The sequence below is a fragment of the Falco rusticolus genome, chromosome 8 (genome assembly GCF_015220075.1).
Source record: "Falco rusticolus isolate bFalRus1 chromosome 8, bFalRus1.pri, whole genome shotgun sequence".
NCBI lineage: Eukaryota > Metazoa > Chordata > Aves > Falconiformes > Falconidae > Falco > Falco rusticolus.
The window spans coordinates 33,872,730-34,090,808 of record NC_051194.1 but is presented as its reverse complement, the minus strand read 5'-3'; the positions used below and the strand labels follow the sequence as shown (position 1 = coordinate 34,090,808).

Genomic DNA, 218,079 nt, shown 5'->3' with positions numbered 1-218,079 from the left:
CACCAGTACTGAGTCGGTGGGTTTTGATACGCAGCACAGGTACCCACTGGCCTTGCCATGCCCACAGACCAGGCCATCAGAGCCGGACCTTGTGCTGCTTTGTGCATCCGCCTACCTGAACAGAAACCAGCAGTCAATGAATAAGGTTAGGTACGTTCAGAAGACAGTAGAGCACACCCTGCAAAGATGACTTTTCAGTTTCAAAGTTTCAAAGGGCTGAAGATCTGCTGGAGAGGCATGTTGCTACAAGCAGGATGTTTCACAGTCTTTGTGTTAGGGAGTTTCTGCGTGGTCCTGCATGGTCACGGTGTCTTGAACTGTACGTTAGAAGTCTGCATAAAGGCATTGCAAGCGTATTTGCTAAAAATATGAACCTTTACTGTTTTTAGGAACATTGGTCTAAGTACATGTCTACATTTAGACTTCCCTGCTTTTTTTCTCTCTTGCTCTTGTGGTGTTTCTGAACTGTATGTTTCCCCGCTGTAAGGAAATTCTCAGCTGTAAAAGAAAACCGCAGCTGTCATGGCACCCCATCCGTGGTGACCCTTCTGTTCATTGTGAAGGATGCGATGAGGCTGGAGAGGTGCAGCAGCGCACATGGCTATAGCCAGTGCCAGCCCTGGGCTGTACCTGACAGCATGTACCGTGAGCCTGCGCTGAGGGGGTGCAAGTGCAGCAGCACCACAGAGATCAAGGAGGATTCACTGTTGTCACCTCATCCGTTTGTGCGCCGAGCCACACTCGGGACAGAACAGAAGGCTGCTGCTACCGATATGCTTAGCCAAAGTGAACGCAGTGACGCCTGCAATAGAGTATACAAGGAGCATGCTTTGTGGTATTATTTATTTAGGAACTGTGAGTAACTACAGCCGTAGCGTTCTCATCTTTGCAATTCTGATGGTTTAACACACTGGGAGAACATTAGCATGTTTTTATTAAGGTACAAAATACACCCCGTTGTTGCCTAAAACATTTAAAAAAACGTGAGAAAAGCTCTGTATGCTCTAAATCAGATTCAAAACCTTTCTGCATAAGGAATTGTGGCAATACTGTGTTTAGTATAACAAGAGGGTTTTATCAATTGCAAAGGAAAAGACATGCTTGCGATCTGAACCTAGCAGCAAAGAGTAAAGCAGTTAAAAACCATTGTGTCATCCACATTAGTTGAGCTTTGAATGTAGAACAGCAAATCATTTGAAACACATACACAACTAGGTAATACCAAACAACCTAAGGTTGATATCGTACACACCTGTATTAAAGTACACTGACTACTTAATGGTGAGGATTTAAGGTAATTGTTTTTTTTGAAAGAGGTAACCTTTGAAATGCAGATGGTTGCACTTTACACACAAAAAGTGGGCAAGAAAAAGAATCACTTTTGGAATGATACATAGATATAAGACACACTGGTTTTAGATTATGCATATCACCTTGCAGCCTCTGATATTACCTCTGGACAACAACAAAAAAATCAAAAAGTGCCAATACTGTGAAAGGAAAGCAAAGTTACTAAGTCTGAGTGCGTTAACCATTTCTGAGAAAAAAACTGGGGTTTGAACTTCTATGTTTTCTTCTGTTTTTCTGCATTTTTAAGAAATGCAGCAGCCTTACTGGTGCAGGTTGAAGACAAAAACAAAGACAATCAAGCTCATAAGGTAGAAATAGGTCCTATATTGGTTAAGATTCTTTGGGAACTGCTAAGTATAAAGGAGTTTGTAATCCAGACTACTTTTTGGCTACTCCAAAAATCTGTGGGAGTTTCCAGCTTATCATCAGTTGAAATCTGTTTTGCAATCACCAAGTAAATGCAAGTAAAACTTTAACTGACCTGATATTCCATTCACACACATGCACGTAGAAGTCACTGATTGCGCAATAACCTGTTTTTTCACAGCAGCATATATATGAATCGTGAGTCCTTATTAGACTGACCAGAACAACAGAAAATATGCTCAGTCATTGTGTTTTCAGTCCGTTTCTTAAGTAGGCAGCTGAAACTGCACTGAAGTGACAGGTTCTATAAGGGAAAGGTGACAAGGTGTGATCAGCTGTTTAAAAGCAAGATCACAGGTATCTCGGGAAACCACCTGGATGTTTAACTTTAGCCAGCATTACAGTGGCACTAACAGCACATTGAGAAAGGGCAATAAATGTGTTTGAAGTCAGGACTGTGAAATTCTGTTTAAAACAAATGAAAAATTAACCATACCAACATGCAAATTGCAATGCTGGCTGTGTCAGACCTTCCCTTACAGAAGATACCACTCAGGGAGCAGCCTGTTTCTTAGGGCTGGAGAGATTTGCTGCATGTCTGGCAAACGATTCCTTGTAAAGTAGATCTTGGGGAGCCAACTTTGCTGCAGTTTTGGCCGAGGAAAGTGATGGTATAGAGCAACGAGCTCAGTAAACAGAATGTTTTTCTTTAAGATCTTCAGAATATAACTGTAGACTTGTTTTCCACACATTTGATTTAAAAATAGACTGGGCAACTTAGTTGATGACTTGCTTAAAGTAAAGCCAGTCATGCTAGCAACTTAAAATTGCCTGATGGTTTGAATTAATGCCCATACGTAAGGCAAACAGGTATCAACTGATCATGCTGAAAAAACAACCCTCCAAAGACCTACGAATCACACAAGGTGCTTTTGATAGCTTGGTTTTCTGAGCCTTATAAGGAGAGTCTTTAAATACATTTTTTTTCATTTTGTTTTCTTTGAGCCTTGTTTCATTCTTCCTCCTCCTCATCTTCATCTTCTCCTTCTTTTCCCATTGTTTCCACAAGGAGTTCTGCGGTGCATGTGGCTTCCCCAAGGCTGTTAACAGCTTTGCAGGTGTATTTGGCATCATCGTCCCCACATACTTCAGAAATAGTCAAAGAACAGTTCCCATCCTCATCATAATCTATCTGGAAGTGACGGGACTCCTTGACAGGCTGATCATCTTTGTACCACATCACCTCAGGGTCAGGATAGCCTGCAGCAGTGGGGAGAGAGGAGCAATTGCAATGAATGAGTGTTAACTGACCTGTAATTACTTTTAAGGTCTCTTTCCCTGTCTGTATATGGACATGCCAATATACAAATACCTCATTGAATTCCAATTAAAATGATGTGAGGCTTTTTTACTTCACATTTACCTGAAACAGCTTTATAATGAACAGCAAAAAATTGAAAGTTAGCACTGAGGTACTCACTAGATTCCTCTTTCCACTACTTTAGCAGTGACTGCAGACAGCTTTTTTGTGCTTGTCAAACATCAGCCAGCGAGGGACTCTTGACAGCATATTTGAGGCTTATTTCACATTGCAGCTTTTGTAGAAACCACAGTTCCCAACACCGAGATTTAGATTTTCAAGGATAAGGTGTTTTGGGCTACAACTACAATCTAGCATCCTTCTCAGGCTCCTTTATGGGGCCATTCTGAATCTTCCTCCTGATCTGCTCCTTACACATCAGCCTGTCCTGTACAGGGAGCGTGGCACTCCCGTTTCCTATTTGTGTTTGTTAGGACAAGGGAAGGAGTCTAAGAAAAGCATTTTTATTATGCATGTCAACAGGAGTTCAGGGGCCTTTTGTGAAGCAAATGGCTCTACTGTACTCGAGCAGGGCTGTACAATAAGTGCTGGGGAACAATCCCTTATACAGTACTCTTGGCTGCTGTAACAAATTGAAGGCTTGTTGTGTCAGCCAAGTTCTGGACTGTGATGGGAAGATGACTTTCCACTGAGCAGAAATAAAGTGCAGGAACCCCTGACACACAACAAATGTTACAGCGATACACTGAAAAGTTTGGAACATCAGCCATGGTACATCCATCTATTTTATTCCATGCAGTACTTCTACACATACGCCTCACGCTGAGCATCCATCAGCCACAATAATCCATCCTCGCATCTCTGCTGTGAGGTAGGAAACACAGGCAGTGACAGAGATCAGGCGCACAGAAACAAACAAGCAGAAGGTCAGTGAGGCAGTTTCTGAACCTCATTTTAAGATTAGAAATTGTCTTAACTTGGACACATGCACTACGCTACCCACTCCATCCATTTTGTTTTAACAGCTTTTCTCTTCCCAATTTCTAGTTTTCATCAACAGCTGTGATCCAGAGGCTTCAGTCTCATTTCGATAGAAGTGCTAGCGGTCTTGGCCTTTGGACTGGTAGGCTGACCAAGCCCAAGCTCATTAAGTGCCTTCTCATAAAGTTTTTCTATCTGCATATTCCAGTCTGAGTTTTCTTTCTTGAACTCATGACTTTAAGAAAAAACAAACCAACAATACAGTATTTTCTAGGTGTGACTTTTGTAACCAGCGCAAAGTATCATTACTTCTCATGCAAATACACTGCTAGGGACTTCCTTGCCATTAATATAATACATGTACGGCTTAAAGTTATCTTGAGGTCACCTGAAACTTGCATGTCATTTCAGACAAGTTACTTCCTACTTATTCTGGGTTTCTGGTTACTAGTCTCTAAGAGCATACTCTTGGAATTCATGGTACTACGTTGCATCTTGTTTTTACTGTTTCTACCCTCAAAAATCATCTACTCTTCCCACTTGCTGTTCTGAATTAGTGATTCACACATTGACTCTTGGAGACTTGTGTTCTGTGGCAAGCACAGAACAAGCTCATGCAGTTCCAAATAATTTCTGTTATTGCAACACATTCATACTGTGACATGCATACATTGGTAAAGTGAAATGGCACCAAATCAACAATAAGACAGAAGAAAAAAATTGAAAAAGTTAAACAGCAACACAATGCAGAAAGCTGGCAAGGAAGGAAGGAAAGAGAGAGATATGCTAATTCAAAGTACCTTCAATTTTGCAGTCAAATCTAGCAGCGCTTCCTTCCACAACCTCTATGTCCAGGATTGTTTTAGTAAAATACGGCTTTACATGGGGCTTTTCTTCAGCCACTTCCTCAAGGAAAGCATCTGGAGGAGAGTGAAGAGATAGTTAACTATTTTACAGACATGTTCCCAAAAGATATTTTAATTTTTAATTACCAGATGGTAATGAAAGCATATTTTGCTTCATTTAAATCTGTAAGGCTGTTGGGACAGTGAGGACATTAGCTGCTGAGTTTTGTGCCAATCTTCTGCAGCTGGACAAAGATTCAGGCCATAAATAGAATAAAATCAACATGCAGGCCACCACGCTACAAATCATCTTTAATTTTTCTTTGAATTTGTTTCTAACCTAACCTGGATCAGAGGGGTGAACCAGTTCAACTTGTATCAGGCCCACAGTCTATGTGGATATGTCAGAATGACTTGCTTGGTTTTCAGAAGCGTCAAACATTTGCACCTCCAATTACTACACACCACAAACCCACTTTTCAAATGGGTGCGTAGGGGAATAATGTAGACACATTATGGTTTTTTTTCTTAAATGCCTCTGTCTGAGGAGCATGGTTAATGCGGAGTACATGTCTTGGTTACAGCAAGCGTTAATATTTTATTGCTTACTCGCTTGCATGAGAAGGCAATACATCACTGTAATCTTTGTATAAACATGCATTCCCAAGCTGATAGAAAGTGCAGCTGACAAATCTGCCTTAATTCTTTGGCTTTAAAAAGACAAGTTTACTGCCCATACTTATACTGGGGCATTTTGAATAGCAGAACAATACGAACAATGAATTTTTGATGGATTTCTTAAAAAAAAGAAAAGATACAGACAACAAGTGCAGGAATAACCAACTCGATGATTGGTCTCTAGCGTTTTGCTAAAAGTTTTAGTAAGATTGATTCAGAGAAAACTAAAAATAAGGTGCAGCAAGATTCCTTACCTTCGTTCTCTACTTTGTCTGCATTTATAGGGCTGGTAGGCGAGCTCCCAGAGGCCTTCCTCCCACTCATACCAGAAATCATTGCCATGGACGACAGTCTTCCTATTGCTCGGACAGCATGGCCAGTTTTCTAAGACATAACATAAAAGGCTTCTGATAAATCCAATCCAACAGGCATGTGATTTTCTGTAACAATTGTGCTTCAGACAAATTATCTGGGATCTCTGCAAACCTCACTGGAATTGTTGGACAAACTGCTTATATATAGCTCTCTTGTTTTAGGAGAGACAGAGCAGGCTGGTCTGAATTACCAAATTTAGTTGCAGATATAAACTTCCCCTGATGAACTCATACCTAAATGAATGTCTCTGTTAGCTGCGGATGAAAAGCACTGCACAAGAGGAGGGCCAGCAAAAAAAAAAGCATGTCCTGTTTAACGGGAAGTTAACTCTGGTGGTGGACGGCTCCCTCAGTGCCATATGGGCTGGACTGAGTTTCATCAAGGATGAATAACAAGCTAACACGGAATGAATGAGAAAATACCATCTGGACGATGGAGGCAGACCTCTGACAGACTTGAGAATCAACCACCAGGATACTAAAATATGCTCAAATTACATTGCCTCTAGTATGGACACTTGTATTTTTGTGCTGCTTGCATGAGCTCCTAAGAAACATGTACAGTAGAACGTAAGAGGAAATAGAAAGTAGATTTACATAAATTAATACTTTGTAGGCTACTCAAAAGGCTGGATCCAGGATTTTATACGTCAACTCCCCTAGCCATTAGGGGGGCACAGATGGACCTCCTATGACAGTTCTAGCATTAAAAAAAAAAAAAAAAAAAAAGAGCTGTGGAGACCAAATATGTCGAAGAAAAGAATTAAACCAATCTGACAGAATCCATGAGAAGCTTGGTGCTCCAAAGGGACAGAACTACTGGCTTAGGAAAATGAAACTACCACAAAATGAGGTGTCTAGAGAGGCCGGGCAGGTAAGTGTTTTCCTAGTTGTTCAGGTTTGTAAGGGTAACGCAGTCCCCCAGCCCTCAGTGGCATGGAGAGGGCAGGGGAGTGAGACGGTCATGCTCCCAAAAGAATAGGAAAAACTGTGCTTGAACTCATACACTTTTTAGTAGCCTGAAATGGAGCGATCACATGTTGACATATATATGCAGCCGTGCACCCTCCTACTACTCATTGAAACCAAACCTGCTTTACTGCATTCATACCCTGGCCACACTGGAGTTTCCACCAGCACCAGAAACCACCTGGGATGACATTTTTCTCAGAATCATAAACATCAGAAATAAAGAGATTAGTAGGATAACTAGCCCAATTCTGTTACCTGCCATTTTCTTCTGGCCATATATTTCTTCATCCTATCTTTGGAAAGTTTTTTGGCTTCCATGTTTTTGGTGTCTTTTTGCAGCCAAGGGTGCTGAAGACATTGAGTACAATTTAAGCGACTCCTGTTTTTATATAAAAAGACTGGTCAGTGTTGCCATTAATGATAGTTGAACCTACCTGCTTTAACATTATTTTTCGTGCTCTCTTCTGGGAGCTGGTTTTTCTGTTGCCTAAATTTAGCAACATAGATCACATGGCACTGCTTTCCAGCCATGCTTACCTCTTAAGCTCACTTTCACAATTTCTGTAGGTTTTTTTGAGAGAAAACTGTGCATTTTAAAGTGTTAATAAAACATTATAAAACAAAGCACGAAAAGCCATATGTTTTAGGCACGGAACACATACAGCAGAGCCACAGTGGCAGTGATTCAGCTACCTCACGCTGGCAGAACCCTGTCCCAGATCTCCTTTCCTTCACTTAGAGATTCCGCCTTTCCCACCACTTAATACTCTCCTGCACTGCAGCACTGAGCATTTCACAAAACAGAAATGCCTAAATCTCAAATCAAGCCACATCGCCACTTTGTTCATGGTACACAGATAAATAACCCTCTGTTCTCCATCCATCTGTCTGCAAACTCATTGCAAGAAGTACATTTTCTTTCCTTGGTTTGTTCAGTGTCTGCCATAAACAGGGCTTCCAACTCTGATTTTTTTTTCTTGCCCAATTCCTAGATTTATGGTGAAGCTGCCTACTCAGAGGTACTGCACTTAAAAGCAACACATCGAAATAAATCCAGCAAAATTGCAACCCATTTAGTTCAAGACAGAACATAGCATGCAGGAATCTGTGTCACACAGCGGTGAAGATAAGAGTAGCCACACGAAACCTCAGGGTGCATCTTGCCCAAGGAAAGAAAAAAGCAGAATGAGCAGGCGATTATAAGAAAGCGCTCTATTCAGACCCTGCACGTAAAATAAATGAGAGCAGCACACAGAGCTCCTTATAAAGTATTGCCAGAGGCGCCTGCATCAAGGTGGAGATTCCCGGTGGGGAAACAAGAATGACAGGTTCAGCTAATTGCAAACATAGAAGGTGTATCAAGTCCAACAGCTTTACTTCATGTCTTTCTTCAGTAGATTGCTGATAAAGTCCTTGGCATCATCAGAGATTTCATCAAAAGCCTCATCATCGAAGTCCCATGTTGCTGAGGTAACATTGGCTAGGGTTTCATTGTCGTTGTCTCCCATGAAAGGAGAAAGTCCGCTGACCCTGGGGATAGAATACACAGACACAAAACTGTGTCAATTTGCAAATTGTCAGAGAAGTAAACTAAAATTGTCTGTGACATCTCCCATGCTCTGCAGATCTTTATCAGTAAAAGCTCCCTTAAAAAAAAATAAATACTTGAGGCTAACTACGGGTAGTCTTATAGGAAGGAAACTAGAATTTTGACTGTAAAACTGAAAGGAAGATTTTTGCTGTTTCTTTCTTTTTTCCCAAGACATTTTTGAGGAGAATAAAGTGTGAGTGGAGCATACTAGTTGGTTAAATGACTTGTCTAGTTCTGCATAAATACTACTGCAATTTTCCCACCAAATTCAGTTGAACAGATTTTTTTCCCGGTGTTTTCAGAGTGACTTTGCTGCCTTTACTGTCAAACTAAGGTTTTTTGTACATTTTATCCCATTTACAGCTGCAGAGATCACTCAAGAAAGATGCATAAAGAAATCATGAAATCGTGAAATCCACAAGGCCATTTTGTAAACAGAATCACCTTGAATTATACAGCCAGATAAAACCATACTACATCACTGCAGGCTGTAGAGTTATGCAGATGCACCCAAAAGTAATTTGCTCTTTATGTTCTCAATCTGTCATGATGATGCATCAAATGGAAGTAATACTCTTTTATAACCTAAGTTGAGCTTCCAAGGCTTTTTACTTCATATAACTGATAAATTGCCAAAGGCAATTACAGAACATCATGGTGTCATTTTTGCAGAGTATCTTTCTCCTGTTGAGTGTTGCCCTTTATTATGCTGTGTCTTTGTGGATCCAGATTCCTGTATATATCACCCTTTCAGTAAAAACTTTCAGGTGAAATGTTGCTTATTCCTTAGAATTAGAAATTATTCAGTTTTCTTGGTCTTCCTGGCATGCAATTTACATAATAATTCGTTCCTCATGAAATTTTATAGACTTTATTTGCTTTCTCTGTACAATCAAGTTTATCAGCTACAACAACCAGTTACATTTCAACAACAGTTTTTTTAAAACAGGGAAAAATAAGTGGAACTTCTTAGGGTTCTGAAGGTACTATATGGATATAATACTATATGAATATTGTGATGCTACTGAATATCACAGAAGAAACTGGTAGAAAAAGAGATTGGGATCAAATGAAGTGAACTAGTAGATTAATAATATTAGTATAAACTCCTCCAAAGTTATTTTGCTACTCTTTTGTTACTAATTACATTCAAAATATGATTTGGAATTTGTTCCTAAGGGTTTTATTTCTATAAGCAAAGCAGAAACACACAGTCTTTGAAGCCTCAGACAAAGCAGATACTAAATCTTTTACCATTTCTGGAAGTTGTGTGCAGTACAGCAGAGTCTAGAATCTTACGTGTACACTTCAGAAATTTGCTAGTAATAATACATGAGATGAAGATAAAAGGTTTGTTTCTTCTCAGGCAGAAAGAGGTAAATCAGAATTGAAGGTATTTGCTGTCTTACTTTCCATTATATGGGGTGCATCTAAATGCAACAGTGAAGCATGACTTTATAAATCTATAAGGTGACATATACCACCTTATATGAACATATAACAGGCATAAGCTACAGAAAGCTGAAAGATTAATGTACCAAAAAATGCTTACATAAAACAACTTTACCATGACTGTTCTCTGTCTTTGACACTTTGCTGGAAGAGACAAGGTTTCTGCCTGATAGCACCGAAGCGCTGGTATAGCTGCAGCGCAATGAGAGACTGTTCTGCCCTCATGCACATCAGCCATCACGGCCAGGTTAAATCGTTGAAGCAAAATCTCCATCCTTCAATCTGCAAAGGACTCCTGCAGGGCCTTAGACCTATCTCCACTCCAGTATTTAAGCATTTTCTTATTTATGACAATGTCATTGTTCTCTATAATGTTTTAGAAAGTGAAACAATCTCATCCAGACAGCAGCTGTAAGTTTTGGGTTTCAGATACTGATTGTGAAGGTGTCTCTTTTTTGACTATGTAGTAAGTACAACGAGGTCTCGGCCAGTTCCGTGGCTGCTAAAAAGGCCTGTACAGCGAAGGGTCTGTGAAGTATTTCTTTAGTTCACTGTCAGTATGGGAGATGCAGGTCTTCATCCAGTTAAGCTTCCAGAGGACGCACTTGGGCAGCCAGAGCAATAACAATCCCATTTCCCTTCAATACTTGATCAAAGTATGGCAAAGGTGACTGCTGCATAGTATTGCCACAAATAGTATTGTGCAGCTCTTGTGCTACGTTAGGTAATATTTTGGCCTGTTTCCAGAGAGTAACGCTGCAGTAGTGAGAGCCCATGTCTGTGTTAAAAGACTGCTACAGGTACAGAGACATTGCCTCACAGGGAAACACCACTGCTCCACGCTGCCGTAAGAGGCAGTGCTTATAAAGACGTCTAGCTTTCTGGACAAGGGGATACTGTGTGTGACACATAGCTTTTGAGGGATGAGGATAAGTGGAAGGAGATTAGAGAGGAAAAAAGCACTTTGATTGTTTGGGTTGGCTTTTGGTTTGGGTTTTTGGTTTGGGTTTTTTTGTTGTTGTTTTGTTTTTGTTTTAATTTTAGTTGTTGTTGTTGTTGTTTTAAGAATTGCATGACATAATTCTCTGCTAAAATCTGAAATAGTGTGGTAGGATTGACCCATCACATGCATTTGGTAAATTACCAGACGGGTATCAGTTAAGCCTGCACTCTGTCACTTCCAAGCACCACTGTAACAGTACCCATTTAAACATTTCAATGAACCTATTTTTATACTTCTGAATGAGCTGTTGCGAATCTATAAGGCTAAAATAATTTTCTCTCTCTACCACAGTTTTACACTGTGATTCATTTGCTTTGTCGTGGAAATACTTGTCAGGAGAACTAGATGTGTGTCTATAGTCAGAAAACAAAATCCAGCAGCTAGTGTAAATAATAACCAGAAATTCTTATCTTTAGCACAGATTTCACTGACCTATGTCTTGGCTGTTCATTTCTTAATGGCCATTTAAAGTAATAATGGCCCAGCAACTCTTTTGACAGATTATGGAAACAATTTCTTTTTGGAATGCTGAAGCTAAGTGATAAAGATGAGCTACCACTCCAGAAAATTAATATACTGAGCTTACACTGGAAGTTACTATTAGACAAGCAGCAAGTTGTTTACTGAAAACATTTTTCCAGCTACTTAACCAGGCATCTTCCTGGCATGTTAAGAACCATTTGTTTAGAAAAACTTTCACAGTTTCCACTTCTAAATAAAGAAAAAGATATTTTATCCTCTAGAAGTACCTTAACATTTATTGGGCTGTTCTAACAAAGCTCCGAGTACAGATTTGGAAATTTTAAGATCAAAAGGGTCCAAGGTGGTCACTGGTCTTCCTGCCTATGTAACAAACACCATAGCATTTCACTTGAAAATCTTTGCATTAAGACTGCCACTAATCCAGGAAAGATGAGTTTGCTGCACGTCTCAAAAAATCCAACTTTGAGCATTCCTCTGCAAGCAGTGCTTGCAGCAGCAACTGGTCTGGGCTGATGGCACTGAGCTCCTCCTTACAGTGTTTCCATTGTATTAGCAGTGAAGAAAAGTAACAGATCTTGCTATGAAGAGAACTATCTGCTTCTGATAAACCTGTGCAGGTCATGTCAAATGTGGAGGTCATGTAATAAGGTAATTCTTTTACAAGTGATATCAAATGGTCTCAGGCTACTTTGTGGGGGACATGCGTCCACTGAACAAAACCACCCTTTCCTTAGCTGAGGGCCGACTGACTCCCACACTGGTTGTCTCAAGGAAGAAACAGACCACTGAACGCATGTGAAGGAAGACAGCTCATTGCTGAAGCAAGGGTGTTACTCTGTTCTCATCCTTATTTTATGTGCCAAGTAGATTAATGAGTAATCACAATTTGCCAGTGCTGCTGAACAAATAATTAATTTTCTTTTGAGCAGTACAGTCATGACATTAGAGCCCTCCTAACTTGCTTTATTGAAAGAACAAGGAGTGTCTGCTCATCTTCATATTAACAAGGCTTACATTTTTAATACGACACAGAGCCAAGTGTAAGCCAGCAGCCTGAGTATCTTGCCTTATCAAAGTCCCAAGTCAGCACATCCAAAAGATGAACAATGCTGAAAGGCCTTTCAACCAATCCAAACTGCCAAGCAAGGGAGGAATAACAGCAGGAATGAATAACATAATAGATAAAAAGGAAAGGCAATGTTTGAAGAATCAGGGTGCGTGTTATTAGGAAGGCGCTGAAGGAAAAGAGTATACAGCAAGATCAAATGTGATATTAAAAAACAGCCTAAAATATAGCATATTTTAATATGCGATTGACAGAGACCAACTACTCTGACGAGATATAGACTGCCTGGCACCGACAAAGCAAGAAGGACTGATGGAAGGCAAGTAGAGGTTTGCATCAGCCACAGCCAGTTCCTCACTGAAGGTAGTCAGATTCTGTGGTGACAGAAGGAAAAGGGCTATCCACTTTCAATGTACTTACGCACTGCACTGATATCTTAGACCAAAATTTGGTGTGAATTAAAATCAGAATTTAGAAATTGTTTCAGATTAATAAATAGTGAAAACACTGACTATCCACATGGATCATTAGAAAATAACTAGAAATAGAAAAATCAACAAATTCAGCAATGCCCAGAAGAATAAATGGGGCAGAAGGAGCTGGAAAGAATTCAGGAGGGTTTAACCTTCATTTAGATAAAATTAGCGTAAATGCAAAAAGAAACACTGAAATAGACATAAATGGAAATTATATACACAAGCTATATAATATTTGTGGCCTGTTATTTCGAAGGCAATAGTTCAGCTTAAGTATGTGGGACAGTACTGTGATGCAGAACAGGACAGAGAACAAGATAAAAGTGGAAGATAAAAAACTGAGGTGGAGAACACAAACAGGGAAATTTTAAGGAAGAACAAAGACTGATGAAGAGACAGGACTGAACAAGTTATCCAGAAAGATTATAAAGATTTAATGTGTAGCTTAAAAATGTGGAAAGAGAACCCACGAGCTGTAGGCTGGAATTAAGTCAGTCATGCCAGAAGGAAGACAAATGCAGCACCCCAACAGAGAGTGTGCTATCTGTACAGAGGGTGTGCTATCTGTACTTATGCCTGCATAGCAGAAGGCTCGGGGAGAGGTTTTGCTGTGGGGTTTTGGAGGAGCACCGTCACCCTGTTCCCTACTAAGATTACATCTCACCCATGTACTATTCTGCAGGGAAGACCCATCACCCACAGAGAACTCTTTAGCAGCTCTTCGCTATACCTTGTTTGTATTCATTGCTGTACAGGACATAAAGTCTCTGTCTAGGCACGTTACAGTCTCTCAGCACTCTAGAATCCTACGTTAAAAGAAGTGCTATGTCAAGTCATGCAATAACATGCTCCCTGCTGCTTCACTTGGGACAGATGATGGATACAGCAGCTTTGGGCCATCAGCCACCTGCAGCAGACCTGCCCTTAAGTCCAGTGCTGCTGCTGTGCTTGCCTCTGCCTTCATGGCCCCCCTCACCGTGGCAGGGGGAGAGGGGATGCAAATGGCCAGTTACAAACACGGTGATGGTACGTGACACACACCAAATGAGTGAGTCTTACACTTGGTGTATGAGATTTGGCAGTTCTGAGCTTATAATGAAAATAGGAAAGCAGAGCTACAACTGAAGAGAGGTTGTAGTTCTCAATGACTTTTATTTGCATTCTGTAATGGTGATGTGATGGTCCATTTTGGATAACGGCTCATAGTTGTGAGTCTGCAAAAATAGCTGGGCTTTAAGGAAGTGAAGACAGATTGGGAGCCTGTCACTTTGGGGTGGAGAGGGAAAGTCCAAGCGATGACTCACAGCTCTTCCCTAATTTCTATTACTTTATTCTTATGGGCAGAAAGACAAAAGCCGATTATTACAGTTAATCATTGTTGTGGCAATAGCTATGCATCACAAAGATCTGTGTTTGGGTAATGTAGTTTTTCCCTCACGAGGACTTAAATGAGCTTAAAGACACCTTAGCAAACAAGTAATTTCATAATATATTTCACAAGGCATATTGGGTCATCTAACTCAAGTGTAACACCACCCCAGTCCCATCAGCTGAACATTACAGCATCCAAGTATCTTGCTTCAGGTAGCACAGAGAAACTGGGCAGAAGCAGTTCCGCCACTTCCAGCAGACTGGTCTTTGCTAAGACATTTCACCTTTTCTCCATCTGTTTCACCTGCTCCCTTTGCCTTGTCTACTCAGACGATGACAGTGTTCTCCAGCACGTACCGTACTAGAGCGGCAGCCCTGGTTGCGCGCCTTCAGAAGCACACGCAACTGCTGTCACCGATTTTTGCCTCGGTTGGCTGACATGTCACTGCTTCTACTATAGACACATGAAAACTCATCATAGACTAGGACAACAAATGGCGGCAAAAGACGTTCAATTCCCCAAACGTGCGTGTAACGCCGCGGTTGATGTTTGTTCCTCGAGGTGTGAGAGGCCTCTAGAGGGCAATGCAGCACCGGTGGAACCGCGGGCTGCCCACCGCCGTGCGCCGCGCCCGGCAGCTCCGCGCCCGGCAGCTCCGCGCCGCGCACCCAGGGCGCTGCAGCTCGGGAGGCCTCAGCAGCTAGAGAAATACATGAATTTGTCATCCGAGTACTGCGTGTGTGGTCTACGTTATATGAACTACAGCCTGATCCAAACGAGCTTGCAAGATCTAGAAAGAAATGCTGGAAGTGAATGGAAAATAAAGGTCCTGGAAACAAACTGCCAGAACAAAGTGACCTTGAAGAGTGTGGCATGCTTCGCATAAGAAACAGAAGATAACAGAAATATTCAGAGTCTTTGCTGGGAGTAAGAGAGGTGATGTAGTAGCTTTTGCACAGGACAAGAAAATCCATTATGTTGCTTAGTTTGGAAATGAGAAGTGTATGAGAACAAGTATAGGCTGACAAGGCAAACAGAATCGCAGAAAGACTGAGTAAAGGTGCGGCAAACAACTGTGCGTTGCCATGTGTCAAGGAGAGGGTAGCCAGGGCAGAGGTGACTCTTTTAAAAAAAAAAGTTATGAGAGAAGCCTTTTAAAAGAATGAGTGCAAAACAGTCTGCCACTTACTATTGCAACTGGAGCAAGGGAGAAAGAACAATGCTCCAAACAGAGCTCTCTCTTTCCATTTGTTTATATGGCATCAAATGTGTAAAGTCACAGCTGGAAGAAGATCGCTTGCTGTTCTAGGAATGGAGATCCTATTTCCATATACGTTTCTCTAGACCCACTGAAGTTCATAGTCACATGTTATCAAATCACATAAAGATGAGCTGGAGCTAACCGTCCTCTAAAATATTTCCATGAACTTGATCCATGCTGCTTATAAAACATATTTATCCAGTGGTTTGTGCTTATTAATAAATTAAAATGCACTGTGAACAGATAGGGTAATGCTGGGATACTTTAGTCTGTCCCATGAGGGATACAATCTGAGTAAGACAACTCCAGAATTTCACAAAAAAATTCTCCCTTGGGAATAAAGGAATGGAAGTCATAAGCTACTAGTGCATGCCCAAACATTCGTCTTTAACATCTAGGAAGGAAAAATAGTTTAAAATTAATAATAAAATCCTGTCACATTGTCTTTTTAAATGAGATGAAGTGTTGCTGATTTATGATGTAAGATGTACAACACTGAAGGGCTGAATTTCCAGAGCTGCTGGTTCTGCAATTTACCAGTTGCACCCTTTAGAGAACAGAGAATTTTTATTAAACATGCTGGAGCTGCTAATTAGACTACAAAAGACCTGGAAATTGGAGAAGAATTCAGAAATTGATGGGAATGTTGTATGTTCAGCAACTGTCAGGATTTGTGTTAAAAGTAGCAAAGGTACTCACAAAATGTAGCAGATAACTCCTATACTCCACATATCTGTTTCATATCCAATAGGTTCATAGTTTATAACTTCTGGAGCCACAAACTCAGGTGTCCCAAAGAGAACTTTCAGAGAACCTGCATTTTCTGTGAAAAGTGGAAGAGAACATCATTAACTTCTGCATGCAGATTTTAAAAAAACAATTATTCCCCAGTAACAGGAAAAACACTATTTTCTTAGCCGATACATGCATAGCAATAAAAAATTACTTATTAAACATCCTTAAGTACACAGCACCGTACAAGGCACATAATAAAAATTCCTATTGCAAGAAATTTCCATAAGACAAAGTCTAAGAAAGAGGATAACTTCTAATTTACATTTGGATTACTGAAGTACAGAAGTGTTTGAGCCTCCATCACTTTAGCAGTTGCACAAGAGGACTTCAGGATTCCAGTGTTAGAAAGAAGTTGAAGTTTTCACAAATAATCGTGAAAGGTTTATCAAAGCTCAGAGATTTAGCATTTTATGCTAAAGAGAAACAGTAGTGATAGAATTTTAAGAAATCTATTTTAATCCAACACATTTATCATAGCTTAAACAGGAAAGAAAATCAATACTGGGTTGCCTGTCTCTGAAATTTGAAGTGGCACAGGTCAGTGGTGAAACAAGAAAAGAAGCAGATGATGTGTATCTGTCAGATCACTACCTTGTCAGTAAAACCGGGCTTGCCTACAAGCATATCTGTGGTGCTCCAAAGTGGTGAAGGGGAACCATGAATGCTTAGTCATCAGCTGTCACCCCAAACTTTTACTCAGCTGGCCTATCATACAGGTGTCCTACGTCTGGCCCTGCTGAGACTCTGTGTGGGTGATTTTAAAGTGATCTACAACAAAGCTACTGCTAGCAATGTAAGATGAAAGAGTAAGGTCGTGGGACACATGAGCTCTCTCTTCACCTTTCTTGTGTTGGCCTGCCAGTGTTGCTCTACTGGAAACTAAGGTGGTGAAGGTAGAATAACAATCTGTCCTGAACCTAGTATTCCGGTCTATGCTGCCAGTGTGTAACTATCAGTGATATGTCTAACTTTTAGTCGTAGTGTGAAAGACAACAAAAGTCATTTACGTAGAAATGATTTGACAGATCTCAGTGGGCTCATTTTCATCAATGATCATTGCAAATAGGATGGGAAGAAGAAAAGAATAAACAGGGTCATGAAGGAAGCTAAGGAATGGATTAGGGACTGGGGAAAAAATGCCAACCTCAATAAAAAAATTATGTTATAGGAATATAAAAAAGAGTCAGGAAATAAATTGTTTCTGACTTGAAACAGGTTTGGAATTAGGTTGAAAAACTCTTGTCCAGTCTGCACATGTGCCTGAGCAACCAGTATTTGCCTTAAGTGATATTCATTGCATTACATTTATCTCTTGTGCAAGAGTAGTCTCCAGATTAGGCACAGCAGAATGACATAGTGAGGAACCATTCCTCTCCAAAGCGATTACCATCTAAACAAAAAAAATGTGAATGGGAAGAAAAACAGATGTAACAGATTCTAATCCTGCTCCTGTGAAGGTTACAGAGATATGCAGCTCTATAAGCAAGAGAAGCTTAAAAACCCTCAAACCATGGCAGATCAAAGTTTTAAGAAGACTACAATAGAATCTACTTGTCCACAACACTGAATCTTCACAGAGTATTTTTATTTACCAGAATTTCTTCTACCAAGTTTTGCAACATAAGTGCTGATCCCAATGCTGAATCCACACCTACAGTTACTGCCATCAAAAGCTGTTTAAGCCATTTCATAAAATAAAATCATATACCTAAGCTAGTACTTTTCTGAGGTAGGGAAACCCCCAGCTTAACAAGTGAAAATGGAAGGATATATCAGGTTAATAAATTGCCTTAGTGATTGAACAGCGTGCTTGAGGCAACTTTTAAGCAGTACCACAGTAATTCACCCACAGTCATGCCTGTTTCCCATTTTAAATGCTGTGAAACTTTTTTTGCTCTCCTCAGGTACAATGATGGCAAATTAATTGCAGAAACCTCATTTTCATGTTATCCCTGCTTTCAGAGACCATTCTGTGCAGAGGGTACCCATTTCCAGAGACAGAACCAGACAGAAGAACACCTGGGAGCAGCCCCAGGAGTTCACCTAGATCCTCCCATGAAAGCTCACCAGCATCAAGGCCTTCCTGCCAGATGTCTGACTAGCCTTCAAAAAGCACAATCAAAAGCTATTCCACAACATCCCGACACGCACATAACCAGAGTTTTCTTACCCCAAACAATAGGATTATTTTCCTAACATCCAATCTAAACTGACTTAGCCTAAAACAAGGGCAGTGTCTTCTCCACAGTGACCATGTGAGGGATCACCTCTCCTTTTCCAAGCACAAATGGAGAGCCTGAGATCCTGTCTTCCCATTTGCCTTCTTTTTAAGGTCAACACCTACATCTTTTTCCGGCTGTCCTTACGAAAAATTACTGAAATTTGTCACAAAGAGCCTGTTTTCTAAAAGCTTCATCATGACTGTCTAAATCTCGGGCTCAGATGTTCACATCCAAGACTGGAGGCTTTTCAGTGCATTGTGTGAACTAACATGAGCCACTGTGTATGCAAAAGGCTGGTCTATGAAATGTGCTGCCCATAGGTCAGAGAAATGCTTTTCTGAAAACATGGCATTTGAGTGCAAGCATACAGTGGGAAACAACTGATACAGCGTTTTCTGTGTATAAAAGAAAAGAGAAAAGAATAAGACATTTTCTCTGCATTAATATGTCAAATCTTTACCCAGATGTTTACAAGCTTAGTACACAAGTAGGATCTGTGTTTGGATATCCCTTAGTTCAGATAGAAAGCTGACAAGCTAGCTGGAAACTGTTGCCGACACTGTGTATAATCAACTGATTAAAAAGATATATCTTTACAGTACTCAAAAACCATTCTGTTTTCTTCTCAAGAAGTTTATCTTAAACAATTTGCTACATGTGTTCCTCAGCACACCAAAAAAGGTCAGGAAAATATCCCACTGCAGCTTTGGTATTTCCTGACAGTGTAAGAGAACTAATTAGCTGCAGAAGATGACTGCAGAAGGAGCTGATCCTAATTTCTTTAAAACTGATCAAAATACCGAATAGTGGCATTAGTTTGCACTAGTCACAAAAAGTTAAAAAGTACATCTCAGAAGTTGAAGTGCAAAATCAGCCATCGTTCCCCTCAGCAGTCCCTTGGTTGAGATGTTTCTGCTCAGTCAGGGTCAGGTCCATAGCGCAAGGGCTCCAGTCCCACATATTTCAAAGCCAAAGTGAATTTGACAGCCAATTTGAAAATCACAAGGCTTGAAGGAACACAAGAAATGGAAGAATGTGACCTCAGTGCACCATGTAAGTCAACTGGCAAGAAAAGGGCACTTAGTGTTTATAGCAATTTTTGTAAGTAAATTAAATAGTGAAAATTGGTTTTGGAAAACATCTCAACCAAAATGTGAACGTCTTCATGATCAACACGGTGCTTTTGCTTTATGGGTGTGCAACAGGACTGCGCTTTCTCTTCCTAGGGCAATGCCACATACAATGCCACAGAGTTACGCAGAACGGCAAGCTGATGAAAGAAACAGCAAATACCTATAGTGTAACTTTGCAAGAAATAGCAACATTAAGCCAAATGAATGCACAGTACTGTAAAATCAAAATCAGTGTCAGTGCCCATAGCTCTCATCCTTCTACATCAGAAAAAGTTATATATAGGTTAGAGATTTACTACATATGGCATGACTGTAGCAGCTCACAAGCTAGTGTGAGCCATCCAACATACAGACATGCCGCGAGATTAAAAGAAAAATGCAAAAGCTGATGGCTATGAGCAGCCTACTGAAAACAGGATCTTCCTTTTGCTAAATTTGGGTTCAACTGTGGTTTGAAGTTAAAAATGTAGTCGAAGAAATATCTATAAAGAGGCCATTCTGTGGTTACATTTTCTCCCTCGATGAAATCCACTCAATTCAGCAGTTAATGTATAGTTTTCAGGCTGACAGCTGGAACGTCATGGGATGAAGTCTTTCACATGCCTCTGATAACAAAAAATTCAGCAGTGGAACTTACATAACAGTTCATCTGTTTCCTCAACAGCAACCACATCCAGTTCATGCTCCCAGAAATCTATTGGCTCCATACTGATGAAGGAACATAAATGGCAGCAATCTCTTTTTTTTAATGAATGAAATAAACACCTTATCTCTGAGTTCACAGTGTCCATGTGACCAAGATTCATGCAATACCCTACTGGAGTTGAATGTCATCGATGAATCTGAAAAGCAGATTTCTTTTCCCCTGCTCATTCAAAATATCATTTTTTATTTGTTTTAGTGAAATTATGTTCTTGGGTAAGCAGTAATCTGTTTCTTAAGTGTCAAAAGAAGTCAAATGAGTAACATGTAGGCAGATAACAAAAACCAGAAGGTATGGTTCCAAACTGTACTCTTACAAAATAATTGTTCTACTTTTTAATAAATATTAAATATCATTTTGTTTAAAAAGGGAAGGCAAAAGGTTACAACTAAGAATCTAGCTGTGGGCCTCTTTCTATAGAGAGCAGCAATTCATATGAGTTGTCCCAATCAATTTAATGACAGAAGAGCCACAAATCTCAGCTCTCCCTGTGTAACGGGTTCATAAAGTATTTTAGCTCCTTCCAATTCCTGGAATTATTTTTTTTTTCTTGTGGAAATACAAGCTTAAAAAAAAATCAGTGTGTGACGTTGGTATTGTTTTAACAGTAGCAAACACAACTGGAGGGCTGCTTTTGAGCTGAATCAGTGCTGAGCAATATGAAGACAAGAAGCCCCCAAGGTCTTTGGCTTTCAAATTGCATGTTGGAAAGCTTAGACCGAAATGAATAATAGGGAGCAGCTAAAAACTGCTCAGGAAGAGGAGGACCTTGTCAGATTGTCACCCCACCCCATTACCCTTGCATTATTGTGAGGTAATACTATTTTATTAATCATTTTGAGCATGACCAAAACATGTTTAACACGTATGACAATATGCTGCTGTTTAGGACAAGAAATGCTAAAATTAATGCGGATATGTAAATTGCATGTAATTATCCATATCTGAAAGGTTTCTAGCACACCACCTTAATGCTTGCTGTTTAACAAAAGTTTTGAGGATTTGTAGTATTCATGAAGATCAAAGTTTTGGTCTAATTTTTACAGTCAGAGAGTTAGTTTACATTTCTGTAGCAAATGTTAATATTTGTTAACATTACTACTACTGTGTATTTTTTCTTGTAATCTACGGGGATACCCTAGCCGTAGAAACAGGTAGACTGTATACACTTCACTGCAAACTCCTCTTGAAGATGAGGTACCAACTCTTGCTCTTGAATGTCATCTTTGTCCCTTTTCTATTTTTTCCTAACTATGTATAGGAAAATTGTCTATTTACTCTTTATACATGAAAGAATATAATAGTAAGTATGAATTACTGCTTGCCCTGCCCTTTCCCTCATGTCACCGAAACAGACATAGGCAGAAAAGTCATTACCTAATCTTCTTGCAAGTCCAAAGTCAATGAGTTTGATACTTGTACCGGTCTTGTTGACACACATAATATTTTCTGGCTTCAAATCCAAGTGGACAATACCCTGCTTATGGATGTACTGAACTCCTTCTGAAATCTGCTTCATGTATTTAATGCACTCTCTCTCTGTCAGTTCAAAGTCTTCATCAATAATTCGTTCAAACAGTTCTCCTCCAGAAACCCTAAGAAAGACAGAATAAAAAGAGGACTTCTGTAGCATTTTCATTTGGGGAGTAATCAAACCATTTCCTTTACAGGAATACACATAGTTCAAGCTTGCAATAGTCACTTCAAGGCACAGTCTAGGTTTTGTCAAGGCACTTTCTGTAGACCCAAGGATCACATAGGAGGAATCACCTCTTGTGTGTGGTATAAATCAATAGATTTTTTCCATTCTGAATCTCTTTTCCAGGTTAGGACTGTGAAACACATACTGTTAGCCCAGGCAGTAGGGATGTAGCTGGATTTACATCCTGCCTTTAGGATTCCATCACCTGCAGCTGGCAGTGAAGTGTGTGCCATGTGATTGTCACCCTGCTGACATGTTTATAACACTGCTCCAGACTCTGAGCTCATGTTTATCACTGCTTCCTTCCCTCCTATGGTCCATCACGACACAAGTGCAGACAATGTAATTTAGAAATAAAGAAAACTAAATCACAGGGGATGGGTCCCAGGAAAAAAGGACAAAACTTCTAGTAGGTGAGAAAAAATTTGGGAAGAGAGACTGACTGAGAGTGACAAAGGCTGAAAAAGGAAGGATTCAAATGGTATGGTTAAGTGGAACGCAAAGCTCAAAGGGTAAATTACTGACCTGGGTGAGCTCAGAGGGAATTTCCTCCCTAGCTATGACAGGACAAGGATATAACCCACAACTCTTTCAGTGCTGGTATTTTTAGCTGATCACCATCATGCTCCTAGTAGGTCAATTCCATTTTTGTGCTTATTTAAGATGTGAAATAGCTGCTCTTTCTAGGGTAGAATCTCCTGGAGTGAACTGTTTGTGGAACTAAAATGGGACATTTTTAACCTAAACTTAATAAAGCAAAGCTTAAGTTGTGGTTTGTTTGTTTTGTTTTAAATACTGAGTAATCACTCAATTGGTTTATCTGCTTACATCCAAAGATGGGAAATACTTTTTTTTTGTATGTGGTGGGTAAATGATCCATACGGAAAGGAGCCAATGGTGAAGAACAGCTTTGCTTTTAGAAATCTATTCTAAATTAAATGCTCCATGGTCTTTATATGGCTTAATATTTTGCAGCATTCATGCTTATTGCCAAATGTAATTGCACATTTCAGATACAGAAACAAAACACACAACTGAAACCTGGCCTTGCGGTTTTTGCAGGTTGTCAGATACATGATTATATCCCTCACGTACCAAACCGAAATTGAAACATCTGGAGTTATGGACATGTTTGTTGCTTTGGCTGTAAGATTTCAGAAAATATATAATTAGAAGCACTATTGCAGTTTGCTATTGACATGAAGATTATAAGAATAGCATATGCTTGACAAACTGAGAAGTTACGTTGGGTAATAGCACATTTGTAAGATAAAGCAAATAATATGGCTATAGCTGTTGAAAAAATGGCTGTAAATCAGAGATCTAGTATTTTCTTACTTCAGTAAAACATTAACCAGTCTGGGGGTGTTTATTGTTTACCTGGAGCATTCTGCAATTCCAAATTATAACCATCCTAATACTAAAAAGCACCAGATTTTTCTTGACTACTTAACACAGATAATGATAATTTATTCTTACTATAAAAGTGCTGTACTTTTCAGATCCCTAAAGTGAAAAATTTTCAGAAATCATACTATTATCTCAAGCACAACTTTTTCACGTATTATTTGGAAATCAATGATGTTTTTCCCCTGGGACATCTAGACACTCTGGTAACATCATTAGATTAAACTGCAATTGCATTTATAGAATGCATATTTTTGCATTTATCTCCTGAGCCAAATCGAGTTTAATTTTTGCCAGGTTAGGAAGCTGAATTGAACCAATGCAGATTAGGTTTTACATATACACAGAAGTTGGTTTTCTGCATTCACTAGTTCAGAATCTAAATGTCATAATCTTTTCTGGATTCTCCTCTTTTCAGTCTTCTGTAGATGAGGTCACAGACAACAATATTCCTGTCTATAGGGTCACAGAATACACATTTAAAAAATATTTTATTATAAGGTTTTGGTCATGAAGGAACAGAGATAAGAATCTGCCTTGGAGTTGCCCAGGCAAATACTCAACTGCATTTTCATAAATCTGCCTTCAAAAAAAAGAAAAACTTCGTGCCAACCTAAATCACACCAAATGAATGGAATTTACTGCTGAAATTGTACTTTAATAATCTTATTTGCAATATAATAATTTTCTTCTAATCTATGTCCAAATAAGATGACTATCTGAGGTATGTAAGAACTTCAAGACACTTAGCTCCCCGCCGGAATGCCATTCACAGCATGCTACTATTCCTCAGATACTCTTTTTCTGCTGAGATGCTTGTGGAACCAGTACATCACTATATTTGAAAAGGAAACGCCTGAGATTTGCCCCTGACTTCCAGCAAATGCTAGAGGGGAGGGTTTCCAGGGAAGAGCACGTCAAGCGAGTTGAATCATTATAATATTTGATTTTAATTGAATGATACAAAATTCTGAATTTATTATAAGTATGAAATTAAACCTTATAAACTCGTGGCATGGCAAATATTGTAAAGAGAGAGGGTGAAGTTCAAAAAGTTATAAGAAAGATAAGGGAATACAATTAAAATGAAAGATTTAGGATGGGTATCAGGAAGACATAGCTCCAGTTTGAGTGGAGGGGGAGTTTCTCAATTCCAGTCACTGCTGAAATCTGGCTTAAAAGGAGACTGGTGGCAAGTGAGCTTGATTTATTTGAAATTCATGCATTTAGAGTCTGATGAGAATTAAGAGAACAGCTTGGACACTAAGAATTTTCAAAGGTATTTCCCACAACTTCTTTGATATGCAAAGAAATATTAGCTTAATAGCTAAACATAAATAGAAATGATCCATCAGTGGCTTTCTTACAATACAAGTGCATTGGCCATGCTGGGACTTTGTCAGCTGGGTAACACATGGCAGTACAGAGGCTACCGAGTCATCTGACGCGAAGGTGTCACACAAGCATCTCACTACCCAGGCCTGCTCCAGACGAGGGACAGACTGCTACTGCTACTGCCTGCATACTGCTTTAAGAACCTGCCCTCCCGTGGCTCTGGACACTGTGGAATTTTCAGTGGATGGGGGTTCAAAAGCCAGAAAAGGTGGTCACCCCAAACTAAAATCACATCCTATTTAGATTAGTTACAAAACAGCTTTAAATTTGATTACACTTGTCTATATTTTTGAAAAGTAAACCCCCTTTGTTGGCAGGGGGGAACTCATGGAGTGTAAAGCCATATGCTATTTAAAACTCTTCATAGATTTCCTTATTTTCCATTAGGTCTGCCAGCTCCCAATTCCAAGCTGAGCAGGGCTCCTTTCCCTTACCATCATCAGCTTGCTCAGCCGCCGAATCTAAAAATAAAAACACCTTCTTGCACTCAGGTTCCATGGATGTATAATGGAGATCCAGTCTCTGAAATCTGCTAGTGCAGTAATAGTTTGCACATAATCCAGGCAAGTGCCAAGCAAGCAAAATAGTCATATAGTCTCTTTTGCTTCTAACAATTTGTATCTTATTCAGCACTTCCAGCCAGCAAGAAAACTGCTTCTCGCAGCAGACAGCACGTGAAGTAGATGTGGCAGCAGAGCAGTGACTGATGTAACTTTTTGGGAAAAACACCAGCACAGATCAGGATTTCATTTTCTTTCCAGCTGCTACTACCACAAGCATGGGATTCACACTAAGCAGGTGTGCTATGGATGATGTAAACGTTGCTCATGTCGGGCATTATTGTTTTTTAAGTCTGACCCTTATTTTCCACCCCATACTGTGCAGATTCTTTTCTTATAATGAATTCTGGTGCATGATCACGTTCTGAACCTTCTTTTTTTTCTGGAAGTAAATATCTACTATCTTTAAATACAAAGATAATCAAGTCACAGCCCTGTGTGATGCTTTACAGTACAGCTTTTGTGGTGCTTTTCTGCTGCTCCCCACAGTGGTGTAGCATAAGTAGCTCAAGGCAAACAATTTCTGGCAGGTAAAAATAAATGTTGCCACCTTACTCAGCAAGAACAAGACAGCAACACAGGCTGTCTTCAAATTCAGCTTTATTTAATTGTATAGCTTTGGATGAAGAGTGCAATGACTTTACAGTAAATGAGAAATTCCCTTCCACAACTGCAACACCTGGACCATCATGGAGAATCTGTGTATTGACATTAGGGCAGATCAATTCATGTTTAATTAGGTTTTTTTGGGGAAAAAAGTCAGTGTTACCAATCTTCCTGCATCTACTGATCTAGATTTAAAACATTCACTCTGTTCACCTGTGGAGATTTTTTAGACAGCACTCCCGTATTATAAATAAATGTTTGCAATCAGAGTATTCATGTTTTTGCAGGAAAAACACACCAGACTAATCCTTTAAAGTCTCTTAAAAATATAAAAACTGGATATAGCACTTGATTAAAAGCAAAGGGTACCGAATACCTCTTGGGTACTATAAATTTGCCTGGGTTAATTTTTCATGGAAGTTCAACTATTTTGTTAAAATGAGCATAGATGCTTGCTGTCTTTTTCTTCTACTATCTGTTGTGCACCAACATTCAATTCTCTGCAAGATCAGTGTTTAAGTGAAATTTGATGCAAGCTTCTTAAATACATGTTTAGGATTGCCTAAAGAAAATGTTTGGGTTTTTTACCTCCTTAAACTTGGTTTTGGTTCTAAACGCAAGTCCAAATTCAGCTAACTTTTTTACTCTACCCTTCCAAGCTGGCAATAAGAGTGATCTGCAGAAAAACACCACATGTACTTGATTAAAAAACAAACAGACAATAAAGACTGTAACATATCTTCACTGATTTTCAAGATACAGTACAGATTCACTTACACCGTTTAAACAAGTTGGATAAATAACTGGAAAAAAATGCAAGATATGAAAACAATCCAGGCCCTGCAAATCCTGAAGCTTTTGACGGTCGCATGTCTGGGTTAGTTGCTACTTTTGTGTGCACAACTATTTTCAACATTATTGGTTTTGTTAGTGTGACCTGCTTTATACTCACATTTCCAAGACCATAACGATGTTGGCTTTTTCTTCAAAGGCATCTACACATTGGACAAGTTTTGGATGATGTAGACAGTTCATGATGCTGATTTCATCCCTTATGTTTTCTTTTTCCTTAGCAGAATATGCTTTGAAAAATTTTCCTGCCCAAACCTTTCCAGTCTTCTTTTCAACAAGCCTGAAGACTTGTCCAAATTTCCCCCTGAAAATATATAACTATTTTCATAAAACATTTTTGCAATGTACGGGCCACCATGAATAGCAACATTTTACTAAATATTCCAGCACAACCACTCCATTCTGAAATAAGAATGTCGTCATATCAAGTACTGTCCTGTACTGCTTTTGTGCAGAGTAATCTGCAAGAACCTTTGAACAAATACCCCATTTAGAGATACCCCACTATTCCAATTAGCAAGTTTTATATAAGAGGGTTCAAAAAATGGATTCCTACCAGGCTGTAATTCATGTGACTCAAGTCTTTCTGCACAGAATTTTCTGTATGTTGTGCACCTCTGAAGGAGCCGCAGAAAGGACACATCTCAGGTATAGAGCATAGGATATGGGTGAATTCAGAATCTGAATGCTAGAAGCTTCAGTACTATTATTTCACATTGCTGTATATATGTACAGCTCTTCCTCTGTGATGCACTTCTCAAGATTTGTTAATGGCAGCACACAGGATCCCCTGGCCTTCAGCACCACCAGCAGCACAAATCACTGAAAGATTATCATGGCATGCAATTCATATAACCACGAGTTTGAGCACTGGAAAACACAGCCAGGCTAATCACTGACCTTCACTGAGCAATACCACTAATGTTCTTGGGATTATGTCTGCTGTCAACAGAGATTCTAGCCCGTGGGCAGGATAATCTTCTTACCACTAATGGATATAATGGAAATGCAAGTACACAATGTGTACCTTTTTTTCAGCTGGCTTTTAGAACACTGAACAACAAATAAATCCTCTAGCTGTATTCACTTGTGGGCTCTATTTTCCTTGCCAGAAATGCATGTAGTGCCTATTTAAAATTATCAGTTAATGGGAATAAAGGAGGCCAACACATGTTTAAATGTATTTTTACTGCAACCGAGGAGCCCAGCTGGAATGTTGAAAGTACAAGACACCATCAAAGAATGAATGCACATGATCTTTCTAATTGACTGGTAGCCTTGAAAACTCTGTGTCTTCAAAAGCACGATACAGTACTTACGATCCCAGTCTTTCTTCAATATTATAGACATCTGAAACTTTTTGTTCAGTGTTGATAGTAACCGTCCGATAGTTGACGTCTGTTTCTTTCCCTTCTACAAATAAGTATTAAGGACCATGAGTAAAACCTCCATGAAACATGAATGAAAAACACAGATTTACATTTGTCCTGATTAAAATAAGAACTCCTTACCATCATCAGATAGCTCCACTTCATCCTCTTTAAGTTCTATGATGAAGATAAAAAGACATGAATAACTTGTTATATAGGATATGGTACTTACATAAGATAGTCAAATTGTTCACAGTAACATGAGCAACTGGTAGTCCTTATGGCTAAGCAGCAAAAAGCAGACAGGGAGTTTGTGCATTAACTTCGTAATTAAAATCTCATCACCGTGTCTGCAAGGCTATTGACTATCACCATCTGGTCACCATTTCTTAGTAAACCAAATTCATGTGTTTTGCAGTACTTGGCTATTATACCTGCCTACTAGAAACACTAGGATGTTCACAGTCATGTAATAAAAAGCTTTAGGAATGCCTTAGTGAATTAGAAAATATATTAAAAATATTAAAAACAGTAACAATAATTCTTGTTCAATGATATACCCTTTTCTGACTTTTCTATGCATTTTTTGGATTGTAAATTAGTAAAGCGAGTCTGTACATGAGAAGATTTCCTGCAAAGCATCAAGATAAATTTTTCAAATTAAAGACGACTACAAAATTTGGACAGCATGTGCTTTCCTGAGCATGGCTGAATTTTGAAATCATTGAGGTCCAAACAGAGCCTCAGTTCTGCAGGCATACTCAAAGGCAGGCAGAGATGTTGGCAAGCCAAGTGACATAAGACAGAGTAAAAGCTGGCCTGAGTGTCTTGATTTTTATTTTTAATTTTCATGTGCATGAACTGTCAGTAGAACAAGTTTGTATGTTGCTCCTTATGTTGCTTGCAGGTATGAGGGGAAAGGGGTTGTAGCTGGAATGTTGTTATATATTACTTACACTGCTTGGGCTTGCTCCCAAGACCTGTGGCTATGACCAGTAATTTGAGAAATCGCAAAGGTAGTTACACAGCGACAGGTACAATTCTCCCTTTAGCTGCTGAAACTGCACTTTGCCACCATAAAGTGCAAGCCCATCCAAATGATTTATCTCCACTGTATCAACAGATTTATGTTATGGAACATTAATGCGGTGCTCTGGACACTGTTAGGTGTCTTAGAGTATAGAGTTATATGCAGTGGATGAGAAGAAAACAGCAGAAAAAAAGGGTGCAGGGTGAGCAGATACCTGGTCTGATGCATGGGCATCACTTTTTCACATCCAACCCATAATGCTGCATCTGTATTCTGGTAGCAAAGCCAATGAAGTAGATATAATCTGTTACTAAAGCCCTTCTCTTGTTTTTTTCTGGATTTGCAGACCTTCTGTTTCCCAGCACAGACTAGCTGGCGTGCAGCGATTTACCAGAAGGGCAGGGAGGGAAGGGAGCCTTCCCCACTCAGGGGCAGCTGTCCTCAAATCCTCCTCAGCTAGAAACCACACTTGCGTAGAGCACATCACATTTTCCTCCCCTTTTAAGGGCTGCATGAGGGAGCTGATCCCAACCACACTGCCAGTAGTTAAAGTTTGCCAAATACTGATTAGACAAAGAAGTCAGCTCGCAGTTCTGCAGCGACACTTTGGTGAAACATTTTGGTCCACCAGTGGAAGCCTGAATTAGATAAGTGCAACGTGTCTGAGCTTGGTAGACGCTGAGTAGCTGTGCTAAAGCTTTTCTCAGAGTTAACGATACCAAATTTGCCCTAAACATCACGATGCCTACTTTAATCTGTTGTGACTAACAACATTATTTTAGTAGCTGTTTTCTTTAAATGCACAGTGAAAAGTTAGCCATGCCTTTCTTCACTAAGATTATATTGAGATTGCTAATGTGCACTGGCCACCGCAGCATGAAAATCAGTAATCAGTTTTTGTGGTAGTGACGGAAAATCCCTAGTTATTCAGTTAAGTATTTCAATAGATGGCACCTTAAAGTCCTGATCTGAGAGGTGCTGAACACATGTATTTTCCACTGCCTTTAATTAAAGCACCGGTTACACTACACACCTGAAAAATAACACTTTATATGACTTGCCCTTTCTCCACGCTAGCTGCAGTATCAAGAATTGAAACAAGAAGCCCTGGCATTGAAAGCACCAAGTCAACCCACCCTCCTGCAAAAAGAATACATTTTCTTTTCACTCAAAACAACTTTTTTTGTTGTTGGTTTTTATATGTATCACAATGATTCATACACTTTCTAGGCTTTTTGTATTAAATCTAGGTAAGAAAACTCTCAGTCTTTAAAAGAAAAATAGCTTGTTTGCTTTGATCCAGTACAAGTAGTGCCTGCTTTAGGAAAAACAAATATAGGGAACAGTCACGTCCCCAACTCTAGGTGGTGTTCATCCTGCAACTGAAAAAAAGAGGGCATTCAGACACAGGGAGTTTATTATGAAGAGCCAATACTGTCTAGCTTCCTTCAATTTTATTGCTACTCTTAATGTTATTTCCCCTGCTTTAAAGAGAAGCTGCATCTTGATTTAGTTCAGGTTTTAAATCTTTAAAACGGAGGAAAGTAATTTCTCAGAAAGTAATTTCTCAGAATGCATCCAGTTCAGCACTTGAAGAGAAATATGATTTATGCTTGTTTGGAAATGTTGAGAGGCTTACAGAGTTGTGTGATGCTGCACCACTTTGCTATCCTTTTGTCTCACTGTGGCAATAAGAGATAATATCACAAGGATTATGCGACACATTTAAAACTCCAAAGCCCTGCATACATAAGTAAGGAGGGAGAGATACAACACAGTCCACTCCTCAAAAAAAGGAAGAATGGCAAATACATTATTTCTGGTGTGTAGTCTGACTATCAAAGTGATCCTTGCACAGTACATGGATGTGGGTGTGCACAAATATATGCATATAATATACATTTTTGAAAAATTAATGCTGATTTTTGTATGTTTAAAAATTTGGGATCAGTTTCTGATTAGGTTCTAAATTGCTGCAGCTCTTCCTGTTAGTCCTTTCAGAAGATTTTAAGAAAAAAAGAAAGAGCCAAAAGAAACAAAAAAAAATTTTAGAAGTACATGCAACTGGAATTAAAAACCCTAAAAAAATATTTTTAGCACCCATAACACTGCAAAACCAACATGCTGAGTAGGATAGCGTTGGATTCACAAGATCAGTGTACTAGGGGCAACAGGACTGAGGTGCTCAACCATGCTGGGATTTGAAGCATGGGAACTAGGTGTGAAAGGCTAATTCAGTTTTTGCTGCATATTCAGTGCTTGGCTAGCAGCAAGCACATTACATTTTCCAAAAGCAAATTTGGGACAGTGTTTATGGCTTGTTTTTCCATGGTGTGTCCAGTATAAACTGTAATCATTATGTTTCAGGTAAGCCACCAAACATCATTTTCCAGCTGAGCATGGTCTGAATGTGTAACTTAATGTGTGAAAGGTTTCATCTCCCATTACCTGCGTGCTGAACTACGGAAGTCTGTCAGCTAGCACTCACACAGCATGCCAGAAGTCAAATTAGTGGTTGCTTTCATGAGGCAGGGTTTTAGGATCCCTGAAGCCAAGTTTCTGCACTGGACGCATACAAAACTTCTATGCTTAGATGCCTACATGAAGTCTGCAAAGGGACTTGAGCACGCTTACAGCCAGCATAAGCATTCATTGCACAGAGGCGCATGCAAAGGAGTGTGTACAGCTGCCTGACCTCACTGGGGACTGTTAAGATAGAGTTTAATTGAATATAATTTTTTTTTTCTCTTAAAAACTAACCTTCTTGTTTCTCTCCAACTTTTACCAGTTCAGATTCTTGACTAGGCTCGCTGATGCCATACACATTAGCAGCTCGCACACGGAATTTGTACTCCCGGTCAGCCTGCAGGTCCTGCACATTGAAAGAGGTGCTGCGGCAGGTAGTCAGGTCTGTCCATTTGTTATCCACTGAGTTCCAGATCTCCACAGTGTAGGACTGCACCGCACTTCCGCCATCATAAGAGGAGCCATACCATGAGAGAGTGAGGGAAGAACTCCGTATGTCTGACGCACAAGGTGTTCCAGCGGGTGGGTCTGGTTTATCTGCAAAAACATGTGCAAAGCACATTAGATGAAATCGCGCAGGTATGAGGCAGGACTTGCGTTAGGGTATTACTGGCCTCAGCTAACAGCCTTCTTTCCATGCCATTGCTCTGCTTCAGAGGTTTGTACTGCAGGGAGAAGGAACAAATGCAGCACAGACAGACATACATGAATTAGCTAACATGGATGCCAATCCCACATGGCTTGTTCAGTTCCCTGGGCGTCTTGCTAAGCCATGCTGAAGTCTAATGCCCTTCACAGCTATCATTACAGAAACTATGGAGGCTAAAACCAGTCACAACTATGCTCGCAAGTAATAAAACCAAATCTCCAACAATAATCTTGGTGATCTTCCTTAGAGGTTTACCTCTGTAACAGTCACCATAGCTGTGATGATTCTTCTCCAGCTCCATCTGCTTCGCTACTTCAGAGCTACTACTAACCTTTCACAGCCTCAGAATGTGCCACTCATCCAACTATACCTGGGTAGCAGAGAAACAAAACCCAGTTTGTTGGCACAGAAACACAGACCTTGAAGGATGACAATTCAGCTAACAATTTAGTGAACAACTTCACCTATGTGCAGTTTTTGAAAGCCTAGTGCATTTTTTTTGGCGAAAAAGAATTCAACATCATTCAAGTATTGAGATTTTTTAAATCTTGTGCATTTTGGAAATTGTGGGGGAAGTGAAAGATAGAAACTATAGAAACCTTTAACTGTTTTTCCTGTTAGAGGCTTGCCCCCACAGTACTTATTTGCACGAACAGATTCAGTATCACCAGAACCTGGTGTGCAGATGAGCAGCTAACTATGCAAACATGTGATACAATACAAAAACCTTGCAGTTACCTGACTTTTTCAAAATGAAGTTTAACGATTACATAGTCATTGAAATGAATGTTTTCCTAAGACAGAAGAATGTTGACTTTTAAAAAAATTACTGATTAAGAAAATAATAATGGAAGTTAAGCGCTTCAAAAGACTAAAGGGAACAAATATCTTCCTTGGGAATAATCCTCTCAGAAGTAAAACCTACAAAATAATGATGATGTTGATCTGGATGAACTAGTGGCCAAAGGTTGAATGAGAAATCAAATGGGATAAAATGACAGAAGATTAAAAGAAAAAGATAGAAAGTGTGAAATGCTATGAACAGTGGTTACACTGGACAGGGACTGATCTGTCCCGTTTTGCTGGTTAAAATTGCTAAAAGGACATTATCACTTTCTCCTTAAGAAAAGCAGAGCTGGCAAAGCAGCCAAAAAATACAGCCACTTTCTCAGCAGTAAAAATGTCCAAATGCTGGGGAAAACTGCTGTGGACTTTGATCAAAGCTGTAGACTGTATGAGTTATCCCTCCATACTCAAATTATCATTCCTAGGAAAATCGCTGAGCAGACACAAATAACCACAGTTTGCCACAGAGATGCTTTTAGTTCTTGGGCAGAGGCATGTCTCCTCTGACTGCTGTGGTTTTGCTCATAGAGAGGGGAAATGGGGTAGCCTAATCTGATAAAGACTTTTAAATATCAGTTCACTATCTGGAAGATGCACGTTCCGTTGTTCAATGATTTCCCTGAAAAAACATCAGTTATTCCTTTTAGTTTAGTTATGATGGAAAATCCATCATGCTCCACTACTTAAACTTATTAGAAGATACATAAATGGTATGAGGGAGAAGGCTGGGCAGGAGGAAGGGGGATGGATATGAAGGGTTTGCCACTGCATTCAGCATGAGAATGCCCAGGCGGAACAAAAAGAGTGCCAGAACAAAGGTTATCTTTATTCGTTTTGGCAACACTTAAAACACCATTCCGCTAGGAGTCATCATTACACACTGCATCTCTTGTTAAACACAAATTAATTAGAGACCAGATGTCCTTAACCTCTGGAATGGCTTATTGCACTGCTCAGCTGTCACATTTTACTCACCTCATTTTCTGGCAGAATAAAAGGGGCTATTACCAAGCATGAATTTCTAGTATAGATACCACGAACTGAATCAGAGAGGAGTTAAATGTTTTGTCCAAGATTAGAAAGAAAGATTACAGCAAAGGTGAGAACTGAATCTTGGTTTCCTGGTGGCCAAATAGCAGCACCCCTCTTCCCTGTACTAGTCTTGCCCCAGCCTCCTTGGGGCTGCAAGAAGCGAGAATCCAATACTCACACCATTCACAATATCAGAACCCTTGTACAATACTGCAGCAGCCACCAGGGAGCTGGTTGCATGGCACACAAGGACTGTATGATTTTAGTCAAACAGTTTCACTACAGCTTATTATCCATGCAGACCTTGTAGGAAATGATGCTACCTCTGTCCTCTTCAAAATATGTACAGAAGAATAATATTCAGCTCTGTGGTTTTTTTTCCTCCTATATAATCATCACTGCATCATCTCAAGATGCAGATAAAAGAACTTGAGTAAGTAACAGCTGGCTTACCCTAAATCCAAACAGAACAGAGCAGTTGCTGATAGCAAGAGGAAAAAACTTTGAAGAAAAAGCTCAGCCGGTAGTCTATCACCTTACAGAGGCATCTGTTCAGATTTGTCAAAGTAGTGCAGATTCTCTGACATCTGCTATGCACACAGCTTAATCTGGATGGTACGTGTGTGTGTGTGTTTTGGGTTGCTTTATTTTTTTTTTAAATTATTAGCTTGCTGTAATGCTCTGCACTGAATTTTGCATTGAAGGAGGAAACAATGCATATGCTTCAGTCTTTGCAGAGCACAGTACCCTGCTTCCCATGCAGGACATGAAAATGCAGTATCTCTCTGCTGACTTTCAACACACTTCTGTTTCCACATGAAGCTCTGGGCATGATTTCTCAGTTGCCTAGGCCACAGTTACCTTAGTCACCTCTGTTTCCATGACTCACCTAGATAACTGCAATCCATTTGGCCAGCACAGTTTACAGAAGCAAGGCTTAGGTATGCGAGCACTGGACAGAAAACATCCATGGCCAGGGGAACATCAGAAGTAAAGAAAATGCTACATGGCTTTAGTCTAATCAGCCTTGGGAATATTTCTACTTTACTGATAAATTTTTCCCAGTAGGCAAAGATGAAAACCTGCAACCCTGGCTGGACTCTCTTGATCTAAAAAGATACATGTGTTTGTTTGAGGTCTACCGTGTGCCGCTGCTTGCAGATCTGCTCAATGTATAAATACTGGAGTAGTTGCTGTGGGAGATCGTAAAAATGAAAGTGTAATCTTTGTTCTTTCTTAATATGACAGATGCATATGTACCATTTTAACGTGCTTAAAAATTGCTTGATATCAGACTGGATGGTATTCTACAGCTCTGCACATTCAAAGAATTTGCAGATGGTGTCTCCATGTGTCTGTTTTGTTTCTCAGCAGTTTATTCTATGGGGATTTTAAAGGTTACCCTTTATTCATCTGTCTGTATTGAAAGCTAGGATATTTTGCCAAGCTACATTCCCTTCTGGAATATGAAATCTCTATCAGCACAATTGACTGCTTCCAATAAAAATATCCAGTGGGTTGAGGAGGGGTGTGGATGTCAAGCACAAATCTCTATTTTGTCCTTCTGTTTTAGTGTTTAGCATACCATTAATGTCCTTGAGCTACCCATCTTCAATATTTCATTTGCATGTCATGTGCAGTCTTTGACACACACAAACACACTTTATACTTAGGCTTATATTACGAGGGCTTTATACAGGCTTCATTGGACCACAACTTTGTTTTTCCTGTTCTAGACCAAACCATAGCCACAAACCAACTAAGGGAGTGCTTCCAAAAATACACTGCTTCCTGTGAATATTTCTATAGGGGAAGCAATTAATCTAAAATATCGAGCTCTAACTTCAGTTTCACTATTATATGCAACAAAAGAAAACATGTCTATATATTCCACCATAAGGAAACTAGGGGTATTCCAGTCTTCGTTAACGTACAGCATACATATAACACCAAAACCAAGACTTAGTTATGCTTTGTGATATTCTAGATTGTCACAGTCAATATCCACACAGTCCTGGTGGTCAGAATCCTACAAACTCCATTGCCTTTGTAGGAGATAGTACTTACAACTCTTTTACTAGTATTTACGATCACCTCATTTGCCTAATTGTATGACTGCTGAGGCTAACAAGATAGTTGGAGGTCGGACAGTTAAGGACTAAGGGGAGCTCAAGCACAAAGCTCCCTACATAATCGCTTTAGGAGTATCAGTCAGGTTGCCCCAAGCTGGCTCCCAAAGCCTAGTGGCAGGCAAAGGAGATGGGCAAGCAGCTAATTTGGCCTCAAGCCTCACTCCAAGACTGTTCTGCACAGCAGCACAGAGACTGCACAAAGTCACTGACATTAGTGGCACAGGGGAAACAGCAGCAGCAACTACTCATATGTGCTATATGCCATGCATAGGGGTGTAAGAGGGGATGTGGAGAGCTCTACTGCTTTCCTCCCATTGTGCTGCAGGAAACTAGCCACAGATTAAAAGAAAACTACTTCCCAACAAAGGGAGACATAAATTACCAATACCCCAGAGCAAGGAGGTCAGATTCCAGTTTATTCTTTGTGGCATGAGTTCCTTAGGGCAGATGTTAAGGTCAAGAGGTGGCCTCACATGAAACGTATAAGCCTCATTTAAGACCATACCAGGATTGACAAATGCACTTCTTATTTACTCCTGAATTGAATTCAGTTGTACTCCTTCCTCAGACAAATTCTCAGAAATACTTTGGTAAACAGGTTTTTATATGCAGCCTGGATTAACCTTTAATTAATTTGTATTTGTACACTCTGAGAAGCATAAAACAAGCATGCTCAGCCTTTAAGCCATTGCTATTTATGAGACAAATTTGACTTGAGGTCCTTGCCTTTTGTTCAGTAGCATGTAACCCGAAATTCCTCCTGATAAGGAAAGGTACTTTTTCTCTTTCTTCGTAGGTGTAGAACCAACAGCTCATCCAGGACACCCACATAACACGGAACTGTGCTATCCAGATCTCACTGCCTTCTCTATGTGGCTCAATTTACAGAGTCCACAGAACACAAGCACCATTCCAGGAGACCAAAAAAGGCAGCAATCTCCTTATCTAACTCTGAGTGCAGGGAAATGGAAATTGTTCTGCTACTTGATGTGAGGGTCAGGCTGAGCCAAAGCAAGGCAATAGGGTTTGCTACACATTAAGAGCTTGCGGGGCGCCAGTGGGCTTTTAAGAAGCAGTGCCATTCCAGTGGACAGCCTCTGGAAACTGAGAACAGTATAACTGCAGCCTATGAAAAGAGTTATTTTTCTTTTATGAACAGAGACAACACTGAAGCAATGCCTCTTAAGTAGTTTTCTTTATCTGTTCTCAAAATTGATTTGGTTTTCTTTCTAAATCCAGTTATCATGTTACTGTATAATACTATTATTAGCTATTGTGATATCTGTCTGCCAGATAAAGAACAGACAGAAAGAAACGATTTAATTCCATTCCACAAGCTGTTTAGCCAGAGAAGGTATTTAATATGCTGCAAAAGCGAGTTGAACACTGTCCATGCCGACAGCACTGGCAAAGACTTCATTTGAAATTCATCAGCAGGAGAAAAACGAAACCATAAAAGGTCATAACTGAACTTGGCATTATTGCTGACGGGGCTTGGGGTCATGGCAGACCTTTCTGCTTTGCTCGGAAAGCTATGCCCTGCAGCTTTTTTTCCAAGGCATAGGAGTGCTATAAGCAGAGATATTATTAGCCCTTAACACGCTGTAACAACCATTAACGCCCTTCTGGCTGTTAGTATACCATAGGTTTAGGATAAAATTAAATTAGAAAACAATGCCTGTGTTTTCCTGCAAAACAACAAAGAGAAGATGATATGAACAGCAATTTACTGCTAATGAAACAGCCTCCCCAGCAGAGCCAAAGACAACATTGACAAGGTTAGTTAGCTCAGGGGACCAGAGTTTGAAAGTCACACCTCCTCTGTAATCCACCCTGCAGACTGCTGCTAGCCTCCTTGAAGTGTGATCCCTCAGCATATTGCCCCTCCTGATAACTCTGACATAAAGCTATTTAAAAACTGCCCTTTTGAGACCTGCAGATAAAGTAGCTTACAAATACTGGAGGCCCAAAGCACCACTTTGTGCTGTTGTTCCCGCCTTGCCAGCCAGGGCAACTGAGGCATAAAAGAGAAAAATGACCTTGCCCAAGGACACGCAGGAGAATGGAGCTGGGAACAAAACCAGAGCTCACCACTCCCATGCACATGGCCTCAGCACAAGAACATCTCCTTCTGCCACAGGCCTAACGGAACTAACAAATATACAGTGCATTCTCAGGAGCCCTTTTTCTAAACCATCTGCTCTTATGCCTGAACCAACAAGCTACTTGAATTACTGATGTGCTACACGTTAGGCATCTGGTTTGATAACTGATTGAATTAGAGCTCCCATAAAGGTGGAATAAATGTTAGGACTAACCTCAGTAAGACTATCAGTAGATTCCAGGACTCCACCAGGGTGAGCTGGGGTCCTTGGAACCCCATGTTCATGTGCAGGAGTCCTGATGAATAGCTTCTTAGTAACTAGGACATTTCTAGCATTTCACAGCATGTAAAATAAAGTAATTTTGTTGTGAGAAATACTGTCATGATCTTTCCTTTTCTTCATCAGAAGAAAGGTGAGGTAAGTTATCGGGAAAAATAACTAAGTGGGGAGTTCTACTGGAATTTCTCCAAACAGAAATTGAAATTAGATGGCTCTTCAAGGAATAAATCTGCATCGGTGTACCAGCACTGATGCATAGGACAACGTAAATTGTTTTTCCTCTATACATTTTTATCTTGCTGTGAAAATTTAGTTTTGATACAGGTGCAGAGTTGCAGCACCAAGCATTAGCAGGGAGGCTGACAGCCGAGGTTACAACGCTGTTGAACTAAAACAGCAGCAACGTAAAACATCTCTTCCTTAACCACCAGTCTAGTTGCCCTTTAACCATGAAACTGGTGACAAAAATCCTCCAGCAATTCAGAGGAATTTAAAAGGCTGAAGGTTAGAGACCGAGTCCACCCACATATTCTTAGGAAATTCACTGCATTCTCGACCCTAAGTGTAAACAAGGAATCACATGGATATTGCAAGATACAATCTGTTTCTCAAAAGAAGATGAAGTTTCAGAAGCATTTGCGTTAGTACTTCTGAGCTGCAGTATTCTCTGTGGAAGGCTCTGTGTTTTTACTGCTTCACTATCTGCTTCACAGATGACTGCACTTACTTTTCCAGAGAGAGCACACAGTTTCTGACCACCGCTGGATCCACTCAGTCTGAGCAGCTAGGACTGAGCCAGATTTCTCAGACACATAAAATGCTGATAGTGCCACTGTGAACTGTTGGTTACACTACCACATTTCCTTGTAACAGTTCAGGGCAGAGAACTAATGCTAATATAGCGTGATGTATGTCACTTGTTGAACCAGGACCAAGCCCTTCATATAAGCAATTAATAATCCTACCGTTGTATTCAATGACTGTTGGAGTTAGTGCCGATAAGTTCTTAAGCTAAACTTTTATTTTCTCATTTTTGCTTGGAAAGATTCTGGTCATACAGGTCCTGCTAAAGGCATAGAAGTTAACAGTTTCCTCACAGAAAGTAACTTCTCCACCCCAGCTAAAGTATGGAATCGTAACCTCATGCAGAGGAACAGGTATTAGTGAATTTGTGTTACACTGCTTGCATGCCTGTGTGCAACATGGTCATATATGGGCCTTTAAGTATTTGGTTTATCACTTTCCAACAGCATGTGAGGATGCAGTACACAGGATGTGCACAAATGCTTAGAGTAACAACAAACTCCACAATTATCTTTAGGCCTCTCAGGGTATAATGATATTGCTGTTATTCTTCTGCATACATCTACCATCTAGCTCGCTAATCACCATGATAATATTTTTTTCATACAATACCACACCATGAACAATAACAATCTGAAGAATTTATAAAAGACAAACAAGGTAGATCAAAATCATCCCCCAGGTAGGTAGTGCATGTGTTTTTACTTCTATGTTAAAAAAAGTAAAAGATATCACTAATATCCAAAGTACTCACCAAATATTAATCATCAGACCCCCCCCTCCCCCTGTATATTAGGCATGGAAAGATGAAGCAGTTTGCTCCATATCATGAAGGAAGCTTGTGGCATAGCTGCAGAACAGATTACTTCTCTAGTGCCAAATTGTCCTTGTTGAATACTCCGCTATTCTTTTGACTGTCTGCCATAGTATCCAGCTTGAGCCAGTACGAAAACCAAGTTTCTTTTTCAAAAGTGGTTACAGACTGGGGTATTCCTGTCACATAGCTAACATGTTTAGAACATAGATTTGATAAATTTACCCATATACATCCAATGAATGGCATGAAAGGAATGAATATTTCTTCCTGTCACTGTGGAGTGAGGGCTCTACCTAAATCTACTGTGCCTAAATCAGTCCTGTCTCACCCTAAGGTCACCACTGGTTCATTTAATATAGCTTTGGCAGCAGAAATCCGCTTCAATCTGACACACTGTCTGCTGTAAATCATTAGCTCAGTCTCACATCAGGCCATTTTGACTTTGGAGCAGAAACATGTTGAAAATCTCTCCAGAGAGATCACTCAGCTAATGGCATTGCTTATTTAAGAGACCTAATCATAACAATAGAGAAAAGCTCAACATGGACATTTTGGGACCAGTCAACCCTTTAAAAAAAGACATTGCTTAACTTGGATGTCTCGCTTCTATTGCAGGTCTCCCATTATTATTATTAGGGCATATACAGACAGTTATACAATGAATCAATGTGAAGCTCAAGACTCATTCCTTGTGGCTCAGTGCAGTTTACTCATCACCACACTGCAGTGCCTGTCAATTAACAAGTCTCCTCCAACCTGATTATGTATCAGTGCATCTGGTGTGTGGACTGCAAACAGCTCACACTGGAGGCTGAGCGTAATGGACATTTTGTTCCTTGATGTTCATTAAAATTGCAAATGAAAAAAAGTCCTTAGAATAAAGTTGGGTTTCTTTCAAGAGCATCTTTTTCCGTGGCCCAGACTGCACTGAATCATATACTATTCAAACTCTTTAAATGTCAGAACCCCTGCTCAGTTCAGTTAAGCTTGCCGTTGAAGTCTGCGTCTGACTGTGAGTCGTTAAATAAAAGACTTTAGGAGCCAAATTCAAAGGAATGCAGGGCAGCTTTTTTTTTCCCTAAAAGTAATTTTCTAAAAGTCATACCCAGCTACAGTGTACAGTCTAGGACTGAGAGTTTAAATCATAGCAGGATCATTTCTGATTTGAATCCTGGCAGATAAGCTCAGTCCTTTTTATCTTCTGGTTAGAGTTTAAGTCATAAGGGTTTGGGTTTTGTCTTTGACAAAGAAAGCTCTTTGACAACCGAAAGTATAAAACCAAGATCCAGGATGGTCTTCCATATCCTCAGGAAGGTCTTTAGACCTTCTGCTCAAAGCAGGATCAGCTATAAGGCCAGACCAGATTGTTCAGGTGCTTACCCAGTCTGAACTTGAATACTACCAAGGATGGAGACTACACAGCTTTTCTGGGCAGCCTGCTCCCTGGCATGTGTTACAGTCCAAATTTAATTTGGGAAATGCTTATTGGAGTCTTTCACATGAGGAGTTTGCCCACCAGCATGAAGACTTTGCAATCCACATGGTTGTAAGGAGTAATAATACAAGAAATGTTTCTTTATTTCCATATTTTTTTGTTTTATATTTTAACAAATGTCTGATTTGAGAAAATTCAGAACAGACAAGGCTGTTAGCTAGCCCTTTGAGAAACATAGCTCTAGGTTGGCTCACACACAGTCCTCCAGAAAGCAGATGCTCTGTATTTATAGTTTCCCTCAGTACATTCAAGACTCACTTGCAGACTGTGGTCAGTCAGCAGTGTTTTGAGCACACAGCATATGCATAGATATGCCTTTTATTGGTAAACTTTGAGGGGGGCAGCTCACGCAGAGTTTAGACCTTATTATAAATAGCTGAGGCAAACAGAGCTGAACTCGAGCGCCAGGGCTTTCTGCGCAAATGCTTGTTATGAATGTGGGTCACGGCAGGGAGTGCAGGTTTCTTCCCTGTACTTTGGGTGGAGCAGAGAGAATGGACAGGTAAGAATTTAGGACTAAGAATGAGCTTTGGTAGATTAAGAAGTCTCACATTTCACACATTCAGAGAAGCTTCCCTATTTTGACTGGAGCAGGCTCCGGAGAAAAGTACCTTCCAACTTTCATGAACATTTAACGTCTTTAAAGGTGCAAATAGCATGAAGGATTTTATCTCAGTGGTGAGATTCCAACCCACTCCCTAGGAGGAAGACATTTATTCTCCCTTTCCCACATTTTTGAGACCCCAGATGGAAGAATCTGGCCTTAAAATGCATATGTAGCAAGTAGGAATCTTGAGGCTTTGTCGTGCCTTTGGCAGTGCTGACATCAGCGAGATGTCTCACTGAAAAGCTTGGCGATTTTACAAGAGGGAATTTATTCTTTTTAGTTGGAAACAGATAGCTTGTCATCAGCCAAAACACATGGCAAACTCCAGCACATTGTAAGGATTCTTCACCCAACTGTCCCAAAAGCATCTCTGGGAATCCCACTGTTCTCTGGCACATTTCTTATAGAAGAACAAAGCAGGAGGCTGAGATGTAGCTTTATAAGGTTATAGAATTCAAAGACTTTCAAACAGATTAACTCCAAAGGACAGAAAACAGTGACTTATATAACAATGAGTCAAGGCTCATACAGTGACAAGATAATAGGAACTGTTGGCCTTAGTTCAGCTAAAAAGCATCCATTGCGCCCAATAACCTGCTATAGTTAAAAGGCTGCAGCAGTTGCCTAGGAAAGAGTGAAAAAAAGGGAAATGTGAAGAGCAAATAATCTCCTACCATTCTTCTAGCTGCTGATCAGCTGTGTTGGGGCTTTGGAGCCAAAAGCTGTACCCAGAACAATGTGTATGGTGATTATTCAAGGACCAATTTTTCAAAGTGTTAATTTTTTAACCTAGCTATACTTCTGACCTGTACAACGCACTGTTGGAAGGGGTCATACAATTTGCCTATGCATCATGTCAGAAATACTTTTTCTATTTTCGTCTAATCTTGAATTCTTTGGCACGTTGCTGGAATCTACTTGATACCTATACTCATTCATTCATTTGTCTTTTAACTGCAATGAAAGCCACAGATCAGATGAAAGAAATTCATTTAAATAACCAGGAGGCCTCCATTGACAATATGTATAGCAGTATGCAATGGAGGGACATTCACTCTTTAGCAGTGGATATTCTACTTGAAAGTGTGATTCTGCTCATTAAACTTTGTATGTTACTCACTGGATTGCTGGAATGAATTTCCACTCCAACTCGGGCTAATGGTATTTTGCCTCTGATTTCAGTGGTGTCAGATTTTCATCTCTGGCCCTATACCTGCATATCTTTACTTGCTCACTAGCCCATACATCTGTTAGGACAGCAGAGCCAAGGCAGTTATGAGGGTGTGATTTGGATGCAGCCTTACTGGTTGAACTAGAATTCGTCCAAATGCCTGAGCAAGCTCTGCCCTCCCCGCCGCCTTGTGTCAAAACCTTTCTGCAGGCCACAGATAACACAGCCTAGAAACACTCCCATCCTGAAGACTAGTGTTTTAATGAAATCACCCTCTTTGCTCGTAAAACTTCCCTAGATCTCACTGGAAAATATTCGTTGTGTATCCACACCAGGGCAGGTTCATTAGACCTTTCAGAGCAAGATGTCACAGCTCTAGATTTCGTCTCACACTCAAGCTACCTGTCTAGGCTGCAGTTTTATCAGCAAACATCCTGCAACTGTTACCAGTATACAACTGTCTGCAGCTGTCCACAGCCCGCTACAACAAACCTGATGGCCTGAATGTGTCATCTAGCAAGGCTGTTTGAAGCTTTAGAACACACGTGTGTAAAAGCCCCAAAATGAAGGGCTTCATATTCAAAACAGTGCCTTTATTCACTGCTTTTTGTCACTATAAACCAGCAGATAAGGAAAGTAATTTCAGTTAAAAGGATAAAATCTCCAGTCTTCAAGCAACAGGATATTTTCAAATTCACAGTCTAATAGAAACCACCTCAATCCTTCTTGAACTAACAGTTTTAAAATTTGCATCTAGCAAACATCTGGATGCTGCAAATATTAATGGGAAAAAGAAGTGGTATCTAACAAAAAAATGGAGACATGAGCTGTTTTATTCTTGTGGATTTTTTTAGTCTGAGCTATTTTGTTCCTCTATCTGTAATTAGTGATTTTTTCTAAATAAAACACAGTATATTGTTACTGACCTTGCTGATAATTCTTACTACTCACTGTCCAGTCCAGACATTTCTTCAAGTACTAGTTTTTCATTTCAGTTGTCTTATCTGATTGCTTTATTTAATTTTTTGCATGCCATCATATATAAAGCAAATGTAGAGTGATGTATAGAGAATGACTAGATATCTAAAACATTATTATGGACTTACCAACAACTGTAAGGTTGACTTGTGCTTGTCTGCTGCCAAGTTTGTTCTCTACAACTAGGGTATAACATCCACAGTGTTCCTGCTTTGTTGATGATATTGTTAGCTTGCTGCTGTTTTCAGCATTCTCAATTTTAATATATTCATTTTCTTCAATCTGCCAAATTCAAAAGAAAAAAAAAGATTTTGTGGGATAAATTTCTTCACATCTGAAAGAGCTCAAATTACAATACAAGGTTACCATATTGAGTATTATCTGCAGATAACTATTACAGCAGTGAATATGTGCAGCTGGTAGTGTAATCAACACAAAACATCTAAAAATGCAGTAGAACATTATAATGGCTCCAGTCCTGCAAAAGCAACAGGGAGCATTGGTGTTCTGGGACTCCACTAAGGAACAGGAATTTCACTTTCTAACTCCTCTTTGACAGGCTGAAAGTGCCAAGTGTGTACGTAATTGGCAAAAGAACTGTTTGGTCTCACATATCTCGCAGAGACCACAGCAGAACAAGGGTTTAGCTCCAAACACCCTAATTCAGACACCATTTCCCTTTAAAGGCCAATGTGCAAATCATCCATAGCTGTGACTTTTGTCCTCTTGTCCCAAACAGCCTTATTCTGTACTTCCACATAAACCAGGGAAACAGTTTCTTGGGTTTGAACAATTGAAGATGATGTTGACTGGAACGGAGATGTAATGCTACAGCTATGCAGAGAGAGAGATACAAGAGCAGATTTAGCTTTCCTATAGCATTTTTATTTTCTGGAGGCATATTCTGAACTAGTTTTTAATTGAAATAAAGCTATCATAGCATAAATGACAAAGGAGACTTTAATCAGTATTTAATCAGATATTTTAATTAGTATTAGCTGGAGACATGACAGATTATTTAAAAACCTCATAATCCTATACTGCAGTTACAGAAACTGTACACTCTGTTCTTATGAAACAGACAACATAATGTCAATGCCCTTCTTCCTCCCACCACTTCCTTCTTAGATAAGTGACTCTTACAACGTATTCTCAGAATTCATTAAAAATGAAGGCTATTTAGTTTGCCTTATCTTGTCTCATATATTCAGAGAATAAGAAATTGCAAGGCTAAGAGCAGGACTGTCCTTGCTTTCTCCTTAACTGAGATAGAACACATGCACTGCTACATGCCCCAAAGCCTGCTGCCCTCACTTGTCCTCCTACAGTGTTTATGAACCTTCCTGAAGTCTTTTTCTTTCCTCATTCACCTGTGATAATAAACCATTTAAAAATTTATGTCATTTTAACATATGATTTTTTTAAACCTTTAGATTGTCTTATAGTAAGTAACTAAAGAAGAAAGTATAAGATATTAAAAATAACATTTTACAAAGAAAAAAGGTGTAGAATCACAGATTATGGATCTGAGATGGTATTATGAGCTGCTGGTCTCTCATGAAATAAATTTTGCATTTAAAAATGGGCTTGAAATCTATGTAAATAGACTTGTTGTATTGAACAATGAACTCAGAATTCTGCACAAACCAGAAACTCACTTTTGAGGGGTATATTTTACCCACATGTTACAAAATAGCTCAGCAAAACAGGACACTGAATGTCACTGGAACTTCTCAGACCTATTTTTGTAGAAATGAGTAGGCCACTTTTAAGCTCCAATCTTGAAACTAAAGAATTTTAAGAACATATAAGAGATAAGGAAAAAACTACCCTTTCCCCTAAATAAGAGGTTATTTGGGGTTAGCAAAGACAGACTTTGCAATACCCTTTGCACTAGCAAATTGTTTTGAATTCCTTCAATTAAATGCTGACACATCTGGATTTACAGTCTAAACTTCCTTGTAGGAGGAGATGTTTTTATTTATGTTCTATAGAGTGCATAACAAGTTCAGAATGAAATAAACAGAATAGCAGCTACAGTACATATTTACATTTGCTATATCCTAACAGGGCAGTTCATCTTCCAGTTTGCACTCGCACCTTGGGTTACTTGATTTAAAATGGTTTTATTATTTGTTAAAGCAACTCTCTTTAGAAACTGCCCTTAAAGGACACATGTAATAGAGTTACAGGAAATAAATTCAAGTAGAAGGAACTTTAAAACTAGGGGGTGAGAGCACTCACAGCAGCATAATCACTGTTGTGCCTTGTGTGGTGATGTTTGTGTTGTTAGATGTTTCACTCAAGCTTCTTATATGGCATTTTGCCCCTCTGACATAACTTTAGACCAAGCATAATGAAGAAGTAATTTTTGAAGGAGAGATATTTCCTGTGACAGATATTTTTCAGACACCTACGTCTTTCACATCACCTATCCTTTAATTACATGGTCTAAAGTTTTTCTCAAAGGAACAACCGTTTTTAATAGGAGGGGACAGACAGCAACGGGTTTAAACTGTAGCAAGAAAGACTTGAGTTTGGCATTACGAAAAAATTTCTAACACTATGGGTATTTAACCACTACAATAGGTTGCTAATGGAGGTTGTGAAATCTTCATCATTGGAATGTTTCCAGCAGAGGTGAGGAAAACACCTGGCAGGAATGACATGTACTTTGCCAGTTCCTGGGGGAGGGAGAGGGACAAGATGGGTTGCTGGTGTTCCTTTCCAGCTTTACTTTTTCAATGATTGTTTAAACAGAACAGAAAACAATTTACCTGCTTACGGAATTTCATCCAGGTGCAAGTTATGGGTGCCGTTCCTACCACCTTGGCAAACAATTCCACTGATTCACCTGCACGGACTTTTCTGTCTTCTGGGAACTGAGTAATCTGAGGAGGAGTAGCTGATGAAAATATAAACAAACAAACAAACAAATAAATAATCTCTGTAGGTGACTATACTTTGAATTTTTCTTAAAATTCAAAACACTTAAGTATCTTAGCTCAACAGTTTCAAAACACCATTTGAAATCCACATTAGCAGTTGTCTGTTGCTTGCAATGAAAGTTATGTGAACATTGTTAATTCTACTGTAGATAAGCAACAGCAATCTACCTGTCAGGAGTTTGCTTATGCAAAACTAAGGTACAGAAATCAAAAGACCAAAAGTGTTAAGATCTACCACCAATTCCAAATATACAGCTTATGAAATTTTGTTTTGGGTTTGTTAGAAAAACTTTTTTCTTTTGCACTTTGCATTTTTGAAGACTGCCTCCAGCTAACTTCATATTGATTTGCATGTCCTGAGGGGATCTGCAAACCTGCTCCCTAACATTGTCAACAGCATTCAGAAAATTTAAGACTCAACACCTGCCTACGAAGATTCTTGCTTCATAGCCAGGGAAACATCATGTGAGACATCTAATAGAGAGACAAGGGAGGAAATTTGTCCATCACACTGAATTTTCCTGCGATCAATAACAGATCCTTTTGTTTGTGTATTACAGTTTTCTTTTAAATCTTGCATTCCCATTCATACTCCTCCGTTTCTGAATCAGGTATTTCTCCTGATTTTTTAATTCTTTATTATTTTATTTTATATAAATGTATAAATTTATAATTCTTATAAATTTTATTTTTATTTATTATAATTTTATTTATTGTTATAATTTTTAAATTTTTAAATTTAATTTATAAATTAAATTTATAAACTAAAACTTCCCTCTCACTGTTTGAGTATCAATAGACAGCAGAACATCTCTTGCTAATAGTGCTACTTCCTGACTCTTGGTTGTGATGCTGAGTGTGCCAGACTCCCTGGTAGCTGCTAGGGACAGGTGCCAGAAATATCACAGCGCATACAATTCCAGGATGAAACCTGTTCTGTTGCTTTATAAGAGCAGTACAATAAAAAATAACTGGGGCAGGGAATGAGGGCTGGGGGAGAAGTGGGTTTGAGGACGTATAGACAGAAATGGTAAAAAGCATTCCCTACCATTAGAATGACCTTGCTACCTAACGTAATGTTCCTCTCCAAAGCACAGGGCTACTGGGCGTGAAAAAGTACTTTCTTTTTCTTTTCAATGTAATTGAAACAAAATAGCTCTGCCCCGCCCCCCCCCCCCCCCCCCTCCCCCTTGTTGTTTGGAAAGTGGGTTTGTTTTGAAAACATCTGAAGGAAACTAGGCTGAAGCACCTATCTGGCACAGAAAACAGCTTGAAGAGTTTAAAAGTCTGAGAAAGTTTTCAGACACTGAAAGCAGGTTTCTACAGAGGAACATTCTGAGTAACTTTAAATATGGATAGCTTTGACTAGGAGAGTGCAAACACATGATCAGGTTATGATAATGCCAGTTATGAGGAAAAGTAGAATCTATCAGCTTCTTCATGGTAACTACTCATGCAGAGGTGGCATTCTGTGATACATAGAAAAATCTCTTTCACAGGAGGCTAAGGTATATTGTGGATATAGCAAAGGACATGAGTTACAACACTACTGCTGACATGGTAGGATTTTTTTTTTATAATTGCTATAGCTTATTCAATATTAACTTTTTTAGATGCTCATTATTTAAGTCTTAGTGCGGTGTAACCTTAAGAACAAGTTTGAAAAAGGGTCTTTGCTTACCAAGCGTTTAATCACATATGTAAATAAACTTAGTAGGCAAACAGCTGTTCGTAGAAATGCAGTGTCCATTCCTTAAAACTGTATTGGTTTATTATTTATTCCTACAGGATTACACATGCAACAAATTACCTGCTTTTGGAGGAGTCTTTGGAGCTGGTTTCTTCTTCACTGTTGCTTCACCTAGTTAAAAAAAAATAATAAATTCAAAGGTGAGCTTTGGAAGATACCAGACTAATTGCAAAGCTTACATCCATAGCTATGCTTTGTTGGCACCTGAAAATATATGTTCTTTCAGCATATTTAACTCAAGAATTAAAAATATTTTTAAAAACATTGAATGATCCTCAGAATATTCACAGTTGAAGCCAGAACTTCTAAAAGAATCAAATAAACCTGCCACACATCTCTCATAGTCTGTCTGTTCATTATAGCAGTTTAACTGGGGTCAATTCTGATCAGATTTCCAGCATAATCAATGCTGAATGAGCTCAGTTAAAACTAGGGGGGTTAACACCACATGCTGCTGCTGATACCACCTGTGAGCTAGCAAGGAAACAGCAATATATGGGCAGTAAATACTAGTATCACCCCTCCTCCTCCTCCTTAGGCAGGGACAACTTTTTGCTGTATTCAGAAAGGAAAGAGTCATGGCATCAAAACGTACAGCCCAGAATTTAAAATATGGGCACATAAAATTTGGGAAGACAATGTTCTACAAATAATGAATGGTAAGCAGAAAGACAGTAGAGAAGACAGGTAGATAGAAAACAGCTATTAACTGTTTTTCACAAAACAAGAACTAGGGACCACCAAATTAAATTACCAGTCAGCAGGCATCAAAGAAACAAAAGAAATATTTTTAAATATAGCATGGATAATCTGTTCACAGCCAAGTAATGTTTTGCAAGACAGAAACATAAACAGGTTCAAAAGGACAGATTCATAGGAGTTAGGTCTAGTGGTGGCCATTAAATTTAACAGTCTGGATACCTTCAAACCCCTGAATTCCAGAAGTGGAGGGGCTTGTTCCCTTTAGAGCACTTTCTTTTTGTTTGCTATCCTAAGCATCCTCGGCAGAGGAAGGACTCTACTGTGAAAGGACATTTCTTATTCTTTTATGCTCAAGCAGGCAGCTTGACTGAAATAATCTGGCTTTTAAGATGTTATTGCCTCCCACAGAAGCAGTATCTACTAAGTGCTTTTGAATATCTTGCAGAATATAAATAGGTGCCTAGTTATAGCCATAACAGTCTCAAAAGGTTTGAATTTTTTGGTTCATTCTTTACTGAAGTTATTTCAAAGTCACAAGACACTGAGCAGCAAAAAAATCCCCCCAAATCCACCAAACAAATAAAAAGAGTCTATTATTTTACCCCCCTTTGCTGCAGTATGATACCCAGGGAACACATCACCTGATGCCCCATGAATAAGGAGTCGTGAGCTGTGAATCCACCATGGGAGTTTAATGTTACAAGCAACAGACAGACGTGAAGATTCATTTTAAGCTTTAGTGTCACTGGAGATAGTAAATGATGTGCTATAAGTTGCTAAAAGACCAAATGCTTTAATAAATAGGTAACGATTCAGCTGTCAACACCAGTGTTTATTCAGTTCATTCTGGAGAATATTTCACTATGCACTGAATATAGAAGAATTTTTTGCCACCTTTTTTATACACTTCCATTTTATAGTAACTTTCTCTCAAAGTTTGCTGATCTTTCATATGCTCAGTCTTTAGTGATTTTGTAGAAACCAGAAACACAATAATGGAGAGGTAGGATATTCTTACAGTACTTACAGCCGGGTCAAAAAAGAATACTTGGATACCTCCCAAGGAAGCCTTTCTTCAATGACAGCTCAACAACTAATTAAAGTTTAGATTAATACTTGTGAGGTGTTTAACCTAGTATAACTGGACCATCAGGGCACAAGCTAGGTATCTGTCCTGCCACGTCTTCCGTGTGGGCTTTACTTCAGGCTGTAGTCACAGTTACATGGATAAAACTACTTATCAGGTGCCAGCTGGAAGGGCTGTAGAGTCTGGCCTATCATCTGCTGTTAAACATCCCCATTAATGGAATTAATCTATTAGTTACTCATTAGATGCATAATCCCATGCAAACGAACTCAGTTATATGATTTAAAAAACACATAAACGTTTTCGTATGCACACATGCTGTATTTGATGTCAGATCCTTGGGTCTTTCCTGAACTGAGAATGAAATAACTGGTTACCTCCTCTTGGAGCTATAACTTTTAATACAAGCTAAAGCAATAACATTAATTTACTTCCACATTCCATTAAGCCCCATATGAACAAAGGGCACCAAGGATGAGAAAAAAGCACCGTCTGTCAAATGCCACCTTGGGTTTCAGATACTATTGCTATTTTTCAGAAATATCACTGCAGACAAATAGGAGGAAAAGCAAATTCCTTAATCCAGCATGATTTTCACTTAGTTACTGCCTCTTGGCCTACACTGTATATCTGTTGCTGTACCTTACTTAACAAGCAAGGTGCTAGTGGAGTCATCAGACTCTAAATGCTCATGTTTCACTCTGACTCTTAATATCTCAATATATTTTTTTTGTCTTGGCTGACAATGTCATTCTCTGCCTTTGCATAATACATGCACAGAATGGATATTTATATACTCAGATAACCTGCCCACTTTTCTTTGCCTACTGTCAGCCGCTCTTGGTTCATCATGGAAGGGCCCCCAATAACATAATTTGTTCATTCACAACTACAGTCAGTGACATTCAATTAATCACTGCTAAAGAACAATGTTTCAATACAGGCTAGGATGTATAATGAACCACCAGGTATTATATTTACGCTGTAAGTGGAATAAATGCATGGTGCCCCTCCTGGCCCTGCAATAACGAAGGACTGTGCTTAAGACAGTTCAAAAGGCTCTCACCTCAACGAAGATTTCCATAGCAGGAAAGCAAAGAACACAAACCTATCACCTCATTCAGCTAGGGTACTTCTTTTTATATATAAATACAAACTTTTTGTTTAATTTTTAGTTTTTACCCACCAGGACATTACATTCACTTAACTGAGGATACACAGACTGTCACTGGACTTCATCAAACCATGCAGATTACAAAGGGTTGCTGGAAGGTCTAGCTGAATATCCTGTTTTGCAGACACAAATAGCCCTGAGCTGACATGAAAGACAGGAGCACTGTGGAAGGGGATGAGTACAAGGATGTCTCTCTGGGTCTGTAAAGTAGACTTCTTTGGCCAGTAGTGTGCACTCCACTCTTCTTAGATCTTCCTTAAGAGTACCAGCTCATCACATGCATCTTTTTGAAATGCAATTTTTGTTTGAAAAGCTTCTGGAGACAGCGAAAAAAATCTAATAAGATTACCCAAAGCTTACGAGGTCAAACAACTGTTTTCATTAAAATATTCAAACCTCTTGGGAATGTTAGTTCAAGTCTGCCTCTGCTGCTTTTTGAAAAAAAGACAGTTTGTCTCTCTTTTGATATTTACATTGAAACAGGCTGAAGTTGAAAACCAGCCTGGAAGATAAAGGACATAATATTCCCTCCTTAAATGAATCTGTCTTCCAGAAACAACTTAATGTAAACATCACAGGGCTGGTATTTACATAACTTTATAGACAGGTTTGCCTCTTAGAGAGCTTGTGCCTGGGTGGGGGGACATAAACTAAAAAAGGTAAAGATCCCATACAGGCTGATAGCTGTGGGACATTTGGTTGTGCCGTTCTTTGCCCTGATGGTGAATTAGTGAGAGCAGATATGTTCAGAAGCCTCTAACTTTTTGTTTCCCTTTTTTGGAATTTTACTAAAAATAGGCATAGCCCTCCCCTGAAATGGCTCTCTGCACAACTTGCTTTCATAAAGCATGAAGTAAAACTTACGGTCTGAAAAAAACATCAGTACTCAAGATAGCATTTCCAACCAGTCCGTAATTCCCATTGTCTTTATTGAGGAACATGCCTAAAATCACGTGCATGTCTTCCATAATGATGGATTTCAGGACCTGGTAAACAAGTACAATCAGTACCTAACTCTGTTAACATAAAGAGCAAGACATTTCCCTGCTCCTGTCTGTTTGTGGAATAGCTTTATTTTAGTTCAGGATAGGAGAAGGGCTAATGACTTACTAATGACACTATAGTCATATAGGAAACCATTTTCCCCTCATGCAAAACTTTTCAAGATTTCATCTGAGAGGAACTAAATTTTTTTTTCAGAGTTTCCATTTAGAGAAATTGAAAAAAGAAGTCATGTCTGTAATGTGTCAGATATCATGGTAACAAAAATATAAGGAGATGGAAAACCAGATTCAAGTCTCTGCTCCTTCTTCCCTATCTCACTTGAATGCTTCAGACATGTGGAACATGACATTTTGACGTGTCTCTCTGCCACATGTAAATGAATTACAGTGTAACCTCCATCAGACCCTTCTGGGGATAGATATCAGGATCTGAATCAAAGGTGACTGTTGACTGTAAAGCTTCTCTACTCTCTGCTATGCTAGAAAGCATGGACTGACTGAGACCTAGTGCAGAACTTGGCCTTGTGGTCAAGGCAATGAATTATTCAGTTCTAACCTTGCTTCTGTCACAGACTTCATTGATGGAACAAAAACTTATTACAGGTATTAATTAGCACAGACACGATGAAATAGGAGAAAGATGATGGCTACAACTGTAGTAGAGAAAGACAACACATCATTACTTACCAATTTATTTGTACATTCATGAACCTGTGCTAATTGCGACAGTCACAAAACACCAGTAGCCTGAAAACTTCATCAAGGTTTGAAAGCTTAAACAATTTCACTTCATTGTTTCTCCATGAGCAAATTCCTCGTACTGTTTCCAAATAACTGTTTATTATCTAAATACAATAACATAGAAAGCAACCCTGGCTTAAATTTGATGACAAGCAGAAATTAGAAAACTAAATACCATACAACTCAGTTCTTTGAGTTCATGTGTTTCAAAGCTTTTTAATAGTTGGATTTTTTTTCTTGTCATTAAAAACAACTGTCATTTTGTTGCAGCATCTCATATTTAGTTTCTAAATTGTGCAGAGATTGTCCTCTAACTGAAAAAAAATCCAGCCTCCTCCTTCTCAAGAATAAAAATCCAGGAAATACTCACTCTTGCATCCCAGTCAAGAGAGAGCTAGCATATACTAGCACACTCAGAGCTTCAATAATGCAATATAGTACACTGAAAGTAACAGCATTTGAAAACACCTCTACTGGAGAAAGAAACAATTTCATATCAGTTTAGCAGCACGGTGCTTGAGCAATTTCTGCAATTTCTGGAATTAAAGCAAATCTGAGAAGTGCAGAAGAGATCCAGTATCAAATAGAGCTTATAAACAAATCAGGTCATGTGAATTCCACTAAAAGCTCTGGTGGGAGAAAGAAAGCAATGTTAGTTTCTTAAATATAGATTTAATTTTCATATTTCTCATGTGCTGCAAGAACATCTACAATTAGATGCCAAAATGCTGTGCCCAAGTGTGTAGGAACAAGAATCCAAACTAGGTTACTAGCTTGCTACCCAGTCTATTATGTAGGAAAATGCTGTCAGGTCATTTGGACATTCAGGACCTCCAAATTATTTCAGTGGGAAAAGCTAAGTGTTATATGCTTTTGCACGTTAATTAAGCAATGGGATTTAGGTTCCTTGTTTTATAGAGAAGAAACTGTGGTAAATGCTTCTATTACATGCCTAGATCTGCAATTTCTAGTCAATGACTTAACTGGGAATTAACGATGCATGGCACCTCTTCAGTTCAAGTCCACGTTGCAACAACTGTACTCATTTTTCTCTGTGTGAGACAGTCAATAAACATTTCTGTCTTCTTCTGTCAACATACAGATATGTAGGATGGACTGTATGAAAAACACATGGAAAATACTGTTCTGTGCCAACATTAACTCAGAAAATGTCAGTATGGTGTGAGCTGTATAGTAATTTTGCAGAGATTCAAAATGCCTACCCGTCATTAGCTAAACAGTGCTGAACTGGGCATTAAGGAGAAATCAAGTACACAACAAATTAGTTTCTCCATTGCTGTCTTTGTACAAACAGTAACTGAATTTTCTTTTCATCTCTGGAGGCAACCAACCTTCAGAGTCATCAAGTTAAATCTTACATTGCCTTTTTTACTTCAGCCTAACGTGGCTCTTAGGACTCGTGCCACAGTTATTCACCCTTGGACCCCAGTCTTGAGGAATGAAGTCAGCACTTTTCATTATTCAGAGTTGCAGAGAAATCATGTCTTAAAAATAGCTCATGGCAATTTTATTTACATACACTAGAGGAGGGATTTTTCAGCTTCTCTTGGAAAAAGTTTGGTCAGAGGCTTCCCTACCAATGCAACTGATATTGTTCCAACACACTAAGTGCTTGCACCCCTGCACAAAACGTCGTGGTTCTTCTTGCAACAGCCAAGCGTAAAGCAGCATGGACCTTCTGGGAAATGAATGGGACTGAGAACTGGTTGGAATAGCCTCGCTGACCCTCAAAAGCACCTCAGACTGTCCCAGGGACCAAAGAGGACAGCAACAGCACAGTCACCAGATCACAGCTGCTACTTGGTGCTCTTATTTCTGCAATTAAAAGAACATCTCCGACCTGATCAGTTACTTTCTCAGTAACTGAGTTCTTCCCTTAGAAAGTGGCAAGTTTTATACTGAAGACAAAACAGTCTGACATGAAATGAAGACTCTGAAACTCTTTATATTCATCAGTGCCATGCTTCAAATAATGTTGACAGAATGGAAAACAACAAAAAACTTGAAGTGATTACTGATTTAGTTATCTATTATCTAAAATGGACATATCAAGTTTAATGTTTTAACGACATTTTCTTAAAGTGGTGCTTGCACACTTGGATTCTCTGACTGTTTATTAATCAACAAAAGATTGTTTATTGAAGAGTAAATAACAGAGCTGCATACTAATCACTTGGCCACAGACTCACATTTTTTCCATAGTAATTAAAATGCTTAGAATCCCCCCCCCCCCCCCCCCGGAAAAAAAACAACAACAACCCACCATGATAAGGAGTCCTGTCTGACATATTTACTTTTATGACATACTTTTCCAGAGATGCCACTGCTCAGACTTGCATTCAAGTACCAGTAATGATGAGAAATTAGATCTGGGAAGATAACAGTGCAGCCTTCCAGAGGATTTGATCTGGACAGTGTCAGTGGTGACATCTTATTAACAACTGTCAGCAAGAGAGTACATCATTACTTAACCAAAAATGTGTTTGACATGAAATCAAACATTTCATATAGTAGCAGATGTAAAAGATTTATATCAGCAAGATACCAAATAATGCTAAATAATGCAATTTGGGATCATTTACTTGAAGATACAGGGAAGAAGTTATTTGATGTAACTTTATTTTTAACTGAGCAAAACTTTCATTTGCAAAACCAAACTCTGTGCTGGGTCATCCCTTCAACATATGAGGTTTAGATATGAGAACAGCAGATTCAACAAGTCTTATTCAGATAAGGGAATCCAGGATATCCTGTTAGGTTTTCATACCACTGGTATGACAGGTGATAATTGCCATCTCTTAATATTTACTGGAATTAGTGCTGTGAATTAGCCATACAAAATACAGTGGGCATTTCTTTCCAAACACTTTAATCCAATGCTTACAATTAGGAGGGTTATCTTCTAAAACATGAAAGCCCATTCTTTTCTCAGTAACAGCAACTGGGATACAGTTTCTTCCTACTATAGTAATGTTATGTTGCATGGCTCAGCCCTGGTGAAGTTTAAAAAATAGCATCTAACTCTTGTAATATGCCATTTCCCTCAGCAAATCTAGGAAAAAACCTTCGGAAAAAAGTCCTTTAGGAAAAGTCATGTTTTATGTAAATTTTTGGCATGTCAATTTAAAAAAGTATCTGTAGTATTTTGGATATCGCATGCAAAATAATCACAAGACAGAGAATCAAGAAAGTTGGGTTTTAGACCTGCAAATGGATGTGCCTGATCTTGGGCTAACTACTCCAGCTATGGTTTACTGCTGTTTTGGTTCTCAGCTTAAGACACATTATGGAGGACAAATATTAGGAAGTGTGGAGCAATAGCAGATTTTTTGAAAAAAAGAATATTTATTTTTAAAACTTCAAATCAGTATTTACTCTTTAAAATCTCAAGCAGCACTTTGATTTTTCCACAGTCTGATGGAACAAAACCATTTATTTAATAGACACTGAAGGTTTTGCAGGTGGCCTTGATAATTGAAATAAGTAATTCCCTTTAAGCCTAATCTGAAGTAACTTCTAATTTCAAGGGGAATTGGGTGCCCAAATCCCTGTACAGCAGATGCTTTCAAAGCTCTCTACAGAAATGCTTAAGTGGTGTTTTTGGCTTAGTAATTCTGTTGCAGGGCTATGTTAAACTAGAAGACCCTTATATTATCCACTGATTGTCTGGCATAGCATGGAGTATGCAGTATAATAAATAATGAAAGGTTCCAATTTTCCACTGCCTCTTCTAGTCTTTTATACGTCTGCAGAAGAAACCTAACACTTTATTATTCTAACTCAGTAGCATTTCATATCCACCCAGCAAAGACACAAGTGACAAAGCCTGAGTCACTACAGTCAGTGAAGAATGAACTATTTCCAACATTAAAAAAGAAGTGTCTTTCCTCCATTCTTCCTCATGATTGATTCCACTCAGATTCAAAGGTGGATCTGTTTGTTAATCTCAGAAACATTATTTATTCTGTTTATCATAGCAGATTGCATTCTGCAGAGTCATAACTATCAGTAAATTCTGGTGACAAAATATTAATGGTAAGAAAAAAGAAATACATCATAATTTTCCTAATTTGCTAGCATGGGAGCAACCTTTCTGCATGTAAACACTGCAAGCATCCATTCAGAGATTTCTGAAACCTTGAACGCAACAAAGCTGCCTTCATAGATGTTTTTCTGAAAACAACTGCTTGTTCTAAACCCGAGTCCACCATGTATTGCATTTCAAAAGAGATAATGCCCCAAAATCTTACTATTGGATTTCTATAGCCTACAAAGTCCAAGCTTCCAGTAATAAAAAATGTTGTCATAATGAGCAGTCAAATGACCTGGGTCAGTAACTTTTCTCACAGTGAGTAATTCTACAGATTAACATACCAAAAAAACTCATTCTCCTTTACAAAAGGAAATCTACTGATCTTTCCTTTCAGGAACTAAAAATTATTTACCTTCCTGAGGGTTTCTACCAGGGCAAAAAACGAGGACCACTTAATAATTTGTCTGAAGGGAGAAAAGGTTGACATAGATTCTAACCATGAAATTTAACTTGTGCTTTCTTACAGAAAAAGTATAGATTATTTTTTTCCTGGGAAGTATTTCTAAAAATGACAGAGAGTATATAGTTTCTGTACCCCATACAGTATATACTGTTGTGAATGAATTCAGTATTCAAAATTCAGAATTTATTCAGTGGGATTATTAGGAATTTTTGTTCTGCAGTTCTTCAACATAATTCCTTACACTCTGCTTGCCGTTAGGACTGTTGGTGAGTAATGTGGCAACAGAGACTAGAAGAGATCAGAGTAAAAATTTATCTCCTTATTAGACTGGGACATCTTAATTCACAGTCATTCTTTAATAACCTTTTTGAGGGAAATACAGAAAAGATGCACAAATATCTGACTTGTTAAACCCACTCTCTTTCAGTTAAGGAACTTTAAAATCTCTACATCTGAAAGGGATTTCAGTTTAAATTGAAACTATGAAGTCTACTGGATCAGTTTTGTATATTTTGCCCCTGACAAACGTACAAATATAACACTCATTTCAAGCAGACAAATACCTACAGTCCTCAGAGACTGAGGCTGAGATGTTAAAAACCACATGTGGAATCCCTGCAGCCAAATCCTTTTTAAATTAAATATGCATTTTTCCAAAGTTCTCCAAAAGCTCTTCCAAAGCCCAGCTTCCTAACATTCTTTTTAGTTACATTGATGTTTTAAGTGTAACAGGAAAGATGTTTTAAAGGTATTTTGAAAAAAGAGCTGATGAGAACTTTAAGAACTTTAAACACTAATACAATATGCCATGGAGCAACCTTAAGAAAACCATTCACCCTCATTTCAACCATCCTTTCCCAATAATTTCTGAAGCCAGAGCTGGTAGCTTCTGTTTTGTTACCTATATCCAGTTTCCATTAAAATCAACAGCAAGACAAGCAGTGATTTCAGCAGGATGTGGATCAGGTAATATATCCGCATATTTAGACTTAGTTCCCAACTCACAATTTCTCCTGGGAAAGCTACTATCGATAACACTGCTGGAGGATCAGAGGAAATATTTCTGTGTGTAGGAAATAATATTCAAAACGTTATTCCATGGAGATTTAAATGGCTTTAAATCTTTCTTTTCTATTGATATTCAAGAACAAAATGATTGTTCTTAATTGCTATTATTTACTACATTTGAAGCTCAGGTGCAGAGGTGGACCATGTTGGTGTGACCCGTCCCACACCCCCAAATGATTGGCTGGAGGGAAGGTTACAATGCTCAGCCAGCAATTCAGAAACAGCTGTAGCTCAGGTCATTGCTCTATGCAAGTCAGCTATTCCAGAAGCACAATTATTACCTGTGATTATCAACCAGTAAAAAAATTCACTGAGTCCTGCTGAAAGCAGCTGAAAATGTTCCATGCTAGAAAATCAGGTTGTAGTTTTTGTTTTTTGGGGGGGTTTTTTGTTTGTTTTTGTTTTTTGTTTTGTTTTTGGTTTTTTGAGAGCACACTGGATAAAATACTTTGTTTCCATTAGAACCATGTCTTTACATCTTTTTTAGGAACATGGTGAACATCTTCGATAGGCAACTTTCAGTGTCCAGTTTTTGATAAAAGACTATTTTTATAATATTTATTTTGATAAAAGATATTTTTATCCCATGGACCCTTAGTTTCAAAATACTACTTAGTAGTAGTATTAGGAATTTCTAAACTGGTATTATTGTTCTGCCTTTACCATTTGAATTTTCCCCTTAAACAAATGCATGTATGCAGGGTAGCAAACATGGGAATTTATAGCTGATTAATTATTTCAGAAAGCATTAAAAGCAAGTAAAAGATTTAGGTTTAAAACAAGGAGTGTAAAATTCACCAAACGACTCCTCATCGTCATGGAAAAAAAGGACAGATTATGCTACAGCACATTTCAGTCAAGATCCTTTGCCTACCCATGGTAAGACAGTATATTGTCTGCACGGGACACAACATGGCTTGAACCAAACTACTCAAGAATTTCTGTGCTTTTTGGGAGGCAGCCCAAAATAAATGTGTGTCATCAGTTTATTGCACCATTATGGAAAAATGAGAATACAATGGGCTAGGTCTGACCTCACGGTTTCAGCACGTAGTTCTAATTCCCGCAAGGCAAAAAAATAATTTCTCATGATTTATGTGCAAGGGTTAAAGAAATAACACAAGCTTCCGATACTGTGCCTGCAAACAGAAGGGAATAACCACAGAATGCCAAAGCACTCTTTTGTTTCCACTGGAAAGAAAGTAATCAAAATCACTGTCACTTACTCTCTGTTGGCAGCACAGGGGGAAGTGTGGTCTTAGGCTTCTTGGTCTTCTTCTCAGTAGGCTTTGAGGTCTTTGTGGATGAGGCATCTGCCATCAAAACAAATAATAAAATAGAAATCTTATTTGAAAATCAATAATGAAAAAGCTGCCTATTAACGTCAGTTTGTTTTGGATTTTTGTTGAAATTTAGAGGAAATTGCTTCCCTTCTGGTTCTTAAGAAAGGTTTTCTTAATGGCCTTGCTGGAGAATGTCACATTCTATAAGGAAAAGGGAGCAGAGAGAGAAAAGCCCTCTATGAAAGCAGCTGCACTGAGAACCTGAGAAAGCAACTAGACAAGAGGTGCCATCTAAGCTGATGGGTCTATTTTAAATGAAAAGGACAAAGTACAATGTGCACAAAGCTGCTTTAGGCAGTGCATGGAAGAACGAAACAAAGGCATATCTGAAGTATCATTTAATCCTAAAAGAATCTCTTGCCATGTCATTTTTCTATTCCATTGTCTATGTGATCTATGTAGGTAAACACATTTTGAAAAGTAGCATTTCCTCTGAATATTTAAATCTTTCCAAGAAGATATTGTTACACATGGGTTCATTCCTGAATAAAAATGGCAAAAAGAACACCACAGAACTCAAATTTGATGAATTTCATTATTCTCAAGGTTGCGCAGCTCATATTCAGCAGCCACTCAGCACTGCAGGCTCCACCAATAGCTAAGAGTCAATACAAGCTCTCTTCCATGTGTATCGCATATGACATAGACATCTATAACTAGAAGGTGCAACCTTTTTTTAGCAATGTTTTCCCGGGCTGAGCATGTCATACATTGCAAATTCTAACAAGCTCCACTTGTTAGATTGTTCGATTCTGACATTTATTTTTGGAAGAAAGATCCCAAATCTGGATTATGATCTCAGCAATAGCTGTATCAATTTATAGCTTTCAAATACTCATCTTTCAGAGGATTTGTACATGAGATAGCGGTTTGGAATTTAATTACCAGAGAAAAGATAACATGAATATTATGGAATCACCTATTTCAGTCACCTACTGAAATACTACTATTTCAGGTGCCAGAGCATGAAAGTTCATCAAAGTTTCCTAAAAGGTTAATGGGAATTTAGAATCTCCTAGCAAGCAATTCAGAGCACAAGGCTGTGCCAGATCTGAGTTCAGACACTCAGATTCTACAGATTTGTCCCTGACCTAATCTGACAACCAAAGTCAAACATTCTTTCAATCCAATTTGAGTCTGTGGGGCTGAAAGGAATAGAATGATATTTATGGTTACTTGTGGAGTCTAAAAATCAGCATCTGGGATGATGACAGCAGACTGCATAGAACAGAGCATTTTTTAATGGTTGTTTTAGACCACAATTCTAATTTAAAAATAACAGTCATCCCCTCTGCTAATCACAGGCATGGGATATCAAATGGCGTCTCTCCTAAATAGGTGGAGCTTGCTGTGGTGCCATTCCTCAGAAACCTCTTCTCATCCATACAAAGCATGCTGGTAGAAATGGAAAAGGCAGATAAGGCAGCCAGTATCAAGGTAAGGAATGTGGTCATTCTGGTGCCCAACATCAAGTGAGCAGTGAGCTTCTAATGCCATGGGGGCCACTACCAGAGTGAGCCCAACACCTGATGTAATGCCATTCACATAATCATGCAATGAGTCTGTCATGAGCAGACAGCCTCCCATGATCAAGACTGCAAGCCAAATTCTACCTTCAGCCTCCGAGAACATGCATTGCCCAGCAGGAAATTGGAAGTGAGAAATATGCTTAGGTAGGCTTCAGGAAGAAAAGCAACTACCTGAAGGAGATCAGAAGACAAAGTCAAAGGAAAAAAACATACAGTTGACTGAGACACTTAAAAGATGCTAAGGCAGCTCTGGGGAACTACTCTGTGCTAAGTGCTGGATTATCTGATCCTTTAATGCTCTGTATCTGTGGTAGTTAAGGTGTTACAGTGTACTAGATTTTGCTTCAAGCCTCTTCTTGATAGTCGTCTTTGAACTTCAGCACTGGTAAAAATTACCACTTTAAAATATAGAAATACAACTAATAGCTTATCAAGTACCTAAGCCAGGCTACATTATGACCATAGTATCACAGAAGGTGCTATTACAGGAACCAATATAATTAATTGTAATTATATGTGTAATTAATTCTTTTTCCAGCTACATGAAGACTGACCCTTACTGGTGGAGTTACAGGATCATATTTTTGTCTCATACTACATTAGGAAAACAAATAATAGGTTTGGGTTTTTTAGACATCCTGCCACAAATACCACATCTATAACTCAGTTGTTAAGGCTTGATACCCAAGATTTAAGTTACTGGACTTGTTTAGTTTTGTGTTCTTTCTAGATACAACGGAAATTATCATGGTATTCAAGAACGAGCTCACCAGAAGGTGAGCTGGTAAGAAGCATATTTTGTTACTTAAAGTTCACAGCAGTTTTAAAAGTCTGTGCTCTCAACCTCATGACAAAATATTTCCCCAAGGCCAAGATTACTTGGCAAGAGTACAGTGTCATCAGCATGACTGAGGCTGAAAACGGGTACCTCAGCAAATTATCCATGTTCTAAGGCTCTGGCATACGAGGGTAGTTAAGCTGCTAATCTGTTTATTTTTGCTTACTTCCACTAGAAAAACCAAATGACCAAACGCCAGTGAATGCAAAGAATTGAAAGTTCTAGACTGAGAAATGTGCCATACATGGCTCTGAGGCAGACTGGTACGCAGACTGGTTGGTACCCAGGCTCACACATCGAATTCTTATGTGCTCTTAAAGAATACATACAGCTCAGAAATAGATCTTCATGGGTTCAACTTACTGCTCTAAAAACATTGCAGGAACCCAGTGAGCAGCAGGAAAACATAGATTAATGCACAAAGCAGCCAGAGCCCTTGGCTCTGTACTGTTTCTGTGCTTATGCTCCTTTATGGTAGACATTTAATTACATATTGACTGAAAAGTGCAGAAGGGAAGGGGGCAGAGTTCTTTTTTGCGTATGTGGTTCATAAAAGCTGGTATTGCAAAATAAAGGGGGGAACAAGGAAGTTCTAAGGAAGGATTTTCCCACATCCAGAAAAGTACTTACCTTCTACCAGCACTTTGCAAGCACATTCGGCTTTTCCTGCTGCATTCTCAGCTATGCATTTGTATTCACCCCCATCTTCAGGCATGGCCTTCTCAATGGTAAGTGAACACAGTGTCCCTAATAGAAGGGGAGAAGAGATGAAATGGGTATTATGTTGCAGTTCACAAAAACCTTAGTGCTATTAAGGAACAGAATGCATCAACTGGTCCAATCCTTTAGTACAGGTGATCTTCACTGCTAGAAAATTATGTTTTGTTCTCAAAAAATTCATCAGAATTGGAAGAATTAATGCTGAATAAAATTAAAACAACGATAAAGTGAATCATATTGCTGTACCCTGGGATACTCAAAGCTGTTCCTGCAGGGCTAAAGCTGGTAATGGATGAGAGTAGAGATGGCCCAGAGCAGAATCTCTGTTGCTGTTCTTAACAGGGATTAGAAGTCCTCACTCAGATAATTTTCCAAAAGTGCTAGTAGTAGGACTGTAAAAGGGTCCATCTGCAATATTTTAAATCAGCCTTAACTCTAACACTCCCATGAGCATCCACATGTGAAAACAGAACTTCATTTTAGCGCCCCAGTTTAAAAATGGCACTGACAGACATTTTCTTTTTGCTTGATTTACTTAAAAGAACAAGTGTCTGGTACTGTAAAACATCCATTAGAAAGTCCAATATATCAGCAGCAAATTTGTCAGTGCAAAAAATCCATTTCTTTTCAAGCAAAAAAGCAAAAGTTGACTTAATCAGGTTTGCAGAAACAGGATGCGACATAAGTTCTGTAGTCACCAAGGGAAGCTTGGTATTACCCAAGGGAAATACATTTCCTCTTAAAAAATCAAACTCTGTGAACCAAGACAGAAAGTGTTCCCAGTAGCTGGGGGATGAGGAAGAAGAACCATGGTTTACCTAATCCCTTATGTTCACTTGCATAGCTTGGAACAACAAAATACTTTGCTCCCTGGGGAGAACCCCAATTAAAACACTCCAGAATTTCCCCATGCAAATATCCCTCATTAAGTGACGATGAAGTGTGGGTTTGCTTTCTTCTTCCTCACTGGAAAGCCTGGCCTGTCCCCTAAACACAGCCTGAGACATTGTGCACTTCCACCCATTGCTGTTTGCTTGTCCAGAAATGCCTCCACCCTCTGCTTATTTCAGCCATGGTAATACCTTCCCCCCTTCCTTCATTTACCTTTCTCACAGTCTTTTCTAATTAATGGCAAGATTGGATAGATGATCTCTTTTAGACATTTCCGTTGTGTCCTGAGACATAAAGACATTTCCTAGCACCTCCTGCTATTTCCCACATTTCTCTCTATGTTAACTGGCAGCTGCCTTCTGTTTTTCAGTGTCTGATCCCAGGCTCCCCATCAAATATATCCCTTGTGATGTGGCACAGGCACAGGTGACAACGGTCCTTGAAAAGAAAAGCCTCTATCAGAATAGCTTTGGAAGTTTACCGGGTCCCTTTAGAGGCTAGACCTCAGTTCTGACACGGCAATTTACTTTTGGCATTCAGATTTTCCCTCATTGTAAAACTGGATGTTATTATGCAAGACAAATCTTATTAAAAACATATAAATGGTTCCCAACAAATCTGGTTTGCCAGACACACACAAGGGTTAGAAGAAAATTAATTTTTTCCCTTGTCATCATCCTCCACAAAATCAAGAAGCTCTAAATAATGACTATTTTCCCCCTGAGAAACAACACGAAAACTATCTCAGGAGAGGAGCACTGACCCCTCACTCACATGTGCTCAGCTGCCCACAGGGTGAAAAGAAAAGCCATGTGCCTTCCCTGAGGCAACTCTTCTCCATGAGTCAGGCTACAGCCAAAAATGTCACGAGCTACAGTTCCATTCCAAATGGAGGAGGGACACTAGAAAAGTATTCTTGCAGTCATCTAGCAAATATAAATTCACATGTCTCTGCTGTTTAAAGAGTCAATTGTAGAGCAAGCCAAAGAAAACTTCCAGTCTAAGAATTTGTATAAATCTATGTAACATGATTAGAAAGGATCACATATTAGAACCTAAAAATGCTATTGCAAAAGAACATAAACTATGGAACAGACACATACATATAAAAGAGATCTCTGGCCGTCTTACTGCAGGAAAGGAGTCTGACTTGTAAGGATCACTGGATCATTAAGGAACTGGAACAAAGCAGCATTTACTTTAGTTTCCACTTGAGTTTTCTACTGCTCAAAAGCCCTTCCCTCAGCTCATTGAAGACAAACGAGACAGTTATTCCTCACCACTCATACTGTTGCAGTGTTGTCCATACAGCATACTGCAGCAATATACAGTTGACAGATTATGAGAAACAGTTCCTTATGCAGCATATACAAACAGAAAATCCCACCCTAACAACAAATCTTTCTCTGCAATTATGCTAAAATCTAGAAGCAATCCTAGGGTTTTCTCATGACAATCCACAATCACCATATGCATGTTAGTTTTGCGTTTAGAATCTAGCCCCGGCCAGGGTGCATGGCAGAGGCCTGAAAGAACCTGCATTTGGCTTTGTCCACTGGAATCACAGTCCTCATGAAATACTGTCAGTCTTACTCCTTCCAAAAAAATACATATATGTGATTAATTTTAATTAAGGTATTTTGTGAGAAGGAGGATGAAGGAAATCTGTTTTTTCAAGGGCTGCATCCTCTTTCTCTGACTCCTACCCCCCTGCAGCAGTGATCTGTATCTTATTCCCTTCCACTTCATACTCCCCAGCAGCTATGCTGGAGCAGCACATACAAAGTACATGAGGACTGCTAGGCCTGTTGCTACCACCAGGTGCAATGGTGGCAGTCTGCCTCAGTGGACAGTGACGGGGAAATGAGATAATTTGGGGTGATTCTCCTTTATTTAGCTACTAATTTTCATGAAACTGTGGACTACAAGGACTAGTGTGAATTGGCCAGTTGTTCAAAAACGTATTAACCAGGTTGGGTCAGGAGTAAAGGGGAGGCCAAAAGGGGCACATGGCTGTAGAAACCTCATTTTATTAGAAAACCAGAAAAAACCCAAACCTAAACTGGCAATGAGATTTCACAAGGATAGGAAACTCCCCAACAGGCCTGTTGTCTGTGATCTAGAGCTACAGTCAGTTCCCGGGGCTTAGAAGGCCAAATGTCTTTCAATGAAGTATTTGGTATTCCTCTGTAAAACTCCTTTATGGCCTGAAACAAGCTTATTTTTTTCATAACTTCAAGAAAGCCCAAACTGGCACAATAATATCCAGCTGGGTATTCTGAATTCCAGCACTTCACAAATCCCAGTCAATTAGAAAAAAATTGTTATCCGTTTTGTCCCCCCATCCCTCTACTTTTTTTGTTTGGAACCAGCCCACAGACAGTCTAAAACCACTGTCACAAAGTGCAGGATTGGAGTAAACATGAATACTGGGATCTCCCACTTCGACTTCAGAACTAGTGCAGCTCTAGAGAAGACCTTAACAGCCACAAAAGCTGACAGTTTACTGGAGTTTCTTGTTAGATACACAAAGCCTTTCCTTTGCATTTTGAGCTATTAAAGGATTCTCTGACTTACTCAAAAATAGTGCAAGCCAGTTTAAAATATCTGTAGGCTTCTGCATTCTTTCCATGAAACACCACAGAAAGTCAACTTCAACTATAAAACAAATACACAAACCAATAAAAAACAGCTCCTGAGTCTGATTCCCTGCACTGGCATCTATCTGGCCAACATCCTGACTCCTATCCATCATGCGACTGAAGTTATGTCTTTCTCATTGGATCCCATGGATAAAGAAGTGCTATAGAGTATTTAGGCATATTAATAAATACTAGGCCCTGAGAAAATCGTGCCTATGGACCCATAAAACTTTTGTTAAGGAACCTAATTGGCCCCCAGTGTTAATAAATCACAACTTGTATGGGAAAGTGCAATATGTGCTAGCGTCACAGTCATGTGTAAAAACAGCAAGTGGGTTGACCTGGAAAATATTGACTACAGTTACAATGACAACAGGCAAAGTAGTGAAAAAACTCACAGGGTTTCAGGGAAGAAAAAATGTCAAATTAATTATTGATAATGGATAGGGTTTTTAATGAAAACAATGTAAGAAACCTATGTTATTACTCATTAGATTACCATTTAACTGGCAAATGTACCTGTATAAGGTTGTGTTATCTCACATTATTCTGCTTGTAATTAATGCTCTATTACTATAGTAATGACATTAATTTAGGAAGAGTTAGAGCTGCCAAAATAAAGATCTCATGAAGTGACAATAGGACATCAACACTTGTTATGTTTCTGGTGGATTTCTTCTGTGATCAGATTAGGACCAAAGTTATTCAATATTATTGAACAGATATTCAATATTCAATATTACTGAAAAGTTATTCAAGTTATCAGTATCTGTGATGTAGCAGTATTAATAAATTAAAGTTGATCAGCTTAAAGATGATAGAAAGATTGCTGGAAAGGGAAAAGACAGAAAGAGAAAGAAACAGGTCAAGTCTGCATAAGCAATGTCATTTACTTGTTAAGCTGAGTTCTATTCACTCAAAGAAAATGGGCCTTAAGATAATGAAGTGACAACCATCCATGGGCAGCACGGGATGCTCTATTTTCAGAAGGTCTGAAGGTTTAATACAGCAGTAACAAACATGAGCTCCACTGAGGCAGGAAGAGGACCAATGACCTCCAGTAAGCACAGCAATAGGAAGGCGACCTTCATCTCACTGATGCTGATACTGACATACAGTTCTGCTGCCTATTTTCTAAATAGGATAACTCAACAATCAGCAGCTAAAAGGAGGTATTAAAAAGAAAACCAAACCAAACCAAAACAAATGCCAGTCCTCCAAGAGCTGGATAAAGTGCATTATGGAGAGAAATTTAGTAGGAGCTTAACTTGCCAAGTTTTGAGGAAAAAAAGATAGAAAGGTATCTTGATTACAAAGCCATTCTATCAAGTACAAGTAGTATATGGAAGAAGAAACCAGATAAATTCAAATTAGAAATGAGACATCGCTTTGTTTCTTGATTTAAAAACTGAACACTTAAAAGAATGATCAGACATTGCACTAATTACCAGTTGATCATAGCAAATTTCTCTCTTTTGCTGTGTTTAAACCTATACTATATGCATTTTCTGGAGAAGGAAGATTCAGACAAAAATGGGAGTATGGAGGGAAATTTTGTGGCCTATGACAACCATGGAGTTTGTGTCAGAACAGATGCTCAGATCATCTCCCTAGCCTTAAAAACTCTGAAGCAGCTTTTTTTTTTAAGCTGCAGAATCCATCTACTTTCAGCAGTACATAGAGTTGTGTTAATTACACACCAAACTCTTGCTCAAAGTTAATTAAAAAGAAATAAAAAAATTCATGGCAGATCCTAGTCAGACTGACAGACACAGACTTGCATGGCCGATAGGAAGATTTGGGAGTTATGTTAAGTCACAAGAAAGTTGTTAAGGCATTACTGCTAACAAGATTACCAACTCTCTGTGCTGCCAAGACACTTAGGAAGAAAAAGATGCCGTCCTAAACAAAGCAATACAAACTGTGCATTTTTGAAGCTATACCATCACTGTGACCTTAGCCTATATTTAGTAGTTCCTCCTCAACCTATATAGTCACACAGTACTAAATCTAGCCCAAAAAACCCAGAGCAAGCTGACTTAAAAAATGGCAACATTGCCAGTTTTGACTTATATTCACTGTGCACCTCAATTCTCCAGTCTAGTAAGGATACCAGCTTCCAAATGCCTTTCACTGTTGTCATCCAGAACAACTTTTGTAACCATGCAAAGATTTTCTATCTGGATTTTCTGTCCAAGAGTGAGTCACATAGCAGGACACTAGCACAGGGCACTGCTGTGCCAACTATACAAATGTAAAACAGAATAGTTCCTGCTCTAAAGAGTTCACCGTGTGAGGAAGCTTGTTCTACTCAGTCCTTATATGTCTAACTCCACTGTAATGTCTGCTAGAGCCTTCTTAAAAACTTTTTTCCAAACAAAAAGCCCCCATAGCTTCAAACAAAGGAACTCTCTCATACTAAAATCAGCTGCCTCTTAACCATACACCACCTAACCTGCCCGTATAAATACGTAATGCTCTAATTATTAGTACCTCTCTTTTTGTGTTTGTTGCAGTTACCATTTTTTTGAGATTTCACAGGCAAAACCCACATGAATATCTATCCTAGGAAAGCAGATAGCTGCACTCTGACGAGTGTTGGAAAAGAAGAAACATAAAATCAAACCATTACTAAACTCCTACCAGGTAAGACATGTTCGGTAAAGGAAAATGGTTGTAAGAGCTCCCTTTGCCCATAAAATGATACTTAACAAACTAACAAATGATTCATGCCAATCCACTGACCAGAATACAGGGGAATTATTAAAAGAAATGGAGAAGAAACAAGTATTAATGTTCATGATTTCAAAGGGAAACAAAACAGTATTAATAGTTGAAGGAATGAGATTGATCTTAGATACGTTGTGACAGTCAGTATAATGCTGCCCAGATTCTGACTTTCAATTGCTAATGTAAACTTAAACCTGGAGTAGTAGAATACATTGCAAGCCCTAGACTAAGTACTAGAATACAGCACAAATTACTGCATAATGTACTTGACGGTATTTTTTGGAGCAGGATTTAATTTTTCCTTTTTCAAAGACCCTACTAATCAGTGATTGTTCTGATCCTGGTGTTTGAATTTGGGTTTCTCCGATAGTACAGATATGGGGCGAACATCCTGCCTTCTCTTGCACACTAATGGCTAAACTGCCTTGGACAAGCAATGCACTTGTTAGCCTCTTCAAACGCAGAGGAGATGAGAGTAGAGTTGTTTCTAACAGGTAAAGAGCCTTACTATCAGCTGGGACAAATATGCCAAAGAAAGTTATTTTCAGTGAGTGACTACATAAAGGGACTAGTTAATTTACCTATCCTGTGAACTTGTTTACACACAAGTATACTTTTAAGTCTGCCCTTCCGGCCAATATGTGACTTGTTTTTATCAGGTGGGCATGTTCCTGAAATCAGATTTTATTTATTATGTTCACAATATATTTGACACCAGAGATCAGCAAACTGCTCTTTCCTGTTTTCTGGCAATGATATAGAGGGTTAATATAATTTCCAAAAGAAAAATACATGGCATTCTGCAGGTTCATGTATTACTTACAATTAACAGTTTGTGGGACGGTGGCCCGTACTAAGATGGGCTTGTAGTATGGTAAGAAGCTGATAGACATGTCTCACTTTAGATAGAGAATTTTCCAGGATTCAGCTCACTAGAGCAAGTAAGTTATTCTTCTGTGAGATACCTCTGGAAAATTTTCCACACATATGAACCTGTGGTCACCACCAAACATTACAACAGCACAAAACCAGCTGTTCAAATAGCTAAGAATAGATCCAGTCTATCCACTTCCATAGCAGATTTTGTTGCTGAACACAAGAGGAAGAAGATCATACCAAAGAAATAAAAAATGGCTTTTGTGAGATCTAAGCCCATTAATGTGAGCTAGGTGCGTTTGCTCTGAATTCTTCTCCTTCCTCACAGACTCAGCCTTCTCTCAGCTGAGGATGACTTTAGGGGATTATCTCCAGAGCCCATTAAATGCTGCTCCAAGGTTGGCCAAAGGCACTGCTGCTGAGGGACATGACACCTGCGGCTGTGATGAACCTGTCTTTTCAGCATTTGGGGCAAAGGATGGAATCTGGAATTTTGCACTGGGATGCTGAGTACTGCATCCAATTTTATTGTGTGCTTTCTATGTTAAAGCTGCTCCAATCACATTCTGTGAGGCCTAAGCCTTACCGTTTCTCTATTGAACTGTATTTTCCTGATATCATCCTGAATTCATTATTTCTCAATTCTAGACTGTGCTCTAATTATTCCTTCTTTTCCCATGGTTCCTTCACCTATATATGTGTTCCTAATTAGAGGGAAAGAGAAAAAAAATCAACCTAAGAAACTGGAACTTACTTAAAGTATCATGGTACCTAGTTCATTGCTTAACAGTTGGCATGAAAGCTCTCACGGGGGGAGAGCACGCACAACTGTTCTCCAAATGCCAAAGCCAGCAGTACTGTCAGGAAAAACCCAAACTGACCATCATGCAATGCATCCCCTCAGTGTACCAAGGGTATGTAGTAAGGTTTGAAAAAACCAGTTCTAATCCTCATCCATTTCTTTCCATTAAAGGAGAAAACTGCCTATGGTTTACTTCCTTGTGTAATATTTCTAAGATCCTCTGCAAATATGTGCAAAAAGAAAGCATAGCTTTGAAGTGCTAATAATACCAACTACCTAAGCATGTACTAGTGTAATAATGTAGACACAACTCAACATAAGGACAGTTTCTTCACTCCCTGCAAGAAGCTGTCCTGAAACAGTGGATTCCTTAGCCAGTGGTGGCCTTCATTCCTTACCTCTAGGGAAAGGGCTGCTGAAGTGGGACATCCTGACAAAAATGCCACCTCTGGGGTGTTATGACCAAGAGGTGTCACCTAGCCCAGACAAACTGGATGAGACAAGTCACATGCCCTGCTCAGGCAGGTGGTAGAGCATTTTGCACATGAGAATTGCTTTACTGTGAACACAACTACACTGGATTTTCAGCTTCAGAGTACCATTTTATAAAGCAAATACAGTTGGGGATTGTAACAGTCAAATACTCAGATTATAGCTATCAAGTAAACAGCTCTCAGCAGCACCACAAGACTCAAGCTTTGAGACTTTAGGAGGCTCTACCATGGTTTCCAGACGCTTTTTGCTATAGAGATTGCTATCTGATCTTACTATGACCGGAAGCATGAAACTTTTTGCGGTTGTAATTTCTTTCTCACTCTGAGCAGCTCCAAGAAAACCCCTTGAAACCTTGCCTGAGGAACTCCACGAAAACCCTTGAAATCTTGCTTCCAGTGTGTAAAAGGTGATGAAACTACAGTCTGCTCACCTTCCTAATCCTGTTAGTCCTTTTTACAACGGATAGGATTTCCACCAGTCACCTCTTTGTCCGCATTATGACAGTACCCCTATCTATTATAGTCCCCTCTGGTGAAAATCATCATGTACTCATCATAAATAAATTTTTATGCTACTTCAGACATATGCCAGACACAATGCACCTGCTACCATCTCTCTCCACCTACTTACTTTGGTATCTCCTTAATGTAGTACTCAGGTACCTTCCCCGCCCCCTGCCCTCTGCCTGCCCCCCCCCCCCCTCCCTCCCCCCCGAAGGCAATGTTTCTGATTGCATTCCACTTTAATAAGAATCCTTATAGTTCAGTGCTTGGACTCTACTGCACAAGGATTCACTGTTCTGGTGATCCATGTGCATAATTCCAATTTGGTTGTTCATTTAATCACACTGAAAACAGTCTGGATGTAAGTGACGGAAAAAAACTACTAATTAAGAGTGCAGTGACCCCTGTGTTCAACGCTATAGTTTTGCTGTGCACATGAATTTTTTTTACTACACCATGCAAGATTGTCATTTCTCCATGTAATTTGCTCAGTGAAGAAGTGGTTTGGTGGGTGGTTGGTTTTTTGTTTTTTGTTGGTTTTTGGGGGGTTTTTTTTTGTATATCAGTTATTCTCTCTGTTTTGTCCCAAGGAATATATCTTTTGTCTAGACACAATATTAACTTTATACAAAACCAGTTTAGTAGGGTTTGATTATCCCGACCTGTGGAAGTATAAAGAACCCAGTTTGACAACCGTAATGTGTTACCCTATAGGACCTTTTACCAGGACTCTGTACTGTTTTGAAATTAGTTAAAATTCGTCAGACCAGTATGGTTCAAACATTTCAGTGTCTGTAAAGGCAACAGAATTATCTGTAGTGGGGCATTAAATAAACTGGAAATAAATTTTCAACTCTGATCTTAACTATGTAACTTGAAGTTGTAGTAATGTCTTTCTGTAACACAACCCCTTTCTGGTTCTGTGCCTCTTATAGCAATAAAAAGCCTGAAATATTAAACATACAGAAGAATTAAATTAGAATTTGTAAACCAGCAATAATATTATTCTGTTTTCAATGTTCTAAATCCTTAAAGTTCAGCTTAAATAAACGTCATGTACCAGCTCCTTAAACAGTGTTAGCAATGTAAACAGCATTTAAAAATGCAAGAAGTTCAACTTTATAAAAATTACATCTGCAGGCTGTTAAAGGAGAATCTGCAAGAAATGTCAAACAATACTGTTCCTTGTGTACTCCACTGAAATAACAAGAAAGTTGCATCTGGAAACAGTTACTGGCACAAGACTTAAATAAAGTATTGAGTTACCTTTAATGAACTAAATATTGTTAATCAAAAGCCGGATATACCAATGTGCCATCCAGCTGGCTTGTAATTCAATTAATTTACCTTCTTGGGAGATGACAATGGACTTTGATGATTTGATGACTTCTGCTGTCTAGAGTCCAGGTGACAGCTGCAGTGGGATCAGAGGAAATCCGACATTGTAAGAACTAATTTTTCAACATCTACTATTGAGCATCCTGAAGCTTCTCTGTAAAGGAGGGTTGCTGTTTCCTTGCTTGCTGGTGGTTGTTGCTGTTGGTTGTTTTCAGCTTTTTTCCCAATATTCCACCATCCACGGACTGCACACCCATGTTCACAATTTCTGTTCATTCTTCTCTTCTTTTCCATGCTGGTTGGTAACAGGGGCTGCGGAATTGGGGGTTGCATTCTGGGCTTCAGAATGGTGCGGGCGTTTGGTGTTGGGGTTGCTAGCACTGCCATTCTCTGCAGGTGGCTTTTTCTTGGAGCCCAGCACAGATCTGAAATCTGTAATGGCTGGTTTAGGACGGTGGCACCTTCTCTGGCAATGTGTTTTTGGGGTGCCTTTTCTTTGGCCAGCACAGAGCGGAAGTCCACCTGCTGAGGAGCATGAACCTTCCTTTCCTCCTCTGACAAGGTCTTGGGTTTGACTGCCGCTGCAGGTTTGCTCGGAAGTCCATTTGCTCGGCTGGGATTTCTTTCAGTTCCTCCTCAGAAAAACTTTTGGTGCTGACTTTCTTGCCTAAAATATCACGGAAATCAAGTTGCCTCAGCTTCCTGCTGCCTCAGGCTCTCCTCTGTGTGTTCCCGAGTTTCCACTCGCCTCTTTAGCACACCTCGGACGTCTTCCTGCTCTTCCTCAGTGGTCTAGATTCACTGATATTCTTTTGGAAGCCACTTGTTCTACCAAAGTTAGTTTACCATGATCTCCACCATCTCTCTCGGTCTCCAGAGCTGGCTGATTCCCTCCCACTATGATCCGAAAAGAAAAGAAAGAGAGGAGCCAGGAAAGGGGCTGGTTTAAAAAATGTCAGGGAACGATCTCAGAGCAGGAACAAAATGTGTTATAGAGGGGAGGTTGATTAGAGGAGCACACTCCATTAGTTTGTTGCATCAATGATGACTTCAGGAGCCATATAAGGGCACAAACAAAAAAGATCTTCTCTACTCTGGCTTGGTACGATGTGCTTAGTCTGTATGATGAAAACAATTTGTTGGGTCACATTTGGGGATTAGGTTGAACAGCAGCCAGCTGGGTCTGTAAGGGCAGGGAATTAACGGAGCAAAAAATAGAACCCACCCATGCAAGTCCCTGGGAAAAATACTCACTCTCTGAGCATTTCTGCTGTGGAAACTGAACTCTCCCGCAGCATCAGAGACACCTGGCAGCTGCATTCTCCAACTTGGTTCCTGAAATATTTAAGTGAAATCAGTAAAGCAGAGGTTCCTTCTTTGAAAACTGTAACTTCCCTGACCTATAGGATTGTGTATTGCACTATAGCAGCCCATCCCCAGTGTGGCATCCTCCTTTCCTATGCTGAGCATTGCAGTGGTTGACTGAGTGCATTTGGTCCCCTTATATTTGGAGCCAAGCTATCTCAAATAGCTTTTACTGATCTGTTGCTGTCTACACTGGGAATAACATACTCTCTGAACAAAAATCAAAGCAATTTACAGAAAGAAACAGCTGCAAACAAACAAGCTGAAGGAAAACAAATACAAAAGCTGGAAAATCAAGGCAGAGGAAGGGTCTGTTTTGCAAAGTTGAAAATCTTTCCAGCTCTGCCTACTGTTTATTTATTCAAACCCAAGCTCTTAAGTTTTCCAGTGTTAAGATATTAAAAGCAGGGTCTCATTTCCTTCCCTCCCCCCTGGCCCAACCAATCAGCAAAACCCATCTACATGGATTGCTCCAGCCTGTACATGTTTATATTAAAAAACATAAAAGTGTCACCATATATGGTACTGAGTACTTATTCTTCCTTTTGTAGAGGAATACCATGGATGCCTTCTGGAAAGGGCTCCCATTAAAGAATTCATTTAAAACGCTCCCCCCGCCCCCACTGCTCCCTCCCTCCTGCAGATATATCATTCTTCTATCCCCAAACAGCTCTTCTCCACTTAAGACAGGAGATGCCAAAAGCAAAATTTAACTCCCCCAGGGCAGCAGTTGTGTAACTGTTGCCACTGCTCCCCTGAGCTGCTGTTAAAAAAGCAGACTTGAATTGATTAAGGACTAGAGATATCTTTTATTAGTGGAAACAGTTCTATCCTTCCCAGTTTAAGCTTGTAAATGGACTACAAACTCTTGGATGATTTTTCTTTTTTTAAGCAAAAATATTTTTTGCTACTGAAAACATTTATTGGACATTAGCAAAACACATGTGCAATGGGGGAAGGAAGGAAAGAGAGGCAGGTTTTCCCAGCTGTATTCTCCTTTTGAAAGACTTGCTGTAAGAGCACCTTCAAGTCTACTTTGCCCTGAAGCTTAAAACGCAGACTCAGGGTTGCCTTTCTGTTTGCCATAAGCAGATTGTCTGGCCTGTTTTTTAGATGGTGCACAGAAATACATTCCTAGATAGGGCTCTGTTTGGGTGAATAAACTATAATTTCACCCATTTGAAACTTGCAATGAAGTCACATGGTAGACAAGATGATTAACACAGATGCAGCACTACGTTATGTCTTTATAACAGCAATTAGCCATCACCTTTTCAGATAGATTTCCCTTGCTTACTGTTGCTTTAGAAAATGAAACAGTGGATCAGCCTAATATGAAAATCAAGCCTTTAACACTAAGAAGAAATTGGTGGGGTTAACCGAAGTAACTGGATTGCAATGTAAAGGCCCTGCTGGTAGGAGCACATCTTAGTTGACCTTAAGACCATTAACAAGAAGCCATAGAAATGTTTTCAGCACTTGATATCCAACCAGTCAGAATATGTACACTAGAAACTGTTATTGGAGGCAATGTGTAAGGACAGCACTGAAAGCCATAACCCTAATTTCCTTCAATACAAAAGACTAGAGATACAACTGAGTGCCAAACAGAAACTGTCCAAATGGCAGAAGCGCATCCATGTCAATGCAGAGAGTACTTAGGTCCTGCCCTTGAAACCTGCCATTCTTACTTCCTCCTATATGTGACCTCCACTTGGAAGCAAGAGAAATGGAAAGAAGGAAAGACAAATGGCAAGATAGAGAACTGCATGTCACCTCCTCCCAACACACTGCTTGGTACCAAATGATGGCAGGGTGCCAACATTGCTGGAAACCTCTCATCTTCAAACAGTGCATTTCAAACTGGTCGCATTTGCCCTGTTGAAACTCATGAATTTTCTTCCTGCTTCTCCGAAGCTTTTAAGAAAAGCAGTCACACTCTGAAACTTCTTATTCACCAGTGCTACAGGGCTGTTAGCAGGCTGTTGGTTCCCAGAAGATACCTCCCTTTTAGGACTTAAAACCAATCCAAAGCTGACAAAATAGGAGGAGCCATGAAAGCTGAAGTACAGACGATTTATAGCATACTTGAAATAGGCAGGCACCACTCCTCAGCTTCTGTCCTGACTGTATGGCAAAAAAATTTGCCCACAAGAATTGTGTCGTCAGTGGGAGAGGTTGAAGTAACATAGACAGCACTCTCCCAGGAGAGCGATCTAGGGATACTGAAAGTGGTTCTGACCACTGTGAAGAATAGTAGCATTTCTGCAGGACCCATTTCTGCAACGCATCTTCCCTCTGCAAATTCTTCACATGTGCAAAGAAGCAAATAAGGAAGGCAAAGTAAACCTCGCTAAACTAAGCTGGTTTTCACAGGGTTTGGAAAATAAGGGGGGGTAAGAAAGCAGGAGAGCATTTTGTTCTTTCTATTTTAAAACCTTGGGAAGCCTTACAAATTATGGCAACAGTGGGACATAGAAGTACCTAGACAGAAAAGTTGTTCACAAAGTAGTTTATTGATCTTTGATCATGATTTCTGATTCAGTGGATGGCTGAAAACTAGACCACTGGATAGAAACCTTCAGTCTGTGTCCAGTTGATCATATCCTGTTGAAAAGTGTAGCTTTCTCAGGGAAAGTCCTGCTTATAGTCAAATCAAAGTGAGTTTGTTACTGATTTTAGGAGCAAAGAGAACATAAATTTGTCTTCTGAATTCAGTTGCAGAGTCTAAAAAGATGAAGTTAATAACACTGACCCACCTTGGAGATCACAAGATGGAAAAAGAGACACAAGCCAAGAAAAATTAAGAAGGACTGGATGGTTTAGACGCTAAACTCAATCAAGAATAATTCTGGAAACTTTGTAAATGTTTTTACATTTACGCAATTTCAGATCTAGGCAAAGCAAGATACATAGGGGCAGTTAGAAAAAAAAATAGCTTTGCAGTACACAAACACTACTTCAAGTCTTTCATGTCTCTGCTGTTTTGAAGCCTGGCAATAACAATATTACTTCTGCAACTTCTCCTTATTGGCATTTTATCAACAGAACCCTAGACAAAGAAAGATCTTAGTGGCTCTTTTATTGTGGAATAACAACAGACATGGATAAAACCTATGCTCAGTAGCTATGCTGTAAAGAAGTATCTGGAAGGTTTTTTTGCCTGACTTTTGCAGGATTGTTTTGTAGAATGCCCATGTACAGGACTTATCTTTAAAATGTCAAGGAATAACAATAAAAAAACCCACCAAAAACAAATAAAACCCCAGCTGCAAAGCCTGAAGCAATTTTAAAAATAGCTCTCTGTCCTATTGTGGGATCAGTTTTCCCTGGAATGGCTTTTATGTCCAAAATATCTTGAAATACTAGTTTCTTGGCAGAATTTACTTGAATATTTTCACTGAACCTTAGATGAGACTTATTGTCTGCATGTCGCTAGGAAGCACTCTCTGGAGGAAGAGGAAAAAAAGCATTGTTAATTATAGTGTGGGGTCACACCAAAAATTCCTACTGGTCTACCAAGTGTAAAACAACTATTGCAAAGCAAATTATGTTTTATTAAGAATGAACTGAAAGAGACAAAGAAGTTGATCCCTACCTATAGCTCATGCTTCAGTGTAGTAATTGCAAAGCCTCAGAATGACTTTTTGCAACTTTTTTGTGAGTTACTTAAATGGAAAGAAAGTCCAGACTCCATGAAGTTTAACCCCCCAAAAAACAACTAATCTACTGGATCACAACTTTAGCTGACATAAAGCAGAGCAGCTCTACTAGCTTCAAAGAGGACACACTGATTTACCTCACTTGAGGTGTTTGTCCAAACAAAGGGTTTATACCTGAAAGACCAATAATTTTATTTGCATTTTACAGCATTGAGTGGGGGAATGGAACATAAAGGGGTCATGTTTTTCTTTCCTAAAAATAGGCAATGTGCAGATAGCAGAAAACAAGGTTTGCAAACTGTATTTTACAGAAAGACAGAACTATATTTCCTCTTTAGTGTAATGGAATGTAATCTTACAAAGGCTTTTTATATAACCTGAACTGCAGAGTATTCAAAGCGCCACTGATTTAGAAGATGAATGTTTACCTCTGATTTTAATCAGATTATCAGAATCTCTAAATAAGATTAATCAACACTAACCAAACTTTGTAGAAGATGAAATCCAGGAGAAGAGAAATACTTAATGTCTGAGAAGGCAAAGGTTAACAAAGCAGATGATTTGTTTGAAGAACTGCAGGAGGGTTTCTGAGGTCTCTCATGTTGACTGTACTTTTATAAAGACAAAGGCTTTGCTCAACAGTCTCTGTCCAGTACTCCCAGACTCTCTGCTTACCTTTTCATTTACGATGTACACACTGACTGAAAGAACATGAGAAAGTCCTACTGGGGTAAAAGGATACCAGTGCTTGCATCACTGGAGGGATGCAAAGGAAAGGGGGAGAAAAAGATGTCTGTGGTTTTCTGAGTCAAAAGCCGATTGTTATTTCCCATTTCAATCATGATGGTTTCACAGGTGTTCTGACTGATTTCTTAGCCCTCAGCTGCATGGGCCAGCATTCTGAAGGCTTTAATGTTCACATTTCAACAGATGAACCACAGTCCTGGGTGAATCAGTTTGTTTTATATTTATGCAACACCATTCCTTGTGGCCTGAGCATTAACAGGCTCAATGGAACATTATTAGGACAATTAAAATGAAGAATGCAAGTGTAGAGGAATCAGAGGTCTGCAGAGGTTTAAAACAAAGACCAGCAGAGGCTATAATGACTGCCCTCTTAAAAGTGAGACTTAGTCTGCTGTGTAGTAAAAAGCAAACACATATACTAAATGATGTTGAGGTATGGTAAGACAGAAAAACAACCAGCAATCATTGATGGATCACACTAGGATTACATCGGGCTACACACCCTTGCCAGCTCACTCTGATGAAAGGAGAAAGAACTAGAGAGAGACACACAGATCTTTTGTTAAACACGATTTTTTAAGACCAGAGTTTTAATTTGTGAGCAACCAACACAAAAGAACAATTGTGGAGGTTTTAAGACTGAATTTAGAGCTTAAGAATAGTGGAGAAGAAAATTGGAAAATAATTAACACTGGTAGGAAAACATGCCCAGATTAAATTAAGGGAGTTGGAGAAGGAATGACTCCCTAGAAGCAGCTATGCAACATGCTTCTAAAATTAATACATGAAAAGAAGCTGCACATTTTATTTGAAAAAAAAATGATTATGTTTAAAAACAGCCCACTGTCAACTTCTCTATAAACTCCTCAGTGAATTGACTTGTGGTTTTTTAGTTATTCCATATTTTTAATGGACTTTGTAGGAGTTTTTGAAAGACAGGCACCAAATGCAGCTCTCCTCCTCTCAGGTACCGTTAAGACTGTTTCTGAATATATAAACAATTCTCAATCAAGTATTCAAGACAAATGCAAGCAGTTAGAAAGCTATTTAGACAAGATTATTTGCTGCTGAAAATTATTTTAGCTCTATTGCAAACCTGAAGTTATACAGCTGACATTTGGCTCCTTGGATATTCCTGAGGCAGTTACTTCTCTGTTACTCATAGTATACAAGCAACTGCCTAAAAGCGTATAGCTTTCTGTTCCCCACACAGTAACTGAAATTTTACAAATGACAGCAGGGTAAAAGGAGTTATCAGCATTCCCCTTGCTTTAATTGCAGCATAGCTGTACTCATTATTAGATTAGAAAAAGCCAACATGAATGCACTGATCTTTGAGGGATGCCCAACTATTTCTCCAGTACAAGGATTAGAGAATAACTGGAAGTAACATGTAATCTGCTATGTTGTTTTCTAGCTACAACTTTACTTCTCATCCCACCCAAAAAATTGTTCTCCCTTGCTGATTTTCTGAAATAACTTGTTTTCGAAGTGTACATTCTGTTATATTCTCCAGCTATGATAATGTCAGACTTCCACTTTGACAAATGTCTTCAGTGATGAATTTGGCCTGGTGATCACCAGCTACACCTAATCACTATGGTCGACTTGCTTAAGTCAGTCACAAAAAATCTTCCACAAAGCTCTCTTGGCTCTCCTTTGTGTTTCCTGTTCTCTTTCCTTCTTCCATCCCTGAAATTTTGCTGAAATATCTAATTTTTTTCAGTTTAAGTGAAACCAGCAACATATAAGAGAAGATGCCCATGACCAGAGACACATACCTAAGTGTGGAAATGCACCAGCAGAAGGTAGCAATTCTCACAGTTCGGCCTGCTCTCTCATGTAGAGGTTAGTGACCTTAATGAAGTTGAACTGGCATTTCTAATCCTGCCAGAGGTATTAAGTGTTAAAAATGCCACTGATCCCCCAAGAGATTTTTCTTAGGTGCAAGGATGTATGGAGACATGACCTGTGCAAATCTGCAGTTTGTGAATGCTGGGCTGATTACAAGCAAGCCAATTACTCTGAAATGAGTCACTTCACAATTTATTGCAGAGTATGAAGGGTCTGAATCTACTGAAGAGCTTATTTGCAAAGAGGTCATGGCACATACAGCTCTACCTACATAAATGTTAGTAGTAAGACTTGAAATTAAGCGTAGAAACACTTAATTGTAGGAAATCCTGGTATACAATAGCTATAATTTTCTAAATCACTCTTTTCTGGTGGAAAGTGAGTTCCTCATCTGACTTTAAATACTAAAATATACCGAAGCTAGTTTGTGGGTGCCTGTGATAGTCTATGGAAACATACTTTAGAGCTAGGCTTCTACACAGTGACATGTCCATCATTTGGGCAACACTGGATGGAAAATAAACGATAACTATAAAATATTAAACTCCCTGTTTAGAGGATAAACAGGTTACATCTACTAAGAAATGCTCTCTCTCCCTAAAGTTGTACAGTAAGTTTTCTATAAACACATAGGTGATATGTAATTACACCCAACCTTCACCTTTGGAGGTGGAAAATGCTGTGGCACTTTCTACAAGGTAAAGAACCAACAAATCTGTTTCTTCATTTAAAGGACAGTTATTTTACCAGGAAAAAAATATTCAAAACAGCGCTTACAAATTTTATAGGAATGACAAATAGTTCAAAGCACCAAAGTGCCTAATTTCAAAGATACACCAGAAAAAGGAGACTACAACTTCCATATAAAATTCAGACATTTCAAACAAGGCCAGGGAACACCTTCTCCCCTATGGATCACAATCTTGCAGAACAGGCCTTCCTGGTCAGATAGTTCCCGTGGAAAGCAGGCATCCTTACAAATATTCAGAGATGGCAAACATGATAAATAGTATCTCCAAAATCAAGACGTTGGTTGTGGTTTCCTTGCTAAAACCCCAAATTGCTTCTCATACTACTGCCACAAAGCTTTGTTTTTCAGGATCACAAAGGAAACTCTATAGTGCTCTGTCCTTCTTTCTGACCCTTCTTGTGTTTCCTCTTTCCTCTGTGAGTTTTATTAGTTCTTTTCATCCCTCAGAAATACTTTGTTCCTTTAGTACCCCACTGTGTTGTATGAACAGAAGAGAGCTCTTGTCTCTTCAGGTGGGAATTTCAACTTGAGGGTAAATGTAAGTAATTGTTTCCTAGGGAACAAGCTCTTTTCATAGCAGACATACCTGAGCTGAATTTCATACTGCCCTGCATGACGAGACTGCACATTCCTCAAGATCAGTGTGAAGATGTCTTCATTTTGCAGAATTTCACATGCTGTTCCTGGCATTATTTCTTGCCCGTCTTTGAACCAGTGAACAGTGGGGAAAGGATCTCCAGCAATGGCACAGGATATAAGAACACTTTGCCCAGGCGCTGCTGTCACTGATCTCGGTTTGCTAATGAACCAGGGCTGAATACCATCCTGAGGTTCTGTCGTTTACAAACACAGTTTATGAATCAGGAGAAAATGCCAAGCTTGAATGTAACTAATAACTAACTGGTCTCAGGTAAAACAATCACAGACAAACAAAGCTTTTTGAACATGCAGGGTCGAAGTGTTTAATGTGAAAATAAGTCAGGCTCTAATTTTGGAAATAGCTTGTGTCAATACTAAAATTAATCAGTTACTTAGTACTTTCCTGACTTGATCCAGGCTTATATTAAAAGCAAAACAAAGAGACTTTAAAGCTGCCCTAAAAGGAATCTTGAAGATTTGTCCTTAGAGAATATGGGTAGGAATAGCTTTAAGGGCAAGTGACAGTACTATGACTGCTGTGAAGTTGAGAGCTCATGTCATAAATCATCATTAACAATTGCATAAAATTGTGTTTAATATAGAAGACTGACCCTAAGGCTAGATCTCAGGGGAGCTTAGAGAATGGAGCAAGTTCTGAATTCAGAGCAGACAGTGACAACAGGCTACAGATCCACCCCTGGAGGCACAGCTCCCTGAAATCCTGGGGTTAAGATCCTTTACATTAAAAACAATAAAAGCCTCCCATTGATTTCCAGTAATTCTCAGTAATTGCTATGGGAAAATTTTGGCACACAATAAGATTAGATGAAGTCCCCTGTCATGAAGGTAGTGAATGCCCAATCACAGAAAGTTTGTAGATACTTCAGTGTTTACTGCGGGATTTACATCATATGTGGAGATTCAAAGCCAATTTTTTTGAAGCTAGTTCTCAAATTGCAGAAACCATGTGTTCCTGCTACCACTATAATGCTAATATTAAAACCAGGATACCTGGCATACCTGGCTTCTAGACAGCTTTTCCAAATACTCAGGGCTTTAATTAGAAAGAAAAACATCATTAAATGGTTTACATTAAGTCCATAGCTCAGTAAGCCTTATAGTTATAATCTGAAGCTGTATTTAGCAGAACTTTTTCACTGTCCCTAGGAATAGGACTTAGGAATGCATTTTTGAAATAGTAACATAATGTTCCTGAGTAAGAAGATTTTTTTAAAGTTGCTTCTGCTCAATATCCTTTTTAATTCAGATGTAGAGACTGAGAACTAGCATCCTTCACAAAAGCCCTTATAAACACTCATGTACTTTAAATAGATACTCCTCCAGCACATCGGAATTATTTTCTTTTAGCATTTCCTTAGGGAAAAAAGAACTTTATACCTTGTACTGTCAGTGTAGCCTGGTTTGAGTTCTCCCAATTCATTCCAAGCTTCACACGGTATTTGCCGGTGTCTTCAGGAAATACTTCCTGGATGTACAGACTGTACTCATTGCCTTTTTTCTCAAAGTGGAAATCTTCTGTCTCCTGGATTTCTTTCCCATTGTGCAGCCAGATAATTTCAGGAGGTGGGTTAGCTGAAAAATAGGAAACCACAAAAATCAGACACACAACATAAACCCCACCATATATTAATTAAGAATATTAACAAGGTTGGTTTTTTTCTGCCACCTGATTCTGCAATTTCATCTTCAAAACATTCAGGAATTTCATTAATTCAATTGATGCTGTGTAATGTGGAGTAGTTCTAAGTTTGTCTTATTACCATTAAAATACAAATTAATAAGGGATGCATATATACAAGAGAGGGAGAATGAGTTCTAGATCCCACATAGGTGGTTATCAAAGGTTTCTATTAGCAAAGTTCATACCAGGACTGCTCTTTTCTAGAGCACTAATCTTACCCCAGCTGACAGGAATTCAATCTTGTTTGGTTCATGACAGAAGCTATTACAAGTCCACTGTGACTTAGTTTTAATTCAACAGCAGGACCCAATAATAACCTTATAATCATCATTATTATTATTCCAATAAAGAAATACTTGTAAGGGTTTGAACACATTAAATCTGGACAATGTTCATCCACCCTGAAGATCAGATTAGACAAACCTGGCTTTTACTTTTGAAAGATTGACTCCTTGAAATATTGTTTCCAAATGCAAAAACACCTGCTAAAAGAAAAGGCCAGTGGATAAAAAAAGCACCTATTTTGCAGTAGTACAATTTTTTTAAATAATACTGTTCTATAGCTACACACCTGATACCTCCACAGTCATTATCACTTGACTTCCATCCATTACTTTGAGGTCAGTCAGGCCTTTAAGGAAAATGGGTGCAAAAGTCTTGTTTAACTTGGCAGCCTGTGCACTTTCTGTCTTCTTGCTGCTCTTCTTTTCTGTGAAGTCAAGAAGAGGAAAAAAAAGGGGTCTCTTACTGGAATTTTCATGAGATCTTAAGTGACCTTGGGATCAAACTGATTTTGAGTCAGTGGTCTAGTTTCAGCTTCAGAAGGCAAAATCACTGAAACCACCCAATACAACTGTTTTGCCTTGCCAGTACTCCAAGCAGAAAGTGAAGGAATGGGAATGGAATCATCCTTCCTCCACATATACCCTTAAATCTTTGTTAACAGATATCACAGAGTATCATACAGAAATGTACACTAATTTTCCCCAAGTATACATGTTCAGGTGCAAAAAATGTCCCCAACAATTTACAATCAATATTAGATGCCTTTAATCACTGCTAAATTCACACAAAAATCTTAAGATGTACTGCAAGTTTCTATTCTCATGAGTTAAAAATATAAACCCACAGGAATATAGGCTCCACCACTCTGTATGAAACTGCAAACCATTTAGATTTGTACGCGGCCAATATCAAATGGGTTTACCTTCTCCATACTCCTCTCCTGGATTACACTTAGCCAGCTGATTGATGATAGGAAAGATTGAAATCTGAGATTATCAACATAGTTCACAAAACAAACTAGGGTTGTTTTGATTTTGGGGTTTTTTTGAGGCTGTACAATGACATGATAAGCTCTGGAGTGAAATTAATCACTCTTAAAAATAAAATCTATCTGTGATAGATATGTAATTTCCAGTATCCACAGTGGTCTCCTCTGTCTTGGATTCACCGGCTATGAAGCAAGATCATTTAACTATGACCTATATGGTACACTAGACCAGGAAAGATATTTCTGCTCTAAGAACCTGAGCAAAGACACTTCTGAAACTAAAGTAGTGATCATGACCAAATATAACATGTCATAAATATTTATTGGTCACTTGGATACACTTTTTGTTTTGTTTAGCTGGAGTTCAGACCTCTTATGTCTTGCCTTTAAATTGCCAACCCTACTTTCGGTGCGCACATGAAAATAGCTTCATTTTGCTTATTCCTTCCTTAAAAATTTTCAAAGGTGTATCAAGATGATCCAAAACAATATTACAGCAACACAAAGTGCCAGGCTGGAAAAACCCATGATTCATAAAAGGATGGTGATTAGAAAAACTGAAACCACCTCACTGACCACGTCCACTGAACCTCTGGGAGGCAACAAGTTAAGCTTGTCCCAGGGTTATTTGAGCTCAATGTAAATTTGGAAGCCGCCTGGAGAGGATGTTTTTTCTCTACTCTAGCAAAGCTTTTTCTAGCCAAAATCTTGTCTCCCTGGCTTATGTCGTAGGTCTTTTCCTGGCACTGAGCAGTGAGACATTGATGCATGTGAAAATGGAAATATGGGACCTGACAGACCCACTCAGCCTGGTGTTACGGACTTACTACTCTGAGACGCCTGATTCACCATCAGGCCGCACTGATCAGCCTTAGTGCTTCCTACAGCACCTGCCTGTGACTAGTGCTGTACAGAAAATAGCCAATGAAAAATAGCCAAGAAAATGAAGTTGGGTCAAACCCATCTACAGTAATAAACTGCTGTAGTTCACCATATTCCTCTGGTTTGTACTGTTTACTTAGGGAAACAGCTTCAAACAACTGCTGTACTAAGCAATATCGGCACATGCTCCTTCACTACTCTAATGCCTTGCTGAAAATCACTTTGTGCTTCACACTTGAACAGACTTGGGAGGGAAAGCAGAAATCCATATAATGAGAAAGAGGAGGAAAAGAAGAAGAAGAGGAAAGGAGGAAAAGGAAAAAATAAGAAAGTAGTAAGACAGTAAAGAGGCACAGGAAAAAGGGGGACACAAGAGATGATGTCTCTGTTATCCCTTGTTTTGAAATAATTCATAACATCGCAAATTGAGAAGGCAGATATGCTACAAAAGGAGAGCAGGGAAAGGAAAATAAAAGTTGTGATTCTGGACCAGAGAAACAGACTTAAGGTATGATCAAAGAAGTCCAAGCCTTCAGAGAAGGACAGATAACAAAGAAAAGAGTGGAACCAGTTCGTGTAAGAGAGTTAAAAGTGACAAGGAAACAAATTTGCTAGTAGTGGCTCTAACAGCAATTCTCCCAGAACAGACCAAGCTGCTTCCAGCAGAGCCCTGGTACAAACAGCATTAAGTACTAGCAGCCCTCCACATCCCTCACAAATGGCTCTTTGCTTTATTAGACTGGCATGCCTGTTCCATGTAGTCTAAATAAATGGATTTCTGTAATCAAGGAAGACAATACAGTATAACAGCCTCAGCTTATTAAAAAGGAATGGGTAAGCAACTACAGAAGGAATAGAGCACCATAATTTCCCAAAAGGAATTTTTCAGCAATGCTAACTTCTCCAAAATATGTGCTGCAGAAATGAAAGTTTCATGTACTAGAATAAAACCACCTTCTTGCAGAGAGCTTCATAAACATTAAAAGGAGGGAAGGAAATAATTAATGGTAATTACATATATGAATCACAAACCCAACAAGATTACAAAAAAGTTAGGTATTAGTTTCTGAAGTTATCTCAGGCAGAGGCATCTGGCACTGGTGAACAGACCTACTGATATGAGTGATAGTAGAAGCTTTATTGGGGTTGCAGGCCTCTCCCCTAGAAGAATGTGCCGCAGGATTAAAGGATGGAGAACAATTACCATTGCTACTGATCAGTGCTCCCTATTTGTAAGTGGAGCTGTCAAATTGAAATGAAGGGGTCCAGAACCTGCCTCACACAAGTCACAAGAATAGCATTTACACTAAATTTAGGCACTCCATATGTTTATGCTGATCTCTTATACAGACCAGTTCTGTGCTTAAACATAAAATTATGATGATAAGTATCAAAACCCAGAAGTCTACAGTATATGAGTAGTCAAAAAATTAAATGGTACAGCTTCAACAGTGCAAGAAAAGTTACTGGAGAGAGGACAGAATTATTTCATTAGGAGAAACAATGTCATCACACAGAGGAACATTAAGATGGGTTATTAAGTCTGAAATATTGAAAACTTGAGCATTACTCCAGAGACAGAAACAAAGCCAGCTTTATATATCAACAATATCTATATCATAACTTTCTGAAGACATTTCTATCCTTGTAAACCTATCACATACTAACGGACACACACTTTGATTTAGTCCTTGAAATATCACCTGATTTCACAATACCTATTACAAAGCAGGAGTAAAAATGCCTCCCTTTCTATTGCTGATGATCTTTGGACCACAGGGGCAGCGAAGGCCTTTCTTTACTACAGATATGAAATCTGTTGTATATAAGAGCTGAAAAATTAGAAGCTATCACAGCTAAGGCAACCAGTATTCCTTTCCAAATGTGCAGCATCCAGGATATAGTAAATCTATGGCTAAATAAACTGACTCCATGGCAACCTGAACAGGCTTTCTTCAAAACACAAGCCTTCTCCCCTACTTTTATTTTTTTTTTTTAACAGGGATCTCTAATCTTATGCTACTGTTGTTCAGTAGTATATGTTGATCAGTAACATATGTTTATTGTACCAACAGCTTAAGCAGAACATCACAAAAACTGTCAAATGTTCCTTGACTTGGAGGCAACAATTAAAAAGGCTTAAGTTCTAATCCATAAATGCTGTTTGTTCATTAAGAAGTCATAGGGATTAATTTCATGGAACATTTCTTCCTTTAATTAAAATTTGATACTGTGAAATTCTAGACTTAGAAAAAAATTAAACTGACCTACTGACAGCTTCAGCTTCTTGCAGATGTTTTACACAAGACAACACAGCCAGTCTAAAACTACATCATTTACTTTTATTCAGTCTTACTCTAAAGTCATTGCATTTTCTCTGAAGGGACCGATACAGTCATGCAGAGGCCAAATTGCAAAGCCTGAATGTTAACTATTTTCAAATTTTTCTGAAGACTGTAAATGCTTTTAGTTGTTTATTTATTACATAGCACTATGCATAACTCAGTGCTCTTCTGATGAAGGCTTTAATGTTTCAGAATTTTACCATGAGATAGCAGCACTGTACATTTTCACAGCTTATTTTAATATACCTAAGGGCTTCTTCAATTTTAGCCTTTACTGCTCTTGTCTGGAAAACAGCAGTGATTTGGTTGTGGAGGGTACTTGGGAAAAGAAGGGATGCTGCTCGTTCAGGATCAAGCAAATAACTACTGTTCCTATTTAGGGTGAAAATATATTGTGTGATTTTACTTCCTTTTGGAAATGCTCGGCTAATTATTTTTCCAGGAAAGTAGTACAAGGAAAACCATACACAAAACCCCAGGCACTGCTAGCAAAAAGTAGCTTCAGAAAGCATAACAACCGTAGAAGTTCACATGCCCTGGCCAAAGCTAAGTGCTAGCTAGTCTCATACATACGGAACAAAATCTGTGACTTGCACCAGCAAAGCAGAGGGAAAGGAGATAAGAAAAAAGGACAAAAATAAGCAAGCTGCATGCAATGGAAGGCCAGTATTAGGGCTAGCTTCCCCTAATTCCCACAAAGCCCCTTTCGCCACATGAACTCTGCTGGGGTTCAAAATTCACATGCTGTTCAGGGACAGCCAGCTTCAGCGTCCAAAGCAGGGGAAGGAAGAGAAAGAAGAAAGCATTGGTACAGCTCGCAGCTCAGGTACAGCAAGTCACTATGCTTCCCACTGAACAAGCTCTTTCGTAACACCGCAGGGCATTTTTGCTGCCAAAACTACATACAATAAAAATATGGCACATCTGGAACCAGAAAGGAAATCTGGAACCTAAGGAAAATCTAGTTTGACATTAGCATAAGGGCATGATTTTGTTATATATCTACACATCCTCAAGCTTTAATCAACTGGATGTGAAAAATGGGAGATCTGATCTCTTCCTGTTATGTTAATACGCTTTAATCGCCTATAGCCATTTAACACCTCCCTCACCACTCTTACTTCTTACTACATTCAAGTAGGTGTAGGTTCACCTCTAAGAATGAGAAGAAATATAAGAGTTAAAAAATAGGAGTACTGCCATAGTGACTAAAAGAATTCTACTCCAGGAAGTTAATTTTCTCCCGACCTTTCCTTTCCCTAATCAACTTCTGCTGCTGCAGTGAGTTCTTCCCAGGTGTATCATGTCAAAGCAATTCAGGAGGAGTATCAGGAAGCACTGCATAGGAGTGGGCTTGATAAAACACAGGTACATTTCAGTAACTTGTTTTCAGACCATGCAAATAGTTTATTTTATAGTAGCTTATAAAAGCTGCCACAATTTTTAAAGTTGGTTTCATGCACATCAAATCACGCAAGTTAATACAGAAGACAGTATGATTTTCTCAAAGGCTGCTTATAGAGCACTGAATTCTTAAAGCACTCACAAGATTATGAGATCAAGAAATTTAACAATTTTTGCACAGAGATGTGGTCTGGCATAATAAATAAACCCTGCTGGGGTATTCTCTGGTGAGCAGTGATCTCTTCCTCATTTCAACAGGTTTTTGATAAGGTGTTAACGCAGGGTGATAGATTTAAAAGTCCACGACAATGATCCCACTTGTATAGTTCCTATGGGTTTTGCCTTTCCTCAGGCTTTAGTATTCACGAACGTTGGGAAACAGCAAGATTCAGTGCACAGCTCAGTGGGAAACACAGCCTGGGAGACCAGAAATAGTAACCAAAGCATTTAAAGGGTACCTTATATACCCACATATGTTTTCTACAAAGCAAAAGTAATAAAGGCTTTTCCCACAGCATTGCCTTACCCCTAAGGGTTCATTTTTTTTATTAGACATTCCAATAAGCATCCAAATCTACGTTTAAAAAAAACCACTGAGTGCATTAAATTCACAGAGATTATAAGAATTAAAACTTTTCCAGTTTCTTACAAAAATACAGATTCTCAGCCTGTTTGGGAATGGGAAAAGAGATTTATTGCCTCTGATACAAAACTATTTCTATTAATCTCTTATTCTGTTTACCTGGGTTTGCATAATAATAAGTTAATCTATCTTCAGTGACTATTAACTTGTATTAATAGAAATTTAAGATGATAAAGAATGATTTCCTATTATTTGACTTTTCTCAATCCAGGATTTAAAGAGTTCTTACATAAATTTAACCTCCACATATCTGCAGACTGGAAGTTATTGCAAGAGGAGTCTTACTGTTAGCTGTGGGCCTAAGCCAAAATACACTTGAATTTTTTAAAACCTAGACCTGGATCAGAATTTGGTGTTTGAACACAACTGTAAACATCTTTATATCAATAAGAAATGGTGAGTTATTGTGTTGAAGGTGTATATGTAAAAGCGGACAATTCATGCTGCACAGAACAGTTAACCTACTACAAATCAATTATACAGTACACGTGCCAGTTTAACTGCAAGTATGCAACCAACTACTTACTTTCTAAGGCAAAAGATACAGGTAAATCTATACACTTGGAGAGAAGCTAAATACAAATCAATAACTGCACTGTGGCATTTCCATTCCCATATTTGCTGTTGAAACTGGAGTGAAGAAAATGCAGATTAGGATGCAAACTTTAAGAAGGTTTCCAAAGACCGGACCTGGGTTTTAACTGTTTTCACTACAGGCTAGGTAACATTTTATGGACATCATCTATTCTAGTGAATTTTCTTGTTCCTTTGCCTACCCAGATGTACTGAAGACTTCTTTTTAATGTGAGCTGCAGAATGCTGACATCTCCTGTTGAAGTATCATGCTCAACAGTGCACAGAATCACACAATAACTGAGTTTGTAAAGAACCTCTGGAGATCGTCTCATCCAGCCCCCGTCTCAAACAGGGTCAGCTGCAGCCCTGCACATATACACCTGCAGCGCAGTTAACAGCTGCACAAGATCAGGGTTACAACTGGTTACAGTTCAAGGACATGAGAGTAGAGAGCTTGCTGCCTTATGTTCAGAACGCTGCAAACAACTTGCACTGTTTACTCTTATAAGAGTTTTAATTATACTTGAGGAATCTGTTTGCCAGAATCATGTGGGTAACTGCCAAATAATGCCTAGTCTGGGCCGTGCGAAAGGACTGCCTCAGCAACGTTTACCATTTATGGTGTTTAAGTATCATTTTGGCTCAGAGGCTAATAAGTCAACTGAGCTGAGGAGAATGCTTAACTCAAAAAGCTCTCTGTGTGAGCAAGCTCAGAGAGAGAAGCAGCAGATTTCACTGAAATCTCTCAAAGCAAGACTCAGGTTCACACACACATCTTGAAAAGTTTCACCTGTCCAAATATTTTCAATGTTAATAAATGCGGCTGTTACCAGATCTCACATTAACAATACTATCAACTCAAAAATAACAGATTTTATAGGACAGAAAATTGGTATTAGGACACTCATCTCATCTGTCTATCTTCCTGTAAAGTATTTTTCTGTCTCAAGCCTGAAGTGATATGGTCAAAATATTTTCTGCAAGTTTTCCAAGGGTTCCAAACTTGATTTATACTGGCATTAAAAAACAAGAGACCTCTATGTTCTTGAGACATAAAGAGACATTCATGTTTTACTAAAGATCTCAGGTTAGTATGCCAGTTTGCAAATTTAGTTCATGAGAACAAGACGTTTAATAACCTAGCAGTGTTCTTTACACACCTACCTCTCATCATTTATTCTTGCAGTTACAATCTGGTTTTGTAAATGGAAGGCAAGATTTAAATATCCTTGGGAGATGCTTTCGCTGAAGAGTTGGGCCAAGTTATAGTCTGGATGCTCTGCCTTGCGTTACACAAAAACTGTTAACCCAAGATTGACAATGCCCTAAGCCTACACTAGTCAAGGTGGCTAGGGATATACAAAGGAGGCTGAGTTCCACTTTATTCAGTCTGGCAATCTATTTATTTTACTAGTCTTCCAGCCCTAACCTACAGCTCCAGGTACACTCCTTCTTCCCAGAGTCTTTCCCTCTGTATGGGCTATCACCAGGTCATCAACATTTTAACCTCTGTTTTGTCTACTCAGTTTGTTCCGCAACCCACAGCATTTGAAAGAGATGCCACCCCAGAAATCCCACTATCAAAAGACCGATTACATCCATAATAATTATGATTTTGGAGAAACAGTCAAAATAGAAGAGAATAGACTATTTCAATTGGAAGGGACCTACAACAATCACCTAGTCCAGCTGCCTGACCACTTCAGGGCTGACCAGAAGTTAATGCACGTTGTTAAGGGCATTGCCCAAACACCTCTTAAACACCGACAGGCTTGGGGCATCGACCACCCCTCTGGGAAGCCTGTTCCTGTGTTTGATCACTCTTTCAGTATAGAAATGCTTCCTAATGTCCGGTCTAAACCTCACCTATGCAGCTTTAAACCATTCCCATGCTTCCTGTCAATGGATCCCAGGAAGAAGAGCTCACCATCTCCCTCTTCACCTCCCCTCCTCAGGAAAAATCTCAATTTGGAGTGCAAGGGACAGAGATACAGAGGAGCCAGATGGGTTCAGGGCAGATAACTTTGCAGCCAGCAGACCAAATTCCTCAGTGACAGTCTCACTGGAAGTGTTCGCAGCAAAGTGATGTTTGCTTTTGCCTTCAGAAATGTCTGCTTTATTAATAACTAACCCTTTTTACATCAAGTAATTGCTCTTTCGTCACTGCCACAGACAGTAACTCCATGGAAGGCCTGAGTGTTTATACCTATCGAATGCATTTATAAGGCATCTCGGCTGGTCCACTGCTAACAAATTCCCCAGAAGATACCTATCTAAGACGGAGAACTGGAGAAAAGGTGCTTCACATATGCTAGATCCAGCCAGGTTAGCTCTGCAGTGAAAATGTGCATACTGCTGAGGCAGAAGTTCACCCTCACATGTGCAGTCTCAATTTTTTGTATGGCTTCCCAGAAGAATTTAACTTAATTGTACTTTCATGATGTACAGAGATACCACTTCCATTAGAAAGAAAAAAAAAAACGGGCTGTGCATGAGATGAAATGCAGTGTAAGGACAATAGGAACAGGCAATCACATAATTGACAAGTACCCCCGAGGATGTCACTGATATGAAGAGTTACAGCCCCTTCAGCCCTTCCCTCCTCTGGCAAATAAGTTACCTGTAGTAATATCAAAATAGTTCTGTTCACTCTCTTGAGTAAGTAATCAAAAGGTTACCATACTAAGAATGCTTTTAAGGAATCTCTCAAATAAGACCAGTAAGACCCAGCTTGAGACCAAGGAAGCACTGAAGTTAGACTAATATAAGGGGAGGGAAGGAAAAAATACATCAACATTGTATTTCTGGGTCAAAGTTGGTATCAGGAGCTCATTCTAGAGCAAGGCTTGTTTGGCATTTTAGTCCAGAAAAGGTAAGGTTGTTCTAGTATGGCATTGTTTGATGAATTTATATTAAAAATACGTTGTACTAAGACATTACACTGGGGAAAACAAAACAAAACCAAACCCAAACAACCAACAACAACAACAAAAAAGGGAAAGTCTGTGTATGTGGACTGGCAGTCAAAGCTTGACTAACATGAAGCTGCATGTAAACACCTCCAGTAGTATACAGCTGTACAAATTTCCTGCCTTCTGTTCCTTTCCCCTGCTGCAAACGAACGACCTGCTCGTTAGGACTCACACTATACCTGTCATAAGACACTTGGCATCTCTGTATTGTTCCAGCATGTGGAAGAGAAACCTTATTCTTCTAAAAGTGAGGTATCTTTGCTTGACAAAATTAGATATGAAGAAGTGCTGCAGCAGGTGTTAGAGTGGTCTATCTGCCTAGTTAGATATATTTTCTGTTCCAAATATTCATACCACAAATTCTGTTACGTGGACATTTTTGCCTTTTAGGGCAAGAGAGCTGCATAGACTTGCAGAACTAGTAAGTACAAGGGAGGACCTGCTAAATTTCAGCATGGGGGCCTTGTGTGTGTTTTTTCAGCTTTGTTTTCATTTTGGTTGGTCATACTAACCCAGGGACTCCATGCTGCAACGCAGTTATATGCTTGAGCAACATGCTGTTAAATTTGTAAGACTAAACTGAGGAAACAAACCTTTAAGAACTTGCCATCCTTACTTGGCTATGTATACACCAGCTTATGTATTTAAAATTTTAGATTTTTTAGTCACCTAACTCAAAGACAGATGCTTCCCTTAGGCCAGCCCATTTCTTCATTACTTAGACCTTCCTTTTCTACAATCCTCCTTCTCCTCCTGCATATGCTATTCATAAAGCAAATCTTTATTCATCACCTTTAAAGCTCTTCTTTTTCTGATGGTGCTGAATATCCCTAACTTAGACACTCACAACTCTTCTCCATGGTCCTCCCATTTCCCTATACTTTTGATAATGGTAGTCACAAAAAAATGTATACAGAGAAGAAACACGCACATCACCCTGCTCTCAAATCAATCCCTTCAGCTCAATGAGTCCTTTGATTAAAAGCCATTTTAAATTTTATTTTTTTTTGTGAGACCCTGACATCCTCTGCTTTTCTGTAAGTACTGGCCATGTACCTGTGCTTATGCAAAAACCTTTCTTTAAGTGAAACTTCCATAAGATATTTGCACTGGAGCATATATATGTTTGTGTACATGTTTTACATCATCTGTTAATGCAAGGTACTCAACAGGCTTCTAAATAGCCAACATGTCTGTTCCCAAATTTGAGAGAGATTAATAGAAAAGGACAAAACTCATACCAACAAAAGTGTTAATTAACTTTTTTTAAAAAAAATTGAAAAAAGTAAACAGAAAAGTAAACACAGATATATCCTTAGAGTCTGTCTTGCTGCCTCTATAATTTCAATTCTAACATTGGGAAACCAACTTGCTTAAAGACCTATTTCACCTTTTGATTTGTAGTTTAAAGGCAAACATCAGTCCTACAGGTACTCTTCCACTTGCGACTCTCACCCTGCCTAAATTTGAAGCACTTAGATATGAAAAGCTCAAATGGTAGAACAGGTCACTTCTAGCACTTAGCCATTTTACTAGTGTTGTGGTTTTAATTGTTACATAACCATTCTACAAACTAAATTTCTTTTTGGTGGCTACTCCATCTAATGTACCGTGACTGATGGTACAGAAGTCGTTAAAATATGCATTTGTTCTTTGTCATTTTTTCAGCAATGTTTGCACAACAGGATGGTGTTTTGATAAATTCAAGTTAATCTAGTAGTCATGGAAAGGAAGCTTGGCAAAGCTAGGCTGGAATTCAATTCATAGATGTAACGTAAGCTGGGTGAATTCATAACCACATGAGAAAAGCAGGAAAAAGGCCAGAAAATGAATGCAGACAGAAATGATGCTTATTGTCAGAAACCAAGTCAATTTTCCTCCAGAAAAACACATGCTACATCAAACTCTCAGATGCTTTGGGACTGATTTTCAGTGATTACTTCTGACAAAGGCTCCTTCCCAACCTACAACTTGCCTAACTCAAATCTACCTGCACAATGGTAATTTCTGGAGAGTTTCATAAATGTAGCTAATCCTACAAGAAAGTCTGATGGCTGACTGTGTGAGTTCCCAATAGCTAATCCACATCAGCTTAGAAACATTATTTGGGGTAACATTATGCCCATGTTTTCAGAATTACTTAGGCATCTGTTCAGTTAACAGATTTTGTATGTATTTCGATGACTTCCACTTTTCATCTGGAACTTAAAGCATTATAGAAGTTGGCAATCCAAGATGTGACAGTCTGCCCCTTGGCCAATGCAAGGCCATTCCCAAGACTGTTACAACAACCATCTGTTTTCTGTCATTGTGCTACATAATAGCTTCATGTTCACAGCATTTGATCACTTCACAGTTGAGAAGAGAATCAGATGTAGGGGGGGGATTTTTTTTCATCTTTTTTTTTTTTTTAATTAAACATTTTTTGTCAGCATCTCATCTTTGGTTTTTGTTTATAAGAAATATTAATGCAGTTCCTGTCATTTAACTTCTGCTTACTCTGCAAGCAGTTATCCCTCATTTGCATCCAAATTTGGTTCCCCTTTTACTGGAATTGAATTATAACAAGAAGCTGTCTTTCGGGAACATTGTTTATATTGATGGCACAAATCCTGTATCATTGAAAACTTCTACACATTTTGCTTTTGTCCTTCATTTTTGGTCTTTGGCTGGAATTGTGTTTCACATTTGGTTCTGAGGTGCTGAGAGAAGGCAATTTTTTTAAAAAAAAGAAGCTTAGTCTTCCAAGGATTACAGCTGTTAGTGGCCTGTACAGAGTGCTGGACTGAGAACTTTGGGACACTCTTGAAAACACTGCAAGAGTTTCTTTGATGCTCATGACAGCTTACCTCTGACCTTTCAATACAGCAACAAACCCCCCTTCCTTTCTCTTAGAGCTCTGAAACCAATTCTTACATAACCAAGTGGTTCCCCCAGGCTACTGGTCTGGAATGCCTTTTGGACATTTAACAAGACTAAACTTGCATAATTTGGAAAGTCTTCTATAGCCCTTTATATTTATATTACGCTTGAAATACAGCAAAATGCTTTCAAATAAATAGTGACTTTGAAAAGCTGTCACAAATATTTCATCACTGTAGGCAAGTAAGACATCATACTTTGTTTACTTTAGGCAGAAAGATATATCTCAGAGAAACAAAGCTGTAGCCTCTCAATTAGGTCTTCAAAGAGAGGCTGCTTATTGCAATGATAAACTTCTTTAAAACATTAGTGTCTAAGAGAGGTCATTCTGACATAGAAAGAAAAACAACCCGTGACCTAAAGATAGCATCTCTCATGACTGGAAGAAAAGATTCCTACCTGAAAGGCTTTCTTCCACCTGGTTATATTTTATGGTCTCACTCACACCAGATGGAAGAGTGACAGGAACAAAACAAACTGGTTTTCCAGAAAGCATCTCCCCTCACTGCTCTTACAAACTGGTTACAGCAGGAACTCTGACAGGCTTTCAGGTGACTCTAATCTGCTTGTCCAACAATCAATGAATGACTACAGTAATCGGATTGTAAGGGCTACAGACTTCCCAACATAGACACTTATGCTGGGGAGGCTGCACTGAAAAAAAAAAAAAAAAAAGAAAGTGTGAACAGAATGTGGTAGGGGGGAAGGGGGATCAGATATGAAGTCAGGAAATTGCACTGTGGGCAAGGAGGGAGAAATGAGCTCAAGAGCCAATGAGCAGGAGCAGCATTATTTGCTGAGTAGTGTTTGCTCACCAAGGGAGGCAGTATTAAGCCTCTATTCAAAAAAGCAGTGTGCAGAAGTGGTGTGGGGTGGCTGCAGAGCATCAGAGCCCACAAAAGTACCCTGGCTGAAAGCCTATGGTGCTGCTGTCACTATCTACACACTTCATGCCCTCCCTGATGTCAGTCAGTGACACTGCTGCCTAGTGGGAGGAGGCTGGAGAACTCTCAAGGAGCCTGAAATGGGTCAGATATTTTGTTTGTCATCTACTACAGAACTGTAAGAGAGAAAGACATTCTCTTGGGAGTCCGCCCTCATGTAACAAGCACTCCAGCTTGATACCATACCTAGAGAAACCTGAAAAAATCATTTAACTGCCTTTCTCACATGCAGAGTCTGTTTGCAAAAGAACAAAACCTTCCTACACACAGTATTAATTTGGTTTGGCACAATAGATTGAGTCCACCATATGGTCCATCCTTACTCCTGTTCTCCTTCCAGCCTGTAATCTTGTGTAGTACACCCGGGTATTAGCATGAATGTCAGGTGGTTAAATATCCCTTTGACACATCTTTTCTACAGGTGGATCTGACCTATAACACCTTCTCAGCAATTAGCTGACTGACAGAGACAACCGTGTATCAAAAGGCCAATCTTAGGTATGAGGCAGACGTGAAGAACTGTTACTAGGCCTAGAAGCGGGCCTTACCTTCCAGCTATACTAGTTATTACCACTAGTTGTCTTGCCTACGTACTCTGATTGTCGCAGCCACTGCAAGACACTAACACTGGCGCACTATATAGGTACATCCAGGGTCAATTAATTTCTCACCTCAGTTTCCTATTCATAAAAATCTCATTAAAATGTTCAGCCACGCTGATAAAAACCTGATTAATATTAATATTCCACTTCAGTATCTACAATGACCATCAGTATATAATCACTGCATATTTCAGGTGACCTGAGTGTACCCTGCATAGCCCTGTTAAGGAGCTGTTTGTTGTTTGCGTTCTTGTAAATGGGATGTCCGGTGTATTTAAAAAATGGCTTGTATACTTATTTTCGTATCACAAAACAATATGAAAACTGTAATATTAAATGGGAACACCAACCCAATTGCCTAGCTTGCATATATAATTACAGAAACAACTCAATCATGCACATATTACTTAAAAACTTTTTTTAAAAATTCTACATTGGCCCCAAAGCTTTCCTGATTTTCCTACGTATAGAAAATGATGCATAAGTTCAAAAGAAAAAGATTCTAGTATTTGCAGAGCAGCAAACATTTCATTTCAGGAATGTTTATCATTGAATGTTTGGGTAACCTGGACCGTCTTTTTCATCCCTCAGGTTTTCTTGTATTAGACTAATTAATCTAGCATTTTATCCAATGCACCCCACTCACTGGAAAATTTGGTTAGAAAAAGTTCTCATGGTGAAAACATTTGTCAGGCTTGTTCTTTAAAGAAGTGCTGCTCGTTGTCTGTAGTTCATCTCTACCTGTATTTCAGCTGTAAAAAACCACTGTCACAGGGAAGACAGCTGTCAGGATTCAATTTAGTCTACTTAGCCTTTTACAAGGCCAAAATTAGCTTCACCTTGATTAACTTACTTTCTCCACAGACTACCTAATGGATCTATTCCAATTTACTCAGCCTTCAGATCACTTAAATGATCTGGAGATGTTATTTTCTTGTCTTAAATATGCAGAAGACTGAGAAGTTTGAATTTTTTAAGACCATTGCATTTCTTATGCCCCATCCATATGAAGCGTGGGACTTTTCCAACACAGTGTCAAAAGCCTCCTACAAACAGCTTCAGAAAAACCTTCAGTGTTTTTACACACAAAACCAAGGGAGGACTGAGGTTGCTCAGAGCTAGGCAGAATTTATCCTGCTTAATAATAACGAAGCAAAAGACAACCATAAATGAATCTGAGACTGATGACTTAGAAGGAATGCTATGCCACAAAAAACTTAGCTAGTTATCCAAGGCCCAGCACAAAGCATGCTGAAAGCATCCTCCCCTCACCTTGTGTTTAACAGGACTTGGAGCAGTAGTCCTTTATAGGGCAAAGGGACTTTAAAATGTTGTTTCCTACAATAACTGCACGAAAGGAAATTTTCTTTGACAAAAACAAAGCAACAGATCTTGTAAAGGGCAAAGAATGCACAAAAGATCATCAGAAAACATAATATGTGGCCAGATAACACCTGTAACCTACTAGCAGGTTTAAGTATTATCTTGTGTTAGAATTCAGACATGAGGATTATGTTGTAGTTGTTTTTTTTTTCCTTTCAAAGTTTGTCACTGATTATCCATGCTGCCAGTATGGGACTTTTCTGAGTTATCTGTGAGATTGATTTAATTTAGATGGTGGAACTTTTTGCTTTTGAAAATAAAACTGAGTTTTACTGTTAAGACAGACAATTCTTTGGCCAAGGCCAATTGTATGAGGTTCAACAAGGTGCAGTGCCGGGTCCTGCACGTGGGTCAGAACCACCCCAAGCAGCTCTACGGGCTGGGGGCAGAGCGGCTGGAAAGCTGCTTGGCAGGAAAGGACCTGAGGGTGCTGGTCGAGAGCCGGCTGAACGTGAGCCAGCAGCGTGCCCAGGTCCAAGAAGGCCAACAGCATCCTGGCTTGTATCTGAAACAGTGTGGCCAGCAGGGCCAGGGCAGTGACTGTCCCCCTGTACTGGGCACTGGTGAGGCCCCACCTCGAATCCTGGGTTCAGTTTTGGCCCCTCGCTACAACAGGGACATGGAGGTGCTGGAGTGTGTCCAGAGATGGGCAACGGAGCTGGGGAAGGGTCTGGAGCACAAGTCTTGTGAGGAGCAGCTGAGGGAACTGGGGCAGTTTAGCCTGGACAAAAGGAGTGTGAGGGAGGACCTTAATGCTCTCTACAACTACCTGAAAGAAGGTTGTAGGCAGGTGGGGGACAGTCTCTTTTCCCAAATAAAAGGCAATAGGACAAGAGGAAATGGACTTAAGTTGTGCCAGGGGAGGTTTAGATTGGAGATTAAGAAAAAATTTCTTCCCTGAAAGGGCAGTCAAGCATTGGAAGGCTGCCCAGGGATGTAGTGGAATCACAACTCCTGGAAGTGTTAAAAAAAAGCACAGATGTGGTGCTTAGGGACACAGTTTAGTGGTGGACTTGGCAGCCCTGGGCTAACTGTTGGACTTGATGATCTTAAGGGTCTTTTTCAACCTAAATAATTCTGATTCACTCCAGGTAAAGTTTCCCCAATGACCACAGTAGATATGCCCCTCCATGAGACCCTTGCTGCATTAGAACTGCAAAGTCAAAAATGGCAATATGAAGTGAAATTTAGACCCAGATAGACTTAAGAGATGTGTCCAAGGAGCACAGAAGCAAGTTAAAGAAAAGAGGAATTCTGACATTGGCCTGATACTGATGCTATGCCAAGAACATCAATTCCTTCTTAGATTAAATACAAATTACTTTTCACATACAAAAGGAAAATATTTCTCTAGCAATGAATGAACAAACTGAGAACTGCATGAAACCTGAAATCATGAAGATAAAAAGGAACTGGAGAGAGATGGGTTACAATTCAGAAACAGTTTTATCAATGTTTGGTCAGGAGAGGATTTTTGAAGTTTTTTCTCTTTCTGCACGTACAGTGATTTCCTGCTGTAATCTGTCTGTAAAAGCTGAGCATTTAGAGAAGCCTCAGCAGCAGCGTTCAGAGTCTCAGGGAACTCTAATGCCAGTAAGCATTTGCTAGAGGATCTGATGGAAAAAATATATGAACAGATAAGAGATTTGGAAATCGCGATTTTAAATTTGGTACTATTTTCAGTAGGCAAATCCACATTGATCTAAGTCTTGAGGAAAGTTACTATAATCCTTATGGCAACAAGAACATAATGAGTTTTAGGGAGGAAGGGAAGGGGACAGCTAAAGCTGAAAAAGTATTGAACACATGGCTTTACAGGCTGTCACGCGTGTCCTTAGTTCTGCTCTTTTTCTTGCACCCACACTCCATGACTCCCAGAAAATAGAATGGGATGCAAAAGGGAGGAACAAATTCCCCCTAATAGTGGCAATGTAGCATTCTAGCCCCAGACTAGCTAAAGTACAGGAGTAATCCAACTCATGCAACAGCCTGAAATAGCTCAGCAGAGCACACAAGCCTAGGGGAAGGCTAGCTCACTATTGTTCCCACGTTAACATTGTATGTCAACCCTAAAATAATTCAGAAATGGTTAGTTAGTAAGAAAGGGGCTGTCTTTTTGGCTTCTCTGTCCCACTGAAGAATCAGCAAGTCCCATGTCAAAGACAGCTCCCTTGAGGTGGAGCACTCTTGATTGCCCCTTAGCTAATGCAGATAAAATGTTTCAGAGAAATTATAAATGACAGCTTTGAGAACAGATTAATTTCAGGCTCATTTTAAATCAGTGTTTTCCTACTTTATGCCTTTTTTTTGGGAGCGGGAGGGAAGGGAAGGAATGACTGCATTTCCAATTTGGTAATCAAGAAATTAACTCATAGGTTTACCAGAATTACTTTGTTTTCATTTTAAGCTTGTCTAGAGTTTTAAGCAGATTCATGCAGACAGAATAGGGGCATGCATATCACTGAAGTGCTGTAGACAAACACCACAGAACATTGGCAAACAAACACAAATCATGCGATCCCAGGGATCAGGGTACATTTCCCACCAAGCTGTGTGTATGAATTTGGAGCAGGTATTATTTGGTCATAGACAAATGGACTAGTCCCCTCGGGAACTGTCACTCAACAGTCCGTTGGACAGGCAGTGCCAAACTATCATAACTTCAGGAAAAAATAATTTGCAGATGAAAAATACCAAATACAGGCTTGATTGTAGGGGGAGGGGGAGTCTGAGGGAGAGAGACTTTTATCTCCATAACATGGAACACCTGTATAAACTGATTCCAGGTGAAATTTTAAGAATAATGACAATAATACTGATTGATATGACCTCACTGTTCAATTTACCCATGGAATTCTATCACCTCTTGTCTTCACTGCCATCTCTGGTCTTTTAAACTGTGTTTGTTCAGATCCTGATGCAGAATTATGGCTTTCATGGACAAATCAGCTGTCTCAAATCAGCACTGAGGGTATCAAATTAGTGATATTTGCAAAGAGGGTGCTCTCAGATTTCAGAGACAACAGATCACCTCAATTGCTTACTGCAACATTCTTCTGGTACTTTCACTGTCAACATTATGCTTATTTAGAGATATACTGATCCTAATTAGCTGATACATATACCTCTTCAGAATTATCTCTAATAAATCCTGGTAGCAAAACAAGAATATTGGCATTCGCTATCATAATTGCAGTCCCTGGCACTGGTCGCTGTGCTCTGCCTTTCAAGAGAAAGGGGTAGCATCTGCCTACTCACCACAATGCACTCTGCCTGGTGGGTGATACTGGTGGTACTGACCTTATTTTTCTTTCAGCAGCGACAGTCCTTTCCTACACTGGTACACCTCTTCCAAAACTTAGCCTCTCTGCTCTGTACCACACTAAGCCCTTCTTGCTAAGGTCACAGCATTACTACTTTTTCCTGAAACATGCATATTACCTTACATTTCATAGTCCTTAAGCACTTAAGTTGCACCCACCTCTAAAGGAGAGAAAAGGTACCCAGCTTAGAAAAAACACAGAACCCATTTACAACCACCTCTCTTAAGGATTCAAGGTTTTTTAGAAAAGATTACAGCTGATATCCTTGCAGTCGTTACAGCAGGTCGAGATATTCACCTTTGACTGTGACTTGAGCACTGCAAGATGCCTGTCCTGTGTTGTTTTCAGCCAGACAGGTATAAATGCCATCATCTTCTGGTAGGGCATCTTGGACAGTCAGTTTTGCAACTCCATCTTCAAAAGTGGAATGGGCATACTGAATTGGCTGGTCTGTAGACAGAAAGGAAGAGAATTGTCTTAATATATCGGCCACAAGTTTCAAAAGCAATTCCTGATTTCAGTGAAATATGGATGCCTAACACCAGCCAGTATATTAAAGTGCAGAGCCAAATCCTGCTCTCTAGTGCATGGCCCCTGCTCTCTAGTGACTACAAACAGCAGCATCCCCAGCACAAGCAGAATATGGTTGTCAGACAAATCTTGTCATTAGGTTCACTGGGTGCTATCTTGAGTAGCAGTGAGAGAAAGAAGGTTTATCTTTGTATTTTGAGTAGATTCTCTTTCAGGTGGGTAAGAAAAGAAATGTCTTCTGTGTATGCTTCAGACATTGTCTCCATCTTGTACTTTGCCTAAAACTAGATATTAGTGTTATTGTCTAGATGTGCAAAACCTGTTGGGCATGGAGAAGCACTTGAAGTCCTCCATCAAGTACTTTGTAGTGGAAGACATTCCAAGAGAGACAGCAAAATCTATGATGGAGCCAAGAGGCTGATTTACACAGGCAGTCAACCTATACTACGGTATGCATAGTCTGGTAACAGAGGTACAGTCTGATCTATGGTGACATGACTATTAAAGAAGAACTATTATTTTAAGAAACTGATTCCTTGAATTGGTTTGGAACATGCTTAAATGTTAGTGTAGACTGGTTAAAGTTGCCTTGCCATTGTTTCAGGAACTGTCATCAATCTCAGCCTTACTTTCTGAAATGCTGCTGCATTCTGTTTTCCCAGTATTAAATAGTTTCCACTACTGACTCATCATTGGTTGCTTTCCCAGTGTATGCAATGCTGAAGAGGGCCTGATATCTGTGCATAAACATCATGCTGGAAAAGGAAATTGGGGTCATCTGAGAGAAGAAGGTGAAAATGCAGAGAAATTGTGCAGAACTAAATCGAAGATATCTGTCACTTGGGAAATCATGGTCAAAAGGAAAGATCAAAATTTATTTCATTGCCAAAATTACTTTAAAAGATTACGACAAAGGCTCTGGGGTTTCTAAGAACCAGCTCTGCACTACGAACAGGATAAATTAAACGATGGAACAGATTTTTCTCTCATCTCTGATTTTCAACACTAACAAAATCAGAAGGCAGTCATTATCTATGCACCATCTATCTGCATATGTAATTTCACTCTGAAATACAAACACGTGCCAAAATCAGCATGATCCAATAATTACATGTATTATAAAATGTGGTGGTTGATCCTGTTTTTCTTTTTTTTCTTATAAGTCATCTGTTTGTTAAGTTAACAAATTTTCTATTGTATGAAAAATGGGTGAACATTTAATCAACTGCCCAGAAGACTCCAATTTCAGAATAAATTCTCTCCACCATCTTCACAGGTCATATATTCTTATTACTTGTTCCTTTGAGCTCCCTTTCACTCAGTTACACATAGACTGTTGTAACTATTAGGTGCAATCACGTATTTTTTGCATGTGGGAATAACATTACATTCAAATATGTACACGTACAGCTGAAAACCCAAGCAGACAAAGCTTTCTGTAAGAGGACATGGCACACTGGACTGCCTTCCTGGTCTGAGTGTAGAATATCTAATCTAACAGGGATCCTGTCTAGGATTCTGACATTGAAACTATTAATGATGCTTAATGGTGCTATGATGATAACTATATCAGAAATACACTCAAGATAAAAGCTGCATCATCAAAAACAGAACAATGCTTTTTTATTTCTGTTGTAAATAAGCAAATGAATAGGGTAAGTGTTCTGTGTGGAAAAAGAAAATGCGCTCTCCTTCACCATGTCATCAACTTTTTTTCAGGCCATCCTCTTTTTCACTCCAGGCCCCAACAAAACTGTGACAATTTTTTAGCTCTGTTCACAAAGTAGTGCATTAATTTACAGAACAACCTTTTCATCAGACCCCAGAAAACAAAACTATATCAGCCCTGAGGAATAACGAGCAACAAGATTCTAAGTTATGTCCATTGTACTTATATTTTGATCTAATAAAAACAACTCTCCCAGTAGTGAAATGTTCCCTTCTCCAGAGGCAGAACAGTCAAATTTCCATGACAGCTTGGCAGCAGGAACAATAACAAAAAATACCTTCCTTCTGGCATGTTATGCCAGAAGAAAGGAAAGTTTACCCTGGCCCATGTATTAAAAGCGTTCTGGAGAGATCAGACAGCTATCCTAAAACCAAATGCTGCTCAAAGAATTGTGATGCTAAAGTCATGGTCATCCTGTTCTTACATTCAGCAGGAAGAGCTTCAATTCAACTCGGGGAAAAAAACCCACATGGAAAGCATCATGAAAAGGAAGATATTTAAAATACAGTCATATAGACCTTATTCCTGCAATTTGAAAAGAAGTTACCAATAAAGTATTTAAAGAAGCTAAAGTAAATTGGAGTTACATACTGAAGTATTGTCACAGAGAGCACATGTGAGAAGTTATTTGTAAGGCTTTGGTGAGACCTGAACTAAAACACAAGAAGTTTACTTTCAGGGAATTTACCAGTAAATCTGTGCAAATTCAGAAAGAAACTTAAAATAAGGGGCAGAGTGAGAGCAACAGGACAAAAGAACCATCTTGAAGAAGTTGGAAAAATGCTTTAAATCATTAAAATAGGGATAAAATCTAAGAAAGAAACTGAAGATGGTAGAGCTGGAGGGAAGAGTAAGAGCTCAGGTAAGAACTACCTGACTGAACTGTGGATTTTATCTGTGCAGTGTCTATGAATATGGAAGGACAACATCCTCACAGATGTTAAGAAGTAATTACAAACAATGCATAGCATACATCACATATTTTTTGTCTTGGTTGACCTGAAAGAGAAGTCAATCTATATAATGACTTGGAAAATGTTTTATATTTGTGTTTAGTCACAGTGGGTAAAAATGCTCAGTATCTAAAATGGTACTTGTATGTAACATTGTACAGGAAGTTATTGCAAGTCTTTTAGTTCTAAGGTGGTGTGGATACCTTGGAGATTGTGGGAAGGCAGACTGGACAGCATACAGGTGGTTCAGTATCAAGAGCTGGCCAGCCTAGGAGAGACTTCTGCTTTTTTTCTATTTTTTGTTTGTTTCTCAAAGCAGCCTTCTGTTCATGTTTCTGATGATTTGAAAGCTTGGTCTTTACATTCATTATTTCACTGAAATATGCATACTTTTCTTACTATTTCTTTCAAAAATTAATTCTAGTTTGCTATCATTCTCATGCTTAGAAGACAATTTGCATTTGATATTTTCTTGTGAACTTCACACATCTTGCCCCATGTGATTTTTTTTTCTATGGAGTTCTGAAAAAGTGCACAGACTCAAGGCTTTTTCTGCTCTTCACACTACCCCAACAACGAGTAGGATGAGGGGGCACAAGAAGCTGGGAGGGGACAGAGCCAGGACAGCCGACCCCAATGGACCAAAGGGATAGTCCATACCATAAAATGTACGGACTCAGCATATAAAACGGGGGGAAGAAGAAGGAAGGGAGAGACACTTGGAGTGATGGTGTTTGTCTTCCCAAGTAACCGTTATGCATGATGGAGCCCTGCTTTACTGGAGATGGCTGGTCACCTGCCTCCCAATGGCATTCATTTGCTTGTGTGCACAGCTTTTGCTTTACCTATGAAACTGTCTTTAACTCAACCCACGAGTTTTCTCACTTTCACCCTTCCAATCCTCTCTCCCATCCCACAGGAGGGGAGGGGGGCAAGTGACTGTGTGGTGCTTAGTTGCTGGCTGGGGTTAAACCATGACATGCTTGGATGCAATATAAACATGGTTATACCTGAACAAGGGGAGTCTCATTTGAGATTAGTGAGAAGAAAGGTCAAATCAGAACAAACATCCTGAAAAAGGCATGGAGGCACAATGCATACTGGAGGCCTACAGAAATATGTTGTTTATTGATCTCTAGGTTGTATTTTTCAGGAGCCAACAGTTTTCTGGTTAGCAAAACAGAACATGGTTACATCAATGGAGAAGCTGTGTCTATGCCCAATGAACTGTAACACAAAGTAATCTGAAACAGGAAGATGCTCTGTATGTGGAAGACAACTGTGCATAACTACATTATTCAATGACTAAGGGAAACCTTCATGAGCAGGGGGTACCCTTGGAACATGAAGATGAAATTACACCCTATGCATCAGAGTTGCTCCTCCTGTGCTGCAAGACACAATTCTTACACAGCAAAACAGTGATTCTAATCACATCTGCAAAGGAGGAACTGCAGAGTAGCCTTCAGACAGAGAAACAACTTATTTCCAGCAGAAGAGTGTCAGAGCCTTTACTCACATGTTTCATGTAGTAAATAAGGCAGTGGCCTTTCTGTTCTAGACATGGAGCTACTGGGAAGGGAAACAGACTGGGCTGTGGGAACATACCAATCTCAAGGGCATGGTTCATTTGTCCTGCCACCTTTTTCAATTAACCCATTTACTCTGAACAGCTAAAGAGAAACAGAGATCATATGCAAACAATTAATTTTAAAAACAATTCTGGAGGAAATATCTTTGTGGCAAAGTATGCTGTTCTTTGTCTTTAAGTCATACACACATACACACAGATAGCCTGGGAGAGTCTGCAAAAAAATCAGTTGCCCTTCAGGAGTAATAGAGGTGATCAACATTTAAGCTGAATAAATGTCTAGTGTTTAATAGATATGACTCTAAATGGAAAGAGAACTTAGACAAAGCATGTAGTCTCTGGATCTCTATAATAATTTGGAATCTAAGCAAAACACTGATGTTTGGGCCCAATATTAAGAGAGGACTGTAAGGGAAACGTGCATGTTCAGTTGTGTAATTAGGGCAGGGTTAATTATACAGTCTGATAAAAGAGAAAAATATTTTACTTATCCTCTTTTTTTAGTCAGCTTTGGGCAAGAATTAGAATCTCAAGGAACATATTTCTAGTAACGAAGCAAGCAGAAAAGCTGGATTTTAAGATCTTCAGGACATAGCTGCTAATACCAATTATGACCTGTTTGGCTGATGAAAGGATGGAATTGGGCATCGTTTTCCTTCCTACCGTAAAGAGTGATATACTGCACTTATTTTGCTTAGAACTTATTATGCCTGCAATATCATGATGGCAACCCGTTATTCTCAGAGCAGAGGCTAGTGCCAAAGGAGTGGGGGTAGCACAGGGTTCCGCACACAGTAGCAACACAGCCTTTGCTGCAGCGTGGTGAAAAGCTGAGTGTAACAAAAAACCCCCAAAACCAGCTGGGTACAAGCTTGTCACCAGAGCCCCCTGCTGGACATACGGGAGAACTGCAGTAAGAGAAAAAATGCCCAAGAAAGCAACCCTTCGTGCGTGTTACTTGTATGCACACTGATTTTCTTCAAATATTCCAGTGGGTTGTATGACGGTGATTCAGAGTGCTTTGTGCAGTATTCACAGCCTTGCTACGGGTGGCATTCGAGGCTGCGGATGGAAACGTGTGCAAACATGTATTGCAGACCAGGGGGGTCCTTACCATTGAGGAGCCAGGTGATCTGAGGCACAGGTACGCCTGCTACACAGCACTGCAGCACGAAGTCTTGCCCTTCACTCACAGTGCATCCTTTCAAGACACTGGAAAAGCATGGAGCAATCTCTTGGACTTTAGGCCCTTCAAAACCAAAATGAAAACAGTTCATTTAACCCAAATTGACAAAATTATCTTTAGCAATTACTGACTTTTTCTAGGTATGCTTAGGAGACATGGCTGAGCTAACCATAGTGAAATGTTTTACTGGGGAATAGAAATAATTTTGAGCGATGGACTGGTATGAAGAAAGGAATGGTTCCCCTATAAACTACATGGCATGCATTGCCAGCCCTCAAGCTGTATCTTAGGTGGTGGCTTTTTATGCCAGAATCCACTATTTGCAGCCAGGCACTAGAAGTGCACACAACATGTTACCAGAGAGCTCAGCACAAATAGGAAGGGTAATCATTCTCTCTTCTTGTCTGTCTTCTAGTCCCTGTCCCAGATTCCCCTGGCTGGCAGTGAAACAGAGTGACTTAAGGATGCAGTTTACAGGTCTCTCATGAGACAGAAAGAGAGGATCTTGGGTATCCTGGTTTAACCTCAGGCACAGCAAATAGAGTAATGTTGCATAAACATGATCATACCTCCAGGAAAAAGCCTAAAACCAGGTGAAAAGATTAGAATTGAGGACAGGATTTGCTAAGAAGCCAACAAATCTTTCAACCAGACTAGCAAGACAGTGCCTTCAAGCTCAAAATAATTTGTCGTTGGGAGAGGTACTTGAATTTATCAGAACACAATTCTCATTCCTTTCCCTTTTCTTCTTATTCGCTTTACTGCACAGGATTGGTTTGTGCTTGCAAAACATTTCAGATACGCTGTGTTCTATAGAAATGCTAAACAACTCCAAAGAAACGAAACGTAACAACAATAAAATCTTTGGCAACCTGCATTAAATACAAGCATTAATAGAAAACCTCAGTGGAGAACAGGTCTCCTGTGTATAAAACATTCAATGGTATGGCTTTAGCTATACAAACAACAAAAACAAAAGGTCACAATGGAATCTGATGCAAAATGTGGCTTGCCAGCCATCCCACAGCACCTTATTCACAGAGCTAGGAATCAGAATTAGCCTGCATTGACAAGTTGTAATATAAATTTTGTAGCCACCGCCCTCTGAAAGCTTAGAAAACCCCAGCCACAGTTTTCAAAGTGCAGCTCAGTGGGCTCACAAGAGCTTACTTACTTCTGACAGTTAACAACCAGCTGGTGGAAGTCTGACCTTTCGGGTTGAAAGCTGCACAGCTATAAGATCCACTGTGCCCCAAGCAGGCTTTCTTTAACCACAGGCAATGAATCCCACCTTCTTCAAATATTCGGACATCTTCTCCAGCTTTAATTGGTTCACCCTCTTTGAACCACTCCACATCTGGTTTTGGTTTCCCTGAAACTGGACAGCGAGGTATTTGAATTTTCATGAACAGGTATTTCCCTTAGTGTAATTCCATTATTTGCTTTAGTATAAAATAGGTATTATTTACACACACATAATTATATAAACCTTAATGAGCAATTAATACACAAAACTATCTTCAAAAAGACAGTTTGATATTTCTGATCTTCCAAAACCTCTTGGCCAGTCTATCTTTTAAAATAACTTGAAAAACCCCAAGCACTTCTATCTGAACATTGTTTCTCTAAAAAATACAGACAAAATGGATGTGATGAGATATTAGAGGAGGAAGGAAGAAATGTCTCCCCAGTCCTTCCTACCCTGCTAGACTGGTTTCCCAGAGCACCTAGCAGACCTTTGCAATCCACGGTACCTACCGCTAAGGTTGTTTATTCTGGGACTGTTCAGCTGGGAGAAGAGAAGGCTTGAGGGTGATCTCATCAATGTATATAAATATCTGAAGGGAGGGTGTAAAGAAGATGGAGCCAGGCTCTTTCCAGTGCTGTCCAGTGATAGGACCAGAGGCAATGAGCACAAACTGAAACACAGGAGGTTCTCTCTAAACGTACATACTTCTTCACTGTGAGGGTTATTAATTACTGGCACAGATTGCCCAGAGAGGTTGTGGAGCCTCCCTCCCTGGAGATATTCAAAAGCCACCTTGACATAGCTCTGAACAACCTGCTGTAGGTGATGCTGCATGAGCAGGAGTGCTGAACCAGATGACCTCCAAAGGTCCCTTACAACCTCAAGCATTCTGTCATTCTGGGTATTTTTTTTCCAGACTAGGGTCCAGATGTAGGCAAAGCAAGCAGCTTCCTAGGACAGTAAACTTTCAGGGAGCAGAAGCAAAACAACTGTGGCTTCACTGCCTGCTTTGCCAGTGTCAGAGCTCTAGAGAACCAGATTTGGCTCCTAGTAATGCTGAAGGAGGTCTGGACTTCATAGGGCAGTTGCTGTGATGAGCAAAGCGGAGAGGTTAGGAAAGAATGCCACAAAAAGTCTCCCATCCCATCCTTCACTTATTACAGCAAACAAGGCTTCCACCTTGCTGATGTTCCTTCCCAGCTCTACCCATTTCACTACAGCAAGAGTGCTCATGCCTGGAAGAAGTTACAGACGGTAAAAGAAGGCAGGAATATCCACAACAAAGAGATATGATATACTGCAGGAAAGGCTTCTGAATGGAGAAAATAGAAGGATAGGGGAGTGACTTATTAAGAAGAGGAACCCTAAGCTAGGAGCAGGATTTCACCTGATATAAATGACTATAAATAGGAAAACAAGGAATTCCTTGGGTTTTGGGGGGAGGGAAGGCAGTCCCTAAATCCAGCTACAAATCCATAAAAAAAATTTGGAAGGGGGCAGGTTACCATTACACCCACAAATGGGGCAGAAAACTGAATGCCTGTTGCATACATCAGAAAGCAGGAAATGTCCTTTTTCTGTTAATTTTCTCCACTAGAATCTAGAAGTTATTATTCAGAAAAGATTCTATTTCCTGTTCAGCAGAGAAGGAGCATATTGGAATCCACAGACAATTAGTGCAGAACAGTGGAGGTGGGAGAACCTCCAAAAGCTGGGGATCAAAACCAAACAAGCCCTGAAGTGTCAAAGAACCTGGATGCTTCGTAGCAACTGTACAGACCCAGAAGCATTGCTGATCTGACAGCCTGGCAATCAGAAGCCTCCTTCAGGGTGTAATAACATTTCCATTGTCCATTGCAACCAGGAGGCAGAGAGAGCCTGTGAAAGCAACCTTGGTCACCCTTTGCAGAGAGCATTCTAGGGAAAGTTTCTCAGATCACTTATTAAAGTGCACTAGGGACATTCCACTGTACATTCCCTACAGATGCCTTGCCTTTGCAGACAAGAGTTTGTGCCTTGGGTGCAAAGCCAAACGAAAATGTATTTCAATAAGAACTGAATGATCTCCTTGGTTTCTGTACAGTAGGGACTATACTTCCCTACCAAACCGGATCATGAATTAGTTAAACTTTGCAAAGTGATTGAGAAGCTCTGATGAAAAGTAATCCATGTTCTTAGTACTCATATACCTAAAAAGTAAACTATTCAAAAGATGTCAGGATCTTTGGAGTATTTTCTCCCCACCTTACTGTGTGGGCTTGTGAGATAAATTGTATTCTTTACTCACAATGCAAGAACTATCAAGAAATGAAATAAATAACCATGGTTTTGTTGTGATTTTTTTTTCCTCCAGAGACATAAAAACCAATTTCTCTTTCACTCATGGGAACACTTGGAAGTGTGAATGTTATTTAAAAAAATAGCAGAAAAACGCTTCAAAATTATTGTCTACTGAAATTCTAATTTAAAAAAATCTACTCCCTGGATTCTGCAAAATGCAGCTCCCATTACTCTTCTGAGAGATTAAAATCCAGTCAAATTCTGCAGAGCAAACTCTAAACCTCCCTTTTAATTATGACTTTATCATTTCAGCTGTTAAGAAGCATTCAGATCAGCATTGGGTTGACCAAATATGAGGAGTAAAAGTAGATGACACAAGGGAAATGCAGTGACTGATTGTAGTGTCGTATCTAATAATTTTTTTGGCTCAAGGGCAAAATATAACTAATTACAGTTCTAGAAAGTATACCATCCATTTTCTCTCTTGTGCCCTCATATAAGAAGCCCTAACACTACTGCCTAGAACGAGTGCCATTGACTACATCTGGGGAAACACCAGATGGGAGAAGAGATGGACGCTATGGCATGGGATGATCTGAAAATTTCAATGTGAAGAGTATTGTGGAAACAGCATGAGATTCTGCATCTATTTCCAAAATGCTTTAAGAGAAGGACATCTTGCAATGAAGGAGGAATTGCTTCCCCGCTTCCATACACAGAAGGGGAACTTGAATAACCCCATGGCTCTGATAACTTTCATCCCTTTACCTTTGCTCTTGAATTTGATCTCCTGGCCTTCTGATGCTTCCAGGCTCTGTGGACAGCTCTCAAACTGAGGGGGAATTCCCAGAGGCTCCCTCTTCTCCTCTGTTACAGCCTTCCGGGCTCCGGATCGATTTTCTGCTTCTCTGCTCCTTGGACTGACCTGCCCTGTCAGAGACAGGGTTTGTTGAGTTGACATCAGGGGCTGCACAGCCCTTTTCCTGTCTTCACCCTGTCTGACGAATGTAGCCTGGGGCTCTGCCTTTGGTTCTGGTTGCAGTTTGACAGCTTGTAGTGTGATGCTGCTTGAAGTTTTCTGCAAGACCTGAAATCCCTTTTTTCCTTCTTTAGGTTCTTGAGGAGATAGTGCATTGGCTTCTTGGAGCTGTCCCAGCTTACTGTCTTTGGCTTCTCTGGAGATATAGAAGGTCTCTTTCTTTGCTGACACCCTGTCTTTGGTTTCAACCATGAGTTCAGTGCTGCTGGATTTCAGCTCCTTAGCAATGCCATTGCTAGTTGCCTGTTTGAACTCTGAATTTTCAATGGCTTTAACAGCAAGTGTTGTTGGTTTTGGTGGCATGCTGAAGGAAAAGGATAAGTTTACAGATATATGACACTGTATAAATACTAATTATTATTATCAGCAATGATACAAATGTACAAGCCCTTAGCCAGAAGGTGAACTAATTAGCCTTTAGTTTCCTTCACGCTGATTAAGAACATGGATGAAAAAGGTGAAGGAGAAAGATTCATAAAAATGTCACCAGTGCTCAGACACTGTCTCAACTGAGGATTTTCTGGATATAAATCCACTGCTCAGATTTTAACATGTTTTGTGAGTCAGACACTAACCTTGCATATGCTACTTTAGACAGAGAGCAATTACGCGAGACCCTGGGATGACCATGATGTAACACTACTTCACGTTTTAATAAATTGAGGCCACGTATAATTGTAGCTCAAAACATCACATAAAATAGCTCCCTAAAGGAAAATGAAAATGTAAATTGTGCAGTGAATTTACTGTTTCTAATTATGGTGTCCTGTAATTCAGGTGATTTCGGAAGAGTACGGCTCAGGAAACTGGACTTCAGTCTAGGGGAGGGAGATGGGGGGGGTTGTCAAAAAAAACCAGAAAGTCAGTTGAATGGATGTAACAATATCATCTACGGTTTTATTAGGAAGAGTTTCTCAGAATTATGATGGATCTGCTGCTCAGCAGCACAAGAGGGCACAAGAGTAGCTGACTAATTGGAGACTTGAATCCGTTTCCTTCACTGAACCTGACTGCCCTGACCACTAAGCTATTACCTGTAGAGCACTGTGTCTGTCTCTCACACTTCCAAAGTATTACTCCAAGGCAGAATTGGAACATATTTGGAATATGGGAAGTAATTTCTAGCCCAGCTCTATTTTGCTATATTTAGTGCCACTGACTTATTCTTTCAGGGAGATTCAGGATATTTAGTGTAGCACTTTCTTCAGCCAGAGTTAAATGTACTAGGGAAATAATACCTATGAGATTTGCAGTTACAACTGCAAGTTTTTTACATTTTACATTACATCTCCCTCTCTTTTTTTTTTGTTTGTTTTATTTTGAATAAAAAAATGGAGGACGCAAAACTACTATGGTCATTTAACTTCAAAAATCTTGATAAAGTCCCAAAATATGATTTTTTGTTTGTTTCTTACTACTTTAACCATACTTCTGTGTGTATTTTCAGACAACAGCAAAGACCATGGCTATACCACATTTTGCTTATGACAGCAAAGAACAACCAGCTCAGTACTGACAAGATGCATGCATTTTTTTTGACTCCAAAAAGGAAATTTGACCAATTTGGTACAGAGTGTAATTTCTCCTCACATAGTTTTTGTTCAGATTATATAACTATTTGGCTACATGGGAACAGTGAGCATAAATCCATCTAAATTTTGCTTTTCTGAAGCAGACTAGAACTCTGCATTTCATAGTGTTGCCACCAGTTCCACCAAGTTATTTTGTAGGAGTCTACCAGGACAGCTGAATTTGGCAGTAAGAGAGAATTTCATTCCAGCATTTTCTAACTTCTAAATACAGACCGACCCTCGAAAATTTATCACTTTGTGAGGAAGGCTCATGCTGTAAATGCCAAAATTAGTGCAAGTACTCCAGTAAAAACATACCATGGTGGCTGAGTGTATGTGTCAGTCTTATCTGGACCTGAAATCCAAAAAGAAAAAAAACAGGTAACTTATACATACAATTCTGTACAGTATTCCATAAATTTGAAATATTTTAAGCAAATAATATACTTAAGAACCTTCACTCTTCATATTTTCAACCCACAGAAGTCAAGCTTGTCTATCACCACACCTGAAATTTGATATGGACAACAGCAAGCTGCTCAGCTGAAACACAAAGAGGTCTTGGTGCTTTGAGAACTAAAGGTTCTGTGAACCTCAAAGACTCCTTGTTGGGGAAGAGAAGTAAGGAAGAGATTGCAACTGGGAGGCAGCTCATCAAATCTTATGGGAACTCCACACAGCTTGTAGAAGTGGAGAAAAACAAACCATCAGTACTACACCTGAGCATGCCCACAGTGAAAAACCAAATTAACAGTAGTCAAAACTCCCCAAACCTGAGCCCACCTGTAAACTTTTACCAACTCACTTGCTGTTTAGCAAGTGTTACCATGTTTAACGTGAATAACACAAAAGCTAATACCACATTTCTTCACTTTGCAAGACCACCAGGAAATCTGGGAACACTGCTGAGCTATATTGATTTGCCAAGGTACCTCACCAGCTGCATTGAAATAACTAAGCACATACCTGCCCATAGTCAGTCTCTTTTGTTCAGTCAGTCTCATATGTGTGTAATCCTCCATGCATTCTCCCAGACCTTGACAGTATTTGTTTCTCTTGGGGGCAGCATGAGATAATAAATAGTTGGAAGAACAGAAATACCACTCCAGATTGTGTACCAACCACATCTATCCACTTTTCCCTAGTTAACACTAAAGGATGCAGCTTGTTTTCTCCTGGTCAGATCAAAGTTACGTCTACGCTGTGGTCATCTGTGAGACTAGAAACTACAGTAGAAAGACATGTAATAATGAATTTGCAAGATAATGGATTTTGCAATTCATCAACAAATACTCCATAAAAATGCTTTCAGAGTCTGCCTCAGGGAAAAGACAAAAACATGTGATGGATGATATCCTGATTTCCACTGTGTTTTGCAAGTAAAAATCCACATCTACATGCTTGGACTTACCACACCATTCAGAGTGACCAAAAGAATCTATTTACACACACACACAAAAGTTGCAGTGAGAGAGGGAAATAACCCATTGACCTCACTTCAATAAACCTGTCAATAAACAGTAACAGAAATTCTCCACATAAAAATTAAAGCTGAAAAGAGACTGGATAAATGCAGAAGAGGAAGCTGAATAACGGCTAGTTACAGACAGGACAGTACCATGCAACCCTGTCTATCAAAAGAACATTTTTCCCCTCCCTCTCCACTATCCACTATGGGAACCTGGGGGAAAAAATGTAGCTTTTGGTACAAAATTATCTATATATGAAATTGCATGGATTTAAAAGAAAATGTAGTAATTCTGAGCCACTTGATTGTCTGCTAGCATCTTGCAGCAACTCTTATGAGCTGATTTAATTGATAATGAAAGAATTAGGTATTATATATTGTGGTTAGGTAAGTGGAATCATCCGATTAGTCAAGTACATTGCAAGAGAGTGCCCTTTTTACTGACCTGTACTAATCCAAGAAAGAATGCCCGCATTATTCAGAGATGTAGTCAGCATCTGAAGCAAACATATACCACAACTGACTTTGTGACCCCAGTTCTGCAACATCTCTCAGGGCAGATGTACCCGTTACACAACAGAAAGCTCAACGCTTCAGGGAAGCAACAAAGGATCAAGTTTCATGTTTAAAAAAAGGCTTATTGAAAAAATGGCCCTTTCTATGAAACATCAGCTGAACAGGCAACCTGTAGAAGCTTCTACAATGGCTTCATCAGATTGGAACCTACAGATAAAATGTACAGCTTTAAGTTGTAAAGGCTAGTTGTGATTCTGAGGATCCAAAATGTAAATCCTCTTGTTATTTATATTCTTGATCACTTACAGAGTGACAGCATTGATGTGAACCTAAAAATCTTGCCTCAAAAAATTCACTGCTGGGTGCGCATGTAGCCCACGGATCTTATGACTGCAGCTCAAGCCAGCAGCTGTTGACTTAATTATTTAATTGGGTCTAGTGACGGCTTACCCACTGACTGACAAAATTCCTCTTTAGTGTGGTTGCTGAAGGCTGTTATGATTTTGAGGCTGATGCAAAGGGCACCCTAAGAAGCATCGAAGTCCAAAATGAACTGTATATGATAATGCATATATGGAATAGAACAACCTAAACTATTTATACAAAGACACTTATTTCCTTTCACAGCAGTGAAATAGGCAGGGTTGGGAACTGAGAAGCCTGAATTTTAACCTCATTAAGCTGTTTTTTCTCTCTTACAGTTTAGAGTAAGGGCCCCATTACTTACTTTCCTGGTTCTACAAATACAGATATAATTATGTTTCCCCAAAGGGAGCTGGTATGAATGTTCATCTGGTGTTGGTACTGAACAAATAAAAAATTAATTACTGATTATAATGACAAGTGCAAGGTTTCCATTCATTGAAATTAAAATCTATGTTCAAAACATATGGAGGCCAAAATCTCAGTAAAAGGGAAAAAAAGTTGGTTTTAAAGAAAGTTTTAAAGCACTTGGATAGCCTTTTCCCATTGAACCAAAACAATGTTTTCAGCTGTAGCACACTCCAAGCTGTCACAGTATCATTTAATAAAAAAAGAGGAAGCTAACAGGAAAAGTGAATGCTTATACTAAGAATGCAACAAAAGGCATTTTAAAGGAATGTCTGTGGCTCATTTGTGCTCTCTCCTGTAAGATAGTTGCTGTACCTTGAACGGTGAGCTCTGCAGACACAGATGCCTTCCCAGCGCTGTTTACCACTGTGCATGTGTAAATTCCCGAATCAGCAAGCTGAGCATTTTGGATTTCCAAGAATTGGATGCCTGTTTTCTCAAACATGTTGAAACGCTCATTTTCTTGCAATTGAGTATCACCCTGCAAATATCACAAGACACCATGAGACCGCTTGCTATTGGTAAGAGAAGGGGAGCAAGAAATTTTCTGGTAAAACATCAGGTCGAAATGCCTTTCTCCTCTTCTAGCTAAATTCCTTCTATGAACAATACTCAGACAGCATAAACAAAAAACTGCATCCAAAAGTTCTGTAATTCATATCTGCAGAAGGCTGTTTTCCCCTGAATTTTGCCACCCACTCATCTCAGTTTGTTTTTGGCTTTTCATTATTTACTATATCCATATTTCTAGAAAAAAATCTTTTCACTGTATGTGGGCTCAAACCAGTTTTCTGTTCATGTTTGTTCCAGGAAGTCAAACATCACGCTTTTAAACAAACAATCCAAGTTGGGGAGTAGTTCTCTATCCCTCAATAGCTCCTTTATGCTGTATCACTTCAGAAACTGGAAAAAAATTCTGCAACAGAGAACCTCATCTCTGGCCAGGTGGAGGTGGCAGAAGGCACTAGACATACATTATGAGAGGCATTGCTGCAATGCTGGAGTTAAATCAAAAGGTACAGCTTTGAGGCCGGAAGAAATGTGTGTAGTTCTATGCTTTCTGTTACATAGACTAGATATTCAGAAGAACATTTTTTGCCCTTAAATTCAGTGAAATAGTTGACTAATAACTCATTTGTGAGCAAATCACTGCTTCTGCTTCAGCTCCAGCCATTAAAGATGAGTCCCTTGCTATCAGGCATAACAGCTTTTCCTATCCTAAGTTTAGGAAGGGCAAGCCTACGAATGTATGATTTGTAGGGCTTTGGTCAGTAATCTTTTGGGAAACATTATAGTGTTTTCAGACACTGTCAGTCCTGAAGTCTCTATCAACTTACTTCTATCTGGGTGCTGTAATTCCTATTTGAATAAAAAAAAGCTATTTCATGTCAGGGGTTTGGTGGTGATACAGTAGAAGCTTCTGTTCTTCACAACTTAACAAGTAAGAAAAGGGGAAAAAACAATAAGCTAAGACATTTACACAAAAGCAGATTCATTAGTTCCAAAAACTGCAATTTTATTTGTTTAGAAATCTTACATGCTGTGTGGAAGGTGACTGTATGCTGGTTCTGCATCAGCTGTATGTGGTCCAGCAGCCATGAAAGTTCATTTCCATGATGCTGAGGCAGAGTTGAAATACCTATCATTCCATCCTGACATGATCAACAGCATTGCAGACCTGAGCTTGTTTGCAGCTAGCCAACATGCATGATTACCTGTTAATCCATGCTTTATGAATAGGGATGCAAAACCACACTTCACAACAAAAATCTGCCAATAAAAATCTGACAAGGAGCAACAACACATTTGCACTTTACAGAGCATGTGCGTCATTAAAAGACAGCTTCATAGTGCTCAAAATAGGTAGTAAAATATTATTATGAATGCCTCACGAAAACCAGTTTAACCAAAAGTAATGGTTTGAGGATAAGTTCAAGAGAGTGGACTGACTATCTGCAGGCCAGCAATGGTATTATGACTACTGAATCTCAGAACAACACATATGGCTCTCCTAGTATGTAAAAAGTGGTTAAAGATCTTGTGTATGCTCAAAGGAAGAGCTAGGACTTAAGTCTTCAATGCTTTTTTAACAGTCTAATGGATTTTAAATATTTCTCATTTATAAAGCTCTTTTTGGTTTTTTTTTTGTAGATGGCAGATGCTCACATTTCCTAATTTTAATGTAGATCTGAAGTTGGTAGCTCAGGTCTCCTTTATTTTATGTCAGACACTTTTCTGCTACTACTGTTTTAGCAGAGGTCAGACTGAAACAGTTGAACTGTTGTTCATCTTCCTTGAATTATTTTTTTTAATTTGCTAAAAACAATCACGCATGCCAAAACCCAATCATATCTGTTATTTCCTAAACAGTTAATTTTCTTTTCAATTAAATTTCATTTCTTTGCAAACTTCATCTTCATTCTAATGTGCAGGTAAAACCCAATGTGAATGATACAGAAAAGGCAGTTTATGACTGAGACACTGACATGGAACTTGGGAAATACAGTTGTAATTTTCACAGCTGTCAGAGTCTCCTCTGTAACCACAGTCAAAGCATTAAATCCTTGAAGACCTTCTCTATTAAACAGAGGTGATGATATTCATGTTTTCTATCCCTTGTCTGTTTCTCTTGTCTGGTTAGTAAGGTCTTTGGGCACGTATGTCCCATACTCACTATTTTTATAATGGAACCTGGATCTTGTTTGGTGCTTTCAAAGTACTTTTTTGTACAAACATTTTCAATGAGATAGATAAGGGAGAAGTTATACTGAGAAGGAATGCTATTCTGTGAGTTTATTCAGCATAAAAATGAGGAAGAATATGGCTCTCCTTGCATGTAAATTCTCACCATGACAATTTGCAGTGGCAAGTTCATTTAATCCTTTCAAATCACAAAATTTTAAAAGAGAAATCAAATGAGAAAGAAAACATTAATGTTTTGGGAAATCATACCTTAAACCAAGTTACTTGAGGCTGAGGTCGTCCTGTTATTTTACATGAGAATCTGCCTGTTTGGCCTTCACGCACAACAACTCTATTCGGCTTTGTAGCAAACTTGGGTGGACTCTCTCCCCAGATGCTTGGCCTGTGCTCCACAGATGGAACAGTAAGTCTTCCCCTGGAAAGGCAATTTACATCCTGGTTTTACAGATGAACTGGAAGCTGTTGTGGTTAGAGCACACTTCAGGAAGCATTTCAGACCAATGATCTGCCAACAAGGGTATATAATTGGTGGTAACCAGGATTGTAGTTACACATTTTTTTTGGCCAGTGAAAGAAATGGAAATGCTGGTGATAACTGCACTTGACTCCTCATGCAACTGAATAGTATGATGCTACACACCCTCATCCAGCATACAAATAATTCACGTAACAGATCCTGGGGACAATTTCAGTTGCTTGTAAGCAGAGCTGGGCAAACCAAATGATAGGAAACACTGCATACATTTAGTTTTTTCCCCTTTTCTGTTTCTTAATTGCCTCCTAACAGATTATCTGTGCATACTACTTCACTGTTCACAGTTCTTTTTCATGTAATTTGTTTTCACATTGAGTGCAATGACACAGTGATTTCTGATTTATGAATCAGCAACTTGGTTTTGTAACATTTTGACATGTCTTGGTAAAGATTTTTGATTTGGGGAAGGCTTCTGTTTGCAATCTCATTCACTACAATGTTTGCATAGCAAACATGAAAAGGATACAAAACCAAAGTACACCCATTACAGGTGAATGTCTGTTAAGTCTAAATGCCCAGCTCTACTTATATGGATAGCACAGCTGGGAAAGGACATGTGGAATGAAACTAGAGTGACATCAGTGACTGCAGTCCAAAACTCCCAGTTACACAGCCGTAAAACATAAAACATCAAGCAGAATTATTGCAAGGAAAAAAAAAAAAAAAAAAAAAAGGTGCAACTTCAGGTCTATTAACGTCAAAAGAAAACACACACTCTTTGCTCTGAAGCCCTGGTAGAACAAAGGCACAAATTAGCAGATGGTGATTTCCTTTTTTTATTTTTTTAACCTTTAATTTCAAGCAAACTGAACAATTTTCAAGGCCTTCTTTTCCAGACAGCCTTTTACCACATGCAAGTAAGATGTGTCAATATCTCACCATCTCTGCCAGATGTCAGATACTAACAGAGACTGCATCGCCTTAGTCGAACGTGCTGCCAAGACATGATGGTTGCCATATAGGCAGCTCGAGGTTTCTGAGTAAGAGATGATACCATAATGAAAGGATTTATATGGACAAGAGGACCAGCAAAAAGTCTTGGGAGAGAAGGGTCACTGTAGCATGTTAAAATGGAAAACAGTTCATCATATAGTTAAATATCTGATAGCTTTTAATGTCATCTTCCTTATGCTACCAGTAAAGAAAAGCATAAATGTGTAGTAAAGAAGCCTTAATGATCACCATCTTTAGGTAGTGTTTCTGTATTTATATATCTATACACATACACTAAAGCATTAAAAGAAAATCACTAGCTACCCTGCAGCTTTATGGCTGTTTCCTAGATATACAGAAACTGAAATGTATAGTTTCTTTCTTTTCCCTCCTCCCTGTTTATGTAAGGCATAAAGTTTCCATACCATAAAATTATTAATACTGAGTAGGAGTAAAACACATAAGAATGAAAAATGAGAACAATCGCTCTATCTCCATGCAATGCAATGGATTAGGATAGCGCTTTAGAAAGTCTGAATGTGTAATAAAACCTAACACAACTTTCTTGCTTTGATTATTTAGCATGCTTATTTCTGTAGCACATTTGTGACATAGACATTATCATGTAAAAGCCTTCCTGATTACTCAGTTTCACTTACTATTTTCACTGTTGCAAACTCAGTTAATTTTGAAACCGAAAACGTATATAAAAACAATATTCATATAAATGACCAAATTAAAATCTTCGGTTTTAACTATCTGTTTTGTGATCACTAGCATAATCAGAAACATATTTTTGTCTACATCCAAGGCAACTAAGTCCCAGGGATATAAATCAGAAATAATTCTGCTTAAATTCAAGCTACTTATGAGGACTTATGAGAATTAATTACTAATTAATTCAGCTGTTGGAAGAATTAGGCCTGGGGCTTTTAAAACAGAGGCATTCACTTAATTGTAAACGATCAATGAAGTGCAGAAAGTACGTGACAGCAAGAAGGCTCCTCTGTGTGCCAGCATAGATCACCCCATGAACCCATTCTTGCTAGCAGTTACTCCAGACTGGAACAGTTCTTTCTTCTGGACTACAGTTTACCCACTGTGTTGCTTGGAAATACTGTAATTATATGTGAGAGAATACTAATTTCAGTTGCTTTTATTTCTTACTGGTGACTCTTAAAGCAGTATTTACTCTGGCTTTATAAGGAGACTGTCAGATCATGGAAGATGTGGGGAAGGATTTCTGAATATCAGAGAGTAGAGATAAGAGAGTGCACTATTGCAGCAGAGGAGGGTGCAATACTGTGCAGATACCAAGAGAACGTTCTGTTTTCAGCAGGACTAATTCCTGTCAGTATGAGGGAGCAGTAGCTGTATCAAGCTACTTATGTCTTCCTGACAGCTTCAGCCATTTTACTTGCACAGCAGCTCTCATAGTAGCTATCCTGCTTGGGATAAATGGAGACTTGGACTTGGAGAATTTGAGTTCACAAATACCAAAGTGTGTGTTTTCAGATGTTTCTGTAGCTGGGACTGCCCTGCCTCTCAAAGCCCAGCCTTTCTTGTATTGCCATCTCACAAGTGTGAGCGAATCGCGGCAAGCAGTTACTCTATTCCAATGCAATGCTGTGCAGAGCTGCGTCACCAACTACCAGAGTTTGTTTTCCTCCGTTACCTCTGGTCCTTGCACAGGTAAGGAGCCTTGGGGAAAATTTCCAGTGAGGAATTACTGAGAATAGGACAAGAATCAAACCATTTTGACTGGTCTCAAAGTGAATCAGAGCTAAAGACAAAATGCCAGAGCCACTTAAAATGGGAAGAAGTGGTTATTTTGTTAAGAAAGGGTCATTTTACTTGTATTCCTACCAAAACATATTTAGGTGTCTGTTAAACAATATCAAAGCCAGTGGGCTTCTTACCCAGGGTTTTTGGTGCTGGATGGCAGGCTGTATTTCTTCAAGGAGTTTCCTGTAAGCATGGGACAGAAAGGCAGGAATCAGAAGTTTTGTCAAGACCATTGGGAATTACAGATACTAAAGACTACGTAAAATATGCATTTCTCCAGGTTTCAAACATAAGGAAGGAATGCAACATCTGCAAAATAAGGTTATGTCATCTGTAGCCCAAAGTTAGGCTCTTCAATTTCAAAAACAAGTTTTGGTAGGGTTACCCTCTAACCACTGGCCTCAGCAGTAACGACAGTGCAGATTATGCAAAAATATTTTTAAACAAGTGAATGAAATAGTGTCTAACTTGTACAGTGCAGAACTAATTCAAATTAAGACAGTAAAAAAAGGCGTTTGAATTCTGGAAGAAGTCTTACTTTATTTGGTTTGGTTTTTAGTCCTGTGCTAGCCCTTCTGAAACCTCTTCCGTAAATTGATTCTTTTTGAAGCACAATAGTTCATAGCGCTTGCTGGTGCGAACAACAGGGAAACCGGTACTTTGTGGTGTAAGCTCAGCGCCACCTACTGCACTCATCATTCCTGGTAGCTCTGGCACATTAGAAAAGGGTAGTGACCTGGGGCAGAGCCAGAGTGGTAGCATGATACAAGCAACTCCGATGTCTGTCAAAAAACCCGTTCGTTCCAGAGACTTATAAGAATCTAAATTACTGTCAGATAGGACAGCCATGCAGGACGAAAAGACTAGATTGTGTTTCAGTCACTCATTTTTCCAACTAGCAGCCAGCCCCACGTAGATGTCTTTGTTCTTTGCTGAGAACAGAAAAAAATCTGTGCTTTGCTATCTTGGTGCATAAAGGGATTTTTAGAATAAAGACCATGTAATGCGTAAACTCTGAGAAATTCAGTCATTGTATGCTGCCATGAAATTGCTTTTAAACTGCAGCAAAACCCAGGTCAGAAAAACTGACATTAAAGGAGCTTTAAAAAAAATCCTCCACCTCCATGCATGTTGTCACTCATAAAAGTTGTCATAACTTATAACTAGGGGAAAAAAAAAAGGTTTTGCACAATTTTTACAACAGAAGGCGGTAACAATCATGCCAGATCTATGCATATTTCAGTACGTACTCTGAGGATATCTGTTAGAGATTTTGACTCTGAATAAATGCTGATCGTTTCAGGACTGCTTCAAGAATTCAACACAAAGTTGTGACTTGAGGAGCTTTGATATTCAACAGATCTCTGACATGAGCAAATTGCAAAGAGAGAAGCAGTACAATTGATTTCCATCCTTCCCTGGCTTTGTGTCACTCTTTAAATTTTACATTTGGCAGTTTGCAACTATCTAATATGCAGATGTTCTCTTAAAAATTCCAGGGTTTGATCTTGGCTGTTTCCCGTGTGACATTAAGCATGCAATTACAACCAGGCATTCCGCTTAGCAAATGGAAGCATGCATGGAGAAATCCAGAAACCCATTGCCTCAATGTGCCTATCTGATAGGCTGCGAAGCAACCAAGATCGCCACAGGTTTTACTGCCTGAGAGAAAATGCTAACTCACCAGGCCTTTGTTTCTGTCCTGGGTGGTGGCTTCAATGAAAATTACAGTTTATAGCAAAGTCTTTAAAGCTAGGTCTTTTGTTACCTGGGCATCATCATACACATCTGGAACTGAACACACACTTTATCTAGCTATAGACATGTAGTTCCCTGCAAAACATCTGAAATTATGAAATGCAATTAATGAATCTTACTCTTGCACCAGTGAGAAAGCATGTGTGTACAGTTGTGATTTTAACTAGACAGTTTAACACAGCTTGTTCATTTAATTAAACTGTATATAATCATCGCAACAACAATAAGTATCCTCTTACCTTCCACTGTCAGTTCCACAGTCACTTGACGAACCCCACCATCATTTGCAGCCTCACAGGTGTATTTACCACCATCACCTTCCTGTACACCTTTGATTACCAAGCTGAATATCCCTCGAATGCTGCGGTCCACGATGTAATGGTCTCCCTCTGGGACAGGATGCCCATTTCTGTACCACGTGATCTGAGGCTCGGGGTAGCCTCTGACCTGGAAAGATGTGAGAGTGAAGAAAGAACATAAAAAATGATGTTATTAGGAAGAAATGTTGGACATTTAGCAATGCAGTGGAAAGTTCTTGACACAGGAGCTGTTAAACACATACTCTTTGCAAGCCAAATGGCAGAACATAATGAAACAAAAAAACTCTTGGATAAGTCAAACTGTTAAAATCATAAGACTAGTCAGGCAGATAGACACCTATACAGAGAAGTTTCCCGCTAGAATGGTTTACCAGCAGAAACATTGTGATCATGCCAATGAAGAATCCTGACACCTGGGACCCTGTTGTTCAGAGACTCAAGAACAGTGGTGCTACTACACATCTAAGCATACAAGATTGCAGGGTATAGACCAAAAATTTCTAGCATGGTTGTCAAGGATCAGGCTTATATTGTAAAGCTGTATGGAGCCATCTAGTTTTCAAATGTGCTAAGATACAGTAGCTCCTGACAACTTACAGGCAGGAAATGTAGCCACTTACCAAATTTTCTCTTGATCTTTAAAAGCAGAAGGTAAGTCGCAATTTGAGAAAGTGTCATTAAGGGTCATTCTCATGTTATGCTGGTAGAGGGACTATAAAGACCTAGACATATTCACACAAACACACCACTAACCTAAAGAGCTTTGTAGTCTACTGGGAGCCCAAAGGAGAGTTTTCAACAAAATAAACTAGCCCTGTGCTCTTAAAAAGCAGCCATATTAATATACCCTTGCCTGCTATTGCATTAATGATGCTTTCAGCTTTGCAGGCAGATTCTCAGTTGGTATAACTGAGAATGAAGTTATTGATTTCAATTGAGTTGTTTAATTAGAATTTGTGTCTTTCATTACAAAATGGGAAAAGCAGCCATACACCAGTTTCTATCAAAGAATTAACTCCTCAGGCAAAGATCCTTTCTCTGCTTTATGAGGGATGCCATCTTCTTTGAAGGTCACTTAAGTATGTGTTAACTGCTACAACACTTCCCCAGTCATCATGACAACTCCTGATTAGGGTATTTCCCCCTTCTTTCCTATACCCCCACTCCGGTATGTTAGCTCTCCATCTTCTGATTCTGTGATCCTTTGCCTACATGTCACGAATTAACTGAGTGGATCAAGATGAGCTGGGATGAATAATAGTTGTGGCTGTGTTTGCTCACTGGGAAAGCAGTAATGTTGCATTTTGAACTAGGTTATCACATCTTGGCAACTGAACAGGAAGTCACTCCAACCTCCAGGTGAGCAAAATATTGATGATCTGCCTTGATTTGAAGAAGGCTTGGTTGTGGCTTGCACAAATTCCTCCCAGCATTTTCCTCTCTAGTTTCCAATCTGCATTTCAGGTCTGCTTTTTTCTGACTGCACAGCACTTACTTTCCAAATTACAATCTTTAGCCAACCGACCTTACCCATTCTTAAGTTCTCTTCTTTCAAAACCTTTCATTTTTAATCCAGCCCCACCTCACTCCAGCTGGGTTTCTCATCTGTTGGAGCTTAACCTACAGCTGTCAGAAATTTTTCATTTTCCTTTAATTCCTTGGGTATCAGTTCAGACAAGTTAATTTTGCCAATGATGTGGCAACCCCTTCTTCCTGGCAATACTTAATATATAGATAGAGGACGTTAATGTTTGCCAAGAGCATGAATATGCTGAATAAACTGGACAAACTTTCCACTTCTGGTGCAAACTTCTTAAGTTCTTTCTATCTTTACCAAAGCAATAGCTATGTTCTATGAAGAATAAGTTATGGGAACCGGCACAATGGGTAATCGATTGCTGTTTAAAAATACCATCGCATCTTTCTAAAGCTTTTTGCAGCCATGCTTTCCCTTTCCTGTGCTTTCTGAAAAACACCTCCAACTCAACCATGTCCCCTAACACTGCTGTAGCATACTGATTTAGTGCTGGCTCAAAGGGCAGGCTCCCAGGAATATCTCTCTCAGCACGTCATATTTTCAGAAAAAGGGAGTTGTGAAGCAGCAAGATGAGATTTTTACAGTAGTGTAACCCTTGTTAATTGATAATGTGCTCACTGACTGGTAGAGAAAGTGACTTGTACCAAAGAACTGTTTCTTACTATTAACTTGTCAATGCCCTCATACCTATCTTTTCATTTTAGATTAAGAAACTAACAGAGATTAAGTCACTTACCCCATGTCAGAGAGTGTAATAGAATGGAGCTTCTGCCTCTCATTTTTGCTTCACCAGATTTGCTTTCCTTGAATGTGGAATATTTCAGGCAAAATAGATTTGAAACTGCTATTTCAAGTAATGTAATACAGTAAAATTACAAAGTAGCACGTGAATTTGTGTGAAGAAAGAACCACCTTTTCAGTGTATTACATCACAACCTCTTACTAATATTAGCCTAGCCACATCTGTTTACAGCTGCTGAGATTCTGACCTATGAATACAAGTCATCAATTACACGTCACCTAATATATTTACTATTTTTTCCAGTTCATGATCAGTCCTTCTGGTGTTTTCTGCTACGTATTGTTCAACCCAGCTTCAAAGCTCCCAAGCGTAAACCTTCCATCAGTTATCCCAGGGAACAACTGGGGTTGAAGCAATGCGAAACACTTTCCTTTCATTTTTTGTTTTGTTTTATCATATTCTTAAGTCCTTCTTGGACCACACAAGGCTGTTTTTACGTAACCCTTCAAGGTCTGGTAGACCATTACATATGTCCTTCCAGTATCACATGGCTGAGCCTACATTAAGTATTTTTCCATTTCTTCCATGTGTGTTTATTTTATGCTTGTTACATCTGTATTATTTTGTTCATCCACACCTCTACACTGAGGAAATGCCACACAGAAAATTACAAACACAGGCGATCAGCCAGCATGCCATTTCCTTTCAAAAGGTTGAGTCATACCCTTCCCAAACTCTGTATTTCTTCTCTTTCAATTTTTTTTTCAAAAATGAAATGATGGGAAAGCAGAAGTTTACAGAATTGCTCTGTTGCAAGGATTTATTTCAGGTTTGGGTTTGGAATGTGTTTCAAACTGAGCCAGCCCCCTCTGAAATACATAGTCTTGCCATAAAAGTGTCAGGGACCCTTAAACGAATCACTGGTTACTAGGTTTTGATCCTAATGGATCAATTCCAGAACTGCAGCAGGTTTTATATTCCTCCCTAACCTTTCCAAAGCTCACTAAAAACATCTGCCTTGAATAAATCCACAGCAAAGAGAAATTTATCTGCTTATTTAATGCCCAGCAGCAGAAGCTATAACCTTTATTTACAGCTTGGCCTGTGTGAGTATTGCCAGTTCCAGTGAGGCTACAGCTTTTCTTTCCCTGCTCTGCAACACTAACAAGTGGAAAGTTGACAGCATGCAGCAAATAACCATTGTATTAGCACAAACATGAGTTTTGAGTTTTGTCTTCCTGGAAAAGTCTGCTAAGGTAAAACAAGCCTTCTGCTCTGTGTACCATCACAGCAAGTGGGAAGAGCTGAGAGAGAACCTGTTGCCTGTGAAACTTGCAGAGCTAAGATTCAGTTCTGCATCTAGGTCTGGGGGAATGCTATTGAAAAGGGATGGTGCTGAGTTTTCAAAGAGAAGAAATAATGACAAAACCCACAACAAATCTACTGAAGCTATACACTAAAGGATAGTATTACTAAAAAATGTGCAGCTATGAACTAGTCCCCATTGTCACAAGCCTAAATGCATTCAGTGACCACTAATGCCAAATATATTCAGTGACCCTTTTACTTGTTTGAAAGTGCAGGAAAGATTGTCTAAAACTTGACCTATATCTATGCTCCATAAAAGAGCTTTTTATACACCAATTTAAAAAAAAAACCATAGGTTTGCCTACTTAAATGCATCACAATTGCAGTAGCAGTTTGGCAGTAGCAGTTTAGGACAACAAGATGCACTCTCCTGGCTCATGCTTTTAACTTCAAAGTCACATCCTGCTTTGTAATAACTGTTGCTGGCTCTGGTGAGGTTAAAAATGAACACGAACCCACAGCACCCAAAAAGTCAGCCACAAGTGACAATAAACCAAAGCCTAAGTAGTTGTAAAACACTGACGGCACATGTACTATTACTGAATGTTGCTCACTTTCACGTAAACTTAAGACTATTGGAAATGATGGCCAATTTCACATGACATATTCTAGCATTACATTCATTATACTGACTGAGGGGTTTAGTGCTTCATGTTAAAGAATATAAAAATGTCTTGTGTGGCTGCTCAAGGTCAGATCATTACACAAGCAAGGAGATCAGGAAGAAAACAGCTATCAAAAAGATGTCTTTGCAAAATCCCTCCCCCTCAATTACATCATATGTAGACAGGTGCCTCAAAAGTTGTATTAAGACTGGCAATGATACAACTGTTATAAAATTGCTCATGATTTCATATGCTGCAATATGAATTTCACTAATAACTAAATATCCTCTCAAGAGACAATCCTTCTCCCATGAAGTCAGAATTGTAAAACATTCAGATTCTGTCAGCACATAGTGTTCAGTTGTGCTGTTATTTCTGTAGACCACCTTTGCCTTAATTTCACAAAATCCAGAATTAAGACCTATGTATGTATAGTATTAAATTACTAAATAAAAGAATCAGTTCTATTTGGGTGGTTTGATCCATCTAAAGAAACTTGACTTTGAATTTACCTTTGAAAGTCAGAAATATTCTCTATTCAACTTCTTATATTTCACACACTATTGAAAATGTAGCTTTCAACCATTTGCATACCTTGCTGCTTTTTGTGGAAGGGTGTCCTCATTGTAGGCTGTTAAAGAATAACAGGGTACCTAATATAGTAGGTAGTATTTAACATCCTAAAATAAGCAGCTTTGCTGCTCCTGCAGTTAAGTGACACTGCTTTTTGATACCTGGTTCTCAGTTGGAAGAACTCGGTATCCTAACATCCCATTTATATCTGAGGCAGAAAAATACAGAATATATTTAAGTGTATGGATGTTTTTGTTGTTTTAACTAACATGTGCACTGATATAGGGTTATGCAAAAATAAACTTTTACACTTGTCTGGAGACTTTTAGGGATATTCAGCTCTTGAGGCTATTAAAAGTGATGCACTTAGCCTGTATTTCATTCATTGCAACACAGAAAAATAGTTTATTAAAAATGATAACTGTTAATAGCGTAGCTACTGCATTTATAGTTAGACTTTAGTGTCTGGAAGTGTTAAAACAGCATAAAACCAAAGTTTGGGTGACCTAGGTAACAAGTCTTACAAGAATGGCAGTAATGAGAAATGTTTTCTAATGCATAAAGGTACCTGCAAAGCAAAAGAGAATAAACTGCTTCCCACATCCACAATGGATAGGACTTTTTAAGAGAAACTGGCCACTATGTTGGCAGATAATGTCTGACAACAGTAACTTCCTTTATAAGAACAGCAGGTGTTGTGCTTATTTGGCTGCCTGCCTATCTTAACATTAATGAATACCAGAGTGAGGCAACTGTTTAAGAAGTGTTTGTAGACTGTCCTCTACTCCATGCCCACCTTCAACCAGAAGTCAATCATTTCTGGGAACTACATCTCAGAAAAGGCCAGAGATCAGAAGTTGCAAAGGGATAAAAAAAAGGATAGTTGCCAAATGTCACCATTGAGCTCCCAAATATATGTTTTGGGCAGATCATGAGAAGTCACACCAGGAGGAGATGTCAAGGGAGACATGGAAAACCATTCAGAATACCCAACAAACTTTGACCTTTAATCTGCTGCCTGCAAACAAAGTCCTGACACAAAAAAAGAAGGGACTTGGCTAGCAAATATTCATTACTAACAGAGTGTAAACTGTTTACAGCTTTTGCAAAACTTAAGAATATTGATCCGTCAGCTTGTATCAAGAAAGCAGCAGAAGAAATGCGATTTAGGTAGCATGAAGATTCTGTAAGTGCAGATCTACTCAAAAGAAGTGAAGATATAGGAAAAAACAATGTATAGCACTAAAACTTGAATTGTGGTAGAGACTGTGTAGGGTAACTCTTCTTCCAGTGTCTAGGTATCAGCAAAAATGGAATATTATTCACTTGATTGCAAGTTATGTATTAGATCGGCTCATCTGAAGGTCATACAGGTGAAGATTCGCATGCAGCACCAACAGATTCAATCCAGACAGTAACAGCTGTTCTGTGGATGTGATGCATCCTAGGTCCTACAAAGAAAGAGGTGTTTCCCGTAGTCATTAGACTCTAACCAGCATCCTCTACTTTCCTTGAATCAAAAGCCAAGAGTTTTTGGATCTGGACCTTGATCAAAAGACTTGTCAGGGGAATGAGGTACTTGAGAGCAAACTTAGCAGATGATGCTAAGAACTGGATACACAGTAACACATGCTCTGTCCACATGGACTGAGCTGTGCTCTCAAACTAGAAAAAAAGGCATTTCTTGTAATAATTCATACTGATGTGAACTCTGAATGTCATTCTTATGAAAAAAGTACTACAAAACTATGGAAAATAAAACGTGAACATCACGAATACAACCTCACCTAATAGCTTTATATTTTTATTTTAATTTAAATGTTTTTGTTAGTGCAGATGGGAAACACGGCTCTGGCCAGAACAGCTCTTTTATAAGTCTTGTAACAAAGCTTCTGTTAGGCTCAAGCTGCAACAAATGAACAGCAGATGTTCTTGATAAAGGAAAGTGGACATGATACATTGTTAGGCTCCTTCTGACACTTCAAACACACACAAACCGTATCTCAAAAATAGTTTACCCATTTTAAAAGCTTGCTTCTAAAACAGAGAACTTGCCTGGCAAGGTTAAACATGAAAATGTTAAATATTTGGAGACTTAGCTATGAACTTGCAAACAAAGCAAATAACCTACCTCTTCTATGGAGCAGGCTAGAACCTACAATTGCCTCATTTAAAGTGAAACTGGAATACACATTAGAACTAAACACAGCTCACATCAAAGCATTACCTGTTGTACATACAAGACACAATAATGGTCTTTCTGTAAACCTTGGGTATGTTTTTGTTTAAGTGTTGAACTCTGGTACACTACATCTGGTGTTTAGGTTTCTTGTTCCACGTGCATATATTAGTTCTTTGAGCATAACCTTAACTGGAACACAGCTCTGAAGATGCAAGTCTTCACAACTGGTGTGTGCAATTATTTATTTCTTCTCCCAAATGGTGTGGAGCAGGGAGAGAGAAATGACAACACAGGCCTTAAAACAGACCATTGCTTTGCAAAAAAACTCCAAAACAAAATCCCCAAACTAAAACCCCAATCAAAGCCAGCAACAATAAAAAAAGATCAAAAGCAGAAAGTGGAATCCAGCATCTACAAAGCACCACCAAATGCTAGAACTCATTCCTCAGGCACCCATACCTGGCAATCACTGCATTCTGTTCTTAGATAATCTCAGACCATGCATAATTATGTTGAGCTCCTTCTCAAGGTTTCACCTACAGAAGTTTCAAACCATACACATTTTGCTTGATTCTCATTTATGGCAATGAAAATAAAACCTCTGCCAAATTGAACTCCTTGGTAGTGCTGATGTTACCATCATGAGTGAAGGAAATCTCATATTCTTTTAGTCTCAAGTAGAAAGATCTTATACCACAGCAGCAGTAACAAAGGCTGCAAGGTTTGTCATCATCCCATTTGCTCTGATGGGAGATATGGAAGAATTACCTGGAGATGCAATTCACAGAATTCAGTGCAAGAGTAAGGAGACCCAGAAGGTAAAAAGAGACTTTGCGCTTTCTTCCTATTTATTAAAAGATGTTCCTTTAAAATTACTATTTCAATGCAACTGCTAAGTGTTCCATAAGATGTTTACTTCTTCCTAGTCCCATGGAAAAAACTGTGGCCCAATTTCAGAAGATGGTAAGTAATGTATTGTTCCCACTAACTTAAAACATGGTAGTGAGTGCTGAACCTCTAGCTCATTTTGACTGCTGTACCCAACTATGAGGATAAGAATGAAGAACAGTATACTTTATTTTTAAAAATCTGCTACACCACCACCACCACCACCACCCCCCCATCATAAACATACATGGACTGAGTTCAGATTATGGGCCCTGGATCTAATCTGAAGATCACAGGATACAATTACAGAAATCAGGTGAGACAGAAGCCAGGGAAAAGTAAAGAGTTAAAGGATTCTCTAAATTTTCACATGAGAGACACTTTCATAGAGTTTCACTTTGCCCTGTGGTAATGTGCAAGGGTTTCTGCAAGAGCTCAGCAAAAAAAGACCATTTATCCTAAAAAGTGTGGAAAGATTTGATCACATGGAAGAATAACTCTCTGCCATGCTTCTGTGCTTATTCTCTCCCTGACATCAGCACTGTCAATCTAGAAATCTGTAACGAAAAGACAAAAGTTTATCTTATACAAAATTCTTTGACTCTGATGAAAACTCATTAGATCTTGCTTCATTAACTCTGCAATGCTCCATTGTGAAACTTTACAGAAATGATACAAATAAAGCTGTTTGGATTTTCAGTCTGAAAATGTCAAGTTATGAGATGGTCACAAAACCAGGTTTACTTTGCATATAGTGAAGATGTAGAGAATGGCTAGAAGTTACACTGGAGCAAGTGTAGTACCTTAGTACATCATTAAGGCAGGCCTTCCAGAATGCATGCAAGGCACGGTCTGTTTTAACCTTGTTCTCTGACATTTTACTGGAGCTTCCTATTTTTTATAATTTGGAAAATAGCAAATAAACATTCTTCATTCACCTCCATGTCATTCATGATTGTATAAACCTGTTTCAAATCCTCGTCTGTTTGTATTGTTCAAGCTGAAGAGCCCTTATTTTTTTAATCTGTGCTTGTACTAGGAGCTGGAGCCGTGAAATACCTCCAATGATGCTTGTCAAATTTTGTCTTTTCTAGTCTGAGGTAAGGACAGAGCAGAACTGCAAGTAGCATCCAAAATGTGGGAACCCACAGATTTCTAGATTGACACAGTAGATGGTTGGTTTTTTTTTTTCTTTTGAATTTTTTTTAATGCTATTTGTTATTTTTCCCCACCTTGAGCTGACTAGTCAGAGAACTGTTCAGGGCAAGATCTCTCTTTTGAACAGTAAAAGCTACTAAAAATGGAACCAAGTATATTCTATTTTTCTACTTCGTGTTCATCAATGCCTAAAGGCATTTGACCTTTTATAGTCCAAGCACTAAACAGAATAAGAAACTCTTGCAGATGGCATTCTACTAATTTTAATTCTGACTCTTTAAAGTAGTTCTGCATTATTTGAAAATTTTGTTATCCCACAATTCAACATCTTTTTGCAGATAGCAAAGGTGCTGAACACTGCACATACTACCACAGTTCTTTAAGGGGATCAACATTTATGATACTCCCAGCAGGGAAGAATTTATGACCTATCCATGGAAGACATGGTCTGCTAACTGAAAAGCAGAGAGCAGCTGCAGATTATTTCTTCTTCAGTCTTCTACATTTAATCATTTTTTTAGACAATTCAGTGTGGAGAGTTCCCAGGGGTGCATGGGAGTATTGGCTTTGTGCTCAGTCACCAGAGTATGGTTGTTTGAATAAAGCATTACTTTCCCAGGTACCATAACATCTACAAGTCCATTTGTCCTAAAGTATTTCTGAAGGACTCAAGTGGAATTTCAGAACAGCACTGGGTGTCAAGCTGCTATGAATTCATTTAATTTCTAAGTTCAAACACCAGCCCAGATTAATGCAGCTCTTAAGAAAATGCTTAAGCCCTACATATGTCTTTTGGAATTAATCAAGTGCATAGGTGGTTTTCCAAAAATAGATTTTATTTCATTTAAAGTATAAGTTTAAATTTGTTACATTTAAAGTAACATTGTTATAGCAGTCTTTGGACAGCCCCAAAATAACCTGAGTCGTTCAGATGAAATACAGAACACTATCAAGGTGGACTCTACACTTTCCAGTATAGTGAACACGAGGGAAACACACTGTATAGAGAAACACATTTCTGTGTAGCTATAATGTCAATCAGCAAGTGAATGAAAGGTTGTAAACCTCTGTTACACTAATGGGGGTATTTTTACACAGGTGGTGCAGTCTCAGAGTGGCAGTGGTTTTTTGATGGAACTTTAATAAATCATTCTACCAGCAGCAACATCTGCCTTTTTACTCTCCCCACATTGTAGCCAGCTGACCTGTAGCCATTAAGTGCATGAGGAGAGTTTTATGTAAACCACCCATACAGCTCACCTGGACCATTTTTCTTCTGCCAATACAAGTTTTCTGAACTTGAGATGGGATTGGAAGTAGACTGAATCTCTGTCCATCTTTAGATCTATATTTATATTTAGTCATTGTCCATTTCTTCCCCTTTTAAAAAAGTTTGTCTAGGTTGACAATTCAAAAGCAGTCAGATGCCATAAACCTTGGATAAAGTCTAGGAGAAAGCCTAGGTTATTTCTCCCATTGCCACCCAGTTGCTGTCCTGGATCCCTCCTACTCACTTGTAGTTGTTGCACATTTTTCTTGAGTTACACTGGCACACAAAGACAGCAAGGTCTCTGCAAAGTGGTGAAATCCAAACACTTCATCAAAGGAAGAGCATGCAGGATACAGAGTTATGTACAGACTGAAGACAATTTAAGTTTCAAAATAGGTAGCTGTCATGTGGGAAAGTATCACTGATTCCATAGCTGAGAATCTGAAACATGGAGACATTCGGAGACTTTGCCAAGCTTACACTAAAACGAAATTAACTTTCCATGTTTAGTAATGTTAGATCAAATAATCTGACCATATTTCCTCCTTGCCAACAAATTTGTTGTTGCAGCAATCAATGCAGAGACTGAAGTTGCAGCAAAGGAGGGCAGATGAGTGACTGAAACCATCAACGTCATATTAACGTGTCTGCATGTAGGTATCAAAGTGCACAGTATTGAGTAACAGTAAAGAGGGTCCAGACAGAATAGGTCCAGAGTCTTGCCACCAAAATGAGAAGCACGTAGAACAGTATTACAAATAAGAGAATGCTAACTCACCACCATAGAAGAATGTGAGCAACATCATAAAATACAACTCTGTCAGCTCTCAGTAATTTCAATACTGCCGTATAGCTCTATGGAAAAGAAGTGTCTGTAGAATGGGCCAATAAGATTTCAAAGGCAAGGGCAAGCACAAGAGCTCTCAACAAGACAGGGAAGATAAACTTTGCAGCCGTCTCTTGGGTGAAACTCTCATCAATTTTAATGAGAATTAAAAAAAAAAAAAGCTAACTCCAAAGTGGAAGCTTTTTTTCTTCCCAAGGAGCAACTGATGTTAAGGCCTTTTTAAAAGTGTTAAATTTTATGAGGTACTGAATAGTTTGAATAGCTTAAAATGCCAAAAAAATCAAAGAAATGGCTGATCTGTGTGCATGGTTATGGGTCATTTAGGATTATGCAGTAAGAATGTAAATGAGTTCAAAGGGAAACAACTGTGGCTGCTGAATGGAAAGAAGGCTCTCACTAGTTATTCCACATAGCCCAGTAATCCCCTAAAATGTGCTCTCTTTCCCTGTCCTTCTCTTCCTCCCCATCTTTGGTGATTTTGAATCAAGATGTAAATCAAATATTACTAAACGAAGCAGCTGCCTTAAATCAGTAGCAATGAGTTTAGGAGCACCCCAGAAGCTTCCTGATAGGACACTTTCATTTCAGAGCAGCAGCAATCTTTGCCACAGAAAACAAGATTTTGAAAAATCAGATCGGAGTTTTACTGTGTTGTGAGAGCTGTCAGAATGGGAGCAGTTCATTCATGCCCAACGGGACAGCCTGATTTACGGTGTTTGCTGCTGCTTCTAGTCGGCAGCACTAGAAGAAAGGCTGAAACACGAAACAGTGTAACACAAAAAAAATAGATTGTTGGGAAACTGCTGCCCCTCTGCCCACTACAAAAAGCTTAGCTTTCTACACTTGACAAAGAATTTTACTTTCAGTTGTGAGTCTTTCATTCAGTAACAATTCAGAAAAGCAGATGAAGATTGTTTAGACCAAGCACAAGCACTAGGAAGGCCCCTGACAAGTACAGGGTGAAATTAACACCGTTTTGCCTTGTCATTAGCAAATTGTGTCTATGTCCCCACTTAGAAGGAAAACTGTAAACATTTAGCTGTTTTATCTCACAGGACTGATCCTAGAATCTGGACATGTAGAGCTACAGCTTGAGATTTGGACATCAGGGCAAAAAACTCTGTTGATAGCACATGAAAAAAGCAAAACTAAGCAGCGTCAATTATCTTCAGAGCAATAATTCCTTCATAACAATAATATTCGGGATTTGAATTGGCAGTCACTTTTTAAAGATGACAATCCCCTCTGTTTCATTCCTTTCTCATGGAATGACCATCATTCACTGTAATAACACTTGCAAAAAACTAATTTTTCCATTGCATGTTACTTTAGAGGACAAAGATTTTTATTTTTTTCATTTACTGATGTGAAGTTTCTGTCTTAATAAGATGTGAATTTATTTTACATGCCAATGAATACTAGTGGCCCTATCCTCTTGTAGGAGCTATGCCACTGACCAAAAGAGCTCCGTCATTTCCTAGCTTGATGATGCTGTTCTTAGGAACTCAATACGTGCTATCAATAGGTAAGGAATCTCTATGAATTTACATGAACACACAGAGTATGCACGACCTACTGTGGAAAACTAATAAAAAAAGTAAAAATGCACTTCCTTTCTGTGCCTAAAACACACAGCTACTGGAAAAGATGTTTGGAGCTATGAAATTCATAATTAAGGGCAACAATCCACAACTGGCATGAAAGGTGGTAAACAAAAACTGTGCTCTGAACGAATGTGCCCATACTTCATCAATTTCCAGCCAGACAAGATCTATTTCCTGCAGTGTAGGAGTCTGGCAGTAGCCACAGAAAGTGCTAAAACTGGATTTTGTTGCTGAGTTGACTGCACAGTTGTATGTTCATTTAAACTGCTGATAGTGATGAATGCTGCTGGCAAAGGCAGTGCTCTGGATAGGTTATAAAAATTTTCAACAGTTATTTGTACTGCTTCGTTGGTAATACTACTTGATAGGGCTGGCAAGCACGCTGGGTGTGAAATGTCATTTGTTTTAGATTTCATTAAAAAAATAGGAGTGATGCGATTACAGAGAGGTATAACACACAATGTTGGATTGTGAAGATATGAATACATTAGGCAGCCTAAACACCTAGCATTTCTCACTGCAGTGTTTATTCCATTACGTGCAACTTACTGCTATGCATTAAATAACTAAGACTTCCATACATAAGCTTATTGCAAAACATCAACTGCTCATTAGCAACTGTCAGTGATATTTTTATCCTGTAATAACATCCAAAATCCATAAGCTTTCCAGACTTCACACATATACTTTTTAGTAACAGCTTAGCAGAGATAACTCATACAGTGCAATATACAAAGGGTTGTGTTAAACAGTTGCTACTCAGCCCTAGATTTTTAAAAGAAAAACCCCTCAAAGTACTCACTGAAATACTAAGTATAAATTGATATGGCTATACATTTCTAGTTCAATAGTTCAGAATAAATATTTATAGACATGCTGAGTTCAAGAGAAATTTTGTGGGCTTGCTGCTTCTTTCTAATGCTTTCTCTCAAAACTAGAAATTGCTGTGATCTTGGTAAATGCAACACACACGTGCACTCAAAAGTAGCTACATTTGTTTAGGTTGTGGAAAAAGTGCTTACTCTGCATATGCTTTCAATAGAGCTCCACTTAACTGCAGTTGCTGGCATTTCTACTGAGAGATCTGAACAAATCCAACATAATGTTTTCCATTAAACCTATGAGCATGTAATAGTCTCCCGAGCAGACAAAGCTTTGTCTGTGCTTCTGTCCATTAGCATATCCCAACAGGCAAACAAACTAGCTTTTTTTGTCAAGGCACTGAGGACCCAGTTCCGACATTATGTTTTCATTAAGTGATGCTCTTACTCCAACAGCAGTCACCTAGATATTGGTGATATTTGCACCTGTTACAAACCTTCACTTCCTCTTCCAAAATCAGGAGATACATATCTCCAGTAAGAATAGGTTCATGTCTAAGGTACTGGATGGGAATGGAACTCTTGGAAGACAGCAGGTCAGTTCTGAATCTAGGTACGTATTTCTGTGTAATTTTACACAAAACCATAAGTTTCTCTGTGCCTTAGTACTCCACATGCATGTCAAGGTGGGTAACAATGACCATTTCCTCTGTTGGTTCAGCTAGTGTGGCCTGTCTATGTATTAAACACTATTAGGGCTCTAGTTGAATTAGGCTGTTTAAGTGGTACCATGAAATGAGGAAAAATCAATACCAGTTACCATAGTTCTTTAATTTGTGTTTCCAAGATTTTATCGTAATTTTTCTTCCAGTGCTCTGGCTTTTAACATAACTTAGTTTTGAAATATTTATATTTGCCTCCCTGTAGAGATGGACTGCTGAGTTATTCTTTAATAAAGAACCACCAGAATTTATATAGACAAAAGAATCAAACTTAAGTATATTGAACTCTCATTTCAGGGTGTTCACAGAAAAGAAAAATTCTTTATTCATTGTTTGCCTGCTGAGTATGGGAATGTGATATGAATGAGTTAGATTTCAGATAGGAGATACCAGCTACTTCAGTGTGCATGGGGGTGCTTTTACAGAGCTTTTACAAAACAGTGTGAGCTACACTAATATGCTAAGCTTTGCAAAAACTATTTAAATAATACACACACCATAACTATAGACTTGTATATTGTAAGACACATGAAAAGAACAGCAACCTCTCAAGCCACACTGCTACAATTTGAGTACTACCCAGCTAGAGGATAATTACCATTCTGATTCAACATAAGTCATGAGAGCACAAAGCTGGATGAAATAAGCTCAATATTTTATCACCAAAAGTTAAGTAACCATGAACAGAATTATTTAATTTGTCAGTCTTTGCTTCTCCATTTTCTTTGGGCTATATGTGCAGATTGTTGTCATCTTTAAATGATAAGTTCTTGTACACATTACACATTAGCATACAGTATGATTTTTAATTAGTATTTTAGTAAGCTCAGCTGTTGTATTTATACTAAACAGTATATTCCACGGAGTAACATATAGTATTTTGAAAAGGTGCAGAAAAGCAAGGAAAATTCAGAATGATAAAATAATTTATTTTTCCATTTCACCTTATTCTGCATGTGAATTACAAAGGTCTCTATATAAGCAATGAAAACATGCAAAGCTGACTTGGAATTTGTACCAGGTTTTAGCCGACAAGGATTGCTTTGTTCTGTCTGGCTGCAGTTTTATAGCAATGCACTGATTCACAGAGAATAAAGCTATCTTCATCATCAGAAAGCCTAGAGAAAGATTTTATATTTTTTTTAATGGAACATTTCCAGGCTTTCACTCTTTCATGCAGAGTGGTGTATATTCTAAAACTCCTCTGAGGAAGAAAGGCATAAGAGATCAGATCATCTCTAGAATCCCACTACAACATATTGTTAATGTGGGAAGGCTAGCCCAGAGGTCAGGTTGCTAACTTCTAAGCCAACAGACATGAATTAATTCCCAACCAATAACCTGGCTGTGAAGTTGTCTAGAAGAATAAATTCAACATATTTAGGCAGACAATTCAAGGCCCTTATACTGGACTAGTCGTCTCAGGGGCAGTCAGGGGAATGCCTTGCTTTTCTGGCTCCAGGTGCAGAGCGCTTTGACACATAACCTCTGACAGCAATAGGAGTAGCAGTGTCTCCCTCATCAAGCACTACCCCAACATATCAATGTCTCTCCTCTTCCAAAGGTTAATTCCTCCACATAAGGGAAGAGCACAGATGTGCATTCACTGAACTATGAACTGGGATGACTTTTGGCTTAAAAATCATGATGAAGGCATATTTGTCACCAGACACTAAACAATGACCGCTGGCAGCTGAGGCACAGAAACGTGCCGCTTCAGGCACCTGCTAGAGATTCAGTAACCTCCAGCAACATGGCCATAATGTCTTACAGACTGAACACTAAAAACTGAACTAAAAACCTATGGAAGGACAATCTGGCCTTGCCTACTTTTGCTCCTGCCTGTGTGCTCTGGTTGGATCCGAAACCTGGTTCATGGCTTGCCATGTCTGGGGCCATCAGTAGACCTTGTTAGAGCACACAGCACTGCCTGCTGTGTTTGGAGCCTTGGGACTGTGGCCCATTGGTGACGGCACAGCTCATGCATGGCTTACTTTCCTTTGGGGAGCAGCCAGCCCTTGCTGCTCCCCGTCAGACAGACTGGTTTCTCTCCATGAATGGGTTGAATTGTACAAGATTCACAGCAATGTTATTTTCTCTTCAACATGCACTTAGATGCTAGGGAGTCCAGATGTTACATGTGAAAAAAAAGTATATTGTCTGGTTTTGCCCAGTAGGTTTCCAAACTTCATGCTGTATCCATGAGTCAACAAAGCCAAGTAACATGTGAAAAGCAGAAATTTTTAGCTTTAGTGTCTAGGTGCTAGAGTAAGTGTGGACTGAGCAAAAACCACAATGCGTAATGATGTTTTGATTATAAACCTTCTCCACATGTGGTCCTCTGCAAAGATTCTGAATGCATCATGCTTGCTGTCTATTAATGACTACTTTCTTTTCCTACAGGGCAAAAGCAGAATTATACCAAAAATTGTGATTTTGTGCCATTTGGTGTAATTTAGGTCAAACTCTCAGGTACAAATTTATAGACAGTCAAATGCATACTTTGCTATTTTACGTGCTCTCATAGTTACATATGGCACTGAACCCCTCCCTGACCTTTGTGGTTTCATCAGCCAGATGAAGGCAGGGTGCTGGCATGAAGATTAAGCCTCAATAATGGTGAGAGATGGCAAATATATTATTAGTTAGCCAAATGCATGTCTGATAAGTATTCCATCTTACCTTTTGGGTCAGCTAAAGAAAGGAAATATGAAGTTATTCCAGCTAGGGGCATATTTCTGTAAGAAAAAAAAAAACCACAACCAAAAACCAACAAAGGAAACGCCCTTTTCTCATTTCATCCCTCTCACACCACTATAAGCTATTGCAGCACAATGAAAAGTTAGTTAACTGCTCACACTATTGCAGTTACTACATCTTCTTTAACCTTTAAATCTATTATGACTGTGAAAGGAGACAAATGCACAAGTCTTCCAAAAAGCAAATTTAAGACTTCATAATGAGAACCTGCAGTCACGTTCCATGTACGACTAAGAACGCTTATTTAAATAAGAAAGCACAATGCTACATGACAAGTTTTACTGCCAGTGGAATTGACCACAACAAAGACTTATGCACTGGCCCAGAGGAGTAAGGGAGACTAGCCTGGAAAAGATGATGATACTTTTCAAATTAAAAGCAGAACTGAAGAATCTAACAAGACTGTTGAAATCTAAGAGATTCATGATTAACCGTCATGGGACAAGAAAAATAAGAATTATACTGACCGCTTCTGCCCTGACTTACACAGACTCAGACTCTGAACATACCTTAATTCAGCTATTTAGGATATGCTGATTAGCTAGTTTTATCTTGGGAAACAGCTAGATTTTCTTCTGCTCTCTCAGACATTTTATCTTATCATCCCTAAATAGTGGACTTTATGATTAGTCATGGTATTTGTTCCATCATTACTTTTGTGAAAGACAGAAACTCCTTTACACCACAATATGAACATTTTATATCTCCTTTTCCTCTTCAAATTTGTCAATAAATAATTTAAGAAATTTTTATCTCATCTCTAATTAAGGACTATAGAAAAATAGCAAGTCCAGAAATTCCCACCAATTAAGTAAATTTTCTTCAAATTCAGCCTTAGAGACATCCCTATAGATAAATCCTTAAACAAACACACTTGCCTTCTTTAGCTGACACAAAGCAGCACAAATGCATGGTCTGGCTTCAGCTAAAACAATTCTGGCTTGAGTAGATATTACACAAAATAAGAGGAGATTCTCTTTAGCTCCATACGTACATTAGTTGAAGTGCTCTAAAAAACATTATTATTATTACCATTATTATTTTAAAAATTGGCTTTTGTATTCCTTTAATTACAGTATTAGTACCAAAACAATGAAGAATAGGGACCCAGTCTTTCTGCCATTGCACAGCAGCAGAGAACTGTCTCCAACTGGTTCTAGATAAGTAATTAAGGTGGGAAAGGAGACAGAAAGAAAGCAGGATAAATAAGTGTGATAGTGGCAAATAGCACATTTCTTCCACAGTTTGGGGGTAGGGGGCGTTACTTAAAACAGTCTCAGTTGTACAAAAAAAGTCAACCCTGAGTAACAGCAACTGAGAACAGAGATACTGTATGTCCAGTCTTCCCCAGTCATGGCCTCTTTCCTGCTTAGAAATTTTGTCTGGGTGGAATTTGAGAATATTCAGCATTGTCTAAGATTTCTGAATGTCTGGCTGATGGCAGCAGCTCTGCAAAGGGTCTGACCAAACTCTGCTGCCAAGCATCCAGAAATCTTGGCTGTTGCCTCAGTGCACGCACAGATCAGTTGCATGGGACAATGTACGAAGTCCAGCACTTTTGAGAACCATCACACCCCCTGCACACAGTGACAGGGAGACAGGTATGAAGTGAATTTATGAGTTAAAGAGACAGAGGCAGAACTGGAGCTCACAGACCACCATTCCTGTCTAAAAGCTAGAAATTCCTTGAGCAGCAACTTGCACCCCCTGCTGTTTTTTCTAAAGGACATATACACAAGGCAGGGAAAATTGGTGTCAACACATGAGTCTTTGTGTCAGTTGCTGAAAGGAAGTGTCTCTGAATAATTCTGGGTGTAGGTGTCACTGTGTAGGAAAGCATTTTTGTCGGAATCCCACCTTAACCACTTCCCAGCAGAGCAGCCACTCCCACTTTGCCCTTGTCTAAAGCTGAAACTCTTTTGAGTCACTGTTTTATAAGGCAATGCAGAGTTATGCAATAAAATAACACCAAATAAAATAACGTATGCATTTCTCATGAGAACATGTAAATGGATAAAACCACAGCACTGTGGTAAGTGAATATAACAGGAGGTCAATTACACCAAGGAAGAAAAAAGCAGTAGAAGATGCAAACATAAAAAAAGACATGCAATAAGTTGTTCACAGCCACCTAACTTGTGCTTATTTCCCTTTTATATTTCAGCTTTCTATACCCCAATGTCTGTCTAATACAAAATGTTTCAGTAACTTCTGAGTGCACCACATTTTTCCCAAGAATGCTTACTGGTACATGGAAAGAAAGATTAAATAAAATCTCCAGTCAAACTGATAACTTTTTCAATTCTTTGCTCACAAAAACACACCTCAGTATTTCATATCAGGTTTCTCAGAGTATCACAGTGCATGATAGTTTTACAGATCAGTCCAAGTCCTCTCACAGCATCCACTTTCATCAGACAACTGTCTCCAATGCACACGTGGATCTTTCCTGAGTTTCTTCCTCATATGGCTCAAAACAGGCAACCCTCCAGAAAGTGCAGATCCAAAACCACTGGCAGCTTTTTGCAGCTAGCTGCCCAGTACATCCAGTAACAAAACCATCTCATGCCAACAGCAAAAGATTTTGTGCCACGTCATCACCCTCTGCCATTATATGGGCTTCTCTCATCTCAGATCCTGCCATCTCTAACCTAGACATACAGTGTAATTAAGCCATACTTCTGGAGTGCCTGCTGACTGAGGCTTGGAAATGGAGCACACACTTGTTGCTTCAAGTCCAAAGCAAAGGGAAGATAACAAAGGTTTTGCCATGCAAAGCTACAGCAGCAGCAACAGTAAACCAAATTGGTTAGATCTCAGTTTTTCCATTAGCAAGTAGTTGAAAGGATTTACACATGCCATGGGAGTGTTTCCCTTAAATGCTTCCCTACACTATCTCTTAACACACCACATAAATGGGTCTCCCTTCCATCTCAGAACAGATGGCAGAATCACTGTCAATCTTCTAATTGCCTCTGGTTTCACATTGCCTGATCCCAGTTTATTTTCTCAGGCACAATATTTCAAAGAGTACCTGTGCAACCAGCGGCAGTAAAAGCATCTCAGAAGTTGGCGAATCGATGCACATCATTGGGCTAAACTGATTCAAACAGATATATAGATAGGGTGTTGCAACAGCAGGGTGGTAGAAGGACAACTGGAAAGCACATTAAAAATGGACAGGATTTGACACTGACCTGGCTTGCCATCAAGCTCCCTTACTTGGAGGGGGATGGAAGAGCAGAACAGTAACTACTCAGTGGGCAACAAACTGAACTAAGAACCTCAACACCTACTTAAAATATGAACTACACATCAATACATGAAATCTAGCTCCCTGGTATTAGAATACCAGACTAGATTTAGTAGTTTGATATCTTGGTTCTGGCAATGGACCATATATGATGGTTCACATGAAGCAGAAAAACAACCCCGTACTGCACTGTTGCCAACCGTGCAATGCTTTATCCAAGGAGAAAAATTCTTTCCTGTCCCCTAGGCAATCAGTTTGTGGTCCTTAGCATGACATGTGGCTGTTCCTCTCAAGCAGAGCTGTAGCACAAGTATTCTTCAGGCTCATAAAATTCATGACCATCAATATTACCCTCAAAAATTATACATGTGTGCAGCCAAAGCAGGTTAACTGCTTGCCGCAATCGAAATTTACGTAATCAAAATCTACGTAAGTTTTGATTTTTACAGAAGCTAACATGGACTAGGGAAACCTGGATGAGAGTGCCAGCATTCACCGACTCCTTATGCAGGCAGTCACAGTGCAGAGCCCTGTTGGGGTCAGTCCATCCTGCTGCTCTATTCACTACACACATCATCAGGACTACAGGGTCCCAGTATTTTTTCATGCCACAGAAAGTGCATCTGCCTTCTAATATGTCCCCAGACACTTGTGAAAGAACTCTTCAGTGCTTCTAAACACAGGAAGAGAACCAGAGGATTAGCTTGCCATCTTAATACACATGTGGCAAGGCTCACAAACCCAAGCAAAAGCTGAACCTGAGCCTTAACACTAGGATGGACCAGTTCAGGCTGAGAGCAATGCTTAAGCTATGAGTATAGGTGGATGCGGAGTGGAGTCAGGACAACATCTAAATAACTGTTAGATTCTACAATGGAGACATATCTTCCCCTCTAAACAGTTACAGTGGGAACTTAGAGCTGCATAAATAAAGTTGTCTAATACTAAGAAGTCAAATTTCTAAATAGGGAGGAGGTCTTCTCAAAAAGAACGCAGTTTGAGACATAACACAGTCTTCAGAATTAAGTCGCTGAGCCCGTAGTCTCTGAGAGACCAGTAAACAGGATACTAAGAGATCAGATAGGCACAAAAACATGTGAAGTTGTGGAAATCTGTGGCCACCCTCTGCCCATCAGAAGAAAAGGAAATTTTTACATATTTGCAAATTCCAGTGAAAAAATCTTTCTAGAGGCTTCTGCCCACCACTCATATTAATACATATTTGCCACGCTCATGAGATTTACAAAAGGTAGTGAAATTCACAGGAATGCTTAAGAGCTTTATTTCCTTTGACTATATGGAAAATGACAGTATTTGCATGCATATTGGTCTACTGTGGTGTTTTGAACCTTGGCTATAGAACAGTGCAGCTAAGTTTCAGAGAGTGAGAGACTGAAACAAATTAAATTTTAAACTAGATATATGGCTAATGATCTTGTACTTGTAGGACAGCACAGCAATGTGCTCTGCGTCATAATTAAAGTATTCCGCAGTTTCAGAAAGTGAAATATAGGACCACCCAAAGTCTGAAAGAATTTGATAGGATACAGTGCTTGGATTATTAATTGTTCAAATGTTATCAGCAGCATCAAAATACCTTCTTACCTGATAATTTACAGATGCTTATTCAGGTGCTACAGCTGAAAAGGATTTCCCTGTCCTCTCATATGACACTTGCCACAGAAACCCCCATGATATTTGCTACAAAGAAAGGAATCTTTTTCACTAGTATGCCATTGAGCATTATAAAATGCAGTGATGTTCAGATGAATTAGAAAAATAAAGATACATAATCACCATTTAATGTTGCAAAGCACTGAAAGATTCCAGTAATTAATAAAACTGAGAAAGAAACAGCTTAAAACAAAGGCTTGTAACATTTTGGCCTGCTCTTTTCCAAGAGTATCTCAAAGGTTCTGATGGACAAGCTACAATGTCTTAGCACAAGGCAGGAGATTACTACCCTGAGCTGTTCGCCTCACACATGATGTGCAATTGAAGAACAGTATATCATTCAATTCCTAACAAGCTGGGAACCCACAACACAATTTCATAATAATCTGGGAATGTTTCCCTAAAAATCACCTCAGCAATTGATGGATGAACAACTGAGATGCCCATGCAGCAGACTTTTGGGGAACATCTAGGGAAAGTAATCTTGCCTTTGCCTTACTAAGTGGTTCCACACTTCAGCCAGTGCTCCAGGCCAAAAATCATGCTCATACACTTGAAAGATGATGAGCTAATTTTTTATGCTGAGGTCACGTTGGAAAACTGAGAACTGCAGACAGATATAAATAAACTTGCTGCAATTTTAGTAAGAAAACTAGGGTGGTAGTCGGAGGAACAAAAAAAAAAAAAAAGGATTCCTGTTAATGGCAACTCCAGTTCCTGTCTACCTCCAATTTCCTACATTTATGGGCTATTTCTCAATTTCTGCACTCCCCTTGATCCTCAATTGAAATTTCACACAATTTATCTTACACCCGCTGGAAAGAAAAGTGACAAATTTGACTCTGAGGCCCTTTCTTCCTTGTTCACTTAATGAGAGTACAGGATCATCACAATATCAGATTTATATCCTGTCTTGGATTCTCAAAATATTTGTCCTTTCTGATAAGATAAATTCCACTTCAGAGCAACTCTTTGAAGAAAATCTCCTGTCTAGCCATTTGTAAAACTTTTTGTTTTTCTTTAGCCTGAGTCTAGTTTAATATTTATACTATGTGATGAAGCAGAGTATCAGGAAAAACCCATCAAAACATCTGTAGCCTATTTTTCAGCACAGAAGAACTTAAGTATGTTGAGTAGCTACTTCTATTACTAAATCTTAATAAGTTGTTTTTATTAAGATGGTCTTTCTCAACAGGTCCACCGTTCTTCTGAACCTCTGGAGCATTAAAGTGACAGAACAAGCAATATTGTACTAACCAGCTGATGACAGACCCAGATGACACAAGCTCTGCAGGCTGCTGCAGCTCTCCAGTGACAGTATCCTTTCAAACAGTAGTGTTGCATTCTCCCTCACCCTGCCCATGTTTCTAGACTAGAAGCACAAGCAAAATAGAAATTTGAACCTACCAGTTAAACAACAGCCCCAAACACCATCTCTCCAACTCTGTTACGTTATAAAATCGAGCTTCTGTGTTCTGTTGTTTAATAGTCAGTATAATTAAAACCTAATTGTTTTTTTCATAAAACAGTAAGGAGAACACGCTGTGCTCCATTATTCTTATGTCAAATTATCATAATGTAGCTTGTCCCACCCCCAAAAGTAAAAATTCATAGAACTATTTAGGTTGAAAAAGACCCTTACGATGAAGTCCAACCATTAATCCAGGACTGCCAAGTCCACCACTAAACCACGTCCCTAAGTGCCACACTTACATGTCTTTTAAATGCCTCCAGGGATGATGATCCAACCACCTCCCTGGGCAGCCTGTTCCAGTGTCTGACCACCCTTTCAGTGAAAAAATTTTCCTAATATCCAACCTAAACCTCCCCTGGCTCAACTTGAGGCCATTTGCTCTTGTCCTGTTGCTTGTTACTTGGGAGAAAAGACTGACACCCATCTTGCTACAACCTTCCTTCAGGTAGTTGTAGAGAGTGATAAGTTCCCCCCTGAGACTCCTCTTCTCCAGGCTAAACACCCTCAGATCCCCAGCCGCTCCTCACAAGACTTGTGCTCCGGACCCTTCACCACCTTCATTGTCCTTCTCTGGACATGCACCAGCCCCTCAAAGTCTTTCGTATGGTGAAGGCCTTAAAAGTGAACCCAGGATTCAAGGTGGGGCCCCCACCACTGCCAGGTACAGGGGGATGATCACTTCACCAGTTCTGCTGGCCACACTGTTTCAGATACAAGCCAGGATGCTGTTGGCCTTCTTGGCCACCTGGGCACGCTGCTGGCTCACGTTCAGTCAGCTGTTGACTAACACCCCCAGGTAAAGGACAGGAGGGCAAGCTTCCCAGCCACTCTTCCCCCAGGCCTGTAGCACTGCGTGGAGTTGCTGTGACCCAAGTGCGGAGCCTGTCACCAAGCCTTGTTGAACCTCATACAACTGGCCTTGGCCCATCAGTCCAGCCTGTCCCGATCCCTCTGCAGAGCCTCCTGCCCTCTGCACATCAACACACTCCCCAGCTTGGTGTCATCTGCAAACTGACTGAGACTGCATTCAGTCCCCTTGTCCGGATCATCAATAAAGATATTAAACAGAGCTGGCCCCAACACTGAGCCCTGGGGAACACAACCTGTGACCAGCTGCCAACTGGATGTAACTCCATTCACCACTACTCTTTGAGCTCTGCTGTCTAGCCAGCTTTTACCCAGCAGACAGGATGCCTGTCCAAGCCATGAGCAGCCTCCTTCAACATGAGAAATGCCTAACTGCTAAATATGCTTTTATTTAATTCTTATCTTTATGCCCAGCCCTCAGCAATATATTAAACTGTCAGAAGGGCAGGGAGAGGGGAAAATCCCTGCTTGGTTTGCTTCTTATTAATCACTGAAACAGTCTGGTAAGAGGAGAGGGAGCATGAGGACCTGAGTAAAACATACCCAAGTAGGCTCACTACATGCAAGCGCCATAAAGGTATTACATGATGGAGGGACACTTAACACTGAGGAAAAGATGCTCAGTTTAAAGAGAGCTGGGACCAGGCAGGAATCTGTCTCTAGGAGACTTGCCTGACAGGTGAGAAAATTCTCTCAGCAGATGACAAACTCATGGCAAACACTTCATGTCCCCTTGCTCCTTACTTTTGAGAACAACCATGCTTTCTCCAGCTGCTTTTCTTCATTCCTTTTCCTTAGGGTCATCTTGGCTCAAAAAAAGCTTTGGCAGAGATTTTCTCACCTGCAGGGCTTGTCCTTCTCTCCTGTGGCGGACAAAGACAGACTGCAGTTTGGAGGCCAGCTACAGAAATGTCTGAGGAAATACTGCATGAAAATTACAGCTGGGACAGGACAAATGGTGCAGGATTCAGAACTTGCTACTGAAAAAAAAGACTGAAAAGTTCTTCTAGGAACATTTTATTTTACAAGTTGGTGTGCCTACAATTTAAGCCCATGTCTCCCTTGTCACATTTCTAGCTCCCTTTCACCAATACAAACACACTGATGAGGATCTTTAGCAACCCAGCCTAACAAGATTTGTTCAAATGTTTCCCATGGGAGACAGCTGAACCTGGCCAACTTCTATTGATCTTCCACCTGTCCCTGTGCCAGAGCACTTAAAAGAAGACACTGACTGTGTTGCTTTTGTTTGTTGACCTCACTGGACTTTACTGCTACAGTTCTGCTGCTCCAGCCACGTGTGTGCTTTGGCAGAGGGTGAATAACTTCAGAAATGTTGACGTCTGCCCCGTGTTCCCTTAGCAGGGTTTGGAAATCATGGGGCATCTTTACTTTTGGAAAGCTGTGGGGAAAAAATTGACTGAGCCACAAGTGACTCAACAAGCAAAAAGCTTAAGCTAGAAATGTAAAGTATACCAAATTCTTCCCCTTACTCGAAGGGCTACTACAGGAACTTCGATGAGATAAGAGAGCAGGTAAATTTGTACAGCCCATCCCCACCTTCCTTCTCTTTGCTTTGTAATATTCAAGCTTCAAGTATTTAAAGTATATTTGTGCTGCAAGACCAGTCGCCAGGCTTCGATTCTTCAAAGCCTTTCTGACTTCCCACTGACCAGTTCATGTAAAAATATTTTGCCTTGTGGAGAAGCATGCCATTGGCCAGAAATGGGAAAGTGGTGACATAAATGTGGGGCGAAGACTCCATTTTTGTATAGTGCTTCTACAGACACCAGGGAGCAGAGGTCTTGAAGGAAAAAACCAAGAGTAAGATAGGAAACATTCCCTTAACATTCTCCTTCCTACAGTCTTGGAAATTTGTGGGATGCCTTTAATTACATGAACCTTCTTGATTGAGATCAAATTGCAAGTTTGTACCTCTGCCTTCAGATAGGGTGGATTCCAGGAAAATTGGAACTAATTCATAATGATAAAGATTGGCTGGTTTATGTCTTCAGCTGTGTTACATGTTAGTCTCACCTGTGTTGGCTGAGAGGTAAAACAAAGCTCCTCCAGGGCAGCAAGCTGAACTGAACAAAAAAACAGGCAATGTTCCATGCATAGCAAGAGGCTCAGGTGACAGACAGTGGCTGTAATTGCATCATCTTGGTTTGCCAAACCGTTAAGGCAGGCTACTTGCCACAAAGTAATTGCAGATCTCATGTATTTCAGCAAAGCTGTGCTCTTAATGCTTGGCACTTAGGAAAGCACTTTGAGCATTAAAGGTTTATTTCAGCTATATGACACGACATGCATGCAAGTAGTACATTATCATCTCCATTTTAAGACTGAAAAATTAAAGGTTTCAGCCATGCTCATATACCAAATGGGCAGAACAGGAATTTGGATTTTCATCAACTAAATTCAATCCAGGACTTCAATCAAAACATTGTTCCTTCAAGAAACTTAAGCCTGTCAATTTAATTCATATTGAATTTGTGTATTTTTTCCAAGCTACTAAAAAAAAAACTCAACACGTCAAACTTTACCATTCCAGTCTTCAAAGCAACTGCAAAAAGAGAATAGGTATCCCTGAAAAATTTAACAGAGAGAGAGTTTCTGACTGGTGCCTTAAAATTACAATAAAAGCAAGCTAATTTTTTTACAAATCTTTTGAACTGTTTGATATAAAACTGTTCTTTGGTTTAAACAGTTACATTGAAATTTTCTTGTTTTATGAAAAATGGCAACTTTTCTTCAGAAAGACAAATCCAAGAACTACTTCTGAGTTTTGGTTTTGCACTTACAATATTATATACTCAAAAAAAATTGTTTTCCTGCCCAGTTCCTGTCGAAAAAAATCCCAGTTCCTGGCCTGGGCTTGCATAAAACATAAGATAAATATCAAATGCCCTTTACTGGCCCTCTGTTTAAGTTAAGAATTTCCCAAATTCCTTCTAGCCCTTGCTTTTGTTACAGGAAAGTTGCAGTTTCCTGCCTCTGTCAGACGAGTCCTGCCACTGCAAAGATTAAAAATGGGATCAGTTTGATGATAGAGCTGTCAGCACGCAATCAGAGCATGACATAGACAGAAGGAAGCTGAAAGAGCTGAGAAGGAAAACTGGCAGCTCCAGGAAAAAGATTTCCATTAAGAGAAGAGAAAGGAAGTTCGCTAGAACCAAAAAGAGATCATACCAGGATTGAAGCATGAAAGATGTGTGGATGCCAGTAAGCACAATTCAATGTCCCAAGCAGGAAGGGAAGAGGATAACCTGAGATCCACACTCTGCTACACACCCTTTCAAACCCTTTGGGTTAACACATTTCCTTGAACAAATCAATCTTTCCTCTGAAAACGCTCCTTTTGCTTTCAGATTAACAAGTATAGCAGGTGGTGGAGATACAAAAATGTCACAACTCTCCTTAGAGATTCCTAGCTTGACTACTAGGAAGAACATGCTGTAGCAGGGTCAGATTTGTGTTACACACAAAGCTTCACAAACAGGCAGATGTGGGATGCAGGGCAATGAATATGCAGTAGGAGAATTACTCTCTGATTATAGACAGCTCTTGAAGCAGTCTTCCACTGATATTAAAGCTCAGTGCCTGGCATGCTCAACTAGGTTATACTAAGCACATACTCGGGTTTTGCAACACTCTACTTGGAAACAGACCCATAATGGTCACACTACCTCAGGAGAGTAAACACTGGTGTATTCTTGAGTGAAGGCCCTGTATGACAGAGGCAACTTCACCATTTTTAAGGTAGCTTCAGGAAAGGGCAAAACCACATGGAGAAGTCCTCCGTATTTCTGTTTCTTACCTTCCCCTCAAATCTTGCTGTGGTTCCCAGCTGCACTCTGATATTTCGAGGCGGAAGAGTAAATGCTGGTGCTTCAACAGGGACAGGGGGGCTGAGTGTCAGGGAGGTTTTGGCAACTCGAGTAGATGTCACCAGTTTCACGTCCCCCATGATGTGCGCTGTAAAAGAGAAACAAGTGGTAATATAGAAGTTATGATGATTAATTACTTACATTATGGTAACAGCTAAGAATCAGATCAGAAGCAGATCATTCTGTATGTATGCTATATTCATATACTTAGTTAAGAGTTTTCAGCCTAAGGTGACAAGTGCTATTGTCTGGGTGGGGAACTGAGACACGGGAAGGTTGCCTGGTGTGCCTGCAGTTGCTGTCAGGGTCACAGCCTTGAGCTGAACTCAGTTTGAACTCTCATGTCCCAGACCAGAGCCTTAACCAAAAAGTCATCCTTTACAACTGCATTAAAAGGTAATAACTTATTTCAGGAGGATATTTTCACAGCATGACTTTGATTTTCCTGGCCTGGAATACACCAAAATCAATAAGTCTCAAAAGCAGAGCCAGCATTAAACAAGTACTTATGAAATAAAGAGAACTCTGTTTGCACTGGATTTAAGTTGCAAGCGGGAATGTGGAAAATCTGATTTTTCATACCATGCTTTCAAGATCTTAAGAAATATCTGGATAACTCCCTCCAAAGTACTGCTAGTACATAACAAATGCTTTTGCAGAAATTCCAAGTCTCTACTGCAAATCTTTCTACAGCAAATATGCTGGTAAAATAGCATGGAGAACAAATTTCATAATGCTACAAAAATGGCATTTTGGAGATCTCATTACAGATATCTGCCTCACAGGTGACTCTTCTGCTACACATTTCATACTTCCCAAGAAAGCAAAAATTATTCTATTTTTGAAAAGTAAAATTTCAGGTTTTCTGGAGAAAAAAATAGTAGTAGCTTTAGTAGCTGACCCTAGTGCTAACTCCTTAAATAATCTATGTAAATTTGAAGCCCCACTGTAAAATGCCTATTTAATAGACAAGTTTAACAAGGAAAAAACACCTGAGAAATGGATTGACCCACCAACAGGTCATGGTGAACCAGTGAAGAACACTGGGCTTCCAGTCATAATCCTCTGCTATACACACCAATCCATAATATATATTATGTTGTATTTATTCATCTGATTCTGATGAATGTTACAATAAATAATAGTTAAGTAAACAGTGAAACTTCAATTTGAACAAAAGAGAAATCAATTAAACTAGGGACACATTATTCCTAATTGTATGAAGGATACTTTTCTTAGAACAGGCTGGAGTTGTTTGAGGAGCAGGGGAACACAACACTCACTCATTTCCAAATAGGACTTACATTCCAACATCACTTATGTGCCACAGTTTTCCACGTAGCATACCTGACATGCTCTATAAACATACAGAAACACCTTCTCTATGCTGATTGAAAACAGTTTAAGAGGGTAGACCCTCTCGTGGAAGTTATTAGTCTAAAAGTTAGATGTTCAATCTGAACTGGAAGTTTTGTCTCCCTCACAGTCAACTGAGGCACCTCCGGAGGGTGTTTTGTTCTAAGATGTAGGAGCCACAGAGCTTCCTCCTTCATAGTATGCACTTGTCAGGAACTGTAGTTTAGAAAGCAAATCCTTCCACGATACCAGCTGATTTATGTATGCACACAGTGTTTTTTTTTAAAAAAAATCTTGGAATCTCCTTCTTCAAGATGATGTGGACTTTGGATTTCTCTGGAATGGTGTCCTGTTGGCATTTCTGTATATCAACATGCAAAAAACCCCAAGAAAATATCATAGCAGTTCTAACAATTGTATTGCTGAGACCAAACACATAAATGGAATAGAAATGTTTCCTTAACTATGATGCAAAAGTTTAAACCGAGAAATTCTGCCTTCCTTTGCACAGGAGTTAAGCTTGCAGTGAATATCTGTATTGGCACCCAGTCACCTCAGAGCACAGCATGTCCCCCTTTCCAGTATAAGCAACTCTTTAAAACACAAACAGACAAAACAACCCCAAAATTATCTCTGCACCTTATCAAAGAACTGTATGAAATCATAATATAGTTCAAATAAGGAAGAAACTGATTGTATTCCAGAGACAAAAGATGAAATCAAAGACTTGGTACTTTTCTAACAAATATACTTGGCACCCTAACAAAAATTGAGTCTCTCACAGCTAGTTACTGTGATGAACAACCATTTGCCTAAAAAAGTGAGAGAATTTTTCTTTCAATTAATTGTTCTTTCATTAAGGACAAGACTCCAAACTCAGTTCACTCAGCTGAAACTGCAGTTTATTCCAGCAGACTTTCAATCAATTATACAGCTCTAAACTGATGCATACTGAGCACACTGAGTCCATATTTACTAGCACATTTAAAAAAAAATATATATTATTTTACAGATTAAGATAAAACATCTTTCAAATCCCAAATTACTGTAAATATCAACTGTGATATTTTGTCACTTTTAGTATACAACATTGCTAATTTTGTATCCACTTATCTCTTCTGAACTGGCCAAAACCCCATTTTAAGTTCTATTTCTAATTTTCTTTTTTTCTCTTTCTCTAAGTGCTTCCTTGAAATTCTCTTTTCCACAGATGATCTTCACTTCTTGACATGCTCAACTAACTTCCCAATCCTCAATTTTTCTTCCCACATGATGTTCCCCTCTGCTAAGCAGCACCTTTCCAGAGCCTATAAATGCCAAAATCTGCAATATCTCTCTAGCTGTGAAACCCTTCATTAACAAATCAGTCTGCCAATACAAGCCTGCAATAAAATTTTCAGACCACCAGTAGTGACAATAACGTGCCAGGCATAATACAGATGTTATGGAAGTCCTCTCCAGTCTGAAGACACTGTAATGACATTTGATTCCATAATAAGCCAGTAACAAAACCTATCCTTCCACACACATCTGTATCAACTTTGCAGAGAGTTTACAAAACCAAAACATCATCAAAACCACACATAACCCATAAATTTTATTTTAAAAATAGTATTGTAAGAGTAGTAACATTCAGAATGCAATTCAAACTTGATATTTACCCATGCAAATGGAACTCCATTTTGGCCAATGCCATTATAACGGCTGAAACAAGCATGAGAAAACTATATGCACTGCAGGTGCTCACAGGATTATTTTGTAGGGACAAAATGCTCAAGTGTCAGTCCTTAGGTACAATGCACTGCTTATGTAGGGTGACTTTAAGGAACTTCTTAGGCATGACACCTGCTTACACACAGAAACCTCCACACTGGAGCTACAAGATCAAACTCACCAACTACCTGAAACAGAGCCATCGGCACATGCCTGGAAAATACACTGCATTCAACATACGCTCATCCTCCAAGCATTACTGGGCTCGGATATATCCGGATTTCACTGGATGAAAAGTCCTGGGCCTAGGAAAGACTGATGAAGACTGAGCTAAAGGTCAACACCAGCTTTGCACTGATTTTTCTAGTTATTTGATCAAGCTCTGCACAAAACAAAATGGAGGAGAAAAAAAATAAAAATAGAGAAATGGTGTGGGTGTGTGTGGGTGTGGGTGTGCAGGGAATGGGAAAAAAATGAAAAAAATCCTGAACAACTAAGCCACTCTTACTGGTCAGGTTAAATTTCTATTGCATATTGGTAAGATGCCAAAAACTGCCAACAAATTGATGCTTAATATAGTGAGACTGTAAAGCACAAAATAAAGTAATAGCTAGTCTTTGCCATAAACACATCTTGCATAGATTTAGGTTTTTCTAAATAAAGTGTCTAAATGGGATTAAATTTACAAGTGAATATTAGCTTAGATCAGCACAAGCAACTTTCTAGCAACACAAGCCTCTAATCATCCTCATACAGAAGTCTGACTTTAATTAGCTGTGTATGGTGAAGATGCTTCTAGTAAATAATTAGGAAGTTGGTTTTTTTTTCCATCTTAGAGGATATTTAACAATTATGTTCCCAAACAAATAATTCCATCTTGTGCAGTCTGGCATTACCACGGAACTACCATGTCCAAATATTTTTAAAGAAATAACATTCCAGAGACCAAATGTTGTTCAAGCTTAAAATTTGATAGACAGGAAGTAAGCAGACATTTAAAAGGTATGGAACGTATCTGATTTTTATTTTTTTTCCCCTTAAATTTAGGTAACTTTCTAGAATGAGCTTTTCCCTAAAATCTTTTTCTTAGGTATTTCAGGCTTGCTGCTGAATAAGATTTCAAGGATGCTATGTGAACTCATAACATTTCATTCTGCATGCAGTGCGCACCTAGACTATGGTCTTTAAACAAAACCAACTGTAACTGAAGTTGCAATACAAACATTGTGGTATTAAACATAAAAGAAAACCACCACGCAAATGTTGGCTTGTATGGTAGTGATGTGGTTAGACAGCATTTCTAATCTGGATTATTTTTTTTTATTCTTAATCCTTTCTAAAAAGCACATAAACCCTTACAAATTCTCACAGTGTGCCCTCTAATCTTTCTAATACCAAAGCAGACTAGTGTGTTTCAAGCATTTTCTACTGGGAACAAATCTCTGTCACTCAATACTCTGCTCACAAAAATAAACCCCAAAAAAGCAAACACTAAGAAATCCACCACTTAGTTTTTTCTCCTTCACTTATTTTGTATAAGTAAATACTTACCATCAGCTTCCTATATAACCATTTAATTATACTAATTTCCTTTTACTGAGTCCTTCCTCCAAGGCAGAAGAAAAATGTAGTTGCATAGAGGGCATGAGTGTGCGTATGAGAAAGCAAAGTTGTGCAAGTGAGAGGAAAATGGAGCTGCCAGCTGAAAAACCTTTACTTGGCTAATTGATAGTGCAACTCCACACCTAAACAGCCCATTTTAATGTGGTCCAGCTACTCTGTTGTTTTCACCAGACTGCCTTTAATAACATCTGAACCATCTCTTGAAATCTGGGTAGCACTCTTTAAATGTAGGAGCAGAAGGACAGACAGCCCAGGGGCTGGAGCATTTGTCTGCTGCTTAGGAGTCCTGGTTGAATTCCCTGCCCCATAATGGGCTGCCTGCATGACCTCAGGCAAGTCGCTAAGCCTCTCTTGCCATGGCTCCCCATTTGTAAAGTGGGGATTATTGTACTTCCTTACCACAAAGAAGTGCTGTGAGGATAACTATATTAAAGGGTAGGAGTCAGGCTACAGTAATAGGGCCACATAAATAGCATAACTAGCAAAAGGCATAAAATTGCTATAAACTTCCAGGAAGCTGGATTTCATTATAGCTTTTTTTTAATGAATCGTGTTTTTTTCAAAAAGCACATATTTTAAAACAGTAGGTAAATTTCTATTCCCCTACACAGACCACTGATTTCAAGAGTTTTGCTAGGGAATAAGTGTTATTCTTCAAATATTCAAAGTATTATTCTTCAAAACCTTCAGTATTTAAGAAAGCTTCTTTCATTTCTCAACTTGCTTGATAGCTTTCCCTTTCCACACACCTTACTTCCTTTCCTATAGTCTCTTTCTTTACCAGAAGGACTAACATGTGGTTACCATACTTCTATACCAATCTATAAAGGAACACATTCTTCACAGGACTACAGAAATGAATTTTTGCAGCCATATGCCTTGAGACTATCTTTTCAGTCTTGCCCTCCAAGACCACACAAGGAAGTGTCCTGCCTCCTGTCAGCTAGCAGTACCTAAGAAACAGCGTGTAGGGAAAACAATAAACCATAAAGGATCAGCAAAGCTGATGAAGTCATGGGTAGATTTAACAGACGGGAAGAGGTTGGAAACCAGAACAGGAAGTGAGGGACTTGCAACCCCACCCGTTGCAGCCACCTGTTCTGGGAAGCTTCTCCTTCAGCAACTATAACAGGTATTGGCCTCTGGTGAAAGAAGAGCAACAAGATTATTCTGTTGCACATAGGACTAATCTGAACCAGCCACACTAATAATACAAGAGAAAGATCTTTTCTTTTTCTAAGGGAGTAGTAGGATACTGTCCACAAAGTCATACTTTCGTGATGTTCATATCTTGTTGTGCTTGTGCTCTACTATTTCAGGGTCTTGCTAAGTGTTGCAGTCAAGCAGCACCTCAGAACATGTCCTGACACTATGGGACCAAGTGAAATTTTGTACCAGTCCTGACTCAGCTGGTGTTTCTTCCTCTGTTGTCTCATCCATGAATGATCATCATCATCTCACTCGTTCACAACACAATCAGTTTCTACAAAAGCCCTTTTAGTCACAAAAAATCATCCCTACACAAATGGGAATTACAGATTAATTTACAGCTTGTGCTAAAGCTTAGGCTCACTAAAATGACAGTAAAAAAATTCTGAACTAAATTACAATTTCATTTGGGATCATCACATAAAAAATTTTCCCACAAGTAAGCAATTTCTTCAAATCCCCCATCATTTCAGTGCCTTGGATTTCACACTCAGCAAGCCAACCACGAGTCTTTGCATTAGCAAGAATCTTGCCTGTACACAGAAAAAGGAAAGAACAGTTTCAAACCGTTCCAGGTGCTCATTTTAATAAATTCCTACTGCAGCCCTAGTTTTATGCTGATACAATAGCATATATTGAAATACTGTCAGGCTCCAAAGAAGATGTAGGTGTGTGAGACTGTGATATAGAGTTGGAGCTACAAAGTATAGTAGCAGCTTTCTGAAATCAAGCTAGGTCATTTTCTTATATAGCACTGTGCAATATCTTCTAGGAGTTTGAGCTACACTGAAATAGAGAAGAACAAAAATGTTTTGTGGCAGGTTTCCTTTAGTCCACTGTATGTCTTGGGCATCCTTGAAAGAAAAAGGATGATTCTTTCCACATACTCTTTCAGGGTTTCTACAATGTTCAGTCCGTAAGTAAAAGTGGCTAACCTGGTGAGACCGAGAACAAACTTCATAATTAATACTCATTTGACAAGTCTCTTATGAGACAAAAAGATAGCCACATGGCTTGTGTGACAGAACTGAATTGGTTTTAGGAGATCAGAGAGAGAGGTAAGAAGAGAATCCATTTGTCTGATCCATAAATTTGATGCTTTTATTATATTTGCAGCATGTGCATTAACCTGAAATGGTTTCCATGGTACAGTCACATAGCTGGGTGAGGAATTTCATCCTTATCTTACATAAAAGCATAACTCAAGATGATACTAAGTGACCTATGTTTTATATAAAGATGTGTTTTGACTACTATAGGCTCTAATAAACCTCTTTATTTATGTAAATCATATTAAGAAATCTAAAAATTAAAAAACAAAAGTTAAAAATTTCCACATGTTCTTATCAAGGAAAAAGAAAACCATGCCCTCCCTAGCCACCTATGTTGCTTAGTAAATAAATCACTAGCAAGGATATGACCTTCTTGCAGTTACAGACAGTTATAAACATCCTCTATTTTTCCTCAATTTCATAGTACTGTTTAGGGTAGTAAAGATACAGGCCCACTGGATTTGTGTATAGATCTCTAACTTCACCTACTGTCAGTAGTCATGTGGCTGCAACAGAACGTGTCTTACGTGAGCCCTGATATGTGCTCTTGCACAATTGTGTCTTAAAGGTTTATTGATGTATTCAAGTAGCTGCAAAAGGTATTTCAGGAACAAGGAAGGATGTGGAAAAACATATAAAAGAGAGAAATTGATGTATACCTTTGATAACATATATTCATCTTGATTATAAACAGACATGCTACATTATTCACTTATTCCATAACCACTGAGTATTAAACTTTAAGAAAAAACATACCCATTACAAAGCAGCTGAACATGTGTCTTAAGAATGCAATGACATTTTAAGACTCAAAACCTTGCATGTTTAATTTAAAACATCAGATTAAGAAGCAGCAAATCAGAACAGACCACAAGAAACAGCTTCTTTGCAGCTGTTATCTTAGAAGAAATACAAGTAACTAAATGTGACATGTATTGGGCAGGTTCAGTACAGCATCCATACCTAAAAATTATTTTATAGCAGCAAATTGAAGCCAGAGGGAAACCCAGATGGCAAATAGGATGCAAGTTGATCTTGTTCTTACAGATTTTGAATAGAAACTTTTTATAGAAACATGTTGGTCAGAGTAATTCAATCTGACTTCAAAATCTGCTACAATCCTATTTTATAAGCAAAACTTAAAAAAAAAAAAAAAAAAAAAGGGCCAGACCGACAGAAAGGTTTTCAGTGTACTAAGCAGCAGGTCATTGGCAATAAAATTCCAGTGGTTTTCCTTTAAAGGATCATTTCAGGTACTCAATATATACCAAAATCCAAAGACTTTAGTCTTGGGAAGGTTTGGACTACAATTCTCAATCTGAATTTCATCATTGACAGCAGCCCTCATAAAGGAACAAACTTCCAATAATACCTTTTATAGTCCTTGAACAAGGATTTTCAGGATATGCAGAGCATGCACTTATATTTGTAAAAAGAGAGATCGTACCAGTCCTCATCTCACCAATAAAATTTTGTACTGAATTTGCACCTTGTAGCTTATGTGTTACAAGTACCAAAAATAACTGGTAGAAGCTGGTGTTTATGATAGAAAAATACATGTGTCAAAGATCATCCAAAATTCAGGAGATTTCTGGGTGTGGATATGAGATATGACCTCAATCACTGGACAGCAGGACCTGGACTAACAGCTCATTTTTGCAGAAAGGAAAACAATTCTTTAAGTGCTGTGCTGCCTTTCAGGATATACACTGATGCAATTAACAGAGAAACCTGTAGGAAGACATTTGTTCCAGGTGATCTTCACACAGCAGATTAGAATTTCCAACCAGTTTCCTCTCTCCAGCTCACAGTCACATGACATCAGTGACTGAACAACCCAGAATACCTGAGGATTAGCTGGGAATCCCAGCTGACCATGGATTTAAGAGAACTTGGGTAAAACATTTGAAATAGACACTCTTGAAATTTAACTTGCAAATCTAGAGTAACTTTTAGTGCCAGTGGCAACCATGTGAAGGTGAAGCACGTCAGTATAAGCTGATAATATCATGAAGTTTCAAGTACACAAGCACAAATTTGCAGCTACAGCTCTAGTTCAGACTTAATACTCAACATGTACAAGCCCAAGAACACAGTTTGCTAACAGCAATACTTAGCACTTAAACAATACCTTTCACACAAGCCCCTTAGAAGACATTTATATGTATTGTCTCCCAATTTTGAGGGAGGAGAATGATTCGGTACTTCAATGATTTAGTATAAGACTATAGAGCTGGGAGGCAATTAAAAAAAAAAAAAGTAGTAAAATCAGGATGTCAAAGATCCAAGGACCGAATGAAAAACTGAATCTTTTAAAAAAGAAAGAAATATCTTATTTCCTGTTTATTTTATAAGGTAATTCCTTTCAACTGAGTGCAGGTTTCAGCAAGGCTTCTAGCAAAGGTAACAAGTTTAATTCTGGAGCAAGTCAGCATGAGGCAAGTTTTGAAATGTCTGCCTACCATTTGATTTAAATTATAAGTTTTATAGAAAAAGTCCTTGTTTTGCTATGTCTTAGCAGTGGTAGAACACTATGCTAAATCAGCAGTTTACAGTGAAGTTGTTTGTTGAGCTTTTTAGGTTCCATCTTTCAAAGAGTAACCACAATATTAACCTTCCTTGATGCTGATGCTGTAGGTGGCCAATTGCTATTGCCCATTTCCAAGCCAATAGGGCCATAAAATTGCATGAAAGGTTAAGTCATGGAAGATTTGTGGTTCATAAAACACAATTTTTTTAGTCTCGAGGTTTTGCTTTGTGCTTTAGTTTCATACATAGCCAGAACTCCAAAAAAAAGACAGACGCAAGTTCGCCAAGTTGTATGCCATTTGGGAAAATGAACACATGCACTCTACTGGCTGACATGTGTGAACCCTGGGGTAATGTTGGAAAGAAACCTGTTGACTTCAGCCAGCAACAGACTGGGCCATGGATAAACGTCACTAAATTTCAAATTATACAGCAAATACTTAATACTAAAGGAATTAGGTTCTTCGTTTGAAAGAGCCACTGATTCTTTATGCTGAGATACGCTGCACAAGGCCACATTCTGTGCAGCCTTCTATTCTATTAAGTCCCATTAACTGTCAGCAGAAAAAACTTAGCCCATACGTTCTCCTTCGAGTTTATTTTTTCTGGAAACAACAGTTTTATTCGTGTATGGAAGCCAGCATACTCCAACAATCATTGGTTATACGTCAATTCTTAACAACGTATTTGGCACTGTAAAGCAAACAGAAACACCACCTTGCTGAAAAAAGTTATGACCTAGATGTGAGATAGGACTATACAATGATAATATCTTTTTTTTTTCTTAACCAACAGAGTTGGTTTTATTTCATAAAAGCACTAGGAAGCATACAAAACTTCTTGCTCACAGTTACAGCATTGACAAGAACATTTACAATTAGACTGCAGAAGAAGTTTTTCTAAGGTAGTAACAGCTTTCAAATTTTCAAGATAAAGCAATGTCTACTAAAGGGAATGAGCTTGTGCTTGGTCCACAACACCCTCACCCCCACAGGACAGTTTTCTGTGATCTTTTTCCTGTCCCTACTCACAGAAAGAAAGAAGTGAAAGCTTTAAGAACACAGTTCAGGAGAGCTGTACCAGAGATCATCAAGAAGTTAACACAGTCTTCAGATCATGAAACGTGAACCCCTACATACATCCTTTGAGCTGGAGAGTTCTTTTCTGCTTTACCCCGAGTGTCTAGGGTTTAGTAATAATGTAACCAAAGATGATAAACTCCTAACACTGAAGCCATCAGTCTGTTCTCATAGCTAGTAAGATTTCACATCCAGTGCTGCATGCCGCACTCCAAGCCTGAACTAGCTGGAGACTTTGGAAACAAGCAAACAAGAAGTGGTAGCATTTTTACAAATTCTTAAACAGAATAATTCCCCAAATGGGCTCCACTAGGTGGAGAAGTTAAGTGTTCGAATACAATTACCACTTTAATAGCTTGCTGCAGAGAAAATGAATACAAATTTATTCTCAATGTACATGGAAAATTACATGTGAAGTCATAAGCTTTTAATTGTACCAGGGACAATTTAGACATTGGGGAAAAAGTTTAATAAATAAAAAGTGAAGCAGTCCTGAAAGAGATTGCTCAAAGAGTCTGAAGTCTTCAGTGCTGGAAGCTATACAAATGTCTGTCAGGAATGACATGTACAGTTTAGCCCTGGACACAGGAAAGACCGGATGGCCTTCTGAAGTCCCTTCCAAACCCATGACTCCATGATTCATCTGGCAATTGTTGTTAAATTTGGACCATGACATAGGACTTTCACATGTTGGATATAGGTCAGCAAGACAGTTACTATTCTGTAGAGAACACTATAAATATGAGGAAAAACAATTGTTATAAGGGGGGGGGGGAAATCAGCCTATGAAAATGACAACAATATCAATATATAAATCATCAACATTGCAGTGTTTAGCAAGGAGGGAGATGGAATCTGATTTGATCTTACTTAAGCACCGGTTTGCAAATCTCAGCCAAATGTCCATTTCTGATAACAAGTGAACACATCTTTCCTTTGAGACTGCAAAGAGTGGGACATGCAGGCAAATTAATGCTTTTAAAGACACTTCCATTTTCAAACATACAGAAACTTCCCTGTTACATCCCAGCATCTTATTGAATAAAAAAGTCTTTACATACTTTTAAATGAGTTTTTAGATTAGAGAGTTGTGGTAATTTGCTTAGATCTCATCACATTTGTTCAGCTATGCTCTACAAAAGCACACAATGAGCATTCTCAAAGCCACCATCTTAAAAGTGTATGTAAAAAGAGATTCAGATATGAAACAGTGGTTTTAAGACTTCACATTTCAGTGGGGCTGGTATGAACAGAAAAGTGGTTGGACTCTGTCTGAGATCCAGGTCTGCCCTGACTCCCCTGCTTCCAGCTGGGAGACAAGCCCAAAAGTAGCCCATTTTCCTTCTTCTGCATGGAAATTCATTGGAATGGCTCTTCTCATGAAATCTGGGCCCCATCCAATCCTCAGCCTCTCTTTACACAGTATAGCTGTTCAATTAACATATCAGCATTTACTGTATCAGCAAGAAAAAAGGTGGTAGAAATAATAAAATCTTTCCATCATGTCCACAAAGCGAGTTCTCCTATACCATTTAAAAAAAAAAAAAAACCAACAAAACTGAGCAAGTCAAAGAACTGTGATGTTCTCATGAGTGTGTTCTATAGAGGCTTGATCCTGTCAGTCACATTAACTTGTCTATCACACGGGGAGTAAAAGGTCTAGCTCTCCTCACAGGCAGTGAAAAGATGGGAGGTGAATAACTTTTCATGTCCCTGACAGGCATCAGTGATCCCTAGCCTGGAAAGAACAGAGGGAGGAAAAAAGGAAGAGTTGAGATTAAAAACAAAAGAGAATGAGAAGGAAAAAAGAAATCAACACGAGATTAAAATGACAATTCTGCAGTTCTGAGGATGCAGAAAGGCACTGAGGAGTGGAGAAGAGTACAGTCACACAGACAGTGGGAATATAACAAAGAACATATGAAGAAGGCTGTCAGAGGCCACCAAAATTCAGCTGTGCTGACAGTATGGTTGAGAATCATGATGGTTCTGTTAAATTCTACAGCTTTAACTGAAAGACCTTCAGAACATTTTCTGTAATCCCCTCAATAAGAACCGACAAATAATCCAAGAATGGCTGAGGTTCATACAAATCTCTGTTGACTTTCACCCACAGATTAAGTTGTTGAAGAGTCATTCCTCCCATGCCCCCCTTCCCAATCTTTGTTGTTTGTGAAGTGTCTTACATTTCTCCCCACCCAAGTGTCTCAATCAGTCTGTCTACCTGTCAGTCTAGGGAAATTCTCCTTTATAAGAGATCCCAACCACTGCTCTGGATGCCAATGCTGGAAGTGAGCAGGTCAGAAAGACACCAATTATACAAATGTTTACACAGATGTGAATAAAAATGTGCAGTGTTGATATTAGAAACAGAAATGCATTCTTCGGTTTAAGATGAAACATTAAGGATTTTTTAAAAAAAACACATATGAAAAAAACTAGTTCTTCAAATGTCGCCTATACTTCATATCCATTCATCCATTACTTCTTTCGTATATCTCTTGCATACACAAGAATTGTTCATGTTTTCTCCATTCTCTTTTAAGTTCGTTTTGCATGCAGTTCCTACCAGAGGTGTCTTCTTTAATGACAGATTAAGAGAATCATCCCTCTCCTGCCCTTAAATTACCTACTACCACCACACTGAGATACATACAGCATATTGAAGTCTTAATTGAGATTAAAATATGATCTCTGTCAAATTTATTCTGACAGCCAATTTCAGTCATGGAGGACAGGGGGCAGAACCCAACCAGTTTCTGTGTTTTGTTCCTAGTCACATATTTTATTCCAGTATTGTATCCGAGGTGAGCAACAAAGTAATGTCTCACTTCAATTTAGCTGAAGTCAATAGAAAGGCTGGCAGTGTCTTGCATGAGACCTGAGTAAGGAACCAGGTCCAAGGCAAGCTCTTCATTTACAAGCACTTGCCAGGAAACTTCTGTGTGCTTAATACAGAGCTCTGCAGGCTCTGCAAACCAGTTTAGAACCAGGTGCACTTTAAAACTCTGCAGAGAAGCTCTAACGCAGACGTGCCTTATTATATCATTTATCAATTAAAAAAGTAAGAGTATGCCTCAGTTCTAGAAGATATCCATGAAAAAAGGTTTTTAATTAACTTGGAAATAACAACAAAAAAGGTAATCTGATCTTTGATTAGTATCAATAGGATTAAAAAGTTCAAAGAATTTTGTAAAGCTTAGGGAGGGGGGTTGAGAAAGTATCAGTAAAGTCCATCCCATTTTGCCCTTAAGCAGTCTTTTTCCTATATCAGCAACAACCAGAAAGTTACCTTATGAAATTGTCACAGAAAGTGTCAAATTGGAATGAGAATTCTGCAAACACAGAAGTCCCCTTTTAGACAAAAAAATATCCACACTAACTAGAATCTAGAAACTAGCACTGAGGAGGTAAGAGAGGATAGAAAACTGCTTTTCCCAGTGGACCCACAGACACAGCATAGATGCAATTCTAGCAAAGGGCTGTTTGGCCAGTTGCACAAGATTATTTCGTTTTCTCATGAAGATTTATTGGAAAAAGACTGCTTTCATAAAGGCAATTATAAGGATAATCTATATCCAGAATCAGTAAATAGGGAGTAGAAATCATTGCACTGAAAACTGCAAAGGTACACAAACAGGAAGTTCATTGGTCTTGCTGAGAAAATTCTTGGAATATTTGCACCTCATGTGACAGATATCCAAGTCTGCTGATCAAGGAATGGTTAGGCTTCAGTTTTCAAACATGCCTCCAAAATCACATGCAAAATAATTCATCATTGAAAAAAAAACCAAAAACAAACAAACTTTCGTGAGCACACTCATGAAAAGAAACCAACCACCTAAGTACCCAACTATTTCAAGGAGAAAAAGAAAAAAAAAACAAACAAAACTTAATTGCATCTAAAGGCATCCAAATGAGGATTATTTTTTTCTTTTAACATTAGATATAGTTTCTGAGGAATCTAGCTCTGAAGACTGAGGGATAAAGATAAGATTATTAATACAAATAAGACCATATGAATATATAGGCTAAGTAAGCGTATTGCTAAACAACTCCCGATCAATATAGCAATATTTTGACAAGTAACAGTAAATCCTAAACTCTCAGTAACCATGTATAACACTCACAGCACAGGAAGCCAAGATGGCAGTAAAAGCACAAAGACATTTTTGCATAGCAAGTTAGAGGTCTGTAGTGGAATTCCTACTATGCCACAGCAAAGTATACAGTTTGTATCCCCCAGTCCCAGCAGTGCATTGCCTCACAAGTTCAAACAAAAAGCATAAGGATGTCACTCGTTACAGGTTACAACACAGGAACACTTCCCCTATGGCTCAAATACTATTCCTACTTTTTCTGTAACCACAATAATTTTGCTACTATTTCCAATGGCCTTTCCCTGCCAATACCTCCAACATTTGCCAGCTAAAAGAAGTATTGCAAAATATTTACTAGTTAATCAAATCACACATTCCCCTGTGCTGCTGCTTAGCCAATGGTTTTTTTTTACTCTATCACTCTACCAGCTACTGAAATGAATCCACAGCTCTGTTAGCTTTTAGACTTTCAGTTTTGGGGTGGGTTTTTTTCCCCTCCATCAGCTTGATCTCTCCCATGCATCTTTGCCATGTCAGCTTCAAACCTGAACAACTTTAGTGAAGACATATAGAGAATCTATAAGAAGCATGACCCAGTCCTAGTGCTGTCCCTGGGCTCTGTGAAACACTTCTGTTTAAGAACTGAGGAAAGGCAGAATGCAAATTGATTTGGAAAGTTTCAAGTTCCCATGTTTATCATCTTTTTCATCCCCTGCATTTCTTCATGGCAGTATGCAGTCTATTGGAATGCTGAAAGGCTCATCTCCTGCTTTCTGAGGTTTTGTTTTGGTTGGTTTGTGCGTTGTTTTGTTCAGGGCTTTTTTGAGGATGTTTATTATCAAACTTGGAGGGGTTTTTTTTGCTCATTACCTTCTTGATTCCTCACATCACTGCTGAGATTATCTACTGCCTCTTCCTGCCTCCTCTGTCCTCCCACACCAATGAACAATGTTCCAACATCACTGTCAGATGCATTTTAGTTGTATGGGAGTACAGTGGTTTATTCTATGGACACTACTAATGATGGCTGAAACAATAAATGCATGGCTTATGATGCACCAGACTACTTAAAGTAAAAGGTAAAGCATGGAGGCCAGACAAGCACAGGTAAATGATGGGGGTTTTTTATGATTACTATTATGTTACCATAAGGGAGAAGAATGTCATAAGGAGCTAAGTTGTAAGCTGGTATAAATCAGTCTGTCTTCATAGGGTCACAAAAATGAACCAGTTTACACTGGCTAGAGTTTTGGCAGCTCAGTATAAACCCATTAATCATGAACTACAGTTACACAGTTCTACAAGATCTGCAACCTCAGTAACCTTGCATTATTTATTCTATTTCTTGTCTGGCAGGAAAAAACAGCCTCCAGGAATCTGCCTGGTGAGGTACAGGACAACAGATGATTTCTGCTTCTGAGGCAACAGCCTTATGTTTGGAATGACTAGGTTATCTGAAACCAGAGGCACAGTAGCTAGGCAAGAGTTTTATTCTTTAGATTAAACAGAATGGTCCTGTTTTCAAACAGTGAAGATATTTCAAACCATCTTTTTCATTGTTTTAATAGATAACCTTTAAACAGTGTAATCCAGGCAAATTCCACACAACATCTAGTAATCTAAAGAGAGGACAGGGAGCCCAGACCTCCAGTCTGCTTCTGATCTGGATTCCCTTTCAGTCTGTGAACTTTTCCTGCCTCTGTTTTACCAATGCATTGAGAAAAGAGTGCTATTCATCTCAGAAACTGCTGCAAGAGTTGGGTTTTTTAAAAGTATGTTTGACAACTCTAGAGCAAAACCCTGCTGCAAGAAATCTGTAGGGCCTGAGTCTAGTTTTTAATAATCTTTACTGTTTGCACAGTAACTGCCATTCATGTCAGCTTTGTATGTTCAGGAAAGACAGCCAAAGAGTTTCTACATAAGAAGCCCTTAGCAAGCAGATATTTAGGCATTCAGAAATTCAGATTGGCTATAAAATAGGTTATAGAATTTATGCAGGCTGTCATAAGATGTCTATTGCAACTTTATGCTTTTTCATTAAAACAAACACCACAATCCACTCTGAAGATTTAAAATGTGTGGCCAGATGCAGTTTTGTTTTGAGGACATTTCAGTCCAAGTGATCAGAGGCAGTGTTGTTACTTATATGTGGTTCTACATCATACATCTGAATGATTTGCCCAACAAGTGATAAAGAAAACTGCTTTTCTAAGATCCTAGAAGATGACATTACACAGTATATTCAGCAAAGCATCAATATTTCTAACACACCGAGTCATGATCACAAAAAGAAAAATAATTCCCTTCTTGAAGATTCAGAAAAGAAAAAAAAAGTAAAAAAAGAAATAAAAGCAAAGGGCAATTCCCACAGTCAAGACAGATACCAGAAAGACTTGCTATAGCCCTGTTTTCTATTTTAAGTTTTCTGATGGGGGATAACAGCAAGAACAAATAACAGGATGCAGCAGAACTCTAAATAAGAATTGGTTTGTTGGTTTAACAGACAAAAGCATCTTTTTCCTAGCACTATTATCCAAGCCCATGAGGTATCCGAAACAATTATTAATCACTTACTACAAAAAGGTAGTTACTCCTGTGGTGGAAAAGACAGACATTATCTGGAATTATTGGCACTATGAATAAAGAGATGTCTGGCAAAAAATATTAAATAAACCAATTTTTACAGGTTTTTTTGATATCACAATTGGAAATCTTTAGAACAAAATTTGAATAAAGAAGAAAATTGCCCAAATTGAAATCGTTTCTTGTAAGTCTAAAACTTAGGCCAATTTCCTTAGGTTGCCAAACATTTCAGTTACCGTTGCCATCGCTAATCACAGCAAGTCTTTCCTGCCAGTATTGGCTTTTCTCTGAATTTGAAACCCAAGCTTAATGCAAACCCACATCAAGCAGAAATGGGATAAAACAGATGCACACTGAGCCTGTACGGGTAAAGCTGCAGAGATTCTTGCTGCTTTAGTCACAATAATCATTTTTCAGCTGAACAACTGCTGGTCCAATTCAGCAAGTGACTGCTTTGCTCTGTGCCACACAAAGCCACAGGAAAACGAAGCTAGCCTTCTATTTTTATTTTTTTTTTTTAATGTAGGTTAGCTGGGACACAGCAGCATAGAATCTTAGAAGCTTGTAAAATGAATTAAGCAGACAAATGCACTGTATTTGTTTTCAGTTCAACAGGAGGCTCTAATATTGAATACATATGAAGGAAGAGACATGTTAAATTGAATGAGCCTGGAGGCTTAAAGTGATATTAATTCCACTTGCATTCAACCATGTGAATCCAATGATCAAAGGGATTTAGAAGCAAGAAGGGAATAATGGAAATATCAACACTCAGCAATATTCCGTTGCCTCAGGGCAGCACAGGACAGTAACAGATGTCAGGAGAGCAGCAGGGCTATCTCTTCTCACATCGAAAGGAGACAGGAACTACAGTCACACCAGATTTTCATGCCCCAATCTCAAATCTTCAAGACACTTATGAAAAGGTGCCAGTTGCACTTTTACCCTTCTGCTTTGTAAGCTTAAAAACTTTCTATATAAAGCACCACTAGTGATGGCTAATTTCTCTTAGCATGACTTTGTAGAGATGAGAAGAGCACCAAAACACCATTGTAATGATTGAAAAATTGCAGATAAGTCATTGAAGAGACCAGAGACAGACCTGTTGAGTAATCATTTATTTGAGCAAAAAAAACTTGTCATAAGAGAGCAAGTCTTTGGTTTAAGCTGTTTAAAAAAGCTTTCCTAGATCCAGCATATGTATTATGCATTATCCAGAAGCGATAATGAACTGAACTAGAAATACTAGCTGATTTTAAAATCAGTCAATCAAGATTCAGAGCAACCGTCTGCCAGAAAGTTCCTCCTAGCACATGAGAAATCTTCAGTTATTCATTATTGCATGTTAGCATGCTAGGGGTTCATTTTCAGTCCTGGGCAGAGGGAGAATGGGGGGGTTCTCTTTCCTGTATGCTGGAGCAGAAAAAAAAACAGAAATTCACCACCCAAAGAGATTCTAAATAATGCTTTTCCAAACTAAAAAAAAGGATAGAGATAACTTTCAGACTCAATTTCCTTGTAGATAGCAGGTGCTATCTGCTATATTAAATAATTAAAACAAAGTAAGAGACTATCCAGTTGGAAGACTAATGGAATTTAGGGCACCTGTAATTATCAATTTTATTTTTAGACAAAGTAGAAGCTGAGACTGCTAGTCCTGAAGTGACATGCTGCCAAATGATTAAGGATTACCAAGTGGTTATATCATAGATTTGCTTTGCTTGCAAGTGACATAATACAAGGTACCACATACAGACTCTGACACATGATCTTGTGATGTTTGCTCCTCAGGAAAAACATAACAGAAGACAGGTTTTCTATATCGTTGCATAAAGCATGGGGTTTTTCTAGTAGTAGCCTGTCTTGCAAGAGATAGGCTTCAGTGTTTTCTACTTGCTGCAGTGACTTAACTGCTGATGGTTTCATGCCCAGTTACATTGTACCATCACAAGACAGACAACAGGTAACAAAGCTTAAGTGAAGACTGGACCTTTGTCTCATCTAAAGGGCTGCCCGGATTTCCAACAGAGCAGACCCAGATGGTGCCAGTTCCTTGCAGTTCAAAAGGCAAACAAATATTCTTATGTTAAAGGAGGGAAGGAAAAAAAAAAAAAAGTCACTCAGTAACTAAAAGGAATCAAAGTCAAGTCTCAACTGCAGGCCACTTCTCTGGCAGGCCTGATCAGCTCAGCTTGCTAAGGTTTGTCAGAGATTCTCCTGGCTTCTCCTGTAAGTGTTAGTGTGTAACAGTAAACAATACTGAAGCTTGCACATAAAGTTTTAGCCAAGTTCAATACGATTTCACTTCTCAATCAAACTAATCATGAAAGTAAATTTTCACAGTATTAGCACCTAAATTGGCCTTTACACTCTTGTAAAACGACAAATCAGCTTAAGACTGGTATATTAATTTTTTTTTTGATTATACACCAGGCCTTAATTCTGTCAAAGAACAGACCTGGTATTGCCAAAGGCTGTACCTTTAAAACAAGTAGTCAAAACTGGTCATACAACAAATAACTTCATACCTAGCTTTAGCATTTAACCTGCCTCAACTTAAAATTGGGTTAATACCTCACATTCAAGTTCTGTTGAGCTGAATGGGAAGGTTCCCCTGACTTCACAGACTTTTGGTCATGCCTTTTGGCAAACTTCATCAATTACACACTTTCAGATTCTTGTGTGCAAGACATCCAGTCCAGAGAAGTGGAAAGTATTCTTGCAGTAACTTAAAATTGTTGGTGATGAAACACTCCTCCCCAAGTGTGTTTGTTTATAAAGGAGCAATTGTTTTGGAGGACTAGGAGGTTTGGATTTTACTGTTCTTAAATGTTTGTTCTTTGTCTTTCTGCTTTAAGTTTTAAAAAGGTGCTAGTGAAAACTTCCCTGATGTCCTGCTGCATTTTTAAACTATCTTAAATTTATTTTGGGAAGGTCCTGTGGTACCTTATAAGTCTCCCAGAGCGTAGAAAGGGATTTTTGTGGGCTTTCTTTTTGCCAGATTTCCCCATGCTGTGTGTATTTTAACTACTACTTTCTTTAGACTTAAGTGCTGCATATGTTTTAACCCTTCTTATGCAGAGCTATTGTATCTTCTACACAGAAGATTCAAATCAGCAGAGCCCCAAATGGTCTGTTAGAGGCAAACAACCTTACATGTCATTTAAATAACTGTTAAGATATCCTTACTGTTCCAACAAGATAAGGATTGTCAGTGTGCAAAATAAACTAACAAACATCTCAAAGATATATAGCTTCAGGAAAAAAGTAAATAATGAAAAATAGATAAATGACTAGTTATAGGTTTCTAACATCTTCAAGCCACCTGTGCTGTTCAAGGTACTTCTTTCCCCATTCTTTGGAGGCCACCTAGTTGATTTTGAATTTTAAAATACTGTAGATTTTAATAATTTTTAAATCATGGGGAAAAAATCTGGGGGAGATTTGTACTGTTAAATAAATGGAACAGATAAATGCAAACCATATAAAGCATACCAGTTTACCCTCTGGTTTGAAACTACCAGCCATTTTTCCATAGTGCTAATCCTACTCAACACCAGTCCCTTTCCTTAAGGACTTCATTGCAAACTTTGTTGCTTGCTGCACAGCCTTGCACCTACATAAACATTTTTATGAATTTGATGAGTCTATGTAGGTAACTAATCTTAAGTATGCACATCTAGATGGAAATAAAAAAAAATGAAGCAACAACTATGGAACAAGGAGACAAAAATCTTAATACAGCTTTGAGTCAGAAGAAACATGGTCCTGGTCAAGTGTTCAGAAGCAATGTTACTGGCATCTGACAGAACTGAATGCTTTGCAATACTTTTTAATTGATTTAAGCAAACATTAAGGAAAGCAAATGATTTAATGTCATTGATTGATTCTGAATTTACAGGGCATGAGAAGCATCACCGTAACACAGACTGGGGGTGCTACTGACAGGTTTAAGGCTCAGAAACAGACATCTAGTAAAATCGAAGCATATAAACAAGACTAAATGAGACATCTGCTCCAAGCTACTCAGTTCTTCCAACAGGGTGAAACTGGCTTGCATTGTTTACAAATAAATATAATCAGGCAAATCTGTTGTTTGTTAAAGCATTAGGGAAAAAAAAACCTTTACAATGCATCTTGGAGAAAGACCTCTGTTAACTTGAGCTCTCCAACCCAAAGAGCTTGAGGAAACCCATGCTTGCATATCATTTGAGTTTACCTTTTCATTCTCTTCCTGTTTCCTTTTCCACTCTCATGGGTCACTTTATTAGTTATGTTTAACAAGGAAAAATGTTTCCTAGCAACAAAGAACATCATCGCTTCAGCCGTATGCTTACCATTACACCAGAGGCTCCACCAAAAATCATTTAACAAGGAAAAGATTCTAGTGTTTTCAAAATACTTTGGAGACAAACTTATTCATCTACAAAGAAAACATACAAGTTGTTTGTACTACTACATATGTAGTATTCAAGCCTAATGTGCTTAAGAGACCAAACCTTTCTTTAAGGGAATCTGAGTAAGAAATTAAAAGCATGAGCTAGATTTACAGCTGTAAATTCTTCCCTGGACAAACAGCTTTCCTATTAATGCTTCTTCTACAATCACCTGCTTCCTGCAGCGTGATTTAATTGAGAAGACAATTAACCATAGCATAGTGACTTCTCTTGAGCTGAGCCAAGTGCAGTACATTCAACTCTTAAGTACTAAAAGCCAGATTTTTATATAATTTATTTCAAAGAGGTTACTAGCACAAACCAATAAGAAAAAGCAGCACATATGTCTTCCACTGTTTTAAAGAACAATCAAGATCAACTTCAGAGTATTTTCCATCCTAACAAATTGTTTAGTTTCTAGGCTCAGCCCAGCTTTCCGTGCTGCACTGATTCCACTAGACAATCTAGTTACTCTGCCTATCAACTGCTTCAGAGAAAGTACATGATAAATCTCGCTCACTGAGAACGTAAATCAAAAGAAAAAATAAGATATTCAATAACACCCCAAAAATACACAGGTGAATTTTATGCTAATTAAGATAGCGTATGAACATTCTGGAAGCTTCTATATTTTCAGTTTTGAAGACCTGCATAATCTTTCAGTAACTAGCAAGGATGATGGTACCATTCTGGTTAAGCTGGAGGTGTCTACCACTGTTACCACCTAGACTAGGTCTCTAAACAGTGTCCTCTCTTAACAAGGGACTATACTACAAGTCAATTTGTAAGCGATGAAGACCTACGTATCCTTCTTAACCCCCACATCACAGGAATAAAGATGGAAAAAAAAAAAGAAACAAAACCCAACTAAAAGACCCAATTAAGTGACTGCTGACAGCCCTGCAGCAGAGCACCTCCTTCCTTAAAAGAAGGAAAAGCTATTGACTGTTCTTGGCACAATATAAGCTTCTACTAGGTAGAGACAGAAAAGGAGATATGGAACTTGAACTTCTGAGTTTCTGTGGAGTACCAGGAGCTATCTTGACTTGCCTTCACTCATTACAATTGCTATTTTGTTTCTTGCTGAAAAAGTGTATTTATCACTAACGCAAACTTGACATGTAAAACCACAAATAAATCAGGATTTTACAGCGGTTGTTGAGTATCAAAATATCTGCATTTGATCCTATAGTGATCATCAAGAGATTGGCTCGGTAGTGGAAGTACTGCAGCATCAACAAGCAGAGAAAATAGATTAAGCAATACCTGCTTATGACCTCTCACTAGTGCCAAAACTTGGAAAAAACAATACTAAATAAAAACCTAATGGCTTTAAATGCTGGAAAAATATACTTGCTTCTCTGGAATGAACCTCTAATCCAGACAAAAAATTAACATATTTTGCTCTTGGAAATTTTGGCTGCTCCATCTATATTCATATTCTTTCTTTATGCCTGCAATGACATCATCCAATAATCAGGAAAATGGAAATTTATTGCAAGCTTAATTCACAGCTCTTTAAAGCACTTTACAGAATTAATGAATTTATAGGAATGGGGTTACTACCTTCAAGAGTTTTATACAGATGTTACTTAGAGGTCCAGACACACATGAACAGTGGAAAAAACAGTAAATGAGAATGCAGTCAGTGATGTCCCTTTAACCAGAAGAGGACTATACCAGATTCTTCTTTTTCTTCCTATTAAGATTAAAAGTTTAACCTCGGACCTTTCAGTATCTTAGAAATTAATGACTAATTTTCAAAAATGTTTTAGTCTAGAATTTTCATGTTTAATGCTCATATTAGTTCATTGCTTCTCCTTTTCTTGACTACATAATATAATCTTGTCTATCTAAAATTCTTTGGGGATTTCTGAATCCATTTGAGAAGGATACATTCACAAGAGGGGACTGGAAGGATTACAATGACTTGCATCAGTTTATTGAAAAGGTACAGTTCCTTAAATGTAGTCTCTTAAATAGAGCCTCTATTCTTTATATTGTGCTGTAGGGTGGTGCTTTGGGTGGGCAAGTGGACAGGGAAGGAAAGTCCAAATACATAAAATATAGCAAACTTAATCAGGAATTAATCTGAGCTGAGCCATGTCTGGCAAAAATGTATGCCACTCCCTGTAAAAAAACAAACCTGAACCACTCCTAATCCCCATGAGATTTTCAATAACTAAAAAAAATATTCCCCTGTACACTGAGATCCCCAAACAGACGTTTTATTTCTTCCCTGAAGAATTGTGCAAGAAGCGTTTCCCACTTTAACAGCAAGCCTACCCACAGGAGAACCTCTCCTCCCCTCACATTGGCTCTAAATTACAAGACATCCAAAGTAGACAGCACATAGCCATATTCACAGATAATGTGCCATTGCTGAAATTCAGTGCTTCAGCCATTCTCTTTGCCCCTACCTAGCTCAAATCTAGACTGGTTTTGGTGCCTTGTTAATAAACTGAGGCTTGGGATTAGCCTAGTGCAGTATCATGCCCCATTCAGAGCCAACTGGTACAGAAGACAGATAGGTACAAACCAACTTCCTCTTTTCCTTTGTAATAGCTAACTCAGCAGTAAAAGGGGGCTGCTACACGTAGAACTCTGCAGAAAAAAAATAACTGGGAAAATAGTGCAAATTCAAATGAGACAGCCTGCCTGGTAAGAAAGTGTCTTGGCTAGGAACACACTATCTTCTATATGCTACTGAGCAATCTGCAAATAGAGAAAACAGATTCATAGTTTAACAACACCCCACCCCACCCCCAAAAAAACCCAACAACAAACAAAAACACACAACAAAAAAACCCCCACCACACAACAAATCACAGAATAATCACTGTTCTTTTTAGTCAAGCCTTGTGATGTTAGGTTTATGATACCCTATCATAGGGAATAAAATTCACCCTAGTGATACAACTATTGGCATCCATCTCCCAAATTGGGACTCAGAAAAATGTTTAGGGTTACAGCTTGTATGCTTGAGCTTTGTGAACACAGATGAAGCAATAAAAACAATGTTTAAAAACACTCTGTATGATCCCTCCCCTCTGAATATTTCCAAGATACACACAAAAAGTCTGCAAGAGTGAGATGTAGAGACTGACAGCATACGTAGAAAAGAATTTGCCACCTCTCTGAAGATGATCTGTTCCCTACAATGCCCAAGAAAACTGATGCGTCCTTCTTCCACGTGTATCAGTAACTACAATCTCTAACTCTTCTATAAATTCTTCTCTTATAGAGAAAATTATATTCTGGTGTGCCAATCACCAGACTATTTAATTTCTATGGGTCTAAAAGACACCAAAGCAATTTCCAATCAAAACAAAGAAGATAAAGTTTATAGCTTCATCCAGGATGATTTGTGTATTTTGGAACAAACACAGTCTCATGAAGTAAGGTTTCTTGAAAAAAAGAATGTGTTTACATGAAAAGCACTAGCACAGGCCAGTTTTTCACTCAGTGGTGGAAATACTGTGCTGTTGCTCTTGAAAATTTTGCTTAAAACCTGATTGCTTCCAGCTTTTTCTCTCAAATTCAGATCAATACATTCTTAATTAGACATTATATAGGCTTGTCTAACTAATATAGTGGCAACTTTTTCAAAGATTGCTGATTACTACTGAAATAAGTTGTTCTCCTTGTGCAATACCATGCATGTTTTCATTATCAGTAGCTGACTCCTCAGACAGACTGAGGATAAAGGCAGCTTATTTTTATTTTGTGTTTCAATTTGAGTATGAGCTGAGAAGTGAGGCATTTTGAAGATTACCGGTTTTCCCATAGCCCCGACAGAAAAAGACAGCAGACCTTCCTGTGGTTGACACACCTAGCAGTAGTACTACCCAGCTGCTCTTTGTGGCTCTCTTCACTCAAATTACTATTACTGTTTTTAAAGGTCACAGCTACAGTGGACAAAATAACCCAAATCACCCTTGTTAAGTTTGAGTTTTAGCCAAGTTTCTCCATTTGACACCAAAAATTAACACAAGCTTCCCTTGCTTCTTGTACACAAATCTCACGCTTCAGCATGTTCTGGGCCGACATACACACTTGTGCTCACTCATTCTTAACATATTTGACCTAAGTGAGTTCTCAAAAACTGCAGAAATGGGACTGAAGCTCAAACGTTTGTCCCTGTCCTCTGCTTTAAGGCTGGCTGTACACTCCGGGTTTTCCTTAGCTTACCTGTGCTGCATTACAGAGATTCTAGCCTTCATTTGGCCTAGGAGACTTTCAGCATGATTTACAGGAAGACAGCCTGCTGCAACTCAGGAGTTAAGCGATATGGTACCAATGGAGAGGTTAACTATCAAAGTCACATAAGCTCTTATGAGGCTTTCCTTTGGCACCAGTTATAAGGATGCTTTATAACAGATATCTGTCCTCCAAAAATAAGACAACTCTAATTAGCTTCTTAAAAGGTCTTCAGATAGACTATAAACTGGACCACAAACTAGAAACTTGAACTGAACTCAAACTGGCAACTGAGAACTTTTACTGAGTTCAAAGTTTGAAGATATTATTCCAATCACTTTGTCTGAGGTTGGTGGGATACAGCCCAAAGAAATCATGCAAGAATTCCTCCACCTATTTAAGATCCTTTAGAGAAGACATCCAGTCACCCCAAGATGTCTCTAAAGCTGTATTTTTTAAGATTATTAAACATTTTGGCATCTCATTTCCAGTGAGAATTAAACTCTCCTTCAGATTCTGGGTCTGATTCTACTTAGTTGTATCATCAGTGAACTCCTGTCTAGGCAGGTACAATTATAATCAGTCAATTTTTATCCTTATGAAAAGTTAGGTGGACTGAATTTCTTTAGTCTCTGGCTTCAAGGCATTTTACCAGACAATGAATCATTCTTTTATCTCTTTCCTGATTCTTTTCCAATTTCAGCCTCTTTCATGAACGGTGGCTACTAGAATTGGATATGGTAAGCGTATAATGGTCTCTGTGGTATTACAAACAAAGTAGCATCCACACCTCTCTCCTACCTGATGTTTCTTTCCCTTCTCTACATCTCAGATCTCTTGCCTACAGCATCATAATGCCAGTCCTTATTTCCTTTTTTATCCACTACTAGCCCCAAAATGTTTCTAAACCTGCTTTCTCAGATGTAACACCTGATTTTCTGTGACCCACTTTCTGCTCTCATGTACACGATCTAGCAAGAGACTTAAACATAAGATTGCCTAGCAGTAAGATCCAGATTAGCACACATACGTGCTCCTTATATTATTGGTTAAACAACAAATACAAAAACAAACAAGGAAAAAAAACCCTGCCCCACTGAGGCTTGTATGGTGTCAGTAAATCCTTAGAATTAACTACTCACCTAGAATCAGAACACGGTGTACTGCAATCAGGTTGCTTCTGATGTGAGGGAATTTCCCGTAAGATTTCAGTAGAAGAAAAGGTCAGGAGACATTAATGCTTTTGTATGTGTTGTATAGAAATAATATGAAACACAGTGTGGATAAAAGTATTGAAATTGATCCATTTCCACTGACTCTTGGAAACTAACACTGGGTTTTTACTGATGTATTAATAAACGAACAAAATTCATCGCTGATGCAATTGATGCTAGTGATAGATTTATTTGGAGCATTTAGCCTGTTAATCACATTAGTGAAGGCCCAGCTGATAGAAAAAACTCCTTGGAGATGTCCGTACTTTCCCTTCCAGAAATACTAAGAAACAGCTAGTGAATGATTTAGGGATTTTCCATACATATAGTTTATACAAATCTTCCATTGCTTCATGCTAATGACAGTCAGACAGGTAGCAAATATCACAAACTGGGAAAGACAATTTCAGCAGGAAAAAAAAAAAAAAAAAGAGCAGGGATTTTGCTAAAGCTGTTTTCTACTGAAAAGCTTATAAATGGAAACTTATTTGGCATCTTTTATGGAGCCGAATTGGCAGAGTAAGATGGAAAGCAGTTCTGTATCTCATTACTGCCTCTACTATCGCTAGCTGGAAACTTTGGAAAAACAGGCCCCTTTCTGTTTAGATACAACTGTGCTGTTGCTGTACAGTGTCTGGCTTTCTCTTTCCTTCTCCTTAGTACTGTGACATCTGCATAGAAAGGCTCTTTGTCTTTTTAAGGCTTCACCTACTGCTACTTATTCTCTACCTGATGTCTATTTGTGGTATCATAGGCATTTCCTAAACAACAATTACAATGTCAGCAAAAGATGGATCAAGTACCACTACACAAACACATGTAATTAAGTGTTCCTGACTTAATTTCAGTTTAACTTTGTGTAGTACGCATTTTCATTAAGGGAAGATAAATTTTAGTTTTCTAAAAGGAGACTGCAAATTAGTACATAGAAAGAGCTATCCAAGCTTCAGTTGAACCAAAAGAAGGCCTGGATTTAAGGTGAGCATTACGTGCTGGGAAGAAGTGAGATGTGTAAGAAAAACCTCTGCTTTCATGTCAGGTTTCCCCCCAAAATAAAAGATAACAGGAAAAGAGATCAAAAGCCATAATACATGCTTGAGTGCAGTAGGAGAATCATTTCTAAATAGCTGCATTGATAAAGGAGTTATAACAGCTACTTTAACAGAACAGGAAAGGTGTCCTTCGATCTCATGTAAGCCTAATCAGGGCAGTACAGTATTCTATAGACATATCCAGGCCAGTTCCAATGCAAAAATAGCAACATTAGCATGCTAATCCACCGAACTAAGTATAACTCTTGAGACCTAAGCTAATTTTTCCAGGTGTTTCTTCGCATAAGACTTATCAGCACATACAGCAAAACCATGGACTCAATGTTTTGCCTTGCTCTTCTACCTTTGGAAATGGCAGTTTCCACTCAGGAGCAGCAGCAATCTGAATTCCATCATTACACTGTTTAGAGCCTGACATGGGAAAGACAACACAGTCTAGCAGGCAGAACAATCAGGTAGTAAGAATTCAAACATCTGACACTATTTCCAGATTTAAAAAAAAAAAATCATTTTTCTTTCTCCTTATCTTTGCTTTATGTATTGAAATTCAGTGTAAAGAATCTGTGTGCTTGTACAGAGTCTAGCACAATGGCATCACAAGCAGTCTTTTTTCAGTGTGACAAAAAATACTACATCTTTTGTTTCCAGGTTCTCACAGTAGGGTAGGGCTCTGTCTCACACTTGAAGATGTCTGGAAAATGGAATACTATATCCAGATTAAGACAGAAGAAAACAAAAGCTTGTCAGCCATATAGCACAAAGAACCATAGTCTCTTCACACATCCAGTCTTTAGCTACTCATTTCACAGCTAACACTGGAAATTAGCCCCCCACCATCCTCTTCTCTCTCTAATAAACTGACTGATTTCTCTTAAAGTCACATACACTCAAAGGGCACTTTTGTTACAATTGGGCTGTATGTGTTCAGACAAAGCTATCTCCAGTCAGATTGGGCTCTTTAGACACAGTGAGATCAAACAGTTCACAAAATCCTTTGATGGAAATTTAATTCTTTAAAAATATGCACAAGGTAATTGAAAACACATTTTATGATATTTCAGATTATAAACAGTAGATCTCTGGCTGGGTTGAACAAATAGTATTAAGCCTTTTTCTTCCTTCTGAAAAACCACAGTGCTTGGCAGCGTGAGACACTGATGTGTCTCCTGTACCAGTGCAGGGAAACCAGTGTTCATAATGAAGAGCTTGTGTTAGGATACAAATTACACTCCAAGAGAAGAAACTATTTGTAAATACCAGTTATTGTTCATTCAAAGCCATTTTGTCAAACTAGTGTGTTTTTCCAAGGTCTAAGCACAAAGCCCGGTTATTATATTTATCCTCCCTCCACCCTTTCCCTTGCACAAATCTTCAGAAAAACACAAAACCAAGAATGTTTTACTCACAACCTCCAGTTTTATCATCAATCCTATGCACCCTAGAGCACAGAAACATTAACATAATTGTAAGATAAAGGTTCAGAGTATAAAATCCAATTCTAGCTTTGCTCGATATTTAAACCACTTTATTACTGTGAAACATTGCTGATAATTCTGTATGCATGCTTTATAGAAACAACAGTTACAGAGGGAGGTACACTGCTTTACCCATTAACTGACACCTCCACACACATCAAAATCTGTTTAGATCCATCACTATACTTTGTGCATTTTCTGTATGAACAAGGAAGCGCTGAGCAACAAGTGCCATGGGTGCTTCATGCTGTCAGACTACTCTAATTTTGCTTCTATTTATGCAACAAGGCAGAGCCTTGTGTTAGGCATCAGAGGTACCACCACATAAGAACAGAACTACCGAGGTCTCTTCATGTTCCTCTGAAAAAAACAGGATGTTAATGGGATGGGGTACAGTTAATATGAGGACTGATATGGCAAAACCATTTAAGAAAACAGTGCCTTTGTCACAGTTTAAGCATTTCATGAAAAGGTACAAACTAGTCTGAAAGAGGTAATTTCTAGTCAAAGGGGGGGAAAAGTGCAAAACCAGCCTTAACTTACCCCAAAGGAGTTCAGGAACAGATAAGTCCCACAGAAACTGTGGGAGGTTCTGCTTCAGACTCTGCCTGAATCACACTTCACTATGAACCTTCCAATGCATGGGAAGTGTCTCAATGCATTTAAAAGGTCTATCAATAAGTAATATGAGTATAATAAGCCTGTCTCCCCTTCCTCCCATTCTTGAGGGGAAAGAGGCAAGGGAAATCCAGAACTATCTGGGGTTCCTTCTATGGCAAAGCCACAGAAAAATCTGCATGCTCAACACACCAAGAGTCAGGCTTGATTTGAGTGCACATTGTTCTTCATTATCTGTTGCATTTTTGACAGACTCTGAATAACCCAGTCCCTACACTTTCTCCTCAAACTACAGATTAAACCACTTCAGTCCTAAAAAGGAACAGCTATGAATTTTATTTCCACAGAGTTGACGTTTCTCTTATTTTTCTTCCAAGTCAATGGCCCTTGAAATATATGGGAGTTTTACTCCTGACTCGTAACACAGGCCAAGGAAGGTTTGAGAAGTGGGCCAAGACTGATGTAGCCTTTCACTAAGGTAAAACGGACCTTGTTGCTTGCTTCAGATTCCTCACTGCTGGAGCCACAAATGAGAGAGCAAAGACAAACACTTGGTGAAACGATGGTACTCACCCACTCTCTCTGCTTCCCCTTCTGCCTACTTCTGTTGACAGAAGTCTTTTCATTGTATGGGGGTTAAAGAGAAGCCTGTATTTTATGGGAAATGCTTTCCCCAACTCAGAAGAAACAGATGATATTTGAACTAAGGTTTCCTGGTCCGTTAGTTTGATTAGAACACACAGTGACTGAGAAATCTATGCATCTGAAATGGTAGGGTATCATGCACGCTTCAAAACCATGCTTGTGTTTTCCCCGGGTCACTAAAAGAATGTGCTGCCCTTTGTACAAAAGGAATAAGAAATTAATGTGTGAAGCCTAAAGGCTCCACTCTTCCATAAACCCATTTTAAGGAATTCTTCATCATGACTGAAGCTTTGAGAAGTGAAACGATCCAAAAGGACAGTGAGATCAAACAATAAATCAAACTTTAAAGTGAGAGCGCACTGAAACTGTGCAGGAACTGCAATTCATTGTGAAGGCAGGCATCTGCACCTAGGTAAAACCCAGCAAGCCCGTGGTAAGGCAAACCTGAATAGGCTGCTTATTGTTCTGCACCACTCTCCCTGGGTGAAGTGAAAGTACAGGAAAATGAAGTCTTTCCCTCTCACAACTAAAGATAGAACAATGCATATCCCAGGGTAGCATTGACTTGTTAAACAGTTTCTGCTGGCTCTATTTTAAAGCTCTCAGGACTTTGAAGTGGAGTTGTAAACTCAATTGATTTCAAACAAAAGGCTAATGTAATCCACTTTCAGCACCAGTACCACGCTGGCAGTGAATACATCCTTCTCAGTAATAGAAATTACTTATTAGGGTTTAAAGCAATTCATTTCAGTGTTTTCAAGTCACTTAAGAAGTTGGATAGGAATGATCTTGGCTGAATTCAGCCACAGGGAAACAAAGCCAATCTCTGGACCTGTTTTACTGGTGAGATAGTAAGGGCTCCAGGAACACTGGCATTAATATCTGACACATTCATGTGCCCTTTTTGTCCCAAGCTGCTTTCCAGGTATAGTAGGTTTGTATGTTGTTACACCCAGCCCTGGAATACAGCTGTCTCTGAGGTGGGATACACAGCTTTAGCTATGCAGGGTCAGCAGGATAAATTAGGGCAGTGGTAGACTGCATCAGCTTAAAGAACTGGGCAGCAGTCATATTCAGACGCTGGAAAATTAATGGAGAGTTTGGGAAATACTGGCCACCCTTAAAAATTTTATAACACAAGTCATGAAAATGAACCAGTTTAGGAGTTTGTGGCAACAAGATCAGAAGTCTCCAAGAACAGCCAAATGGAAAAAGATCTAGGAGGGAACTGATTAGAAGAATATGGGACAGATTGAATGGAATTACCAATTGTAGAAGTCTAAGAAAAACAGAAACAAGTGGAACATAGAATAGGTCAAAGATTTTAAATCTTTCCAATAAGTTTCACAGCATTTGGCCCTTTCTTTTGGAAAGTACATGTGATACACGAGGGAAAGTAATGACTCAAGGCAGAATATGAAACTAGGCAGATTTTAAGGTGGCTCTTACACAGTTTTACATATACACATGAAAGCTGCATTGCCTGTTTCGCTGTGTTTTTCAGTTTCTAAACAAAAGGTAGGACAGGTATTAGCAAATCCATTAAGTCAGGATGGAAAAACCTGCAGCATAATTTTGGAAGGCCAGTGCTTGGGCAATGGGCACCCTGGATATTTCAAACCCAGAAGCAATTCAACCTTTCTGGGGTAACTGCAGGCCTGTTCAATGCCCAATGAATAGAATAGAGATAATTTTGTCCAGTAAATGTATTCTGGACTAGATCTTCTATTTGACCTTTCAGGCCTCTTGGCAAAAGTCTACTATGTTATTAATGTCCAAATAGATTTGGACAAGAAGAATCTTCTATTACATATATGAAAATTAATATTCCCATATTGTTGACAGTTTCCGATGTCTGTCCACTCCTGACTTCAGCAGAACTGACTTTCATGAGAATCCAAGAACTCTTCTTCCTAGATAACGTATCTACACTGAATGTCTTTCAAAGCTTTACCTTACTTTCCTCTTCTACCTTGATACCACTTCATTCCAGACTGAAGCACTCTGAGGCTCATGGTCTTTTCCCCAAACTATGGCACTGAAGTCTTTTAATATAACAGCAATTTGAAAAATATCAATAACGATCTGTAATTAGAGCAATTAAGTCATGCTTGATATAAAAGGAAGAGAAAGGAGATTTTTAGATGCATCTCAGCCTCTCAGAATGGTTATATAGCAGCTGGAGCTGCCTTAAAATAAAACCTCATTCAGTAAATTTCTTCCATGTTCTCTAACTCAGATGAGCACAAACCCATTTTTAAAGGGCATATCAATTCCTCCTGAGCCAGACTACATAGCAACAGCACTCTCTCTTTCAAACTAATCATTTTGTGCTAAATGAAAAATAGAAATTACTCTTTACTTCTGTCAACAACAAAATACAGCATGCATTTCCCTATATCAAACTTCTGCTTACCAGGTAGGAAGCACACTTTGTCTCTCCTTCAGTCTAGATAAGCAACAACCCCACATCCAGCAAGAAGGTAAACCTTTTTGCATACCAAGATTCTCAAAGAATTCAGTGAGCAGGAGACTGCCAGCAGGCAAAGCATGACTAACTCCAGTTGAAATGTCATAACAAACGTCTATTTTGCCCTTTCTCTTTATTCATTTCATACTTTCCATTGTTTACTGCTGCTCATCTGTAGCTGATGTTTCTTTAATTGAGCAGACTTGGGCTGCACAGATACTCGGAAGCCAAGTGTGTAGTTCACCCTGTGCTGTTAAAAGACTGCCCCACACAATGCCTTCGTTACAAGCTCTTCCATTTTTCTAGCTGCTTTGATACACAATGAAACAGTTAATGTTCACCTTCAAAGTTGTATCAATACCCTTTGAATTAGCCATCCATCGAATGAATGAGGATAATTCACACCTCAAGGCTTATTGTTTCAGGCTGCCTGCCAACTCGGGTGGTTATGGCTGCAGCAGTTACCCCACTTTCTAAAAGGTTTCTCCACAACTACAAAAGCTAGAAAGTTAGTTTGAAAACTTCTGGTCATAGAAAATAGAGTATAACTGTGGTATTTGTCTAGCCCTCAGACTTTACCTAGTCCTTTTCAAGGAAGCCTGCCTCACCAGTTTAAAAGTCCTGTGTTTAAATGACAGTTCTTTTGTTTTCCTCAGGACAGTATTTTTCAACATGACATTCTTCTTAGGAAAGCAAAAAAAAAATTTCCTCAGCTCCCTGAAGATGGCTTGCTTAGAGTTGCATAGGTTCACACTGTATGAAAGCTGTATTTTAGTATGCATGGCCAGGGAAGAAAGCAGTCACCTCTGCACCCCCAGAGGAGTGTGAAAGCTGGAATATTACATAAACCACAAAAATAGGCAGTGGGCCAGATAGCAGAAAGGAAAGCAATTCTCATTCCTAAATATCTGCTGGTTTCCTATTGATTGCAGTGGGAAACTTCCAAGTTCCCACTCCCAGTTTCTGGGACAGCAGCAAAAATATACACACTTTCTGAGCGCACCACTACAGAGGTTAACAAACCAGTGTGTCCCTGCAGCTTCACTGCACTGGCTCACACATTGCTGATGTGACACTGGCACTGACCTGGAATTCACTCATGGCAGTTACAGGATTAAACAAGCAAAATCCAGAACAAAATCTCATGTGCATTTTGCCTGTGCGAAATACACTTGTCTGTCACTTGTCAGAGGAGCTTTACAGAACTAACAGCTTACAGTGTCACTTCCTTCAAATTCATAAACATGAACCAGAGCACCACACTTCCATCCCTTCCACGACAAAAGCAGGAAATTCCCCCCACCCATTATTTCAAGGGAGGAATATTAAAGCTGAAAGTGGACAAACAGAAAGGTTAGTGGCTGAAAAGAAGCACAGGTCCCAACTGGGAAAGCAACAGATAAATTACCTAGATAACAGAAAATGAATTCAATAAATAGAAGTGGAAAAGGCTTCCAAGACTATTAAAGCATCAGCAAGTGAAGCTGAAGGGAGTGTATAGGTGCTGCAAAAGAGAAAATGGAATTGGGATTAGCACATCACAAAGCAATTGCTCTCATGAAATCCACAGAGTGCAGTCTGAACAGGTAACAGAAGTTCCTCGATGATGCTCTGGCAGACAGGGCAACTATATGCCTTGATATCGGAAGAGAGGAGTACAGAATAAATATGAGGATGTAGTTTGAACATTAAGTGGAATGTTACTAAAATATCATGTCTGTAAATGGAGTCAGACAGCTAGAGATGTTGGAAAGCAAGCCATAAAAGTGCCCCAGTATCTCATTCTTATGCATATCCTATCTCCAGTGACCATCAGTAGCAGTTGCCTTGGGAAAGAACACATAAAGCCAGAGTAAGCTTACAGCAATTCTTTCTCAAATACACCCTCCTGGCTTCTGGCAATCAGCAGTTTATGGACTTAAGAAGCCAGACCATGGTGTTTCATAGTCCCCGAGTTTAACCTCTATGAATTTAACCTCTTCCTGAACCCATTTTGGCCTTCTTGACGTTTTATCGCAGTGAGTTTCGCAATCAATTGCACATGATTATACTAAAAAAAAAAAAGTTTGTTTTAAGCTTGTCTGACTTTTACTGAGTTCTCCTTTTATTCAAATGAAGCTATGACTGATTATTCCTTGTTTACCTTTACCACATCAGATCTAGTTTTATGACACCCTTAGCCTCCAACCAAGATTTTTTCCAAACTTAAAACTCCTGGTTTACTTTCTGGCCCTATGGGTCATTCCACCCATACCTCCTATTTTTCTGCCCATTTCTGAATCCTTCTCAGGATTCTATCAAGCCTTTCTGAGTTATAGTCAGAGCTGCAAATAAGGTTTTAAAACTGTTATAGTAATTTTTTCTGGTTTATTCTGTATTACAATTTCTAACTTTGTTATTTGGCCACCCTGGAATTGACAATTTGAAAGAACTATCCAAACTAATGACAAAACCACTTCTTCCACATAAGAATTTAAATTACGTTCCCATCAACATATGGTGTGGAGATTCTCAAATCCAGTTTTATTTGTTACTACAATACCATTCTGATAGGCAATCTAGAATTAGCCCAGATACCATGCTCAGCACCACATCTCCCCAGTGCAGTAAACACAAAACACTCAATCCAATTCAATAAAGTTTTTCACACAGAAAGTTGTTCTGGGGAGAAAGCATACCATGAATTAGTCTCATATCATCCCTAGCACTTAGAACATTTGACACAGAGCAGATACAGAAAGCTGCAGAAACCATTCCCTCCATTTCTTAAAAGTCAATCTATAATGAGTAGAAGCCTGAAGAAATGCCGCACGCTCGAGTCTCACCCTCAGCACTCTTGCTTTTTCCCCTTCTCCAAGAGCATGATATAAGGACATAAATCAGTAGCCTCAATTCTTCACACACACATACACCTCCCAAGTTAACAGAAATGATGAAAACCAGCTGCCTTCTAATTTGCCTCTGTTCTAAGTAAGCGATTCCCACACTTATCAATATTTCATCTAGCTATTTCTTGGCACCAACATTTTCCACATCACTTAGAAGTAAAGGGTGACTAAGAATGGGAGGGGAGAACGTAAATATAACCCCCACACAAAAGAAAACCCCTGCTAGTGTAAGGTTTCACAGTGGAATACTTCCTTGGCAAAATTATTGCCTTCAATGATTTTTTGCCCTCACAACATGACTTTAAGTCATTTTCTCATTTTAAGCAACCAGAACAAGCAACACTAATATAGATTCCTTTGGAAGTAGAAGAAAGCTCCTAATTGACTAGTTCTTCAATGTTAACTCAGACAAAGATTGACCAATATTAGCCCACTCTTAAAAAAAAGAGGTAGTCATTCAGTATATACCTCAAAGGGTATGTGCAAAAGGTTGCTTTTTTCTCACCCACCAAGAACCCAGGTTCTGTGCATGCAACACTGTTTCGAAACAACTGGCTCGGGACGCTTCTAAGATACCAACTCTACAGGTTGAATACTGCTTGCCTGGACAGCAAGTGAGAGAAAGTTATTTGCAAAGACTCTTGGAAGGCAGAACTGTAGTTTTATCCCAAGAATAGAATATGCACACACACTCCCTCCATAGCACAGGGAAAGTCTCTGCCAGCTCCCTGGTAACCAACTTGCTGTGTTGTTGACTAGACTATTAGAAAATATTAGATAAAGAAAAGCACAGATTGGCAGTAATGCCCTGGACGCAGAAGACATGAGTTGAGCCACTATCAATTTCTATGAGAAGGGATAACTACAGTGGCCTTTGCAATGGTGCTTCATCTTTCCAGGACAGAGTTCCTCAACAATTTGCTTGCAAAAGAATGGGGCTTTTGTGTTTTTAAGTGGAAACTCCTTAGGCCAGGAGCTGTGCCTGTTGGTGCTTGTACAGCAACATGAACATGTTTCTAATCTTCAGTCTAGATGATCTTAGATCCACACTTTACCAGCTGCTACTAGTGACAATATTCATCTCCCTACCACTCCCCAACCTCCTGTTATTGTATTCTTAACCCTCCCTTCTTACTAAGTACAGCATTCACCCAAGTGCAGGGGGAGCAAATTATTGCTGAAGCTCTCTGAAAAGGCAGGCAGAAAGTTCAAATGCAACTATATTCCTTCTAAAAAAAAGGATTTTCAACTATATTCCTTCTAAAAAAAAAGGATTTTCAACTATATTCCTTCTAAAAAAAAAGGATTTGCAAGAAAAAGATGCTGCAGTAAGGAACACAACACTGAACAAGATTACTGCTTTTAAAATTATATATGATTTCACAATCTTTAAAGTCAGGAGCACTTGTCTTTTATATGCCAAACTGCTAGGCAGATATTCTACAGCTACTATGTGGAGTTTTAAGAACACGCATCTTTAGGATCACACAATATAGCTGTAGATTAAGAAACATAGGACATTATGATTTCCAGGAAAGATCTACAGACAGAAATTGTTTGTAACATCAGATAAAACCCACAAATGAAAATACGATCAAAATGTATCATTGTTTGCTGAGATCCAGGAAAGTTCAGATTCGGGATGACAGACAGCTTCATAAACTTTAGGTTGGATGAGCTGTCCAAATTTATTAACTATGAACCAGGACCCCAGAGAGACCGAGAGCTTACCAATTTTGAGAGATGCTGTAAGAGGTCCTTATCTTACCCACAGATGAGGATGAAAGAAGGAAAACTAATAAACTGATAACATAATGGCAGAGTCCCAGAAATATTAGCTGGAAAGGTTGTCTACACACCCCTAACACAAAGCAGAACTACCATCAACACGTGATCAGATCAGCTGTGGTTTTGTCTAGCTAGGCAAGCCTCAAATGCCTCTACAAACAGAAGTGTCATAGCATTTCTGGGTAACCAATTCTAGTGCTGCAGTACCCTCCTAAGCTTCAATGTGAACCACTCAAGCTGCAGCTTGTGGACACTGTCCCTCATTTTTCCATCTGCTACTACTGAAAAAAGCTTGGCTACTTCATCTTTGTAACTCCCCTTCAAGTGACTGTAAGATGCTATTTGATTGACAGATCAGTAGCAAGAAGGTACATGAAATTTTTGTAAGTGTCCCACCAGAGCAGGAGAAACATAACCATGAAATCTCTTTGAGAGTGAGACTGAAGAGTCCCATTTTCAGTTTCCCACTAATTTACAGTATTTTATAACAGAATAGTTAAACCAGCATCTTTCATTAAAATAATTTAGTTAGAAGTGACATTTTTCTTTCACGCAATTTAAAGAGAAATAACTTTTGCCCCAGTGTCTGATTCCCAGCTCTCTACTCCCAGGAAGTGAAATAAGAAATATCAATGCAAGCTTTCTTTCCCCATAAGGCAGGGGTGGAAAAAGAGGAAGAATTTAATGAGTATTATCTGCTCTGTTAGCACTCACAATGGCTATGATTGAGAAAAAAAACCACCTCATGAAATACGTAAAAACTGATTTCATTACAAAATAAGTGTTTTCTATAGAAACATCACTAATAAAATGAATCCTCTCTCAAATTAATTATCATCACAGTCTAAGTTATATACTCAAATTTATGCTATTACAGGACATTTGTACTAGCCCATTTCCTTAACCAAAACAGACACACAGTCTAACAAGACTAGTATGTTTAACGTTAGCATGTTCATGCAAAGACACTGCACTTTCACAGTTATTTGTTTTCTTTCCTTCTGCTTCTGAGCACCTTTGTGATGTGTCTTCATAAAGCAGCTATTGAATCAACATACAGAAAACTTACATTTTGCAATATGCATTCATGTTATTTTAAAGGTAAATTTTTGGGCAAACTAATCTATTTAGGGGGGAAAAAAAATCATCCATTTACCTCACCAGAAGCCAAAACTTCCCTAGGTAACTCTCAAGGTCAATGATTCAATGAGTACATAATGTTTCCAATTTAAACTACCTGTGTTCTTAGATAAAACCAGACTAATGATCAGATCCAGATTGGGTGCAAATCCAGTGACTCCATATGCCCTCAAACACTTTGAAAAGAATAATCATGGTAATGATAAGCGCCAGCTGATGCGTCCAAAATATGAAGCTGCTCATGTCTGAGTAAGAGTTTACTAAATGTAGCCATACTCATAAAAATCAGCATTGCCATACTGCCCCAGTCTTCTATGCACTTAAGTCAAGCTGCTAAAGCAGCACAAAGATTTTTCTGTCCTCTTTCTACATAAATTTATCTTATTAGGTTGCTTATTCAGCCTGTACTAAAACTTTCAAGGCCAAGAACTGCTGCACTTCTTAGTTAAATAAAGACTTCTTTAAGAAAATGTATCATAATTTAGACAGATATGTGACTGGTATGCTTTTAATCTTAAAGTATGTTCTATACAGCTGTAACTTAAGGGTTTTGTGCTTTTTCTCAGAGTACACTTAGCTAAGAAAAAAATCCGCAGAATGGCAATTTTAAGAAAAACAGAAGGAAGAAGTCCAACATTTGTAACATGAAACAGCTGTTTCCTAACTAGAGCTTGACCCTGCTCTTCAAAAAGCAAAGCATTAGTTATGAAAATAAGGCGATGCTTGGTGAATTTCTCAATGGATATAGGATGATTAGGCCAGCAGGCAACATTAAATACTAAGTGTTCTGTGCTACATGCATGCTGAGCTCACTTAATGGTTCAGTTGCCACCTTTTTATGAAAGTAAACAGACATAAAGGAATATGCATATTTGAATCCCACACCGATAAAAAGTTGTGCTTGCTTCGGTATAGGCAAGTAGGTGGTGGTGGGGTCTATTTCTTTTTCTAAAAACGTTTGAACACAGATTTTAACAATTTCAACAGTCAAAGTAAAAATGAGTGGAAAGTGCATGTAAACTGCAGAAAGCAGGAGCTGGAAGAAAGCAGTAGTGTATCGAGCCAACCATTTGTCTAAGCCCTTGTTTTCCCCCCCATCACCTTTTCCCAAATCCAACTAACAGGGAACAAGCATCAAACAACCAACAGCCAGTATCCCCATTGGAAGACTGGTATCTTCTATAGAGTTCAGCTGCAGTGGTATTCATGCTCCTTTAAGACTCCGTTTGAACAATGTCACTATGGAAACAGTTCTGTGATGCCCTGCACCTTATCAGGCCTTCCTTATTTAAATTCTTTTCTTGCATCTTCAACAAAGCCATTCATTGAACCTCAGCTAATCCAAGATTCTGTTAGGGGTGAAGTTTTCGTTTGGGGTCTTTTTGTTGTTGTTTTGGTGTGTCCCGCCTCCCCCTTCCCCCGCCCCCCTTCAGTACCCTGCCTCTTCCAAAAGGTTCTCTCCTCTACTAATGCCACCTGACAAGTTTTGTTTGAATCTCATCTCTTCAGCTCCTAGCTCAAAAATACTGTGTCTGTATTTATTGCCAAACAGATTCTGTATTTTTTTATGCCTCCTGACTCCAAGAGACAAAGTTTTCAATGAAAATTCCACTCATTCAACAGCAACTTTTTCATTTTGGTTTTAGCTGCTAGGAATCTGCCTGCATCTACATCAGATGTGCCTGTAATTTCTCTCTAGAGAACTCCTAGGTTAGAGGTATAAAGGGTTACATCTCTGTAATACCAACAGTTTATCAGTTCCAGATGCATACAGAATCCCAAATCCTGTGTTTACAAATTCCAAATATTAGAATACTTTAGGGGAACAGAAAACAGGAGGGGAGCTGGGAAGCTTCAGGGTTGCTTTATTCAGATGAAAGAGGGCAAATCTGGATTTGCCCTCACTGCATTCAAATCTGCTGCAGTTAAGAGCCAGAGCCAGGCTTTTGCAAACTAAGCAAATGATATAGCCTACTATACTACTACTACAGAGTAGTAAGTGAAATGCACGCTATCATCCTCCATCTAAGCAGATATGAGCCAAACGTTATTTAACCTTTGAGTTTTTTTAATATTTCCCATAACTGTAATTTAAAGCAAGGCTACAAGGGACATGTTTAAGGGAAGTCTCTAGTACTTTCCATTGTGTGGGGAGGTGGAGTCTTACCAGCTTGAGTGAGAGTTTCATGAAGAGAAGGATGGGAGTAATAAAATAGAATCATTTTATTCACTTGCTACCTTTGATACTCTGGGTTGGCCGAGGAAGCAAAAGATAAGGCAACACAGTAGCCTAAGATGTGCTGTGGCTCTCACAGTTCCCAGGGTGGACTGGTATAAATACAAAGGCAATTGTGACTAACTGTCCAAATGAGCTTCACAATGAAGAACTAATCAAAACCTCCTTATGACTTCCACTGGGACGAAGCAACTGTACATATGCTGATGCTTTAAAAAAAGGTGAAATTGGAAGAAAGCATATGACTCAAACATTCCCCCTTTATATAATTAACTGCATTATTTTTAGGCTTTCATTGAGCAAGCTGTCTGATGGAGGCAGGAGCAGCACAATTCACAAGCAATACTCACTGGGGTTCAGTTACTATTTCAAATGGAAATGAGGACTCGCAGGAACCTCATAGCAAATCAGTTTCTTTCATGTTCTTGCTACAGCAAATTTATATTTTCTTTACTGTTTACCACCTAATAGCTTTTATGAGATGTAAAAGACAACACACTGTAGTAACAGATTTTAAGTGATATTTTCCCTGCTGCTTGCACAGCTTGTTTAGGTTTACTGAGGAACAAGTTTGAGATATGACCAAGGAGGAGACCTGCATACCTAAACAAACCTGTTTGTTCAAGTCCTTCAATCCAAAAAGGTAATCAAATTCACATTTTTTCTGTACACCTAACCATGGAACAGCAGCCTTGTTTCCTACTTCCACACAGATCAGGAATTTGCTATTCTACCTTAGCCTATACCCAGAGGAACCACAGCAAAGCAGGTAAGCTCCCTGCTCCCAAGCACGTCATTGCCACCCTGGAGAGTCATGACAATAGCAACATAGTTAGTAGAGAACACAGTTTTCAGAGAGCTTCTCAGATACTTCATGCTAAATTCCACTGATGTTCAACAAAACATATATTTCTGAAAAACGCTACCTACAAAAAGCAAAAAGGCAGACACCAAGTAATACACATTCCAGCTTCATCCTTGTGTATTAAAAGGGAAATTTTTAATCTTTTTATTTATTTATTTCTAGGAACTACCAGACTTGGCACAAAATAAAGTGTTACTTTGTGTTACCCCTTACATTCTCAAACTAATCACTCCTCTTAAGTCATCTATAGCAGCTATTACTCTGCATCATCTCTTGCTACTGAAAGACTAAACACGCTGCTGATTTTCAGGAACATAAAAGTTAGGATTTAAAATGAGGAACTAGGAAGTACCGTACTCATTTTCTTGCCACAGCTCACCTTTTACTGGGTAAGATCAGGGCATTTTCAGGGACCCTGTGCATAAGGTCATCAGTGCCTCTAACCTCTTGCACAGATGGCAAAGGAACACAGCAAAAGGTCAGCTGTGCCTTTGTAAAGGAACAGTTCTACACCCACAACTGCAGTTTTGCAACCTAATTGGGTTAGCTTCCATGAGTACATACCTTGCTGGTTCATTTTATTTCTCACTGTAAACATCCCTCTGCTGAGTTTTAGCCCCACTCTTGATAGCATACTGTTAAAAGAGAGAAAGCAGAGAAAATCAAACAGAAAAATACTGAAATAATTCTGAGTAACAGGGGCCAGGATAACGAAACACATAAAAGTCATGAGTGGAAAATGAACGTGAATACGTTTAGGTTAGAAATCAGAAGAATGCTTCCATCACGGCAGAGAAACAGCTTCCCATAAGAAAGAAACTTAATTCCACTTAAAGTTCAGAATATGAAAGAGGTTATATTGCACAGCTATTGTAAATGAGGCTGGACAAGCCCCCCTAGACCACTGGGTCTCATTCCTTGCAAGGCTAACACTGCAGTTGGATACTTCTGTACACCGCGTTATGCTTTCATTATGTTGTACAGTTCCTTCTGAAATCACTGAAAGTTGTGCTTACATTTCTGAGGGCAAATCTGGGCAATTTGCCTTTAGCCTCATACCACTGAATATACTTCCCTTTCTCCCTCCCTGCCCACAACTTTAAGAATTAAGCTAGGAACATAAATCTCTATTTCAGATTTCCTTGGTTTAGACAGACTAAACCAAAATGCTCCCTGCCCCTCTCAAACATCTATAGCAATGAACCCATTTTAGAGCAATTTCTTCTCCTATGGATTATACTAGCCAATGAAATAGATATGTATTTTCTCTCCACATTAATTCAATTTTGTAATCCAAACTAGAGAAAGACTTTGGTTGCTTCTGTATTCTTCATGCTGCTGTGGGTCCTCAGAAGACAACTGAAGTGGTGAAATGAATTTGGAACACTGGTTTTCCTCAAAAGCTTTCTCACAGAAAGCTTTAGTGATCCTTCCACTTGAGACTGCTCAGCAGACAGTTGCCATTAATTACTGCATGGGAACACGTGGCTAGATACACAAGACAAATCACACATTAGTGATTTAGTTGATTTAGAACTATGGCAGAAGGAGTTGGCTTTCTCCTGTTGTCTTGTATGCATCACTTCAAATTCCTATAGCATTTTTACTGGCCTGGATATAGATAGAAGCAGGTAGGACTCAGGAGTGAAGCTGATGAATCCCAAGTCACAAACTGACTTTAAGCAAAGTAGGTAAGTGGAGCTTTGCCAAAACCATGAGCCTCTCATTGCTACACCACACATTACTAATCTAGAAGCTGTAGCAAGTTTAAACTCACCATTAAACCTGGGTCTAAATGGAAGCCAGTGTCTTCATGGCCTAGAAGAAAACTAAGTTGATTATTAAGAGGAAAAGAGTTACAGCCTTGCTGGTGCAAGCAGCAGTAAAACCAACTGCCAGTTCTCTTGGAATGAGAAGACATATTGCAATAAGAACCACATTTTCTGTAAGAAATCTCAGAGAGCGTTACTAGCAAGTTGTCTCTAACATCTCAGATTTATAGCATGGCTTGGCTCAGAACCACTGTAATTTCAGAGCTTCCTCACAACAGAAACTGTTATTAAAGTTTGAAATTCTGGCTAAGGCTTTTACCCCTATAGCAGTTTATTATCTCCCTCTCTTCTAGTGCTGGAAGCCCAACAGTACAATGGTCTCCCTAGGTTGTATGTTAAACCACGTGTAATAACAGTTCAGAGCTACAGTACCCACCTTCTAATAAAGCACATTCTGCACAAGCCACCGGGGGCATGTGAGGTCCTGAGGTCAGCAAAACACATCATCTCACTCCATCTTGATCTCTTCTGACATTAAGAGATCAACAGATAAGAAAGGAAAAATTTTGCCCTAGCATGTCCATAGGTAGAATCATGCATTTATGTGGATGTGATGTGAAACAGTAATGCAATGAAGGCCGGAAAAAAAGTCCAGGGAATTTTCCATTTTATTCCTTATAAATTATGACTCACAAAATGTATGTACGCTACTGTTTGCCCAGAGAACAGCTCCTCTAGACACAGTTGAACTAGTTATAAAATGAGTTAGTGATGGTGAAACAACAGTTTGCAAATGCTACCCAGAAAGTAAGCTAATTTTCAGTTTATTAGGATAGGGATTTCCCACTGCATCTGGCCCCCTTCCCCTGAGAGAAATGAAACACTTTTCTAGGAGCAAAAGAACTCAGATCCAAAGGAAGAACTACATTGTGACACTCCCAGTCTCCCAGTTGATTCTTCTGCCCAACAAGTCTGAATTTATATATTGATATATGGAAGAAATCCCCTTGTAATGAAAAGGAGATTAGAGGTTAATCGTTGCTTTAACAATAAAATAAGAAACCACTCACAAACCATTTCAGTCTTATGGGTTAAATGGAAGCAGCTGTCCATGTGGCCATTGTGCAAACAAAAGTGTGTCAAAAAAAAAAAGAGCTATTTCTTGGTGGCACAGAAGAACAGATAGAACACTAGACTGTTGTCACAAAGGGACAGACAGGGAGGAAGGTTAGAAGGGACAGTTCAGTCATTTATTCTGACCCACTGGATTCTGTCAGCAATTCATTTTAACCCCTTCACATCTATATTGATACTATCAGTGCTACATGGGTGAAACAAAAAACCACACAGGAAGACAGTTCCTTAATAGTGGTGTCTCAAGAATTTCTAACAGCTGCTGCCTGCTGCATTGACTGAAATCAAGTCTCTGAATAAATCCTGTGAAATCCAGTATTTTCCCCAAGAAACATGTCTGGGATTATCCCATGAATTCCACATGCACAGGATACATGCAGCTTCAAAAGACAGTTCCCTGCTGACTGAAGGAAGAGCAGGTATTACAGTGCTTTTAAGTCTCTGCAAACAATATAGACATCATACCCTTTACTGTATTACTCTATAGACTCCAATAAATCTGTGGAATTCAGCTTACCACAAGGCTACTGTTTTTCAGAGCAAGTGACCCAATGACTGGTATTTATTTGCCGAGACAAACTCCATTTAAAAAAAAAAAAAGAACAAAAAAAGAAAAAAAGAAAAAAGCTGTGCTATTCCCCCCTCATCACCACAAAGATGACATCTTGCTGCCAATCTGCCTGCCAGGAAACCATCTTGAAACAATATAAATACCACAATCTATAGGCATCCCTCCAATGCATTAATCAGGTCATCGGAGTTCAATAACTGACAGCATCTTTAAGAACTGGAAAGGATAAAGCTGTGGTAACAAGGCACAGTCAAGATCAGTCCCCAGGGCCCAGTTAGTTCTTAGTCTCCTTTGGTTTATTCCTTTTTCCTTTAAAAAACATACAGCAATACCATTTTTTTCCTCTAGTGTTTGGGTTTAAATTTACTATTTCAGAAAACTTCTAAGTGCAAGCAAGGCCTCTCAGTTTGACACACACACACAATGGAAAACATTTACCACCTCACTGAAGGAAACGCAAGTCCCCTCACACATGAGCCAGGAAGAGTCACAGACTTCTGCCTTGACAGTTGAGTTATCCATATAAACCCTTAAAAAGGCACTGAAAGAAGTCTGGAGATAATTAAGTGGGGCATGACAGTGATTTGAAGATTGGGGGAAATATATGTATATATTTATATTAAATATATAAATATATACAAAAATATATTGCAATTGTAGCCAAAAAATGTACAAAGTTCAGTTTAAGATGGTTACAACGTTTGTTATGAGAGAGTAGAAATACCAGATGCTAAAGTTCTCAGAGAAAGACATGGAAACTAAGGGCTGGAAACTGAAGCTACAGAAGTCTAAATTTGAGGGTGCCTTTCTTCTAAAGCATGAGAGAAGGTATCAAATGAGAAAAAAAATATAAATAAAGCATTGCATGCAATTTTGGTCTCCTATCTTTCTTTCTTAAACGAAAAAGCAGGTGGCTTTCTAGAAGTTGTTTTAATAACACAGCGTATTGAGTATAAGATCAAAAGGCACAGACTTCTGAAAAGCAGGGAGTAAAAGCAAAAGCCCAGGAAATCCCCCCAAATTAAAGAAACAAACAAATCCCAACTATTCAGTTCTATCATTTCAGTATAGTTCTCCATTCAAAAAAGTAAAAATAAATAAATCACTGCACTGGAAGTAAGCAGCTGTTCATTATCTTAGAGTAAACTCTTTGGAGGCAGTGACAAGGTCTTCCTCAGTGTTTGAAAAGCAGCTAGCATAACACAACTGGGAAGTTAATTGTTGCACTACGTAACACTATAATACAAAAGCGAGCACTCTGCTTGTGTGCTGAATTTAAGTTAAACAGAACTGTTTAAAACAGCAGCACCTAGTCCTGACACTAAACTTAAACTCAGGTATTGTTTTTGTAAATTGAAATTCAATATTTGTCAAACAGTTCAAAACTTTTAGGTTTTCTAGTGAGTTGGGGGGAGGGTTTTTTGGTTTGGTTTTTTGTTTTGGTTTGGTTTTTTTTGGGGGGGTGGGGGTGGTTTGGTGTTTTGTTTGGGGTTTTTTTTGTTTGTTTGTTTCCAGAACTCTTTGTCTCCTGTAAGCCTGGAAACTGCAGAGCAGTTTCCCTATAAAACATGTTCACATTCTCTCATTTGAAGATGGAAAAGAGTGATCAACTGTCACCTGGAAAGGGCAAGGTTCAGGGAGTCCATGCAATAAGTTTAAAGGGTGATTTTTTTAGTCTTATTCATTTGTCATGCTACAAACTTCCAACAGTAGCTAGTAATGGCTTCATGTCCAATTTATAAGCATCTAAAACTCTTCTTAGTCTGCAAACAAGGTGTAATAGCTATGAATAACAAGAAGTCAGACTTAACCTTTTAAAACCTTTTATGTTGGGTCTCTCATTGTGGAAAAAATTAGTATTTTGGCTTGCCACTAAATTAATTAGATATTTTTGAGGTAAGTAATCCAGCTGAGCCAACAGAACTAATATTAATGTAATATTTTTGCTCTGTAGTTGCATTAGAGACTCACAGAGAATTGGGTTAAAAAATACACCCAAGAATAATTCTCCAGTGAGCTCCAGAAAGTCTGCATATGAAGCATGCAGTTTAAAGGTATGAACTTCAAGATTTGATAATACCTAATCATTCTTGTGGGTACACTGACATTTATAAGTGACTTTCCCATTTCTATTCCTCCCCCCTACCCCGACACCCAGTACATTAAACTATACATAGACTAAGGCTATGTTATGAGTAATTCAATTATATTCACTCACAATTTTTATCCAGCAAACTCTGAAAATGATTTTAGTTAGAATAAGACAACCTTGCATTCAGAAATGGAATCAGAAGATTCACCTTGCTTGCCTTTTTTCAGGCCTTAGAAAGGTCCTTTCAGACTTCTTTCCCTCTGATGGTTCTTTGTAAAGCGTTTTGAAATGTAGTGATGAAAGTAATAAGAACTCTGTATTTGACCATACCATTTGAAAAACATTCTAGTAGAAATCCTGCAAATAATTCATTCATTAATGTATTTTTCAGTTAGAAGAACAAATTAATATATTGAAGTTACTGATCCTCAGAATCAGACAAATGAAGTCTGGCTGGAACAGCTACATAAAACTACCAGTCTTACTGTAAAGTCGAAAATGACATCTAGATAACAAGCAAAATCCTTCTGAAGCCTAGCACTGACAACAATTCCACAGCTACATAACAAAGCCTCCACAGAAACAAATGATCACAAAAGATCCTGATAACCACTGAAGTTTCAATTGATAAGAAATCCCTTGAGAATGGATTAATCATATACAGGACTAAGTCTTCTGCATCTTGCAGTCCAGATCTTTATAACACACCACTGTTTCATTTAACATCATTTCCCTTGCATGTATTACAACGAAGTGATGAGATACAGGTTTTCACTACAGATATTATTCTAGTCAGCTTTGATGAAGAAATTTCTCTGGACAATTTCACTTTCTTTTTCTTTGCAGTAACTCTTAAAAGTATACAACACTACTTCATTATTTAGGTCCTCATATGATGAGGAACTCCTGCAACTCATCAGCAGAGTCATCACACTAAGACAGTTTGTACATTTCCAACAGCTTTCTGGTCCAGGCAGATAGTAGTTTCAACAACAAAGCACAGGCACATAGCTAGATTTGAAGCAAGATTGGTGCAGCACTCACAGGTTAAGTAAAGGCTCAAACAGACAAGCTCTGCAAATGTAGGTGATTCTGTTTACAGAATGCAAGGTGACTACTACAGCAGGGGACTGGATGTGGCCCAGAAAAAAACCACAAACCACCATACAATCAAACACTCCAGTCCTATGCTCCTAACTAAAAGGAAAATACGTGACCTTACTGATAGAGTGCAAAGAGAGCACAGTACTAGGTTTATTCAGCTATCTAGGTGTTATTTGTTAATATTAGCTTTGACTAGTTAAGCAATATTAATGAACAGTAACTTGTTCACATATCTTGTTTAAATACTGGCTTGCATCTGCAAAAGCATCCCTTCAAAGTGCATCTGTAAGAATAAACATTGTACCTCTTTTTAAAATGCATGCACGTGCTTTACGTAAGAACAATCTTCCCGTAACTGCACAGAAATTAATGCAAACACACTTCAGCTCCTGTAAACATGTCCACAGAGACCACTCATATAACCACAGAGTATTCTCTTTAGGTTTTTCCATGTCTGCAAAACTGGAAAAGCAAGGCTATCTTCTTCCTGGATGTTTTCAGTGTGGGGGTGGGGGGTGGGAATTTATACATATTCTATCCCAGGATTTCATAAGTGCAAAGTTTTATTCATCACTGCCTATACTGTGTGTAAGCAAAAAGTAATATATGTAGCTATGTAGCTCCATTAGCATCTAGCACAGCTACATGCACAGCTTGTGCCTTTCAATTTTAATAGATGGCTTCCGCAGAGTATTGCAACATTAATAGCTGCCATATATCAACAACACATGAGGACATTTAGAAACACTCAGTATTTGCCCACATGGGAAAAAAGGGACAGTATAGTATCAGGCATTATTCTAGATCCATATACAGTTCTGCAGCAGAAAAGAGACTCCTAAGTATAAGCTACCTAACAGGCAGCCTTTATAGCTTTGTGTTGTAACACAAAGAATGGCACTGATGCTAAGGGTGAAACAAAATCAGTGTCCAGATATTCAATTTTAAGAAAGGAAACTGTATAAGGATGTGACAAGAAAGAAAGAGGACACTAAAAAGGAGCAGTTCAAAAAGAAATAAGCCTCAGGGAGAGTTAGGAGAGTACTGCAGGGCATAGGTCAGCTCTTAGAAAATGGATTGCTTAAGTAAAGGCAGGGAAGCCCATAAAACATGGCAAGCCAAATGTAAGCAGGAAATTAAGAGGGCTAAAACACAATCCAAAAAGTGCCTCCAAATGAAGATCATGGTGCTAGTAAACAGCTCTTTAAATATATCAACAAAGGTGTAAAAGGGGAAGACGAGGATGATAAAGCTGTAGCAGAGAAGCTCAATGAATTCTTTCTATCAGCCTTTACTATCAAAATCTTCAGGGAGATTTGCAACAAAGAGTGCAATGGCTGTGGAAATCTTGCAGAGGAGACAGACCAATCTGAAGTAAATTCAGGAAATTCTCGACCAAACAAGGAAGTTGGATGTAAATAAATCACCGGGACAGAACAATGTTCACACAAGTTCTGAAGAAATTCCAATATGAATTTTAAGAAGCACTAGCCAAGGCATGTAAGCCAGCATTATAGAAAGCCTCTCTACTGGAGGACTCGCAGATCCTGCCTGTGTAACTTCCAGCCACAGGAAGGGTTGTGCATGGGAACCACAATGGCAAGTCTGACTACACTTACAGGAAGAGCAAACACATTAGAAAGAATAAGAAAGCAAAGGATGGAGTTTAACAGACACTTTTTAAAATGGAGAGGAATCAGCACCTCAGTCCCTCAGATCAGCACTGGAACTGATGGAGTATGTTCATCAGTGACAAAACTGTGAAAAAGGTTGGCAGGTAGGCTTTAGTGTAGACAAATTCCAAGTAATTCATCAAGGCAGTACCAGCTGTAACCATTCCTACTCAGCAGCTGGAGCCGTCCTTGACAGTCCTATACAGTCATTGGTTCAGCGTTCAGCAGCAGTCAAAGAAGCCAGCAAAATACAGGGCATGATCAGAAAGACAGCAAGACTGCATTTCTGCCACTTCACACAGCCTGAATGCTCCCACAACTTGAGTATTGTTATCTGCTCTCCACATACCAAGGAGGACATAATAATGTTAGAGGAGTGCAGAAAAGGGCAACCAAATGGAAATGGAGCAGATACTTTACGTGGGGAGATTAAAAGGGCTGGGATGACTCAGCCTGGAGAGACGGCTGAGGGTGGATATGACCAGGTATAACAAAAAAAAACCAAACAAAAAATAATTAAAAAAAATTATGAGCTGTGGAATACAATCCTACAACACTAAAACAAGGTGGAACTCAATGAAACTAACAATAAATCTATTTAAATAGAAAATACTTGTTTACTTGGCAGGTTACAAGCTTCTGGAACCTACTGTCACACAAGGCTGTGAATGCAAAGGATGCCATGCTTTCAAAAAGGAATTAAACTCCTGGACAACAGGTCCATAAATGGACACTTAAAGGACTAAACATCATGTATGCTCTAATATTCTTAACACAAGTAGGGAGATAAGTGGATCTCAAAAAACAGCTGTTGAAGAATCTTCTGTTAACTTGTCAGATAATGCTGGGCTAACTGGAATGCTGAAGCAGTTTTAATGCTACAGATATTATTTTTTTTAGGTAGGCTTGGTATTTGCACATACACCACCACTACCTGAAGATAAACAATGACCAAGATTCATCAGTGCTTCAGAAAACTACCTCCTGCCACTGTGATAACCGGACTAGAATTCATAGCATGGTTTAATACAGGAATATTGGTTTAGAGATCTGCTATCTGCCAACATGTTGACCATTGTCTCTTAGTATCTGATGATACCTACCCATAAACAACGCAATAAAATGAAATATACAAACGGCTGGTATTCTTCCTCCTGTGTAGCTTCCAGATTAATTTTGTTATTTTGTCTCTTCTCTAACCCCAGCATAGGAGCAAGCTGATAGAAAGCAACATATTCATTACCACTTATGACAGGGGTGGGAATGGGACAGGGACAGATACGAACACCAAACAACAGGAAATAAAACAATGCAGACCAGTTACAGGTGCCAGAGCTTTTTTTTTTTTTTTTTTTTTAACGCCCTTCCTCCTGAAAGCACCTTTTACATCTGTAGACACAGTACAGACACCCATAAGAAATTATTTTACCTACCCAGGTAAACCAAGATTTTAATTTATTTTTTAATTAATGACAAAAGTTTCATTTCAGAAGTGTTTTTTAAATGAATACCATCTTTGAAAATAGTAAGTTATTTATAGCTCAAAAAAATTTAATCAGCAAAGCTGTATTTCCTGTCTTGCAAGTGAAATATAAGCTCGAACAGAAGGAAAAAAAATACCTCACAAGAAGTGCAATTACAGCAAGTTTGTCTTCAAGACAATAAATCCTTTGTTTTGAGATTCAATTTAGTTCACTATCTTGTAACTGCCAGTTTTAAAAGAATTTTTTTGGTTTTGGGAAAAAAACACAGCTCTATGCTACACAGATCAAAAACTAACAGGGCTTGACAAACTTAACTCTTATACCCGCTCTTGACATATTATGTCTCAAAACCTTATGCTTGTAATAAAACCAGCTAGAAAGGAACTAGCACTGGAAAGCTAGATAGTGAATTCCGTTAACCACAGAATGCATAACAGGCATGAACAGACATGAAACACCATGAGTATTTCCCTTCATTTGGTGAGAAGTAGGCTATGTTAATGTAGTTCCCTACACCTACACTACATCAATAACCATACATTGTTAACGTAACATGAGTACTTGCCATTCACACAGGATCCTGCACACTGCTCATACATTGATGAGCAAAGCACAATATAATAAAAAAACTCAAAACAATATAATGCCAAGTACTAAAACATATTGACACGTTCATGTTTACTTTTACAGTCTCAAAGTGGTGAAGAGTTTGCAGTTAGAGGATGGTACATTAAGTCTAAGGTCAAGATCATGCATGTGAAGAAAGGAGTAATGTCCTCACTGTTTTACCTGGAAAACAATTTGAATCTCTCTGACTTTCTGTCCTTGGTGTTGAGATGCCATGCAAGTCATTAACTTTTGCAACTTCATTTTCTGGATGTCACCATAGTCCAGTCAGGAGTTGAGCCCCTGCTTCTGTTCAGGCCAACCAGTACCAGCAGTCTGGCCTCCCTGTCTCACCGCCCACAGCTATAGCTTGGAAATACCCTGTAGAAGTAATATCTGACACAAAACTGGAAGTTGTAAGAGCTAAATGGATAGTTTGAGAACAAAATAGTTTTAGTCATCTGACATTAACCAAATAATGGCATAATTTCAGGTAAAATGAAGGAGTAATACTTCTGCTGACTAAGTTTAGATGCTTTTGAAGAAAACCCATATAAAACAGCCTTTTAAACAGCCACACCGACCTTTACTTTGCATGAGATGTGCTTAATCAATCAGTAAGTAGCCCCAGTACCTATGTTCAGGTTGACTTGCTCATGTAACTTGAGTAAAATTCCTCATCGGTTGCAATAAAGCTTTGGTCCCACAGGTCAGGGCTGAGGCAAAATGGAGTAAGTGCTTTTGAGCCTGCCTGGCAGCCGCTCAGGCCAGCCACTCTTCAGGGCACGGCACAGCTCCTGCCTCCTCACCTGAGGGCATCCCCTCAGGGATACTCGCTGCCATCCCTCAGCCGCACCTTTATTCACATCTCTCACACTGACTGGCAGGAGTGAGGTGGGCAGCCTGTCAGGAGGCCGCCAGCCGCCCCGAGCTGGTCCCGGATGGTTCCCGCCAGCTCTGGCACCCAGGGGAGCCCAGTGGAAATGCCACCACACGCCAGAGCCTGACCATCATGCCAAAGCCATCCACCAGAAAAGTGTTTGGACACAAGGTGTTAGGGAAACAAAATGGCAGCTGCTGAGGGGGACACACACTGTGGGGTCCTCCCTGGCAAAGGGGGCAGCGGCACACCCGAGGGACGGCCTGGCTCAGCGCCACCGCGCTCTGTAACCCACAGCGAGCGTGCAGCAAGCGGGGACTATGAGGGAAAGGGCTGAATAAGTATTTATGCAAGCGACTTCATAGTTGTTTGTGGTGGTCTTGTTCCTCACTATCTGAATCAGCGATCAGAGGTTTGTATTGATTGCCAAGGAAATAATAACAAAAAAATTAATTCTCTGACGCAAACTGGTCTTGGCAGCAGCACAGAGGTAGCTTGCCACAGACTCTTCTGCAAGACAGAATACTACAGGCTGTTAAGGCACATCCCCGAGCAGGGCTGAAGGGAGCACAGAATGCTAACTCGGCAGCTCCCCTGGGAATGCTGAAGTTCAGGCTTCAAAAACTAGCAGCCTCCTCCATTCAAATGTGTTCACTCACAAGCATGGGTGTTTTCACAGCAACAGGAAAAACTGCTGTACTGCAGAGGAACAGCAAAATGAGTAGGAAGACAGGGAAATTAAGAAAATGAAACAAGCCTTGTTTCACCACTCCCCTGTCAGTGAGAAAGATGCACCCAAATATTCATAGACACGCAAGCCAGGATCTCTTCCTAAAAAACCTGCACGATACACGCTCAGATATTTGCTTGCCTCTTACTGATAGGAGTTTAGTCAGCACTAAATACCTCCAGCTGGTTTCAAGTTACAGACAGGGGAAGTAGTACCATAAAATTCCTCACAGCCACCCAAACCATTACTCTTCTATTTTCTTCCATGTGGGGTCATCACACCCCCTCTGGAAAGCTTAGAGGTATGATACCACTGCAGGCATCTTCAGAGAGAGCCTAACAATGGCGTATTATAAGGCTCGTTGTAACATCCTTTCAATATTCTTAAGGTCCAGTGATTTAGAGGAGAGGGTCTTTTGTGTCTCCTGTCAGTTTCAGGAAGCTCCTGTCGCTGGCATGGAGACTGCATATGGAAGAGAGCTGCTAAATAGACCAGTTAAAAGAATATAGGCCCAGTTTCGCTCCCACATTACTGAAAACCATGAATGCTGCAGCTCCGTTGAGGTCAGAGGAACTGCACTGCTGATGCTGGGGGCGAGACACCCATACACCAGCTGTTACATTTCAAAGCCAGGGCTCCCTCTGCCACGGTCTCACAGGATACACCCCCTGAGGCCATCACAGCCAGAACGTCAGCATTTAAACAGTGGCAACATGTGCACAGGCAGGTCCCACCAATCTAACCCACAACAGCACTGGAGTAAACTTACAGTGCATAAAACAGAAAAGGTTTCTGACCTCCAAAACTAGGCTGGACTTGTACTAGTGGTGTGAGGAGGTAGTAACACTTTCAGACACAAGTATTGACTTAATACCTTCTTCACCTCCTTCCACCAAAGTAAAGGAAACATTATTATAAAAGATCTAAGGTAAATAACCTTAGTAAAGGTGGCCATTTTTGACAAATTTCTCTTTCCTGTGTGTTTTAAACTCAGCTTGCTTGTTGCTTTGGTTTTGTAACTTCCCTTTTAATATAAACAGTGCAAGATCATATAGACAATAGTTCCCTGACCTAGACTTAGAGTGCTTCTTACAGAACATGCTCTCACACTTTTTCTTTACCTAAACAGACTGTTAATCCTTGTTCAGGATTCATCTGAATCTTGTTCAGAGATGGTTAGTAATTTTTTTAGATGACACTGATTCCAATTACATGACATAAAAGATATGAATAAAAAAAACTTTCCTTCAGTATTTAGCAAACTGTTTGTGCCGTTATAAGGAATCAATGGCATTATATATTTATTCTGTTAAGAGACAAGCAACTTCGTAAGAGTTAATACTGCAGAAAATATGATTATACAACTATGGATATTTTGTAATGGGGCATTAAAGCAGGCATCCTGGTTATTTGCACTGCATGTTAACACAGTAATTGTGACTGTCAGTAGATACAGAAAATGTCACATCCTTGTCTCACCTTGTTTATCTATTGTTTTGCACCATGTGCATTCATCAAGTTTATAGCACTTAAGAAAGCAGTATCACCTTGAAATCAAATACAACAATGTCCTGATCAGAACTAAGAACTGGTAGCTGTAGTTCCTTTCATTCCTGCTGCTTGCAAAACACAACTCTTACAGGCCCAGAAGCAAATGAGAAACTTGCAATAGTTCCAGGCAGATAGGAACAGCCAACTCGCAAAACAGGGATCTTTTCATTATTTGGAACATCTAAGAGAGCGTCTGTGCCAGACCAAGTACCACCGTGTCTCTCAAGCTACTCAAATCCTGCTCCTCTTTGTAAGGGTATTTGTAACTCAGCCCTTGGTCTCCCCATTACCCACTCATCCTTAATATTTTGCCAAAGTTAACAATCAGGATTGTGATTTTTGCTACTTAACAGCATTTCCCACTGAAAGCTGGATTACACTGGTTTAGACAGTATATAAAAAGTCTTGGGATAAAACTACAGGCTTGGCTGTCAGATTATCCTCTACATAGTTGCAGTATCATTTTTGGCACATCTTTCTGTTCAGATATCATTCTGTCACTCTGCAGATACCCCAGATCACAAGACAGCTGACGAATAACAGAAGCAGCAGTAAAAAGACAACTCAGGGCAGTGGTCTTAACCTGCTGTGCAACAATTAGAAATAAACTGCGGTGGGCGTGTAAAACAGCACACACCATCACTCACTCTCCTCAGCCAGGAGGTCTGCAGCTTCAGACCACCTGTGGACTCACTGCAATTTATCACGTTTCAAAAGAAACTGCAAATGATGCACATGACTTGCAACTAAACCCTCTCTTCCTTCTCCCACAGGTTATATCTTCCACTTTCAAACAGAATTTATGGTCTGTTCTAATCCTTCCTTGATGAAGAAAATAACTGAAAGCACCCCTTGGAGACAATTCTGCATCCTGTGGCACATCAGCTTTATCACAAGCCCTAAAAATGCCTTTGGCACCAGAAATCCTGTGCATACAAAACAGGACTTCAGTCTGAATAATTAGTATGCCATCAGCTGGCCATGGTTTTGGCAAATGAGTGAATTTAATCCAATTATAGCAGAGGTGACGAGGTCAAGCTGACTTACTGAAGAATCACCAGCAAGACTGTCCTCAAAACACAAGACACCACAGTTTGCTAGACTTATTTAGAGAGCTGACACACTGTAGTAAGGTTTAGCAATGCTCAGACTTGTTACAACAAAGGTAAGTGCCAAGAAAGTACTTTGTGCCAGCAAGCAGAAGAGGAAAGGGATTCAGCAAGAGCACACTTTGTAAAGCACTTTGTAAGCCTAAGCACTTAATTGCATTTGGCAAGAGCTGCATCCTATTCCTCTCTCAGAAGTTGTTTTATCTGCAACTTGATGCTCACAGCTACAGCAGTGAATGGAGTGGGGGAGGAGAAGAAACTGGGGGAGCCAATGAGAAGACTACAACTACCAGTCTGTCTTTGCCTAACTACCAAAGCAAAACATGAAATATTGGTATGTGCAAGGGCTGATCTGCACATCTGATGACTCTGGAGAGCTCCCGTGTAGAAGCAAGTGAAGACTGCCTCGCATCCAGGCTCTTTGATCACCTACAGGGGCAGGGAAATTTGTTGTGGAGTTACACACCTGTATTTATTCTTTAGCATTTACATAGGAATGGCTTGACTTCCAGACATTCTGAGTGAAACCATATAGGTTAGTGTAAATTTGAAGATACAGCCAGAGTTTTTGTTTCTTTTCCCTGTCTCCGTTTATAACGCAGTATTCACAAATATGTTACGATATGTTAACCCCAACTCATTGTTCCCACATAAATGGAAGACTCAAAGGTAAATAATGCATCAAGCCTCTTTAATTAAATAAGAAGCATGGAGGAGGAGTTTCTGCAGACCCTTTTAAATCTTAAAGCCTGCCAACTGGACGAACAAAAGGTAGATTAGGCTCACATGATAAATCCCAGTAAACCTGAAAAGCCTTTGTTAATAAGTCACTAAGGGAATTTTTTTTCCCCTAGAATTTCTGCTCACCAGAAGTGAGAGTTAAGATTATTCGAGCGGGTTTGGTTTCCAGCAGCATTAAATGGGTATATCCCTCACAGAGCTCTAATCTCCTCATTTCTATAGAACTCAGTTCTCCTTTCATTCCTACTAAAGGAGAACCAGTTATTTCTAGCTTTTATAGGGAGCAGCTGCTGAAACTTCAGAGGCAAAAAAACCTTTATGAAATCAGTCAAGATTCCCAGGAAAATTAAACTGAAATTCTATATCAGGTTTAATAGCAACAACAGAGGTACAAACATACTTTCATTTTGGTATTTCTTTCATGTAGCAGGTTGCAAATGATCTTTTAAATTTCCATTCATAAGTTAGCATTCAGTAGCTTGTTCACAGAGCTAAATGACCTGTTAGTCTAGCAATTAAAAAACTCCTCTGTTTGTAGAGATGCTTAATGAAGACATTATTAGAGACAGACCTTGCTGTAGCACATTCAACAGACCCTTTACAATTGCCCAGGAAAGACTGAGATTTTAGCAAATTCCATCCTGTAATCACAGACAACATAGACAACATGCAAAGCTGTGATAAATAAATTAATTAAAAAAAAAAGGCCAGAGTCCATCCTACCTGTTTCCATCTGGCTTCACTAATTAATTCTTTTCAGTACTACAGATTAATTGTAACTTCTCTGCATGCAGTGCTGAAATCCAAACAGCATATGTAATCCTAATGTACATTACAGGAGCATTTCTGTCAGTGAAGGAGATGAAGGCAGCTGTACAAGGCTTGCTAAGATCCCACCTGGAACAGTGGATGCCACTGTCATCATTCAGTTCAGAAAAAGTCTTAAAAAGTCTACTACAACAAGTGTAGCAACATGTTTCTAGAGCAGCGAGAGAAAGGACATTCTACCTTCCAATGGGAGGTTTAAAATGAGTAATTTAACATCAAAGAGAGAAGATGGTATTAATCAGCCAAGGGGAAGGAAAAAAATTACCTTTCTTACCTCCTAACTCGTATCTGTGGAGTAAAGTTTGGAAAAGCTATTGAGTACAGCTCTAAACACAGGAAAAGCAAAAAACTGCTTTCACTATGAACTTGACAAGTTTATGAAGGAGAGGAGCAGAGTCTTTTTGCAAAAGCAGGATGAAACTGTCCAGGATGCCTTCCAGGCCATGCTCAGGCCCAAAACAAACTACCTAGAAGAGTCCAACAACCACAGACTGTGGCTTCTAGCTCTCCAGCGTCTAACCAAAAACTTTAGCCGCCTCCCTACATGGCTTTCAAACAGAGCTTCTGAGCACACTTTCTGGATTTGGACATCTATAACTTTAAGGCGCAGCATTTGGAGCCATTCTGAACTCTATTTACATCTGCATTTTGTTTTAGGAGGACTCTGAAAGTCATTTGTAGCTGTTGGTTTATAGTCTTTCTAATACAGTGTATTTGGCCTGCATAAGGATATTGGTATGGATTTTGATTGACTGTAAAAATAGGATCATCGCCCAGAGGAAGTCCTAAAAATCTTAAAGGAGGAGTCAGGGACAACACAAAACAGACCAAAACCTGGTGAAAAATCATGTGTCTTAAATTTAACTTAAGCCAATGACAATACGTAATCATTGCTTCAGACTTTATAAATTCCCTTTCAGCATTATACGAGCAAAACAACAGAAGTTCACCGATTTATTTCCTTCATCCTTCCTTGCATCATGTAGTAAGGGAACTAAAGCTATGGAGAGATGCTTGCAACAGCAAAGTATCAGATTTCTAACTTTCTTTGCAGCAGACCTTTTAAGATTTCCCTATTAAGACCAATAAAAATTGGGTCAGTGATATTAACTAGCGTGAGCCTCCCACATTTATATAAAATCCTAGCTGTGATGTATATTAAACCAGGTGGGGTTTTTTTCTGCTCATGTCTCTCTCAAAAGGTGAGATACTATCAATATATTTGCTGCCTATCCTAGTGCTGGTCCTCTGGTGGCAAGCATTCTCTTACTGTGACTAACAAGATTATCCCAGTTATTGCTGGAGTTAAAACACTTGTCTTGTAGCGTCAGAATGAAAAATGTTAAGGATGAGTGTAACACAGGTGTATTATGGAAACGTGTTACAGTGAGCACTATGTTACAAGCTGCAGTGCACATAGTGACTAGCTACAGAAGAAAAGTGTAGTTTGAGGGAACAGAAAATACTGTGGATATGTGCCAGATGAAAATTCACTATTCATGCCATCAAAGAGTTATTAGTAAATTTAATTCTGATTTAAAAACAGAAGGCTCCTAAATTGTGCTCTTAGAGCCTAGTTGCAGGAACACCTCAGCAAATATAAAGTTGCACAGGAAGACATTTACCATATTTGGCAAATAAAAAGCAAGTCATTATAAGGACAATGAGAAAAAAAACCAAACAAACTAAAGAACTAAAAAAAAAAAAATGTGTGCAGGAAGTAGGGGGAGGGAGGAAGTTGTTCTGTTTGGGATTTAAAATGTGAGAAGAATTACTCTTTCCCTTACAGCTTCACTGACAGCAATGGGATTTCCAGCACTTTCACTGAGAGGTGGCATCATTTTGGAGAGTCTTAGCAACTCCATGCTGACCTTCCATGCTTGGAGGGTCAATGCTTGGAAACCCTCAGAAGGAGGGTGCGTGGAACCAGGTATTTGCATTTATCTTCTCAGCTATTCCCTTTGTAGGGAGCATAATCCAGACTTCAAAACATTTTTTCTGCTTCCTGGCTCTGGTAGAAGCATTCCTATGGATTTACTATGCAGAAGACAGGAAGGGGGCTAAAAGGTATCTTTACACTGTAAGTGAAGGGAAGAATTCTATCCTTTCGTCCCTGGTCTCCAGCCCCTGGTAGTGTGCCATGCCACTCCCTTCCAGTTGAGTGCAGGGAGCAGTGCCAGGCCAGAGTCCAGATGCCCACATACAGGAAAGAGGATTAAATGGCAGAGAATCCCAAAAAGCATATTGCCCTATAGCGTGAGGGCAGCACACAGAGGAGCTATTTCACCTCCTCCCCCCCAAGTTAATGATTTTAAGCATTCATCTCCTTCCCCCATCCTCGTGCAGTATAAGTGGTGCCACCAGGATTTATCCTTCTCTGATACCCTAAATGTGCTGCGCAACACAGCACAAATTACTTTGAGAACAGCAGAAGTTTTAAAAAAGCCCCAAAACACCACCACATACATTTTGTCCAAAAAGTGTGAGAGATGCAGATGCACAGCAAAGGAACACTTAACTCTACGTGCACCTCCACATATACACCCTTGAGTTTGAAAGGCTCAGAAGCCCAAGGGAGAGCCAAAGCGATGATCGTTACAGTCTAGGCTATGAATGCTTGTTCTTAACTATCCTTTGCTACCTGCCAGCAGGGAACAATAAAACCATAACAACTCACACATAAAAGATGACAAGTACTTACTACCAGGCTCGCTTGCTCCCGGGTTAAGACGCTCTGGGAGGGGAGCCGTAGGTGAGCACCTCTCCCGGCAGGAGCCCGCCTGCCGCTCCCGCATGGGGCGGGATGGGAGCTGGGTCGAGCCACCCGCAGGGAACCGGCAGCTCCGATGCTCCAAGCCCGGCATGTGCCCGCAGCCCGCGCCGCTGGGCTGACCGGCTGCAGCGCGGCCACCTCGTCCCTCCGGAGCGGCAGGTTTCCCTCCTCCTTCCCCGCCTACTCTACCGCCCCCTCCGGAGGATGCCCCGGTACCCCCCGCCGGTGCCCGCCCCTCGGGCTTCCCTCCGCGTCCCGGGGCGCAGCCGGCAGGGACGGCCCGGCGGGTCCGGGCAGCGCCGCCGCAGCCACCGCGCCCCCCCCAGCCCCGGCCCGGCGCCTCCGGCCGCAGCCCACCTGCCGCTCGGCCGGGCCGGCCGCCGCTGCCCCGAGCGCTGCGGGAGGGGGAAGCGGGCAGCCCGCGGGGGAAGCGGTGCCCGGCGGCGATACTCACTGCGGCCGGTGCGGCTGCCTTAACTCCTGCCCTGCGCCGCCAGCGCGGGCTGCCGGCCGCCGCGGAGCCTTATTAGGCAGCGGCCGCGGGGCCGGGGGGAGCCCCGGGCCCTGCACAGTGAGCGGCGGCGGCGGGGAGGGGCCGGGCAGCCCAGCCCAGCCCAGCCCAGCCCCGCACCTGCGGAGCGCCTGCCCGCCTGCCTGCCCGCCTGCCTGCCCGCGGGGAGCGGAGTGCGCAGGGGTGCATATGGGTGCTGTATGAGATGTACACAGAGAGCTGTCTAGGGATGTGGCAGCTGTATAAGGTGCCTATGGGGATTGTACACTCTGTGTGTATGGGGACCGTATGGGGTGCACGCATGGGGAAGCACGCAGGGATGTGTTTATGGGCTTGCATGGGATGTGCGTAAAATATGTATGAGTTGTATGTATCTTTTCTGGGGCGGGCGTATGGTTTGCATATGGGGGAAGTGCAGTAGAGGGTGTATGCGAAGGTCGGTATGGGACTTGGATGCGCTGCCTAAGGGGTGTGTTTACAGGAGTGTGATATGCATGGAGAGTGTAGGGGTCTGGATGGAGCTGCAGCCCCTGCCAGCCACT

The 218,079-nt window shown here is 39.3% G+C and overlaps 1 protein-coding gene across 1 annotated transcript; it reads right to left on the bottom strand.

Annotated features, from left to right (window-relative positions):
* Window positions 1-826: 826 nt before the first annotated feature.
* On the bottom strand, window positions 827-217,167 carry MYLK (myosin light chain kinase). The gene is given in 43 exon segments (XM_037396821.1): window positions 827-2,976; window positions 4,819-4,938; window positions 5,796-5,925; window positions 7,143-7,266; window positions 8,265-8,417; window positions 16,291-16,414; window positions 21,822-22,039; window positions 27,067-27,270; window positions 28,286-28,379; window positions 28,478-28,513; window positions 32,127-32,429; window positions 44,936-45,089; window positions 47,585-47,712; window positions 49,566-49,616; window positions 61,025-61,111; window positions 64,139-64,255; window positions 74,515-74,551; window positions 74,553-74,747; window positions 74,749-74,775; window positions 74,777-74,998; window positions 75,001-75,080; window positions 75,083-75,197; window positions 75,199-75,296; window positions 75,299-75,343; window positions 75,346-75,373; window positions 75,375-75,402; window positions 75,760-75,840; window positions 83,471-83,717; window positions 84,922-84,950; window positions 84,952-84,979; window positions 84,982-85,116; window positions 85,797-85,934; window positions 104,792-104,944; window positions 110,413-110,547; window positions 111,659-111,862; window positions 114,782-115,356; window positions 116,942-116,978; window positions 119,754-119,919; window positions 122,391-122,556; window positions 125,529-125,577; window positions 127,392-127,599; window positions 155,638-155,795; window positions 216,955-217,167. Coding segments are annotated over 43 exon segments (5,838 nt in total). The 5' UTR covers window positions 217,118-217,167; the 3' UTR covers window positions 827-2,728.
* Window positions 217,168-218,079: the final 912 nt, after the last annotated feature.